Source organism: Notechis scutatus, chromosome 1 (genome assembly GCF_049901735.1).
Source record: "Notechis scutatus isolate UNSWTSFEM ecotype Mainland chromosome 1, rNotScu1.2, whole genome shotgun sequence".
Lineage (NCBI taxonomy): Eukaryota > Metazoa > Chordata > Lepidosauria > Squamata > Elapidae > Notechis > Notechis scutatus.
This window is the reverse complement of record NC_142009.1, coordinates 292,626,472-292,832,335: the sequence shown is the minus strand read 5'-3', so window position 1 is coordinate 292,832,335 and position 205,864 is coordinate 292,626,472. Positions and strand designations below refer to the sequence as shown.

General features: G+C 40.0%; 3 protein-coding genes and 1 long non-coding RNA gene across 36 annotated transcripts; 3 read left to right on the top strand and 1 right to left on the bottom strand.

Moving 5' to 3' along the window:
• The first annotated feature begins 754 nt into the window (after positions 1–754).
• NGB (neuroglobin) lies at positions 755–21,090 on the top strand. Its single transcript, XM_026664261.2, has 4 exons — positions 755–985; positions 12,754–12,865; positions 15,728–15,847; positions 17,710–21,090. Exons 1-4 carry the CDS (start codon positions 882–884, stop codon positions 17,854–17,856), a joined length of 483 nt encoding a protein of 160 aa, XP_026520046.1. The 5' UTR covers positions 755–881; the 3' UTR covers positions 17,857–21,090.
• Positions 21,091–27,112: 6,022 nt separating this feature from the next.
• On the top strand, positions 27,113–29,015 carry LOC148133436 (uncharacterized). The gene is made up of 2 exons (XR_015746808.1): positions 27,113–28,836; positions 28,980–29,015. It is a non-coding gene; the product is annotated as an uncharacterized LOC148133436 (long non-coding RNA).
• Positions 29,016–32,741: 3,726 nt separating this feature from the next.
• On the bottom strand, positions 32,742–118,528 carry TMEM63C (transmembrane protein 63C). Of its 33 annotated transcripts, none has more exons than XM_087951966.1 (28): positions 117,620–118,528; positions 102,305–102,366; positions 96,037–96,226; positions 75,913–75,987; positions 72,977–73,097; positions 72,010–72,207; positions 70,298–70,377; positions 68,685–68,717; positions 65,847–65,934; positions 65,080–65,117; positions 62,759–62,901; positions 62,238–62,289; positions 60,576–60,684; positions 59,669–59,742; positions 56,555–56,635; positions 54,293–54,413; positions 52,372–52,505; positions 50,805–50,927; positions 49,924–50,077; positions 47,362–47,468; positions 46,376–46,462; positions 44,836–44,901; positions 44,464–44,626; positions 43,136–43,241; positions 41,363–41,530; positions 39,520–39,635; positions 36,587–36,658; positions 32,742–36,298 (listed from the first exon to the last, which is right to left on the bottom strand). In XM_087951966.1, the coding sequence occupies exons 6-28, from the start codon at positions 72,205–72,207 to the stop codon at positions 36,086–36,088; spliced, it is 2,526 nt and encodes an 841-aa protein (XP_087808092.1). In that variant the 5' UTR covers positions 72,977–73,097; positions 75,913–75,987; positions 96,037–96,226; positions 102,305–102,366; positions 117,620–118,528; the 3' UTR covers positions 32,742–36,085. The 33 variants fall into 33 exon arrangements, with proteins under 33 accessions (XP_087808092.1, XP_087808094.1, XP_087808107.1 ...); XM_087951968.1 differs by lacking the exon at positions 102,305–102,366 and adding an exon at positions 92,460–92,547 and having other exon boundaries at positions 117,620–117,966; XM_087951981.1 differs by lacking the exon at positions 68,685–68,717.
• Positions 118,529–141,347: 22,819 nt separating this feature from the next.
• On the top strand, positions 141,348–160,034 carry ZDHHC22 (zDHHC palmitoyltransferase 22). Its single transcript, XM_087951956.1, has 3 exons — positions 141,348–141,680; positions 143,236–143,814; positions 157,210–160,034. The coding sequence occupies exons 2-3, from the start codon at positions 143,250–143,252 to the stop codon at positions 157,473–157,475; spliced, it is 831 nt and encodes a 276-aa protein (XP_087808082.1). The 5' UTR covers positions 141,348–141,680; positions 143,236–143,249; the 3' UTR covers positions 157,476–160,034.
• The last annotated feature ends 45,830 nt before the right edge of the window (positions 160,035–205,864 follow it).

Here is a 205,864-nt window from a genome sequence, read left to right as displayed (position 1 = left end):
GGCAGCCTCTCAAATGCTGGCTAAATAAAATAAAATAAAAATGTCAAAGTAGTCAAGTGAAGTCCCCTAATCCGGGACGTGTGCAACATCAGGGGCAGAGAGACGCCCCCACCGACCGGGCGTTATGTATATCTTGTGGGCTCTTGGTTTCGATGGGGACCGAAAGAGGGCACTGTGGCTTTAAGAGCGCCCGTAGCCAGGTTGTTACACCCCCCCCCCCCGAGGCTGGAAAGGTGCTGCCGTCGGGGAGAGGCGCTCCCGTCCTTGTGCCCGTTCAGGCGAAACGGGGGCAGGGCAGGGCCACGTTCCCGATCGGAAATCAGGAAGAACCGAGCGAGGAGGCGCGAGATCTGGGATCCTTTCTCCTTGTTGCCTCAGAAGAAGCAACATGGCGTTTCCCCGGAGCGCTCGGGCTCCTTCTCCGGCCAGGGTAGGAGGCTCTCCTCCTCCTCCTCTTCCTCCTCCCAACGGACTGGCGCCCTAAAAAAACAACAAAAAAAAACACCAAAACAACAACAGAAAGAAGCCAAGCCAGTTCCAGACATGTGAAGGCAAAGCTCCGGGGCGAGAAAGCGGCTTGCAAAGCTCCGCTCTTCGTCGAGTCCAGAAAGTGGGATTATTATTATTAATTATTATTAATTATTTATTATTATTATTATTATTATTATTATTATTATTATTATTATTATTATTATTATTATTATTATTATTATTATTATTATTATTATTATTATTATTATTATTATTATTTGCTCGGGGATCCGGATCCGGGCCGCCTGTTACTCCGAGGGCAGCCCGAACCTTCTGGCGGCGAGCGGAGCTTTACTCCCGAAACGGCGCTGCGCTGCGCTGCTCCCCTTGGCACTTCGCTCTCGGAGAAAATGGAGCGCGACGGACTTTCCAGCGCGGATCAGAAGCTGATCCGGGAGAGCTGGCAGAAAGTGGGCGACAGCCCCCTGGAGCACGGCGTCGTCCTGTTCACCAGGTAGGGCAAGATAAGACCGGAGAGAGAAGGTGTGTGTGTGTGTGGGGGGGAATTGTGGTCGCCGCGTCAGGTTTGAGGCTGGGCATTTTAAACATCCTCCTTATCCTCAGCGAACTTAATTCAAAGCTCCCTCCGCCAGAAAAGTACCCTCTGCTGACTTGGGGTTAATCCTGCTTCTCCCTTGTTTCCCTTCCCATTTCCCTCGTTTTTCGAGGCATCTCTTCCCTGTTCAGTGCCCTCCAGATGTGCTGGATTATCATCAGTTCTAATAAATTACTGTGCTGGAGAGGATGAGAATCGAGAGGTAGTGCTCCGTTTGGGAGCCCCACATGGGGCTTTGGTTGCAGGACAAAGCTTAGACACCAAGAAGCTGTGCTTTTCATCTCTTAGCTAGCTGGGAGCAGGCTCCCCTTTCTGTTTTTTTCCCATGCCTTGGTTCTTGAGTGTCTTATCTCCTCATTCAGATAACTATCGCTCTGTTCATGGGAAGCTAGCAAAACAAAACAAAAAGTCTGAGGAAAAAAAACAGAAACTGTTCTTCACATCTCCCATGCATTTGTGCGTTTGCTCCACTGTTTGATTTTAGAGTAAGGGTGCACAGTGGAGAGAACTGCCTGGCTAAATTCATATAAATGACAGCAAATCTTCAAGAATAAGGGTCATAAGAGATGGTTTTAACCACTTTAGAGCTTTAAGATAGAGGAGATTCCATTTCCATGCTGTGTTCTTAAAATGAGGAACGTACAAGCACAAGGTGTAGCGATTCACCAATTTGGGCAGGTTTAAAAATGCCAGTGGTAAATTTATGGAGGATGTGAGGCTCCAGGAGTATGTCCAGCAAGAGAGGTGGACTAAGCTTCAGTTATGGTGTCTGGGAACTTGGGTAGGAAGGAAAAGGAGGTAGGGGTTGCATAAAAGACTTGATGGCTTGTGAACTTTTGCTGGCATCTGTGATGAAAATGGAGCCCTTCATCAGATAGGCACTTGGGCTCATCCAGAGGAGCATTGTTTAAATCTTGCTGTGTCAGTCGAAGAGGTTCTCATACTATGGTCCTTGCATCCTTTGTAGAGAATCGTACTTTTGTTCTGAGACTGATTAAGTGTAATAACTAATAGCATTTAAGCCCTCCTTTTTCCTTGAGTAATAGCCTTACCAGAGACCTAAAAAGTAATGGAGCCCAGATATTTATTTGAAAAAGTATTGGTCTCTGACAAGAAGATTCAGGCAATAAATTTGCCCTTTGCAAATTCTGTGACTTTGAGCCTGTTGTTGTCCAGCCTACCTCACAGGATTATTGTTGCGATGGTGGAATAATGGAGGATGGAGTGATAGTTGTACCACTTTTGCTCCTTAAGGAAAGGCAGGAAATAAATTAACACGTGAATTGTGCAGAATATCAGTTGTAGATTTTCTTTTTTGTGGATCAATATAAAGATGCATTTAAAAAAAACCCATGGGTTTTGTTTATGAAAACCCATGTGTACCCGTATGTGTATGTATAAAAGATTGTGGAGTATTTCTTTTTTTTCTTTATTTTTATTGCATTTTTTTCAAGAATACAAATCTCTTTTACATTCTTTACAACACTGTGACATCAGTGTTATACATACATTTACACACATAAAGAATAGAATAGAATTCTTTATTGGCTAAGTGTGATTGGACACACAAGAAATTTTTCTTGGTGCAAATGCTCTCAGTGTACATAAAAGAAAAGATACATTTGTCAAGAGTCAAGGATCATAAGATACAATACTTAATAAGTCATAGGGTACAATAAGCAATCAAATCATACTAGGAAACAGTCAATATAAATAATAGGGATACAAGCGACAAAGTTACAGTCACAGAGTCACAAGTGGGAGGGGATGGGCGATAAGGAGTGGTGAGAAGATTAATAGTTATAGTAGTGCAGACTTTGTAAATAGTTGGACAGTGCTGAGGGAATTATTTGTTTAGCAGAGTGATGGCGTTTGGGAAAAAATATATATACTTTTAATTGATTGTGGAGTATTTCTATTGATTATTTAATGGATCATTACTGGCATAGAGATCCTTGGAAATGCTCCCTAAAAAGAAGCTTCAGAATACAACATTCCCTACCACTGAAAAAATGTAAAACTCGAACTCACTACAGGCTTGTCATGTCCAAAACAGTTCCTTTAATAAGCAGGCAGAAGAGAAAGAACTGCTGAAATATGAAATCCATGCTAAAGGCAAAGAAGCAGTTCTGTAACTGTGCATTGGAGACTAAATTTGAAAAGTGTGATACACTCATGAGGCATTGTACAATGTCAAATCCTAAGAAATAGAAAATAAAATAGCATATAAAAATGCAGCATACTAATGAACTAGCCAGGAAATCTTTCTGTAATTCACTCTTCTTCCTGAAACTCTAATTGCATTTTGCAATTTTAGGAGGGACACTGTCGCCAGAACAGATCACTATCTATAATCAAAATAACCAACTTAATCACAAGAAATAAGATTCTTCTGGACTTTGGAAACCAGTTCTGAAAACCATTTTCTGGCTTTGCTCATTGAAATGCATTCAAATCCAAAGATTTGCAATATACCTTTTTTAAAAGGGAAAATATATCAAGAACTAATCAAAAGAACTGCATCAAAAGGCAATCAATATAAAAATATTGATTCAATATTGTGGGTTTTTTTTTGTGTGCGTGTATTACAATCCAAGCCAGAATTTTATTTCTTATAATGTAAAAATGGGCAAAATGTGTGCACATTTCATGTAAATTGTAATATGGATGAATTATGAAGGATCTAAAAGAATGAAACTAGCCTACCTATTAGTGATATAAAAACTGATGGAAATTATTTTAAATTATTTAAAAACACGATCAATTTAAACTACACTGAGAATACATTGTAAAGCTTGAAATATTCAAAATAATTAAGCTAGTCCAATTATTAGTGCTGTAAGAGCTGATGGAGACAGCTATGAAAAATACAAGTGGATTCTTTCATACCTGAACATGATAAAGTTAAAGTTAAAAAGTTTCTTTTAAAGTGTAAAACTGGAGTTGCATTGATACACATTCTACAGAAAGTACAATATACGGTTGATCTTATAGTTTTTAAAGTTTTAACTTGCAAATATCATTAAAAGTGACTAATATAATCCGGTGGTTATGAAATTATACATTTGGGAGATTGAAAACCAATCTTTGCATTCCAAGGTAGTTATTTTCTAATTTTAAAAAATCTTTACAAAAAAACTCAATCTGGAAAGAATCCAAATTAAGCCAATTTCTATTATCTTCTGGCACTCTGATCCCTGAAGCTGCTTAGCAGATGTTCTTCTCTATCATGGTTTGTTATGTTTCACATTTCTACCATCTGAATGGTTAGTTTTGTTCATCAGTAATGTAAGGAAATTCTTTAAAGATGAAATTTGTCTGCTTCATAGCCAACGTTTTTAACTGCCAATACATCTGGGTTAATGGAAATATATTTTTCCACTTAATGTTTCAAATGTGCATCAAATGCATATAATCAGCCCACACATCCTGGAAACCATGGATAATAACCATGAATATCAAAATATATAGCACATTTACATATGGATTTCATATTGGTGGAAGGATTTTTCTAGTAAGGCAATTATATATATATAATTCTAGCAAGGCAATTATATATATATAATGATCCATATATACAAAGCTTACTCCGAGAAGCACAAAGTCGAAGACACAAGCCTGAAGATGATGAATGAGATTTCGTCGAAACGTTGCCAAGATACTTCCAATTTTACGCGGGAGAAAACCCGAATAACCAAAGATCCACATACAAATACCCGCGAAAATCTCAGAAAACAAATATATATATATATATGGTATTCAGCTTTGTTCGGGTATTTTCCCACGTCATTATAGTTGTGCTTTTAAAGTTGTAGCAACGTTTCGGCAGAGTCTCATCTGCCATCATTAGGCTTCTGTATAGTGTTCGTCTGTGAGTCAGACTTTCACAGCCGTTTCTGTTTTAAATTTGGTGCTAGCCTACTGCTGTGCCAGAATGGTTTTTTCTTCATCCTGATTGGTTGGGAGTCTTAGTCTGTGTTTATTGGTCTTGGAGTTTGCTGTGTTCTGCTTGATCGGTGTTTCTAATATCTTCTGTCTAGCCCTAGCCACTATAGAAAACCCCAGAGATTGAAAAAAGACCTGAAAGCATGAAAAGAAGAGATGACTCCACCAGACTGTCAATTATCTGGAAGCCTGCACTCTCAAACAAAAAAATCTCCACACCACAAGCCAGGCAAACACCTGGGCACAAACAGACACCCCCCCCGATACCTCCAGCTCAAACACACCCCAACCAGGCACCCAGATGAAACCTAGCTTCCTAATAAATGATAGCCGTCCGTTTACTTGGAGCCAAGCCGCACTCCTCCAATACAGGAAACACAATGTTGCCAGCCATCAAGACAAAAAAAGCTGCAAAACAGGGAGAAGATATTAGAAACACCAATCAAGGAGAACACAGCAAACTCCAAGACCAACAAACCCAGACCAAGACTCCCAACCAATCAGAATGAAGAAAAAACCATTCTGACACAGCAGTAGGCTAGCACCAAATTTAAAACAGAAATGGCTGTGAAAGTCTGACTCACAGATGAACACTATACAGAAGCCTGATGATGGCAGATGAGATTCTGCCGAAACGTTGCTACAACTTTAAAAGCACAACTACTATGACGTGGGAAAATACCCGAACTAAGCTGAATGCCATATATACATACATACTGTAATTAAATGACTTTTTCAGTTTCTAATCTCAAAGAATGGAGGCTGATTTTTACTAGAAACTTCTGATGTCTTAAATATTGATGCAAGGATATGTCTTTTTGTGTAATTTATGGAAAAGAATTGAAAAACAAAAACATTTTATAATAAGGGATACAGAAATCTAGGATTAATATAAATAAATTGGGGCCATACAGAAAAACCATTTTATTTCTCTCAGATGCTCCAGGGTTTAGTTTAAGTTAGGCTGTAGAAGAGGAACTTGTCTTTAATTTCCCAGGGTATTTATGGAGCCTATAAAATATCAAAATGGTCTTGATCATATTCTGAATGTCTTTTTTGTAGCACTAAATATTACTATCTCATAGAAAGTTTAGGTGTTAAGGCATCTGGGATAGAGAAGGAGGAATTTTAAACAGTATTTTATGTTTTAAGCGATTACAACATGTGCTTTTGATTAAACATCCATAAAAACAAACTTTATAGACTTGATGAAATGTAATATCAACAGCCAGCAAGAGAAATATGCATGGAATATGTTTCTATATCCTCTACTTTGTATTTTGGATTTTTCTTGCTACCAAGTATGGCTTCTGTAATTCCGAGGGAGCAGTCCCAAGCCCTTCCACATTTGCATAGCACTGCAAAGCATATTGGAGATGTTTCTAATTGTTTGTGACATGTCAATCACCCGAACTGATGCCAGGCCTGAACCTTGGGGGCAAGCACAATTAATTCCAGAATCAGTTCTCCAGCAGAGGAAATGGTGCATACAAGAAAGCAGCTGAACGACGCCTGTCACATTTTGTAACTTGAAGGCTAAGTAGAAAACAGGAAGAAGCAAGTGGTAAATAAGTATAGAGAGATACGTGTTAGCTTCTAAAATTTCATGTATGTATGTATGTATGTGTGGGTATGTGTGTCATTCATATGTATGTATGTATGCATGGCATTCAGCTTAGTTCGGGTATTTTCCCACGTCATTGTAGTTGTGCTTTTAAAGTTGTAGCAACGTTTCAGCAGAATCTCATCTGCCATCATCAGACTTCCTCAGTTGCTACAACTTTAAAAGCACAACTACAATGACGTGGGAAAATACCCGAACTGGGAGTTTTCAAGCCTTCCAGATGCAGTGAAGACAACTCCAGCTTCCATGATTAGCGATGATAGCTACTGAAATACTGAAAGTAAGATTGCAATATGAGCTAAAGCACAGGAAGAAAATTTCTTGTGTTGGAGCTCGTGATTTGTTCTGTAGTCCTAGGCCCAAATTTTTAGTTTTGGATATTAAGGGGTCAGCTGAATGCTTTAAGCCTCTTAAAACCCCTGAAACATGAAAGATCAGACCAATTTGGGAGATAAATGACTTTAAGGGGTAAACTGGGAGCTTTAAAATTTAAAACACCTTTAAATTACCAAAATCCTCTGCAAAGACCGCTCCCAGCCACTGTGTGAGCCTGGTGGACCACAGAAGAGGACTGTGAGTTATGAGTTGGCCATTGGATTGTGGAAAGGGAACTTCACGAGGACAGTGGTGTCATCCAAGCAGGAAAAGCCCAAAGGGAACATCAGACCAGCCATAAAACAAACTTGCATAGGAAAAGGAATCAAATAAAAGATATTAAAGAAGCCCCTTAGACAAAAGCCCAAATAATTAAGAAAACTAGGGAAACAAGAAAAGAAAACCCTTATAAACACAAGACATGCCAAATCAGCAAAACAAACAGACAAAAGACACAAAATATATTACAAAGGAGACAGACAGGAGATTGCCACAAAACAAATATAAGAAACCATTAAGCTAAAAGAGATTAGGATGAAACCGATAATACAATCAAACCACCCTGCAAAGTTTGCCTTCCGCACCCCGCGGAGTTTACCCTCCGGCGGGAATAAAGACAACCCCTGACAGGATTTAAAACATTAAGAAATACAAACACAAGCACTCACACACAAAAGGAGAAAAGGGTATAAAAATCAGGGACTTACCATACGAAGGTAGCTAGCCCAGGAACTCGCTATCTCTCGCCTCCTCGCTATCTCTCGCCTTCCTGAAAAATAAAGAGATCCAGCTTTCAAGCAGTTGTCCGTATCCTTGCGCTGGAGCTCTCCCAGCGGGAAATTCGAATCCTTGGAAGAAAGGCATTTTGACAGCCTTTCAACAGGATTTAACAGAATAACAAGAGTTGAAAGGGACTTTGGAGATCTTCTATTTTAATCTTCCCCTCTTCAAGCAGGAGACCCTATACCATTTTAGATAAGTGGTTGTCCAGTCTCATCTTAAAAACCTCCAAACATGAAGCACCCACAACTTCTGAAGGCCACAACATAGATCAAAGAGGCCATCTATGTTAAAATTGAAGAACCTTCTGTCAACAAGAGGGGGAGGGATATGACACCACCTATTTGCTTTCTACAACACAATCCTTTTCAGGAGTCCCCAGAAGGTTCCACACCATTTTTCTCTCTGATTCAGGTGACTCTGAGGAGACACATAAACCCCCAAGTGGCTTCAACGACTCTCAGAGAGCTAACACTGACCCTCAGCAAAGTGCTAATGTCCAGATGACTGTAAAGAATATAAATCCTTCCATTCCCCACCATTTAGTCAGAACTTCTTGGATGAGAAATGAAACATTTTCAAGTCCAGTTGCCTTTTGGAAAAGCACCTTTGGGATATTTTCTTGCTTATTTTGACATGCATTCCTAATCTGCATTTTATGCTACTTTTGATAGGTTGGATTGGATTTTTTTTCTTTTTGTGTAAAAGAGGCAAAAAAAGAGTTAATTAGTTCAACTTTCATCCTGCTACTCATTACCTTCTTGCCATTTTGCCCATGAATGATTTCCAGTTTAACACGTTAGTACCTTGAAGAGAGAATGACATATAGTGGCTAAGGCTCTAATTCTATATGCTCCAGCATATAGAATTAGAATTAGAAGAACTTTATTGAAACTGTGGATGTACCCCAGCAACTGTTCGCAATACAATAAAACCAAAGCACTTAAAAATGAAGATAAGAAAGATAGACTACCCACGTCTCCATTTGCAATTTGAGAGTACAATATCTATGAATATACACAAAATATACATCCAACACTGACTGTAATGCTTAGCCGAGTATAATACACAAGAGATGGATTGTACTGTAATATGTTATTATACATCTGAATGGGGGTATTGAGATTTCACATCTTTTCACATCTTAATGAGGTAGTGACTTCTTGTTTATTTGCAGTTCGGATGGCCCAGGGAAAGAAACTATTTGTTAGTCTAGTGGTGTGGGATTTTATTGACCTAAAACGCCATCCAGACGGCAGCAGATCAAAAAGATAATTGCCAGGGTGTGAGGGGTCTTCTATGATGGCCTTGATTCTGCTTTGGCAGCGGGACCTGGCTAAGTCTTCCAGGGAGGGCAGAGGGCAACCAATGATCTTTTGAGCTGTGTTCATCACCCTCTGTACAGTTTTCCTGTCTTCAACTGTGAAGCCTGCATACCACACACCCAAACAATATGTCAGAGTGCTCTCCACAGAGGCTTTATAGAAAGCCAGCAACAGCTTCTTATCCAGATTGTTCTTCCTGAGAACCCGCAGGAAGTGCAGCTGCTGCTGAGCCTTCTTCACTGAGCCTTGGTGTTAGGGGACCAGGAGATATCAGCTGAAATATGGATGCCAAGGAATCTGATCATAGGGATATAGGTTAAGGCACCAGGATAAAACTGGGAGACTGTAAGTTCTAATCTTGCCTTAGGCACAAAGCCATCTGGGTGACCGTGGTTTACTCCCTCTCAGCCCTAGAAAGGAGGCAATGGCACTTCTGAAATCTTTCTAAGACAAGGGTCTCCAAACTTGGCAAGCTTAAGACTTGTGGACTTCAACTCCCAGAATTCCTGAGCTAACATGACTAGAGGAGGAATTTTGGGAGCTGAAGTCCGCAAGTCTTAAAGCTGTCAAGTTCTAAGACAACTGCAGGGATTGTTCCAGACAATCACCAAAAGTCAACATTGACCCTCTTCCCCCAATTAAGATGAATAGAATAAAATTGCCAGAAAAATTATTGGGATGGGCTGAGGTAATGGATTGAAGACAGTTCCATAGGTAGTATCTTGTAGGACTTTAAAGGCCATAACCTTGTAGGGCTTTAAAGGTCATAACCAACACCCCGAATTGGACCAGAAATAAATAGGTATCCAACAGCTCACTCATCAAAGGTGTTAATTTCTTTGTGCCAGTTTATTTGACTTTGTGCCAATTTATTTAACTATGTGCATATAATAACTGATATTGTATACTGATCTTGTAGTTTCTTATGCACTGTCAATAACTAGGAGGTAACTATGTAAACAGGAAGATGCTATGTAAACAGGAAGAATGTTCTTGGGAGATTAGTTAATTTATCTATTTAGAGACTGAATAACAAGAGAGGGAGACAGTATAAGAAGGCCACTGTGGATGACATGCATGTGTAAAATCCAACCTGACAGTAAAAAGCTAAAGAGAATCTGAGGCCATTTCATAGAATGAAAAAGGAAACATTATCCTCCACACATTTTGAAGATGATTCTAAAAGTGCTCTTTGGGATACTGTTGCAGATATGGGGCATTTCAGGATCATTTTGGAAGTAGGATGCAGTAAGGGTTTCATCCAATGTTATTAATAGATTTCTGCTTACATTTGGGGATGTTTTCATGTTCATCTCCCCAGTACAGGAACTCCTTGCATCATCTCCAGAGCCTATTCCAGGGTATTTTTTAACAACCACATTGGTAACTGGACAAATACTGGTACTAGTGTTTTAGACTTTGAATAGAATAGAATAGAATAGAATAGAATAGAATAGAATAGAATAGAATAGAATAGAATAGAATTCTTTATTGGCCAAGTGAGATTGGTCACACAAGGAATTTGTCTTAGTGCATAACAGAGCTGACTTCAATAAGCTAAGAGAGGGACAAGGAACAATTCCATAGATGGATATCCAAAAAGAAAAACAGTTCAAGACGCTTGGGAAACCTTGGAAAATGAGATAATGAAGGCCCAAGCAAAAACAATACCATGGAGAAATACAAACAAAAGTAACCAGACAAGACTGGTTACATAAAGAGGGACCAATTGAGGGATAAAAAGGTCAAATATAAAAAAATATCCAGTGTTGGAGCATTCACAACTTCTTGAGGCAAATTGTTCCACTGTTCAATTGTTCTAACTGTCAGGAAATTTCTCCTTAGTTCTAAGTTGCTTCTCTCCTTGATTAGTTTCTACCCATTGCTTCTTGTCCTGCCCTCAGGTGCTTTGGAGAATAGATTGGATGCCCTCTTCTTTGTGGCAGCCCCTGACGTATTGGAAGACTGCTATCATGTCTCCCCCAGTCCTTCTTTTCATTAGACTAGACACACCCATTTCCAGCAACCGTTCTTTGTATGTTTTAGCCTCCAGTCCAGAGGTGGTATTCAGCAGGTTCTGACCAGTTCTGGAGAACCGGTAGCGGAAATTTTGAGTAGTTCGGAGAACCAGCAAATATCACCTCTGACTGGAGATTTTACAGTATCCTCTCCCTGCCAGGCCTACCAAGCCACGCCCACAGAACCGTTAGTAAAGAAATTTGAATCCCACCATTGCTCCAGTCCCCAAGCATTTTTGTTGCTCTTCTCTGCACTCTTTCTAGAGCAGAGGTCTCCAAACTTGGCAATTTTAAGGCTTGTGGACTTCAACTCCACAAATCTTAAAGTTGCCAAGTTTAGAGACCCCTGTTCTAGAGAATTAACATCTTTTTTACCTCATGGCGACCAAAACTGGATGCAGTATTCCAAGTGTGGCCTTACCAAGGCACTATAAAGTGGTATTAACACTCCATGTGATCATTAACACACCTCCCGGGTTGTGGATACTCCATCACTGGAGGTTTCAAAAGTAGACTGGGCAATCATTTGGCTGGGATGGTATAAGACTTTTGCCTTGAGCAGAGGGTTAGACTACAAGTCCTTTCAACCCTATTATGATTCTATGAGATGGAAGAATCCATTGCCATCTGGTGAGAGTCAGAATTAAACTGAGCTCTCTGAATATAATGACAAAAATGAACCATGGCTAGGCAAAGCATGAATGATATTAATACTTGTGATAATAAGAATCTTTCAAGGAAGGAAGTTTACAGTGGCTTTCAGTAAAATAAATCCAGGGAGCAAAATTATGTTTGAACATTTTTGTGCGGAAGGAGACTTTGTGTTAGCTATCTTCCAATGCTTTTGCTATGACTTCCAGGGATTTTTGCCTCTAGATCTTTATCATTTGATGATATGATATGATCTCTCTATATGAAATATATTTTATATTTAACATCCTTTTCCTGATATGCTCAAGAATGTAACACTACAAATTAAGTCTTGCTCTGATAACAAGAGAGGTGAACTACATTAGGAATTCATTGCCTTCTTTGTTTTCTAATACACTACATATTGTTTACGTATATTGTTTTTCGCTTTGTTGTAAACTTCCTTATCTGTGAGATGAGCAACTATATAAATATTGCTAAATAAATAGCAGACAGGTGGCAGGACAAGGATAGGGCAGAATGCAATTGGGGCACCGTCTTGTTCAAGTCTAGGTTGACTTGAGGAAGGAGAAAGGAAAGCATCTAAAGCAAGGGTGTCAAACTCGATTTCATTGAGGGCCGCATCAGGATTATGTTTGACTTCAGGGGGTTGGGGTGGGTGTGGCCAAGGTGGGCATGGCCAACATGATGTCACTTGTGTTGGGGGGTGCCTGTGGTGGAGATGAGAAATGAGTGGTGGGGCCCTGTTCTTATTTTCTTTTGAGGTTGAATTTCTGGTTTTCTTGTCTTTTGTGAGTGAGTTTTTTTCCAGAAGAAGTCCATGGATAGCCCATGAGATGGAAGAGAGCAATTGCTGAGCTAAGTTCAAACAGTGAGACTGAAGTCTTACTATCTTACTTGCATGGAAAACAAATAATTAATGGGTGGATATCCTTCCTTATATTTTAGGCTTTTTGATTTGGATCCAGACCTCTTGCCCCTTTTCAAGTACAACTGCAAGAAGTTCTCTACTCCTCAAGAGTGCCTCTCATCACCTGAGTTCCTGGAACACATTAGAAAGGTGAGGGTTTATAAAATAATTATCCCAACTGGTAAAGTTTATGTTATCAGGCATACAGCTAGTATAAAGGTGGATCGGATCAATGTAATGATTATTTATAGTGGATCAGCATAAATTCATAACTCCAAATTGTAGAACGCATAAGCATGACATCTGTAGATTTTTGCCATCCATTTAGCTTCTCATTTTCTAAAAAAAAATGGGTGTTTTAAACATATGACATTGTGACAAATAAGTATTTCAATGTAAATCTTTTTATCATGCCCATGGTGGCTTTATGAAGACATTTCACCTAATTCTTTGTAAACTATAACAATTTATTGAAGTTATTTATTTAAATAATTTATATGGCTGCCTATATTACAGCATTAAACCCAAACATTATGACCTGTGATCTTCAAGATAAACAATATACAGTATCCCATTTATAAAACCACATCTGCAGCAGAGATTGCCTAACTTCCTAACTGGGGCAAGAATCACGTCTTCAAACTATTATGAAAGTCTAACAGGATTAGGGACACCCAGATGTTCAAAGGATGCTGTTCCATAAGGCAGGTCTGCCGGACAGAATACACAACTCCTGGGTTAAACAAGATAACATTGTTTTTGGAAGAGAGCCAGAGGATGTCCACCCTGCTAGAACAGGCAGGTGAGCAGAAATAATGGGAAAAAGGCAGTAACCTGGCCATATACCATGCATGGCTTTGTGGATGAGTTGCATCTGAAAGTCTGGTGGGAGTTAGGACAACTCATGGAACAGCTATGTAACATGGAGGTATTACTTGGTTGGCTTAGGATGGAGATGTACAACTGGGTACCACCAGCATGCTGCTCATACTACAACTTATGATGACAGATGGTCTTGCCTAGTGGCTTCCTGTAAATGTTAAAGAGGAATGGCATGAAGGTGCAGTCTAGAGGCAGCCCACAAACAGAAGCCTCAGGCTCAATTTTCCCTGCTCCAATGCCAACTGGAATTGGCCTTGAAGAAAGGAGGAGAATCACTGTTACACAGTGCCTGCTACTCCCATTTCCTTGAGCCAGAATGATATCATGATGGAAGATCAACCTCCATGCACTTGCCTCTTTCCCTCCCATTTTTCAAAGTGTTAGGCACCTGGAGCCTTTCCTCTTGGCCTGACTGCATAAGTGGGCAGACTCTACCTAGAGAAGATGGTCCCGAAGGGAACTATTACCGCTGCATCCATGTTGGTCTTTTCCTTTTGAAACTGCCTACAAAGTACTCTGATCAAAGTATTGCCTCATGGATACATAGGAAAAACCCTTCTCTTTTTTGTTTAGTTTTTGTTTTGAGAAAGAAAGAAAGAAAGAAAGAAAGAAAGAAAGAAAGAAAGAAAGAAAGAAAGAAAGAAAGAAAGAAAGAAAGAAAGAAAGAAAGAAAGAAAGAAAGAAAGAAAGAAAGAAAGACCACTCAAGAAGAATGGCAAGAAGGTAAAAAGTAAAAAAAATACTTTGATAGCATCTTTGTGAGATAACTTATGGCTATCCATGCCAAGTGAGTCAGAACTGCTTGTGTAATAACTGGAATATGAGCGGATAACTTAAATATGAGCCAGCAGTGTGCTGCAACTGCCAAAAAAGCCAACGCAATTTGAGGTTGCATTAACAGGGACAGAATCAAGATGATGTGAAATGTTAATACCACTTTATAATGCCTTGGTAAGGCCATACTTGGAATACTGCATTCAGTTTTGGTCACCACAATGTAAAAAAGATGCCGAGACTCTCGAAAGAGTGCAGAGAAGAGCAACAAAGATGATTAGGGGACTGGAGGCTGAAACATATCAAGAACGGTTGCTGGAACTGGGTATGTCTAGTTTGATGAAAAGAAGGACATGATAGCAATGTTCCAATTTCTCAAGGGCTGCCACAAAGAAGACTGGGAGGGTGGGTTTATCTATCCTCCAAAACACCTGAAGGCAGGGCAAGAAGCAATGGATGGAAACCAATCAAGGAGAGATCCAAGGTAGAACTAAGGAGAAATTTCCTGACAGTTAGAACCATTAATCAGTGGAATGGCTTGCCTTCAGAGGTTTTGGGTGCTCCAACACTGGAAGTTTATAAGAAGAGATTGGATACCCATTTATGTAAAGGATTTCCTGCTTGAGAAGGGGGCTAGACTAGAAGACCTGTTATTCTGTTAAGATACCATCAGTGTAGTATGTTTGAACATGTAAAGACAGAGGGAAATTGGGGTATTTGTATGTTCTGTTAACAGCCTATGTTAATGATCTGTATGCAATTTCAATTATTATTCCAATGTAAAAATATTTTCTGCATATACAGGTAGTCTTGGTAATAATCCTTTGGCATTGCATGTTATCTGGAACTCCTAGTTTGTGAACCCTGAAGAGATGGATAGGGATAGGTGTCTAGATTGTCTTCTGTCACATGTACTTTGGACTGCTGCTTATCCTGGATGTTGTGAGGAATGGCCAGAGAAGTAACCATCTGTTCTTGTTCTGCTGTATTTTGGTCATTAAATTCTTGATTTGAATATTATTTTTTTAAAATCAAACACTGGATGTTTTAAAAAAATTTTTTTTAACATATCATGTAACCCACTAAGAGTTGTGACATGGTTGCAGGATATAAATTCAACAAATACTGTAATAAATAAATAATTGAAGGAGTAAGGAAACATCAGTAGGAAGATACAGATTTCTTTCAAATGTGCTTTTGTCCCTGTGCTGGTGGTCCTTGCACTATAGTGAATAATAGCAGAAGCCTTTGCTTGTAATGTTTGGAGGAGGCTTTTAGAAAAGGACACAGTCATCCAAAATAGAATTCCAGATTTCTATCTTTTTTTTAAATTGTAGTATCTTTTCTCCTTGGTAGGTAATGCTGGTAATTGATGCAGCTGTAACTCATTTGGAGAATTTGCACTGTCTGGAGGACTACCTCGCTAATCTTGGCAGGAAACACCAAGCAGTTGGGGTAAAGGTTGAATCCTTTGAGGTAAGCACTTATAGCAAGTTTGCTGTGCCTTGCTTTTCGCTGCAGCAAACTCACCGCAGGACAACTCGCCATAGACTACTTTCCGCAGGACAACTTGCCACAGACAATTCCATGTGGGATAATTCAGTGTAATAAATGTTATCCACCGGTGTTTCTTTGACATTATTTCCAGTGACAAAAATGGAAATAATATCGAAGAAACAGTGGGTTGGTAACATTTACTGTGCTGAGTTATCCTGCATGAAATTTTCCATGGCGAGTTGACCAAGGCGAGATGGTCGTGGTGAGTTGGCTATGGCCAACTCATTGTCCCATTCCATATTACAGGTAGTCCTCACTCAGCTAACATTCACTAAGTGACTGATTGAAGTTATGGCAGTACTGGACAAATAGTCATTACAGCCAATCCTCAAAGTTATGGCCCGTTGCAACATCCTTGGAGTTATGTCATCAACTTTGGTTCTTGGCAGCCCATCTGCATTTACAGCTGCAACATGCACTTCAATTCCTCCTACCTGCCTATTCCCCCCCAACACTGTCCTTTTGACCGTCGTGCATGCTGCCATCTACCCCTGTCATCCCACGTCACCCTCAGCTGAGCTTTGCCACCTCTTTCTCCTGCTGCTAATGAGGCATGGCTGGTTGAGGCCTCTCAAGAACAAGGAGCTGCCTCAGCCAGGTTGGAGAAAGAAGACCATGGAGATCAGCTGGGAGCAGTGAAGGCTGGCAGGGGTAGGTGGTGTGCTGGGTGGCCAAATGGGCAGAGATTAGGAGGAGATAGGAAGGCACGGTGGGGGGGAGGGAGTTGATGTGGAGACAAGTGTGCAGATCAGGAGAAGTGTGAGATTCTTGCCTCAGGACAGTGCAGTTCTTGCCTAATGATCAAAGCTGGAATTAGTAGAACTGCTGTTGCTAAGAGTGGGGATATTTTGCATACAGAGCAGAGGTGGTATTCAGCCAGTTCTGACCAGTTCTGGAGAACCGGTAGTGGAAATTTTTAGTAGTTTGGAGAACCGGCAAATACCACCTCTGACTGGCCCCGCCTCCATATATTCTCCACCTCCCAAGTCCCAGCTGATTGGTTGGGTGTTCTTTTTGTTGTCCTGCACAGGAGAACGGAGCTGGAAAGCAGGTTAGTGGGGTGGGGAGAGAATGGGATTTTGCAGTAACCTTCCCCCAGGAGTGGGGAGGGAATGGAGTTTTTGCAGTATCCTTCCCCTGTCATGCCCACCAAGCCACGCCTACCAAGCCACACCACACCACGCCCACCAAGCCACGCCCATAGAACTGGTAGTAAAAAAAAAATTGAATCCCACCACTGATACAGAGTATTCTATTTTATTTAGTGGTGTTTATAAAATTCATATGTCACCCATCTCACTGTTGAGCGACTCTGGGTGGCTTACAACTTCATAAAACAGGAATATAAAACAATTAGAACATTAAAACATTAACAAAAAAAACTAGCTAAGGAAGGAACCAATACATAAATGAGGTGTAGGTGGGATCTTCTATCCATAAGTTACAGCTAATAGATAAAATCTGGGAATGTCTCTTTTATTTTTGGAGATAAAAGAATTGGATTTTCTTTTCAATGAAAAGAAAACACAACAAAACACAGTTTATTTGTAAGAGTATCATTAGCAAAGTTGTCTTTTACATTTATAGATTGGGCATTACTTTTCAGTGATGGATAATGGCAAGGAAAGTCAAATTAGTAGCAGGTGAAGGGAATGTGACATTCCTTTTTAAGTACCATGTTTCTGTGGTGGACTACCATCTCTTTCCAATATTAATAAATTATACTTGTCTTGAGATGTCTACTGTTCAAATGCTAACTCTGTAATCTTTATGATTTGCAGGCTGTAGGGGACTCCTTGCTCTATATGCTGGAGAAATGCCATGGTCCTGCCTTCAAGATGAATGCGCGTGAAGCCTGGATAAAGCTCTATAGCACTGTGGTCAAAGCCATGAGCTGTGGCTGGAATGTTTCCAGAAAGGTGGAATAATCTCTGATCAAGATGCTTGGAGCGCTTTGCTATTCTGTGTCAGAAACAGCTATGATGAAAGAGCATGCTCACTTTTCCAGCTTGATGTATTTCAGAGTAATCTCAACAGCTTTCTTTCTGTCTGTTGCTTACTTTTGCATTCCCTGTCTCAGTGTGCTCTAGAATTCAGCGTAGCAGGTCCATGTGTAGAGTGGTGTGTAAAACATTTCAGTCCAAACTGTTTTAAGTACCAAATTCTCCTCACCACAAATGTGAAATAGGCTGTTTGGAGTAATTTGGAACTGATTTGAGCTCTAAACAGTTCTTTTGATATTTTCAGAATTCTCAAAACAACCAGATTTGTATTAAAAAAAGAACAGATTAACATTCAAATTGGGAAGTTTTGTGAAGATGAAATGATTCAAAATGAAATTTTGCATACCTCTAGTGTGTTTGCAGGTGACAAAAGTGAAGAAACCCGAAGTTGCAATTATATGTTGACTGCAGTGGCTTTCTTGCCGTTAAACTCTTTTTTTAATTAATCATTTTTAAACAAGAGAATGGACAAATAGAAAAAAAAGTATATAATGTTAGAGTAACAGTAAGTGTCCAGAGATGCCAACATTGTACAGTTAGTGCTCAGTATAGCATTTGATAAAAGGGTAGCCATAAAAACCAAAATACAGTCATTTTTAATAAAAAAAGAAAAGGATTTTAAAGATCTTTTTAAATCTCTGAGCTGAATGCATGATTTTCAAAAAGCTTTTTACTCTCTCTGTTTATAAAGATCAACTGCAAAGATTTTTTTTTTTTAGCATACAAAGGCATTTGGGCTAGCCGGGTTTTTTTTTTTTAAGTAAGGAAAGCTTGGTATTCTTTCTGTAAATTGTGGGCATTTCTTTGGGATTATATAAGCAGTACAGGTTTTTTTTCCTTCCCCCCAAAAGTGGGTTAATTCTTCTATACACTATACAATGGGGCTGGAAAAAAGTTGGGCTTTTCAAATGCTTAGTCTCAAGTTACAATTTAAAAACCAGTAAGTATGCAATAGCTGCCAGTTCCTTTTGTGCAAAAATAAAATCTTGAAGTGGGATTATAAATGAGGCAGGGAAAAGCTTAGGAGAACATTTCAAATTGTCCTGATTTCTAGCTGGAGATCCATCCCATAACATCAATTTTTGTCAATTGTTAGGTTCTCACATCTTCTCTTCTTCACAAGGCACTGTTTTACAGCTCTATGGGTGCCCATGGAAGGGAAGAGAAGACAAGAATGATCAGCAGCACGGTGGATGGATTCAGTTACAGTAGCAATGGAAGGCCTGAAGGATCAGAATAGGGATAGGTCATCATGGAGAAAATCAATCTATGCGGTGTTGAGAGTTGACAGTGTCTTGATGGCACACAATCAAGCATGGGTACTGCTAAGACAACTTACCTTTCTGAGTTTTAATTAAAACTACCTTTCTAGTTCTTGATCTAGTACCTGCTTTGAAAGTAAGTAACAATTCCTTAATTTTTGGAGTAGAGAGGGATAATTTAAAATAGTGCAGTGTTCTTTCTCTTTTTCTATTTTTTCTCCAGAGGTAAATTGACTCATAGGAAAAAAAAAATCCATGGAGGTCAACTCTGGACTTACTGTATAAAATGGCAATGTGCCTTTCTTCATGGTAGGGGAAGAGCATTGTATGACAGTAGGATGATAGAGCAGTTTGAGGTCCTTTTACCAAACTATTGAGCTAAGCATATATACTTGGAAATATAATTTTGTACCAGGGCTGTCAAACTCAATTTCAGGGTGGGTGGGATGGGCATGGCCAGCTCAATGTCACTTGTGTCAGGCATCTGTGGTGGCCTGGGCAGGGCAGGGGGGGGAATCCACTGTCTCCAGCTGAGGAAGGCGAGACCAAAGAGAGCACCGAAACCTTGTCCTCCAGTGGAGCCTCACTGTCCCTCTTAGGCCACACAGAGGACCTCCAGACAGTGGCACAGGCTGTCCAGAACCCTAGGCAGCAGAGGGAAAGCACCCACCCCGGCCCTCAAGCTCGCAGGGCACTGGGACCCCACAGCCCAGCCCAGTCTCACTTCCCCCAGGGGATGCCCAGCTGCACTTGCATCCTCCTCAGGGCTGCTGCTGCTGTTCTCACTCTCCTTGGTGTGTGCAGGAGGGCAAAATGTGTGGGTCAGAGGAAGGCCCACTCCCTTCCCACACAAGGAGACCTGGCTTTGTAACCAAAGTATCCTCAGCGATAGGATGGGAGACCACTAGGAGAGGTCGGAGACTACTAGGATGGGAGACCACCACCAGAAGATGGGAGACCTGATGGGAGACCACCAGGAGAGATCCCTCTCATTATAATCTTCCTTTCTTCCTCCCTCCGTCTCTCCCTCCCCCCTCCCTCCCTTCCCTCCCTCCCTCCTTTTTCCTTCCCTCTTTATTGTCCTTTCTTCTTCCTTCCCCTCTTCCCTTCTTTTTCCTTCCTTGCTTTCTATCCATCTTTCCTTCTTTTTCTTTGTCTTTCCTCTTTCCCTTTCCCCTTCCATGTCCCTTCATAGGATGTGCAAATGCAAAAGGGGGAAACATTTCTCCTTTTGTTTTGTTTTGCTTTTAGTTTGTTTTGCTAGCCCTCTGCCGTGAAAATGGGGCTTGGGGAAACCACATGCGGAGCTCCATTTTCGCTGGCAGAGGACTGCAGGAGAGACCATTGCACCGAAAACTTATCCAGGGTGCGCTGCACACGGCCCTCCTGAGCTCTGTTTTCTATGGCAGTGGCACCATGGTCTGATCCTTCACTGCTTCCAGGGTGGCCTTGCGGGTCAGATCTAAGCACCCCACCAGCTGGATCTAGCGTGTGGGCCTTGAGTTTGACACCCTTGTTCTACACTGAATTATTCCACAAACACCATTGGAATCACTCTAGGATTAAGAAAGTTCTGCTTTTCTTTTGCAGATCATGAAAATACAACTTTTATAAAACCTTCTTGCCAAATAAATTAGTTAGGATTGGAGGTGCACAAAATCTTTTGATTCGCTTTTGCTGGGAAACACTGATGCCATCATTCTTTTGGAAAGTATTAGTAGAAATATTTTCAGTTATTGTAGAATTATATCTTGAGATATTACTTAATATTTGAAAGTATATAGTTTTGATGACAACACATGGGGTAATTTTCTAAATAAAATAGAGTTGTTTGCCTATTATCATGCTTTATTACCATGCCTGAAATTTTGCCTATAAAAATCAGTTTACAGTCCCACCTTGGCATTTATTTAATTATTGCAATATCATTGTAAGAAATATGTATTCTTTTGTGTTACACACGCAACATGCACACACATACATTTCCCTCCAAACAGGCCAGGACAATTACTTTGAAGGATGTCAGAAATTGTCAGAGGATGCCATGTATTCTAGAATGTAATGATGGTGTCAGAATCTTCAGTGGAGTTTATTTCATCTGTGAGGCAGTGGTGATATTTCTTTTAAAGACAAGGAATGTAGCATAACATAATATTTGTGAGAATTTGGATGCATAATACTGGAATGACAGGAAATGATATCCTTTTTATCGGTTTATTGCTCCTCTTATTATTTTGTCAGTTTGTGGCTCTGAGGTCCACAGATGCTCAGGTCCACATGTATGGAATGCACTTGTCTATGAAATGACAAACATTAACTGTATTTGAAAGCCCATTTGCTGTTGTGTGTATTTCAGTTCTGTGATAGAAGTGCTATTCATTACCTGATTTGCCACCCTATTTCTCCTCTACTCTAACTCTTCTAATTATTTCCCCATAATTGCCTATTCTTCTATCATCTTGAATGTTTCTGAGCAATCCCAGTGAACAAAGTCTCCTTTTATCTCCCTTATTTCAAGACATTCCAATGGGGAATTCCTAGAATATTGAATCACATTTTATTTAACAGTGTGGGGAAGCTGCAGACACCAGCAGAAATTATCAGAAAAGCTCTCTGGGGAAGAAAAATATTATAATGAAGGAAAGTAACATAAAGGAGGAACAGGCATCATATGTCTACTGACTGATCAGATTTTATATTGATATAATAAAGTATCTGTCTAGGTTCTTCTAATGGCTTCTCTCTTAATAAAAATGTTGATGTAATTTTTTGGATTGAAGCCTTAGATCAAATAGCAGATTTCTGTTGGCTATTTGTCAATGTGGCCTCTAAAGGTAATAGAATTATATATTTTCAGTATTGGGCTCATGTAACATATTTAACACATCTACAAATCCAGTCTGATGGGATACAAAAGCTTAAAGACAGTCCCTTGGCCTGCATGATAACCACTCTGTTTCCTTTCTCTTTTCTAATAGTTTTCTCGTACTCTGTTCTATTTTTTCTTTCCCTCAGTCCATCATCATTATCCAGTAAACAGAGATAGATCTGTGTTGTGGCCCCGATTCCCGAGCCTATGCTGTCAGAGGAAGAAGACCTGGAAGATGAGGAGGAGGAACTGGGAATGCCTTCCTCCCCAGGACCTTCCTCTCTGGCAATGCCTTCCTCCCTGATAATGCCTTAGGTTCCATCAGACAACCGAGAGGAACAGCCTGAGATTAATCGGGAGGAAGGCATATCGGAGCAGCCCCTGACAGGGAGTAAAGAGGAAGAGTGTTGGCTTGATCCTAAGCAGCGTCTTAGGGAGAAACGTGAGCAGCAACGTAGGAGGCGTGGGAGGGTCAGAGAGTGAGCTGAGTCATTGAGCCACACCCCACAGGGGATAAAAGTGGGTGTGTTTTCGGCTAGAACTTTGTACGGGAAAAGTTTAATCTTACTTCAGATTTTCTTCGTGAATGATTTTTGTGGACTGCCTTGTAATTTTCTGTGAGTAGATTTTTATTTGTTATCAGTTTGGACTTGGCAGGCAGAGGGTGTTGGAATGCCAAGGATATTATCAGTTCCAAAGAATTAACTCTGTGAAGTCCGAGCCAGCCTGCCTGCCTGTGTTTGTGTGAGTTTGTATTCTTTCATCTTTTGGGAAAAAAGATAAGTGAGGCAGAACAGATCTGAATATGACTGCAGATAGCTGTGGAATATGGTTAGCTAGCAATAGGACAAAGTATGATCAGATTCTCTGTTGGCCATAAAAAGGTCTTATATCTTCCTTTTCCCAGTCGTGCATAAATATGGTCTTGTTTAAATAAAAGAATTACCCGCTGAATCTTCACACAGTTCCTCAGGGCTTGATTCTTTCTTATGCCTATTCAATTAGTATCTCATCATATTAGATAATTGTAAACAAGTGGCTCATAATTATGATTGAATTTTATTTCCTTGAAGAAACAGGAGAAGAGAGAGACACATCTGGATCTGGAATGCACTGCTTCCAATTGCAATGGCAGTTCAAATTATGGACTGCAAATATCACCCAAAATGCCAGAGCTATTTTATGCCTCTCCTAGTTCTTGACCGCTTTTTTGTTTTGTTTATCTGCATGCAAGGGCACACATATACACCATCTTTTGTTAAATTCTCTAAAGAGATAAAATATCAACATTTGGGGAATGTCAGTCCTCCACTGACTATTGTAGCTATATATTTAATTCATTAGGACAGGGCTGTCCAACCTCTGGTCCATGGACCTGCCCCAGGCTGCGACATGCCAGAAACCGGGCTGTGCAAACAAGTGAAGCTCTATCCGTGGGATGCAGGCAGCATGCAAAACCCAAAAAAACTTTCTCCACAGAACCAGCCCCTGGCATCCACTGCACTATGTCATCAGCACTTGAGGGACGCGGTGGCTCAGTTGCTAAGACGCTGAGCTTGTCGATCAGAAAGGTCGGCAGTTCGGCGGTTTGAATCCCTAGCACCACATAACGGAGTGAGCTCCCATTACTTGTCCCAGCTTCTGCCAACTTAGCAGTTTGAAAGCATGTAAAAAATGCAACTAGAAAAATAAGGACCACCTTTGGTGAGAAGGTAACAGCGTTCCGTGCACCTTCGGTTAAATCATGCTGGCCACATGCCGTCTTTGGACAGCACTGGCTCTTCGGCTTTGTAACAGATGAGCACTGTCCGCTAGAGCCAGAAATGACTAGCATGTATGTGCGAGGGGAACCTTTATCTTTATATCAGAACTTTAGAAAATGTTTGTTTACTTCGTATATGCCTACTTGAATATGCCTACTTTTTCCAGTAGAATTAGGTCCACGTATATCTTCTTTCAGCCCATACAGAATGCTGCCATTCTTCCTTGATTGCTATCACAGAAGAGAAGGAAGATCATGGCCACGTAGTGGATTATTCTGTCTTCTGTTTTGGGATTATAAGAACCCAGCATGTATCTGGTTACTAGTATCTATTCAGATTGCTATAATTTTTGCAGGAAAAGGCCATTTGTGCCCTTGAGTTCAATAACTTGCTTAGTGAAGGAATTCAAATTCTAGCATCACTGGCTATTCATCCACTGGGTGACTTTATTCCGTAAAGACAGCCTACCCACTTTTTGGGGATAATTGTTCTGTTGTTCAATTGCTCTTGCTGTTAGCAAGTTTTTTTTCTTACCTTCAGGAGATTTCTTTGCTTTCCTTTAACATTGTTCTGTGTCTTGCACTCTAGTCTAGAACAATAGAAAATAGCTCTTCAACATCTGTTGCATGGCAACCTTTCAGATATGTAAAGAGTACACTTCCTCCTTAGTCTCTAGACTGGATATTCTTTATTCCTTCAATCTTTCTTCGAAGGGCTTGATTTCTAGTCTCCCAATCTTCCTTGCTACACTTAAAATTTGTCTGAATCTTTCCTAGAGTGTGGTGCTTAGAAAATGACAAAATATTTAAACTGGATTCTAACCAATTGAAAAAAATTACATTTGTCTCTATTAAAAATTTTATGTTATTTACAGCTGATTTCTCTTAGTATCAAGATTCTTTTGAGTGTTGCTTCCAGAATATTAACTATTCCATCCAATTTTATCTAATCTGAAATTATATAATTATAATTTGAAAAGCATTCCTTCCATTTTTCAAGTACTCATTCAAAATGCAATTACTCTCATTCCACTAAATGCTAAAAACAGTCCCTAGACTCATCATTCTATGTGCAAAATATATATTCTCCCACTGAATTCTTACTTTTCTCCCAGAGTGTCACGGGTTTTGCAGTTCAAGTCAAGATGGAAGAATTCCACTAGCGGTTGAAGAAAAGTGGCGTCTATTTTTCTTCAGTTCTAGGATCTTCCCACCTCCAGAAGGGATACTTATTGGACAGTGCTATATGTCTTATATTGCTCTACATTCATCTCCATTTTGAATAAGTTACATGGATATTGATAGATGAAAGCTGAGGATCATAAACCTTTTAAAACATTTCATATATTTCCAGTTTGCAGGTTAGTGCTCAGCACTAAGGAGAGCATTTTTTTTGATTCTCCCTTTGTTCAGCTTTGATTTCAAAAGTACATTCTACCATTGCTTCATACTTCTTCTGGGATGTGCTGTGTATGGACATAGATGGACCACGATTTTGCTGAGGATTCAAGAGCTCTTAATCTGCCTTTTGAAACCCACATTTTAGGCTAATGCTTCCATAAAGCCAAAAGCAAAAGGGGCCACTGGTATCCCTCCACAGCGTTTGTCCGATCTAGATCTTTTCTGTGGTCTTATATTATAGCAGCAATTTTGGCAAGAGCAAGCTAGCTTTCTGGGAACTCTGATTTCCATAGAAACAGAACGAGGAATTTGCCAAGGCAGATGGTTGCCGGCAACAGCAGCAGCAGGTAGCCCTTCCTCATTGCCTGAGAGTCATGGGGATTGGACTTCTAGGTGAGAGTAAGTACAGCACAGATGATTGCATGTTATTATTCAAATTAGAGCAGTATTGGTCTGATCTGGTGGTGAGAGATTTAAGAATATAGGGCAGGGACTTTTAATCTCCCTCAACATGAAAGGACTAAGTTGATGCACTTCCGCATATTGTGTTCCTTCCCCTTTGTGTATAATTGATTCGTGTGTGGATGCTGCGCTAAATGAATACTGGATCTGACCTCATAAGATGCTGTTAATGTTCTCTACTGCTTACCTCAAGACTTTATACAACCTTGTTCATTATGTAACAACTTTGTTATGTGAAATTGCCACTACGTACCAATTTTAATAAAAGCTATACTCAGCAGTGGAGTTAAGGTTCATGGAGTCATTGCATTTATTGTTTGGTTAATGTGATCTTGTGCCAACCATCCAAGTCAGTCATTTAGCAAAGAAAGACTCCTGGCCATTTGTTCTGCCAAGATCAATGTATTTTACTGAAGCTCAAATGGTTACAAAAATAGGTATAACTAAATCTGAAGTTTTCCCATGCAAACAACACAAAAGAAAGGTCCCCACCCCTGGCCACTTCTCTCCCCCCCCAATTATCTGCAAATGTCCAATCAGATGCTTATAAATATATAAGCATCTGATTGGACATTTGCAGATAATTGGGGAGGGGGGGAGGGAAGAGGTGCTGGGTTCTCAGCTCTGCATTTCATTACTTGACCTTGGCTGGAGCTTCTCACATGGCTCAGCTCCCTTTCCTTACATTCTAAACTTTCCCCTCCACCCCCCCCCCATTGCTAATGTCAGATCTGTCAGCTCATGAAGCTTGGATAGGTAAGATGCCACCATGACATACTGAGAATTGACATTGCAATAAAAGAAATTATTCAGCATTAAGGTGGTTTAAAATTGCATTCTAAACAAAATAAAGCAGTCCACTTTTGTGAACAATGGGTGAATCAGATTTGTAGTATATGTTTTTTTTTGGTAACCAGACTTTCAAGTGTATTTCTCCTACTACTATATTCTCACTCCCTTACATCTCTCTTGCCCACCTGGTGTTCTGTAAATATATTAGAATTCAACTCATGGGAGATTAGGAAAAGTAGTTCAACTGTACATTTGATAAGTATCAAACTGGGGAAGGCCGCCATACAATTTTTTTCAGAACAGATTTATATCACATCTTTTATACATCAACTGTGACAATAATTACTTCATAAATAAAACCTATCCCAAAAAATACTTTTATTTGGGCTTCTGATAGTCTTGCCAATAGTAATAAAAATGTGTAAGTATGTATATAAGTAAATTTGTGTTTAAATGTTTATTCCAAGAAGGTCAAGAAGTACTATACCCTTCTGGAAAATATTGCTGCCAGAAGGATTCTATCATCTGTGTTGCCTTAGATCAGTCTTTTATGATATTATGCACACATACACAACTATTGCTCCCACTTCTCATTCTTTATGGATACCAGAATAATTCCATGTTTTGTTGTTTGAATTCTGTAGACGAAGGGAATGGGAAGAAATGAAGTCTGATAGTGCCACAGAAAAATCCCGGGCATTCTTTTCAGTTAAATAATTAGGGAAACATCTGTAGCACTAGGCCTTCCCTTTCATAACCTCTTCTTTTTGTGGATAATGGTTCAGAATGGGAAACTATACTTTTTTTCCTACTCAGTGGCCAAAATAATCTACGAATGTGTTTATTCAGAAATGACCAATGGTTTTTGTCAATGTTTTGCCCTAATTTTAATTCAAGTTTTGAGTCTCGATTGGCAGCATTCACTGAGTGGATTTTTTGCAGATGTTGCTAAGTGAAAAGTGAGTTATGCCCCATTTTATGACTTTTCTTGCCACATTTGTTAAGTGAATCACTGCAGTTGTTAAATTAGTAATATGGTTATTAAGGGAATCTGGCTTCTCTATTGACTTTGCTTGTTGGAAAGTCACAAAAGATGATCACATGAACCCAGGACACTGCACTCATTGTAAATATGAACCAGCTATCAAGCATCTGATTGTAAATTGTGATCATGGGGATGTTGCAACAGTCATAAGTGTGAAAAACGGTCGTCATTTTTTCAGTGCTGTTTTAACTTTGAAAGGACACTAAATGAACTGTTGTAAGTTGAGGACTACCTGTACATGGTGTCAGGGTTCTGGCAGTTACTCCAATTAAATCATGAGCCTTGAGCCACACTCCCAAAACTAAAGAGGATTTATTTGAAGCTACCATTCTATATCCGGCACTAACCTGGATGTAGCCAGCTCTGAGATACGTAGTTCACTGTCACCCTTGATCCTGCTTTCCCCCCTACCCCTCTGGGTGTATCATCCAATGAAAAACGTCCATAGCCAAGAGTCATCAATCATGCTCTCCAATTAAGATTTTTTTCACAGCAGAAGCTTCAGCCATCTAATCAGTCTTTGAAGAAAATATGAATGGAATGTATTTTCAGTTTCACACTGTTGCCAGCTCTTTGAAATCCCCCCTTCTTTCTGTTGTCAACTGTAAAACGTGTATACAAAATATTTTATGAGTTGACACATGGTTAGCCATATAGATAGTGATTGCCAGTGAATTAAATCCCCTTCTTTGCCCTGAGTCTTAAGATATAGGTTGATTGGAAACTCCAGAACCTTCATATCCTTCATGGATGCATATTTAGCAATATGAGTCACAACAGATTCAAGCAAGCAAAGGATTGTTTTAATGGCGATTCTGGTTTTATAGTGCAGCAATTTAAGAGTATTTTACTAAATTGAGAAGATTGCCCAATATCCACTTGGCTTTATCCCAGACCTTTGTTGCAAAGGTTAGAACTTCTAAATGGGAATACACTTTTTCAGGCAAGTCTCTTGAGTTACCGTCTGAAGTAGAGAACTCCTTGAATTGTGCTTGAGCTTCTCTCAGGCATTATGCGTAGTTGATGGGAGAGTGGAAATTTTCACTTTGATGCATCAATTATGCTTGTTTTCATAAATCCACAAGGGTTTTATTCTCTGATTTTTCCCCCCCATTTGTTTTGGTAGAATTACTGTACCGCAGCCCTGTGAATAGCCCACTTCGTTTTTTTTTTTACAGCCTTTTGTTTCTTTCTTTAGAGAGATCCCTTCTAGTGTAATTGGATTTGGATTGTTCCTTTGTTAGCTAATTGGGTGTTATAATCACATTATTAGGTTACCATAAGTTGTACTTAATAATTTAAGCTTCACAAGGTTTAGAGCAGGGGTCTCCAACCTTGGCAACTTTAAGACCTGTGGACTTCAACTCCCAGAGTTCCTCAGCCAGCGAAGCTGGCTGAGGAACTCTGGGAGTTGAAGTCCACAAGTCTTAAAGTTGCCAAGGTTGGAGACCCTAGGTTTAGAGGACCTAAGGAGTCTTAAAATCAAAACAATATAGATTAATGATGTTGCTACTTCCATCCCTTCTCCAGCTGAGCTGACTTCTAGGAAGCATTTGAGTGAACTCAGGATCTCCAGCTCTTGGCTTTTCAGAGAAAGTAAGTTAAATTGCTCACTTCCAAAAAGTGTGTGAGAGAATACCTTTTCAAATAAGAAACTTCTCTGATCTTATTGGAGTCAAGCAAGTTTAGAATTTATATACAGTATGTGTTTACCCAAGGTTCCATATTGCTTGGGGAATTCAAATGACGACTTAAATCAGTAGATATTTGACCTCAATTTCATGTCAGAATAGCAAAAACAATCTAGGAAAGAATACTGTATGGGAGAATTGGGGACTGTTATGTCAAGGGCACACAGAAGAACCTCACAGTTCTTCCTTCTAAGGCCACATGCCTGCCTTTCTGGACACACTTTGGCTAAATGCAGAATTGTATAAGATTGCTAGGATGGGGTTACAGCTGCATGCAAGAATTGAAAGATGCCGCAAGAGTCACTTCTATCCCTTCCTCCCTTTGTTCAATTTCCCTCTGCAATCTTCCTCCTACCTCTGCTTTCTGAGAAATAAAGAACTTCTAATTCCTAACCCTTTGTCTTATTTAAGAACCATTTCAGGAATTTTCTGACTCTCTTGGCAGCCCTGAAATTTTAATAAAGCTGTTCATTATAGAAGTATTTCTAGCTTGATCCATTAATTGAATGAGGAAAAATGGTTGTATAAAGGCTTTCTCATCTTTAGCATGCATATGAGGAATGAGAATGCTCCCTTCACAATGAAGTCTAAGTGGGAAAGGATGGGGTTGAAATGATGCCATGAAAGTTGGTACTAGAAATGTACTAAGAAATAAATAAATGAGAGATGTTTATGATCAGATACCATGGGTTCACAATAAGCTGAAAGATACTCTTCAATTTTTTTTGTGATGGTTCTTACCTGACCCAAATTTGCCCTATTCTAGCCATCTGGTTTTGCCACTGATTTAGCTTGGCACACTGCCAAATCATACACAGGCTAATAGAAAGTGAGAAAGAAAAGAAATAGAATGTAATAGCTTGATAGACATCATAGTTGGCTAGAACCCAGCAACAGTTCAACATCTACAATATCTACACTGCAATATTTTGGTTATTTTTTCAGGTTCTGTTGGTCAGTTTGATGATGTAGATGGTTATACAAAACCTTTAACATAGCCAGTTACCATAGATAGGTGTAAATTGTTCTACTGCTGCTTTTATGTGTTTTCTACCACAATTCATTGATGGATTAGACTGTGATTTTTCCAATCATTTCCATTGAATCAGATGTTGATTTTTAAAGAGTCAACTAATCAGAACTATTGGAGCTCTTATACTTGATACATTGATGTCTCGGTATCCTACTGAATAAAGCAAAGTAAGATTCTCCAAATAAAACTGTTTCAGAAGGATTTCTGTTCATGTATTACTCTGTATTAAAATGTACAACTCAATCCATATTAAAAGGTGTAGCTCAGGGACCAGGGGGGTTGGAGCAACTTAAGGAATAATCATAGCAGTAAATCTAACAGCATTCAGAATTCTTGCTATATTCCAATGGAAGTCGATTCAGGAAATGACGAGAGAGCTCTTTCCTGAAGACACCATTTTTTAATCCACAGACATTTATGAAATAAGAGCAGCTGAGAAAGGAGATGGCTGGAAGTTTGCTACATTAGAAGGTGAATGGGCAAAGATCATTTCATGGGAAATGAAAGTGACCATGCTGGAAGGCCTCTGTGGAAGTAGCAGGAAATGGCACAGTAGTGGATCAGAGAAAAGCAGGGCCTATGTGTGGATGGGTTCCTGCTACTTCCACAGAGGCCTTCCAGCATGGTCACTTTCATTTCCCATGATACATTGGGTCACTTTATGCTACTCTTGACATATCATAGCCAAATAGAAACACAAACAACTTCCTTCTCCATCCTTGAAAATGTCATTATGAAAGTACTATCTTAGTCTGCCGACCTGGTAAGTTATCTGATACATTTCTGCATGAGAATGAAGACTAATACTTCTATATATGGGAAATTTAGAAGGCAATCAAGAGCAGCAACATCGGCATACTTACTTTAATGGGTCTACACACAAGAATTGTTTGGTGCAGCGAACCTTACTATGGAACTCAGTTTTAGGCCATTTAACTATGTAGCTTTTTAGACAGTATCTATTTGAAGTCCTGGAGCACAATAATGCTGGGCCTATTAAAGGTCCCAGGATAAGCAATAGCAATGCACTTAAGACTTATATACTGCTTCACAATGCTTTACAGCCCTAACTGATTTACAGTAACCCAATGGCCCGTAACAATATGGGTCCTCATTTTACCAACCTTGGAAGGATGGAAGGCTAAGTGAACCTTGAGCCTGGTGAGATTCAAACTGTGAAATTGCAGTCCGCTGGCAGTCAGCAGAAGTAGCCTGCAGTACTGCATTCTAACCACTGTGCCATAAGGAAGATTAACATATACTGAGAGTTGTACATGCATGTTCTTCAGCTTTCTGCTAAGGCAACTCTAGTTCTGCAGCTATCATATCTGAAATCACAGTATTAGTGGTCCCTGAAACACTTAATTTGATGGTCCTGCCTGTAATGCCATCAGCGAATGGGGCAAACTAATCAGTATGGAATATTCCCTTACTGTGCTGTGTGAAACTGTACCAAAGTAAGATAATTTATCTCCATGTGTTCCCTGCTCTGTCCAGGCATGATATTCCGCTCTGGAAAAGAAATCGGGGCCGGACAAAAGAGACCCCCCGCCGCGCGCCTGGGGAGCGCCCGCTGCTTTCCCTCGCCGGGGCCGGGCGGCGGCGTGTTGCACGGAGGCTGGTCTGTGGCTGGCCCAGCTCCCTTTTCCTGCCGCTCAGCGGCCTCTGCTCGCACCGCCCGGGCTCCGCTCAGGTATCCGGCTGGGGCTTTCAGGAGTTGCTACCGCCGGCGCAGCTCCACGCGGCTCCAGTCCCGCGTTGCCTCGGGAAGGGAAAGGCAAAACCAGGAGCCGCTGCTGCCGTTGCAAGCGCCGCCGCGGCTCTTCCTTTTTGCCTTTCCCTTCCTGAGGCAACGCGGACTGGAGCCGCGCGGAGCCGCGCCAGCAACTCCTGACTCGGGGCCTCCGAGGGGAGGGGAAGGAGGAGAAGAAGGGGGGGGGAAAGGAGGGGGCGATTCCCCAAAAAATCGGAATTCCGATTTTAATCGGAAGAATATCATGCCTGTCTGTCTTAAGTCTGTTGCCCCCACCCCATCTCACCATTAGAAATCTTTCTTCTTTTGCTTCAAGACACATGCTGAATTCCTTAATAATCGGGACATTTAAAATATATATATTGCTGCTGCTTCTAAAAATGGGTGATGATGTCTCCGTTTCCTTGCATGTCTAAATGAGAGAGATGGGATTATTCACGGTGCTTCTACAATGAGATCAAATTTCAATGCACTCACTTGATATAAGAGATTGCCGCATGGATTGTAACAGAGGCAGCAAGTTGAAATGGTGTCTTCTGCTTCTTTGAGGCTTAGTCCAGTACACTTGAGGGTCCCCAAAGGAGGAGATTGAAAATGGGGGCAGTTTTTAATCCCAGTCTTTATGACTAGTTCAATGTGCCCCACAGATGCAGAACATTCAGCAAGCCCATAAGAGACATGAACACTGCCTACATAAGGATTGAGATTCAGATTTGGGGGTTGATACTCTACAAAATACACACATTTGTATTTTTTATTGTAGCTTTTTCCCACTGAGTTATGTTCCAAATACGATTGAGCTGAACTCCCAGCTAGTATGTCACAATCCCAAGTCAAGGAAGGCTGATTTTAATGTACTTGCGTCCAAGCTACGTAGGGCATACATGTAAAATTCAAGTCACACGTAGAGGATCTACAGTAAGTCTGCCAATTCCTTGCAAATAAGGTTTCTTAAGTTTATAAGAAGCAGTCTTCTTCCTCTGAGGCCAACAGCAATTATGGTATTATGCCTACCATATTTAAATGGAGAAAAGGGCAGAAAGGGAAGAATGAAATCCTCCTCCTTTAAACACTCCGTTCTCAGGTACACATTCTTTCCTTCTAAATGTAGCATAGCTTTATAAGTGAAAATTTATAAGTGAAAATACACTTACAATATACAGCCTTTGCCAATTTCACATAACATCCAGTTATGTTTTTTTTTTTAATGAAGTTTATCTCAAGTCAAATGTGTGCCTTTGGATGGTGCTGAATTCCACTTTCCAAAGAGTCTAGACAGCATGGCCAATTTGGAAAGATTATAACTATTATACACTAATAGCCTCTCAAGTGTCAAGTTTCAGGCAATTCTGAAGTGTGGGATTGTACCCTAATGCAATCAATCATTGAAGATTCTCAACAGCAATTCTCAGTGCTTTCAAAAAGTATTCTTGTTTAAGGGTATTTTTAGGTGAAAGTTTAATTTATAAGGTTTATGTTTAGGATCCCTGTCCTAACTCAGCCTTGGTTTATGCAAATCAGGTTTTCTTCTGAATTCTTGAATTGATGTAGCTTGAGTAGAGCAGCTAGACATAGTAGAGGTTCATGATCCCAAAACTATATCTTCTAATTCCTGTTTCCTTAAAGATAAAGAAAGCCATGAGTTATGAAGTTCTTCAAAACACGTCGGTAATGTTAAATGACTCTGGAAATTCTGTTCCATTGCACTGATATTTACTCAGACTAAGAATATCCTTGGTGAAGCTCAGGAGAAAGGAAAATTTTGGTTTGTGGTGAATTGCTGTTTTATACACAAACCAGCCACCTTTTAGTCAGCCATTAGCGCCTTACATTTTTCTGCTAATGTTTTACACATGTGGAGGCAGTAAGAGCATTACGTGGCAGATACTATGTCCTTGCTCTGATTTTTTCTTTCTTTCTGAACTTCTACTGAGCTCACCAGTCTCTTTTTCTCAGTGACAATATTTCTTCAGTTTTTGAATTCTGCTGTCTCAGAAATGGCTGAAGAATATAAAAGTCAAGGTGGCTCTTCCATTGGAGAGAAATGGACTTGTCTGCTTATTCCAACTGGAGATGTCATCCTGACCTGAGGATTGTTTTGTATTAAACTTGGAAGAGAAATCCACATTTAGTCAAATGTCTGTTTTCTGTCTTTTTGTTTCATTTACTATTGTAGAACAGGAAAACATTTATCAGGGAAAACCTGTTCAGCAGAGCAGCTTAGTACTATGCAGCATATTTTCTCCATTTATAACAAACATTGAGTTCGTAACATTTCACTTGCTTATTACTTACAGGATTGATAATTATTCAAAGCATAAAAATCCTGTGAAAAAAGAGAGTGGTGATTTTCTGCAAATCACCTATGAATTCTCCCTCTTACTTATTCTTTAATAGCATTACTTATCTCTCAGAAATTTGCAGACTGGTCCATTGTAGGTCTAACAACACAGTTCAAGAGAAAAGTGCACAATGCATTAGACCCAGGAACTAGCAGAAGGTTCTGTGAGAAACAGTTGCCTAATGCAGATTGAAGAACCTGTGTGTCTCCAGCTTCCAGTGTCCTCACCTTCGATGATGCTTTCTGGGATTACATTTCCTCTGCTGGAGGAAAGGTACACAAATTCCTGACCACGATCTAGCTGGTTAATGTTTGAATGCAGTTTAACTAGAAGAAGAGTTGTATTATAGTGGTGGCTTTGAAACAAAACTGAATCATTCCCATGCACATGTCTAATAGAAAGCAATTCTGAAAAGCATATGTATTATTTGGTTGTCTTCTTTGGGACTTTCCAAATTTAGGCATGTGACATCATGCCAGCTGATGACTGGCAACCTCAAACATGCTGGTGGAAAAAAGGACAATGTGTTGTTTAAGGACAGAGATTTCACGTCTGCCTGCCATTTCACTCCAGTTTTTACAATCATCTTAATGTCACCCTAGATGTGATTAGGGAACACTCTTGTGTTTAAATCTGGTTCTTCTTCAATTGTGCAAATACTTTCCTTATTAAAAGAAAAAATATGTGGTTGATATAAGCTAAACCTTTCACCTTTCCTTAAGTTGTCTGATGATCAACCTTTTTCTGTCCCTGTTTTATATAGGAAACTGGGCCAGATTTTTATACACACAGCTCTACCTATTAGCATTAGAAACCTGCTTCCCCCTTCTCCCATATTGCAATCTGCTGTCAAACCAGGAATGGGGAAGTTTCCACCTCATCTGATCCAAAATAATGCCAAATTTGAGCATAGCATTCTTCTGCTTGCCAAGCCAGCAACTAGAAAAACAGAGACAAGTTAGGCTCGTCACTTCAACCGAACTAGCTCGGGAAGTCTTTGGCAATGGATTTGGACAAAAGCAGTAACAAAAGCAGCAGAAGCATTATCAGGAAATATAGGACTTTGGGTCTACGGCTGGCAACATACTGAGACTTGCAGTGATTGTGAATGTATATCCAAGGATGCTCAACTTTCCGTATGTCTTTACCCCTTTCACTAATGGTTTATAGAAAGGACCGCAGCTATTGTGGCCAATGCATTGATCAAATCAAAATAGTCCTTTCTTTTTGCTGCCATGAGAAGATTGCTCAAGCTAGAGAAATATTTTCATATGGCCAAAATATTTCTTTTTAAAAAGCAAAATAGGGGGAGAGGGAGGAAGAGAATATGGAACAACTGAGTATTCAGAAGATTTACCCAGAAGACACAGAAAGAGCCAAGCAACGGCAGTTTGTCAACCTGGAGCAGAACAGAGGTAACATAAAGAACATGCTGCTAAGCAGCTGGTGTATAGGATAGAAATAACACTATCTCTTCAGAACATCTCAATGTTCTGTATCTGAGCTCAACATCTCAATGTTTTATATCCGTCATTCTAACAGCATGACCAGAGATGTCAGGACTTAAAAAGGCCCCTCATCCATCTGCCTGACTGGCTCTGATCCAAATTACAACTTCAGATCTTTTCCCCAATCTGGTATAGCAGCTCGGGGAAATCTAGATGTTGGGTTTTGATGCTTCTTTCCAGCATTCTGAAGATTCAACACTTCTGTCCACCCGTCTTTGGTTTGGCAGGATGAAATCAATGATAGTGAGTTTGGGTGTCCAGCAAGGGTCTGGTTCTATATTTGCCTTCTGTGTTTTCCAGTTCTGCTTCAAAACTTGGCAGCCCACCTTCCTCTATGTTCTCTGCTTGGTCCAGGTGGCTGCCCATCGTGCCGTAAGACTGATGAGCTGGGGAAGCTGCTGGCGTAAGACTTAACTCTGGCTCTTGAAGCACAGTGGCCACAAACATCTGTAATGCAAAAGCAAAACAGTTAAATTCTGGTGCTTTTGGCTTTCCTCTCTTTAGCTAACAAAGGAGGTCACTCCTTCTTCTCCTCCTTTCCAAGTTTGGCAACTGTATGGCAGCAATTACTGTTTGTGGCTTGTGAAGCACCTCTGAAACGTTAAAAACTTCTGGGGCACATACCTTGACAGGAATCTGTGTAAGTGCAACTTAATAAATGCAACTGTCTGGAATCTGTTTAATTGCAACTGTCATAGGTGTGTAGGACTTATGATGAATTATGAATGTACTTACATTTGAATTGGGTGTGGAAGAGATGCTACTTGTTTCTGTATCATTGAAAGCCCCATCGGACTGCTCTGACATCTGTTTGCAGACGGAGAAGAATGTAAATTGGATGTAAGATAAAAAAGATAAAAAAATGTTTGTTCTCTTTGGAAGTCCCTCCACAAATATAAACAATCTTAGAATTAAAATGGAGAGTGATTAAATAATGAAATTCAACCCCAGAATGCTTAATCCAATATCTTTCTATCTATATAGCAAAGTATTTCCAGCTGATTTGTCTAATTCCTGTTTTTCCCTCCTATTCTCAGTGGCTCCTGCCTTGCACTTCTGTGGATTCACTGGAGGCGTGGACAGAGCACACAAAGAAACCGAAATAAGCAAACAAACCATAGTCCCTTTCCTCATCATACGAATGATTAAAAATGAGTAAATCAATAAATTGAAGATTACTGTTCTAAAACAACCTATGATTTATTCATTCCTTTTATTTACAGGTTACTCTAAGCAACAAATGAAGCAACAGTGAATTTAGCCAACAGAAAGTAAATTGTATAGCAACATTTGTGAAGCAATTTATAGTAATTATCAGCTATCACCAGTTGTAGCTATGGGAGGTAGCCCAAAACAGCATAGTAACAAAGTGCTATACTGGAATGAGTGAGTAAAATATAATTGGGATGAACTTCAGTTATTTTTACTCGAATAGTAAAAAAATAATCCAAAATTTTGCACAAAGGCATCTTATTGGGAGAATTGTTCAAACAGAGGATATCAAACCATTATTAAATAAACATCCTTTTGTGGAGGGCCATCTAAAATATGTTAAACGCTCCAATAACTGCTTTCTTACAACATATGATGGAACGTCTGTTAGCAATAGCAATAGCATTTAGATTCATATACCGCTTCACAGTGCTTTCTCTAAGCGGTTTACGGAGCCAGCATATTGACCCCAACAATCTGGGTCCTCATTTTACCCACCTCAGAAGGATGGAAGGCTGAGTCAACCTTGAGCTTGATGAGATTTGAACAACCAAATTGCAGGCAGCCGGCAGGCAGCAGAAGTAGCCCGCAGTACTGCACTCTAACCACTGTGCCACCTCAGCTCATACTTAGCCAGAAGATGCAGGATAATTTCTGAAACTGATGGCGACATTTTCTTCTGAGACGGGCGCTGCTTTAGCATTAATTTAGCCTGCCCTTACATGAGACAGTCCAGATGTGTTCAGACCACCAGATTTCCAGTCACCATGGCTGTTGGCCATGTTGGGAGGAACTTGGAAAATTGTTCCAACTTTTCTATTGATATGGATGATACTACACTAGAATACTGATCAAACTTAAGGAGAATTACCTTTAACAATGGGTTATAAAGGCAGCCCTTTAACAATTCCTGCGAGCAGAGCATGATAATCTGAGATTTGTGTTCTTTTGAAAACCCCTTTGGACAAAAAACTGCATGTCAGGTGTAGGCAATTTCTAAAGGTTTGGATGACCAGAGTAGACCATATGTTCTCACTAGAAGGAACAGGGTTAATTTCTTGGGCCCTTTGGTGATAGGGATGTGAAATGGAATAGGATAGAATAATAACAAGAGTTGGAAGGGACCTAGGAGGCTTTCTAGTTCAGCCATTTGAGTCCTTAAGAATTTCTGCCCCAGAGCAATCATTTGAAAAACAATTTAAAATTGCTCATTTTTCCATTGAATTTGGCCAGCACATCTCAGGTGTTCTGGATTACGTATGATCCATGGGTCATCTGCCAAGTGTAAACTAGCACATAATATATTTATTGCATTAATCCACCATGTGATTCATTTCATTTTGGATTAGTATGTTATAGGAGTTCAACTACTGTGGTTTAATCAAATAATCATGGTTAATGTGTGAACTCACTTAAATTCAAATTCAAATTTCTATTAATTCATGACACTAGTTTTAATGATAAACTGCCTCACAAAAATAATTGTGAGGAAGAAATGGGACTGGACTATCATTGGTACATTGTTTTCTAAACCTCTGATAATCAAAGCAGATAAACAGAATGAAAGAAAGTGCATGTTAAAAACTTTTGGAGGGAAAAGTATTTTAGGGATACTACCCTGTCTTGAAATTTAAAAAGAAAGGAAAACTTGTGTGTGATTCAATCTCCGCTTAATTCAGTATGACAGAAACAATGTATAGAAAACTAATATAGCCAAAAAAGAATGATAGAAGGTAAACAATCAAGAAATCCCCCCCAGAAAGAGTAATGCCTATCGACTTACACATATAGATAAGTCTGATACTTTATATCATACTTTTTATAATTGCTTTTTATAATTAGCTGGAATTCCATTAAGTTTCTGAAATGTTTGGGAACAAGAAAAACACAAAATTGTTTGAACTTGGACTATTTCACTAAGTACATCAAAAATTGCTTCTTAGAATGGAAACAGGAGGAGTTCTGGACTTGTAGGCCCTTTTCTGTCTTTAAAGATTTTTATCATCAATGTGTTGTTTGGCACACTCAGTGCATACATCTGTTAATACTGGATTTCTAACTTTTTAGGAATAGATGCGGCATTCATCCCAGAACTGCATTATAGCAAAATGGGAGAGAAAAAGCGCGCGGGGGGGGGGAATAGTTATAAAATAAGTTAGCTATCTGATATTACATCCAGAAATTAAAATTAGAACCATATCTTCGTGCTTTGCCTCTCTAGTGGCAACTAGTCACAAGTATAGGAAACAGCACAAAAGATCCAATGTCGTGTCAGCTGATTTTCACTTGCACAATAAAAGTTTCCTTTGTTTTTCCCCCTTCTTTCATGTCTCACCAAATTGGCTCCAGAGATTCTCTCAAGGTCTGGAATAGATTTGGGGACTGTGGTGGGGAAAAAAGACTGATCCATGACGGTGTTCCATTGGATAAAAACCAAGAAAAGAGTGCACTGTTACCTGATAGCTGGAAGGTTTCCTTGGATGAAACTTCTTCAGGCACAGACCGAAAAAGGAAAAAGGAATGCAGGAGAGAAGAACCACACAGGTGAAAATGGTAATGGGACGAACAGAACCTACAGCATTGGGGAAGAGAGAAACAGATTGGCACAATGTGCCCATTCTCACTGCCTCCTCTGCCTACAGTTCATGGTAGACTTGCAGCTGGGAGCCCAGAGGCCTTCTGTATTAGGAAGAAAGCTCATCCCATCTGCAAGAGGGCTCTCTACATACTACTGATTACTGCTTCTAAAACTAACCTTCAAGGAATGATTATTACCTGCCTATTCTGCACAAACCTAACAAATTCATGTACCACTTTAAATATGCCTTTCATATGCCCAGATATGACCATTATGCCATTTAAGAACTAGTGCCTCCTTCTGCACCACAGTACCATTTTAGCTGTTCACTAAAATGAGCTGTAAAAGGACAGATCAGTTGTGTTCCCATCTTCCCCAACTCCTAATAAACTATTTGAAATGCAGACTTGCAGGCCTCATTTAAAAGGTGCATTTGTATGCTGTGGACTTACTAGGAACTTCTATATCTAAACATTTAGCAGTAGTTCTCATTTATCAACTACAACTGGGCATCGGCAATTCAGTCATTAAACAAAGTGGTTGCTAGTGAAACTGCAATTTCGCTAATGATCCACTTCAGCTTTCCTTTGCTTTTCAGACCTGCAATGGTCGTAAATGCGAGGATTGGTTATAAAGTTACTTTTTCATCACTGTCGTAATTGCAAATGGTCTCTAAATGAGGAAGCCAATAAAGAAGGACTGCCAGTATATTAGAAGTAAAGTAGTGGAAATATGAGCCTGTATGCTTTTGAGAATATTCACTTTTCCCCCAATACTTACACTGGCTTCCCTTCTGCAACTTCTGCAGTTCTTCATTGCTTTGAGCCCTCAAGCCCAACCCAAGACAACAGGATGCATAGTTTTGGACCACTTCAGATGCTGCTGACTGTGCTCTCCTTTTTGTGCTTCAAAGAGTTGTTTTGGTCCAGGGTTATACTAGCCACTCTGGCTCTTTAAAAGCCAAGGTTGTATGTAACAGTCTTAATGAGAACTAGGGAGTGTCATGTCTGAGATGCTTACTTAAGTTACTTTTCTGGCCCAGGCTCGGATTTCTTTTATCTGACCACTGACTTGGCTGTGGCTCTTTCTCCTCTTCCTCAAGGTTATTCCTAGTGCCCATGACAGCATGCCATGACGAACACAAGAAATGAATGATGCAGCTCTGCTCCAAATTTTACACATGAATTGCCCTTTAACTCAAGCGCTATCTAATTCTCAATTGCCTTAATTCATTTTGGGATTGGTTGTACTATGTATGTGCAGTTCCCTGTAATAATGGGAGAACATCTTTTTCAGCACCAAGTCCACAGAGGCTAATCAGTTTTTGGCATATGCATAAGCATGCTTCTGACACGAACTCCTTACATTTTCAAACACGCGTGAAATGAGAGCTGGTGAACTTGCCATCTTAGTTCTAAACCACTCATGTGGAAAAACTGAAGAGTTTCCACTCTCAGATGTACAATAAATATCACTCTGGATTCAGAGTCTCAAGACGTCCAAGAACATAGCTGTAATAATCCTGCCTAAATAACAGAACAAACCCATGGCTTGAGGGCTTTCCCGTCTTGCTTTTATCCAGCTGAATTGACTCCAATTCTCCAAACCAGCTTAACTAGAATTGCAATCCCATAAATTGGAGGGTACAAGACTGGAGACAGTTGGCATAGGCTAACTAACCCAAATCTAGCTCACGGAAGGCTCAATGAAACTTCACTTACCCAGACGCAAAATGGAGAAGAAGAGCAGCCAAAACATGCAGAGAATGGGTGCTGTCACCACCTGGTTTACTGCTGCCAAATGGATGCGGTGGTTCAGTCTGGTTGGGATATAGACGTAGTAAATATTGTAGCGGTCAACCATGTGCTTCAGTAGCATGTACAGCAAACCTGCGTGAAAAGAAATAGAAGAATTGGGACATGGAGAATGGCCACTCGGAGGAGACAGCAGTAGCTGGGAGGATGACAAGGAAATTTGCCCAAAAATATTTTTTACAGGAAAGAAAAGGCCAGGAGGGACCATAGTTTAGCAGTAGTATAGCCTCTGCTTGCATGCAAAAGATTTATTCATTAGTGACATTTCAAAGATTATCAAGGAATTGTACTGGGAAAAAAATCTTCAGTTAATGACTCCAACAGTTGTATTATACCCTATCAACATAACATCATCCTCATCTTGTATTTATGTTCTGTAGCTCTTCCCTTGCATAAGAATTCATTCCCTGGGATCAATGACATAAAAATCAGGGACAACCTAGAGCCGTGATGGCGAACCTATGGCACATGTGCCACAGGTGGCACGCAGAGTCATTTGTGCTGGCACACGAGCTGCAGGCAAACTTACCCCACTGTGCATGTGCGCGCCTCACAGCTGATTTTCAGCTGGTTTGAGGCCTTTTTCGGCCTCCCAGAGGCTTCAGGAAGGCTTCTGCAGGCTGAAAACTAGGCCCGCTTCATCACGTCCTGTTTTTCCGGAAATACTGGAAGTGATGAAACTGGCCTAGTTTTCGGCCTGAAAAGCCTGCAGAAGCCTTCCTGAAGCCTCTGGGAGGCCAAAAAAGGCCTCAAATGGGCCGAAAATCAGCTGTGAGGCGCAGTGCAGGTAAAGGGGGCGGCGGGGTGGTGGTGGCTGAGTGGGTGGGGATTACACGCACATGCGTAGGGGGGGTGCATTGCCTTCTGGGTGCTACCACGCCAAGTGTGAGCATGCAAGCATGCACACAATTTTTGGCACAGGAGCCCCAAAAGGTTAGCCACCACTGACCTAGAGAATATGATAAATTTATGGTTTCATGTTGTTACTGTTATTTATTTCCTTTTAGGGCTTTTGTTTTAGATTAATATAAAAGGAGGAAGGATTTACCTGTTTCTCACTATACCATTTTCTTGGAAAAAATAACAATCCTTTCCCTCCAAGCCCATAAAAACTATTGTAGAAATAGCTACTGTTCTTTGCAGCAAATAGCAATTCTGGAGTAGGATAGGCTAATAGAAAAATGGCACAGAGAGAAAGGACAGCAGAAAAATCCCTGTTCCAATCATATCTTCTGTGGCTTAAAAAGAAAGTGTAAAAGGTATAGATGTCAGCAGACTGAAATCCAGTGAATAACATATACTAAAATTATTGCAATGTATTGAAATCCCACTTTTTGCCCCAAATAATTCTTATTTGGAGAAATTACTGCTACTCAGCTATCATTTCTATATTCATTTGTATATCATTTCACAAGGCTACTGTCTATTATAAATGAACTTTATAATGTACATCTCACTGCTTTTCAATTTTATAGGCCAACAGGTCTCTACAATAGCTGTTTGATTCCATTTACAGAAGCCCACTAAGTGATATCATCCCAAACTTTGACAAGAGCCACAGCTTGTATTTCTTTTTTTATTGGGCAGTGTTTCCTTCAATTGCAATCAGCTAAGGTCCAGACCTATAAAGATGTTATTGGCAACAGGAGGAATTTTGGAGGAATTGTTGTATCTACTTACCAAAGGGGACAATAATGGGGCAGGTGATACTATATGTCATAACCACAGCAAATATGCAGCAAGTCCAGGCATACTCCAGTCCAAACTGGAACTCGTAGGCTTGATTCTGGGGGGAAAACACAGTAGTGCACCTTATCTTTAATTTTATTACACATGAAGCTAAATGAATGGAGATGGGATGGGAGAACAGCCTCACTGGTCCTGGGGTCTATGACCATTCACTGTGGCCAACTTGCCACAGCCAACTTGCCATGGCCAACTTACTGCAGCCAACTCGCCACATCATGGCCAGCTGGCCATGGGACAATTTGCTGCAGGACAAGAGTTACACTAATATCAAAGAAATGGTGGACTGGAAGCATTAAAGAAAGGATGCAAAAGGAGAGACAGAATGAAATGTGAATGACAAAGATTAGAATATTTTTTATTTTAAATTATTAAACTGAAATTGTTAAAATTGTCCTGCGGCAAGTTGGCCCATGACAAGTCAGCCTTGGTGAGTTGGCTGCAGCGAACTGTCCCATTCTGGAGGACCGGTGGACAGTTAACAGTAGTTTGTTTCCCTTATACAGAGTTTATCTTTTTTTCAGGTGATAACTCTCACACAACTTAAAAAATATATTTGGTTTTTGTAATTTCACAAGATTTCAGTAATTTAACTAAACATTTTAAATTATTTCATTTTAGGGAATCCAGAAATACTATCCAGGATAGAGGGAGGGTTTTATGGACAGTAATGGGCTCTTGATAATAATTTTGTTATTAAACTATTTCAAAACCACGGCTCTTAGTTTACAATGAACAACAATTATGCCTAACTTCTTCACTGAACAAATTATGACTCCATGTCTTCCCTAAGCCAAATTTGAAAAGTAGTTCCTGTAAGTTTGTATCATAATATCATTGCTATCCTCATGCCCCAAACTAAACTAGGATGTTTCTGCTCATGGTTTGTGATACCATGCTACAAAGATTGAGTTGCAATAATGCTAATGCATAATGAGAGAGGTCAGATACATCTTGCTAAAACATAAACAATGTACTAATGGCTTAGCATTATGGTTGAATAATAGGGGGATTTTACTGGGCTAAAGAAAACAAGCCATGATTCAACACTGTCTGTTTTCAAACAACATTTCATGCGATTCTTACTCCATAAAAACTCTCATTGTCTCACTAGGGGAAATCTCCTAGAGATTTATGGCACCACTTTTAGAGTATTGCTGGATATAATCTATTTGTACATAATCCTAGTCATTCAGGAGGTTACTTAACCTTCTAATCCTACAAGCAAGGTTTCAAATGTCCAAAATAAAAACCCAACAGACCCGCTTGATATGGAGCCGCTCAGGTTCAGATTTGGCAAAGCAGAGCCGTGTGGCATAGACAATGAGCCCAGGGATTCGCAACAGTTCCATGGCTGTCCCAATCAGGCTGGAAGTGACAATATAGTTGACAAAGAAAGCTCCATTATCGGGGAGAAAAACACACCTGCATTAAAAAAAAATCCAGGAAAGTGTGCATGAGAGCGAGCGAGCGAGAGCATAATGTAACAGAAGTATATCCTGAGAAAGGCCATATGCAGTCATAATGGCCCATAATTACCTCCATGTGTTATGTGCAAACAAGACACAACCACCCTACAAATTAAAATTGGTGACCCATATCACAACACACCCAAAATGTTCAGTAATACTTACTGAAATTTTATCTCTGCTTGATCCACAAAGTGAGTGTCAAATAGCCAGCGAAAAAACAGATCCAAACTGGGAAGGGGAAAGAGAGAAGAATAAAAGATATCATAAGCTTGTGACTTTTTTCTTTAACAAACACCCACACCTGAACCCTGCTGGTTCAATAGAAATGGGGCATATTTCAGTGTATGCAGCTTGAGGATGGGAACAATTTCTTCAGAGAGGTGTGACCAAGCAAATTTAACCCTTTTCGATTAGCAAGAGCAGACATGATGTTGTGGACAAATGGAAGGTAGCAATTAATATTTCAGTGCAGGAAGATGTAGTTCTTACAAATTTGAAAGAACAGGTGGGATAACTGGGAGATGAGTGAGTTTGTGGAGATGGTGTGAAGGTAACCAGCAGCTTCTCTTCCATTTTAAAAGACCGTTATCTCTAACACAGCATATACACTCCCTCTGAATATAATGGAATCAGGTTCCAAAGACTGAAGACAAGGATCAGGAAATTATGATTGTGTTGTGGTGATGATACCACTCCACTTTGGCAAAGGATCAGCTACTCTGCATGTATTCAGAAGCTTGGAGTAGGTGAAATATTTATATGGGACCTTGCTCATAGCCTTTGAGAAGCTGGTGATTTTTTTTTTATTTTTAAGAAAGCATTTAGTGCATCATTTTAGCTGCTTAATTTAATAATCTATTACTTGCTGGCACATGATTCCCATTTTTAAAAAATGCTTGTGTTCCTTTTTTCCAAAGATTGCTTGAGCACAATTACTGGACAGCATTTTTAATGCAGGCCATGACTATAATGCCAGCAGTCAGACATTCATTTAAACACTGTGGGAGGAGAGCCATGATATCAAAAAATCAGAAGGAATTGGATAGTGCCTTTCCAGACTACAAATTTTATAAGAGGCATAAACTGTCATGATATCGAACAGATGTTACAAGTTAAAATAATGTCAATGGCTGATTTGGAAACTCAAACAAACCCATTGAATATCTACAGGAACTACTCCTGTGAGACAGCGCTAACTATTTAGCTTATCTATTAACAAAATGATACTAGAAAATTTTGCCTGTCTGCATACCCAATCAAGGATGTGAACAATCTAGGGAAGGCCACTGAGCTATGAAGGACTGATTTAATACTATGTGATGAATGGAACTGCAGGATAAACAATTGGCTCAGAGGCAAGCCCACATCTTTTGTAGGCAAATATGACCGGTACAATTTTAGCTCCATTAAGGCCATTTTCTGATATCACACTCCATTACAGTGTAAATAATGTGTCCATAACAAGAAATAAACCCTTGTCTGAAAGTGTCCATTAAACCAGTTAATTTAATAATATGTCATTTGATATGGGCAGTATATCAAAGAGGAGTGGAGAGGAGGGCCTGCATCCAGGGCCAACCAACACATTACACTTACCACCACACTTAGCTTGGTGCTTAAAAAAAAAACACCACAGTATCATCAAGAGTTATTCATAATGAAAACCATATCGATTTGGAGCATTTACAATTTTGCTCTTTACCTGGTCAGTCCAAGTGAAGGCAAGATGATAACCATAAATACCAGAAAGAAATAACACTTGTGCATTGTGATCTGATTTTCACTTGACCTAAAGGAAACAAAAATGCATTTATTTGGGAGATGGAGAGAGAGAGCAACAATGAAAAGAAACTTCAAAAATTCTTGAGGAGAGGATTTAAAATGTTACACGATCAATAAAATGTTCCAAAATGTTTTCATTAGAAAATTGTCACTAATATGCATTATTAATCCATGTGCCTATATTCCTTTGCTGAGTTAATTTTGGTTAAACAATTTTGTTTTGCTTACTTTTTGTTCTAGAACAGGGGTGTCAAATTCAAGGCCTGTGCACCAGTTCTGGCCTGCGGAGTGTTTAAATCTGACCTGCAGGGCCGCCCTGGAAACATTGAAGGACTGGCCCGCGGTGCCTCTGCCAGCAAAAACAGGCTCCCAATCTCCATTTTTAGCTTGGATGGCCTCCTGCAACCCTCTGCCAGCAAGGCCCTCCTGAGCTCTGTTTTCTCTGGCAGAGAGTTGCAGGAGGTCACTCAGCCGAAAACGGAGATTAGGAGCCCATTTTTGCTGGCAGTGCACTCGGACCACCACAGGCACCCCTGACATGAGTGACATCAAGCTGGCCATGCCCACCCTGGCCCCCCAAGCTCAAACACAACCCTGATGCATCCCTCAATGAAACTGAGTTTGACATCCCTGGTCTAGAAGGAGGGCACAGTTCCCAGAAAGGAAGACTGAGTTACAGAAATAAAGTAAATGCCTCAATGCTGAGTTAAGAAAAAGTTTATCCAGAATGTTTCCAAATATAGGTGCAATGGAAATGTGACAAAGAATAAATTAAAACAATAAATACCTGGATCCTCTATGTCCCCTGAATATTTATCAGGTTTTTTTTATTCATTGCCATGGCAAGCGAGATTCCCAGAGAAACTCTGAAAGTGTAGCAATATGATAAAAGGAAATTGGAATTACCTTGTCCAATGTGACTCAAAGAAAGCTGAGTAGTACACAATGAAAGGCAGGAACACAGAAAAAGCCCACAGCAGCAGAGTGGGGAAGAATTGAGTCACAATAGGGTTCTGGAAGGCGAGAAAAAAAGGGGATAAGTCAAGTGTTTTTCAAAAATAGGGACTTTTTCTCCATACCACCTCCAAGAAAGTTCTAAGACGTGTTCTTTATTTGCTTGGTAGCTTACCCTGCACTTCTTTTCTTCCTCTGTTTCTGGTTTGGAGATTACAACTAGTGAGGTTTGATTTATTGGAATAATTTGAAATGGAAAATGTTCTGAGGAAATTAAACTACTTGTTATAGATCCTAATGTGCCTAGAGAAAAATGTCAACTTGTACCACAATGTTTTGTTTGCACTGGAAAATGTTCTGATCAGTAACATCTGTCTTGATGTTATTTGTTATGGATTACATAAAAAATAATAATTATATCCTGAATATATAAACTTGCCTAACACAGTACAGTGGTACCTCAGTATCATCATTAATTGGTTCTGGGAGGTGTGATGAATACCAAAAATGATGAGTACCAAACAATTTTTTTCCATAGTGAGCCACAAGATAGCCGACACTACAAGTTCCAGCTTGTGTGCTGAGTATTAGACAAACAATGAGTACCAGGACAAAATTTTTTGCATCCAAATGTGTTAAACACCAAATCTGATTAGTTTCAAAGCAGTTGAATATCAAGGTATCACTGTATTTGCAATTGATATCCATTTCTTATTAAAGAACTTTTGAAATGAGGTTCCTTAAAAAACCCACTAAAAATCCCATTATTTCTATTTTAAAAATATGACCAGACCCAATTTGATGACTATTTTTGCCACAGTCATTAAGCAAATCCAGCTTCCCCAATTGACTTTGCTTGTCGAAAGCCGGCAGGGAAGATAATAAATCATGATCACATGACTGCAAGACAGGGCAACCATCATAAATATACGCAGGTTGTCGTGTGCCTAAATTACACAAGGAGGATGCTTTGGTGATCTTAAGTGTGAGGGCCAGTCATGCATCATTGATTTTAGCACTGTCGTAACTTTGAACAAATGGTTGTAAGTCAAGGACTGTGATGCAATAAAGGTAAGTTTAGGGAGAGAGGATGAGAATTAGATTTGTGGTGAATGGTTTAAGTCACAGCTTTTTCTCTTTCTTTCTACACAAGAGAAGATCACTTATACCATTCCAACAGTAAATTAATTATTAAGTCATTCTACTACAAACTAAAATTATAGCTTGCATTGAAGAAGCAGCATCAATCTGGAGTTTCTAAATTGGGATGAATAATCTTTCGGGTCAGTGGTGGGATTCACAATTTTTTACTACCGGTTCTTGGGCGTGGCTTGGTGGGTGTGGCAGGGGAAGGATACTGCAAAATCTCCATTCTCTCTCCACCCCACTAACCTGCTTTTCAACTCCGTTCTCCTATGCAGGGCAACAAAAGAAGACCCAGCCAATCAGCTGGGACTCAGGAGGCTGGAATAGATGGGGGCGGGGCCAGTCAGAGGTGGTATTTGCCGGTTCTCCAAACTACTCAAAATTTCTGCTACCGGTTCTCCAGAACTGGTCAGAACCTGCTGTATACTACCTCTGTTTCCGGTTCTTTGGCGCTCAACTGCTCAGATGGAAACATAGGGTGAGCCTCTGTGTACACACATACATATTTGCACTACACTACAGAGACACCTGCAGGGCGTGGTTGGGGGAAGAGGGAGAAAGCAAATTTTCTCCTTTCTAGCAGTCTTGAGCAGAGTTGTAGTGAGGAACAAGTCATGAGATCTTTCTTCATCCTAGCCACCCAATTTGTAGATCATCAGTTTTCTGCTCCAAGCTGAAAAGAGGGGGGGCAGGGGAAGGGGGGCAGAATTCTAGTTCTTGAGAAGGTAATCAGAAAGAAAAGAGAATCTATGGGGCTTTCTCATTTCTTCCACTGAACCCACTGGCAACTGCCATTTTCCTATCCCCACAAGCAGCACAGATTAGTGGCAACACTAATTTGTTCCTCACCTGTGAACTGATCAGGATGTTCAGCTAATCCTGGGAGAAGGAGAAGCTACTCTTTAGACCGGAGGTCTCCAACCTTAGCAACTTTAAGACTTGTGGACTTCAACTCCCAGAAACTTTGCTGGCTGAGGAATTCTGGGAGTTGAAGTCCACAAGTCTTAAAGTTGCTATAGTTGGAGACCCCTGCTATAGACTACATGTTTTGTACCTAAGGGTTTCTTGGTTCCCATTTGGAGATTAGACTATTTCCAATTCTATACATTTTTGACCTCCTGCCTTACTGTCTTGTATGCTGCTGGTGACCTCTCGGACAGAGCTGTCCACCCAGGCAGAATTTCATTATTAAGAAATCTGGCTAGAGCAATTATCACTGTCTACCTGGCAGGTAGGCAAGTACCATCATATGGAGTGTGTAACGAGAATAAGCATGGAATGAGAAGACCCAAAGGACTGGGAGTGAGATGATATCCTGCTTGAAATAAGGCTTCAGGATCAGTAAGGAACTACAGCTATGCTATGCACCTCGAGGGTCTCCACAGGCCGTGTAACGTTGAACATGTCCATGGTGTTCACAATGATGGCTGGAGTAGTGAGGAAGAAGAGGAGGATGAAAAGGCAGATGTTGAGCAGGACAAATTTCACCCACCACAAAGCACCGCCAATAGATAAATTCTCCCTGCGAGAAAGAAAGCATAGCTTGGAGGTTATGTGCAACTAAGGCAAGGAAACAACTGTCCAATATGTCAATATGTTAGGGCTTGACTCAAGATAAAGGTTGCACTATTTGTCCTTTGGGGACTTGTATATACAGATCACAACACACATTCAAAAAACTACAAATTGTGCACTTGAAAGTTTATAATCTTTCACAACAAATTGGGACTAGATGACCGAACTAAGTGCTTATTGGTTCTCTTTTTAAACTAGTCTGAGGGCAAAATTTGTTTATGTAATTCATTTACTGTGCATTGCCCACCAATGGACAATTTGTAGACTTTAACAATGTAAGAAAATAACAATCAAAGCCAGATGAACAAAGCCACACACACACACAAAAAATCATGACCATCATAATACTGTCTAAAATCTAACATTGTAATTGCTGTACTATAACTCCTGGGCTAAACGCTGTATTCACCAATATTTTACAATTAGTACAGAAGATTTGTTCAATAGTTCTTTTGTACTTGGTGCCACTCCTAGGCATGCCTTCAACAATGTATTTCTCCTTAACTATGCTAGACTGTATTTTATAACAATCAACCCCCCCTCCATGGCTAATAAAGAAACATAAAACACTCATAATGGGAGAACTTAACATTTCAATGGGTTGTTGTTGTTTTTTTTTTACAGATTTTTACACTACAGGAATCCAAGCTGGGGGAAGAACGAAGGGAATTTACCAGATGATGTCATTGGGTGCAGGGGCATAGCTGACACCCCAGCAATGGGATTTCACCACTGTAGTAACAGATGACTGTTGTGGGTGCTTGCGGCAGTGGATGCGGCTGTAATCCTTCAAAATCCTGGGAAACCAAAGAAGAATAAAGAGCTGGAATTAACTAGCCAGGTTCCTCTTGTTTGTGTTTGGAATAAGAAAAAAAAAATCAAGTCAATTGCCTTATCGATTGCCTTATCCAGCCCAATTTATGTGGTTAGCTACCAATTTGTTTTTTTGTTTAACCATTTCAGTGGTGATATGCTACTGGTTTGGCCCTGTTCTGCTGAGCTGGTAGCGGCGATGAGCAGCAGAGACCAAACTGGTTCTCTCCGCCACTCTGCTGATGGGCCCACCTGCCCGCCCAGGTTCCCATACTCACCTTTATCTTCTGCTTTTGAAGCGCAGCTGCTTTGCACAGCACAGAAGAGTGCCGCATGGCAGCTGCTGAAGAGACCTGGAGAGTGCAGGCTTGGAGGAGGTGAGTTGGAACACCTCTGCAACTGCGCAAAGTGCGTGTTTGATTCATGCGTGCACGCAAAGTGCATCAAGCCACGCCCACTGAACCCGTGGTAAAAGTTTTTGAATCCCACCACTGAACCATTTATATCATTTCTATCTTTTGCAAATATCATTCAACAGACTTACATATTTATAGAGATTCAGGCACAACATAAAATAAATTACGCTCTTTAATGTATGACACTAAAAGATTTAAGAAGCAGTTCAATGCCCCCAAATGGACGTCTGATCTTAAATATTAAGGAGATTTAAGTTAGACATGGAATATGACCCAAATGCACCCATCAAAGAGTTCCAGAATAAAAAAAAAGTTAATGCTGCCATAGTGAGATAGCTGTAACAAGGCAAGGGATGAGTGCCTGCAGTAGTAAGTGACATCATATGAATCGTGATGTCACTGCACAAATGATATGAATTATACAATTTGCATTAATCTAACGCAGTGGCTAATGAAGAATCCTTTCTACAGTGAAGCAGCTTTCCTACATACTCTATAAAGTATTGAGAAATTTCATTTATGTCAGGATTTTTGTCAGTGAAATAGCAATAGCATCCATGGGAATTCAAGCTGGCAAACTTGGATACAGCACTGTCTTATTGAGGACTGTCAAACAATTATCTACAATGCATAGTCTTCAAACATGTTCTCTCAGCTACACCAGTTCAGTGGAAATAGAGTTGGATTGAGTGTACGAAGGGATACATAAATAACCCAGCTATTTCTTTCCTTTGAAGGAGAGAATTGTGTATGCTACAAAGTTTGCAACTGAGCCTTTAAATCAGTGTTTTTCAAATGTGGCAACCTTTAAGATGCCAGCTGGGAATTCTGGTAGTTGAAGTCCACATACCCTAAAGTTGTCAAGTTTGAAAAAAGAAACTTCTCTAAATTGTCCTTCGACCTCAACTGTGGCAGAAGCCTATTGCTAGTTTTGAAGTACTGTAAAGATTCCACTGCCCATCCATTGGCTTCTTAGCCTCAGATAATGAAGGCTTGTGGTAGGAAGACTCACGTGGCTGTCATTCTTTCATCCTGGAATGTGACAAAGGCCATGTCCAGGCGCTTGAGAGCAATCCGGCTGCGTTCAGCATTAAACTCATCTGTCAGTTTTTCTTCTAGCTCCCCATAGTACTGCTCAGCATCCACCTAATCAAAAAGTAAATTTACTTCTTTTTTTGTCATTGATTTTAAAGTGTTAGCTAGAATACATGCTGGGTGGGGTCAACAAACTTCCTATATTCTCCCAGAGGCAGCTTTTATTGGTTGTCTCTCCAAATAATGAGAAAGAATGTGAAATAATATTTGATGGTGTCATCCAAGGATTTCCACCAAGAGGATAAACTTCTGCTTCTACTGATAAGAGAATCTATGACCAGACTCATAACAATATTAGCAAGCCAGAAAAAAAAACTCTTGGCTATTCCAGGAAGGTGTGTCAATGCAAGGGGGAGAGAGGAACTGCAAGCCTTTCTGACAGACACATGAAAAAAGCAGCAACAACCATATCAAGTAAGTGACAGCTTAGTAACAGGAAGAGATGTCAGATTATAATGTCCTCAAAATGGTGCTAAGGAGAGCAGAATTTCAGAAAAGGTACTTTATACCATCTATAAAGTTTGTACTGAGCTGAGAATTGCTTTGGGAGACCTATAATAACATAGAGAGGAAAATGTTATTTTAATAACCATAATTTATTCCTGACTTTAGTGCAAGTCTGAAACTTAGGGCCACTTTTAAATACCATATGTACCTGAACTGATCAGACATTTTTCTCTTTTTGCTTTTTATTGTTTTTTTTTACTACCAGGATATTCAAATAACTCCCTTTATACATTTGCTAAACAGATGAATAGTACTGGCATTCAGGTTCCCATCTTGGTCATCTTGGTCATTCCTTTTGGCTAACTCTCTAGACAACTTTACTGTTATTGGGATAAAAGCAGGGGAGATCCTTTTCTCTGTAACTATCTCCAGAAAACCTGACCCGTCATGATTTCTTTCCAGAGTGAAAAGTGACATGTTTTTACTTGTATGGTCCCTTGATAACGTTCTGAGGAGACAATCACTGAGCAACTCCCAGAATTGAAGCCCCCCTTGATTTCATTGAGGGCCACATCAGGGTTGTGTTTGACCTGGGGGGGGGGAAGCTCAATGTCACTCATGTCGGGGGCACCTGTGGTGGCCTGGGAGGGGCTGGAGAGATTGATCCTTCCTTTTCTTTTTCTTTCTCGCTTCCTTCTCCTTTTTTCTTCCTTCCCCTCTTTCCTTCTTTTTCCTTCCTTGCTCTCTTCCCATCTTTTCTTCTTTTTCTTTCCTCTTCCCCTTTCTCCTTTCCTGTGCCTCCCGGGCCCCATTTTCGGCTGTGATGGCCTCCTGCAGCCCTCTTTCAGCAAAAATGGGGCGGGGGGGGGGACCACACTTGCCCTCCCAGACCGTGTTTTTGGCCGTGGTGGCCTTCTGCAGCCCACTGCCAGTGAAAATGGGGCCTGGGGGGGAGGCTAAGTGTGGGCCCACTGGGCTCCATTTTCACTGGCAGAGGGCTGGAGGCCGTTGCAGCCAAAAACAGGGCCCAGGGGATGCACACGGTCTTCCCAGGCTCCATTTTCACTGGCAGAGGCACTGTGGGTCAGTCCTTTGCTGTTTTTAGGGTAGCCGCATGAGCCAGTTCTAAGCACCCCGCGAGCCAGATCCAGCCCAGGGCCTTGAGTTTGACATCCCTGTCCTAGGTGAATGGGATGACAGAACTGGGCATTCAGCTTTCTTTTTGAGCTGGGCTATTATTTCTTTTATGGTCGATATGTGACATTGAAGGAAACTGGCTCTAGCCCAGATCACAGACTGGCAGCATATACACAGCAATGAGGGGAACATAAGAATCAAAGTTCCCAGTGCTGATTTTTTAGGATCAGTTCATATCTTCATATTCTTTGTACCTCTTCAAAGCCACAAATACGGCAGCAGAAAATTCGAGAACAAGGATGGATTTTGATCATAATCTTCCCCTCCTTTTGGGCCTTTGTTGTGAAGTAAAGCCTTCCTTTCATTGCCTTGCGCCTGGAAGGTACAAATTTAGGGGGGAAATGTTAATGCAACCATCCATTTCATTACGACACCTTTACGAGCACTTTTCCAAATCTCGTCATTCTTACAAATGAAAATTTCTGGCACTTTTGACTTGGAGCGGAATGAAATTGTAAGAATATTTTCTAGGAACAATGGTGAAGACCATAATGGACCAAATCAAGTTGAATGAGGCTACCGTAATTCCTAAATTTGATCTTGTGAGTCCTCTCTCTTTTGCTGATGTATAATTATACTAAAGATAATGTTTGGAGATATCATTCAGAAAATGGTGTATTTTATGATGGCATGAAAGTTGATGAACAATGCCAACTGGCAGGAAGGGCCCCTTTGATTAGAGCACCCCTCTGATGATTTCCAATTTGGCTGACTTTAAAAGGCAAGTAAGATAAATTCATGGACCCTCTCATTGGTTGTTGGTTTTGATGGTATTATTGGAAAACATTCTTGTACTCAGTTAAGATGGCTGCCATCTGATAGGCATATGATTAGCCACTGTGAGAGACAAATGCTGGGGCAAGCAAATTTTGATCTGATTTATTGTGTTTATTATGTGTTTAAATTAAAAATATTGCTTCTTTCCTTCTTTTGTCATACAAGGACAATATATGCCTATTGAATATTTGAGCCATAGTTGCATTCCTTTCCTAATATTGTAAAAGACTTCAGCTAATCCCTTAGTGCTCAGGGTGTATCTAAGCAAGTGGGGTAGACTATTTGGGGGTGGGGGGAAAGTTTCAAACCAAAAATGCTTAGAGAAGTCAATATTTTCACATTCTAATAAGAAAATAGTACCTTATTTAATTATTCACTGTATTTTATATTTCTCCCGAGTATTGGAAAAACCTTTCACAGCATTAAAACACATAGCTGTAAATACATTTCAAAATATAACAACGTTTAATTACATATTCTTGAAATGGCCATATTTTTGTTACTTCAGAAATGAGAAATTATATGAGAAATAAAGGGAAGAGTACATTTCTGCTTTATTTTAGTGGAAATTCATATATTTAATTTGGATTCACCTCATTTTCTACTTCTAACTGGTATTAATATTGAAAAACCTGGTATTAATATTGAAAAACTTTAAAAGCCTATAGGAAATTGGGAGTAGCTTTTTGAATTGCAGCCTTTCTTTTATGGCAGCAGCTTCAAAAATGGAAGCTGCCTTTAAGCACAGAACAAAAGACTGACTGGGCACTGAAAAGGACTTCAACTTGTTATTGAAACAAGTGTCTCAAATGATAAGCTTCTCTCCCTGTTCCAGAATTCAGATTTGATGCCAAGGTTTTTAATTTTTTAAAAATGAGCTTGATACATCTTTTCACCAAGACCAGTACTGCTGATTGCTTCTGTAGTCCTGTTTTCAGAAAACTGTAAAAGATTTATGGCTTTACATGCATTTCCAGATATATTATCATTTTTTGGTTCCTTTTAAGTCTTCAATTTCATTGGCAAGATTTTTCAGAAGTTGTTTGCCATCTCCTAGTTCCTCAGGTTGAAGCCAAAACTTGCCCAAAGTCAACCAAGCTGGTTTTGTGCCTAAGGCAAGTAGCATCTCACTCTCTATTTTTAGCTTAGGGCCTTCAACCATTATACCAATAAATTTTTGAGAAATTTGTATTCTTTAACTACAAAGTATTCAATCTAGTGAAGTATAGCCTGAAATGCAGGGTTCTTTTAAAAGAACAATAAAATAAACTGAACCAATATATTAAATATATATTTTGATAAGGTTTTTTAAAAATAGCAGATTAATATAGAAACTGAAGTGAATTACATGGATTAAAAACAATTGAAAAATGACAGGCAGTGGAAACAGAATTAATGGGTTCTATTGTGACACTTGTATTATAAGGGAGTAAATACATGGATAAAGCATACCAGGTTAAAAAAATTTTTTTCTTGAACAAAGGACAAGAAACTTTATTTTTGTCTCTTTACCAGATGAAGAAAAGTGATGATATTTTTTACAGTTGTGGTGATTTTTTTTTTTAATCAAAATTCCCTCTAGCATGATCTTGATGCTCAGAGATCCCAGGACATTTTCCTCCACACATTCTAAGGGGCTCAGAATAACTCAGCTCTAAGCAAGACCTTTGAAAGCCTACCTCTCTGAATCCAGCTTCATCAATCTGCGGACATCAGAGCAAAATTGGACACCGGTCACTGTGCAGCTTGGATAAGCCTCACTATCAGAAGAGATAATCAAAATCTTTAATTGAACAAAGATCTAATATTGCTTGTAGAATGTGCTTAGAAAAATGGGCATCCCAGAACATTGTTCTCACACAAACCCCATATACCAATCAAGAAGTCACAACATGAACAGAATATGGCAAAACAGTCTGGCCCCAGGAAGATAACTGAGACAAAAATGTGTATTTTCCTCTTATTTATTCAACCTCTATCAAGGGTCCCCAACCCCTGGTCTGTGAATCGATACCGGTTCATGGCCCACTGGGAACCAGGCTGCGCAAGTGCTGGGCAAACACGCAAAGCTCAGTTTGCACAAGGGACAGATGTATGTGCAAAACCATCCTCTCTTCCCCCACGTTAGTGCTGCCCTGCTGCTGCTCCTGGTCCACCCAGCTGGAAGGATTGGTGACCACTCACCTACATGATGAATGTACAGTATAGTATAATACTGTATATATAGTATATTAAGATTGGAAGAAGATGAGTGTTGCTTTAAAATTGGAGGAAGAAATGTTAATAGCTACACCATGCTGATGATGCAAATTTGAAAATGCAAAGAATCTGCAAATACTGGCAATAAAAGTCAAGTAGTACGTTTAAAAAAATGAGACTAAATTGAATACAAAGTCTAAATTAATGACATCAGTTACAATAGCCGGGCTTAGAAATGATGATGAAGGTATCAAAATGATACATGGGTTTTGCCCTTTTAGAATCAACAGTAAAGTAACAAGCAGTCAAGAAATATGCCGTATACTAAATTTGACAGAGAAGGTATGAAGGCACTGAGAAAGTTATTCAAATGCCAGGATGTGCCTATCTGCACAAAGCTCATAACAGTGTGAAGCATGATATTCCCTGTGACACTCCACTCACGAGAAGTAAAAGTTGAACTTTGATGGAGCAGAAGAGAAAAAGCATTGACACACTTTTGAACTTTGATGTTGGAGAAGACTCCTGAGAATACCGTTCTTGGCTGCACTATGGACAATAAATAGGTCTTCAAAGAACCGAACCCAGAGTTCTCACTCAAGGCACCAATGATTAGGTCTGAATTATCCTAATTTGGATGTATTAGGCAAACACCCAGCTATATAAAGAAGGCAAGAAGGCTCAAATGCTGGAAAAGGAGGAAGAAGAGAGAACCAGCAGCAAGGATAAACTCAATTACAGTAATGATGGGTACACAGTTGGAAGACTTAAAGGACCATGTTACGGAAAGATCATCATGGAGAAAATGCATCTATATGATTGATAAGAAGCAACACCATTGATGGGTCATAATTAATCAATCAATGTCCAAATCAACACTCACAAAAGGAAATGCTTCATGAAAAGGGGAAAATAATGGTTAGTTATTGTAACTGATATTATTTGAGTTGGCATACTTTTAGAATTAAGAAATAGAACTCCACCTAGGAAAGAAAGGTGGATGGGGTGACAAAAACTGAGTTGTTCTTTTGATTGATTAATTACAGATTCCACCTTCCCTCCCATCCTACCCACACCCTTCCCGTCTTTAATTGGATCATAGTGTTTGGCTGGTTTTGAACTTATTTATGTTTTTAGTATATTTATACTTATTTTTCATGATTGTAAGCCACCCAGATGGGCAACCAATATACTGTATATTTTCAATAAATAAATAAACAATCAAATAAAGTCCTAATTATAATTTTGTTATGAATTTTTCACAGTAGTTTCTATGAAACACATAGATAGCAAGCTAAATTATTTTCAGGCAGGTTTTGTTAGTCAGAAACAAGGAAGCCACCCTCCCTAAAGCTGCATCCCTATGAATCAAATGTTTAGCCTGTAATGCTTCACGGACATTAATAGTTATGCCTGCATTGTCTGGCACTTAGATGCTTGTGATAGCCTGACATAATTCAGGTGAACTGCCCTCTAATGATATCTGACCCAATCCATATGATAACAGTGCACTCTGCAAAATGAAGCATGATGGAAACAAGCTCTTGGCGAAAGGCTGACCACTCACCCAAGCTAATGTGAATGTTCTATATCAGGGGTCTCCAACCTTGGCAACTTTAAGACTTGTGGACTTCAACTCCCAGAATTCCTTGGCCAGCTTTGCTAAGGAATTCTGGGAGTTGAAGTCCACAAGTTGCTAGCTGAGGAAGTCCACAAGTTTTAAAGTTGCGAAGGTTGGAGACCCCTGTTCCATATAGATCTCTTTCTCTCTCCAATTGGTTAGAGAGATTTGGAAAGAAAATAAAGAGGATAATATCCTGATTGAAATGAAATTCTAATACTGTGTGCAGCATTATATGGTCGAAGTGAATTCTAGCTATGATGAAAAAGCATACAGATTACTAGTGTGTTGCACAGAAACGACCCTGCAATCGACAACTGGTTCAAACAGCTTCCAGGTGAGCTTAAAGAATATGAGAAATTCTAAGCAGGAAGGAATGCTACATGAGCATAATAATCCTACCTTATGAGTATGTATATGCCAACAGCTTTATGTCAAGCTGGGAGAAAGTATGAAGTGGTATACTTCAGGGCTCCATGCTCGGCTGTGTACTGACAGTCCTCGACTTACAACAATTCATTTAGTGACCTATGAATGGCACTGAAAAAAGTGACTTATGAATGTCTTTCACAGTGACCACCTTTGCAGCATCCCCATGATCCTATGATCAAAATTCAGATGCTTGGCAACTTGTTCATAGACCAAGGTCATAGGATCACCTTTTGTGACCTTCTGACAAGCAAAGTCAATGGGGAAGCCAGGTTCATTTAACCACTGGGTTACTAATTTATCAACTGCAGTGATTCACTTAACAATGGTGGCAAGAAAGGTCATAACATGGGGCAAAACTCACTTGACAAATGAAACTCACCTAACAACAGAAATGTTAGGCTCCATTGTGGTCGTAATTTGAGGGCTACCTGTACTGTTGAATGTATTTATTAGTGACTCCTCACCCATGGTTTTCATTAGCTAAAAGAGGAAGAGCATGTTTATGAAAAAAGAATAATACCGAGCATGTAGTTCTACTTACTGGAAGTGTTTGATAACAAGAGATGTATCTGTGATCTCTTTGGGAATCTTGGTAACCATCAATGTCCGGGCCAGCTAAAAGTCAAGAAAAGAAGAAGTCAGAAATGGAGACACTTGAATAATAGTTGTAACATTTGTCAGTTTCCAGTATTTTGCACTTAAATTCTATTATTATTTGTACTCATTATTTTCTTCTGGTGTAGGACTACAGACTTGAATTACAAGAATATATTTTGCTTAAACATGGCAAGAAAATATTTAACGGTAGGAACAGTTTAACAATAGAAATGGCTAATTAAAATATTGCTATGTCACTCTCATCCTGCATCATGTACATTTTTCCATATCTACTCCTATTTTATGACCCTGAGTAGTAAATTGCTTATGCGGTGAAAGCTTACTGCTCTCAGAACAAAATTTATATTGTCAAACTGAATCGCAGTATTTAAATAATCTCCAACCAATATTTGGACAAATTTCTTCCCTGGCCTGTTGTAACAAATGATGAATGTCTAGATCTATATTTTTAAGTCTTGACAAGTTTAAGATATGTGGACCAATTCCCAGAGTTCCCCAGCTAGTATGCAGTCCACACATCTTAAAACTCGCCAACGTTGAGAAACTCTAGAGCAGGGGTCCCAACCACCGGTCCGCAGACCGTCCCGGTCCGCGGACCAAATCCTACCGGGCCGCTGGTTTGCTGGCGCGCGCCATCTTGTTTTGATGAAAAAGTGCTTCCGGTGAGCTTTTCGGGTAGAAAGCTCACCGGAAGCACTTTTCATCAAACAAGATGGCGGCGCCAGCTGATGCCGGGCAGCGGCATAAAAAGGTTGGGGACCACTGCTCTAGAGTATCCATCTCTGATAGGTCAGAAAAGAAGGTGTCAATGAGGCCACTGCAATTATTACCTTTTCATTTTCCTTATACTCTAATTGGATGGAATGATGAGTCATGCAGAGAACAGTGATGATGAAATAGAGGAGAGCAAAGATACTATGTAGCCACAAGAGACGGTCACTGCAATAGAGCAAAAAGGAGAGACATTTTCAGACGGGAAAAAACAGATATCTTTACCAGAAAACAAGATAACTACTATTTTCTAGAACAGGGGTCTCCAACCTTTTGGACCTCAGGGACCACCCAACTCATAATTTTAGATCCCAGGGACTACTAACTGGTTCTGTGGGCATGGCCTAATTTATGGATGTGGATTGGTGGTCATGTTACTGGCTGGGCATGACTTGTATGTAAATATTATAAATATTTATATAAATATTGATTTTTTTATAAAAAAAAGAGCAACTTTTACCCAAAATCAGGCAAAGCAAGCAGGCAGATTGATTTGCTCACAGAATCACAGACTCACTCAGAGATCTATCTATCTGCCATTGACTAGCTCAGTCTGTCACATAAAATGTGCTTGCAAGCAAACTCATAAAATTTGCTTGCAAGTAAACTCACAAAATTAATTCACAACACATCATGTATTAAATATTGAATTTTTTATTTAAAAAAAGCAACTTTTATCAAAAATCAGGCAAAGCAGGCAGATTGAGTTGCTCACAGAATCATTCAGTGATCTATCTATCTGCCATTGGCTAGCTCAGTCTCTCAGATTTGCTTGCCGTGAGTCTGCACTGAATTTGCTTGCAAGCAAACCTTCAGTCCTAAGGGAGGTTCGGCTGTGCTTAGCTAGAAAGCAAGAAATCCAACCATTTCCTGCTTCCTAGATAATCTAAATCTCCCAGCACAGCAGAACAGATGATGGTCTGAAAAAGGAAAAATAGCAATTTAGCAGACAAGTTTGCCGGTAAGGAGTGGGCGGGGAGGGTTCCCCCAGGCCATGTGGGCTGAGCAGCCTTGTGTTTCTGCGCAGCCTGGATTAATTGCTTTGGGGGGGTGCTCTGGGGGTGAGATTTCTCTGCGGCCCACCAAAATTTTCTCACGGCCCACCAGTGGGCCGCAGCCCACCGGTTGGCAACCGTTGTCCTAGAAGATGCCAGCCATTCCTAGTTTTCAGCCATTGATTCAAAACCATTTTATGGTGACTCTGTAAACCACTTAGAGAGGGCTGTAAAACACTGTGAAGCAGTACATAAGTCTAAGTGCTATTGCTATTTTTCTATCTGTAGTATAGAAAGCTGGCTTCACCATTGCATATTGCCATAAAATCATGATTATGGAAGAAACTTTAGTCAAGCAATGACTTAAAGGAAAACAAATCATTTTAATGCTTGCAAGGTGGAGCACCAAAATAGAAATTTCATCTGGCATTAATTCAAAATGACAAAGCTATATTATAGAAATCAGTAGTGCAGAATTTGTCAAAGACAGTAGCTCTTTTTGAGAGAAAGCACAGTTGGACAGAAATTTATATTTATTATTTGTAGCTTACAGTTGAACGTTGTTCACCTTGATGAAAGCCACCTATTTCCATATGTACAGTGTCAAAATAAATAGGGATTTATTGAACATTTATTTATTTATGTATTTGCCACAAATAAATGCCATCATTATGCCATCCTTATAAACAGTGAGTAATTCAACTCTGAAGAAATGGAATGACTTACTCTTTGGGAACATTTGCAATTGTGGTTCGGCCAAAATTAGCTGGATTTTTTCCTGAAAGAGGCAAAGAAGACAGAAGTTAGTATATTTTAAACAAAATGTGTTTTATTCTATTCAGCACCAGCATTGTACTCACAATGCCTCTAAAGTTGTACAGTGATATTTTCAGTGGTGGGATTCAATTTTTTTTACTATCGGTTCTATGGGCATGGCTTGGTGGGTGTGGCGTGGTGGGCATAGCTTGGTGGGCGTGGCAGGGGAAGGTTACTGCAAAATCCCATTCCCTAACCTGCTTTCCAGCTCTGACTCTTCTGTGCAGGGAAACAAAAGAAGACCCAGCCAATCAGCTGGAACTTGGGAGGCAAAGAATAGATGGGGGCGGGGCCAATCAGAGGTGGTATTTGCCTGTTCTCCAAACTGCTCAAAATTTCCGCTAGCAGTTCTCCAGAACTGGTCAGAACCTGCTGAATAATCTCTGGGTATTTTAAAGCTTTTAGAATACTGGGGTTGAAGGGCTACATACCGAGGAGATCACCAGAGAAGTTGACGGGAAGGATGACAGCCACAGACAGCACACAGACAATCAAGAGTAACACCAACAGATGCCGCTGGAAAGAGAGGTAGGTTGTGGCATCAATTCCACACTTGCTTTGAATTTCTTCATCTCTGAGAAAGAAAGAAAGAAAGAAAGAAAGAAAGAAAGAAAGAAAGAAAGAAAGAAAGAAAGAAAGAAAGAAAGAAAGAAAGAAAGAAAGAAAGAAAGAAAGAAAGAAAGAAAGAAAGAAAGAAAGAAAGACATGTTAACTCAATGAGATCCCCTTCTACAGTTTTCCTTTCATCCAGAAATGGAAAAAAAAAAGATTGACTATGTAGTTTTCCTGCCAGTATAGAAGAGATGATATGCTCAACAGAGGGATTTTATTTCTGTGCTTTATGCTTTATAAAATTAGGACTGTGTGGCAAAAAAAAAAGTATTAGCAGGGCTCTTTAGTCCACAAGCATACACACCCAAAGAGGAATTCCATCCCTTACTATCTTGGGTATCTTCAAATTAAACAAGGCAATAAAACAAACAAAATCCAGATATCCCATCTAAAACCTTAAAACAAGTTTTTTTAAGTGGAATCTTTTTAGCATAAAAGGGCTTGAGATGAGTTCCCCATATAAAAGACAATAATAAAGTGAAATAGACACAGTATATACAATAGTAATTCAATGTAAAATTACTTTTTCTGAGCAATTGACACCTCAAATACCGGAACCACCTTACCTAACCTGGTGCTCTCTAGATGTGATGGATTGCAACCCTCCTTATCTCCAGCCAGCAGGAAACCTGCAGTTCAACACATCTAGAGGGCACAAGGTTGGGGAAGGATGGGTCAGAGTGATAAGAAAACAGCACTGATTAATTTGCTCTCAAAATTTTTATTCTATTTATTTCGCCATACCCCCCTTCTTTTCTAGATTTTCATACATAAATTATTCTCTTCCTCTTATACATCTATCTGCATTCTTTTTTTAAAAAAAATACAGATGAGGAACATATTTCTAAAAAAAAAAATGTACAGGTTTTCCTCAAGTCTGGCATTTCCAAATGTTTTAGAACATGAATTTTACATGCCTTTGGATTTTTTTTAAAAAAAAATGACAATTATGTTATAAATGCAGTTCCATGAGAAGTCCAAAATATCATGATGTTCCAATTTGCATATTAAACGCTGAGGTATTGATTAGGAAGAAGAGGGAACTAAATTATTTTCTCAACACTACTATTTATTATTATCATTATTTTAAATTCCATTTTAGCGAGACTTTTTTTAAAAAAATATATATCAAATTTAGAGACCTCCCATCTCATTCTCAGAGTGACTCTGGTAGTGTGAAATTAAAAATATAAAAAACCATATAAACGTACTAGATATTAGTAAAAGGCAGCTTTTTGTAACAAACGAACCCTTCCTTTTCCCTTGAAAATAATATCCTTATGACACAGCAATAGCAAAGCGACTGGGAAGATTTCCTCTTTTTGAAGAGGCAACTGAGTGGGAGGAGAAATTAATTCCTTATTGAATTTCCAATTTCTTTCTCTTTCTTTTAAAATACCAGCATGGAAGGGAAACATAATTTTCATCATAGCTTAGCTGGCTAACTGGGGAATTCAGGCTTCAGATTGTAGAGGATAAAGTTTTCATCATAAAACGCCACGTGCATCTTTGATTTTACAAGTGCAAAATGAAAAAGGGGTTTTCTGCTACCTAATGATAACCAAGTAATAATAATATCATTCATTTATTTGTTATTCCATTGATGACTTAGTAGTTGTTTTTTGATTAATTCTTTGATTAAAACATGGCAATTCAGGAGCTGGTTTCAGTTCAAAACATTCAAGAGAAGAGACAGCTCAGGCTACTGGTATCAGCCACTCATTTCCAAGTAAAACAAATCAGTGATGCTTTTGTCAACTCTGACCACTAAAATCAAGAGCAATGTATATACAAGTTGGATTATCTATCAACAACTGCTGTTGCTACACTATTCAATTTCAGCTATCTGGGCTCTCTTTGCCAAACAATAGGTCCAGCCCCATCAAAGTCATGTTAATCCACCATCATAATGCCCCTGTAATTATATGCAGTGCCTATCTATTCAGAGTAAGCCTCTGTGAATTCATTGTTGCCGATTCTCAGCAAGAATAGAAAAAAACCCATCAGTTTACATAGAGAAGTATAAAGAAGGAGCAAACAGTCCATGGCTGAAAATGTCATCACAGTAATCACTCTATCACATAAAAGATGGAGCAGATTATGAACTTTTATCAATATCGCCATAGTGGTATGTACTCACTTCATCTGGTAAATTGAAAGAAGCCAGGAGCAGAATCCCTAGGAAGAAAATTGAAGAATTTCAATGAGCTAGCTAAAATCAATTATAGAAGAAAGAACTATCTATGGCTGTTTGTTCCCCCTAGATATGGTGCAAGAGTAAATTAACTGAGCGTGTTATTAAACTTGTCTTAAATAAATCTAGAATAATTATGGGTCCATAAATATTGTAGGATTTCAGCCTCCTTTAATGTCAAGTAACGTTGGGCAAAGGGACACAGGAGTTGAAATTTAGCAACATCTGGGAGGACATAGATCTCTCAATAAGAAATAAGAAAGGTACAGTAAGGAACTTGGCCATGAGATCAGCATTCAGACTTAAAAGGATGTAGAATTTTAAAAGTGATTACTATGTTGGAAATAAACCATTAGGAAGGCATGTTGTCCAAATGTCTTTTATCTTTTCCAGACATTTTTGAGGAAAAAAATATTGTACAAGTGATCAAAAGCAGGAGTTTCAGGCAGATGGACCATCTACCTCACTGAACTTGGCAATTATTTTGATCTAACAACATTATTAAATTAATAGCAGAAAATAGCAGCTTGACAAGAGCAGCAATGACAATCACTTTTGCCTTATTGGGAAATTCACATGTCCATAAAGCCAATGGACATCATTCACTCTGTTTTTGCTTTCCTATATCCAGTTGATGGAAATGGGCAAATAGGGATAGGAATTACCTTTGTCATATGGTTTTTTCCTCCCCCCACAGCACCTCTCAAACTTACCACATCTTTGTTGTCAGCCTCCAAGGGGCTGCTCTCAGAAGGAGACTTCTCTTTTTCACTTTGTTCTCCATAGAAGAGGGATGTCAGGCTTCCCATTGATAGGAAGTAAATGGCAGGGAGAAGAAAAAGGGGGAATGTGGAGAAAAATCAGAGGAAGACAGTGTAAATTAGATATAGAGGAGGAAAAGAAAAAGAATGGCGAGAGGAATATTATTCCAATCAGGCTACTTTTAAATATCTACAGTTCCATAACCTCAGGACATCAACAAGCCTAAAAGAAGAAGAGTGCAACATTCCAAGAAGATATTGATGCTCAAGAAAGTTTAAGAAAACATATGCCTGCCTTCTCCAGTAAATGTTAGAGCTTTAGTGATTTTGGAAGAAGCGTGTAGGTGCCACTGTAGAGAATATGGAACTGGAAGCCAGAAGAACATATGCAACCAAAAGTGTTTTAATGAACTGAAGACTTTGGGATTGTACACAAACACACATATATATCCTTGTTCTTGCCTGAACCACTTGAATCAGGGAAACAAAATCTTAGGTGCATGATTGATTGCTAGAAAATTCAGTCGTATGAATTCTTTAAACTATCTTGGATAACATTCTGGGGCCTCTTATTGGAGCCGAGAAATCAGAAGCCTCTGGTTTCCTTTATTGGATTCTGATATATGCTCTGGATTCTCTATATTTATTGCTTTGTAACTTTATTATTTCATTCTGCATGAGAATAGACAGTTTGCTTCATGATGAGATCATGATGTCAATTATTATATTGCCCAATTATATTAAAGGCACTAATAATTTAAGATGAAATACAAGATTAATGGCAAAGATGTTTTCCAGTTTGCTTATGCAGCTCTTATCTCCGGAATAAAATAAAAGAATAATACGAATTTGCCTAACAACTGTGTTTACTATTTAGAGTAGCTACAGCAAATTATCCAAGGAAGAGAGTACATATGTACACCTGGAAGGTAATGTTTCAATCAGAGGTTACATTGTATGAGGCAAACTAGTAAGAATGAAATACATGGTACAGAATGGAATTACCCATAGTTCAACTGTTCTGAGAGCTCCAACAGATTATATGGCCTGCTGGTCTTAGGTGTGCTAGCAACAATTCCTACTTTTTAGAAAGGTTTAAATTCCCATTTCTTTATTGCTTTCTCTAATTTTTCCGCTCTTAGGAAGCAGAAGCTGCCTTATGCTACTTAAGCATCTCTGTGTATATAATGGCTAGGATGGTGAAGCAGTGATGTTGCTCAACTGTAATTTCCAATAGTCCTTTGAAAGTACTTTTTTATCTAGTACACCACCATCTAAAATGAATTTCTGCTTTTTTTTAAACTGAAGATGCTGGAAATTACATTTGGGAACTTCTGCAGGTGAAGCATACTCCCCCCCCCCCGCCAATTAGGGTTGATCATCTACAAAGGTATAGCAAACCCCACCACGGAAACCATGATTTAACAGGTTTGGATTTCATGGACTGTATGATGGGAATTTTTTCTCCTCCTCCACTATTGCTCTTTGCTGTACTAGACATTTGGTCCATTAGTTAGAGGGGGGAAAAGTACACCAAACATGTTACAGCATGCTATTGTGTATGGCTGAGGTAATGCAAGATGCTTACAGAATAACTCATAACCTAAACATCCCTTTGCTCATAGGTAGCATTTCACGATTAGGCTAAGACCAGAATTTAAAGCCCTCATTTCTGGACTCCCATTTCGATATCTACAATCTTTGGCACTTACTTGAAAATTTTATCAGGAAAAGGTGTACCATAAACAGGAGAAGGAACAATGCCCAGAGCCAAATCAAAACACCAGTGGAAAAGTAACAGGCTATTTTTATACAAACCAAGGATTAATAAATCTTACATAATAGCATTAAGAATGGCCAGATCAGAATTTCAGTAAGAGTAATTTCAAAACTGTAGCATTCATGAAAAGGACACCCACTACATATTATAAAAATGTGATCCTCTAGAATAGATTAAAAGTATGGATATTTGAAAATACTACTTTAAGGTAATGGTGAAGGAACAGCATTTTAAATATTAGACGATGACCCTAACCTTCCCATTCACCCAACGTTAAACAATCAAATGAAACCCATCATTATCAGACAGACAATATAATATAGATTAACAACCAAGAGAATATTTTAAAGGAGTTTACCCACATTACCAGATGACATTCAAGCATCCTGTGAAAGAAAGAAAAGCCACTGCAAAATGAGAAGGAAGTGAATTAAAACTATCAGGAGCAGAATGTCTATCAAGATTCTCAGTTATCTGGGTCATGGTTGTCCCAAAGGTGCTTTTTCAAAAGGCAACTGGACTTTCTTCTTTTAATCCCATTGAAGACATTTCACTTCTCATCCAAGAAGAACTGAAGAAGCTTCTTGAATGAGAAGCGAAACGTCTTCGGGGGAGCGGGGGCAGAAAACGAAGTCCAGTTGTCTTTTGAAAAAGTATCTCTGGGACAATCAAGAGCAGATTCACCCTACTTGACATCTGTAACAAAATTAATCCAATCTGCCTCCACCACTCACCCACCTTCTCTTCTGCCTTCTTTGGAAGAGAGAAAGTATCACTGATATAATTTTATTTTGTCTTGACCCTGGATCTTTTTAGTTTCAAGGCCAAGAACTCCTTGAAATACAGATGGAGAAACTTTTTCCAGTTGATTTGGAGAAAGCGAATTGATCCTGGGTGGAATTGATAGATTCTCAAATGCTCCTTTAAAAGCAGTGGTGATTCTTTTTTCTTTCACAAGAATTCTCAATTCCCCAAGCCTTCCAATCCCTTATCACCACTGTATCATTTACTTGTAGGAGTCCCATGTGCTTGGAGGCAAACGGCTGATTAAAAGAAGAACAACAACAGTAGTCAGTGGGAGGGAAACCTTCAGAGAGCAATAACAAGCAATATTACTGTGAGATGTATAGGATGAAGACAAACATCTCAAAAAGGATCAGAATTAGAGAGTGTTTTGTTTTCTTCCAAGAAAGCTGTTTTGATTATTCCTACATTACAGGGAATAGAAGGAAGCCTATTAAGGCTAACATATAGCTACCATTTAGGGAAATCATTCCTGAGGCAAGTTATCAACCAGAGATTTCTTGGCTCATGGTTCACTGATTTATTTCACCAATTAGCTATATGATCTTCTGCCCAAACGTATCTTACACCTTGCTCTTCTAAGATCTTTACTAATATATGCTTTTTAAGTCTACTCCTCCAGACATCTTAATTTTCAAAACCTAGGCTGGTGGCAATCCCAGTTGAACTTTTCAATACCACATATCAATGGATAAGGTAAGAGGTTACATATTTTTTTCCATATTCCATCAGTGGTATAATTTCAGCCAGTTCTTTGATATTGTCACAGTCTGGTTTTGTTGCTGTTCCTGTCTTTACAATTGTGCAGTTTTACTATATTGAGGGAATATAGAAACATTTTGAATAATCTATTTTAGAAGTTGTGGCTTCTCCATCTCTGGAGGCTACAAAGAAAAGATGAAACAGCTACTTCTTGAGGATGATTCAACTGGTTTTCATGCACATAAGAAAGAGATGGATGTTTTCATGGTCCCTTTCAATTCCACAATTCCATGATGTTGTCTTATGTTACAAATGCTAGGAAGGTGCTTTGGATTGTTCCTCTTTTAAAAGGGAAATTTAAGGGAATTTCATTATTTTTTCTTGTACTGAAACTAAGGGACATTGCAAACATTTTTCACAGTCTACTAGTCATGTAGAGCAGTGATCCCAACCTTTTTTATGCCGCGTCTGCACCGGCATCAGCTGGCGCCGCGTTCGTACCCGGCATCGCGCAACTGCATCTCGGGCGCTACATTTGAAAAGTGCTTCCCGGTGACCTCACCGGAAGCACTTTTTCATCAAAAAAGATGGCAGCCGCCCAGCGCCGGTGGGCTTTTTCGGGTAGAAATGGCTTTCTACCTGGAAAAGCTCACTGAAAAGCCGGCGCGCCATCTTTTTGATGAAAGTGCTTCCGGTGAGCTTTCTGTACCCGGAAAAGCTCACCGGAAGCACTTTATCAAAAAAAGATGGCGGCGCTTTCAGCAACCAGCGGCCCGTAAGACTTGTTCGCGGACTGCACCAGTCCGCGGACCGGCGGTTGGGGACCCCTGATGTAAAGTTAGTGACACTTTTTCTATTATTATGCCAGGTTTTCATAATACTGCCCTTGTACATTATATTCTAAACAGAGCACCCTACTGATAATTTTGGATTGGAAGCCATCTCCAATCTGATACCCTCCAAAATGCTTGGATTGTTAGTGGAAGGTAATACTTAAGAGTTGCAGTCACAACACATCTGTGGGCATTAAACTGGAAAAGTCTGGTAAAGAGCAAATTATTTCCCTATTTTCTGTGCCCTTCAGCTTTTTCATCCTTTTAGAAAGGTTAGATTTTACCTGTCATTATCCATCAGCAAGGCAAGGCGCCCATAATCCCAAGCTGCTTTCCGAAGGCAGGAAAAGATGAAGAGAAGTACCTGCACTTGGAGAGAAGCACTATCAGCTTAATGATCTTCTTCACTAAGTAAATACCTCATTCCTTTTCCCCCGTGACAGAAATTGCAATAAATGATAAAACAACAATAATAACTGCAGAGTGGGATTTGCTTCCATAGATTTTCAGAGCTCACTTAAAATACTAAAACTTGGTTTTTGAATCGCTTTCTGGGTTTGCAGAACTGACTGAATTGTAACCAGGCTGCATTCATATGACTTGTTAACCATGTCACCACCAAAGAAACTTACTAAGGTTAACCTTAATGAGGCTTAACGTGTGGTATAAATGCATCCATTAAGTTTTTAACTGATCTCGTTAGATATGTTGCATACACCTGCCAATATAAATTAAAGATGGAAAAATAAACATGTAGGAATTGTATATGCTAATTCTGTCTTGCATAGCATGAATATATAGGGAATTCACACTAAGATACAAATGTGCCTCTCAGTTGAATTCTGAACTTGAGTTAAGCTGCAGAAAAAGTGCAAAACAATTCAAAGTAAAGATGAACAAGAAATTACGAATTCTCCTGCTAGTTTGTTGAGGTGGTCTCTAGATCAGGAGTCTCCAATCCCTGGACTGCGGCCCACTACCGGCCCATGGCCTGTTTCAAACCGAGCGATGAGAGCGATGAGAAAGCACTTGCGTGAATCAGCCCTCACCATTCACGCGAGTGGAGCTTCATGTGCCAGAACAAGTGCCCTCTGCTTGTGTGTCCTCCACTTGCACAAGTGGGCCCTCTGCTTGCACAAGTAGAGCTTCATGCATGAGTGCAAGTGCCCGCTGCTCAAGCATGAAACTCTATCCACGTGAGTGGAGGACATGCACGACCACTGCTTACACTAATGGAGCTGTGTGCATACCACTCACACGCCCCCCCTTCTCTGGGCTGGGGCTCAAGGTGGAAAGATTGGGGACCGCTGCTCTAGATTAGGGCTGCCAAACTCATGGCCCTCAGGCCAGATGCATCATGGACTGGCCATGTCCCCCGCCCAGTTTAGCGAAGGGGGGAAAAGTCTCGATACGTCACGTGATGACGCCGTGACAATGCAAGTTTGTCACCCCTGGTCTACACGAAATATATATATATATACTGGATGTCTGGTTTCAGGCCTTCCTGGCCTGTGTGGAACACTGGCTGGGTGAATGCCAGAAGCAACGTTGCAGGGGGGAAGTTTGCTGTCACCTGATTGATTGAATGGGGTTATTCCTATTCAGTACCAATATGAAGTCACACCCCTCTGACTAAAGGCCATATGATGTGTTTGCCATAGCTTTAATATTTAAGGTAGAGGTCTCCAAACTTGGCAACTTTAAGACTTGTGGACTTTGCTGGCTGAAGAATTCTTGGAGTTGAAGTCCACAAGTCTTAAAGTTGCCAAGTTTGGCGACCCCCAATTTAGGGGAAAATATCTCTCTTTGCATTGGTGGATTTTTTCTCTCTCAAGAGTTCAAGAAACATATAAGGAAGCAACCAGTGAGAATTATATCAGGGAATGAAGGAGAAAACTGTCATATCACATTCCCCTGTGTTGGATGTAAGGATATACAATTATGGTGATTTATGAACAGATAATAAAGGAAGATCATTTTTTATTTTCTCACTCACCATCCAAAGGAGGAAGTTGAGAGCAAGTACAGTGGGCACACCGCCAAACGGCAGCCCTTGCAAAACAGTGCTGTGGGAACGGGCGCTGAAGCATTGCTCCTCTGTACTGTTGGTCAGAGTATCCAGATACGTGAGAACATTCAGAGAGACGGAACTCGTATCTTCTGGTGAAGATGTGGCCATGATCATGTTGTCCATCTGTAAATCAGAGGGAGTTCTGCTAAAAGTGGATTTAGGGGGAGAGAGAGAAACTAGGCTTCTGAGGCTGGAAATGACCTCTCAAAGAAGACTTTCATATCTGAGGATACGTTTACCCCTCCATAAGCTTGCTCTCTGCTGCGTCATACAGAGATATAGAGATTGAGGGCAGAGGACATCCAGATCCTTGCTAAACCAGCCTATAGATTTGTCAGGAAGTATGTTAACACTATCTTTTGATGCTAAAGCCAAGATATATTATTCTAAGAAGATTAGACTCCAGAAGTCCAAATGAAAGTAAATATGCCTAAGAACATTTCATGGTCCTTGATCCCAGTTGTGAAAGTGGAAGGGCAATTAAAAAGAATGCTGTTTTCAGCAAATGTATCATCCTCTGATATCCCCTTATATAGTATCCAGAAACTGGCTCATCCCAGGTTCAGCTGTAAGTCACTGTGATTTGGATTCCCAAGGTGTCTGCTTTTCTCAGGGGAGCCTGACCTGGCACTCTTTTTCCATTAATCTTTTCCCCAGCAATACTTAAGAGCTCAAAAGCTGTGGATCATAGAAGTGAGCTAGCAGGACTCCCTACTCCCTACTTAGGACTTCAGACCAATGTCTAAAGATATACCCGATATACTTGATTCTGCTTCAGCCTCTACCCCCTGCAACGAGGGTTTCTCATCTTCATCCTGACATCTCATTCTTCTCAAAGGAAGAACCCAGGGCAATGATGACAGCCACTTATTAAAATTACAAGTAGACCTACCCCATCAATATTTGAAGAACTGAAGGTGGAGATTAGGAGAGATCCTCTTTACTATCAGTACTTCAGGATTTGGAATCAACATCCCCAGAAATCTCTGTGCTCGCTTTAATGGCATTTCATCCTACAAAAGAAAGAAAAAAGAAAGATATAAGGGAAAAAAGCACTTTGAACCACAGTGCTGTTTAGGTTGTCTTTCTGTTTGAATTTTCAAAGTGACTAATATTAATTTTGATTTTGATTTTTGGGGGGCTTCTAATTAAGATTGCAGTTTTGCGATGTTTTGTTAGCTGGCTGGATTTATAAACTTATTTTCCCACATCTTTTGTCTTTGCTATTTTTGATAAGTTGCCTTTTCAGTTCACTTTTTAGGAAAGGTTGGATCTTTAAAATTAAAAATTAAAACACATTCATATTGCAGAGCTTAACAGAAAAAACGTTAAGTTAGGGAAATTGAAAAACAAGTGAAACACCACAAAGATAACATTGTGTTTATTCATGATATAAACCAATTTATCAAGACAGGCAGTGGCTGACTTTTATTAGACAGCCATCTATGGGGGAAACTTTAATTTGGACTGTTGCACTGAACATTGATGGTCTAAATGGCCCGTTGCAGCTCTATTATTTTAATTGCTTCTGTTATATACATTGACATTAAAAGGATTTGTATACGTTTAAGACATTATCAAAGAAACATGAGGAAAAACATTACATTGTGATATATTAATGGGTCAGTCAGCTAGAGGCATGTAGTAAAGTGGGTGAATTAAGAATTGGCACTGAGCCTTGTGGAGATGGAGCACCAGTGGATTTACCATATTGGACAGGAATTTGAGAATTGTGGTCCAAAGCCTACTAAAAGATATAGGTTGGGTAAATCTAGTCCAGAGAATTGCAAATGTTAGTTTGATAAAGGACGGGATCAACATGTGGGACTCCAGAGAAATCTTTAAAAAGAAATATGTATTATGTACACTACTTTGCTGCGAGATGAGAAATTATAAGGGCAGCTTCATTGGGCTTGGGCTGCCTTTGTAAAGGGAATACACTGGAAACATGCTTCTATGCAATGATCTTTTATTTACCAATAACAGCCGATAAGTGGAAGCAAGCATGGGGGTGGCAAGCCTTACGCCGCGGCCCGGCCGTCGCGAGCGCCGCGGCATCAGCGGCGCCCGCGACCGGTCGCTGGGGCTTGAAAGGCGGGCTTCTGTAAATGTTGGAACACCGGAGCTTTATGCCAGCTTTTGAGTTGGGGGGTGCTTCCGGATACGGCCGATAAAGATGGCAGCAAGCAACAGACTTGCTCTGACCTTGGTTACCCTGTCTTAAGGCATCTGATATTTCAAAATGATTTTAGCTTCCAGCTAATGGTATGCCATCCTCTCCATTCGGGTTTTAGTCTAGTATGCCCCAACTCCCTCAAATAAGGTGGTCTAAAAGGCAATTGTAAGAAATTTAGCTGACTCTCTGCCAACCTCCCAATGATTAGGAAACCTTTTAATGGCAGTAAGCACTAGAAACACAATCCCCCAATTGATCGGATAGTCCTATATCTCTAAACACATACAATTCAAAACAATGGAGTGTGTAATCCATCTCTTCCTCCATTCTTCCTTTTTTCCTCGTCAGGCGTTTATCCTATCACTAAGTCCAAAGAGATATAACACTTGGGGTACACTTTCCCTGCTCTGGGCAATCTCAAAATATAGAATAACAGAATTGGAAGGGACCTTGGAGGTCTTCTAGTCCATCCTCCACCTCAAGCAGGAGACCCTATACCATTTCAGACAAGTGGCTATCTAGTCTTTTCTTAAAAGCCTCCAGTGATGGAGCACCCACAACTTCTGAAGGGACACTGTTCCACTGGTTGATTGTTCTAAATGTCAGCAAATTTTTCCTGAGTTCTAGGCTGCTTCTTTCCAATGTTCGTTTCCATCCATTCTTTCTTGTCTTGCCTTCTGGTGCTTCTCTGTGATAGCCACTCAAATATTGGAACACTGCTATCATGTTACCCCCTAGTTCTTCTTTTTACTAGAGTAGCCATACCCAATTCCTGCAACTGTTCATTGTATGTTTTAGCCTTCGGGGCCCTAATCATTTTTGTTGCTCTTCTCTGCATTCTTTCTAGAGTCTCAACATTTCTTTTATAATGTGGTGGCCAAAACTGGATGCAGAATTCCACATGTGGTCTTATATGTTTAGTTTAATGTTTCCCTTTCTCCAATGTTGAGAAAGTTGTCTTCTACTTGTGCTAAAAGCAAATACAAATCCCATCTAAGAAGGGACCCCATTCAAAACAGGAAGCTGGAGACACTGGGGATGGAGCCAGCAGGCATGATTACATCCTGTATCCTATCCAGTAAAATGCCAGCCTGGGGGCACTAAGATTTGGGCATTCACACACAGTTATTTTACCTGAGAGTAACATATGTTGGCTTATCTTCCCAGATCATTCCAAAGAGATGTCCTTACTTACCAGGATTTTTTTTCCTAAGTGACACTTGTAGTATTTCAATGCCCTTGGCACAAACAGATGTAAACCGGTTTGGTTTGCTTCTGATGGTTCCTACAACTCAACCTAGCTTCCAACAGATGGAAGTGTCCACTTTCAGTTCATTCAAAGCCATTATTACAAAGTCAGCAAAATCATTCATTCATTCTTTCATCTGCTCCTAAATTAGACCCCCCCCCCCCCAAAATATATCTAATACTTTCCAAATGCACTGGATGATAACGCACACTTCTCCCACCCTGACTGATTGAGAATGGCAGCAAGTGTAATAATCACCCATCTAGAAAGCACCACACTTGGGACAGTTATTCTTGAGAATGAAGGTTCTCCCAGCGGCAGAGATCACTTCCTCCTTTATGTTCCAACAAGTTTTACAAAGTAACTTTTTACCTTTTTTGGACAGTAGACTCACGATACATACCAACAAGGGTCATCCCACGATTCAGGCTTTGTTCCAGACACTAGGGTCGACTCTTCCCATTGTATAGTAATCAGTCTGTGTCATTATAAAAAAGAAACACAAAACTGAATAAGTAATTCTAGCAGACCAAAGGTGACCAGGCTCCAGCTTTGTTCTTTGTAAGAATCCAGTGTAACTTGTCTTGCTGCATCTTACCATCCCTTACAAAGTAAACATTTGTGGGTAGTGGTGGAAATCTCTTGTTCCTTGTGACACCCACTGCTAGAACACTCCAATTACATTGTGTATTTAGTATTATTATTCTGCAGCAGGGCAGCAGCCAGGCAGGGTTTGCTTTCAGTACTGGCCTTTTTTTTGGTTTCGAAGCCTCTAAACCTATCTAAAAAGACAATGGCCGGGAGTAAGTTAAAGACATTATGGGTTTCCTCCTGTGTTTGGGGAAGCAAAGAAAAACTAAGGCCAGATGGCTGCCCAGCTGAGCTACATTCCTACCTTCATTGTGTCTGAGAGTGCAGTTCCTTACCCCCTCCTCCCTTTGCTTCCTTTCCCTATGTAAACAATTCCATCTGACATTGCCAGTTGCTTTTAATAATTCATCTCCCTTTGGTTACAAAGGAAAATGACTCTGGACCATCAGCAAATAATTAGAAGGGCTCTTAGCAACCAGCAGCTCAGTCCTCCGCTACCTTTCCAAGAGCTAATGACAGAACCATTTTTAGGGTGAGCCAGCATTTGGTCTGTTTCCATGTTTTCCCTTTACAAAAAGCATATATCTGTAAGCAGTAAAGTAGAACATGCACGCAAGAGTTTTCAGTCATGTACAGAGTTATCTGACTGATCTCGTTTCTATTTCAAACAGATCAAAGCAGCAAAGGTGGTGCCTCTCTCTTACAATAAATCTGTGAGATGAGCTTAAGATCTCACAGAAAGCTTAAAGTGATGGGGGCATTGAAATCTTCCCATTTGAGTTGAACTAGGAGTTTCTCAATTGCTAGGTTGTGCAAGCCCACAATACATTCCCCACGGTCAGCTGTAGTCTGCCTGATTTCTGGCTTCATATGACATATTAAATCATGAGTGAAAAATATGCCCTGCAATTAAACAACATGCTGAGCTAAAGTATGGTTGGCTGGTTTATGGTGTAGTGTGTTATGTGAAGGCAGTAAGCAGGCAAGTGTACACATGTACAAAGTTACTATTAATTGCATATGGTTAGTGAAATGGGTGACATATAAATTTAATAAATAAAATAAATGTTCTTTGTAAACAAGCACCTGAATTGGAACTTATTTCAGAATTCCACTGATTGCTTATACAAAAATATGGGAAGTATGTATGTGCAGGTATGTGCAATAAGAGTGGCACAGACATAAAATTGTCAGTGGCGCAGACATAAAATTGTTTTTATTCTCCGTAGAACTGCTGCGAGCATCCAGAGAGTGGGAGGTGCTTCAGTCCTTCCTTCTCACAGGCTGAGTTATAATTGAAGAACGCTCCTCCTTCCTCCACGTGGCTCCTCCATGCGTTCTCCCAGTTTTCACTCAGCCTTCGAGAAAGCAGGCAGCGATCTCTTGTTCCTTGGCCGTTTTTCAGAGTTTTTTGCTTCTAAGTGTTCAGGTTTGCCTTTATTCCTTTCCTCCTTGTCCCTGCGTTGATAGTGTGCTCTTAAATTTAATTGGTGAGGCGTTTTTTGCCTGTAGGAAGGGGTTTAAGGGCTCGGAGCTTTACTGCCCCCCCACCCCTCTTCTCTTTCTCTGCATTTCCGAGCGTGCCTTTATCCAGCCGCTTGTCTCCGTGCCTTGATTTATTGCACTATTATCATTCCCCCCTAGAACGCTTTAGAGGAAGCAACGCTTCCTCTCCCAGCCCTGGCTTTTCGTTGTTCCTGATTGCCTGGTAAGCGAATAGGGCTGGTGCGCCTCTGATTGCCTCGCGTGTGCCGGGCGGCCATTTTGGAACCGCCTCGTGGCCGGCGCCATTTTGTTTTATTTTAAATAATATTTTTCCTGGCTGTGTGTAATTTTTGTTTTTGGATTTAAGCTGTGTGGATTGAGGCCCTAAGCGGGACCGTCAGGCCGCGTGGAGCCCCTTTTATTGGAGGACACTGTGGTTCCGGCCCTGCTGTCTTTCCTTTAGAGGTTTTTTCTTGTTGGCTTTTTCTGTCTGTATCAATCAGCTTGTTCAGAGGCGCGGGCACGTACTTCCCATTGTGTTGGGAGGCTGCCTAAAGAGGCCTACCTATTATACTTATTTTGCTTCCCTTATTTTTTGGCCTCTGCGTTCATTCGGCTCATTTGGATTTGTATTTAATAATTTTTATTATTATTTTCTCCTTGTGCCTATTTGGCCCTGTCCTTGGGCCCCGCCCTTAAAAAAAAAAAAAAAAAAAAAGGAGAAAAGAAATTATTATTATTAGTTATTTTATAATATATTCCAGCAAGCTTTTGTGTAGATATTTTTGGATAGTTTTCTCCTTGTGTTTTTTAGTACTTGGTGTTTTAAAAAACAAATTCAAATAAATAAATAAATAAATAAATAAAATAAAAAAATAAAAAATAAAAAATAATAAAAAAAATTTTTATTCAAAGGGGGACGTGATCTGATTTGGGAAAACCGGTTTGCGTTTGTAAGCCGAACTCCTAGGCGTGCCAACCGCCATATTTGTTGTAAGGTTTTTTTCCTTGATACCATGGCAGAGAACAATCCAACTGGCTCTTCCCTGAAGGCCAAATCGAAGACGCACTATCTTCGTAGAAGAGGGACAAGGACTCCTCCAGTGCTTCCCAAAAGGACGCCTTAAGGCGTCACAAAGCTCTGGAAAAGGAGTTCAGTAAACGATCTAAAGAACTGCACACTATAACTACCCCACCTTCTACCTCTGCCCATCCCCCTCCCCTGCCGAGTCGTTCTTCCCCCTCCAGGTGCAGTACATCCACCCGGAGCCGCCAGCCATCCCGTACTCCAGAGGCGACCTTCACGCCAACCGCTGCAGGTCTCGCCCTGAGGAGCCGCCGTCAACCATCATCCCTGATAGTATCAGGGAATGGATGCACTTGCTATCCGTCAGGGTATAGCTGATGGAATGCAGCAGCTATCCAGACCTGGTTCTCGAGGGAGGACTTCCGACGTTGAATCTTTATCTGGTCGATCTCTCTCCGGGCAGGCGCCCCAGCAGGGTCAGGTACCTTCTCATACGGATGCCCCATCCCCAGGAGGGGAGGAGCCTCAGGAGGTCTCGCAGGAACAGGAGGAAATGGGCTTTGAGCCCTTCGGGGGAGGAGGAAGGCTCTGAGAGGGGTCCTCGCAGTATTCTGATTTCCTTCTCGGGGACCCTATGGAGGGGAAATGTCAGAGGACGAGGGCATTTCTCCCGAACAACCGACGGTTGTGGGCCTCTTTAAACCCCAGTTATTTAAGTCCTTATTATTTAAGGCTAAGAATAGTTCAGGCCTGGCCTCTCAATCTCCTTCTGATCCACCGCCATCGACTTCGGAGGATCCAGATGACCTCATGTTCAGGCAACCGATTGTGGAAGCAGAAGTTATTCCGCCCCCCCAATCTTCTCAGACTTGGTTGCGAGGCAGTTGGCCTCGGTGGGTCCTACACCGCCCCTCTAGTCAGGATAAGAGGATGTTTAATCTGGACCCAGCATTCTCTTCTATGTTAGACACCCCGGAGGTAGACGATCCAATTGTGAGGCTGACCTCCTCTTCCAACCCTACGGATGCGTTGGGGCGCTGAAGCCAGAGGACAAGCGGGCGGAGATGGCTCTTCGGCGAGCTCACCAGTCCGATGCCTGGGCCATCAGGTCGGCCACGGCCGCCTCCTTTTTCACCCGTTCCTCCATCAAGTGGCTCAGGCAGCTCAAGCAGCATATCCCCGACTAATACCAGGGCCCATCAGGATATTGCAAAAATCACAGCAGCGGCGGAGTTCGCGGCTGATGCCACCTTTCATTCGGTTAAGTTCGCTTCACGAGCCATCTCCTCCCATGTTACAGCTAGGAGATTACTTTGGCTTGGCATTGGCAGGCCGATGTTAAAAATAAATCAAGTTGGCTTCAGCCCCTTGGCAGAAGGGAAGCTGTTCGGGCCTGCCCTTGAACCCTTGCTTTTGGAAACTCAAGTAAGAAGAGTTTCTTCCTTCGCTTTTCAGCAGAGCAGGAGTCTAGAGGGTCCCAGCCCTTTCGGAGGGGCCCTTTCGCCCCCATACCAGTCGTCATTCTCCCCTAGATTCCAGGGTTCCCGTCGTTTCGGTCATCCTACCACGACCAAGTGATACAGGAGACAGGAGCCGAAGAGGAGGCAGCTTTAGGAGATCCTTTAGAGGCTCCGGTCACAGGGCCTCCCGCCGCCCAGATAGGGCCTCAGACCTTCTCCCCATAGGCGGTCGTCTCAGGCATTTTGCAGACCTCTGGGAGAGGTCCACTTCGGATGCCTGGGTGAGGAGTTCCGTGCGTTTTGGACTCGTTCTACAATTCCTCCCCCCCTGAACATTTCAGGATTTCACCTGTCTCTAGGGATCCTACAAAGCGGGCTCTTATGGATTCCGCCATTAAACATCTGGCTGACATTAGGGCCATCCAACCTGTCCCATCCTCTCAACGGGAAGAGGTTTTTATTCTCTCTTGTTCTTGGTGCCTAAACATTCAGGGGTTGGAGACCTATTTTAGATCTCAAGCGACTTAATCGCTTTGTCAGGCGCCAGAAGTTCAAGATGCAGACTCTACAGTCTATTTTACAGGGTATCAGGGAAGGGGACTGGCTCACGTCAGTTGACCTGTCGGAGGCATACCTCCATATTCCCATTCATCCCTCATACTCAAAGTATTTGAGATTCTGTTATAATAACCAACATTTCCAGTATGTGGCCCTCCTTTCGGCCTTGTTTCAGCCCCGAGGTCTTTCACGAAGGTGCTGGCAGCTCTGGCGGCCCATCTTAGACAGGTTCCCATCCGCATCCATTGTTACCTCGACGATATCCTTATCGTATCCCCTTCCCGACAGCAGGCCGAGAGGGATACTAGTGTTACCCTTTCAGTGCTACAAGATCACGGGTTTTTAGTGAATTGGGAGAAGAGCCAACTTAGCCCTTCCACCCGCATAGCTCACCTAGGAGCTGTAATTGACTCTGTTAAGGTAAGGTCTTCCTCTCCCAGGAGAGGCTTCATAGTATTCATACTGCTATCCGGACTATCAGGCGAACTGGTAAAGCGTCCTTGCTCAGTTTATCCAAGCTTCTGGGGAAACTTGTTTCCTGCATTTCTATTATCCCATGGGCTCGTTTGCATTCCAGATCCTTGCAGTGGTTCCTTCTGCCGTACCAGCGCTCGGGAAGGAGCACATCAAGTCGAGTGGTAAGGATACCTCCAAGGGTTCTCTCATCCCTTCTTTGGTGGACTCGACCTTCTACCAACAGAGGTCATCTATTCAAGGAGCCCCAAAGGGTCACTCTTACGACAGACGCAAGCCTTTCCGGATGGGGGCCCATCTGCAGTCTCTGTCAGCCCAGGGAGTTTGGTCTCCTTCGAACGACGACACAACATCAACTGGTTGGAGCTTCATGCGGTATACCTAGCCCTGCGAGCTTTCGCTCCTCAGGTGAGAAGGCACCACATTCTGGTCCTTACGGACAACACCACCACCAAAGCCCATATCAACCGTCAGGGAGGCACCCACTCCATCATCCTCATGAGAGAAGCCAACGACTATGTCGATGGGCAGAGACGCATCTTTCCTCCATCAGGGCAGAGCACATTTCCGGGGTCTCCAACGTCCAGGCAGACTGGCTGAGCAGGGCCACGTTGGACCCAGCAGAGTGGCGCCTGCATCCGCGGTTGTTCAGGGAAGCAGCAGACAGGTTCGGGTCTCCTCTGGTAGACCTCTTTGCCTCGCCGCTCAACACGCAGACACCAAGGTTCTTCTCTCGGTTCCCTTCCCACGGGGCAGAGAACCACGACGCCCTGCGTTGCCCGTGGCCTCCCGGCCTCCTGTACGCCTTCCCTCCGCTTCCGCTGATCCCCAGGGTAATTCGGAAGTTGCTGTTCGAGAGGGCGGAGATCCTACTAGTGGCCCCATATTGGCCCAGGAGGCCGTGGTTTGCGGATCTTCACGGTCTATCGGTGGTTCCGCCGTGGAGGATCCCGCTGGACCAGATCTCCCTGTCACAGGGACCTCTGCTTCATCCAGAACCACAGTGGCTGCAGCTAGCCGTCTGGAGGTTGAGCGGAAAGCGATGATTGAAGAAGGCTTGTCTACCCAGGTCATAGATACCATTCTGGCTGCCAGGAGGCCTTCCACTACTCGAATTTATGATTCAACTTGGAACAGCTTCTGTAAGTGGTGCCGAAAATCCTCTGTCAATCCTCGCTCTCCTTCTATAGCACAAATTCTAGCCTTTTACAGGATGGCCTAAATGAAGGTCTCTCTCCCAACACGTTGAGAAGACAGGTCGCGCCCTCTCAACGGTGGTGACTGGCGGCTCCTTCAGCTCTCTTTCCCACCACCCTCGCATTAAGGCCTTTTTAAAAGGGGCTTCTAATTTGCGCCCGCCGGTAGTGCATAGATATCCAACATGGGACCTTAACAAAGTTCTCCTGGCCTTGACTAGGCCTCCCTTTGAACCTCTCAGGAGGTACCACTCCAGTTTCTCACCTTTAAGGTGGTCTTTCTTGTAGCGATCACCTCAGCTAGAAGGATATCTGAAATTGCAGCTCTATCCGTGAGGAAGGACTTGTGCATTTTTCATTCTGATCGCGTGGTCTTGAGACCAGACCCCTCCTTTTACCAAAAATCAATTCTGCTTTTCACAGGGCGCAGGAGTTGGTCCTACCTAATTTTTGTCCAAAGCCTCTGCATGATAGGGAGAGGCAATGGCACACCTCGATGTTCGAAGGGCGTTGCGTATTTACATATGTCGCACGCAATCCATCAGGAGATCGGAGTCCCTGTTTTTGTCATTTCAGCCTAAAACGCTGGGTCAAAAGGTACCACCATCCACGGTAGGCCGGTGGATTAGGGCGACCATTTCCAAGGCCTATTCAGTTCAAGCTCTTCCAATCCCCAGTGGGATAACGGCTCATTCCACCAGGAGCGCAGCTACATCAGTAGCTTGGGCTACTCAAGCCTCGCTTCTTGACATTTGCCGGGCGGCCACTTGGGCCTCTCCGTCACCTTTCATACGCCACTATAAGATTGACACTTTCGCTTCGGCTGAAGCGTCCTTGGCAGGCGAGTCCTACAGCAAGTGGTTGGGGATCCTAAGGAGATTCCGATCCAGATGGAGTCCCGCCCGTAGGACAAACATGCTTTGGTATGTCCCACTCTCTGGATGCTCGCAGCAGTTCTACGGAGAATGGGCGTTGGTTCTTACCTGATACGCCTCTTCTCGTGGAACTGCGTGGAGCATCCAGCCCCACCCTTCTTGGTCCGTCTGGTAGGAATTCTGTTTTTCGCCAATGATCGTTATTGTATATACTTGAGTTGTTTACTAGTTCAGTTAGAGGATTATGGTTGTCCTCTCGTCTTCGTGAAACTGGGAGAACGCATGGAGGAGCCACGTGGAGGAAGGAGGAGCGTTCTTCAATTATAACTCAGCCTGTGAGAAGGAAGGACTGAAGCACCTCCCACTCTCTGGATGCTCTACGCAGTTCCACGAGAAGAGGCGTATCAGGTAAGAACCAACGCCCATTTTATATGCTAGGTTCACCCTATTGCTCTTATTTGAGGTTTGATGAAATAGTTACAAACTATTCAAAGTGTCTGATTCTTTCGTTTTTGCACTGTAAAGTGCACTTTCTCACTCTAGACTTTGGAGAATTAATTTTGATTAATTGAAACCTGAGCTGTGGGCAACATTTTTAGCCTCAGGCACAACATGCAATTCTGAGTGGTGATCATGAGCTCCACGCAAACACAGAAAGGCTTCCCCTCCTTAGGATATTTTGCTGTGATTTGGATGGAGCCGTAGTGGCGCAGTGGTTAGAATGCAGTATTTCAGGCTAATTCTGCTGACTGCTGACTAACGGCAGTTCGCCAGTTCGAATCTCACCAGCTCAAGATTGACTCAGCCTTCTATCCTTCCGAGGCCGGTAAAATGATTGTTGGGGGCATATTACTGACTCTGTAAACCGCTTAGAGAGGACTGTGAAGCAGTATATAAGTCTAAGTGCTATTGCTATAGTGAGAATTTAAGGCTTTTTCTCTCACATACATTTGCATTCCTGTTCCTGATCTGCTAATAACAAAATATCTGGTCCTGGTTGTATTCTGGAAAGCCCTGTTTCTCTCTTCCACTATATACTGAAGTAGCTACAATATAACAATATAAAGGTATATTTGTAAAGGCATATTTATAACGTAACTACCTTATGTTATAAAAATGCCTTTCTTTTGTCCTTTCTTTGACATTAGCCTTTCAGTTGGACTTACCTGGTTAAAGGCATTGGACAGCTATATTTTATAATCCTTTTAATCACCTCCCTTTGGGGGAAATCTCCAATCATAGCCAAAATGAGAACTTGATCCTGAAGGAGATTGTACTTCTGAAATTTATAGCCAGTTAAGATTCATCAAATGACGCTGTTTCTTTACATTGGTCCTTTTATAACCTGTGTAATCTGTCTCCTACCAATTTCTCTGAAAACATTCCACATACAGCAATTTAATTTTACTCTTCCTATATGGAAGCCTTGGTTTCTAAAAAAACTAAGCAAACAAAACAAAACAAAAACTCAAAGAGCTACATCATTATTGTGGAAACTTCAGAAAACTAAGATTAGTCTGCAGACTACAATGCCAGAGCCCTTTATTGATTTAATTTGCAACTGATATTTATACCTTTTCCCTCAGAATCTATTATAATACTTCCTTTTAATGCCCATTGCATCATCAAAGGTATTCTGTTGTTTTAAAAGTATACGGGAAGAAAATAGAATTGAATTACTGGGGATATTGCAGCAAAGATTTCCTTATTCCTAATGGGATCATTTTTATTTATCTCTTGCTTTTAATTACACAGTGAGATCTTGTTTTAACAGATGAATGTACAATTTTAGTTCCAATAAAATGTCATGTATAACATTATCTGCATACTGATACAATTATAACACACGATGCAATACACATCATTTGCATAACTGCACCACCTGTATAATGTTGTCATTATGCAAATATTTTATTACATCCTGTGCAATGATATAATTATCATGCAAATAAAGTACATTGCATCAGAAGTCCATTATGTTGAGGTTTAGAAAACTGGTTCTGCTTTACAACTAAAATTGAGAAAACTCAGAGAAAACCAGGAAAAGCCCTTGGATCCTTCCAGTTTTGATAAACTAAAGTTTTGGGTTTCTAATATTTGAACTAAGAGTTTGAAATTAGACCTTGAGTGGTGGTCCTCGTTTTTTTGTTTTTTGTTTACAAACAACACAAATTCCAGAAATTAAAAGAGCTCAAGCGAACAATTTTCAAACTCTACTGACAAAGATAGGTCAATCAGTCTATAACCAAGCAGAATATGACTATATGGTGTACTCTGATTTACATAACTTTGACAGATTAAAGGTGTTAAAAAATTTGTTCTATTTTGGTGATAGGCAAACATCCTTTAAAATGTTGCTGTCAGCATCTCAAAATGACAAAATTAAGAGTTTTAATTGCCTCTTACCAGTTCTTTTGTGAAGGTCTTAGAGATGGAGAACTGGTTAATACACTTATCATTGTTTTTATTATTTATTATTGTTACTGCACACTTTCTTATTCTTCCTCTAGTTCCTCAGTTCAGAGTTTTGTGAACTGGTTATCTTTTTTATTTTACCAGAGTGCCACAAAAGCACTTAAAAATAAACAAATTATATTTCTCATTTATTCACAGGACAAGTGAATCATGAGCAATTACAAATTTGTATTACAATAATGCATCAATAGATTGTATAGAGTAGGATAGATTGCTTCTCTTGAAAGTCCTGATCCTGCTTGGCTTTCTTGAGATCAATCAAGGTCAGTTAGGTGCTGCTCGCTTCTGTTCACAGGTCTTATAGACAGGCTAGCAGGAAATCACAGTTCTTTTGCCAACTGTGACTTCTCCTTGCATTTTAACAGAACATGTTAATATTTCATCACGCTGTCAACAATCACACTGTTTTCTTAACGCAATCAACCTGTTTCATTCACAAGCAACAAAAAAATCCAGATAATAATTTGCCATTCCCTTCTATGATTTCCAGCACTTTCTTCCTTTTTGCTCCTATTAAGAGGGAAAACACAGAAAGGAATCTAGATGCTATGACCTAATATCTAAACTAAAGCTTGTAAGACTAAATCCATCCAGTACTGACTGACCCAGATTGGATCCTATCTAAACCACTATGCCTGGAGTAACACATACTGAATGCCAACTGGTGTTGTAGCTGAGCTTCCAATCATATTTAGAAGTGTAAGGAACCAAAATAAGTACGTTTGGTCCTGTCCCATGTTTTGAAGAAGTTTTGAAAATAAATTTGTTTTCAGTAAAACCTTAGTTTGCTGGTCCTCTATGCTACAGAATTCTGTGCAATTTATGTCATTTGGACAATGAAAGCAGAAACCTACAAAACAAGCCTCTGATTATGTAGTTGAGCATTGACTACTCTGAGCGGGTGCATCTCATTCTTCTTCAAAATAGCTGGTTGTTGTGATTTCCAAAGATTAATAAGATATTCTTTTTCAGTGATCATAAATTATCTGGCTCTGGACTAACATACGAACATATGAATGGATGTAAACGTATATTTTATTCTCAACTGACATGACTATAAATATGTACATGAAGATGTCCAAGTGTGATTATTTACATTCTTTAAAAAGCCATTCCAACCTTCTTTTGCATAGGTATCACTTTATTTACTTAGATCTACTCCTAAACCTTCTTTCCCTGCAGTCATATGAAAAGATGTACTCTAAATCAATGATAGATCAAGGAGTTCCTTGTCATTTAAAATGCAAATATGAAGATTGTTTAGGAAATATCACATATTCAACTAGGTTGTCTCTTCTGTTACACTTTTTTCCACTGCTCTTGCAGCTCCTGAATCCTGCATATCTGAATGCCAGTCTGCCTCTGTTTTTGCAGAAGCAGAACGTGCAACTTAAGATTTGCCTCCAATTAGTTGTTACTTGCTAGAGTAATGAATGTTTACCCATATATGTGACTTTGGCTGTTGAGAGTACAAGGTCAGGGGAGATCTCCCAGTAAAGAGAGGGTGAAACTGCAGTCAGATGCACTGAATCAGCGCACCAGGCAAATCAATACTGAGCATCAACTAGGAAAGATAATATATCAATAAATGCTTCTGTACACAAACATCAGTTCATGGCTTGTGAGTCAATTGGGAAGAAAAAAAATATGGATGATCTCCAGTGTCATGGAGCCAGTAACCTTTTATCTTTCAAATGACAGGAACGGGATGTGAGGCTAAACTGCTTTCAGAAGTAAAATTGGCTTGCGTTATGTGAATTGCACATCTATGCCTTGGGCTCCCACTTCCACTCCTCTTAGTAAATGTAGTAAATTTTCATGTTTTATTTTTCTGTTTCAAATTAACGTTTTCTTTCACACTAGCCAGTTTATTGCCAAATTAACAAGGGACAATTGGGTTAATTTAAAATAGGGGCAGCCAGCTGAATTTGTCCAAATGCTTTGAACTATAAAACCTTATTCTTATTTTGTGCCAGGAAGTACAGAAGGAAACACCAAAATAATTATCTGATTTGTGAACCACAATTAATAAGAACCCATTCTGTAATTCCATCTGCTGAAGTTGAAGAAAGACACAAAACTTCTCTGAAAAAGAAAGACTATGTGCAGATTTATGTGGAAAAAGGAAATCCTTAAAGTTGTTGTTTTTTTTTCCTGGAAAGTAATATATCATTTCTGAAGTCCTTTGATCCTGTTCTTTTTTTCACCCACTATTAACAATTAATGCATGAATATATGATTGTATTTAATATGTACAAAATATAACAATTCCCACAATGGTTATGTTTGTTTTCATCCTTTCTCATTTAGTTTCTAATTTCCATGTCTCCCCTTTGTTTTGTTTATTTCCTATATCTATTCTATAATATTTTATTGTTAAACAAATCAGGGCAACCAAAAACAAAATCAGACAGTATTTAATAATGAGTATTTAATAATTATAATTTATATAATCAGCCATAGTGGTACAGTGGTTAGAATGCAGTATTGCAGGCTAATTCTGCTGACTCCCAGCTGACTGCGGGCTCAAGGGTGACTCAGTCTTCCATTATTCCAAGGTTGGTAAAATGAAGACCCAGATTGTTGGGGGCAATATGCTGATTCTGTAAACCGCTTAGAGAGGGCTGTAAAGAAGCAATATGTAAGTCTAAGTGCTACTGCTATTTAGCATTTTATGAAAGAACATGCATATGGAAATCTGAAACGATGAACAAAAAAGAGCACTAAATCTATCTAGAAAGGAAGTTTAATGTTTTAACTTAAACTTTCCTAGCCTGATGAACTTCAGGTAGGGGTGTATGTGTGTGTGTGTCATCCAAAGTTATTTACCAATATACTTCTGCTAGCCAATATAAAACCCAGTGCTTATTGAAGCATTCCAGACTGAGTGTAGCAATCAAAGGCTGAAGTGCTTCAAACAGGGGATTATGTAAAGGGAGATAGGTAGATAAGAAGTATGAAATATAAATAAATAAAATTATCCAACATGCAATACCCAATTTTACTGGAAAATAATGTAGAATAATTTGAAAAAAAACACCCTGCAATACTTAGGATAATAGAAAGGTACTAGCACATGCCTAAGCCAGCAGATACCTATCAAATGTGTTTAAAAAGGATACAGTAGGGCCTTTGAATAAAACCTGCAATATGTCCAAGAAACAAGAGGAGTATTATCCACTATTTTGGGTTCATTAGGGACTGAAGCTCTGTTAGAACTACAGAACTCCCATTTCAGAATGGTAATTCTCAAGATTCAGTCCTCCTCTGTGCTCTTCTATAAAGAAGGTTAATCACAGAGTATTTCAACAGAAAAAAAGACCCGTGTAACCTAAGGCGCTCTGAGAAGAAACCGCATTCTGCTTAATTATGTTGAACGTATCTCCTTTTTGTAATGACCCCAAAATTGGTTCCAGTATTGAAATCTCACCTCCTTATTTCTCGCTATCAGCCTCTACATAGGTCTACTTTTCTTAAGATGTTACCTAGTTTTGACCCTCAGGTAGAAAATATCCTGTGTTACTGATATAAGGCTCATATCTTGCATGCATGAAAAGAAGCAAGTGTGTGAATTCATTTCCATGCATTTACAAGAAAGTAGTCCTGTTTTATGGAAGCTTTTGCTTAATACAACTGACATAACACATCTGTGCACTGTACTTGACTACGCTACAAGAACCATGTTTTTAAAAGGTTTCTAGACTATCCATTGTTACTCATTTTATTGGGGACTATTTGCTTTTATCTTCCTTCTTGTTCTCTTCTATTGGTGCATATTCTTCTATTAAATATGCACCAATAGAAGAGAATATGTGTGGTTCAGGATTGAACTGTGGCGTTCTTGGTGCTTTCTGAGCTTAATTGTTTGTTGCAGATGCTTCATTACCCAATTAGGTAACATCATCACTGTGAGTGAGTATGGGGTTTATATACCCTGTTTCTCCAACAATACGGCCTCCCCCAATAGGAAGTCCCAGCATGTTTTATAGGCATGAAATGAAATTAAGCCCCTCCCCCCAAATTAAGGCCTATATTAAAACATGCAAAATGGGGGGGAATGGTGGGGGGCTTGCCATTAGGAAGTACTTTTGTTGCACACCGGATATGGTGCTGCCTGCGTTGACCCCGATACGAAGTGCCCTGCGCGAGGTCAACATCCAAGCCGTCACTGCCCGCCCGCCCAAAGATGCAAGGGGGGGGGGAATTAAGTCACCCCCGAAAAGACAGCCTAGCCATTTTTTCAGGGCTCAAAAAAATAAATAAGACCTGGCCTTATTATATGAGAAACACGGTACTTCTTCCATGTACTGCATTCATGTATAACAGTAGAAAATAAATAATGCAATTGCACATAGTGATTTTACAAAGAATCCAAGTCTGTTGGCCAAGATTTTGGGAACATATATCATACGTAAAATGGTACATTTGAGATACAGTACGTGCCAAGATACATATAAAGTCTTCTGTCTTGTGTTTTGCTGTGCATTGGACTCTATCCAACTCAACATGCAAAACTTCAGCACAGGGAGATGGCAAGCTAGTACTATCCCATAGCAAGCTCCATGGGCTTTGTCACAATTTCAGTATCCACAAGTTAACCCAATTTTCTCCAGTGACATTTCTCTAAGTATGTTTAATTAGAATTCCAATCAATGTTCTCCCTTCAGCCAAAACAAACTTGCTTATTTAAATAATTTCTCTCCTTTACTATCCAATATCCCTCAGCTTTTCACCTGCAGTATTTTAGCAAAGCTCCTGGGTCTTTATTCATTTTCCCAATTCCACAAACGTAAGATCTTTCCAGATTAAACAGCACTGGAGTACCAGCCTAGAATCCAGTTACCAATTGACACAGATTTTGCCACTAATCTCTCCATCAGATAAAATCTTTCTGTCTTCTGTAAAACAACTTTGCAATAACAGATACTGGCATTTCTGCTGCAACCAAAGCGATAAAGAAGTAGAATAAAATATGTCTTCCTCCTGACCCTTCAGATATCACATTGCTGGCCTCAACACAATGCTTTTCACATAAAGTTGGTCTTTAATTTACAGGATTTGAGTGAAATGAAACCCAATATCTTTGGAGAGAAGAAAATTATGGAAAATTGCATCATATTCTTTTAGCAACATAAACGCTCACTAGAGTGCATGCTGAGACTAGGAAAAGGCCAGCTATCTAATTTTCAAATGGAGAGATTGTTGAAGATAGAATTTCTTGACAGATCAATACTGCTTGAGTTTCACGTTCCCTTATACTGGACTTTTACTGCAAATGGCAAAAACAGTAGAAGGAGTGTGTGGAATCCTATCATTTTCCTTACGAGTTCAACATTATGCACATATTAATGCTTGTGAGAACAAGACTTACTGGCATTTCAATATTCCTTTTATATTGAAGTGTACCTCTGAATTTTTGGGGTACATTTCTTGGCTATCTTGACTGATAGTGAAATGCACCTAACTATCTTTAATTCATATTGTTTTGGACTACAAAGACGATCTCAATAATTTCAGTAGTTTGGGTGGGCATGTTACTGAAATGCGTCACTACAATAATAAACGGCATGCTTGTCAGGAAGACCTATCTGATCTTGTGTTTGAAAAAAATAAAATAAAATTTACAGGACAAAGCAGTTCTTAGGCCATCAGATAAGAACACCCAGAGTTCATCCATCTGTACTTCTCTGAAAATTACTTGTCAAATCTACCACTGCTGAGCATGCTTGTTTTAATGCTGTGTCATCCTTTGGCAAAAGCCAGACCTCATTATAGCAATATAAGTACAGATTGTTTTCACATCATTATGCTTTCATCTTTGCAGGCATAGATCATTTCAGTGCAGTTACAGTACACAGAAAGAACAGCAAGGGCACCAATACCCTCCACGCTATTGGAAAAATAAGGGATATTAGATCCGGGGCAGTTCCCCCTGCACAATTATGATGTCTACTGAACAGAAAGCTGCTATTGAATGCTTTGGTCAAACTGACACCTCTGCAAATGGAGGGCTGCTTCACAAAGAACATTTATGCCAATTTAGCATGGTACCAGGCAGCCTACTTTTTGCATCCTCCTCCTCTTTGTGCAGTTGAGGTGATTCCCCCCGCAACTCTGTCTGAGTTGCAGATTAAATATCCATTTGCAATTTGGCAAAAACAATGGAAGAAGGAATGTGTGGAGCCCTACCATTTTCCTTACAAGTTCAACATTCTACAGGTAGTAATGCTTGTGAGAACAAGATTTACTTGCAGTGCTGCAGTTCTGCAGAGCTTAGGGCAGGGGTGGGATTCTACCAGTTCGCACCTATTTGCTAGAACCGGTTGTTAACATTCTAAGCAGTTCGGAGAACCGGTTGTTAGAAGAAATTACTGGCCTAATCCTGTAAGGAAGGCAGGAAGGAAACATTCTGGTGTTGCTTACAGAAACTGCCTCTCTGTTAACCCTTATTACATTCTTGACAAGTTCCTGTCTCAGGAACTTCTCTGGAGTTCCCCCCCCCTCCTTTGCTGGTACTTTGCTTGTGTGGAGTGACCATTCAAAGTTACAATGGCACTGAAAAAAAGTGACTTATGACCATTTTTCACACTTACAACTGTTGCAGCATCCCCACAGTCATGAGAGGCCTGGCGAGGAGATGCGTGCCTCGATGTGAGTGATATTGCTGGCCACCCCCAGCCAATAACATGACCACCAAGCCACGCCCACCAATTTAGCCACACCCACAGAACCAGTTGTTAAAAAATTTGAATCCCACTCCTGGCTTAGGGGTAGATCGTTATCCCATTCATGAAAAACTGGGGCCTTACCCCGTCTGAACATGAAGTTCTCTGGTGGGTTTCAGAGCAATGTTAATGAATGATTCTTCCAGTCACTTCCTGGTCAATTTCACAATCCCTGCCAGTAAAAAACAAACAAACTGCTGGGCTTGATTGCCTCTGTTTATATGAACACAATGTGCTGAATGTTTGCTTTATCTTGCCTCTCAGCTTTTTAACAACCGGTTCTGTGGGTACGGCTAGGTAGGGGTGACCATGTGACTGGGTGGGCATCTCTTCTTCTTCTTCTTCTTCTTCTTCTTCTTCTTCTTCTTCTTCTTCTTCTTCTTCTTCTTCTTCTTCTTCTTCTTCTTCTTCTTCTTCTTCTTCTTCTTCCTTCTTCTTCTTCTTCTTCTTCTTCTTCTTCTCCTCCCCCCCCCCCATTTTTTTTTGCCTCCTGGGCCTCAGGGAAGCCTCCTGGGTGAAGCAGTAAGACAGGGAGGGGGATCCCAGCACAGCTGATCATCAGCACAGCTGATCGTCGGGAAGGGAAAAAAGAAATACCTTAAGGAGTGACTGGGTGGGGGAGAATGCAGTCAGCGATGTTGGGCATGCGTGCAATATCACGCATGCGCGATAAGGACTGACTGGGAGGGACAGGTGGAGAGGGGTGGGGCCAGACAGGAGCACGATTTGCCGGTTCTCCGAACTGCACAGAATCATAACAACCAGTTCTATAGAACTGGTCCGAACTGGTAGACTCCCACCCCTGGCCATTGCTATCTCTCTGCATGATTCACATAGATATCCCGCCTTGCAGCCTACAGCCGTTATTATAGCTCTCGTGAAAAGCCTCTGCTTGCAAAACTGCAGGGACATGAACCAACACAGCCTTCCAATAGGGGCTGAGGTCTACACAACATATCACCCCAGGGTTTTTATTACAACCGATGTCTATTCACATATGCATGTATTGAAAATGCCCAAAGTTGATAAAATGAGGACTAATAGTTTAGTTTTCCCTTTTTGGTATAGAATAGGGGCATTTTTAAAAAAAATTTTTTATCAGGAGCTGCTATAGCTGAAGGGTGGGAGGCAGCCTGGACTGGTTAATGGTTTACTCTGCCTGTTTTAGCATTATGAGCTCAGCAGAAGCGGACCTCAAAATACTTTGGGAGGATGAGACTGGAAACAGAGCCATCTGGAAATGCCGGAATATTAATGTCTAACAACTTTATCTCTCTTGGGAGCTTTCTTTAAAGCAAAGATGTTGGAAGAGGAGATCTGGATGTTCTCTAGTTAGAGGAGTTGAGATCATCATATATGGTCCATCTCCTATAAATAAACAATTCCATCTGGTTTTAGGGAAGATTACAGTACACAAAATACGAGGCCATTCTGATTGTTGGCAATAATGGCTTATCTGAAATGTTTATCCTACAGGTGCCATAACACCCAAAGTACCTCTAACATCCACTATTACATCCTAAATGAAATAAAAGGATCATCCGAAATGTTTATATGGCAAAATCTTATGATTGCCAAATCTCACCAGAATTCACTCTTTTTTTAAACAGCTTTATAGTATTTCCAGGAGCAAGGAATCCAAAATTGACAATCTTATTAGATTGGTTTAAAACAATCCCACATTAACTAAAAGATCAATAAGCACTTTAAAGTACTGTCAATGCCTACAAACCAACTCTCATGAGTCCAGATAAAGACAAGGAAGGTTCCTACAAGGACCTGGATTATTTGAACAACTCATCAGTGACAAACTCATCATTCTGGAAAATTTCAATGCCAGAGTGGGGGACAAACAGCGACAACTGAGACGGAGTCCTTGGGAAACACAGGGCAGGCAAACTGAATAGCACGCCACTGGCACCTGCATGACTAGCTCATAGTATGACAGCATGATATTCAAGATGGCACCATTACTTGAACCATTCAAGGTGCTGAGTGCTGGACTGACCACGGTCTGCAACCTAAACTTAGCCCCTCTACATTTTAACCAACCAAGAAAGTCATTCAACATCAGAAGATTAGAAGACCCAGATCAAGTCCAACATTTCCAAGATGTACTTAGAGAAAAACTCTCCAGCAATTTACTGCTTGTAGGAACCTGTTCTGAAAAGTGGACATAGTTTTAAAGATATCATATAGACCTGGTTGGCGACCCAGCGCAGGGAGAAGAGGGGATGGTTTTGTGCAAGGGGCAGGTATATACATGCATGTGCACAGCTTCATTTGTGTCTGTGGCAGGCATGTGCACCCGCTGCTTGCATGAGTGGGAGAGCGCATGCCAGCCTGTCACTCATGCATCCCAGTTGCGAATAGGCCACGGCCCAGTAGTGGGCTGTGGCCCACAGGTTGGGGACCCCTGATATAGACTGCACAACTGTATTTGGACTGAAAACACAGGCACATGAAAACTAGTTTGATGAAAAACACAAGATCATTTCAGCAGCCCTTCAGGACAAGGACAGGGCTTATGCAGACTGGCAGAACGATCCATTATCTGTTTCAAAGAAAGACAACTTTAAACATCTGCAGTCCAAAGTACAGATAAAACTGCAAGAAATACAGGGCAAGTGATGGCAAAGAAAGCTGAGCAGGTAGAACTTTATGCAGACATGGATGCCACCAGAAAGTTTGTCAGTATCATGAAGTTAGTTTATGGTCTTTCTAAATCATAATGCTCCCCCTTTGCTGTCATGATCCAACACTAGGAAGGGCTGAAAAACCACTGGGCTGGACATTTTTCCAATCTACTCAATGGGCTGTCCAGAGTTGATCCTGATGTTTTACAGCAGATTCCTCGCCTGCCAATCTTAAATGCCCTAGACTTGCCCCCTTCTATTGATAAGGTCAAAGAAGTGATCTCATAGGTGAATTCAAAGCAACAGGGCAGTTCCTGCTGAGAGCTATAAAGCGTCAGACCAAAATGCCTTACAGGCATACCAAGACATTCAAGAGATATTTTCCCCATTCATGATCGACAAGATGATCCATGAGCCATTGCCACACGAAATACTCTCGTGCAAAACTTCATCCCTTCTTCCTAATCTTCCATTCATGGACAGGCATTCATGGACAGACAATTTCAGAGCCAGAAGTTATTCTTTTTATGGAAAAATACATCTATGCATGTCTAGGTAGGTCTTTGAGGGCTGTTGTCTAAATCCCAGAGCCAAAGTCACAGCCTCAGCAGATGATACTAAATTTAGATAATTTAGAAGTTTTCTTGATATAAAGCCCTTCTATCTAAGCTCTTAATTGTGGTATAAATTAGCATTTTGTTGAAGAAAGTCGCTGCCTTCAATTTTAGACTGAAAAGAAATTCCCCACCTTCAGCTCTGAAAAGTTCATAGATTTCAAGCAAACATTTCTAAAAGAGTGCTATACCGTATATTCAGGATAAAAGAGGGTTTAAGACTCAACAAAAGCTGAACTCCTGGTTTTCATCAAATCTGCAAGGGCAGAAGCCAGAATAAATTATTCAGGTAGGCTGGTTACAGATTGCTGAAGGAAATCCTCACGCTAAACAGCACAGCAGACTTCTCTTCCAAAACTTAGCTACCTCCCTCCCTTCCAAAACCCCAGTCTTATGGAATTTGCCACTTACCTGACGAGGATCAGTGGGTCAGTCCTGAACACATGCTATTGAGAATAGGAGGGGATGAAGGAGGGATGCCTGGGTCTTGATTAGCAAAAGGTTTCCTTTATGTCCCTGGCTCAGCAGGCTTCAGTAAAGTTCCCACAAGCAGTGTCGGAGCAGACTCTTGTCTTTAAACAACAGTAATGTCTTGAGGGCCCTGGAGACAGGAGAGGAATGATGTGTCAGTATCGCTGAGGCTGCTATACTACAGACGCAGCTTATGATGCAGGAAGAATCGGTTGCTTTGTTTTCCCTCCCTTTTGGAAATGGGGAGCTCCCTTGTGTTGGCAGGCAGCAGAGTTGGATTGGCCAACTGTCTGGAAAGGCCTGTTTCCTTTTCTAGCACAATCTATAACCCCAGTAAAGGAAAAACATCCCTGAGAAACAGTCGGTCTGCTCTATCGCTTTAGCTGGCTTTTTGCCAAAGGCAACAATATCTGTTCTCTCTTTGCATATTATGTATAACGCTCAGCTGAAATGCATTGGTCAGAATAAGTGGTCAAAAATGCAAGGTTAAGACAAATGCATGGATGTAAACATTCAACTGCCCAATCCTCTTCTTGCTGCAGTAATTCTGTCTAATTTGGTTCAGTTTTTTAGTTATTTTTGAAGAAGGAAGATTGTTGCTTAGGGAAAGCAAGTATGGAAGAATGGATGTACATAAGATCTCAGAATCTCTGGGCCTGGGGACAATGAAATATCACAGTTACATATCCACCATTAGGCCAAAAAAAATGGAAGACACAAGTTTTAATCTGCATGATTCTGATTCATCAGAGAAAAAAGATGATACAGAGCATTAGAAACCCTAGAAATAAGATCCCCCTGTGTTTCTGACCTCTCTTTTGCAGGAAACATGATTCATTACTTTAAAACCAAGATGGAAAGGAAGGGTTTGACCACATAATGATTCAGTCTGCTGCCTCTTAGAAAATGCAGGACCATTCCCTAGTGTAATTTCATGGCTGTTTCTTTTCAATTAAGCATCTCTGACTACTGAAGAAGAGCATGTTTAAATCTAATATATGTGCCAAATAATTCCAGCCATAAAGAATCAGACATTTTATGGAAACTGTGACCTCAATCCAACAATGAACACACTGCAGCTTGCTCTTGAAGTCAATTATCCCAACAAAAATTAGAGGAAGGCTGTAAAGTCCTCATGATCTAAAAGGGCCCAAATTCACACATTCCACTGGCAGGCACACTTGCTAAGTATACATCTCAACCACACTTGTCCAGCCCCTTAAGTTCCTGAGTATTTGCAAATTTATTTTTTGCCTTCCTGCTCTGAATGTGAATGAACAGTAGTGCAGATATACTACCACCATCAACAGGACAAGCTTCTGAGCCTCACAAAGGCCTTCAATAGACTGCAATAAAGCAAAATCAGATTAACGGCCATATTCAGTAGTAGAATGATGGTTTGCATCTACAAAGTCTCATTTCAATCTCAAGCTTTTCTAGGGTGGACTGAAAAACATTGAATAGCTATTGCTGGCCTGGGTAGGAAACAAATGAGAAAATAGTGTTCATTATTTTATTCCAAATGAAGCTATTGTCTGGGTAAATACTATTTTGGTAATGTTATACATATATTACCAAAATAGTATTTTACCCAGACGGTTGCTTCATTTGGAATATTCTTTATAATTTTCTTCTTAGCATAAACTTTAAGCCTACTCTGATTTTTCTTAGTGGCCATCAGCAGAAATGACGAAAAAGAGAAACAAGAACAAGGAACAGTAAAACCCAAGAGCACATTCATTGTTTCTCCTTTACAATGTTCTGAAGGACATTAATTAAAGCAAATGTTTCTAGGGGATTAGGGGCAGGTAGCTTCCAGATAAATACCACTGTAACGGTTGCTTTTGAAAAGTTTCAACCCCCTTGGCCTATATGAAGAGGGGGCATCTCTAGGACCTTTTGGTTCATGGATGGCCCTTTTAGCAATCTATGGACTTCAACTCCCAGAATTCCTGAGCTAGCAAGTCCATAGATCATAAAGGGGCCATAGTTGTCCACCTCTGTTTTAGCTGATAATCCTCTACATATTCCGTGCTTTACCCATATTCCTAGTTCAGTTTACAGTGCATGATGTATCTGCAAAGCACTAAGCAAATGTTAATTAGACCGCAGTGTTAGTGTGCCCACCTCCTTCCCAGAATTGCAGCAACTTGATATTTGCTTGGCACTGCCCTGTCTATGAGTACATAGCTAAGCATTAGTTAATTTTTTTTCTGCATCATCACAAAGAGTAACAAATAATATTGGTATTGCCAGGAAGCATTGCCCAGCTCAGGGGAGGTATTGGCATGCAATGCAAAATGTTTTATGCTGCCAGTTAATTAGGCTGAGAAATTTAACTCCCTTCCCTAAAGGCACTGTCAAGCCATTGTCCTACCACTGTTAATAAACCTACGTAGTTGTGTCCAGGAGGTAAGACCAACTTATGGATGCCTTTCTTTTTTATAGTTGGATACAGCTGGCTTACAATTTTTCACAACTTGTCAGTAATCTTAATTTAAAGCTAACACTTAAACTATGATTCATTTAACTGTGTTTTGTTGGATAAGTCAAAATCCTTATTTAAAAGCTGTAAACTACAATTTGAAATCCAAAATAGCTAGGTCCAAAGAACATGTTAAATCCAAAACAAACAAACCACATTATATTGTGGTTGGTTTATTATATATGGCGTTGGATCACCATACTTTATAACTTTATTTTTTCCTCTTCCAGTATTAATTTTATACATGCCCTACATTCTAAAGAGCAGGCTACACCATTAAGATGAAGCAGAAATTGATTTATGGTTTGAATTCTATTCATTTGGTACTCAGTCTTGGAATCTTTTGCATACATAATAAAAACAGAGCAATATTACATCTATGTTTTCCAAAGAAATATTTTGGCTTTTAGCAATAAGCTTAGCAGAATAGCTTTGAATACTGTGGCAGGCTACAGCAAGATTTGCTAACTAGCACATTAGAATTACAGGTAATTCTTGATTTACAAGCCTTTATTTAGTGACTGTTTGAAGCAGAGGTGGTATTCAGCAGGTTCTGACCAGTTCTGGAAAACCGGTAGCAGAAATTTTGAGTAATTCAGAGAACCGGCAAATATCATCTCTGACTGGAGATTTTACAGTACCCTTCCCCTGCCACGCCCACCAACCAATGCCCACAGAACCAGTAGTAAAAAAAAAAAAAAGAAACTCACCACTGGTTTGAAGTTACAACAGCACTGGAAAAATTGCTCATTACCTGTTTTCATGCTTATAACTGTTGCAGCATCCCCATGGTCATGTGATCAAAATTTGGGCGCTTGGCAACTGGCATGGTCCTGGCATTATGTGAAAACTATTTGCAACCTTGCAAGCAAGTCAGCAGAGGAAGCCAGCCTCGCTTAATGGTCACATGATTCACTTAACAACCACAGGGATTCACTTAACAACTTTGGCAAAAAAAGGTCAATGGAGCAAAACTCACTTAACAACTGCCTTGCTTAACAATGGAAATGTTGGGCTCTTTTGTGATTATAAATTGAGGACTACCTGTATGTGCAAAATGGATATGTCATGAAAAAAATGTTAAAGTGATTGTTAACTAGCCATCATTAAGTCTTATTGTTTATTAGCATGGAACCTGTATCTATTTTATTTGCTCAGTTCTGCAAGTGAAAATTAGTCTTCCGTTGAACTGGACAAGCTTCCTTCATCTGGGTGCATTGGACCTAGTCTAAGTTGGGTCACTCTGTACTTACAATTCATCACAAAAACAATCACAACTACACAGGAATCTTCGCTGCTTCCTCGGGTCACTCAACCCCTGCTATGTTGAAGGTGGTGTGACTCTTTTCTAGTGGTTGCCAGAGACTGAAAGCTGCAATTTGATCGATCATCTGTACCATGTCCCACCGTTTGCTTTCTTTCCCCCATGACTAGCATTCAGTAAAACTACTGTTGGTAGGAAAAAAAGAGCTACCAGATTCTCCTATATAAAACTTAGTATCAGAAAATATCTGGTAGCTCCTTTTCCATCTAACACTTTTTATTAAACCCAAAAAAGCTTTCATGAGCTCACTTCATCAGGTGGATAGAGTAGCTAGGCTGATAACTGGAAATGTGGGAAGAAGGGAAGAGAAGACAAGCTTGTTAGATAGGTGCAAGCTACAGTGAGAGACAGAGCACAGGTAGTCCTTGAGTTACAACAGTTTGTTTAGTGACTGTTCAAAGTTGCAACAAAACTGATCAAAGTGACTTATGATCGTTTTCCACACTTACAACCCTTGCCGCATCCCCATGGTCACGTGATCAAAGTTCAGATGCTTGGCAACAGGTTCATGTTTATGATGGTTGCGGTATCCTGGGGGTCATGTCATCCCTTTTTGTGATCTTGACAAACAAAGTCAACGGGGAAGCCAGATTCACATAACAACTGGGCTACTAACTTAACAACTGCAATGGTTCACTTAACTGTGGCAGGAAAGGTTGCAGAATGGGGCAAAACTCACTTAACAAATGTCTCACTTAATGACATAGATTTGGGGCTCAATTGTGGTCGTACATCGAGGACTACCGGTATAAGTACCTTATCAATTAACAACTGTAATCTCTTAAAAACCCACTCCATTTGTTGCAGCCTACTAAAATAATCTGAAACCTTTCAATGAATCCTGTTTCCCAAAGTAATCACTTGGAGGTCTTCCATAGGGTACTCTAAAAGTTGAAATGCCCCGATATTACTTTGCCCTTATTTATTGGGATATATGAAGGCACCTACTGTCACCATCCTAAATGTTCTCTTGAAAGATTGCAGAGTTTATCTTGCTGCAATTTCTCTATAATGAGATGCCCAGACCAAATCATCTCTCACGCCAGTCATTCTCAGATGTGGTTTTCTTCCATTCATTGCTTGTTTTAAAGACTATCCATAAAGTAAATAGAATCCATTTTGGAGCAGACACATTTCAATACCCACAAATGTGGTTATTTATTTCTCCATTAAACTATCTCAAGGCGACCTTCTCCATCTTACTACCACTCAAATGTGTTTGAATATAACTCCAAGATTTTCCATTCAGACTGGCTATTGTCCTAAAGACAAAACTCAATTTAACAGGAAAGAAGTTTCAGAAGTGGAGGCTACTTCCACTTCACTTTAACCTACAATGTTTCAAAAGCTATCTGAAGCCAATTTGCCGCCCTCTTCATTTCCACCAGCTCTGAAATGATGTTGTGAAGGGGAGCTATTAAGCTTCAAACCATCATTCTTCTATGATATTGAGAAGGCATTATGAAATAAGCCTGAGCGATGGAATGCGTGGGGGTTCTTGTGCCCAAGCTCTGCAGAAATCTTCACTGTTTATTTTGATTTTTTCCCAGCTTGGTTAAGTGCTGGTTATAAAGTTACAATGAATTTTGGGACTGAAGGCTTTTCCCTCAGTCCTCCCTTTGAGCATTTTTTTTTATTAAGCTACAGATCACCACTGCAACTGAAGTAATAAACTCTGGCTTAATCACAGTTAAAACAATGATTTTGGCAGATTATCCATCCATTGAACTGAATCTTCTATGGAAGTGGAACTTAGCTTTAAAAAAAAAAAAAGATTTAATAGTAATTAGTAATGGATTTGAAAACAACATAAAGCCATGTAAAAAGCACTCAGCACCCCAAATGCTAATTAGTGAGAGAAAAACACCTCTCAGGCTCTTCTTAAATGTAAGGCCAATTAAACCACACATACGTCAAGCAGAGAATTCCAGAAATTTGGCCAAAAAGATATTCTGACCAATGTGTCTTCTGAGACATTTCTTATTGCTTCATTTTATTTGTGCATAGCAAGGTCTATGAATACTTTTAGCTCTTAAAACCCTTTTAAGCTAAACACAATTAGCAGATGACAATTTTGAGGTGTACCAGAACCTGGCAGAACAAACAAAAGGGAGAAAAAATAGAGCACAAATCTAAACTTACTCTTTGACATGAGGTATGAAAGAGGGGGGATTTTCTGAGAGCCATAATTAAGCATGAAGCAGAAAGCATGACATTTCCACATAAAGAATAGGAATGGCAATTCTTAAGTGTTGCTTATTGGAGAAGCTGGCACAGGGAGGCCTACTGTCTGTCTTTCTATGTGAATGAATTAATATGTGGGTTGACTGACATGCATCTATCTATCTGGCTTTACTTTTTAAATTCTGGGACAGGCAGTTCTTAGAACAATCTAATACCTTGTCTGGACAGGTTTGTTACTGCTGTTATTGAATGAGAAGCAAAATCCTCAGATTTCAATCTAAAAATGGAAGAGCAGGGAAATTAAAACATGAGCATAAGTCAATAATATAACATCTTTAATATGCCATGAGTACTACCGTTTTAAATACATTATTTAGAAATACATTATTATTTTTAAAATTGTCTAAAAGTATTATTATCATTATTATTATTATTAAAACGCTAAAAGCTTACAGTAAAAAATAAACTCTACAAATAAGATGGGAAAGATGATGCAACTATTCTATTCTAAAAATAAAAAAAAACTATGTGCATAAACTTCGGAAAGACCAAGTCTTCTCCAACAAGACAGATTTCATCATTAAAACTAACCATAAAATAGCATGTACAATCCAAGGTGTGATCCAAGATAAGTCAAGCATTCTACAATGGATTATGAACAAATAACTTAAGCATTCCAGTAACTTATTTCAGTGGGAAAAAATGTCTTGTAATTGAGAAAATATTCAACATCTGTTAAGTGTTAGGATTCTGTAGAGCTTCTCTATTCCCTGGACTGAAGAACTGTCCAGACAGATATTTTCCTGTGAAATGATAGGAAATTACTTGAAGCTCTGGACTGCATAAATTTAAAGCCACATTATTCAAAGATAACAGTTTTCTATATCCTGTACCAGCATGTTCTTCTTGGCAGAGGGTTTTAATATAGCAGCTGCATCAATTTATCCCACAACACCAATAAACCATCTAGGTACCAAGCTAACCCCTTGACATTCATGTTGCTGTTCAGGATTTAGCAGACTCAAGGCAGAAATCAGAGTCCAGTCAATATCTGCAGAAGAAAACCCTCTCTCAAAATGGAGGGACTCCTAACCAGTTTTTTTTAACTGATTGGGTTTATCATTTCTGCATTGAATATGCTGATAAGGAATATGCGGACTCTTGAAGGCACAGTTAACCCAATTATACAGATTCTCCTAATTAAGAGTTTGCTATTCAAAAGTACAATTTTGTGTGTTTATATCTCATATTTCCCCTCAAAACAGAAACTGGCATGCGTGATGCTCCTGGTCAAATTTATCCCCACAATAATCTTGTGACATAGACTAAGAGGAAAGGCAGAATTGGTTGAAAGATAACAAGTAAGCCTTAAGACTACCTAGACCTTTCAGTGTGAGTCTCCCTAGTCCTAATCTAATAGTTACTCTAACACTTATTTCCATTAATAAACACACACACAAAAATTGAAAGCCATAAAACAATCAAATTTCTAAAATAATGAAAAGTCTCCTAATTTTAATGTAATTAATTCATAAGTAAATATATATGGAATAACTGTCTTGGTTCTCAAAAAAAAAGTTTACTGAAGCTAGGAGACAAATCTTTGAGGAAAAGCAAGATGAAAGCATTGTTTTTAGACATGATGGTCTCAATGCTGATTCTAAGCACATTTTTAAACATTCCTGTTTGTAAGAATGGGAAAAAGCAGCTGGAATAAAAAAAATTCTGTCATTTTTGCAGAGAATATTCACAGCCAAGTTATTTTGTTCAGGATGTTTGTTCTTGCAAAACATCACAGAAATGCATGTTACAATAATATTTTTCATATGCTTCCCCCACAGCCCAATTTTTATGGTCTTAATATTATACTTGAAGGTTTGCAGTTTCTTCCTCAGGGACCAATACCTAGAGCCCAAACGTAGTAGGGCATCAACAATTTCCCAGAAATATTAATAGGGACCGAGAACAATAGAAACTGAGGGAACAGAGAGGCTTGAGACACTACAGGCAGTCTGGTTCATTACTCAAACAAGGTAGGGATGTTAATGAAAAGCATCTCTAGGCCCTCCTGAGCAGGGTTTTCTGTATCATTAAAATCCTCTGCTAATGTTAATGGCTGTACAGAATCCAGGCAATGTTCTCCCAAATCTGCACAACTGCAGTTCTTTCTATTAGTTGGTACTTTTGGTGCAGAGAAATAATACTGAAGAAAATTATTAATGGATAAATCCTGGGTTTTTTTTATGTTTGCTTTGCTATGTTTTACTGCAGTTGTGAGGACCACAAAGACCAAAGAATAGGCATGCAATTTCCTTCTCTTTTTTAGAAATTAGTTTACATTAATCTAATATGTTTGGGATATATGTTAAACTACAGATACCCCTTTTAGTTAGAGGGATTTATCCAAGCTTTCGGGAATGGGTTGTGTATAAAATAAATAAGATAGAAAGTTGTACTCAAAACCCAACTGAAGAGCTTGATGCAAGGGAAGCTGCTTTCAAAGATGAGACAAAGTGGAGTGCTTTTGACAAAGACCTGTTGCAACACAAAAGGGAAAAGCTTGCATTGTAGTATGAAAATGTACATATTGTTCTTTCAGCAACTTAGTTAGGAACCAACCAACTATGGGAGGAACAAATGTCTATGGATGCTTCTTTTTGTTCTTTTTGTTCTACTGCAAAGTAGTTTGAAAAACAATAACATGATAAAGCTGATACAAATGAGTTAAAATGAATCATTTAAATCAGGGGTGTCCAACCTTGGCAACTTTAAGACTTGTGGACTTCAACTCCCAGAATTCCTCAGCCAGCTTTGGCTGAGGAATTCTGGGAGTTGAAGTCCACAAGTCTTAAAGTTGCCAAGGTTGGACACCCCTGATTTAAAGTAAGAGGTTAAATCTGTCTAGGAATGATAGCTTTCTAACTAGAATGCTACTGTGACAGTTAACAAAAATATTTAGATAAAGTTTAGAAAAAGACCACAGAGTTCAGTAGATACATGTGGTACCCTCTTCTCAAACAGTAGAGTCCATGATAAGATTACACAAGTGCTGCAGGCTATCATTTGGATATGGTAAATGGTTTGCCAATTTATTAAACAAGTAAAACCATCAGTATATTTGGGGGTGAGCAGGAACAGATTCAAAATCGGGAAGGAAAGAAGGAAGGGAGGAAATTAAATTTTGCAGTTCCCATATTATTTCTCTAAAACGACTACCCTTCATTTGCTTTCATTTTTAAACAATCCCAAAGGAGGAATACAATTCATCTGAACATTTTTACATAGCCTGTAGTCAGTCAGAGGACAATGCCATGTACAGAACTGGACCATAGTGCAAGTTAAGCAACGTCAAGATAGGCTTAAGTTGGCACTACAAGCTTGCTAACACTGGAATTCCCCTCCCCCTCCTGAATAGGGAGAGTGGGATTTTAGAATAAGGCTGCTTGAATAAAGAATAGCCCTCAAAAAGGGAAGTAGTAAGCCATGAATATTTTGTCTCTTCTACATTCCCCATCAACTGTCTTGCATTGGGAACCTTGTTTGGATGCTCATGTTTCAGGATTATTTTGCTTTTAAATTCTACTTTGACAATGGCTATTAAATCTTCTTTAGACCTACTCAGAATGACTCCTCTTTCGAAGCAAAATAGATGGTCTTTCTCTCTGTTCTGTGTCACTTTGACACTGAAATCTCTCCCATTGTTCATTTGTTTTGCTCCTTTCTTGATGGCCTTCAAATGTCCCTTAAAAGTGACTGAGCAACCAGATTTCCTGGGGATTGAAGGAACCTTTATAGGATTGGATCCATTTAATCTTTGGTGCATAGTTCTGGTCTTTTGTAATTATGCAATGTTAGTTTTCCTGCTTTGGTTTTTGGATTAATATTCATTGGATATTTGTTTTTGAATTATTATTCATTGGATTTATACCCTACCTTTTCTTCAACAATGCAAAAGGATATACATATCCCCATCTCTTCTAATATTTCCTAATAACCATCACTTTATGAAGCAACTTTGGCAGAAAGAGGATGACTGGTCCAAACTCACCCAGCCAGTTTTCATGGCTAAATGTGATTTTATGCACAGGTCATCTTGAACCTAATTCAATAACTTAAGATGTGATTGTAGGTTGCTTTGTGAAGTAGGGCTCAGCATATTGGAATGTTTAATCATTATCACTGTAGCATGAAATAATGATCCCTATTAGCATTTTCTATTAAACATCCTGTCACTGCACCATTTTTAACTCATTCATGGTTTTATCATATACCATATCCAGTGGAGACACAGATCAAGAACTCTGATGAACCTTCCTATTACAATAATATTTGGATTGTGAGGCTTATCAAATCCCTTTTGTTTATTTATTTAGGTAGCAAGTTTAAGTCATGTAGTGCATTCCAATTGCTTTTTGTGGTAGGAGAATGTACAGTAATCCGTGTCAAAATCTCTTATCGAGAACAGCAGGAACATGAAGTGTCCATTTGTCAGAGATTGCAGCTCCGTGACTATAGCTCACAAACAGGGGTGTTAATCTCAAGGCCCGTGGGCCACATCCAGCACAAGTGTAGATCGCGGCCCTGAAAAGCTCAGCAAAACAGAGCTTGGGAGAGCTGCCCTCCCGAGCTCTGTTTTTGCTGGCAGAGGGTTGCAGGCCATCACAAGTGAAAACAGAGCTCAGGAGTCCATTTCCGCACTCGGGCCACCATAGGCACCCCTGACACTAGTGATGTTGAACTGGCCATGCCCCCTGGCCATGCCCCCCCCCCTCCGGAGGTCAAACACGACCCTGATGCAGCCCTCAATGAAATAGAGTTTGATACCCCTGCTCTAAGCATTCAAGAGACAGGGCATGCACATAAGCAATGTATCGCATTTGGCTGTGGATCCGCTTCCTCATTTATAGCTCAAAATGCTCTTTCTTTCCTGCCTTTCCTCCAGTCCCTCTCACTCCTTGGCCTATAGTGATGGTGACACTGCAGCTTTCAACCAGTTCAAGAGATGGTCTCTTGCCTGCTTTTGCTAACTCATGAAAGGATCACTTATAATTTGTGGCTCCATTCCAGGGAGGCTGGCACTGTCCCCAGGTATCCTCACATCATTCTTCCTAATGCAACAGCAGCAATATTGAGCCAGCATTCAGTTTCAGGCTGAAAGCGTTGCACTTTTTAAGCACTACATCACTTTTAATGGTTATTTTAATGTATGACAACTAAATCTTGCTTTAACTTTGGTAATGGGAAAAGCAGCTTCTGGGTTCAGGGCAGGTGCGATGAACAAAAACACGCAGCTGTAACATTGCTGTGATACGTGACTCAGTAGAATGGCAATGGCCAGGGACTTCAGAAGATGATGAGGTCAATTCCATTTTCATCTATCCTTCCTGTCTCCCAGGTAAAATATTGAGAATTAGAACATCTCTTGATACATGATGCTGCTAATTTATTTCCCTCATGCTTTCTTGTTCTGTTATACACACATAACTTTGACCTAATATTTTGCACTAAGTTAATTCCTTCCTGTTGCATAGAAACTGGATATAGTGTACTACTCATATAGTTGCCCTTTAAATATGAAACAATATCTTGGCTACTGGAAGGCTACATCTTAAAAGCCCCACTTTTGACCACAATAGCTGTGGTCCTCTTCTCCAGCAACCCAGCCATCTTATCTAAAGCCCTGTCATTCTTCCAGGTACTTTTGGCTTCTCTGGACAAAGCGCTAAATGTATTCAGAATAACATTTGGTGCCTTTCCTCTTTTTATAGCCTGCCAAGAAGCAACCCAGCTGAGTTGTCATCTCTGCTTGCCTGCTTGATTCAATCATATGTAGGTTCCAGCAAAAGAGAAAAAAAGCTATATTTTTTTTTCAAAAAATGGAAAAACAGAGCAACAAGCTCAGCTCATAAGCAGAACGTGCAACTCCAAAAAGCACACTCTGTTCCAGACCCCTTAACAAGCACGGGAACACGGAGAGTTCACTTCATTAAATGCTCAGTGATGCAAAAATCTTGCTGCTCTTGTGGCAGCTGTGCAAATTCATAAAATTCTATTCCTGCCAGGGATCAAAGTAAGGTTTACATATTTCCTCCTAAGTCATAAACAACTCCCCCCTCTTTGGAACAGGTAGTGCATGAAGAGTTCAGATCTCAAAGAAATCATATTAGGCCATGTTAGAAATGCATGGCTGCAATGAACCTCCATTCATTGCCCTTTTAACTCTTCGAAATGCTGAAGGAGACTTTGCATGGATAGCAGGAGCTTTCACATTAGATTCAGATAAGATGGTGAAGTTAGGACCACCAACTGGCATTTCTGCCTGCATCAAGCAAAAGGACCTTGGGTAGATAGATTATAGGATTTTGTCTGTGTCAGGGGTTTGAAACCTATAGGGCCTCTGAGTTCTTCTGCACAACCCATCAGACCAAAAAAAATTAAGGGTGCTGCTGAAGGCCAAAAGCTGCTGGGGTACTGCCTTGCCTGGAACACAGGTGCTGCACCAGCATGTGATTGCCACGCAGGCATGTAGGAGGAACATGCCATTTGTTCCTGCTTCCTGGTGTGAGAAGGTACACAGATCATATCAAGGAACAGGATCAGACAGATCAGAAATTTCAGTCACAGCATTTTGATAGCTTACTGTGTTTCAGAAGGCAACATATTTTTGCTATTATCAATCATCAATGTTAATTTAATTGTGGATTATTTATTATTCAATGAACATTTTTCCAGCTGTATAAACAAAGCCAACCAAACAGACATTAACTCTCTCTATCCATCTGCCTGCCTTGTCTATCTATCTTCATTGATATTTGACACTCCTGCTCTATATGACATTCCATCTCTCACTCTTCTTATAGGCCACATTAAATTTGGCCTCAAAGTCACATGCAGATCTCTGGTCACAGGTTCTCTCTCTAAACTAAAAGCAAAGAGTAGTCTTTGCTTTTGTGCTAATAAGTAACGGCTACAATTGGGCACAGATTTCTTCATTTACATTGTAAGGAAGTTGAGGTAACCAGCCTCGTTGCACTCAACTGCTCAGTGTCTCTCTGTGGTTAGTGATAAAAGTAAAGACAAAGGCAACATGTGTCTTGCTACCAGTCTCTGACTGATGGGTCAGGAGAGCCTTTAATCTGATCCAGAAAAGCAGGTTTTTATGGGTGCATGGGACAAGTTTCTCCCATTCATTTCCTAGGCTTTGCTGGCTGAGGAATTTCTGGGAGTTGAAGTCTTAAAGTTGCCAAGGTTGGAGACCCCTGCTGTACCCTGAGACAGGGGGGAGCAGGAAAGCCTGAACCTACAAGCTCAAAGGGGGTCTTAGCATTTGCTAAGTTTTTATAATGTAAAATTATCCAAAGACGCTTAGAGGTCCTCATTACTTTAGTGAGTCAAGATTATTGCTCCATATAGCTGAGCACTGTGTAAAGCAACTGGCAGGGATTTCCGAGATTTCAGTCAGTGGTCTTTTTCAGCCTTAGCAACAGGGATTGGGAAATGAAAGTGATACCTTTTGTTATACAGGTAGTCCTCGACTTACTTAGTGTCAGTTCAAAGTTACAACAGCACTGAAAAAAGTGACTTATGACCGTTTTTCACACTTATGACCACTGCAGCATTCCCCACGGTCATGTGATTTATCTTCGGATGCTTGGAAATTAGTTCATACTTACGACGGTCGCAGTGTTCCTGGGGTCACGTGATCTCCTTTTGCGAGCTTCTGACAAGCAAAGTCAATTGGGGAAGCCAGATTCACTTAACAACTGTGTTACTAATTTAAGAACTACAGCGATTCACTCAACAAATGTGACAAAAAAAAGTCATAAAATGGGGCAAAACTCACTTAACAAATTTCTCACTTAACAACATAAATGTTGGGCTCAATTGTGATCGTAAGTTGAGGGCTACCTGTATAAAAGATGTGCTTCCTTCTGAGCTGTGGCTCTTCCCCTAGATTCCAATGTAAACATTGTGGTCCATCCATTCACCCAGTAAGAGGCAGGGCGTTGGAATAAAAAGTGACATTTGGCCTAGTTACCAAACGCTGGTTGTAATGAGCCACAGTCTAAGGCCATGATGGTGAACCTATGGCACGTGTGCCACAAGTGGCATGCAGAGCCATTTGTGCTGGCATGCGAGCCGCAGGCAAAATTACCTCACTGCACATGCGCATGCCTCACAGCTGATTTTTTTGGGGGGGGTTGGTTTGAGGCCTTTTTCGGCCTCCCAGAGGCTTGGAAAAAGCCTCTGCAAGGCTTCTCAGGCCCAATCATAGGCCTGTTTCATCACTTCCTGTAATACCGGAAGTGACAAAACGGGACTATAATTCATCCTGAAAGGCCTTGCAGAGGCTTTTTCCAAGCCTCTGGGAGGCTGAAAAAGGCCTCAAACCAGCCCATAAATCAGCTGTGAGGCGCAGTGCAAGTATGGGGGTGGTGTGTGTGGGGGAATTGCACACGCATGTGCAGGGGGCATGGGGGCCGCGCATTGCTTTCTGAGTGCTGGCAATTGAGTGTGGGCGCGCTGGTGCACTAGCAATTTTTGGCACAGGAGCCCAAAAAGTTTAGCCACCACTGGTCTAAGGAATCACAGTGCCTTACATTAACATTAAAACAAGATTAAAAGATCAAAACAGTTTCCAAACTCTAGCCCAATACTGCTTAGTCAATGGAGGCTAAGACTGAAGAGTCAGCATTTGGCATCTGGTGTCAGTTATAAGGGCTCACCACATCCAGACTTGGCTTCTTTTCTCTTTTCTTTTGTTAATGGAAATAATTCTTAAGACTGGTTGTTAAGAGCCATGGCAGCGCAATGATTAGAATGCAATACTGCAGGCTACTTCTGCTGACTACCGGTGTCAGAAGTTCAGAAGTTCAGTTCCACCGGTTCAAGGTTGACTCAGCCTTTCGTCCTTCTGAGGTCAATAAATTGAGGACCCAGATTGTTGGGGGCAATATGCTGACTCTGTAAGCCGCTTAGAGAGGGCTGTAAAGCACTGTGAAGCGGTATATAAGCCTAAGTGCTATTGCTAAACCTTTGAGAAGAAAGAGAATGCCAATTTATCAACCATGTTTTCATCCACACATTTTAGAAATCTATTTCAATGCTCCAAACACTCCATATTTACACTTCCAAGTAAGAATGTTTGTTTTGAAATCCCTGCTACGTCCAAAGGAAGAAGTTTCTTCTCCCCACTTCAGTTAACATATTTTTTACTTGTCTTTGAAGCCCATATAGTCAGACTCCATGTAAGAAGAGTGATCTTATATAAAAATAAGTAGTCCTCCACTTACAACAGTTCACTTAATGACCATTCAAAGTTACACTGAAAAAGGTAATTTATGACCATTTTTCACAATTACAACCATTGCAGCATCCTCATGTTCACGTGATCAAAATTCAAATACTTGGCAACGGACTCATGTTTTTGACAGTTGCAGTGTCCCGGGGTCATGTGATCACCTTTTGTGACTTTCTGACCAGCAAAGTCAATAGGGAAGCCAGATTCACTTAACAAGAAAGGCAAGAAAGGTCGTAAAACTGAGCAAAATTCACTTAACAACTCTTTTGCTCAGCAACAGAAATTTTGGGCTCAATTGTGGTCGTACATTGAGAAGCAGCTATACATCGAAGCTAGTTTAACAACAGATCAATAATAAAAGAGAGCAAATACGATGAAAAGGTTAAGATGTTGACTAGGATCTTGGAGGCTCAACTGAAATCCACTCCAGCCATGGAAGTTTACTAGGGATCTTCAGGCCAGACACTTTCTCCAGTTCAATCTACTTTGCAGGGTTACTGTGGGGAAAAATGGGAGGAAGAAATACAAGCTTAAGCTCCCAAAAGAAAGGCAGGCTATTAATAAAACAAAGTAAAATAAAACTAGCATCCAGGATAAAATCCTCTCATTTGACTATCGGATGTATTTCCAGTCTAAACAAACTAATAATAATAAAAAAAACCTATCTGATACTGACTCTGACCATTGGTCCATCCAGACCCATGTTGATAGGCAGCAGATTCCAGAGTCACAGAACAAGTTTTTTATAAATACCAAATCAGATGAAACAAAATGAAATGAAACCAACAAACCTTTATTGTAGTCAAAGACCAGCATATTATAAAATTGAATGCCAGAGGTTGTTTTTAGCTTTTTTTTTTTAATCAACCAGAAACAACTTTCAACAGGGTCCAACACTGAATGCATTTCTGAGGCAATGATTGAATCCTAAATTAAAAGGATTGGATTAGGTTCCCCTTTCATCATCAAATTTTTAGGACAACCTTCCTAGCGTATTGTTTTCTGGCTGTTATGAACTTCATAATTATCACCAGCTTGTACCTGAACATGACTGGGGTTATAGCCCAAACATATCTGGAGATGTCAGACTTTCAGGCTTGGTCAGGAGACAACACAGCAAGGAATGCTGGCACTCTATTATAGTAGAGTATAACAAAATCTTGAAAACCAGAGTTTTCTCTGTCTCCTTTTATGTCAAAAAGAATAAAAGTAGAGTTATCTTGAGTTATTTCTCATCCTTTCTTCTTTTCCTGGGCTAAGAAATGCCTTCTTATCTCTATTTGCATTCCTTCTCCAAGGTTATCTTTGTATTCCTTTGCAGGATGGTGTCAGTTTCTGAATATTCTACAATTTGCTTTCTTCCTATTTAACATTACTACTTGGAGATAGTGGATGGTTCCACTTTAAGTAGCTGAAGTATTTGGCTATTACATCCCTTCCCAAGACTTTTGTTATTGTAGCTTTCCAGAATGTCATCCCTCTTCTTTTCCCGTAGAGGATAATTTCCAGTCCAATTAATCATCCTTGATCTTCTTTAAGCCCATTCCAAATTCACTTGAACCCTGTTTGAACAAGATACTCAGGCACATACAGTACCAGACACACAGACCTAGAATGTGATGTCAAAGTATGCTCCCAGGGATACAGTCTAAAACCGTATTTATCTCTTTTTTTTCTGCAGCCAAATCACACTGTTGTTAATGCCTATTCAGACTGTCGGAAGTTGAACATTTATTGCTGGCATAACAACTTGTTATCCATCTGATGATTATGGCAAAAGAGGGAGAAATTCTGGAATCCTTGTGCAGGAGAGTGGGGAAAACAGTCAATTATACTTAAAGCGAAAGCCCTGTTAAAGAGTACAGGAGCTGACCTACTCCCACAAGCCTGAAAAATATGTCAGCAAAGAAAGAAAAGAAAAACTCTGTAGTTGAAGAATTAGAATTTGAATGACCACCACTCCAGTCAACAGCAGAATCTTCTACCACTCTTCCCATGCAGCCTCACACCCTACCCAATTTGTCTGTCATCAGGCCAGAAATGCCACGTACCCATCAGCAAAGTTGCCATGGTATCATTTAGAAGCAGAGCAATGCTGCTGCTGGGTAACAGTGCACTCCCTATCCCACAATACACAGCTTGACAGGCATTTAAGGGTTCCCTCTCACTTCTTCTGGCACTAACAGCCACTCTCCTTTCATTCCAAAGCATCACACAAAAGAATCTTGCAGCCCTGTCATGCAGCTTCTTGCTGTGTAAAAGGAAAGATTGGTGGGTTACAGAGTTGAAGAAATTTCTTTTTTGTCTGAGACCTGGGGTTAAAAGTATAGACTGACATCTTAGGGCAACTGTGAGTACAGTGGCATCTCTTTCTTTTTCCCTTCCTGGAAATCCCTAAACGACAGGAACTGATGTGTTTTAAATGTTTCTGGTACTTATGACTGAGGAGAAAAGCTTAAAAGCTGCGCAGGTGGCATTTCTGAATCAGCAAAGCCATGGAGGCTGGTAGAAAGGGCCTACAATTTTGCAAGATGTATCTCCCCTCCCCACCCCAAGGGATGGTTATCACATGCTAAGTTTTGGGCTTTCATGTTATTATCCCCTCCAAATACTTTTTTTAAACAAGGAATAAAACCAGTGTCCCCCAGATTTGTTGGGACTTTTAACTCCTATAGTTCCTTGGGAAGGTTGGCCAAATAATATGAGGCTGAGAAAGGATACTAAGAAAGGCCAGTTTGTCCTTTCTTCAGACTGAGAGGGATACATGTAAACATTGTATGGCTTTGGAACTTGCTGATGTCTATTTCCAGGTCCATGAATCTAGAACTGACCCATCCAGTTCTAGTTTCAAATAATAAGTGTCCCCTAGTTCATTTTGCTGTACTCCCAAAGAGAAACTAGCATGGAAAGCAAATAGAAAGGATCACAGGGAACCAGGAGAAAAAATTACCCTGATAATAATGATCATCCTTAATCCACTGCTTCTGAAAAAGCTGTTGAGCACTAAGGTGGAATCTTTATTTCCAACATTTTTCTCACCCACAGCCCAGATGCTCCCTCACTGTTAGCAAGCAGAGAATCTCTTTGACTCATGCTCTTATGCTGAATCCCTGAAGTGATGAAAATCATGGAGATAAAAGGCAGACTGCCTTTGTATAGTACAAGAATACCTGTTTTCCAAGCAATATTTAGTTCTTTACCTTTTGGATTAAAAAGAGCAAGTAGCAAGTGTGAGAAAAAATCCCACTGGCTGACATGAAATGCATCCCCCCCCCAAAAAACAACAACAACACAGTGCACAAGAAATCTCACCACGTGCTTCAACATCCATCAACACACAAATTTATTCCACGTTTTTCAGAATCACAGAATCATGTTCTTGTAGTTTATAACCTTAACTTCTGTGTTGTGGATCAATGCACTGTAAAGACATCTAATATCTGTTAATGAAGGGTTTTATGTTTAGAATAGGGGATATCAGCTTGGTCCTTGCCCCAAACCTGCCTGTTTGGAGTACTTGGGTCTGTTTTGTCCTATGCAGAAGTGAGAAGGGGGCAGCAGGGGAAATCTGAGGATACTAGCCCATGGGGAAAGGAAGGCAAGAAGGGGAAGACTCTTCACCATTTACAATCATCTTGTTTGATACATTATTTGCTAATTATTCTGCTCATCATAGCTACTTATGTTCTGACCTTGCTGTCTTCTATGTAGCCACTGATATTTATTCCACGTTTCATAATACTCAGATTCCCCGTTTTTTTATTTCTAGGGTTAGCCTGTCTCATTCTGCACAGACCATAATTTTCTTTATTATCTCTGTTTCTGGTGGTATGCTTTCCTTTTTTGGGGTTGATTTTTGTTTATTATTATTATTATTTTACTGTATGAATATAACACGGTGTAGCAGTTCTAGCGTTACAATTGTTATACATATAAAAATGTTACTTCACCCATTTACAATCATGATTGTAAATGGTGAAGTAAGATTTATACATGTATAACAATTGTAACGTCAGAACAGCTGCACTGTGTTGTATTCATACAGTAAAAAACAAATAACAACAACAATAATAAAAATAATAAAAATTCAAGAAGGGGAAAACTCTGAGAAGATGAGGGAGCAGATAGATGGCTGAAATACACTGTGCCACAATATCAATGGTAGAAGAAAGGAGATGAAGCTGCTGGGAAGACCTGGAAGGACAGGTAGGGTGATGGGAAAGAGCCACTGGGAGACTGGCAGTGGCAGCAGCTGAGGAAAAGGAAGGGACCACTGACTGTTCTTGAGGGGACAGCGGGGCAAAAGTGTACCTCCCTTCCTTCACTTATCCCACCCCATGCTCCCAATAACCCCCGATTCTGAATTTCAGTCCTACTGAATCATGGCTGACTAACCTGAAAAACAGTTCAGCAGAAATGTCAGAACATGCTGCTTTATTGTGAGGCACAAAACCAAATTTTGGACATCTTCCTTGTACCCCCCCCCACAAAAGGTGAAACTCCTTTAATTCTTTGGTAACGTACTAAAGGCCCTTCTTCATTTCCTTTTAAGCATGCCATTAACATGCCCTGGCAACATCTCCTTCTCTGCCTTGTCCTCATGACTGCCTTAATTTTGCCTCCAGCCCATGAGTGAGACTGCCTCAAGTCATCCCCAATCATATTGGATTTGAAATAATATTTTCCATTTTCTTCCAACAATATCTAAGGAAACCCTCAGGGTACATGTACTCTATTAGGTTTCTTTACCTTTTAACCTGGGGGAGTCTGAAATAGCAACAATAGAAACAGGATAGAAAGATGCAATAGGGACAAGAGACAGCTTTCTGATGATAACTAACACAAGTGAAAAACAAGGAGTTGATGGCAAATTCTGCCTGGACTGTAAAATGGTTGGTAGAGACCTCAGGTGACATATGATATGGCTTGTAAACTCTGTGTTGTTTAGTCAATCTCTGTGCTATGAAAACAAGATACAATGATGAAACTTTCTGCTGTGTATCATCTCTCCTTCCAACATGGCACTGATTTTCTTGAGGTGAAAAACTCACAGACTGAAATACTATACTTCAGCCAGGCCTCTCTGCTAGCATTTTTTCTTTCTCCAGGAGAAAGATTCTAGGTGTAGCAATAGCACTTAAGACTTATATACCACTTCATAGCGCTTTACAGCCCACTCTTAAGCGGTTTACAATGCTAGCCTATTGCCCCCAACAAGTTGAGTCCTCATTTTACCAACCTCAGTAGGATGGAAGGCTGAATCAACCTTGAGCCTGGTGACACCTGAACCCCTGGCAGTCAGCAGAATTAGCCTGCAGTACTGCATTCTAACCACTATGCCACCATAGCTCCTATATCTGGTCTGCTGCCAATAATGATAAATATACAGAGCTTACTCAAAGGTACCATTTTTATCATAAATGTACCCTAAGGTGGAGTCAAGTGTACGGCATGGAAGCCGCAACAAAAGTTTCAAGATTTAGCAATTGTGATACATACCACGCATACAAATACGGGCAAAAAAGGACTGTATTGTCATTTGGAAAGCGTCGCTTTATACAGCTCCCCACCTATCCTGCAAAAGAGCTGTCTTTTATCAGAAGGACCTCAGGGCCCAATGGATGCAAATATTAAAAACAACAACAACATATTTCTCCCACTATTGCGCTGGAGCTATTTTCGCCTGAAGGGTACAGGAGCTGCACTGGACACACCCAAGGGCCCAACATCCCGTTTCCAACCCTACCCAGTCAGGTGTCTTCCAAGAACCAAAGTAGGGCCCTTCTGTTCAATTGGGGTGGGTGGGTGGTTGTGGGTTGGATGTTTATACATTTAGGGGCAGGCTAGCCAAAGGGAAACAAACCCCTTCCCCTTGCTCTCTACGACTTAGCTGTGCCAGACCGATTGACTCAGTAATGACTGAGGCCTCCCCACCCTCTATCTAAACCTTACCGGATCTTGCTTTCCGGATACTCAAGAGAGGGGTGGGAAGAAGGGCGAAGAGCTATATTTTCTGACGAAGGAGAGGGGGAATCGTGCCGGACGCCGAATCCTCCATCCTTCCGCCGCCACCCAGAAACACAGTTCGCGGGCAAGGCTTTCTCTTCCCCTTCTCCAAACCCCCCCGGGGGTCTCAAGCGCCGCTCGCTCATTCTCGGCGAGGCAGAGAATGTGCAAGGGAATCTCCTTTCCCGCACGCGGCCGGGGCGAAAAGACTGGCTTTCCCTACCTGACCTGCAGGAGCACAGCTCAGATCTCGGGGCTTCGCTCCACCATCCGACCGCGGCTACCGAGGGACCCTCTTCCAATTGCTGCCTGCGCGACGGGACACTTTTTTTGCGGGCTTTTTTGGGGGGGGGGCGGGTCGGGCGAGCAGCGCCCTTTCCAGGCCAGCTGCACCTCCGCCGGCTACGCCTCTCGCGCGTTGCCCGGTCTGCCTCGCCGGGCTGTAAAATAAAGCACACCGTGGCACCACAACAAACCAACTCGGTGAAGCCAAGGGAGCGTCTGCGAATGACCAGCCCCGTGCAAAGGGCCGCACCGGTTAGAAAAGGGAGAGGAAGCCCTTCGGTCCTCCTGCCCCACCCACCTGGGCTCCGGCGTGCGAGGACCGCCCATATGCCTGCTTGCCCGGGGATGAGCGATGCCTCTTTGCCCGCCCCTGCCGAGGGCTGTTCGGAGTCGCCTCAACTCTATGTCACAAAGAGCTCGAACTTTCCATCGGCGAAGAAAACGTTCGCTAAGCGAGCGGGCAAAGAGGGACCTTCTCGTTCCGCCTTCCGCCCCTCCCTTCCGCAACACTGCAGCAGAAAACGGGAGCCTCCTCGGGAGTTTCCTCGCCTCTTCAGAATGCCCGGGGAAGGGACCATCCCCAAATTATCAACTCAGCCACAGGGAGAAAGAGAGAGGAGAGGAAAGGTTTCCCTTTGCCGGCACGATCGTATCGCGGAGGATCGCTCTCTTGGGGAACGGCGAGCAACTCGTTCTCCCTCGCAAACCTGTTTACAGTAAAAGTTCAAACAAGCTGCTGAAAAATAAAATAAAATAAAATAAAGCGTCGCCGTCTGAAGGTCCCAGCTTTACAGTTAGCTTAGGCGACAACTAGCCAGGCAACAAACTAGCCAGCATCTAAGTTGTGGGATTGATTTTGGTGGGGTTAGTTTATGGTCTGGTGGGTCACGTGATCTTTTTTTTTTTTTTAAATGGACTGAGCGAGCCATGACTCAGAGAAATGTGATTAGTGAGGGGAATCGCATCATCTATTTGCACCTGAGCTTTTTTGGCCACAGGGACAAATGGGGGGTATGGAGGAAGAGGAAATTTTTCTATGCCTGTCTCTGCTCTGGATTTCTAGTTAAAAAAAAATCAAGTGTTCAGGAGGCACAGCAGACCACCCCTTTTCAAGTTGTAGCTTAAAGAGAAACAAGGCCAGTCTTAGATTTCTTTACTGATATTTGGACTGAGTCCAGAGTCTGCATCCAAGGCGCCAGGGACATCCTGCTTCTTAATTGCTCCGTATTCTTCCAGCACTTGCCTATGTTCAGAAGCACATTCTCTAAAATGTCATTTGCTGAATTGAAATTACCTACAATAAGGGACTGAACAGAAATGAAGGAGAAGGATGAGATAAGATGGGCATATTGTTAAGGAGATCTGGAGAAGATTGCAGGGTGGAATGTGCTACCTCTCCCTTCTGAGGAGCCAAGCATCCAAAGCTCATCTTTAGACTATGTTTGCAAGGGTTTTTATACATGCATGGGATTCCAGGCATAGGATCCAATACTTGCAGAGAAACCCCATTCTATGTGTATATCTATTCATGCAATTCACTTCTTTTTTAATTTATTGTTTTTATTTATTTAATTTATTGTTTTTTAAAAACAAACATAAACAAACAAAACATAAAAACATCAAGCTGTCTTCCATAGGTGTACATACAGTGTGCCCGTTGGTTTACAAATTGTTTTGTACTTCCATTTCGTAGTCTTCAATTACAATTACATTACATATAATCTCATATTGTCAATCAAAAATTAAATACCTTAGTATCATTATTAATCAATCATTTGACTATTATTCATTCATGTTTTACAAGATAACCATAATTTACTTAGTTTATTTTATAACAGTTCATATTATCATCCCAAATCTATCCTAAAATCATTTTGTAGATATAATAAGAAAGAAGTACATCTTTATTTATATTTATATTTATTTATATTTATATTTATATTTATTATTTTCTAAGAGTCTGCATATTTCATTACTGTACTTTATTGTCTAACCATTGATAGAAAAGATCCCAAATTTTATAAAATTGTTTATCCTCTTGTTCTTTAATTTCAAATGTCAATCTACTCATTTCAGCACATTCCAATATTTTCTTAATGATTTCCTCCTGTGATGGTATTTTCTCATTTTTCTAGTTTTTAGCAAATACAATCCTAGCCGCTGTTAATACATTTACAATCAGGTATTTCAAGTCTTTACTATATATTTCAGGTAAAATTCCCAATAAAAATATCTCTGGCTTCAAGTCTATATGTTTTTTGTCATTTTTTCCAACCACATGTGGATTTTAGTCCAGTATTTTTTAGCATCCGCACAAGTCCACCACATATGGTAATATGAGCCAGGTGTCTGATGACATTTCCAACATTTTTCGGATTTATTCTTGAACATTCTTGCTATTCTTGTTGGGGGAAAATGCCACCTGTAAAACATCTTATACAAATTTTCTTTATATGCTGTTGACGTTGTCATTTTATAATTTTGAGACCACAATTTTTGCCATTTCTCTAAATCGATCCCATATCCAAAATTCTTCCCCCAAGCAATCATAGTTTCTTTAACTTGTTATTCTTCTAATTTAATTTCTAATAAATATCCATACAATTTTTTAAATCACCTTTTCATCAATACCTGTCAAAATCTTATCTAAATCAGTCAATTTATCATAGAAACCTTCCATTTTAGAATTATCATATCTTGAATGTATTTGCGCATATGAAAACCAATTCATCTTTATACCTTGTTCCTCTAGTTTTTGCATAGATTTAAGTTCACCCTTTTCATTCAATATTTCACCATATCTAACTGTTCCTTTTTGTATATTATAGGATACGAAAATGCTTCAATAGTCGATAACCAGACTGGAATTTTCAAATAACATTGTCTTTTAATCTTCTCCCAGTTTCACCACAGAGACTCCCGTATATAATGTCTTCTAAAATACCCCTGTGTTTTTTGTACCATAAAAAAGCATGCCACCCCAACAACAAATCATGTCCTTCTAATGTCAACAATCTAGTATTTCTTAGTATTATCCATTCGTTAACCCACATCAGATTTGTAGCTTGGTAGTACAACTCCCAATTAGGCAAACCAAATCCTCCTCTAATTCTAGCATCTTGCAAAAGTTTTAACTTTATTCTCGCTTTCTTACCTTGCCATATATATTTCAACACAATTTTATTTAAATCTTCAAAGTAGTCTTTTCCAAGCCTAATTGGAATTGTTTGAAACAAATATAAAATTCTGGGTAATATATTCATCTTGATTGTTGAAATTCTCCCTATTAGCGACAGTTGTAAGTTTTCCCATTTCGCCAAATCTAGCGCTATCTGCTGTTTAAGTTTAATATAATTATTCTCTTTTAATGTACTACATCTTGCTGTCAAATATATCCCCAAGTACTTGATCTTATTCGTGACCTGAATTTTCAATAGGTCTGCCAGTTCTTCCTTTTGTCTTAGTAGCATATTCTTTGTCAAAATCTTTGTCTTATCTTTATTTATTTTCAAAACAGGCACCTTTCCATATGTCTCTATCTTTTCTATCAATTTTGATGCTGTTTCTAAAGGGTCTTCTAAAATGAAAACCAGATCATCCACAAATGCTTGCAGCTTAAATTCTTCCTTTTTGATTTTCATTCCTTTTATATTCTTTTCATCTCTAATATTTCTGTTTAGCACTTCCACAGTTAACACAAACAACAAAGGTGATAGTGGGAACCCTTGTCTTGTTCCTTTTCTTATATTAATAGAGTCTGTCAGTTCTCCCTCTATCATTACCTTTGCTGTTTGCTTATAGTATATAGCTTCTATTGCTTGAATAAATTTTCTAGCAAACCCCATCTGTTCCAACAATAATAACATGAATCACCAATTCACATTATCAAATGCCTTCTGTGCATCTAGAAATATCAGAGCCATTTGTTTTTCAAGATGTGCCTCGTAGTATTCCAAGGTGTCCAAGATTGCTCTCATATTGTCTTTAATTTGTCTCTTTGGCAGAAATCCATTTTGATCAGGATGGATAAAATTATTTAAACATTTTTAAGTCTTTCTGCCAATATTGAAGCAAAGATTTTATAATCTGCATTTAGTAGAGAAATGGGTCTATAGTTCTTAATTTGTAATGGGTCGGCCTCCTCTTTTGGAATAAGTGTAATATAGGCTTCTGACCATGATTTAAGTATCTTCTTCTTTAACATAACTTCATTCATAACTTCTAGCAATGGAAGATTCAACGATTCTTGTAATGTTTTATAAAATTCTTCCGGAAGTCCATCTGGGCCTGGTGCCTTTCCATTATTTTGCTTCTTGAGTGCTTCAGTTAACTCCATCATCATTATATTGCTTTCTAACATTTTTTCAGTCTCTTTAGCTATCTGAGGTAAATTAGCATTCTGTAAGTACTGCTTAACTCTTTCCTCATCAATATTCTCTTGCATATATAATTTCCCATAGAAGTCTCGAATGATTTCCTTCTTCTCTTTGCTACCATGGCAAACTTGGTCTTGGTCATCTATTAATTGCAATATTTTCCTTGATTCTTTCTCCTTTCTCAATTTGTATGCTAACCATCTACCTGGTTTGTTTGCGTCTTCAAACTAGTTCTGTTTAGCACCTCTAATTTTCTGTGCTAATTCTTCTTTTTCTATTTGACCCATTTTGTGTTTAGTTATATCCATTTTTAGCTTGATGTCCTTTTTCTGCGGCATTTTCTGTAGCTCTTTTTCAAGTCTTTTATGCTCATCCTCTAGGGCCTTAGAGGCTAGCCTTTTCATAGTATTCCTTTTCCTTGTATAGTCTATTATCAAGCCTCTCACATATGCCTTCATTGTATCCCATACATTCTGAATTGATGTATCTTCTTTTTTGTTTTCTCTAAAGAAAAAAGCCAATTCTTTCTCCATCCACTGTGTGAAGTCTTTTTCCTTTAAACTAGTAGTATTTAACGTCCATCTAGATCTTCTTTTTTGTCCTTTCCATTTAATTGTCATTGGATTGTGATCTGCCCAAGTACTTGTTTCAATATTTATTTCTTGAATGTTAGATATTAATTCTGTTGACATCCATATCATATCTATTCTGGACCATGATAAGTGTCTATTTGAATAGAAGGTGTATTGTTTAGTTTTAGCATTTCTTTCTCTCCATGTATCTTTTACGTTTATTTCATCTACCATTAAAAAAAAAAGATTTAGGGAGAGTCTTTCTGTTTTGCTTTATTGTTTTCTGTGCTGTATAGTCCAATTTATTGTCTACAATTCCATTAAAATCTCCCATCATAACTATATTAGCGTAGTCCAGTTCAATTATTTTCATATGTAATTTTTTGTATAATTCTTCTTGTTTGTCATTCGGAGCATAAATTGCAATCAGGAGTGTTTTCATATTGTCCATTATTTCCACCATTAGTATTCTTCCATCATCATCGGTATAGATCAATTTTGCTGGGGTGGTCTCTTTAATATATAAAACCACTCCTCTTTTCTTACATTGGGTCAAGGAAGTAAATATTTTCCCTAATTTTGGTTGTACCAACAATTGTTCATATTGTTTTTTAATATGTACTTCTTGTAGACAAATTATATCAAATTTTAATTTCTCTAATTTATGAAAGGTTTTCCTTCTTTTAACGGCTGAGTTAAGTCCATTTATATTAATTGTAATCAATTTTTTCTCTTCCATGGTTATATTTTATAGTTAACTTTAGCAGCTCTCGTAGATCTTAGTTTACATTGTTCTTTGGCTTCCACCTTTCCACCTACTGTGCCTTCTTCTTTTTCAGTTGCCATTTGGCAGTCCACTTGGAATTCAATTAGTGAGATCTCTTTTTCTGCCTCTTCCTCTTTCCTTCCAAAAAATTCTGTATAAAATAATTCCGCTTTCTCAATTGAGTCAATTCTATGTCTCTGTTCTTGTGAACATTAAACCTTCTGGAATCAGCCATCTATAATTCACCTCTTTTTAAAGTAGCATTTTAGTCAGGAATCAGTATTCTCTTCTCTTCTCATTTCTCTCACTCTTCTGGGTATTTGTTTCAAGACCACAATCTCCTTGTCTTTGTATTTCAATGTTTTCTCTTTTGCCACTTGCAATATTTGCATTTTAATGGCTTTCTTTGTAAATCTAATGTGAACTTCTCTTGGTAAGCTATTTCTCATCGCATATCTTGTGAAGACTCGATAAACCTCATCTAATCCATCCATCATCTTCTCTTGAGTTATTTCCAAAGCTTCAGCCAGTATTTCTATCATTATCTCAGCTAGGTTTTGTTCTTTTTCTTCCTCTACGTTTTGGAATCTAAGATAGAATTCTGATCTATCCATCTCCCATCTCAACATACCACTTTTATCTTGTTCAACCACCGTTAATCTATTATCAATATCTCCAATCTTCTTGTCTCTTTGTTTATCTTCTTCTTCAATTTTTTGGAATCTCTCATCATACTTCAACATCATTTGTTGGATGTTCTCCACTTTTTCATCAGTTTTCCTGTTCTTTGTTCAATGTTCTCTGTTCTTCGTTCAATGTTCTCTGTTCTTTGTTCAATGTTCTCTGTTCTTTGTTCGATGTTCTCTATTCTCTTTTCAATATTCTCTGATCTTGCTTGAATATTTTGAATTCCTTGCATAATCATCTGCAGAGCCACTTTTTCTTGTTCTTTTTCTTGCTTTAACATTGTCTGTATTGAACGTTGTCCTCCAGATGGTGGAGAGGAAGAAGTAGAAGTTGAAGAACCAGGAGCTGTAAATTTCCTACTCATTTTAAGCAATTCAAAATCTTCAGGTTCTTCTAAACCTTAATCCAATTGTGAAGTAACCAATTATAGTTCAAAATAAAAATAGTAAAAAAAAGAAGCCCAATAATAATAATAATAAAAAAGGGAGGACAAAATTTCTTCAGGTTCTTGTATACCTTAATCCAATCAATAGTTAGATAAAGAAAAAGACTTAAGAAAAGAAAAAGAAAAAAAAAAGGAAAAGGAAAAATTCTTCAGGTTCTTCAACACCTTAATCCAATTGAAAGGTCTCAAATAGAAAAAAGTGCATAAGAATAAACCAGAAAGGTAGATGAAAAAACAAAAATACCAGGAAAGGGGAAAAAAAGGCTTTTAAGGCTTTCCCTTTAAAATAAAAAGCAAACGTAGAGATTGGACTTCCAAAAAAAAAAAAGAAAAGAAAAAAAAGAAAAACAAAGACAAGCTCTAACAAAGCCAAAAACCCAAATAGTTATTACAAAAAAAAGATAAAAAAAATACAATAAAGCTGGTGAGGAGGGATAGCATAACTTAGGAAAAGTAAAAAGGGCACACTGCACTTCGTTTAATTATCCAAGGCTCTTATTATAACTCTCTTCTCCAAAAACTTATCACCTTTTCCCCCCCTACGTTTCAACACCAGACTCCAGCTGTTGATAGAAACCCAGAAGAGCACCTGCAATAATACTCTCCCATGCTCTTCCCTCTATCTTATCAAATAGCAATGTCCTTGAAAAAGAGTCTTAGTTCTTTCTTTCTCAGCTTTGTCTGGTCACAGAGAAATAGAATATTTTCAAGCCTCTAGTTGGCAGTGTTACAAAGCTTCTTTGCTCTCACTTTCCCCCTCCTTTTCTGAGCAGGATATAATAAGAATTAATAAAAAAAGAAAATATATTTTTTTAAAAAATGAAATAACTAAAGGGAGCCTCTAGCCTAAAATATTACAAAATCAAAAAGGAGAAGAAAAAAATATAGATATAAACGAAAAAAACCAGTCCAGTTTCAAAATACAAGATCATATATAGAAAATCCAGCAATGAGAAAAAAAAACCCAAAACATTACTTTGACATTCCTGTTTAAAATCGCCGCTTAATCACTTCTGTCAAAACTTTTACAGATTCTTTCTTTTCCTTAGGGTGTCCTTTCAGATCTTAGAATTAAAAAAAAAAAAAGTTATCACTAAACCGGCACACTCTCTCTTTCTGCTCTCTTCCGTTTCGGAGCTGTCCCAACTTTAGCAGCTTTAATGACTGCCTCTTTGCCGCTGGCAAAAAGAGCTTCTCCTGGATCTACCAGGGACTTTGCGGTATCCCTGGGATTGACAGGATGCGCTCTTCACTTTCACCATCTCTTCGGGACGGTTTAGATCCGATAGGACTGTCCAGGAGCAAAGATATCAGCAGAGATCTCAGACCTCCAAGATCGCATGCCATATCGTCGCGACGCCAGCTCCGCCCTCCCAAAGGCTGAGTCAATCTTGAGCCTGGTGAGATTTGAACTGCCACATTGCGGTCAGCTGGCAGTCAGCAGAAGTAGCCTGCAGTACTGCATTCTAACCACTGTGCCAGCACGGTTCATTTACAAAACATTTTGCCAACTGTCTATCATAGTTGTTATGTTTTCCTTCCATTCTCTGCCAGGCTTCAAGTGACATTCCTGAGTCTTGTGGTTTGGGTTTCCTTTGGAAATATAAGTAGACATGCTAATTGTAAAGTTGATCTATTAGTAGGTTTGAATGGATTGATTTGGAGTGATCTGGAAAAGCTGTACTTGTGTAAGAAGACTGGAGAAGCTATGCTTTTTCCAAGTTTTGGAAACTTCTTATTAAGCCAATTGCATTAGGCCCACCTATGTCAAAGAAATAAAATGAAATATCTGGGACTTCTTGTTTATCACCTCTAGAATTTCTGGATACCCTGAGCTTAGAGAAAGACAGTACTGTTGAAACAAAAGACAAAAAAATAAATAAATTTGTAACTTCAAGTCAGTTTTGACTCTTGCTTGGGACATACAAGCCCCTTCAATAAGGAGAGAAGACACATCTCATTTTTATTTAGAGAGAGCTTGGTCCTCATGATATGAATCTTCTAAGACCATGATGAACCTGTGCTACTCATGCCAGAAGTGGCATGCAAAGCCATCTCTCTGGGCACGTGAGCCATCGCCCGTTACTCTTCCAGGTTCCGGCATGCCAACCAGCTGGTCTTCACACACTCGGAAGTGCCAGAAACCGAAAGAGCAGCTGCCCAGTGTTCATGCGCATGCTGGGAAGATGATCTTCCAGTTTCTGGCACGCATATGCACACCGGCCACCTGGTCTTCCAGTTTCTGGTGTGCATGCACATGCAAAACATGTATGCACTGGAAATCAGAAGAGCAGCCGCCCAGCGCATGCCTCTATACTTCCAGCCAAGTTTTATTAATGCATACAAGACTGACCCTTTCATTCGCTATTAAATTATGAATAAAGAGAGTTTTATGCAGGTAAGCTATACATTAGATATAGTCAAGCAGAAAGTGCAGTCATCAAAACTCCACTGAACATGGGATTAGGGCTGTGCTTCCAGCACAGAGGGCAAGAACAAAGCTTTAGAGCTAAACCCCAAGATGCTTTTCTCACAAACAATATTGCAAATAAATTGTTGCTTACAATGCCAACAAGAACCAAATCCATAAACCAATATAACAACAACATATAGCCAAGGCTCACCAATCACACATTCCATCTCTCAGAAGATGGGCTTATTTATTGTCCTGGCCCAACACCCTTGGAGGAAAAGCCAAGTTTTCAAAGTTTTCCAAATAATAATAAGCTGGGAGCCTTTCTAACTCTACAAGGGCTGGGAAGAGAGGAAATGGTGCCAAAAGGCAATTGGCACAACAAAAAGGGCATGTCTTCTAAGTCCTATCAGTTCACATTGCCTCAAGAAAGAGACCGGGAGTATATCTATTTTATTTGATTTGTCAATCGCTTACAAGATAACAGGTATAAGCATAAACATAGTTATGAATACATGAAATGGGTACATATAAGAAAAATAAAAGAAACAATAGGACAGGGATGGTAGGCACGTTGGTGCGCTTATGCACGCCCCTACAGACTTCTTAGGAAAGGGGTGAGGTCAATAGTAGACAGTCTAAGGTTAAAGTTTTTGGGGTTTGGGGAAGAAACCCCCAAAACTTGTGAGAACATGAGGGTGGGCAGAAAATAACTGAAAACAGCCAGTTCCAAAAACAGCCTGGTCCATGTTGGGCTTTGTAGTGATAAACAGAATGTTGAATTGTTCCAGAAGTCTATTGGGAGGCAGTGTACTACTAAGAATAGTGACGCTACATGAATGTCCTGTGGTACAGCCACAATCCCCTTGCTGCATCTTGAGTCAACTGTAGCTTTCTATGATCTTCAAGCACATCCCTATTGGTTGCACTGGTATCAATGGGAGGTGACTAAGTTATGAGTGACTATTAAGGCATGTAGCAGATAACAGATAATCAGAGCTGGAAGGAACCTTGCATGTCATCTAGTCCACACACACCCCGCCCGAGCAGGCGACCCTACACCATTTCTGACAAATGGCAGTCCAATCTGTTCTTGAAAGTCTCAACTGATGGCGCTCCCACAACTTCCGAGGGCAAACAACAGCATTGGTTGATTGTTCTCACTGTCAGCAAGTTTATCCTTATTTCCAGGTTAAATCTCTCCTTATTCAGTTTCCATCCATTATTCCTTGTCTGGCCTACAGGTGCTTTAGAAAATAGCTTGACCCCTTCCTCCCTGTGGCAGCCCCTCAAATATTGGAACACTGCTATCATGTCTCCCCTGGTCCTTCTCTTCACCAGAGTAGCCAGGCCCAGTTCCTGTAACCGTTCTTCATATGTTTTAGTCTCCAGTCCCCTAATCATCCTGGTTGCTCTTCTCTGTACTTTTTCTAGAGTCTCAACATCTTTTTTATAATGTGGTGGCCAAAACTGGATGCAGTACTCTCTAGGTGTGGTCTTACTAAGGCTTTATAGAGTGGTTAAATTTGTCAGCTTTCAATTTCCAAACTTTAGGGGTGTTCAAAAGCTGTGACATGCCTTGGGGATTGTAAAGATATTTTGGTTACTTTAATATAATTTAGATGTGCTTGGTAAGTAACTGTGTAAATACAATAACTTTTCAGACCAGCAATTCCCCAGGACCATCAAAGAAGAACATTATTCGGTGTGCAGTAAGCCGGATAGAAGATATATTTATCATTTTTCACTCCAGAGACAGGCTCAAAAATGGAAAACCTGCTCAAGTGATTACAGATAATCTGGTGCATTTCCATGAAGAAGAAAGGTATTGACAAAAGCTTGAAGGCCATTGGAGGAGATTCTACAAATGTTAATACTGGCTGTGAAGGTGGTGCCATGTGTTGGGTCAGAGGTCAAGCCAGAGCTGATTGACTGCGCTGAGGGTGTATATGAGTCACCTTTGACACGCAGACTGACTACAGCAGAAATAAAGAAGTTGACTGATGAACGAATGCAAGTATTACAGTGGGTCTGTCATGCCCAATCAACAGAGAGATGTGAAACAGGTCACAGAGGCAGCAAGCAGAGTGTATACACATGAAAAATGTGAGGGGTATATCAGAGGCCAAGAAGCAAGTCGGCGCTGATGTCTAAGAACAAATCAAAACAAGACTTGATGAAACTCGTCTAAACATTTTTGTTAACTCAAATAATTGCTTTCTGATGTTCGTTTATGATTGCATGGGTTATTTTTTGCTTAGCTAAGTAAGATTCAGGGAGAAAAAACTTTGATTTTTGAGCACAAGGTGTCATTTTGGGAAGACAAATTTAGTTTTGTGGGGTATATGATTAGACGTGGATTTACTGTACCAAGCTAAACATTGTGCAATTGCAAAAATAATAGCAGATTTGAATTCATGGCGCAAAGACACATATTTTTAGAACCTCTCATTGAAAAAAAATTGCAAAAATTAATTTTCACCCCATTACTTCTTAGTGATTATGAGCAAATCCTGTAAAACTGTTTGTAAGCATGATGGTAAATGGGCTGGTGAGGAAAATGTATATAAAAATGCATGAAAAATTATGGGTTAGAAAAAAATTGGAACAATGGCAGCAAGAAAAACAGGAAGTTGTTAATGGGCTAAAAATGTTTTTAAAAAAGGAGAATTAGTGGGGGGGATTGTTCAAAGCAATATGGCTCATGCTTTTATTTTAACATGAGAAATGGAGAAAGAATCAAAGCAGCAGATTCTGAAACCCGCTTTCCTTCTAATTCCCTTGCATTTTTAAAAAAAATTGATTTCTTTTTAATCCGTGGAATGTCAGAGGCTCCACCAGCTTTTGAATGCTCGGATTCATGGTAAAATAGACACTTTTACAATGTTCATATCTGGCTGTGCCTAAAGCATCTCTGCATGTGACTTTCCAATACCTCCCAAATAAGAAAAAAAAATCATGAGTGAAATGATCCTCAGCATACTTCATAGGTGAACACTCAACATTAGCAGCTGGCTGTGAAGAGGAAAACAACTTGATTTGTAAAGTTAATTCAGTACTGCCATCTACTGCTTTTCTTTAGACTCTGGAAAATGATGACTCACCTCGAACTTATCTTGCCTTGAATTTCTGACTGCACTCATCCCATCACTCAAGCTTTTTAGATGAGTTCTTGGCATTTTCATGGCCACAGACTGAGGCAGAATTTGGGTTTCATATGCAAAGCATCAATAGTTTTATCTCTGATTGTCCCATTGGAAAAACAAAAACAGAAATTCAGATAATGAAGCTGAGCTTTCCACCTGATATCATGGAGAGAATTATTGCCAGCTTGTGTTAAAAGTTCTGGGCTAATCAACCAATGCCACAAATTGCTTTTTTATCATTAAAATTGTTTTTCAAATATTTTAAAAATTATTTTCCTTTAACCATCCCTTAGTTTATTTGTGAGAAATAACCATTACAGAGTCAGAAAAAAGAACATAGTTTATTATTAAATGCACACAATATTCCCAAAGCAATATACATTCTTTTGAAAAAGAACCTTTTCTTCAACTAGCAAAATAAAAGAGGAAGATAATGAAAACAGGGAGGGGAGAGTTGAAATTAAACCTTTGCTTGGTACCTTCTACAGTGGTACTGTTTTGGCTTATAGAGACCCAACCAGGACAATAAATAGGATTGTATTTCATCCTAGAAGGGTTGTTTGTTTATTGAATAAATGTATATGGTTGCCCATCTAAAAATCTGATCATCAATATAAACTGTACAGCCATCGTGGTACAGAGGTTACAATGCAGTATTGCAGGTTAATTTTGTCCACTGCCAGGAGTTTGATCTTGACTGGCTCAAGGTTGACTCAGCCTTCCATCTTTCCAAGATCAGTAAAATGAGGACCCAGATTGTTGGGGGGCAATATGCTGATTCTGTAAACTGCTTAGGGAAGGCTACAAAGAACTATGAAACAGTATATAACTCTAAATGCTATTGCTATTGCTAAAATAAAAACCAATCTCCAGAGGCTCACTTTTTTGAATACTTCTATCCATTCATCCTTTCTTTTCCTTGTTTCTGATCATTCCTGGACCATGAGAATTACTTTCTTTTCACTGTATCTTTCCCCTCTCACATTATGGACATGGCAATCTGAATAGACCCAGGTGCAGCAGGCTGGAAAAGGCTCTTTGGCTCTTCATTTTTTCCACTTCCTTTAATGTTTTTGATGAGTGAACTAATAACGTTTTATTTACTTGAACAATGTAGCTGTCATTCTCCATAACTAGGGAATTCAGTCATAATTGATTTTTAATATTTAGAAACAGTTAACATCAAAAACGTCATCAAAAAAGCACAACAAAGAATGTTCTTTCTGCGCCAACTCAGAAAGTTCAAACTGCCCAAAGAGCTGCTGATACAGTTCTACAGAAAAATTACTGAATATGTCATCTGCACCTCTATAACTGTCTGGTTTGGCTCCGCAACCCAACAAGACAGACACAGGCTTCAGAGAGTAATTAGGACTGCAGAAAAAAACAATTACTACCAACCTGCCCTCAATTGAGGACCTGCATATTGCACGAGTCAAAAAGAGAGCTGTGAAAATATTTACAGACCCTTCACATCCCGGACATAAACTGTTTCAACTCCTACCCTCAAAACGACACTATAGAGCATTGCACACCAGACCAACTAGACACAAGGACAGTTTTTCCCCCAAATGCCATCACTCTGCTGAACAAATAATTCCCTCAACACTGTCCAACTATTTACAAAGTCTGCACTACTATTACTATTAATCTTCTCATCACTCCTTATCCCCCATCCCCTCCCACTTGTGACTGTATGCCTGTAACTTTGCCGCTTGTATCCTTACGATTTATATTAACTGTTTCCTAGTATGATTTGATTGCTTGTTGTACCCTATGACTATTATTAAGTGTTGTACCTAATTATTCTTGACTCTTGATGAATGTATCTTTGCTTTTATGTACACTGAGAGCATTTGCATCAAGACAAATTCCTTGTGTGTCCAATCACACTTGGCCACTAAAGAATTCTATTTAGATTTCAGGTGTATGTGCACATATAAATGCATTTTCCTCCAGGAATTCAAGACAGTGTATATACTGCTCTTTCTCCCAGTTTTAAAACAGTAATCCTTGGGGATAGATTGGCCAGAGAGGCATACAATGAGGACTCATACAGTAGCTGAAGGTAGAGATGAGGTCTCCTCAGCCCTAATCCAACACTGTAACCATGAATCATGGGGGTTTTGCTTTCAGTTCCTCCTGTCCTGTGTTGTGCATTCCAATTACACATTGTAAGTAATCCTATTAGGACATAAATCCATACGTGACACTATGCAGTGTGTACATGTTTACTTTGGAGGAGATGAATTCCTTATTAGAGACTTGTGCCAATGATATATTGATAATTACAAGAAGTACTAATTCTGATGACTTTAAAGTCTTGTTAGCTGATTTAGGAGCTGGTATAAAATTTTATATCTTCTGGCTCCAAGGTATAATTGTATACCTTGGAGCCAGAAGATATAAAATAAGAGTGCTCGGCAGTTGTCGTTTAGTGGAAACATTAGGACTTTGGAGAAAATATTATGGATATTTACACAGAATAATTGCTTTGAAGGGTAGGGTTCCTTATACCCCCCCAACTGATTAAAAGGCAAATTGTTGAGATTATTTTCTAGCACACCCATCCTCAATTATCTACCACCTCAGCTTACCTTTGTTTTTTCTAGGTGAAAGCACCAACCACAGCCATCCATGATTTGTACATTCTAAGGGTGAATTGATTTGATGTATAGCCTTCTAGTCAGCTGAGCAGACAGTTTAGCTAGCAAAAATCAAAACATGTCAATTAAAAACATAAAGAGATACAATTAAAATAATGGTGTTGTGAATTAACACAAGCAATCTGGTGAAAGGGGTGTGCGTTGTTGCTTGTCCAAAGGCAGAAGTAGCAGCTTTCCTAAGGAATGGTATTGTACACAAGGACACAAAGACCTCTCTTTTTTGTCAGATAAATGAGCCTTAAATTTGTGGGAGCAAATTCAGGAGGGGCTGTCTTCCAGTTCTTAAAAGCTGGACAGTTTCCTAATGGTAGGAACAGATCCAGACATAGTCAGGGCAGAGGCTGTTTGGAGTTTTAAAGATTAATAATGTCAACCTCTTAAATAGTATCTGGGAAGCTATTGACAGGCAGCATAGATCAATAAAAGCCTGGCTGCTGTATTGTGTACCAGTCAAAACATCTCAACATTTTTAAGGGTAGCCTTCCGTAGAGGTATTGCGGTTGTTGGACTATAATAAAGATGTGTATAATGTTGCCAAATGCAACCTCAGAGATGATCACGGTTGGCACACAACCTTTAGTTAGGCATATACAATCTGTAGTTATTAAATAGAGATCCAGTTGCAATTGATTATCAAGGAACACATCTACACAGTGGAGTACTCTTTCAAGTAAAATTCCTCCTCAAATTAGGGAAACACTATACTTTGTTTTAAAACTTGCCCAGTTAATAATAGATTTTTTTATTTGCTTATGGTACAATTGTACTGTTCTTTCTTACCTGCAGGATGTTTGGACTGAAATTTCAGCTTCTTCTCATTCAGTTCATTTTTGAAGTTAAGGGTATCAACAGCTCTTTGGAGTTAGACATCAAGGAGCAATAAAGCTCTGAATTATTTCTCCAACAATTTCCTATAAAGGTTCAAAAGGATGGAGAAACATATTGAACTATGTTGACATGATTGGAATGTATTGGATCTATAAGTACTCAGAAGTGTAATTAGAATTATTTATCGTTTAAGCTAGTGCATGGATTTGCAGCATGTTAAGCTTTTTTTAAAATCTCCAAGTACAACAGATTCTGTATTTTTCTGATTATCTTCTGAACTGACAATATTTTTCCATAGTTATCTATTTCCTATTAATTTTCATACACCAGAACAAACAGCCTAGCAAAGATTGAACCAAAAGTTTAAACTCGTATGTAAATAATTTTTTCTTTCTGTGCCTAAGCCAAGTTCTATACATTCGCTTCCCTCAACTGGTAGCCATGTAAAAGCTGAAAAGCAAATGACAAACTTGCTTACAAAGTTAAAAGCTGTAAAATGTGTGTAGTATTTATAAATGAAGTAGCACATGAGAGTTTGATGTGCTACTACAATAGATTATTGACCATAAACTAATTTACCCATTTTGGTCTTTGTGTAACATGTGATTTTAAAATATATATGGTGGAATGAAGAAAGCTTGGATAATCAGGAGTAGCTTATTGTACGGAAAGATTGTGAGTTCCATCTTGATATTCAAAATAGATTCTTGGACTCATAATGCTTTACATCCAAGTATACCGTGTGTTTATTAAGCAGTTTCCAGTTGATTTTAGTCTGTGTTAGCCTGTGCCAGGTGGCTTGGACTGATTTCAGTAAGGTGTCTTGCTTACTGAAAATATAGTTCTCATCCAGTTGAAAAGACACCATTTGCCTACACAAGGCACTTTGCAATAGCCCTCAAAGGCACTGAGCATGTGAAGAAATATCTTCTAGTTCTTTCATAACTACCTGAAAACTTGTCCTCCAGTAGCTTTTGGTGCTCCATAACCTACACAAAATAATTGCTGGAGAAGGCTTTCAAGAATAGGCAGAATAACTTTGCTATACTTCCATCTTAGAAGCTTAATGTGCTTCAAGAAGCTGCTTTTCTATATCCTTCATCAAAGAGGAGCATTCGTTTTACTCACTGCCTGAGTTATTAGTAAAAATGTAGTCCCCACAAGTCTGAAATATCAGGTGCCCAACTGTCAGGTGCTCCAAGACATAAATTTAGTTAATGATACCCACAGCTTTGGACTAATAAATTTAAATGTTGTTGTAATTAAAGGACAGCAGCCATTAATCTCTGAATTGGCTGAGACTGATGCAGAATTTATAGTCCTTTCTACTTCAACTTCAATTAAGGCCAGAACTTCACATTGTAGATTAGTGTAACTGTTGTATTTGTTATGATATGTACAGAATAACCCTTGAGTAACAAGGATATGCACATGGAAACGTTTATGAGAATAGTTATGAATAATTATCCAGCCACACACAGATACACTAAATTGAGTTAAAGTTTACTTTAAGAAATAGCACAGTCCAATAAACGGTCCAGGTCATATATGTTTAACAGTCCAAAGAATATCTCATTACTTACTGGTTGCCTTTGTCATTTACAGTAAACAAAGATATCAAAGTACAGTATAAGCACAACATAAATACAACAGAGAACCTTAGATAGTAACAGAATGTCAGAGAGACAGAATGTCAGAGAGATAGAATGTCAGAGATACAGCATGTCAGAGAGAGCAAGCCATGATCTCTAGCTCCCTCTTATGGCAATTCACAATACAATCAACCAATCGGAACATAGTACAAATCAATACAGTAACTTTGTCTTAAAGCTACAAACATACATTGTTGGTTTATATATTGCCAACCCAACTAATTGGTGGACAGATTCCTAACTGTGTTTGCTTTTTTTTACCCTAGAAAAAAATATTTTGGGATCTAAGATATTTGAAAGGAGAATTAAGGAGAAAGGGATTTAATCATTCAACTGTCTCCTGTTTTACATTTTCCCTCAGTGGTACAGTTCCAGACAAAAGATAGAACATTCAAATGAAAAAAACCCCATACAAATAAAAACAAAAAATGGGGGAAGGTTTAAGCATCCTTCCTTGCAAATTACTTTTTCCAAGAAGAAACTGCTGGTGAAGTTTTATCACATGAATGTATTTGTAGCTTGTGATATTGCTTTATGAAAGAAGAGTAGAGTTTTACTGTAGATATATCTAAGTGAAGATGGTTTTATAAGGGGATGCTTGTGGAGAAAGAGTTAAAGGGAAATTAATATTTTATCTTTTGCAATTGGTCATTTCCATTTTGAAGCTGAAAATGAAAGATTGTCTATTGGGTGCTGAATATTCAACACTCTGTTGGAGTTCATTATAAAGCTTTATAAATACAGTTTATTAGCAGAAATTTTCCATGAAAAGTTGCAAGTCCAAATCATTTTGTTGCCTTGTTTAAATAAGCAGAACAATATAGACAGTATAATTATGCATATTTCTGCTCCAGGAACCACTAGGAATATATTTACTTTCTTAAAATACCGATCTCCTATAATTTATTGAATTATTGCTCTCCTTGCTCTAATAAGCTTTCATTCATTCCAGGCAGATTGTATATAAAGTCTTAATAATGAATTAATTATTATAATGAAAACAAGATACAGCCATTGACAATCTGGGAAAGATTTAGAATATATACAATCTGATTAAATATCTTGAAGATAAGCTTAAAAAGTTTATAGATTGTTCACCAAAAGAAAAGAAAACTAAAACTCACTTGGGAGTAAACTGCATTGAAGTCAGAAAAAAATTCTTCTTAATAACAACTTCATAAAGACCCCAGTCTTTAATAGAGTGTTTGGAATATAGGCTCATGCAGTAGCACTCATGTAATTTTAACCATATTTTAATATTTAAGCTGATATTTTCATTCTGTTATATTAGCCACATGGTGTCTTGGAAATTGAGAGGGTATACATTTTAATTAATAAATAATCAAGCAACATACAGAGTCTCATCCTATGTTGCATAGGAGAGGAACAATTTTCAGTTATTCAACAATAACAACAAGCAGTCATTCATTTTGTGGTAATATATTCATAGAAATCATGAAACTTACATGAAAAAAGACATGTAAAATTGAAATATACTGAAAATTGTTGCCATAAGAGGAAGTTTTATGGAGCTGTAGAGAAATCCTATCCTAGAGATTTTAAAGTAATATTTGAAAGAGATATTTTGGAGAATTTTTAGTCAAAAGGACAGGGTGGAAGACTAGAGCTACTGCCACTTTTGTTTTGCGATTTAGATCATCATGTAATTCAGAATTATTTTGAACTACTGTATTAGGATAGGTATTTTTTTGCAAGGTAAGAGAGGTATTTTTGCCTGCTACCATGACCTTATCCAGAATGATGTATGAGCACAGATGTGCAAATAGTGTTGGTAAAAGGTTTTATTTCAACTTCTACAGAATTTATGTATGTGTTAGTTTTCTAAAGTTGTATGTATAGTATACATGATTTATATGAATGTTCATCTTGGTGAGTATTTGCTGTATATTAGAGAGGTAGAGGGAGGGAGGGAGAGAGAGAAGAGTGTGGAAATATTATTTAGTGTATGACACGGGTGTCAAACTCATCACATCACATTGCCATCATATGATGTTTTGTGACATTTTCCCCATTTGCAGAGCTGGGGTGAGCATGGCCTACACATGACGCATCCAGACTGAGGGTGCAGGTTTGCTACTCCTGGTGTATGACAATGATACATTAGCCAGGGGACTACAGCGTTAATATTATTAGATTACTATACCGATTAATACTATTAGACTACTATACAGAGTAGTTGCTTGGCTGCCTAAAACTGCCAGTCCATTTGGTTCATGCTCACGCATGAACACAACGCACTTCAGAAGTGCATCACAGGGTGAACTAGCACTGCACTCAGAATGGCTAAGCAGTCTGCAGCATCAGACTGGGCCTTTTTCCCTCCATCGAGGTCATCTCAATGTCAGGTGTCGCATTCAGAGAGATTTGGCACCGGTCGGGTTCTTACTTATGCACAAAGCACCATTATTTTTCCCACTGAAGTGATACCTATTTATCTACTTGCATGTAGAATGCTTTTGAACTTGAGGTTAGCAGGAGCTGAGGCAAGTGACTTGAACTGTCTCATGCAGTGCTAGGACCTGAACCAACAGACCACAGATCTTCTCCAGAGTGTTTAAGCCACTGAGGCACCTGCCTCTTATGGAAATAAAATGAAAATAAAATGTGTAAATGAATATCTGTTCAGTTTACCGTTTTTAATTTCTCTTAGATCAGCCATATATTGAATGGTTTCCTTATCAACAGAATGTAAAATGTCCTAAGAAATATTATTATATGCATGAATATGGAAAGGCTCAGAATTACCTACAGTGGAGGAATACCGATGAAGATGACAGAATTTGCAAATTGATTTGTTTGATTAAGGAAAAGACAACAAGTATATTTATTATATTATATTGAACACCATTGAGGTATTTATGGACTTTTTGATGAAAATGGAAAAAAAGGAACTGAAAAAAAAAAAGCATTGTTGTATAAATAGCTACCAGATATTATATTCAAAAGTGTCCTAACACAGCAGGTTCTTACAGCAAAAATTAAATTGAGAATTAATTATTATTAAATTACTGCAGAACCATATGCAATTCAGGAGGTAAAAAGTCTCTAAATGGCAATAAAACCATCAGAGACATTGATCACAAAACCCAACTTGATAGGCATCATATTTAGATTAAATTTCTTGTGAAACATTGAAAAAGGGAGAAAGAAACCTTTCTTGTACCATTTATGGGACCAGGATTTTATTCAACAAACACTTGTGAAATTGTTAATGCTTTGTTTCGAATGAACAAGATAAATGGATCATTTTACTCATGGAGCAGGCATAGATGTAGTCTTTATACAGATTTAAAAAGTCTTCCAGCCACTCTAAGCATGACTTTTACTTATTTATTTATTTGTTTTAGTTATAAAATTTATTGGCTGCCCATCTTACCACAGGGTATGTGGTACTTACCACACTTTTACTTGGGAACTTGGATAACATTTATACCATTAAGCTCAATTCCATTCTTAAAATATATCACCATCATTTCTATACAAATATACTGTATAAAATGTTACTTTTAGCATTTTCTCATTTCAGTTTCATCCCAAATAATCTCATTATTTTTAACTTTATTCACCTGTTACTAGAAATGATAGTAGATTTTAGGAGAAGCCCTCCTGCATTACTACCACTCACAATACTAGACAACACAGTAGCAACAGTAGAGACCTTTGAGTTTCTAGGTTCTATAATATCTCAAGAGTTACAATACCTAACATCAAATACATCATCAAAAAGCACAACAAAGAATGTTCTTCCTGCGCCAACTCAGAAAGCTCAGGCTGTCCCAGGAGCTGCTGATACAGTTCTACACAGGAATTATTGAATCTGTCATCTGCACCTCTATAACTGTCTGGTTTGGCAGTGTAACCAATCAAGACAAACAAAGACTTCAACGGATAATTAGAACTTCAGAAAAAAAAATGCTACTAATCTGCATTCCATTGAGGATCTGTATATTGCACAAGCCAGAAAGAGGGATGTGCAAATATCTATAGATCCCTTGCATCCTGGACAGCAAATGTTTCAACTTCTACTTCAAAATGATGCTATAAGGCACTGCACATCAGAACAACTAGACACAAAGACAGTTTTTCCCCATGCCACCACTCTGCTAAATAACTAATTCCCACAACACTGTCAAACTATCTAAAAAGGCAGTATTACCATCATTATTCTCATCTTCCCTATTACCTATCTCCTTATCTTCTTATGACTATAACTTTGTTGCTTTTATCTTACAACTTATATTGCTGACTTAGTATCCTGGTATGATTTATATTGATTGCTAATTTAGTATCCATGGCTATCACCAAGTGTTGTATCTAATGTTTTAGGATGAATGTATTTTTACAATGACTATGATAATGATATATCACTATTGTACGTACACTGAGAGGTTATGCACCGGAGACAAATTCCTTGTGTGTCTAATCACACTTGGCCAACAAAGAATTGTATTCTGTTCTATGCTGTTCTATTCTTCCTTGTATCCTCCAATAATTATCTTGGTTTTGTTATTGTTCCAATTGTCCAATCAATTATATGATGCTTTTAGATTTATCTTCATTCCTTTTCCATGTGGAAGAATGAAAAGACATACAATAAATATGAGTTCAAAACAAGCATAGTTTTTTTAAGCAAATAAATCACAATCTTTATTCAGTATTGGGTCTACAAATGGGCCAGTTTTCTCTGTTCCCATCCATCCATTTATAGCTGTCTCAGAAGAAACTTTATCTCCTCCACCCACCCCAATTACATTCATTTTAAATGTCACCATTTTAACCAGAACTGATATTTAATTCCTCTACTATCCCATCATTTAAGTATAATAAGAACCATCACCAATTTATGGATTCCTAGTTTAATTTATACACACAACCATCAGCTGATAGCAATTGCATATTTTCTGTTATAGGTTTATCCATTTCATTCATGTTTAAATGCACATTTCACTCAAATCCATCCCATGTAAAAACATTCAGCTCTTTTACATTATTTCCCTTTCTCTTACTTTCACAGACACACAATGTGTCTGTATTTCTTTTTCATTTCATTTTTCATTTCCTCCTCTTTGACATTTACACCCCTTATATTCCAAGCTGCAATGTTTCAAAAACCATAGTCATCAATCTGCTGTTCATCAATCTGCCATGATCAATGAATACATACATGCTTTCTAGAAAGAGGGAGAAAGTCTAGGCTAGATTCTAGACTTAGGTACTATATATCTGTGGCATATGCAGCATTCCTTGCTAATAGTAAGAGTAGTACTGTTCAGTAGATCACAAGCACAACCAAATCCCAGTTCTATACCAAGCATGCTCATGTTTTCCATTCCAAGATGTGATATGTAAAAAAAACTACCTTGCAAGTCAATAATTGCACCACCAATTAAGAGATACGTGCAATGTATCAATTCACATTCGGAATGCTTCAATTTAGGCTAAAGAAAGAAAAAAGTCTCTGAATCAGTCATCGGATTTCTGTGCAGCCAGACTTATCCAATTCCATCATAACTGCCAAGTTCATGAACTGCCTGATCCAGTATGGACTAATATTTAGAATTAGGGAAAGGAGCATTTGTAGAGGTACACAGTGTTTCAGTGCTCATTAACCCCTATTAGGTGGAAATTGGATTTGACTTAATTATACAATAGAGTCTCAAACTTTGTCATTATTTTGGTCCAGAAATGATTACTCATCCCTGTAATTTTTCAAAGCAATCTGGAAGACATTTACAATATGTGCTAAACCAGTGACAAACACAACAAAGCTTTCAGTAATAAATGACACTTAAAGAGGGCAACCCTGCGGGAATGTGATTGCCCTTAAGCCCTGCTTGAAGCTTTTCATCAGCCTCTGATCACCCCTCATAGGAAAAAAAAAGGTTGAAATGGATGGGAGGAAACAGAAGAGAATGTAGTTGAACTCCAAGTGCTACACTTGTCTTTTCTTCCTTATTCCACAGGTCATTGCCTTTCTGAGTTTCTAGGCTCAGCTATATGTTCAAGGGAGGCTGCCTGGAAGGGCTCCAGGTAGAGGTTCACCTCTTCCGGATTTTCACAGACCGCTGTTTATCCCCCCGCCTCTCCAGCGAGGGAGCGAGAGTGCGGCTGTTGGTGGTGCCGAAGGGACAGCTCCCTGTGGCGCGCCTCAGGCGAACGCACATCAGGGCGCTGAAGGGGAGGACAGCTCCCCTGTTAAGACAAAGCAGGAACCTGTGGGGGCTGCAGAGGGAGGACCCCCACTGAGCCCTGTGCATTGGAGAGCTGGTGGCAGCGGCGATGCTTCTAACGGGAGCTCTCTGAGTCCTTCTGCTTTTCCCATTTGCTGCTGCTGACAAAACAGCAGCCGTTGGCCTGGGGGCGCCAGGACACATAAGGAGGACGGTGCTGAATGGACAGCACCTATTGCTCGGCTTCAGGCATCTAGGTAAGTCTCTGTAAATGTGTGTGTGTGTGTGTGTGTGTGTGTGTGTGTGTGTGTGTGTGTGTGTGTATCTGTACGCTAGGGTGGGGGAATCCATAAAGGCTACTAGCAAGGGGATTCCAAGGTTATTTAATAACCCTGGCAGACAGGTAACCAGACAAAGCTGAGTTCACAAATGGAGAAGGAAGTCACTTGGCATCAGGATTAAAGTGCTGGCCCAGAAAAGTTCTTTGCTGTTTTAAGCTGTGTGCTATGGCTAAAGCCATAAGAGTCTTTTCTTGGAGAAATGCAGTTCCTAAGTTTGCATTTCACTAGAGACAGTGGATGGGTGGCGTGTGTCTGTTTGTGTGTGTGTGTGTGTTGTGTGTGTGTGTGTGAAAACCAGGACTGCTGCTAGGGAAACAGAATGCTCTGTGTATTGGTCTCTTTACTGCAGTCATTCTCTTTTCTTTTTTTTTTTAAAAAGAACCCTGTCTTTTAAAGATTTGTCATTGAGTGCTTTATGTATGTGTCGTACATCGATTTGTTTTGGAACAGAGAACGAAGCCTAGAGACACTGTGAGAAAAGTGGGGTGGGGAGGAGGTGAGAAATAGTCATAGGAAAGCCTCCATGTTTGGGTGTCTGGAAGAGAACGTTTGGTAGCTTCATTTTTTAATGTGAACTGACTGCACAGTCACAGCAGCCAGACAGAGAGAAGAAAGCAAGAGCTTTTGGCTGTGTGGCGGAGTTCCTTCCCAGTGCACTGCTGGAGGCTGGGCAGCACTTCAGCAGCTGTTTGCAGCATTTCCTAATTATGTGTATGTCCAGACAGCAGCTGAGAAGATTTGTGGCTTTCAATGCTAAATTAGAGCATTGTTCACCATCTCTATTGCAGCAGATTAGAACAGTCCTCAACTCCCCACTATTATTCAATAACATTGCGCAATTATTAGTAATAGTAAGAAGGACATCCTGCACAGAAGAGGGACTCTGGAACTGCAGACTTTGAAATGAATCCCCCCACGTCTCGATTTAAAGCAGGGGTCTCCAACCGTGGCAACTTTAAGCCTGGAGGACTTCAACTCCCAGAATACCCCAGCCAGCTTTGCTGGCTGGGGCATTCTGGGAGTTGAAGTCCTCCAGGCTTAAAGTTGCCAAGGTTGGAGACCCCTGCTTTAAAGTAAGCTCACTAGTCAATGGAATGCACTTCCAGGCAATCATGGAGAGAACTCAAGCCAGGAAGGGTAGGAGCTGCCAGGGAAATAGGCAGGGACAGAGGAAGAGCCAGTGTTACCCATCAAACGCTGTAATCATATCCGAGTGGTGCCTCTAAAGTACAGCAGAAAGATTCTCTCTGAGGATCTCTTGCATCCTGACTGAGCAGGAAGTGAAGAGGACAAGGAGGAGAGGGGATTGCCTGCAAGCAGAGGGGAAGGAGAAGGGGCTGTAGGAAGGGTTTGCCTTCCCCAACAGTGAACTGGCGAAGGAGGTATGGAGCCTGACATGACTGGGAAAGAGCAAGGGGAGGGGTGAGGTTGCTGGTGGTAATGCATGTTCTCTTCTTGCTCTCCCCTGCAGGAATGTAATCCACAATGCTAGTGCTCAGGTTTCTCAATGTGGTCGCTCCAGCCTACTTCCTCTGTATCTCCTTAGTGACCTTCGTCCTCCAGCTCTTCCTCTTCATTCCAAGCATGTTCAAAGACCCTTCCACCACCCCACTTTTCTCCTCTGCTCTGCTGCATGGGTCTCTCTTTCTGTACCTCTCAGCTAATGCTTTGGGCAACTATATCCTGGTAATACAGAACTCCCCCGAGGAGGACCTGGGGAAGGGCCCAGATTTGGCTAGAGGAGCCAAAGGGGTGGCTGAGTGGCCAGATGGAAACAGGTCCCCTGCTTCAGCCCTGCCTGGCACTCACTTCTGTAGACTGTGTGCCCGAACCACCCAGAGGCATGACCACCACTGTTTCTTCACAGGGAACTGCATTGGGAATAGTAATATGCGGAACTTCATCATGTTCTGTCTGTATACCTCCTTGGCTTGCCTTGATTCCCTGGTGGCTGGGGTGGCTTATATTTCTGCTGCACTCTCAACTTCCTTTGCCAGCCCATTGGCTTTCCTAACTCTTCTGCCTCACTCTATTAGCCAGTTCTTCTCAGGTGAGTATCTTCACTCCTTTTTCTCCTCTTGCAACAATTCTTCAGTTAGTTGTTGTTGTTGTTGTTTACAAAATAAGGAAAATTGGCACAGTTCCTTTGTTTTTTAAAGTTAGAATTTTTAAAAGGGGGGGCACATCTGCAATATTCACATTGAGATGATAAGGGAATAAGATGATGTTGGGTTGTTTTTTTTCTCCCACCAATCTCTCTTGCAGTGATAATATTCAGAGTCATATAATCAAGCTGAATTGCAGGAGATGCTGGATGGAGAAAAAAAGAAGACGTAATTCAGACTTTAATTATGGTTGCAGTCAGAAACTATAGCAATGGTCAGCACTCTGGATGGCTAAGAAGGGAAGGACACATTCACGAAGAATAAGAATATTAGTAGCTTCTCCTGATGGTGGATACGACTGATTGCTATTTGCTACCTTCAGTTTTGGAGGAGTAAAATCCTGATACCAGTTGGTTGGAAATATGAGTAGGAGGTGATATTGTACTCATGTTCTGCTGTGAGTTTCCGATAGACACTAGTTCTGTATGGCAACAGAGTGCTGGATGGGATGAGGTTGGCCTGATCCCTCAGAGATCTTATGCTTTTGATAATACTATCTTCTAACAAAGTTTAGCCAACACTAAAAATTCCTAGATTTCATGAAATTGCTTGAAGTGAATGCATGAGCACTCATTCAATTGTTCATGTGAAAGCTTTGAAAGGTGGTGAAAGATGGCCACACAGCATTCAAAAGTTGACAAGTGTATTAACACCATAATAGCTTTCAAGGAGAACTTGTTCCTCAGAGTATGATTGAGAGAATTATCCTACAAGTAGCCAACATGCAGCCGCCACTTCATGGCAATATGTTTTGATTATTACATTTTTATTTAAAGGAATAAACTTCAGATACCAATACAAGTCGGAGAAAACTTCAGATACCAATACAAGTCAGAGAATATGTATGTGAAGATTAATTGTATTGTATTAGCTCAAATAGCAAAACGTCTAGCAATATCCTGTACATACATACCCATTTCACATGATCAGAATTAAATGTATAAAAAATTAAGAATAAAAGCATAAATCTGTGTGAGCCATTTAAAACCCATTAACTAAAGAATACAATTTTTGGAACTTGGAAAGACTTATTTCCGAGAAGGTACATATAGAATGAGATTATTTAGTTCTTCTACTCAATACATTTGTTAGGATTAAATGTTTTTGAGAGTGAAACTTCTGCATAAACATGTACAGGATAAATGTACATAGCATGTATATATCAATTTGACTCTTCAGGTATTTTAATATGAAATAAATTTTGATTTTGAACTTCATAGCCAGTACCAGATTTTGTTCTAAAATTCCTCCAACCACTGCTGTTAGTAGAAAATTCCAAGAATCAAAGCATAGAAAATAATGAAGGATAAGGAATACTTTGCATAATACCTTATGGTTCAGTTCTGAAAATAACTGGGTAAAACAAAAGATTTTCTCTTTTGATGGACATTGTCTGTATAATCTTTCTATATTTTACTAAAGCTTATGGAGGGATGGAAAAAGGAAAGGATTACAAAGAATGGCAGGAACATGATTATATGTACATGATATCCATTGGCAGACTGACCTAGAATGTGTTCATGGGGATTCTTTATTGTTTTATTATGAATAAATGCTCCCAGCTTGGTTTTTAGATACCATGATACATTTGAATTACAGAATCATAGGACTGAAAGGAACCTCAGAGATCTTCTAGTCTAACCCCCTGTTCAAGGCAGGAACCTTATACTATCCCATGTTAGAATTAGAATTAGAATTCTTTTATTGGCCAAGTGTGATTGGACACACAAGGAATTTGTCTTGGTGCAAATGCTCTCAGTATACATAAAAGAAAAGATACATTCGTCAAGAGTCAAGAATCCTAAGGTACAACACTTAATAATAGTCGTATGGTACAATAAGATCTTTCTTAACCGTAATTGCCTGATACAGAATGAACTCCATTCTTCCTCAGATCTCTCTTGCGGGTAGAACCGTGTAGCGTTATCATTGCCTCTGCTTGCATTAGTCATATTATGGGCTTCAGCAGGCTTTCTGACACTTGCAAGATTATAGGATCTGCTTTAATTAAAATAATGATGTAGCTTCCCGGAGGATCTGATGACAGGAAGAGCCTTGACAGGGAAAGAGAACTAAATTATGCTGTCACTAGAAAGTTTCTTCTTTCACAGCATCTTCTCTTAGATATGTGAGACATGAATTATTCTGATGCTGAAATATATGTAATTGTGTCATCATTTATTACAGTATTTGTATAGCATTAGTTCCAATGGGGCTCTTGGCTGTTTATATACTTATAAAAATCTGAAAACCATGTAATTTTATCTTCGGTTGTAATAAATACAATTGCTCTAATTCTCCACTGTAAGTGAAATCACAGACTGAATGTTGATTGAAACAATTAAGTTTTGAATACCTTTCAAAAGGCAGAGAAGGTGCCATTCACACTCCATGGAATGGCAATTCCACAGTGATTGAGCACATACAGAAAAATATTTCAAATTCTTTTTCCTGATATGTAATATCCTGAACAGGAAGCAAGCACTCACTAGAATGGTTGACTCTGTATGACTCATGCAATCTTGAAGATATTAAGATATCAACCATATAGTTCTTTATAAGAGAAAACCAACATTTCAATTTACCCTTAGAAGTCTATTGACAACTGTAGCATCCACAACATTGGTTTCATATCATTCTAGTGACTCTCAGTCACCAGAGAATAGGCTGTTGCATTCTTAACCAATTCTAAGTCTAGGTAGTCTTCAAAATACATTGCCGTAATCTAACCAAGAGTTGATGAGGATGTGAGTAATTGCTACCCATGCCTCCTGCTTTAGGTTGGGCTACAATTGATGCAGACCACCCTAACCGTGGCCTCCAGTTGCCTATTTAGCAGTAGCTAAGAGTTTAGAAAGACCCAGAAATCATGTACCTGCTCTTTCAGGGAGTGATAACCCAACCAGGTTATAACAGAACCAAAGGAGAATGATATGGTTTCTGGGCAAATAGCACCTCTGTCTTTTGTTGTTGTAGAATCATTATTATTGTTATTAACATAATAATATGTTAATAATGTATTAATCTGGCCATCCACCTTACTAACTGAGATTCCACTCCACTATCCAATCTAGCATGTGACTTCATGTTGTTTACCTTCAGCTGCAACAATTCCATTTAAATTGCTGCCTTATCAGTACATACCAAGTTCTTTTCACAAGTCATAGCTCCAAGCTTGCCGTGATCAGAAAAACATCTTGAAAATGCTTGAATCTGTGAGAAGGGTCCACACTTTTCAAGATTTTCTTCCTACATAGATAAATCCCAGGAACAGTAATAAAGATCATTTTCATAGTAGGAATAGCAACAACTTGAGAAGCTGAATTCTACTAGCTAGATCCTGTGGAAGAAATAATAGTTCTCTCTTATGTTTATGCATTTATTGTATAAAAACCCAGATGAAACAATGAGTGAAAATTAAAATTAGAAAAATTTCAGCATCTTTTTCCAACTGAATGCCTACATCCCTTATGTGCTGAAGTACAATTACCATGTTTGCAGATTGCAGTAGTAAGAGTTGAAGTCCAGCTCAACTGAGGAGCATAAAACTGAGGAAAGCTGAGTTACAAATTGGGTAGCCAAAAATGGATTTCAACACTAGCATGGAATACAAAGACATCATTGTGGGTTAGCATTTCTAACACCATTGTTAGCAACAGTTTCATTATGATCATAAGGAAATCGCCCTTTATCCATTGGGAAGAAAAATATATTCAGGTATTAAAGTGTAGAGAAGCTGCGTAGACTGGCTTTTATAAACTTTACTCAGAATGAGTCATCAGTTTAAAAATTAATCTGTTTATTTGCTTACTTCAACAAGACTAAATAGCTGCATGTATTTTTCAGTAAATGGAGTAGAGAAGATTTATATTGTTCTTGGAGGAGGTAGCAAAGCAAATGACTTCCCTGCTACTGAAGATTAGAAATCATGACCCCATATGAAGATTGCAGCTTTTGGGGAGAAAATATGCCTGCAATTCCTCCAATAGAACCAGGGGATAAAAGTGGGTAGCACAGGAATCCAATTAATATTTTTCTTCAAATTCCTTATATGCTACTGCAAATCCATCTTCCAGAAGACTAATCATACATAACTATTTTTTTGCTTTTTATAAAAGACTGGTCTGGGCTTTTTTTTTCTTAACTGTTCATGATGCAACCTGACAAGAATGAAAGGACACACTGTATTTAGAAAAAAAATGTTAAATTAATGTCACGTTTATAGAAGTATTTTGAAGGAGCCAGCTGCCACTGTTACAGCTGTCACAGTTAATGAAAGCTATTTGCTACCATGAAAAGTGTGATTCTCCTGTCCCTCATGAGGACACTGTAACTAAAGGGCTTGATGAAACTTGATGAGCATCAGTAGAAGGACAGAAGGATGTGCTTTTCCACAATAGTGGAAATTAGTAAATTCATTCTTACCTAATTCCATCAATTCCTGATATAAATGTTTGCTAAATAAGCAATGTTCAGAGGCATTTTATCCCAGAATACTAAACACAGAGCACAAGTAACAGGTCAAGATCTTCATACCGTGTCAATATTTGCTGTGTGCAGGGTTTCCTCTGTGTATATTCTGGACTATAATCTGATAGATCAAAACAAGATGGAAAACTGGAATCAAGATGCTTTAACTTTGGTCTCACCCACTGTAACTCTTCTCTTCCTGTTCCTTTGAGATCAATCTGACAAATAATAGAAATTGGTGATGTAATGTTGAAGAAATAGCTTTACAGATAGATCTTGGAGGTTGAAATGCCACTGGCTGCCACTTGTATCCAAAATGATATAAGTAAAAAGATAGTCCCAAAGGTGCTTTTTCAAGAGGCAACTGGACTTCCTTGTTTTTCTTTGAAGACATTTTGCTTCTCAACCAAGAAGCATCTTCTTGGATGAGAAGCGAAACGTCTTCAAAGAAAAACCAGAAAATCCAGTTGCCTCTTGAAAAAACACCTTTGGGACAACCATGACCTGGATGACTGAGAATCTTCATAAACAAGTAAAAAGGTAGTATAAGCATCCATTTCTAGAGTGCCTACTGCCCATAGAGCTGTGGTGGTGAATCTATGGCATGCATGCCACAGGCATGCAGAACAATTTGTGCCCGCACATGAGCCGCAGGCAAACGTACCTCACTGTACATACATGCGCCTCCCAGCTGATTTTCGGCTGGTTTGAGGCCTTTTTGGCCTCCCAGGCTTGAGGAAAGCCTCTGCAGTCTGAAAAATAGGCCCGTTTCACCACTTCCTGTATTTCCGGAAATACAGGAAGTGGTGAAACGGGCCTATTTTTCAGGCTGCAGAGGCTTTCCTCAAGCCTGAGAGGCCGAAAAATGCCTCAAACCAGCCGAAAATGAGCTGGGAGGCGCAGTGCAGGTAAGGGGGCAGGGGATTGCGTGCACATGCACAGGGGGCGTGGGAGGGCATGCGCATTGCCTTCTGGGTGCTGGCACATGAGCGCGCGTGAACAAGCACGTGCACAATTTTTGGCAGAGGAGCCCAAAAAGGTTAGCCACCACTGCCACAGAGGAAAGTGAGGCTACTTATGGTTCAACCTTTATAGATAGGAATTTAAATTGGCCTGATTCTGACCTTTCTTCCTGACATTCTCTTGACAATCTCTTCTTTGGTTGAGATGATAATATTGCAAAGGACCTTTTAGAAACCCCTGAAGGAATTGCAGGTACTCTATTGTTATAAGTTTCATGAGGAATATAGGAAACTTTTAACGTTGCATGAAGCTCTATACAGTAGAAGAAAATTCCCCTGTTATCTCAAGGATGTTTAAAGCACAATAATTTAAACTAAAATATGTTTAAAAGTAAAAGTCCAAGCAATGGTAATTTTCTACTTATTTCAGCCTGGCAAATGTGGAAACCAAAGCCTAATACACTTGCCTGCCAGGCCTCCCTATTTTTATATCACTATGGTGCCATTTAAGAGAGAAAATCATCAGGGATCCTACTCCATGGCTATTTAGTAATTTATTTATTAGATTCATATCCAGTTGTTCCTTTAGGAATTCAAGGCAGCTATAATTAAATTTATCTAAATTTCACCCTGGCTTACATTCTTAAATATCACATTCTTATCTAATCCATATCAGGTATCGCAAATAAGGAAAAATGTCTGGATTTGCTTTTTGATTTGCTTGCTGTATATTATCAAGATTTTCAGAAAACTTGTTTCTTGGAGGGGTTGATGTTAATGAGAAAGAAGGGGAGAGATTGAGCTTGGCTTTAGGATTACACTGGGGAAGTGGGAGAAAGGGATGGAGAGAATGAGATCTTCATGGGGGACGGAAGAGTAATGATCTGGAAATCGTTAGGATCAATACTAATCATACTTTGTTTGAGTGGCCAAGGTGTGCTATTCTCTGGACTCAGGAGAACTGTCAGTAGGAGGCAGAGCTGAGTGTTTGTTTGACTTGGTAGGCAAAGTAGACTCCTTGGTGTTAATTTTTCCACTGGGACAAGATTGCTCTCTGTCCTGCCATGATATTCTTCACAGATAGCAGATGGCATGGAATGCCACTCGCCCCAGGCTGATGGATGATTACATGCTGCTCTTCTATAATCAGGAAGATTAAGAGAAAGGAAAGTGATAAAGGTGTGTATGTGTGGGGGGGGAGGCGGTGATGGCTCAGCGGTTAAATTGACTGCTGAATTTGTCAGCTGGAAAGCTGGTAGCTCAGATTCGAGGTCCGAGTGCCGTGTGATGCGGTGCGAGCTCCTCTTACTTGCCCCAGCATTCTGTGTACCTATCAGTTTGAAAGCATGCAAATGGGAATAAATAGGTACCACTTCAGTGGGAAGGTAACAGTGTTCTGTGCATCTTGGCATATAGTCATGCTGGCCACAGAAGTGTCTTCTCACAGTTAAGAAACGGAGATGAGCATTGCCTCCTAGAGTCGGACAAGACTGGACAGAGGAAACTTTTACCTTTACTTTTAAGTGACAATTGATTATATTTAGTCAGGGTGCGCTTTGTAAATAGGTCACTTCATTCCATCGATCCCTGTACTATTTAGGTACATCCAGTTTTCTTAAATGAGATTTTTACTGGATCCATATAATCAAGGATGAAAATATCAAATTAAAATCCTACTTAACCAAAGATACACAGTTTTTTGTAAATGGCCTACTTGCTAGAATGAAAGAATGTGGGGCTTTGATATTCATAAGTTAGCAAGAATACTTCATCAAGTTTCATTCCAGGGGACATCTATTCAGGAGAAGTTGTACCTTGTATTTTTAAGAGCCCAAGTTTCAAAACACTTTTGTTAATTTGAGGTGTTTATTGGCTGAGCTTATTTCCTTATGAAACGAACAAGTGATATTTACAGGATGATAGATGCTGAGGTTTGAAGTAGGAGGGAGAAGACACAGGTTCAAATGCCCATTAAAGCCATGGGGTTACACTGGACGTCTATATTTCAATTAATATTCCTCTGCACAACCCATCTCATGGATTATTGTGGAAACTAAACAGAAAAAAATATACTTGGTTCCATGGGATCCTGGAAGAAAAGTAGAATATAAAGTAAATACATAATATAGCCCCAAATGCTAGCAAAAAAAAAAAAAAAAGATCCATTAAATAACAAGGACAAAGCCCCAGAAGATCCAGGCATGCAGTGATTGTGGCAAAGTGGCAGAGTCTTCGTTTGCTGAAGGACGCTCTCTTGGCCCACCTGGGGAGGAGGCAGTAAGGTACTGTGAGCAGCGGCTCTCTAGTTGAAGTGACAGCTGCCACCTTTGCCTGGGGAGCTGCTGTCCATAGCACTTCCTTGCCTCCTCTGACAGCTCCACCCTTGTACTTCCTCCATAGTTGGGCCTGTTGACTTCCCTTCAACAGATGAAGCTCCACTGCCCTGCCATGCTCACCATTTGCATCTTGGGGCCACACCCTCACCCAGTTCCTGGATCCTGGGCCAGGGGTGGGAAGAAGATGGAGGTCAGGAATCAGGCAACAGTAATAGAGCACCAGGCAGCCAAAAGGGCAGGTATGAAGGGGGAGATAGGTGAGTGGGAGGAGTTAGAGTGCACTCTGTGGTCATAAAGGTAGGCCAGTTGCCAAGTGCCCAATTTTTGATCATGTGACCATAGGCATTTTTGCAGCTGCTGTAACTTGGAGGACTGGCCATAGCTACCATTTGTTCAGTGTTGCCATAACTTCATCGTTCAAATGGTCGCTGAGTGAATGGTCATTAAGCAAGAATGACCTGTATGTATGTTAAAAATGTTTACAGATTATTCTAATCAAACATCTATTCTGGTTGCACAGATTTTAACCCAGTCTTTCTTTTAAACTGATAGGGAAACTTTCCATGTGCAAAGAGATTTCCTGTTGTATCGTGCTTGTCCTTTTTACTGTAATAGAAGTACTGGATCTGTGCCTGCAGGCCTTTCAGAAAGATGCATATGTTCCTTGATCAAAGCAAATATATTCAGGACCTGATGAGGTTTGGAAAAGAGACATTCTGATTATGTCTGTTATATTAGTACCCAACCACAATGTGTTTCTCTACCAGCAGTGTTAGTTCAGATCAGCAAAAACCAATCAATCAAACAAAAACCATTCGAGCTAAGGAGAGATTAGGTAATCTTTAATGATCTTGATTTTGTGAACAGATTTTTGGAGTATAGGTTGGAGAAACTCGTTGCAAAGGAGGAGGATTGAAGTGACTGTACAATATAAAGTACAATCGGTTACAACTTAGATTAAAATAAAGGATCCTTCACAAAGCAGCACTCCAAACACTGCTAAATTAGTGAAGAGCTATAGTGGTACAAGAAACTTTGATCACTGTTCACAATGAATTAAACTTCTTAATTAAAACTTTCACTTTGAAGTTTCCCTTTTAAATCGCTGTGCAGGAGAATGGTCCACAGCAGGACAGTTCTCCAGAAGACTTGAAAGCTGAAAGGTGCAGCAACAAGAAGCTACGGGGCATCAAGCATGTGATAGAGTTGGAATGGCTGTAGTAGTGGTAGTAATTATGAGAAATGTGGCTATTACAAGATCATAGAAAAGATGCTGAAACATGACGAAAGCAAGCAGAAAAAGTCTATTTCTGTTGTATCTTCATTGCTTCTTACAGATAATTCAGTGTTAATGTGCAAAATGACTCCAGACCCAATTGTTTGTACTCTCCAGTCTAGCTCACATGTGTCTGTAGTAGAATTAATATCTCAGCCTCAAACTGTCAAAGCTTAGCATATCTGGCAACCTAGCAGAGTCCCAAAATGAGGAATTAAATGCAGCAACATTGAACATCTCCTGATTGCTTCAAAGGGGATAATGCTGCTTGCAACATGTCATATGCCACACGTTTCTATTTAATTCTTTCTAGAGATTACAGAGTTTGTGCAGAAAATCTGTAAATCTGGAATTCTCCCCTTTATTTACCCAATCAAATGATACTTTAAGAAATGCAAAAAAAGAGAAAGAAACCTATCACTTTAAAAAGTGAGGACATTAAGACTGCAGAATGTCTTCATGCTGTTAATTTTATTATATATGCAAATATAGAAATCATTACTATAAGACAAACTAAGTAGGTATCAATATTAAACTGGGATCAAAGAATTTCTCGTGGCTGAATCTGCTGTACAGCTGCTGGCTCCAAAAAATTGATTTCAGGATTCCTGATTCTCTTTCTTGTCATTCTTTTTTATATGCCCATTTAGATCAGTCGGTTGTTTTAAAAGAAGACAAAGTTAAATACAAGACTGTCCATAGTAAAATATGATACATTAGTAGTTTAGGGTAGCCAAGTGCAAAGAAAAAAAGCTATGAAGTCTTAGGTGTTCTCGGAGCATGGCTGTTTATTTGCCAACATTTCATTATCTGATTAGGTAATATTATCAATGTTGGCGAGTGTGGTTTTCTCCTTAGTATTTCCTTGATTAGAATATTGTTTTCTGCTTGATTGTTTGTTAGGTGTAATCCCTGATTATCTGGGTTTATTCACATGTACACAGCATTCAAAAGAGGCAATAAACAAGCTAAGTAGGAAATAAAGAGACCAAAACACATCCTATCCAACAGGCAACACCCAGATGAGTAGGGATTATGTGTACACCATTCAAAAGACAATAAAGAAAGCAAAGAAGGAAACAAAAAGACAAGAACACATCCTCTCTAGTTTAGCACGGATTAACACCAGACAAACAATCAAGCAGAAAACAATATCCTAATCAGAGAAGAACTACCAAGGAAAAAACCATACTCCCACCAATACTGGCAGGGCAAGCGATTGTATATAAACAGAGAGCAAACTCAACAATTACTTGCACTGATGATATTGCAGTATTAGTCCAGTATGTGAGCAAATAACCAAGCTCAGAGAGTACCAAGGACTTTAGAGGAAAATATATTATCTTCTATTAGATTTCTACATCTTTAATAATTGTACAGAAAGGAGAAATTCAGCAGAAATTGAACTATGAAAGATGCAAGAATCCTCTCCCCCCTTTTTTTTTAACACTAGTTGCTGTTACTGAAAATGAATTATATTTACCTGAATTGACTGGTTATGTTGAAAATTACTCTAATTAAATTATAATCAAGAGAATGCTGGAAAATAAAATATTTATAAGACAATCTTATGCAAATATACCTGCAGGTTAGCTCCATTGGGGTTAAAATGTGTATTAATGGGTTACGTTCTATAGGGCTATTTCCTTTCAGGGTGTTTATATTCTTTTCTTTTTCTTGTATTCAATTGGATCCAGTTGTCAGAGACTTTCTCGAATGTTTTCTTGACAAGGTTTTTCAGAAATGCCATTGCCTCCTTCGTAGGGCTAACCCAAAGTCATCCAGGTGGCTTTGTGCCTAAAGTCAAACTAGAACTCACCATCTCAGTGTCTAGTCTTAACCATTACACTAAACTGGCTCTCATTACAGCTTTAATTTTATACTTTTCTCCCCTCCTAGCTATCTGGGAAGGAGATAATATAATATATTTCAAACTCTGCTCACTGTAATGGGATAACTAGCTATCAGTAGCTTACATCTGTTTCTGAGTCTGCTACTGGCAAGCTATGCTCTGCAAACCAGCAGTGACTGAATGCCTCTGAATATCCCTGCATATTCTGCCTTGCCATGATTGTCCAACAGCTTGCCTGTTTCTATTAGATCCAGAAGGAGAGGGCAAAACAAGTGTTGATCTTTCAGCATTTAACATTGAGGATATAAAGAAGAGAGATAACACAGCATGAGGAGGAACAGAGTGCTCTGGGGCATATACAGGTAGTCTTCAATTTACAACCACAATTGAGCCCAAAATGTCTGTTGTTAAGTGAGACATTTGTTAGTAGCAATAGCAATAGCACTTAGACTTATATAGTCCTTTATAGTGCTTTCCAGCCCTCTCTAAGTGGTTTTACCCCCAACAATCTGGGTCCTCGTTTTACCCACCTCGGAAAGATGGAAGGCTGAGTCAACCTTGAGCCTGGTTTGAACTGCTAAATTGCAGGCAGCCAGCAGGCAGCAGAAGTAGCCTGCAGTACTGCACTCTAACCACTGTGCCACCGTGGCTCAAGTAAAGTGAGGTTTGCCCCATTTTATGACTTTTTTTGCTACTTTTTTTTAAGCGAATCATTGCATTGTTAAGTTAGTAACATGGTTTCTTGAGTGAATCTGGCTTCCCCATTGACTTTACTTGTCAGAAAGTCGTAAAAGGGGACCAGGTCACCCCGGGACACTGGAACAGTCATAAATATGAGCCAGTTGACAAGCCTCTGAATTTTGATCACATGATCATGGGAATGCTGCAAAAGTTGTAACTGTGAAAAATGGTCCCAAGTCACTTTTTTCAGTGCCGTTGTAACTTTGAATGGTCACTAAAGAAACCATTGTAAGTTGAGAACTCCCTGTAGTTTGATAGTGTTGGTTAATGATAGGTATGATACTGTGTGATAGTGGTGAACTTGGGGGCTGACCCTGCAAACCAGTATTTTCTGGGGGGTCTTGTTGTTTTTCTTTAAGGGGGAACCGGCTATAGTTCTTTACCTAATCTCAAATCTGCCAGCAAGTGATTTAAATGCGGAGAAGAATGATCTATCCCTTCTGTGGTAGGTGTATATACAGAGAAAGTGAATGAATGGATGACATCATTCACTTAGGGTTCTGGCACTGGCTGGTGGCCTTTAAGGTTACCTCAGGGAATGTCAGTCTGGACAGGAAAGTAGCATACCTGTGGCAATTGTAATGGGTGGATGTTTCTCAATTACTCTTTACTGATGTCATCAAGCCAACTTCCAGAGAACGCTGATATTCAGGTTAAGGTTCATTTTTGTATTATCTTTCATTCCTTTCAGTTAGATGCATCCAGCACTTCAGGCAATATCAATATGACTACTTTGTCCATGTAGTCAACCAATATTTTGGGATGTTCACGGTTTTAGTAAAATTGGCAACCAAATGGCTCTGCCTTTCCATTCTTCCATTTATTGGTTTAGGACTGTGGGCTCCTACAAAGATGAGGGGTGTCAAACTATTTTCCAAAGCACCAAAAGGTGAGACAAGAAACAATGGTTGGAAACAGAGGTGTTATTCAGCAGGTTCTGGAGAACCGGTAGCGGAAATTTTGAGTAGTTCAGAGAACCAGCATATACCACCTCTGACTTTTGCAGTATCCTTCCCCTGTTATGCCCACCAAGCCACGCCCACAGAATCAGTAGTAAAAAAAATTTGAATCCCACCACTGGTTGGAAACTAACCAAGAAGAGAAGCAACCAAAAGCTAAGAAATTTCATCACAGTGAGAGCAATTAACCAATGAAATAGTTTGCATTCAGAAGTTGTGGGTGCTCCATTACTGGAGGCTTTCAAAAAACAGACTGTACAACCATTTGTCTGAAATGGTGTAGGGTCTCCTGCTTGAGAAGGGGTTAGACTAGGAGATCTCTAAGGTCCCTTCCAACTATTATTCTATGTTCTAAGTCAGTTCCATTCCTGTTTCTATCTGATTCGCATTCATGTGCTTTTATTTGGTCTCTGACCACTAATATACAATCACAAGACTGAAGTGTTGGATAAAAATTGCCACCCACCTTCACTCGGAATGACTAATAGCAATGCTGGCTGGAAGTTGTGATCTAACACATTTTGTGAGGAGTAGATTAGGAAATGTTGATATACAACTCGAACACATATAGTTAGATATCCTCAACCTGACAATTCCTGGCTTGAATGTCTGCAGTGCAAAAAGAATTGATAAAATAACCCATCTCTTTCTCGCTTTCTTTTTTTTTCTCATTGGCATTTGCAGGAGCTCTTCTAAGCTCAGAGATGTTTGTTATCCTCATGCTATACCTCTGGCTGGGGATTGGACTTGCCTGTGCCGGCTTCTGTTGCCACCAAATGTTGCTGATCTTGCGAGGCCAAACACGGTACCAGATGCGGAAGGGGGTGGCAGCCAAAGGCCAGCCCTGGAAGAAGAATCTCGAGGAGGTCTTTGGGAAGAGGTGGCTGCTTGGACTGCTTATTCCTGTGCTCAGTGTGGGAAGTGACTATCACCAGCAGAAGGAGAAGTGACAGCTCCCTTAACACTTAGCAACATGCACAGGTGCACGCACACGCAAACACGTGCATGTACACACGTTTGCTGTGGCGAAATGCAGCTCTTGGATATATTTGTCCTTTCCCTACCATGTAGCCTTGCAATGTATCAGAACTGTTGAGGCCATGGGGCTAACTCTAGGGTTTCAAAGAAGTGGGACTGACCACCTCTAGTACAACTGAAGTTACGCCAGTCATCTCTGGGTGGCTAAAGATCTTAAGCAATCCTTCCCTTGAGAAGCCAGTTCTCTCCTCCATTTCACCCCAATGGTTGAGTTTCCTCCCACCTTGGCTTTTGTGCTTAATTGGGGGAGGAGGAGGAGGAGCATCCTCCTCCTTCAGCTTCTCCAAGGAGGCCTGTATTGTCATGAAGAGGCTGTAAGCACAAGCATGGGTTCCTGGGAGATTTGCCCAATGTGTTAGCTGAAGGTTTTGGTGGCTTAAAATGACCCCAATTAAGAAAGAAGATGCTTTTTTTTTTCCTTTGCAAACAGTGGGCAATAGGGATGGTTAAATTTTTCAAAGTGGAAGAAAATACTCACAAACACACGCGCGCACACACACACACACACACACACACACACACGAGATCTGGAAAAACAAGTAGAATTTGCTTATGTTCTGAAATGGAAAGCACTTATTTGTCCCCCTAACTACCTCTGCTCCAATATGCAGGAATGGCATTTAATAGCCCTCCCAGGAGAGGATATACATTCCCCGCCTTCTTTTCGAATCTCTGCAGAATGCAGCTTGTTTTTTTTCCAACCTCTCTGTCTCCCAGTGCTGCTTGAAATGAATCTAGCTCCAAGTATCACTAGCAGTACTCTTTGGGGGCGATTGCGGATGGGGGCATACAGATGAAAAATAGATGGAGTTATGTAAAGGGGAGGAATGACTCTCCCCTGATGCTTTGAACTCTGAAAAAAATTGCCATTGATCTCTAGCAAGCCAGGAGATCAGCAAGAGAAAGCAGGAACCTGTCATTCTGCATCTGTCACAGAAGAAGTCACGTGAAATACTCAATTGAATTATTGAAGAGAAAGTAGCAGCCCTCAAAGCAGAACTTTGCAATCAGTCAGGATATCATAATTAATAAGATGAAGACTTTGACCCATGCCTGGGAGATAAGAACACACTAGGGACAAACTCAGCCTCACTCTCTCATTTCTACTTGGCATGTCCTCTTAAGCTAAGGTTTATTTCATAGCCTGTTTATAACCCAGTGAATGGCTTTTTGGATGCACCCATTCCACTCTTCACTAACCAACAGAAAGTGGCTGGAGGTGAATCTTTCAGCTTTGAGAAGCCAGTTCCTGGGTTTAAACAAGAAATCCAATCAATCCGCTGATTTTTAGCTCAATATATACTCTTGTGTTCTCTGTGCTTGGATTCTATAATGGAAAGTGCCTGATTTGTGTTTTTTTTTTTTAAAGAAAAACTATCTTCTCATTGTGAAATTTGCAGAAACGTAAAACCCATCACAATTTCAAAATTCAAAACATTTTTTTCCAAAATCATTTTAGTGTGTCTCTGTGTGCGCAGAGAGCCCTGTGCATGTGCAGAGAACATAATTCTTATGAGAAAAAACACACATAAAAATTTAAATATAGATGCACTCTCCCATTTATTATTCAACGCAGTATTTTGTGTCATCATTAGGTATGTGAACAAAAGTGTTCCAAAACAATAATGACTGAACAAGGAGCAAAATGTACAATACAGGCAATATAGGATGTGGGTTTAAAATACAAACCTATTCAAAAACTTGGTGAAAAAAAGATTTTTATGATATCAGAAAGGTATAACTACATGCGGTGAGAACAGAGCAAGTCACCAAGAGAGAACATCAACGAAGAGGCACCAAACTTTTTATCTTGGATAATGCAGATACTTGGAGAATGATATCTATGGACAGGTTTACTTGTTTTGGAATTGAGTTTCTTTTTTTAGCTGCCCTTCTTATATGGGTCCTGGAGTTCTATGCAGGGAATTGAAAATCCAAGTTATGTCCCAAAGTACTGAAATAAAAGGCTAATATGAAAATAAAAATCCTACCCTCAATATCCAAGTCTATGTCACAGAGGATCTGGATTCAAAACATTCCCGGATTCAATCCATTCTTTTCCAACCAATTGACCATTATTCATAGTTAATATTAATCAGCAGAAGTAACCTCACTGTCTTCTTGAAGTACCTGGAGAAATTCTGGAGAGGCAGTAGATGCTGGTGATCCTTTTTTAAATGACATTTTTAATCCACATGTATTTTTTGGTGGCACCAATACATTCAGCGGAAACAAATAAAATAACATAGTCTGAAGAATTGCTTTGATTATAAGAAATCTTAGGAGAAAAAAAATAACCAGTAAGTTAGATAGATGATAGCACATTTAGAAAAAAAAAAAGGCCTTCTAGTAAGACATGCACTTGCATGAAAATATATTTAACTACCTACTTAATAATATGCTGCATTTGCACAACAATAAAGTGTTCGGGGATTTTTGTGCTTTGTATGTTGTCATCTTTCTATGCTGTACCTAACAAAATGAAATTCAGTGTGGAGAAAAGTAAAGTCTTAGACTTTATTTTATTTATTTATTTATTTTGATTTGTCAATCGCTTACAAGATAACAGGCAAAAGCATAAACATAGTTATGAATACATGAAATGGATACATATAAGAAAAATAAAAGAAACAATAGGACAGGGACGATAGGCACGTTGGTGCGCTTATGCACGCCCCCTACAGACCTCTTAGGAAAGGGGTGAGGTCAATAGTAGACAGTCTAAGGTTGAAGTTTTTGGGGTTTGGGGAAGAAACGACAGAGTCAGGTAGAGTATTCCAGACATTGACCACTGTTGCTGTTGCTGAAGTCGTATTTCCTGCAATCAAGGACACTTAGGCAAGAAAAACCAAAAGTACACATATAGACTGGGTCAGAGGTGGTATTCAGCAGGTTCTGACCAGTTCTGGAGAACCGGTAGCGGAAATTTGGAGTAGTTCAGAGAACCGGCAAATACCACCTCTAACTGGCCCACCCCCATCTATTCTCTGCCTCATGAGTCCCAGCTGATCGGCTGGGTCTTCTTTTGTTGCCCTGCACAGGAGAAGGGAGCTGGAAATCAGGTCAGTGGGATGGGGAGAGAATGGGATTTTGCAATAACCTTCCCCTGCCATGCCCACCAAGCCACACCCACCAAGCCACAACAATAGAGCCGGTAGTAAAAAAATTTGGATCCCACCACTGGACTGGGTGAAACTAGTCCTAATAGCAGTAACTGTGACAGGGATCTTGGAGTCTTAGTGGACAACCAGTTAAATACGAGCCAATAGCATGCGGCGGCAGCCAAAAAAAGCCAATGCAATCCTAAGTTACATTAACAGAGGGATACAATCAAGACCACTCTATAAAGCCTTAGTAAGACCACACCTAGAGTACTACATCCAGTTTTGGTCACCACAGTATAAAAAAGATGCTGAGGCTCTAGAAAAAGAGAAGAGTAGGGAAGAGCAGGATGATTAGGGAACTGGAGACTAAAACATATGAAGAACGGTTATGGGAACTGGGCATGGCTAGTCTAGTGAAGAGAAGGACCAGGGGAGACATGATAGCGGTCTTCCAATATTTGAGGGGCTGCCACAGAGAGGAAGAGGGACAAGCTATTTTCCAAGGCAGCCAAAGGCCAGACAAGGAATAATGGATGGAAATTGATTAAGGAGAGATTCAACCTAGAAATAAGGATACATTTTCTGACAGTGAGAAAAATCAACCAGTGGAACAGCTTGCCTTCGGAAGTTGTGGGAGCTTCATCACTGGAGGCTTTCAAGAAGAGATTGGGCTGTCAGTTGTCAGAAATGGTGTAGGGTCTCCTACTTGGGTGGGAGGTTGGACTAGATTCTAGAAGACCTACAAGGTCCCTTCTAACTCTGTTAATCTGTCATGTTTAATGCCTTTTTTTGGAAAATGGGAGTGAGAACAGGGAGTTTAACGATTTTAAATGCTACAAATAGTTGAAAGGGGATGGCCACCCACAAGGCAGTGGACCTTCTCAAGTATAGACTCTGCATGTCTTTCTCTCCTGACATAAGACGTCCCTGTTATTCCTAGCATCCATTTAATGCCCTTCTGTAATCAGCTTCATTTTTAGTGCCAACACTGTGATAGTGGATTTTATATTTTTTCTTGTGATATTCTATGGAAGCAAAAGTTGGAATTTGAAGAAGGAGGATAGGAAGAGTTCATTGTTCTTTTGAACTTTTGTGTTGGAGAAGACTCCTGAGAAAATCATAAACAGTCAAGAAAACAAAGTCATGGACCATTGAACAAATCAACCCAGAGTTGTCTCTTGAGCATCAAATGACTAGGCTCAAAAATGTCCCTACTTCAGACACATTATTTGAGGACCTAGCTCTCTGGAGAAATTTTTAATGCTTGGAAAGGTGGAGGGAAATAAAAGAGAACAATTAACAGTTGGTGGTGGTGCAGTGGTTAGAATGCAGTACTGTAGGCTACTTCTACTGACTGCCAGCTGCCTGCAGTTTGGCAATTCAAGTCTCACCCGCTCAAGGTTGGCTCAGTCTTCCATCTTTCCGAGGTCGGTAAAACAAGGACCCAGATTGTTTGGGGACAATATGCTGACTCTGTAAACCGCTTGGAGAAGACTGTAAAGCTCTGTGAAGCGGTATATAAGTCTAAGTGCTATTGCTATTACTAACAGCAAGGTGGACTCAGTTGCAGTGGTGAAGAGTGCATCATCGGAAGACCTGAAAGATCAAGTTAGGGACAGGTAGTCATGGAGAAAATATACTTAATGTGGTTGTCAAGAGTCAACAATGACTTGATGGCATAGAATCATCGTTTATTAATTGTTACATTGTTTTTTTTAAAAAAAGAATAAATGTTTCAGTCTCTGATCCATCCAGGTATTATGAAGATTAAAAAATACTAAAACATTTCATTTCATTATACTTGTTACAAATATTTAGTGACAAACTATTAATAACAATGACTGCTGAAAGGCATTTTCTTCAACCCTTTTTTCATCATCTGTGCCATTTTGGTTGAGACGTAAAATGAAATACTTCCCCCTGTCAGATCCAGGCTGTGCCATTCTTGGTATCTTTTTTTATTTCAGGAGGCATTTGGCTTGCAATGGTCAAAGATTTCAGTTTGAGGTGAAATAAAAAGTGGAAAAAATGCCTTAGTGTTGAAGGATCTTCTTCCATTCAAGGTTTTCAGGACAAATTGGATGACCATTTATGAGCAATGCTATACTGTGGCAGTATACTTGAACTATTAAATATTTAAATTAGATCTGTTTTACATATTTATAAAATGACTTTGTGACTGGATTCATATTTCATATAACAACATCATTGGTTGAATAAGTCACATTTGGTTGAGTTTGCGTGGGATACAAAGAAAGCCATGAACCATGTCTTACATGGTTCATTCACATATCACATGTTAACTGCATGCAAAATTATACATGTTGGCATAAAAATATCTAAATATAGATATTAATGGAATCTGAATTGGCAATAACTGACCAGAAAATGGACCTTGGAATCATAATGGACACCTTGATAAAAATTATCCAGCTATTCTACCAATGGCAAATTTCATGGTTGGTATTATTAGGAAGAAAACAATAAGAAGACTACAGTAGTAAGAAAGCAAGTAAGTGATTTTATATAAAGCTATGATAAGACACACTTGGTGTGTTTTACACATAAGATTACTATTAATACTACTATTACTATTACTTCTACCACACTACTACAACTACTACTACTACTACTACTATTAAAGTTCTGGCCATTGTTCCTTAAGATTTTCTAGAGTTAGAAAGGCTGGAAAAAAGCAATCTGTGTGATTTAGACATACAACAAGATTATCGAAATTGATATAATTTGCTTGAATCATCAGAGAGAAGTCAGAGGAGTGGTGCGGTGGAGTAAAGGTGGAGCTCTCGCCTCACAATCAGGAGGCTGTGAGTTCGATCCAGGTAGAGACAGATGTTTCTCTCTCTGGGCACAATGAGAATATATCTGCTGAAAGAAACTCCGCATTGGCGACAGGAAGGGCACCCGGCCAGTAAACACTCAGCTCCACTTAGTTGCCCAGACTCCACCCCAAAGGGATTATGGGATCATTAAAAGAAGAAAATCGGAGAGAAGGCAGAAAGGAGGAAGAGGATGTATGATAGAGTACATGAAATTATGATGATATAGACAAAAGGTGGGAAACGTTTCTCCTCTTTCACAGGGTTAGAAGCTGAGGTTATCCCCTGAAATTAGATGCAAAGTGACTCAGGACTAGCAGGAAGAAACACTGTTTCCCATGATATATAATCATGTCAAGAAATTGGCTGCCCCTAGTAGTGGTAATGGCAGCCAATTTGGAGGATTTTCAAAGGGCCTGAAAAGTTTGGACACTTAATTTCAAGGTAACACAATCAGTTACTAAAGAATTCGCAGAGTTTGTTGTCAGAAGACTATCTCATAAAGGAAATGATTTAAAGTTATTTTGGAAAGGATTGCTCTAGATATTTCCATACGCAGCCTATGGGTCAGTCAGTAAGGTAATGAACCTTAGTATAAAAGAACAAAGTGTTTCCTGCATGACACAGGTAGTAGCCCTTGAGTTCTGACAGCAACTGGGAGCAAGATTGCCACTGCTAAGTGATGAGATCATGATAAGGGATGTCACAGGACTGGGGATGGAGGAAGCCCTGGGAGGCCCAGCATAGACTGTTTGCAAGTTGAGGGGGACACTGTAGTGCGGAGGGAATTTAGGAACGCAGGGAATGCTGATTTGAGGTGCCTATGTATGGCTGCAGGGAGGCCAAGGAAGAAATGCATTGGTGGGGGTCATATGTGTTGTATGAGCATGTAGGGAGGCTCAGGAAAGGAAGGTGCTGGTGGGTGGGTGCACGAGTGCAAACACAAGAAGGCTGAGAGCACTGGGGGGTGCAAGCAAGCCGTGGGCGAAGGAAGGCGTGGCGCATGCAACCAGATGGAAGAAGACTTACCCAAATGACTTATCACCTTTCTTTGTGGCTTCCCCATTGACTTGGGGGCAGAGAAGGTCAGCAACAGCAATCACATGATCACAGGATGCCAGGATGTAAGTACTCAAATTCTCTTCGTGAGGCAACCAGGGACCTGCGACAGCTGGAGCTCTGAGGAGTCCTAAATTCCTTCATTCAGTGCCGTCATAATTTTGAAATAGTCCCTCAACAAATGGTCATAACCCAAGGACTATTTTGTAATTCCACGCCTGTGTATTAGAATTCATCGTGCAAAATGGGAGCAGTCTGACCACTGGAATATTCCCCATCTTTAAAACGGGATTCTGTTATGTACATATCGGAATATAACTAGCATGTGACAAATGCGCCCCCGTGTGTTGAATCTGAGCTGCGTTTTCACAGTTCTGCATTCGGAACTGATTCCACAGCAGTTCATTTCAGTCAGGCCTCCATTTCAACCTATCGAGACACATTTATGAGAACAGCATGATAAAGGAAACAAATTTTGCAGAGATATTTCCTTGTCAAAATGGATTATATAATACATTCACCTTTCTGCACAGAATGTAATACACTGAAGATGGAAGGCTACAATCAAATGCCTTGAGCATTTGAAGATGTAATCAATGACATGGAAGGGGGGGCAGGTCAGACATCCACTATCACATAGTTATTAAGATGCTAGGCTAGGAGCATGAAAATCCAGTTTCTAGTTCTCCCTCAGGCAGGGAAGCCAGCTAGGTGACCTTGGGCTATTCCCCTTCAGCTCAAATTACCATCAGGTTCTGTCACAAGAATAAAACTCTTCATCACATCATGTACTTGAGCTTTGCTGTAAGAGAGAGTACAGTGTGGAACAAGGGAATTCTGCAACCACTGGGACAAATACAAGGCAGGCGTCACCAATCTTTTGGACCTCAGGGACCACCAAATTCTTAATTTCAAATTCTGAAGACCACTAATAGGAATTTTGACTGATGGTGGCTTGCGGACGTTAGTGGGAAAGTCGGTCCCATATTCCAGAGCTGCAGTAGTCACAGGACTGGACCTTTGGTTATCCCGGAGCAGCTGCTCCTCCACACGGGTGCAGTGGCCTGCCATGGACTGGAGGAGCTGCTCCGGGATGACCAAAGGGCCAATCTTGTGACTACTGCAGCTCTGGAATATGGGACCAACTTTCCCACCAACATCAGCAAGCCACCCCGGGGCGGATTTCTCTCCCCCGCCGTTGGTCTTACCTTCCAGTTCCACCTCGTGTGGCTCTACTCAAGGTAAGGTTTGCACTTGGCTGAAGGGTGGGGGGCCAGCGGGTGGGTGGGCCATGTGGGTGGACAGCCTTGTGTTCCCACACAACCTGGATTAATTGCTTTGGGGAAGGGCTTTGGGGGGGACATTTCTCTGCAGACCACCAAAATTTTATTGTGGACCACCAGTGGACCCCGACCCACCGGTTGGTGACCACTGATACAAGGTATAACATTGGGAGAGAGAGGTCACTTTGGGGAAAATCAACATGCTTCCCTTCAGATGTTTTGGATTTCAGTTCGCAGTAACTCCAGCCATCTTAGTCAATTGAATTGTGGGAAATGCCATCAAAAACATCTCCAATAGTCAGAGGATAGGGCTAAATCAAATCAGTCAGATGTGGTCCTCCCTGAAATTAGTGTAACACATCAGTCACGTCTACTGTACCTTGCTCTGATGCAATGGGACTGCAGACTAAATCCACCTAACCACAGGATGTTTATCCCAGAGGTGGTATTCAGCAGGTTCTGACCAGTTCTGGAGAACTGGTAGCGGAAATTTTGAGTAGTTCAGAGAACCGGCAAATACCACCTCTGACTGGAGATTTTACAGTATCTTTTCCTTGCCACACCCACCAAGCCACGCCCACAGAACTGGTAGTAAAAAGATTTGAATCCCACCATTAGTTTATCTACCACTTTATAGATGAGGATAAGGAAAGCAGATATGAAAAAGTCTGATATAACACAAAAACTTTCTTTTGCAGCCTTTTTCCTACATTGTGCTTAGCTTAGATAAGCAGTGAAGTTAATGCAAGGGAGGTATTTTAAAGCTCAGCTGTAATAAAGCATCTAGGCTGTGGCAATTTAAGGGGTCCTGCCGTGGGTTGGGGTGCAGAAGAGAAAGATGCTCCACTAGAAAATGGACTATGCAAGGCAGGTTGTACCAGGGATATACTGGGAAAAGTAAGTGCTAAAAATACAAATCTAATATTAGAGACATTTAAATATATACAGGTACCAGGAACATCCACAATGGTGTGATCAAAGCGCTACTTAGTTTTTGCTTTCCATATGATTCACATTAAAAACAAGCAGATCTTCAGTCATACTTCTGAGACCACCTTCTTGACTTGACTTTGGAGAAACTCCTATCCCTCTCAAGTGTTATGAAAAGTTTGCTTTCTTCTCTCTTGTCCTCCTGGAGGACTACAAGCACAAACTAGCTCTCAGCACGACTTGCTTGAGGCAAAGCTTGCTTCCTTAATCAAAATAAATCCTCCTATGAAACAATTCTCATGTTCAAAGACTTCCTGGCTTATTCTCAGCCTACGTAAGCAAGAGGATTCTGATTTCACCAGTGCTTTGCGCTCATTTTCCCCCCTCTCCTTCCCATTTGCTAACTGCTGCCACCCACACCCAGTGTTTTCTTAGGGGAGATTTTCTAGATTTTCCTCTTGTTTTCATCTTTTCAAATGGATGAGATTTGACGCCTGAGCCAGATGGCAGCTGGTTGCTCTTCACAGATGTTCATTTCTTTCCCACTTTAATGCAACAGTTTAGCGGCAGGCAGAGACAGGCAAAATTACAGGTGCTTTGCAAACAGCACAGGGCAAGCAAAAGACCAGGAGAAATAGGCCTCATGTTATTTACTCCTTACCCCAAAAGGTTGCACATCAAAAAAGAAAGAGCAGAAGAAGATTACAAGGAAGGTTTTGACATGCTCTAACACTTAGCTATAGTTCCTGGGTCTACTTAAGAAAATGAGCAATCCCACCGCTAACTGAAAACTAAGGATGCACTAAGACAGTGGTCCCCAACCTTTTTGTACCAGGGACCAGTTTCACACAGAAACACTTTTTCAAGGACCGGGGAGGAGTCCGAGTTTGGTGGTTTGCTTGCAGACGTTTCATTACCTGACTAGGTAACATCTGATGTTGTTACCTAGTCGGGTAATAAAACGTCTGCCAGCAAACCACCAAGTTCAGGGAGCGCCAATGCCTCCTCATTGCAACCCTGAGCGACAGATATTCTCTTCTATTGGGACATTTAAAACGGAGGGTTTCAGCTGCAGATTCAGGAACTGCGCCCGGGCTGAGGAGTGCCTTCAAAACTGAGCGCTGGGCAGCGGCGGCCCATGGCTGTCTCCACGGCTCAGGACAAGTCCCTGCAGGACGGCTGAGAAGCCCCGCCTCTCGGCCCTGCCTCCCTCAGCCTCATCCCTCAGGTGTCTGCCTCGTTCCTCCTTCCTGCTCTTCTCGCTCCTCCACTAGCCCAGGAAGAAACCGCTTCCGGCAGGGTGGCTTTCCTGTCAGCGCAGCTCCTCCACGCCCGTTCACCCCACCACGCCGCCGCGGTTCAATCCAGTGCTCCGTTCTGCCTGCCTGCCTGCCTTTGTTTCTGGTTGTTTCGGAGCAGCCTCGGCTGAGAAAAAGAGCGAATAGTTATTATTCTCAGCGAAGCTGCTCCGAAACAACCAGAAACGAAGGCAGGCAGGCAGGCAGAACGGAGCACTGGATTGAACCTGGATTGATTGGCAGCGGGGTGAGGGTGAACGGGCGCTTCGGGGGAGCTGCGCCGACAGGAAAAGCCACCCTGCCGGCTTCTTTGAAGCAGTTTCTTCCTGGGCTGGTGGAGGAGCGAGAGAGCGACTGAGAGAGGAATGAGGCGGGAGGAAACCGAAGCCACTGAGCCGGAGAGTAGGACAGGCTTTGGTTGCTTCCTCCCTCCCCTTCTTTCATTTGTGTCCTTGATCCCTGATCCCAGCAGCATTCACCGAAGGCGAAGAAAGCCACCATTTTTATTTTATTTTTTATTTTTATTTTCTTTGCAGCCCAGTGCAAAGTGATCCACGGACCGGTACTGGTCCACGGCCTGGTGGTTGGGGACCCCTGCACTAAGACCAGGGGTGGGATTCTACAGGTTCGCATCTATTCGCTAGAACAGGTTGTTTACATTCTAAGCAGTTTGGAGAACCGCTTGTTAGAAGAAATTACTGTCCTAATCCTGTAAGGAAGGCAGGATGAAACATTCTGGTGTTGCTTACAGAAACTGCTTCTCCATTAACTCTTATTACATTTTTGGCAGGACTAGACTTCCTGTCTCTGGAACATCTCTGGAGTTTTTTCCCCCTCCTTTGCCGGTAGTTTGCTTGTGTGGAGTGACCACTCAAAGTTACAATGGCATTGAAAAAAGTGACTTATGACCAGGGGTGGGATACGACAGGGTTAACTACCGGTTTGGGATTTACAAGCTTCCCTGCAGTCTGCGAGCCGCATGCCTGTAAATCGTCATCAGCAGCTGCCTGCAGAGAAGCAGCCTTTGAAACAGCCCTCTTTTTTTGCTTTTCTAACTGCAGCTGTGCCTCATTCAGCAGCTGAAGTTGAAAAATCAGGAAATAAAGATCAGGTAAGAACCCGGGTGGGCAGGTGGGCAAAAAAATCAGCAGACATAGAACTGGTTCTATGTCTGCTGCTCTTCAGAGCTACTGGTTCTACAGAGGTGGACAGAACCGGTAGAAACCCATCCTTGCTTATGACCGTTTTTCACACTTATGATTGTTGCAGCATCCCCACAGTCATGAGAGGCCAGACGAGGAGATGCGTGCCTCGATGTGAGTGATGTTGAGTTCGCCACGCCCAGCCAGTCACATGACCACCAAGCCATGCCCATCAACTAAGCCACACCCACAGAACCGGTTGTTAAAAAATTTGAATCCCACCCCTGACTAAGACTATTAAACTGGGGGGGGGGGTGATGGTCAGGTCCCCCCCCCATATAAGAAAAAAGTTTAAAAGTTAAACTACATTTCTTTGAAAGGGAGATAAATATCTGGAGATTATAAATAGCAAGCTAGGGAAGGCGCACAGGACACAATCCACTCCCTTTAATAGCCCTGGCCAAAGGAGATGCCTCTGTGTGGACATTTCAGAATCTCCCCTTGTGTTTTCTTTATTGATTTATTTGAATAGATTCAAATTATTTATTCAAATTCACAATAAATTTATAATTTATTTTATTATAAGAATTTTATGTATCGTGTGTGGATTTTTTGGGGGGAGGGGTTGGCTTTCTTTTCTCAGATTTGGCTCTGTTCTATTCAGTTTCCAAGAATTATCCTGCTGATAGATAGCCCAAACACCAAGCATCTTGGTACATTTGAAACAACCCACACATTGAGAAACAGCAAGCTCTCAGAAAGGTCCATTTATTGGATTACAGATTATGGCAGAGGATACTATTAATTCAAGTAATAGTGAAGTGTGGTTTGAATCTGGAGAAACTCAAGTTAAGAACTCCTGGTGTACAAACGATTTTACACACAAAAACAATACAACAGGTATTGGTATATCCTTTACAGCCAAACTGCAGCATTTTATTTTTGACACATTTAACTTCTGGCTGAGAAACTAACGTTTCTGTCCTGCCCCTCCCCTTTCTTGGTGCCTTTGAACTTCTAATGATTCTTTGCACTTTTAATAGTTCCATAGCCATATCAGTTCATGAAAGAGTGGACTCTCTACTTAATCAAATAGAACAGTGGTGGCTAACCTTTTGGGGCTCCTGTGCCGAAAATTGCACGCACGCGTGCACCCAGAAGGCAATGTGTGCCCCCCTCATGCCCCCTGTGCATGTGCACATGATCTCCCCACCCTTACCTGCACTGCGCGCCTCCCAGCTGATTTTCCGCCCATTTGATGCCTTTTTGGCCTCCCAGAGGCTCGAGGAAGCCTCTGCAGCCTTTGGAGGCTGAAAAACAGGCCCGTTCGTCACTTCCGGTATACAGGAAGTGATGGAATGGGCCTGTTTTTCAGCCTCCAAAGGCTGCAGAGGCTTCCCTTGAGCCTCTGGGAGGCCGAAAAAAGACCTCAAACTGGCCTAAAATTAGCTGGGAGGTGCGCAGTGCAGGTAAGTTTGGCTGGGGCTCACGTGCCCGCACAAATGGCTCTGCATATCACCTGTGGCATGTGTGCCATTGGTTCGCCATCACGGAAATAGAATCACAGAGTTGGAAGGGAGCTTGGAGATCTTCTAGTCCAACCCCTTACTTAGGTAGGAAACAAATGGTTTCAGACAAATGGTTGTCCAATCTTTTCTTTAAAACTTCCAGTGTCGAAGCATTCACAACTTCAGAAGGCAAGTCATTCCACTGATTAACCCTCTCCAGAGGCATTATTCAATGTGCTGGCCCATCCCAACCATATGCACCTGAGACCTGGCATACCTGTTTGACGCTTGCAACAGCTTATAACTGCTGCATCCTCTTGAATTCAAACATTATTAACCAGGCTGTCTCAGCATTGGGATCTTCCTCTGTGTATGATGGAAAGCCATTGAGCTCTCCTTCTCCCTATCACCACCACCGCCACATCTTGGGTTAATTTCCCAACCTCTCGCTCCAACTGTCACCTGGACGTCCCATCGGGTCTTTGAGCTCTGGGCCTCCATTCCTCCCTCTCCCTCCCTCCCTGTCTGAACAAAAGCCGATTCTGCAACAGGAAATGTGAGGTTCCTTCCTCAGTTCTTTGCCAGACTTACCATAGAGGATGCAGAGTGGCCGAATTACTGAGAGTTTACATTCTCTAGTTGAGGGAAGGGACAGCTGTTTCACACCTTAGGAGCCATGTAATTAATCTGATTTCTTTGTGTACAGTACATATATATTGGATATTAAAAACAATTGAGCGAGCTCAGAGGTATTTCTCAAGAAAAGTTCTCCACTCCCCTACTCATAATAGAATTCCTTATGCATCCAGGCTCGAAATTTTGGGTCTGGACAATCTACCACTGCACTGCCTGCACTCCGATCTAAGCATAGTACACACAATTGTCTGTTAAACGCCTTACCTGTCAATTATTTCTTCAGCCTCATTCACAACAATACACGGACAAACAACCGATACAAACTCAAGGTAAACCGCTCCAAACTCGATTGCAGAAAATACAACTTCAGCAACAGAGTGGTCAACACCTGGAACACCCTACCCGACTCCGTTGTTGCAGCTCAACCCCTCACAGCTTCAACCTCAGACTGTCTACCTTGGACCTCATCCCATTCCTAAGAGGTCCTTAAAGGGGGCGTGCATAAGCGCACCCGTGTGCCTACCGTCCCTGTCTTACTGTCCCCATTTATCTGTATTCACTCCCTTTGTTCTTGTTTATGTTCATACTTATACTTGTTATCTTGTACATGTTTGACAAACAAATAAATAAATAAAATAAAATAAATAAACCCTGGGCACTGTTTGTAAGAAAAACAGAGGAGGAAGACAAGACCGTTGGAAAATGAGAGAGAAGCATATGCATACAAAGACAACGCAGACGTTTGTAGGTGTAAGTAATCTTTAAATACAAAAACCGAGAGACAGGTTTTTTTTTACATATGCTCACTTTAAATGCTTAGGAATAGAAGAAACTGAGGCTCCCCAATTGGTTAACATCATGCCAGCTACAGTAATTTTTCCATCCTGTCAATTTGATTCTCTCTCCCCCACACACATGCACAGATGAAATATAAAGGAGAAAACAGAAGAGCTTCATGAATTTTAGAAAGAATAAATATTCAGCATCAAGAAAACCTTCATACCACAGAAAGTGATTTATCGGGGGAAAAACAAAGGTGATACAAAAGATTTCAACATTGAAACAAAATGTATTACTTAGCAGCTTTTCTTTAGTACATCATATTTATTCACAAAACAAAGCTGCAAAATAGGACAGATAGAAGGAAAGATTAGAATCCAACAAGATCTAAGACATGTTTAAATAATTTTCATTTAAACCAGTAAGACGTTGACCTTGAAGTCATAGAAGACTGAACACTCACAGATATCCCCCAACCCTTCTCCTTGGAAGTGGATCTAATTTTTGCAGCCTACATCTCTAGATGTACATTGGAAATGGATTTGATCCACTGTGAATTTGTCATGCCCTATATTTATAGCAGAGCATTGATTTCAATCTTGCCACATCCCCTTGAGGCAGAATATTTCTGATGAGCAGTAGCACATCAAATGTAGCTGGGCACACTCTTTTTCTGTTATGCCACTTTCTGCTTTCTCCATTGTTCCAGACCCAATCTATTGATGTGTGTATACAAACAAAGCATATATTTTTGTTTATCCATTCATCCTTCCTCATCATTTATTCCTTCCATTCCTCTATGCGCCTTTCTTTTTCAAATAGAAGAGGAAAATGGCCTTTTCAAAATAAAGCCAATGTGCCTCGATACTTTTGTGACTAATACAATAGAATGGTGATCATTTTTTAAAAAAAATTATACCTAATTCTATGTTGACATATTTGTGTTCCATCTTCCCCTTTAATGCATCCTACAACTGGGAAAATTCAGAGCAAAGTAAGATTTTTTTTAACCCTTTAGCAACTCAGCAAAAAGAAACAAGATCAGAAAAAAAGAAACAATTCATAAATAAGATGAATAAAACTTGAATTCATTCATCTTTTTTTCTGTCTTGTTCTTAGTTGTGCTGCAAAGCTATACAGGTAGTCCTTGACTTACGACCACAATTGAGCCCAAAATTTTGGTTGTGCTAAGTGAGACAATTGTTAAGTGAATGTTGTCCCATTTTACAACCTCTCTTGCCATAGTTGTTAAGTGAATCACTGTACCTGTTTAGTTGTAACATAGTTGTTAAAAGAATCTGGGTTCCCCATTGTGGCTTCGCTCGTCAAAAGGTCACAAAAGGTGATCACATGATTCTGGGACACTGCAACTGTCATAAATATGAGTCAGTTGCCAAGCATCTGAATTTGGATCACACGACCATGGGGATGCTACAAGTTGTAAGTGTGAAAAATGGTCATAAGTCACTTTTTTCAGTGCAGTTGTAACTTCAAACTGTCACTAAACAACAGTTGGTGTGATGACCCAGAGTGTAACACAAATGTAACAAAATCCAAAATGTAAATAAATGTCCTTTAATGCCTCCAACTTGGCCCCACTGTTCAATAATTCTCAGTTGGAGATAAAACATATTCAAAAATAGTCTTCAAAAGAAAGCAATACAGTCTGAACTTAATGAGCAGATAGAGGTGAAATAAAAAACCAAACAAACTACAATGATGAAATTTCCGCAATGGACCAGGATAAGTAATTACCAACTTCAAGGAAATAACAAGGCACAGTCTGTTGGAAGGACACCAACCAAGATAACTTCAGCCCAAAATAACACACGCTTTGCTTCTGGCAGCACTGTGTTTTAACCATCTCTCTTATATACTATTCTCCCCAGCTGCAACCAATGAGGAGGATCATGGCCGCTTCCTCTCTCATAAGCCAAATTGTTTCCTTCTCCGTTCCTCCCTGCATGTGGGCTGGGGATGGGCTGGTTCTTCTTCTGACTGCCCAGCCGGCCTCTGCCCTTCCCCAGCCTCCTCCACAACCTCAGGAGCCAGACCTCCACTCCCTGTCGGCTGTTCTTCCTCTTCCTCAGAGTCCAACTCTACCAATAGCAATATATAAGGTCCCAGAGAATGAATGAATAAATCAGAATGGTTTTATCAAAATATATGAGGCTTTGGTGTTTCTCATAGCAATTTTAATTGCAATTCTATTTCTTATAGATCATTATTTGTCATTATATATTTTGCATATAAGCTAAATAAAAAGGTTATTTAGCTATAGCATGTTTCTTTCTCCACTCTGAAACTATTAGTTTATCCAAAGTCTTTTTTAACTGTTGCTTTCTGATCATCATAAAAATTCCTCAAAAGGCAGATGAGATGGCCTGATATTCCCATGTTTTTATGGCTATCCATACTTTGCTGTTTAGGGACACGGTGGCTCAGCGACTAAGACGCTGAGCTTGTCGATCAGAAAAGTCAGCAGATCGGCAGTTCGAATCCCTAGCACCACATAACGGAGTGAGCTCCCGTTACTTGTCCCAGCTTCTGCCAACCTAGAAGTTCGAAAGCATGTAAAAATGCAAGCAGAAAAATAGGGACCACTTTGGTGGGAAAGTAACAGTGTTCCATGCACCTTCGGCGTTTAGCCATCATGACCACAGGGGCATTTTCAGACAGCACTGGCTCTTCGGCTTTGTAATGGAGATGAGCACTGCCCCCTAGAGCCAGAAATGACTAGCACGTATGTACAAGGAGAACCTTTACCTTTATACTTTGTTGTGGTTGGTGCAAACCAAAGCCTCTGAATAATCCATAAACCAAGAGTAGACACCTTTTTTTGAACTGCCCTACTTTTTTCCATTACCCATTTAAGTTTTCTTAAATGTTTTTTTCCCTTGTTGATTGCTATCTTCAGTGATGCTGCTTATTTAGATTGAATTCCTTTTCTTTTCTTTCTTTTCTCTAAATTCATTGCTTAGATAGGCAGCCTTTCCTCTGTCCCTGTTGTCTTTTGCTTTGGCTATTTCAATTGTGACCTTGGGTAGAGTTTCTCTCTCTCTCTCTCTCTTTTTTTTTTTTTTTGGATTTTGTTTACTTCTCCTCTAATAATGTCATGAATGTCACTCCAGAATTGTACAGGCACTTTATTTATCAAATTTAATTCATTATTTTACTTCTCTTCTGCTTAATCATATAAAATATTACATATGAACTTACACCTTGTTGGTGTTACAATTACCAAATGACAGAGTTGGAAAGGACCTTGGAGGTCTTCTAAGACAGGGGTGTCTAACTCACATCGTCACGGCATCATCACGTGATGTATTGGGACGTTTTCCCCCTTCGCTAAACCGGGTGGGGGCAGGGCCAGCATTTGAAGCATCTGGCCTGCGGGCCATGAGTTTGACACCCCTGTTCTAGGACCTTCTAGGAGGACTATACCATTTCAGACAAATGGTTATCCAATCTCTTCTTTAAAATTTCCAGTATTGGGGCATTCACAACTTCTGGAGGCAAGTTGTCCCACTGATTAATTGTTCTGACTGTCAGGAAATTTCTTCTTAGTTTAAGTTGCTTCTCTCTGTTAAGCCTGGATTCCCCAACGGGTGTTAAGGAAAACAAACTAAACAGAATGTGCAGCGAAGTCAGATAGGAAGACAGGTAAATGTGTGAGATAAGCCTTCTCGTTAACACGCAGTAAAAATACAGATACGCTTGTGCTATCAAAATTATAATTTATTCCATTTAAGAATTATAGCATAGTCATGTAAACAGTCCAGTAGTCATATATCAATTTCAGTCAAGTCTTGTCAGGGATACTCTATTTGCAAAGTCCGTGTTGAATAGCCAATGTCAGTACACTTACAATAAATCTGTCCAAAACTTATCTTCTCTCCGTTGAGAAATATCTTCAAAGTAATCCAACACTTCTTCTCCTCCCCGATCCAGCAAGAACGCAGTCTTCAATAAGCCAGCCAGTAAGAGCCAGAGAGTGCCTTGCTGCTTATATAGTACTTTTACAGCTGCACCCTTAATTACATTCCTTTAGCTTAAAGTCACATACACTTTATGTGACAAACCATGATTCATCATTTTATTATCTTTACCCAAAACAGTTAGGGTAAAACAATGTTATCCCTAACACTCTCCACCCATTGCTTCCTGTCCTGCCCTCAGGGGCTTTGGAGAATAGCTTGACTCCCTCTTCTTTGTGGCATCCCCTGCGATATTGGAACACTGCTATCACGTTACCCCTAGTCTTTCTTTCCATCAGACTAGACATACTCTATATTTTAGCCTCCAGTCCCCTAATCATCTGTGCTGCTCTTCTCTGCACTCTTTCTAGAGTCTCAATGTTCTGTACAGTCAATTTACATACTCGCAGCCCCGCGTCGCGATTGGCTAAAGCGCGCGGCGACCGGATTGGTCGAGCGAGCCGCACTGATTGGCCCGTTGCGAATCCCCCGCGATTGGTGGAAACTAATCGCGGGAGATTCGAAGCGGTGCCATTGGCCGCGGCCGCCGCGGCTCGGAAATAAAAGCCGCAGTCTTTCCCTCCAAGCTTAAGCTGTATCCGGAGCCAATAAAGAGCTGAAACCAAGTCACTGACTCCGAGCTTCCTTCCCGCGACGGACACGACACTGGCGACGAGGGTGGGATCCAGAGAATAACCACCGAGCACGTGTCCCGAGGAAGACAAAGACCGACGAGATGGCCAGCATGACCCCACCAGCACCCTTCAACCCAGCTACCGAGGACTGGGAATCGTACACGGATAGATTCCTAATGTTCCTCGAAAGTAGCAATTTGAAGGATGCGAACGGGCAAAAGAAAAGGGCCGTTTTCCTCACACACTGCGGGGCCGCAGTGTTTAAGATGGCCAAAGCCCTCGCGAAGCCCGAGGATGTGAAGGCAATGGACTGGGCCGATCTCGAGCCACTCCTTCGGAGCCACTACGCTCCCACTGTGCCCATCCTCATCCGGCGGGATGAGTTCTATCGGCGGAACCAGCAGCAGGACGAGAGCATCAGCGACTTCATAGCCGCCTTGCGGGACCTAGGGGGGATGTGCGAGTTCCGGGACCTGGACGATGTCCTCCGAGACCGCGTGGTCCTAGGCCTCAGGGATCAGGCACTAAAAAGTCGACTGATGGCAAAAGGCAACATCGACCTCGGGGACGCCCTGGCCGAAGCTTCCGCGGCCGAAGCCACCCGGAAGTCAGCAGCCAGACTTCGGAGGGCAGACAACGGGGACCGCACTGAAACCCCCGAGGCAAGCCGACGAGAGACCACCACACACCACGGGGACCTGGACTCCGCCTCCGATACCACGGACGAGGAGGAAGACGTCCACCGGCTACAAACAGGACGGGACCGGCGAGATCAACGGGGTCGTAAGTCGGGGAACCAGTGCGCCGGGTGCGGGGGAAATCACCTTCGATCAGAATGCCGATTCATCGACGCGATCTGCCGGCATTGCAACAAGAAGGGCCACATCGCCCGAGTCTGCCGACTCAGAAAGACACACAGCCCCCGCCGGCGAGAACCAAGCAACCGGGGACGAGACGACACCCCCCCGAGGACCAGAGATCGCCAAGCCGACAATCGCTGGAGCCGAGACAACCGAGGGCGACGGAACGGGGAAGGCCGCCAGAGAGAAGAAACCCACCAGACGGTCACCATCGGCCATGCCGAAACCACCGATGCCCGGAAGGTCTACGTGGAGGTGAGCATCGAGGGCGGGCCATGCCGGATGGAGGTAGACTCTGGACCCTACCTCTCCATGGTCGCCTGGAAAGAACTCAAGCGACTGGTGCCAAACATCCAGAAAAGAGGACTGGAGAACCAGAAGCTGATCATCAAGGACTATCAGGGGAACCGCATCCCCGTCATTGGGACCGGACAGTTCGAGGTGACTTTCAAAAACCGCACCGCGAAACTTCCCCTGACTATCGTGGACCGGAACCGACCCAGCCTCTTAGGACTCCAATGGTTCGCGCCACTCGGGATCAAGGTCACGGGAATAAACCACACCACAGAGGCCGACTGGGAGCAGCAACTGGCGAGGGATTTCCAAGAAGTATTCGACGGCACCCTAGGCAAGTACAAAGGGCCCCCTATCTCCTTCAGCCTAGACCCAAATATCGCCCCCATACGCCTAAAACCCAGACGGGTGCCTTTTGCACTCCGGAAGAAAATAGACGAGCAGATTGACAAGCTCGTCAAACAGGGGGTTTTACAGCCAATCGACCACGCCCGGTGGGAGACCCCTATAGTCACCCCAGTCAAGCCAGATGGGTCAGTAAGGATCTGCGGGGACTATAAGGCCACCCTCAATTGCGCCCTGCAACAAAGCGCCTACCCCGTCCCAGTAGTGCAACACCTATTACACTCGCTGGGGGGGGGGGCAAGGTCTTTGCGAAGCTCGACCTGGCGCAAGCCTATCAGCAACTGCCGGTCGATGAAGAAACCGCCGAGGCGCAAACAATAGTCACCCACCGGGGAGCGTTTCGTTGTAACCGACTCCAGTTTGGAGTCAGCGTGGCCCCAGGAATTTTCCAGAGCCTCATGGAGAGGCTGCTGCAAGGAATCAAGGGGGTGGTCCCCTATTTTGACGATGTATTAGTGTCGGCAGCCAACCAGGAGGAATTAGAGGGTCGCCTAAGGGAGGTACTAGAAAAATTCAAAGGGGCCGGGCTGAAGGTGAAGAAAGAGAAATGCCAGCTATGCACAGAGCAAGTCGAGTTCCTGGGGTACCTCCTAGACCGACATGGCATCCACCCAACCGGAAGCAAAATCAAAGCCATAAAGGAAGCCCCCACACCCAAGAACAAAACAGAGCTGCAGGCATTTCTGGGACTGCTAAATTTTTACAATGTGTTCTTGCCCCAAAAGGCGACCGCGGCGGAGCCCTTGCATAGGCTCCTGGACAGGACGGCCAAATGGACCTGGGGGAAACGGGAGGACACCGCATTCAAGAACACCAAAGACCTGCTCACCTCGGATGCCGTCCTCATTCAGTATAATGAGACCCTACCCATCGCCGTCACATGCGACGCCTCACCATTTGGCGTCGGCGCCGTCCTCAGCCATACACTTCCGGACGGAAAAGAAGCACCCATCGCTTTCTTTTCGAGAACACTCAGCAAACCCGAAAGAAACTACAGCCAATTAGATAAGGAGGCACTGGCCATCGTCGCAGCGGTAAAGAAGTTCCACGAGTACCTCTACGGCCGCCGATTCACCCTCATCACGGACCACAAGCCACTGCTGGGCATCCTGGCGGGGAACAAGGCCACCCCGAACATCCTATCCCCCAGGATGACAAGGTGGTCCGAGTTCCTCGCCGCCTACGACTACCGGCTCACACACAGACCCGGTAAGACGATCTCCCATGCAGACGCGCTGAGCCGCTCGCCGCTTCCCGACCTAGACGACGACCCAGCTCCCACGACGACCACCCTCAGCATAGAGACATTGCCCGATCTACCCATAACCGCGTCAGACATTGCCCGAGAGACTAATAAAGACAAGCGTCTGGCGCGGGTATTACATTGGGTAGAAAAGGGATGGCCAGAGAAAGACAACGATGAAGCATTCAGGACATTCCGAAACCGGCAAACAGAACTGTCACTACAGAAAGGTTGTTTGCTATGGGGGACAGGGTGGTCATACCGGAAAAATTGCAAGGGAAAGTATTAAAATTATTACACGAAGGGCACCCGGGGATTGTGAGGACTAAAGCTTTGGCCAGAAGCTATGCTTGGTGGCCAGGTATGGACAAGGAGATCGAGGCCTGGGTAGCCAAGTGCTCGCGCTGCCAAGAAACCAGACCAAATCCCCCCGCAGCACCAATATTAGAATGGGAAACGCCCAGGGGGCCATGGTCGAGACTCCATATAGATTTTGCCGGGCCCACAAAAGGGAACACATTCCTCATCACGGTGGATGCTTACTCCAACTGGCTGGAGGTAAGCAACATGAAGACCACCACAACAGATGCGGTAACCAAGGTCTTAAACAAGCTTTTCGCAACCCACGGCCTCCCGGATGTCATCGTGTCAGACAACGGACCCCAGTTCACCTCGCTGGAATTCGAAAAATTCCTAGCGGAACGAGGCATACGACACGCACTGACAGCGACGGCGCATCCGGCGGCCAATGGTAGGGCAGAACGGATGGTTCAATTTACAAAGAGAACCCTCCAAAAAATCGAACACGGGGACATACAAGAAAAAATAAATAAAATGCTCCTAATACAACATATAACCCCAAACACAACGACAAACAAAAGCCCGGCAGAATTACTGATGGGGAGAAAACTAAGGTCACCACTCGACAGACTACACCCCACATACAACCCGGAAAAACCCCCGGACTCATCAAGCAAGCACCGGGTTTTTGCACCAGGCGACGCAGTCTATGCAAAAAACCTTACCGGAGACCCACTATGGGTACCGGCAACTATAACCCAACTGACAGGACCCCACTCCTACCGGCTACAGACAACCGACGGACAAACATGGAAACGCCACATCGATCAATTAAGATCAAGAACAAAAAACACAACCGACACGCAACCAAACACAGACGACCCCGTTAACACAAACCAAGAGGGGAGGGAAGATACAGGGGATCAAATAGAAAATAACCAGCAATACTCACCAGTCAACAGCCAGCCCGAAGTCTCACCAGGAAGAAACAGCCAGGCCAGCTCAACCAGCCCGGAAAGACCAGGCAGGAGCGGCGAAAGTCGCAGCTCGACCAACCCGGGTAGACCGGGAGGAGCTGCAACAAGAGGCCCAGCGACACCTTCCAGGGGGTTCCATCGACAAGGCCAAGAGAAACAGAGGTCCCGACCGAACCGGCCGGGAGCCAAACAACAACTAATCTGCGCAAGTCAAGTAGGCAAGTCACGAAGCCCCGCCTACCTACGGGACTACGTTACGTGGGACCGAACCAAGAGGGGAGGGTGTTCTGTACAGTCAATTTACATACTCGCAGCCCGGCGTCGCGATTGGCTAAAGCGCGCGACCGGATTGGTCGGCGAGCCGCACTGATTGGCCCGTTGCGAATCCCCGCGATTGGTGGAAACTAATCGCGGGAGATTCAGCGGTGCCATTGGCTGCCGCCGCGGCTCGGAAATAAAAGCCGCAGTCTTTCCCTCCAAGCTTAAGCTGTATCCGGAGCCAATAAAGAGCTGAAACCAAGTCACTGACTCCGAGCTTCCTTCCCGCGACGGACACGACACTCAACATCTGTTTTACATCATGGCGACCAAAACTGGACGCAGTATTCCAAGTGTGGGCTTACCAAGGCATTAGAGAGTGGTATTAACACTTCATGTGATACTGATTCTACCCCTCTGTAATGCAGCCTAAAACTGCATTGGCTTTTTTGGCAGCTGCAGCACACGGCTGGCTCATATTTAAGTGATTGTCCACTAGGACTCCAAGATCTCCCCCACAGTTACTACTGGTACTAGCCAGGTATGACCTATACAATACCCGGGCATTTGATTTTTCTTGCCTAAATGTAGAACCTTACTTCTTTCACCATTTAATTTCATTTTGTTCGATAGTGCCCAATGTCAAGATCTTTCTTATCTTAAGCCTATCTTCTGTACTTCTTTTCTTTAGTCTGAGTTCTAATTTTGCAATGAGTTTTTGATATATACATCAGTCCATGCCAATGTCTGAATAAATCTTTTCTGCATTTGTTTGCATCAGGTTGGTGCTAATGCTGGTGATGTCTATATGCAGCGTCATCTTTGAAGTGGTTAGGAAGAAGTATTTATTGTAAACGTTGACTTTTCTTGGCAGAACTTTTATTAGTCTATCTCCTGAATCCCTTTGAACTTTGAAACCAATTTTCCACCTGATTCCAGATGTTACTTGCTTTCCAATGCTGGCATTCTGGTCTCTTAGAATTAGTTCTTTTTGCAAGTCATCACACAACTATTCAACTAGCTTCCTCTGCACCTGGGATTGGATCACTGTTCAAATAAGCTTTACACATAAACTTGACCAGATGGAGTTTCAGCATGTAGTACTTGAAATAAATGAAGAAACCAGAAATACTGGGGAGGAATTTGAAGGATGAGAAGAGAGTCATTAAGTGTGTATTTAATCTGTAATAAAAATGGAAAGAAATAGCAATTTCCTGGAGCTTGCTGTAAAAAAAATAGAACAATAGAATGTTAGGCTCAGAATTGACTCTGAAGGTCATGTAGCCAATAATCTGGCAATAACTGCTTGTCTGACAAACAGCTCCCCAGTCTCAGCTGGAATAGATCTTTAAACAGTATAAACATTAATTAGCTTCATGGGTATTCTTACTTGCATTGGCTGTGGAAGAGGCTCAGGAAGGGCAAAGTCCAGCTGGCAGAGCAGGGGAGAGATAGAACAAGGGAGTGGGGGTTCAGAGGAAGAACCAGGTCCACCCCTTCTTCATCCTAGAGCATGCAGGGAGGAATGGAGAAGAGAGCAATGTGGGTTGCGTGGCTTATGGGGGAGGAAAGGGCCCTGATTCCCTTCATTAGCCACAGCTGGGAAGAGAGTTTATAAGAAAGGCAGCCTGCGTGCGGCAGGTGGTTGGGAGCAAACGTGATTTTATCTTGTGTTGTCGTGGCTTACCTGTGTTCCTGGTGTCTTCCCAGCCATGTGAGTTTTGCCGTGCCTTCAAGTTTGAAATTCTTGCTCCTGCCCTGCCAAACTAATTACTTCAGTTTGGCTTGTTTGGACTTAATTTTCTGCAATCAAAAGCTGTTCCTGGGAGAGTTTTTCTCCAGCCAGAAGATAACCTGGACATTGGGGGCAAAGTTGGAGATAATAAAGGGACTCTTATTGATTATCTGACCATGTTACATTTGTGCCACTCCCAGGGTCATCACATTACGCTATAGCCAAGATCCTTTCCAATACTAGAAATTTCACCACTTTTATTGATTCTCTTTCAGCTAGCAGCATGCACCCTGTCAGTGCAAATTATTCTCCTTCATCGTGCATCTTCCCAGATCCGCTTTGTAGAATTGGAGTACAGGTAGTGCTCGATTTACAACAGTTCATGTAGTGACTGTTCAAAGTTAAAATGGCGCTGAAAAAAGTGACTTTTGACCGTTTGTCACACAAGCTTTGTAGCCTCCCCATGATCAAAATTCAGACGCTTGGCAACTGGCTCATACTTATGACTATTGCTGTTCCACAAGGTCACATGATTCCCCTTTTGCGACCTTCTGACAAGCAAAATCAATGGGGAAGCCAGATTCAGTTAATAGCCATGTTACAAAGTTAATCAGCTGCAGTGATTCACTTAACGACTGTGGCAAGGAAGGTCGTAAAATGGGGCAAAATTCACTTAACAAACATCTCACTTAACAGCAGAAATTTTGGGCTCAGTTGTAAGTGTAAGTTGAGGACTACCTGTACTCTCTATATCCATGTTGAGAATTAATATGAGGAGGAGGAGAGGCGGTTCAGTTGCACAACTGAAGTCCACTCATACAACCCTGCGGATAAGTAACATTTTATTGTATGTTCCTTTTTCTAATACTGTCTTTATTGATGGTTTATGTTTTTATAAGTTTTTATTGATTGTTTGTGATTTGGGCACCGTTTCAGTTATTGTGAGCTTAAGTCTCTGAGGGTTTGACTCTAAGGGTTTGAGGATGAGTGAGTTAATAAAACAAAAATAACAAGATCTTTAAAAAGGGGGGGGATCACTTATTAGGAACAACTGAAATTCACAAATTAGTAGTTTCCAAGTTCTGAGAATGTATTTTAGCTAATTTGTTGTGTTGTGACTTCCATTTTATTATACCATTTCTGTTATCTGTTATTTTTCCTGCTTCTGACACCTGGACCATAATAAATGCAGTTGATGTTTCCACTGTACCCTTACTTTAGTGTCAATTAGCTTTATTTTTAAATAATGGGGATTACCAAGGAGAAGCTCTTGTTCGATTGTAAATTTAGACCTCTCATATATGTCTTATACTTTTTAAGGGGCGTTCATAAGTGCACCATCGTGCCTCCCGTGCCTGTCCTATTATCCCCATTTAATCATACCTATTTTCTGTATTCTTACTCATGTTTATACTTATACCTATTATTTTGTAAACGATTGACAAATTAAATAAATAAATAAATAAATAAATAAATAAATAAGTAAGTAAGTAAAATGTCTTATACTGTATTTCAGATCCAGTCTTACTATGGTATTTGTACAAGTAACTGTTTCAGTTGTTGATTTCTTGCCTGCTTATAGATGTCCAGAAGCAACTGTCAAGCCACTGGTAGAGTCAGATTGCTGGATAAAATGGATTTATAGACAGGTACAGCTGAACTTGTCTTAAGCTAGAAGGACTCTACTGATGCAATGGGTTTCTACTGCTATTTAGTTTTATTTGGTTTATTTTTTTATGTTTAATGGCCACTAGATGTCGTCTACACTGTAATTATGGCTGTGTTGGTATATGTAAGAACTGGTTCCAACAGAAGCCAGAAGATGCACAAAGTAAGCAGTGGGTGCTCCAATGTTTACTATTACTTTGTCATTAAAGTCATGTAAACAGTAATGGTCCCTTTATATAGGACAGAAAGAACAGCTGTTGTTGTATTAGTAGATTAAGTTCAGCAGCAAATTATTTGGTCCGTCTTGTGAGATGAAAATAGCTTAGCTACAAATGAGATTATTTATTTGCCCCTTTAAAAAATAACAAGTTGCATACTAAATACAAGGAATAAACAATCATGAGAAACAAGAAAAATCACTGAACTCCCAACACCATTATTATGGCCAATATAGTAGCACCAGCAAAATAAAATAAAATAATTTATTATACATGGGAAGTTGTCACTTAACTGAGAAGAAAGGGTCCAATCACTTCCAGATCTCGGGATTTATTTCTAGCTGTGGGGCAAGGAAAAATGTGACTTTTCTTTTTCTCTCAGTAGTTATTCAAATAGTATTTGGCTATTACAGGAATTATTATTTAAAAAACCAAAATAGTTAAATATAATAATAAATATATATGATAAAAACAGAAGAAGAAAAATCTGTTTAAAATAAGAAACAACTGTTAGAAAAGATTATTTCAAAGCCATGCTAATTTAAACAATGCCTGAATTACATCAGCCTTGGCCATTTCCCAAAGGGAGGTCCGGTCAGGTGGAAAGAAAGCCTATTTCTCTGTTGTCACCAGTGGTTTTCTGCAAAATATTTCTTGCCATAGCTGTGATGACAGCTTCCAACTAAACCATCCCTGACTACCCTGGTACTCTTGAAACATTAAACAACCCCCACCATACACAATGAAAAGGGCTGAGGGTATCAGTTATAGGAAAGACTGAGCGGAGCAATGAAGAGGAAATAGGGATATTGTGATGACATGACTAACACAAGGAAGCATTTAATAAGCCCTTTCAGAACATATTTATTAACGGTATACTTGTTCTATTCTTTCTGCTCCATACTTGATTCTTAGTGACTTCTGCCATTAGGCTAATCTTGCTTAAGTTAATCTTGCTTAACTTGCTTAAGAAGTCTCTTTGTGACTTCTGCCATTAGGTTAATCAAAGATTGTTTGCTTAAATTGGCAAGAAAACCCCTTTGGAAAATCCCCTCCTGCCAAAAGCTTTACCATCTGTGTGAATTTGGTCTCTAATCTCCAGATTCAGGAAAAATGGACACCACCAACCATTTAAACTTTTTATATCACCAAGGTTTTAATCACTAAATTAGTTGGTTTCAGTGGTAAAGGTAAAGGTTTCTCCTGTCCAGTTGTACCTGACTCTAGGGGGCAGTGCTCATCTCCATTTCTTAGCCAAGGGAGTCAGTGTTGTTCAAAGACATTTCCATGATCCTATGGTCAACATGACTATATACTACAGTTAGCAGAACGATGTTAGTTTCCACCGAAGTGGTACCTATTGATCTACTTGCATTTGCATGCTTTCGAACTGCCAGATCAGTAAGAGCTGGAGCTAGTTAGAGCATGGTGCTAGGGTCAGCCTACAAAACCAGTGTCTTTAACCTATGAACCTATGTTCCTCGGTTTCAATGTTACTGAGTTTAAATATTCTTCTAATTTTAATTGCATTGTTTTTATGTTTTATATTTGTATTTTTAATTGTGAAAAGCACCTTGAAGTTAACACAGCAAGATGGGATATGCATGTATAAATAGATTCAAAATAATGTCTAGAATTGCTAATTTAGGTTAAGAATGAATCAGACAAATAAATGCATCTGTCTAGGTCTACTGATCCAAACAGTTTACATGGAACAGTAATGTTTATTTATTTATTTATTTGATTTGTCAATCGCTTACAAGAGAATAGGTATAAGTATATACATAGTTATGAAAACATGAAATGGGTACATATAAGAAAAATAAAAGAAACAATAAGAGGGACGGTAGGCATGTTGGTGCGCTTATGCACGCCCCCTACAGACCTCTTAGGAAAGGGGTGAGGTCAATAGTAGACAGTCTAAGGTTGAAGTTTTTGGGGTTTGGGGAAGAAACCACAGAGTCAGGTAGAGTATTCCAGACATTGACCACTCTGTTGCTGAAGTCGTATTTCCTACAATCAAGTTTGGTGCGGTTAACCTTGACTTTGGATCTATTGTTTGCTCTTGTATTGTTATGGTTGAAGCTAAAGTATTCATTGACAGGTCAGTCATTGCAATGTATGATTTTATATACCATACTTAGATCAGACCGAAGATGGCGTAATTCAAGGTTTTCTAGGTCTAGAATTTCAAGTCTGGTGGCATAAGGTATTCTACAACGAGTAGAGGAGTGGAGAACTCTTCTTGTGAAATATTTATGGACTTTCTCAACTGTGCTAATATCAGATACGTAATGTGGGTTCCAGACTGATGAGCTGTATTCGAGTATTGGTCTAGCAAATGTTTTGTATGCTCTAGTTAGTAGTGTAATATTACCAGAGAAAAAGCTACGGAGGATTAGATTAACAACTCTTAACGCCTTTTTGGCTATGTAGTTACAGTGGGCTCTAGCACTTAGATCATTAGAGATGAGTATTTCAAGTTCCTTTACGGAGCTTGGATCATCAACAAGGTCTTGACTATTCAGCTTGTATTTTATTTTCTGATATTTTTTTTTTGCCAATATGTAAGACAGAGCATTTATTTGTTGAGAGTTGAAGTTGCCATTTGTTTGACCATTCTGATACATAGTCAAGATCTTTTTGAAGGGTAGCAGTATTGTCTGTGGTATTGAGCAGCTTTACATCATCAGCGAACTGAACGCAGTTGCTCTTAATATGATCACAGAGGTCATTTTTTTAAAAATATATTTTTATTAATTTTTTTTTACATCGTAAAACATCATGATGTCAACAACGTTCTTGGCATCTATACACGATTTTGTTTAAAATATCATAATACATTATATTGTGTTTATCTACTATTAAATAATATCTTTAGCTATAATTACTATTCTTATATCTTTATATAGTTCACAAAATTTTATTTTACTTTCTTAAGGGTTGTTTCAATTAACATTTTTGTCTCACTTCTTGGTTCTGTTTGTTAGCCATTTATACCAATTGTTCCAAATTGTAAAGAATTCAGAGTCGTCTTTTTCTTTCAATTTCATTGTTAGCATATTCATCTCAGCACTTTCTGTTACTTTGTGTATTATTAGTTCTTCATTGGGGGTATTTGGTGTTTTCCATACCTGCGCAAAGGCTATTCTGGAGGCTGTTATAATATGTAACACTAGGGTTACTTCTTTCGGTAGTCTTTTTTAATGATTCCTAATAGGAAGGATTCTGGTCTGAGCTCAATCTGATAGCCAGTGATCTCTTTTAACCAATTTTTAATTTGAATCCAGTATGTCCTGGCCTCGGGGCAAATCCACCACATGTGATAAAATGTACCATCAACTTTTTTGCACTTCCAACATTTAGGACTCATGTTGGAGTAGATTTTTATAGATGGCTAAATACCATCTATAAAACATTTTATATATGTTTTCTTTGTATGCTGCAGATACCGTTAATTTATAATTTATATTCTATATTTTCTCCCATTCCTCTAATTTATAGTGTATCCAAAATTCTGTGCCCATGCAATCCTTGTACTTTTGACTATTTCCTCTTCCATTTTAAAATCTAATAAATATTTATATATTTTAGTTATAAGTTTTTGTTCCAGTCCCATTAATATTTTATCTAGTTGGTTCTGCCCTTTGTCAAATCCAAAATCTTTTGAGTCTTTTTTATATTTATTTTGAATTTGCAAATATGGTTACCAATCAATTATAATTCCATTTTCCTTCAGTTCTTGGTTTGACTATCTAATAGTTCTTCATAGCTTACCATTTTCCGTAGGTCTAATCTATTTGGATGTATTATGGCTTCCATGGTTGACAGCCATCATGGGATTTCTGTATAGTGTTTACCTTTGATTTTTTTCCAAATTGTAATCAATGAATCTCTTTTTAGGTGTTGATTGAAATAGGTATGTATATTACTTTTATTTTCCCACAAAAATGCATGCCAACCTATCAAGAGGTCATATCCTTCTAATGTTAAGATTCTCTTGTCTCTTAATTTAATCCAATCCTTAATCCAACTCAACACCGCTGCCTGGTAATAAAGCTCCCATTCTGGTAGTCCAAGACCGCCTCTGCTCTTATTATCTTGTAATAGTTTCATTTTAATACATGGCCGCTTGCCAAACCAGACAAACTTGGATGTCATTTCATTTAGTTCTATAAAAAAAGATTTCCCTAATTTAATTGGAATCATTTGGAATAGATATATTAGTTTTGGTAATGTATTCATTTTCAACGTTGCTATTCTTCCTAATATGGACAGTTTCAATTTGGCCCATAATTCCAATTCTTTTCTGATTTGCTTAATCAGTTTAACATAATTGTCCTCTTTTAATGATGAACATCTGGGTGATATCCAAATTCCCAGGTATTTCACCTTTTTTTACGATTTGCAATCCCATTATGTTTTCTAATTCTACTTTCTGTTTTGTTGTACAGTTTTTGACTATCATCTTAGTTTTATTTTTATTTATTTTAAATCCTGCTGCTTCCCCAAATTTTTCTATTTGTTGCAACAATATTGGTCCAGAATTCATTGGATCTTCCACTATAAATACCAACTCATCGGCAAATGCCTGATCTTTATATTCCTCATTTCTGATCTTAATTCCATAAATCTCTGGGTTTTGTCTGGTTGCAACTAGCAACACTTCTAAAGACAAGATAAATAACAGAGGTGATAATGGACACCCTTGTCTCACTCCTTTTGCAATTTCAAAATCTTCAGTATGATCTCCATTTAATAATACACTTGATTTTTGATTTGAGTATATTTCTTGTAGTGTTTTTTCTATATTAGTGCCAAAGTTCAGCTTTTTAATTTGATATCGCATGAATTTCCAATTAAGATTGTCGAATGCTTTTTGTGCATCTAAAAAAATTAAAGCTGCCTGTTTTTCTGGGTGAGCTTCGTAGTATTCAATCGAATTTAGTACTGTCCTAATATTGTTTTTAATTTGTCTATTTGGCAGGAAACCATTCTGGTCTGTATGTATAAGTTCACTCAAAATTTGTTTCATTCTTTCTGCTAATATTGTCATATCTTATAATCCATATTTAGCAGCGAGATTGGCCTATAGTTTGCAATTAGTTGTTGATCAGTGCCATCTTTTGCAGTTAAGGAGATGTATGCTTCAGACCAGGACCTCAGAAGTCTAGCTTGCGTTAATGCCTCATTATATAGTTCCAGTAATATTGGTCCAAATATTTCAGATAAATTTTTATATAATTCGCCTGGTAGACCATCTGGGCCTGGTGTTTTATTATTTTTTTGTTTTTGTATTGCCTTTTGTAACTCTGTTAATGTTATTTCTTTATTAATTACTTCTCTGTTTTCTTCTGAGGTTGGGCTCAGACTGTTTTCCTCCAAGTAGTATCTAATGTTTTTTTCTTACATCTTCTTGCTTATAAAGCTCGCCAAAATACCTTTGCGTAATTCTCTTTATCTCCTCCATCTGGTAATACACTGTCCCTTCCTCATCCTTGAGTTGCTGAATTAGTCTTTTCTCTTTCTCTATTTTTAATTTATGGGACAACCACCTTCCTGGTTTATTTGCTGATTCAAAGAAATTATGTTTAAGAGTTTTTAAGTTACGTGCATTTTCCTCAATATCTATCAAATTTAGTTCATGTCTAATCATCCCTATTTCTTTCTTAACTTCCATATTTTTGGGGTCTTTTTGGAGCTCATATTCAAATTTTTTAATTCATTCTTGTACTTCGTTCTGTTTCTTCCATTTTTGTTTATTTTTCTTAGCTATATAGGCTATTGATATGCCTCTCACGAAAGCCTTTGTAGCGTCCTATAAATTTTGTAAACAAGTATGTTGTTTTAGATTAACCGATTAACCTTAAAGAATGTTTCTAAATCATTTTTAATTCTTGAGATATATTCTTTTTCCTTTGTTATTTGTGAATTTAATATCCATCTCCTTTTCTTTTTACTATGTCCTTTCCATGTAATTTTAACCGGGCTATGGTCAGCCCATATATTAGGCATTATCTCTACTTCACTAATGTCTTTCTCGATTGCCCCATTAACCCATACCATATCGATTCTGGACCATGATTTTTGTGGACTAGAATTAAACATATATTTCTTCTCATTTGGACTCCTCTTCCTCCATATATCTTCCAAGTTGGTCTCGTGTGTTAAATCAAACAATTTTTTGGGGTAGAATTCTCTTTTTTTTCTTCCTAGTCCCTTCCATACTAATATAGTCTTTTTTAACATCAACAATGGCATTAAAATCCCCTATCAAGCAAATATTTTCTTCACCTACACTAATTATTTTATCATACAGTCATAAAACTTCTTCTGGTTATCATTAGGGGAATATATCCCCACTAATAGTAATTGTTTTTAATGTAAATTAATTTGTATCATTAAAATTCTGCCTTGTTCATACACATAGATTTTTTTTTTTGCATTTATCCCTTTTTTACATAAATTGCTACCCCCCTTTTCTTTTGATCTGCCAATGCTGTAAATAATGCACCCAACTTGGGACATTCTAGATATTTTTTATGCTGTTTAGGGATATATACCTCCTGTAGGCATATAATATCAACGTTTTGTTTAGTTAAGTTGACTTCCAGTTGCAGTGCTGCGGCGGGGTGGGGAGAGAAGAGCAAGCTCTGCTCTCTCATCCCCAATCTGTGCATTTGGAGGCCCCAGTGAGGGGCACGTAGACCCTGGAGGGGAAGACAACGGTGTGAGGAAGCCCGAGGAGAAGTTTGACAGCAGTGGTTGACAGCTTCGAGGAAGACCACATTTGGTCCGACATGTGAGTGATCGGCCATCTCGATGGCAGACCGAAGTCACAGCGCTTTAGCCCAATGAGGAAGATAACAGAGCATGAACAGCATTTTTGGCATCAATTGACGGATTGAACTTGGAGTGAAGGAGGCGGAAAGTGAAAGTCGAGGAGAGAAACAGAACAGAGAGATGGCAGAACTGTGAGTCTTAAATAAGAGGATGGAAATACGAAGGGAAATGGCGATCTGGTGGTAAAATCAAGGAACTCTTAAGACAGAGATCAAAGCCGATTTAGTTGATTAAAGATTGACTGGTGTTTTGGACTTGTTCTGAAAAATTTGGAGTTGATTTAGACTGATTATCTAGGAATTTGGAGTTTAACCTGATGGATCTGTGACTTGTAAAAGAAGAAGAACAGTGGAAAAAAAGTAAGAGACAGGACTAAACCCAAGAATGGAAGTGACATTTTGAGATTATACAGAGAGAAGATGATGTAACAGACTGTGACTAAACAAAACATGAACGGACAAGAAAAGGAAAGTGATTGAATACTACTGGACTTCTTTTTATAGAATATAATTAATGAAATAACATTTTGATTAAGGTTTGATTGAATTTATTAAGAATTTAAAAGTTTAAATGACATGAAACTGTAAAAACTGGTGAAATACTATTTTGATGATTATTGATTGATTGATTGATTGATTACTAACAACTAATGAAATAAGTAAGGTCATATATATGAAGTGGAATATAGAATTGTTTAAAGGAAACCAAACTTTACAGTTAAAGATAAAGAATACAGTTGATATACCATAATATAGTAATATAAAATAGTTGTATAAGAATAATTTACAGCAAGTATATTTTAGGATATTATATTACACTCTTTCTCTCTTTTCTCTCTCATTTTGATATTATCCTTCCTATCATCCCTTTTGCTCTCTCCCTTCTTTATCTTCTTTAATTTTTGGTGATTCAGTTAGTTTCAGATTCTATAAAAGATTGAATCAAATCTGAATAATTTAGAATATCATAAGTGGGAAAAGATATTTATATTCTAAGGGAAATTACTGAATAGAACTAATAACAAAAGAAAAATTAAATAGTGAATGGTAAAGTGGGATATCTACAATAAAGTTAGGAATATGACTAGTACTACAACAGCGAACCTGAAAGGGAAAAACCGATGTCTGGTTCATCAATGTCTATTGCATCTCCAGTAGGCCAAAAAACAATAGAAAGAATGTTGAATACGGAAAAGATGAGCAATGCGGCCAACATGCAGACAATGCAAGCAACATTAACAGCTATTCAGGAAACGATGCTTAAAATGCAGGAGACAATGGTTGATAACCATACAGATATGAAGACAGAAATGAGAGAAATGAAGGGTAAGATTCAAAAATTAGAGGAGAAGATGAGAATGATCCAACAGACACTGGAGAAAAATTAACAAAGAATAAAGAATATAGAAACTAAAGCTGAACAAACAGATAAGAGATTGGAAGGGATGGATAGGAAAGTAATAGAGATGAACAGAGACTTAGAAGATTCGATTATCCATCTCAAAATGGAACGTGCAGCATTCTATTTGAGGTTTCAAAAGAGATGAGTTGAGCCATGTTTCACAGACAAATATGATGTCGAATTTAGCCATATTTAGTAAGAGGAGAAATTCAGGTATTTTATTCACAAGGTTTCTTGCATTGTGTAGCTTGCATTTAAGGCCAGCAGTAGTTGGAATTGAGGTAGTTAGGGGCATGCGTGCCTAGTCTTGGGTGATGGTGGATTGGTTGAGGTAGGGTTGTGGTTGAAGGTTAAAGCTGAGTTGCGGGTTGTGTGACTTACTTTTGATACAGTCAGCACGGTAGTCAATGTACAGGTCCTTCTCTCTCCATTGTCTAGATGTTCATAGGCAATAGACTTGAGCTCTGCTGTTGAAGAACAACTTGATTGGTTGGCTGGCTGGTTGGTTATATTGCATATTACTCCATCATATTTGACTATTAATAATTTACATCCCCTATTCCATAAAGCAAGTTTAAAAATAAACATAAAAAATCAAACTTATAAACAGCTCACAATTCCACACCAAAGACAATAAACTCAATTTAAAGAAAACCTACCATTGCAAGAAGGAAAATGTCATACATAGCTGTCCTCTGGGCATCATAAGCTTTACAAGGCTTTAGAAAGATTTTCATTGCTTTTCTACAGTCTAGTAAGTGTGGGGCCATACAAATCTCAGAAGAAACTCTGTTCCAAATAACGGGGCAGCAGTTGAAAATGTCTACCTCCAAAGTCCCCAAAAGAGACATTGCAATTTGAAGCAAATTGGCAATGTCTGTAGATCTCAGAGTAGAGCATTACATGGGCAAATTGAAACATGTCCATAATTACCTGAGCCACTCTGTTCAAACCCAGTTGTAGTCTCCCAATGATCTTCATGGATTATCCATATAGATTATTGCAATGCACTAGGTGGCAGTACCTCCAACTTTAGGAAAAGTTATAACTGATCCAAAGGATGGAGTTATGCAAAGGCCTTTTTTTACTGCTCTTTGAACCTCAGCTATGAGTCACGAAGACTGGTTTAGAACTGGTGAACATAACTTTGTGCAAAACTAGAGATGGATACTCCCTAGAGTTGGATGGCTTATTAACCAAAATCCCACCCAATCTTGTTGGGATTAAGCCTAATTCAAAACAAATTCCAAGAACTAGGAGAGGATCTTGATTGCATTGACTGCTTGGCCAGGAGTCAAGATACAAAAAAATCATAAACTGGTATTTCCTGATCTAAAATTCAGAACACGATTTAAAAAAATGACCGTAGATACTGGATACAAGTGAAGCATTAGGAATAAGCAACTAGATAATGACACTTTCCGATTGTACTGCCTATGATGAGGTTTGTTTGAATAATATATTTTTCTGTCTTATTTTTCTGTAGAATCAAACATGCCTGCAGGAACAATGAACAGGAGCAAAATAAAGATTTTGATTAAAATAAGTAGTATTTTTAAGGGCATGTAGTTGGCCAAAAGTTGCCTTGCCCAGCTGTTCTATCAGAATGCAATATAGCACACTAGAGAACGATGCACTTCAAAGAAATCTTTTGTTATGAAAATGATTTCAGCAGATGAAAAGAAGTTTGAAATACACAATTTATTCTGACTGATAAACACATTCATGCATGCCTGCTTCTTTCTATGAAAAAACCCGGATGGTCACTGCAAGAAAGTAACATTGTAGCTTGGACATTTTCCACATGATGGCAGCAAAAATCCTTGAAAAAGTAAATATTACTATCCAAAACCACAGGTGGGGTTGTGTGGGAATAGAGCCAAGACGATCAGATCAGGCACCAAATGTTTTTGGCTGGAATTTTGAATGTCTCAGATTTCTTCTAGTAAACCTCAGAACTCAAAGGTTGCATTCCAAGCACTTATGAAACATCCAAACTAATCCAGGCTAGAGAAGAATTTAACATTTTTTTCAATGCACAGAATTATAGTACTACACTATAGTGTAATATGTGATTGTGTGACTGTATTTTGTGAATAGGGAGCGAAAATATATTCAGCCTTAAAAACTAAAAAGCAACACACAGTTCCCAGGGGAAAAAAAACACTGCCCACAAATAAGACACAACAGCTTATCACTTAAAACCAGTTTACTAACAGGACTTGCATAAGGTTTCTTTTACTTCCACTGGGCATTTGATCTATTCTGTTTGGTTTTTTTAACAAGGCCAAACAGATTAGTTTTGGAAAGCAATACTTGAATTGGCCTGCAGCACTTCAAATAGCCTTGTGCATGAAAGCATTTAAAGAGAAGTGTATTTAAGGAATTCAGAGGCAGCTGTGTGACTAAAATTAAAATGTATCATGCTTCTTCTATTGTTTGGTTTGCTTCCTTTGGCAGACTAAAAGCCAGTCTTGAAAACAAGTAGGTAGTTGAAGGGAGCAAAGTAATGAATTGGTAAAAATCCCAACTTTGGATTTTTTAGAATCTTGATAAGCCAACTGGATGTTGGGAAAGGAATTGGAACAAGTACAGATTGCATGTTTCTGGTTACATCAAACTGCACCCATTATCCATTCTACTAAATCCTTTTCTCTATTAAAGGACTGCACGGTATATATGCAGTCCTCACCACAGACCTTTCACCCCAGCTGAATGTAATTCATGCAATGAGTTGCATTGGTCAGTATAGAGGGGACCATCAAACATAGGAGAGTGGATAGAATAGCGGTAGGAAAGCAAAATTGGAAAAGGATTGCTAATACTGTTTGTATCACTGAAGGGCTGTGCTTTCTCTATTACAGCACCTACCATCTGGAACACCATTCTCGGCGCAGAAGATACTTTTGCCCCCCACTCTGGCTATGTTTAAGAACCTGGCTCCCACCACTGCAGATTTTTGTGGGCGATGGGAAAGTACTACGGTATATATTTGATTGTTTTTTTCATGATGTCTTACTTCCAGGGTTGAGGAGGGTGGGTTAAAGTATATATATAAAGTATATCTCTTCATATGCTACATAAATTACCTCTGTGATCATATTAAGAGCAACTGTGTTCTCTTCGCTGACGATGTAAAGCTGTTCAATACCACAGACAATACTGCTTCCCTTCAAAAAGATCTTGACTATGTATCAGAATGGTCAAACAAATGGCAACTTCAACTCTCAACAAATAAATGCTCTGTCTTACATATTGGCAAAAAAAAAATCAGAAAATAAAAAACAAACTGAATAGTCAAGACCTTGTTGATGATCCAAGCTCTGTAAAAGAACCTTGGAATACTCATCTCTAATGATCTAAGTGCTAGAGCCCACTGTAACTACATAGCCAAAAAGGCATTAAGAGTTGTTAACCTAATCCTACGTAGCTTTTTCTCTGGTAATATCACACTACTAACTAGAGCATACAAAACATTTGCTAGACCAATATTCGAATACAGCTCATCAGTCTGGAACCCGCATTACGTATCTGATATTAGCACAGTTGAGAAAGTCCATAAATATTTCACAAGAAGAGTTCTCCACTCCTCTACTCATTGTAGAATACCTTATGCCACCAGACTTGAAATTCTAGACCTAGAAAACCTTGAATTACGCTGTCTTCGGTCTGATCTAAGTGTGGTATATAAAATCATACATTGCAATGACTGACCTGTCAATGAATACTTCAGCTTCAACCACAACAACACAAGAGCACACAATAGATACAAACTCAAGGTTAACTGCACCAAACTTGATTGTAGGAAATACGACTTCAGCAACAGAGTGGTCAATGTCTGGAATACTCTACCTGACTCTGTGGTTTCTTCCCCAAACCCCAAAAACTTCAATCTTAGACTGTCTACTATTGACCTCACCCCTTTCCTAAGAGGTCTGTAGGGGGCGTGCATAAGCGCACCAACATGCCTACCATCCATGTCCTATTGTTTCTTTTATTTTTCTTATATGTACCCATTTCATGTATTCATAACTATGCATATACTTATACCTATTATCTTGTAAGCGATTGACAAATCAAAATAAAATAAATATATGGCTGTTTGCTTGAATGCTGTTGTTGTAGAGTTAATTTCTAAATGAAATAAAATACAAATTTGGTTTTAGCTCAACCAGAGAACTAGATCTAATAAGATTAAAATACAGAAGAGTAGAAATGAGCTAAATATTAATATTAAGAATATTAGGAATTTATTTAGAAGCATAGTAGACTCTCTTCTAGCAGATGTTGGATACTCTGTCTTTTAAAAATACTTCAATTCTGTAATTGCTAAACCGAGCATAGATTTAATTATATTATTTACAAATAACATTCCAACATTGTGAAAATACTGTATGAAATAGCATAAATAATAATGGTATAACTGACGATTAAAAGGTGAAACATTAATCTAGTTCTCAGAGGATAACTTTCTCCAACTTTTTCCATGTATGTTATATTTCATCACCCAAAATTCCTAGCTACTAAGAAGTTCCCAAGCTAGGAGTTATGCTAGCTAGGGAATTTGAGAGTTGAAGTTCAACAGGAATAGGGAGCCTCAGGCTATCAGAAGATGCTTTGCTACTCTTACTCCCTTAACTAGAATGAAGCCTGATCCTATAATGCTTATTGAGGTTTCACTGAATTTGAGGAGTTTCATGACTGGAGTGTGTGTGTCTAGATCAGGAAGCAGGAGCAGGTAGGAATGCTATAGGGTTATGGAGATATAGATATACAAGAATCTTTGGAAAAACCAAAGGAGATATTTAATCTGGGATTAGCTGACACAAACCATCAATTGGACATTGTAAATGCCTATCAATGTAATGTGACTCTGAGATTTATTAGCATTTTTTTGGTTCAGTAACACGATCTTCCATTCACTGGGCATGTTGATCTTTTAGTCATTGGGCCATAACATCACCTTCTGTAGTGATTCAAATGGTTTATTTTTAGTATATTATTCATTCCGCAGGCAGACAATAATCAAGATGCCTAAACCTGAAATCTGGCTTTGTTGAAGAAACAATATATTAAGAACAATTCTTGTGTCTCACGGAGACTCTCAGTGATGAAACTGGGCATTTCTCATTTTAAATAGAAAAGCAAAGCAAAATATGCAAATTACTGTTTATTTGCATAGCAGACTTGAAGTGCTTTGTTTATTATTAAGAGATTTACCCCAGATGACATGCACTAGATGCTATTAAACAGTGAAAGAAAAGAAATCAAAGGAAGATCCTTAGATAAAGTAGCTAGAATTAAATCCCACCTCAACACTGCAGTTTTAAGCATCCCACTAGATAGCAAGCTTCACTGAACCCAATAGAATTCACTTCAAGTAAACAACATGCATGTAGTCAAGCTATTAAATTGCAGTTCTGTACAGTTCCTGGCTCTTGACCTCATGTCATATGGGCTCATTTTTATTTCAGTTCAGACTTCTGATAAACATCATTGATTTCTTCCCTGGTAGGCTCCTGCTTGGGAGAGAGCATAGAAAGAACAAAAACAAGATGGAAGGAAAGATGGAAGGAATCTTCATCCCTACACACTTTGGCTGTGGTCCTCCATCTCTTCCCATTAAGCACCCCCCCAATTTGACAGAACAAAAATTGCCACATATCCTAGAAGATAAGTCTCATAAATCTTTTCATTGTTTTCTTATGACTGGATTAAAAGGCTATTTCTATTTCGGCAGTGGAAACATAGCCGTGTTTGAATTATGCATTACCCTGGGATTGGTCTAGTTCACAGATGCAAAGTGGAGGGCAGCAGAAAGAAATGGGGAAAGAGCTTGCAACAGGAGAGGCAGTGGGGATAACAGAAAGGAGAGCAAAGGAAAAGGTGAGGGGATGTTTAGAGTAGAGTTTGCAGCTTTATTCTATTATTTTTCCAGAGTTATATGAACACAGATGTTTGAACAGGGCCATCATCCATGGGAAGGGTGCTAAGATGGCAGCCACAATGAGGTAATAAAAATAAGTGGGGCTTTGATTACAGGGTTGTAGTCATCACCTTTACATTTTTAATGTATATAATTATTAAGGTTTCTGCCCCATTCATCTCACTTTCTGCCCTATTTCTGCCCTATTTATCTCACTGATTTCTGCCCCATTCATCTCACTGAGACACTTTTGTAGACACTAGGCTGAGACCAGGCTGGGTGGCATAATATTATGGAGGTACTATAATGGTATGGATATAAAACATTGTCCCATATTTGCAAAAATATACTTTAAGAGTAGAAAGGAAGAATGTGTATTTTTCAGGTGATAAAACTATGGTTCACAAGAGTTGAAATTATTTTGGGTTCAATGAAGCCAAATGCACAATTTGTATGACAAAGAGAAAGAACACAATATCTAAACAAAGATCAAGCCCCTTGCAATGATGAGTCTCAGTGGTTCCAGATTAAAGACAATGGATTGGCATTTCATCTTGAAAATGTCAATAGTGGGAATAATGTGGTTTTACTAACAGGTGCCCTACAGTCTGTTCAGGTAATATATATAATCCTTATTATGTTTTGAAAGGGTTGTTGCCAAGTGATTACCAATTCATGTGCAAAAAAATTCTTGTTGCCATGTAACTGTTTATAGGTTTTCTGAATTTGTCTATAGTGTGGAACTTTTTGAATATGTTGGGATTACAATTGCTAGAATATACAGCCAGCAAGACCAAGATTAAGAATTCTCAACCTTGAAATCCAATGTCTCTGTCCGAATTTCCCTTTGCAGAAAGAGTATCTTTTTAAATTTTATAGTAAATGTTTACAACCCTTTATATTTCATAATAGATGTCTACTATGAAAAGTGAAAACACATAATTGTTTATGGAACAGTGTTAGTTTCACAGTCAGAGAAATCACTGTTAAGAGACCAGAGTAAACCATGACCCCAGTGCAATTAAGCATGCCTGAACTGAAGATTGAGATACTTAATGCATTGGGATGGAGAATAATGGTCCGAAAGAGCTCAGCATTAACAGCTTTAGTTACTCACATTTTTAGCACTGTGTTCAATTAGTATTTTGAATGAGTGCCATAATTAGATGCAACTGATATCAGGTATCTCATGGTCTCCAGAAATCAGGTAGGATGAGGATAACTTCATGCCATCTGCTTTTGCTCTGGATAATCATGACAGGTTGCTGATTTACTCCAGTTCAAACTATTTGCATATTTAGCCTGATATTAATTAATTTGTGAGTAGCTCTCTAGGATACTTCTGATCACTTGATCCCTGTTCTTTTTAATGGGACATATTGAACTTAAAACCTTTCATCTGCAGAGCATGGATTTTCCCTTCAAGTTATAGTTCCTTCTTGTAGAATTTAATTTTATGTCTGTGTAAGGGCAGAGGGATTGGACGTGAAAGACAGGAGATAGAGTTGTTACCAAGGCAACGGTCAGATAAAAGCAGTACTGACCTACATGGCATTGGTTTCCTAATCTGGTATACCTGGAAAGACGGACAATCCAAAACTCTTAATTTATTGTTTACAAATTTATTGCTGAATCATTTGAGGCACAGAATTTGATTTATCATTAAGTGCTAAGAGTGAAGGGGGACTTTCACTCATGCTACCAATTATAAAGGGCTAGTGTTCATATATGTGTACATGTTTTCTGAAATAGACAATGAAGAATTTAAAGGGTGAAACTAAACAATTGTGGCATACACATTCAATATCCAAACAAAGTCCACAAGAAATCAATGCACAAGCAAATGTTATTGACACAATGTATGGCTCATTAATAGGACCAACCAAGATGCAGTTAGCTATTTTTGGATTATAGATTTAGTGGGCTTATATCATTCCATGTCTTTTAGGTAGGATTTTGTTTATTTTAAAAGTGCTAAATTAGCCCAGTTCTGTTTTGGATTGATTTTGCTGATTCTATTGGACTTTTCTTCTGAAATTCTATGATTTCATCATCAAATACAATCTGTTTTAAGTTCTTGTAATTTGATGCTTAGATACAACCAGTATTATTTGGTTGTTCTGCTCTGCCTTATGATTGCTGCTGTGAATGTTGCTAAGAGAAGAAATTCTCCAGTTTCTCTAATGTGAGATTTCCCATCAGGAAAGGCAGTGATGTGATATCTTTATTGTCTTACTTACTGCTCATATCAGTTAAAAATTGCATTAATGGCTTGAATATCCCATTCAGCCCCCATTATGCTGAAAGCTTAAATCTAGCATCCTTACAAGATATTGTACAGAAGAAAGCAAAATGATGGTGACCTTTACTACCACTGTTGCTAACACACACACAGAAACACAGAGTATTAATGAAAAAGAACATTCTCAGAAGGAATTTATCTGAGCAATTTTTACTTGAGAACTTTGGCCCAACCATCCAAAGATTACATAACTATAACTATAGTATTATAATAACCCACTGGATTGTCATAGTAATTATACAATATGGAGTTGGGCTACATTTTATCTGCCCCACCGGTAGTTTCTTTCTTTCTTAAGATATGCTGCTTCTCCATTGGAGGCCCATCTAGCATTACCTGAGTTTCAAGCTGTACCAAGCGGAGTGGTTGCATCTGGTTCCATACAAGTTGATTTACCTGAGTAGGTGACTCTTAATGTGCATCTTTTTTTCCATACCTGCCCTCCGCTATCAATAAAATGATACATTTCGTTCTTTGCAATTTATTTAAATCCTGTTTTGCAGTCATATTCACAGTACTTTTATTCTTTGAAGGAGATTTGTTGCTTTAACTTTTCCACTTGGAGATGACATTAAAAGCTACTCTGCCTCTCCCTCTCTCTGCAGAGTGAGAACATTTCATTTGTATGCTATGTAAGTAAAGCGAGGAGGTTGTCTCTATGCGACAGCTCCCTACCCATCTCTCTAGTTTATACATCTTAGGCAGGAGTGAGAAACACAAAGATTCCATTACATTGAAAAACAAAAACTGATACAGTAAAGTAGCCATGGAAATTTTACCCAAGATGTACAGTTCAGATTTATAAGACCATTCATATAAAAAGAGTTTCTAAATGACATGCAATAAAAACCAAACATTAGCAAAGAACTCAGCAGGAAAAAAAACAAAAACCTCGTTGCACTAATTACCTGTTGAATTTATTATTCCTCAAACAAAAATCCACCAGCAGCTTCTGACCTTTATTTGAAAGGATTTTGGCAAGGCTCAGAATTAAAACAACAACAACCTCTTATTGTTCTCTTCCTTTGTCTTTGAATAAAAGACTTCTTGGCAAGGTCAGAGAAGTATAAATGTATTGTGTGTCTTCATTTAGAAAGAAGGGAGAACATAACCATTGTTTTCCTTGAATTTGCAAACTGCACAACTAAATTACATTTTATGTTAGACTTTCATGCTAAACTGGGATGCAGATGTGCATATGTTGTTATTCTCTCTCTCCCTTTTTTTGCAAAGATGAAATTTTATTTCCCAGTGAAATATGATGACTGAGATATCAGTTGAAAATAATCTGTAACATTTTGAAGACTAGCACACATCTCATACAAGCTGTCGTAAATTCCTATATCTTACAGATGCATATGAAATTATAATGCATTTGTTAAGTCTTTTAATGTGCCGCAAGTGCCCAATTCAGCCATTACTTTAGAAAGTATGATATTGCTTAAAATTATATCTAATTCTGCCCATATTTTAGAATATTTAATATAGTTTAGAAATTCCCAATATCAACATTATCAACAATGGAATCTGATTAAAATACTGAGGTATAAATAATTGCTCTTAAATATTAAATATCACAGACCTAGTCACATACACAGCTACAAAATTTAAGTTGCCATTGTCTCTAAAAGTCAGATATAAAATAACCTCTCTCTCTCTCCTCTCTTTCAGTAGTTTATACTGAATAGTGTTTTGATTTTAAACTCAAACTCAAATCTGTTTATATGTAATATTTTACTTATAAGCTTTATGTTCTGAAAAATAGTATTTAACAGCTGATTTTAATTTATAATAAACTATAATATAATATGTGACAATATTCCTGAACTGAGGATAGTCATCCAACGGATCAAACAGATCATTTGTGACATAAAAGTAAATTTGCTTGTTCATTAATTAATGATAATCCAGAATTACAATTTTAATTATTTGTCAAGATTCTTAGAGAGAAATTATCGGCTACATAAATACAGGCAGTATACAATAATTCTGACAGAGGTGAAATGACATGATAAACTTCTGCGGACAGAAAACTTTGGAAACCAGAGCTGGGATTTGATAGAATAAAACAACTGAATACTTACAAAACCAATTTGTAATTCTGCCCTTTCCTAAATGTTCAATTTGTTAAACTTCAATATTTACTAAAAAGAAATATGTTGAGATAAAATAATATTGATTGCCATATTTCATTCTTTGATTCATGAGTAACAATTGTAAATGCATTTAGCCTCTATGTGTATGTATGTGTGAAATAATTTTATTTGCTACAGAATTGCAATATTTACTGTGATTGATTACATTTGACCAGAAATGAATAAACAAGAGGATACAAATGGGGAACCTTCTGAAATAAAAACAAGATATGTATATATGTTTTAATAAATCCAAAAAAACTAACAGATGGGTCTCAAATAAAATCTATAAGTATGTCACAAATAGTGACTCTAAACATAGCAAATACAATTCAGTGTTTGCTTCATAAATATTAGAGAACTATGATCCACTGCCCAACTTCCCTTTTAGGGGGAAGGTTATGGAAAAGCTGATGGTTCTTCAGATAAGAGAAGTGGTTTATTTGGATTCTTTTCAGTCTGGATTCTGACCTTGGGGCAGAAACTGCATATAGTCACACTGCTGGATAATCTGAAGTGGGACCTTAACAGGAGGGGAAATATGCTTTTCCTATATCATTGAACCTGACATCTGTCTGGATCACCTGCATGGGCTGGAATCTACAGCACTGTTTTATAGTGATTCCACTTAGATATCTTAGATCATTTTAATTAGAGCAGAGAGGGAGATTTGCTTGTTCGCCACTCCATGTATGGTGTTATAAGGTTCTCCTATATGTCTCTTGCTATTTATCATTTACATCACATTACGTTACTGGGAATGTCATTTATTGGTTCGTGTTTTGTTGGCACATACCTTGGCTTTTGAAATCTCACTACAGCTTCAACAGAAGATTTGATATTCTGTATTCCTAGCTATGTTTCACAGTTGAATACAACTGCAGTACAAACAGGGGTGGGTTTCTACCGGTTCTGTCCACCTCTGTAGAACCGGCAGCTCTGAAGAGCAGCAGACATAGACCCGTTTCTATGTCTGCTGATGTTTTTGCCCACCCACCTACCCGGGCTTTTACCTGATCTTTATTTCCTGATTTTTCAACTTCAGCTGCCAAACGAGGCAGAAAAGCAAGAAAAGAGGGCTGTTTCAAAGGCTGCTTCTCTGCAGGCATCTGCTGCTGATGATTTACAGGCATGCGGCTCGCAGCCTGCAGGGAAGCTCATAAATCCCGAACTGGTAGTTAACCCTGTCGTATCCCACCCCTGAGTACAAATCTAGACTTCCATCATTCTTGCAAGACAGTGGAATCATGGGCAAATGACATCTCCAAAGTTCAATGTTGTGCAAAGACCTACTCCCCAGAATAAATCTTTGGATGTCTGTAGCCAGTCGTTATGCTGAAATATCTCTGTTAGTTTATTCAAGGAGGTTTTTTTCTCATTCATTACAATATATTTTAAAAGTCAAATACAAATATAAGAAAAAGCTTGTTCAACACAGTTAAAATGAAGAAATGCCAATTGATGCTTGATGGCAGAAAAAATGGGATGTAAATAGAATAAAAGATTGTTTTATAAAATATGTGAAGAGAGAATGTTTGGGAAAATATCACAGAAAGCAGAAGCAACCAGGGGTCTTCAAACTCAACAGCTTTAAAACTTGTGGACTTCAACTCCCAGAATTCCTCCTCCAGTCATGTTAGTTCAGGAATTCTGGGAATTGAAGTCCACAAGTCTTAAATTTGCCAAGTTTGAAGACCCTTGAGGTAAGTCATGAGAAATAAAACTATCAATCTGAAATCAGCTTTGATTAAATCAGCTGAGGGTTAAAATATAATGGTCAAGCACCCCTGTTTCAAGTGCTTTCCGTGAGCAATCCAAAGTGATCATATAGTCCTTAATCTCTTTGTAGTTGCTGTCCTCATGTCCTGCTTACATCTAGTCCCCTTCCCAACCCTACACCTCTATTTTGGAAAAGGATGGATATTGGCCTTTGTAGGTTTTGGATTTGACACAGAAAAGACTTCCTTTCTTCAGGGAGTGCACTTGCTGGAGCTGCTTCTTTTCTACAATCAGAAAAGCAAAATGAACCTGTAAAGTATAATAGATTCATCTTCCTAAGTGCGCAGTTCGCCATCTTTCTTTCCTCTTCTCTTAAACCAGTACACACATAATGAGAGGCTGCATGCAATCCACACAGCTCCTAAATTAGTTCCTGAGTAAGCTAATGTTTTAGAAACACCCTGGATGTTGGGTTGGATATTGAAGTTTCGCTGAGGATTTCAGACATCAACAAAAGCAAGCACACGGATGAGAAGAATTCCATCGTTACTTTTTAATGTTTCTTATATATAAGGCTGTCTTTTCTTAACACTTCATGGTTGATCATGGGCCATTTGTTAATGTATTTATTCTCAAAAGCTTTATCTCACACTTTAGTTGAACAACCCTAGATACAGCAAGTAAACAATGGTTAATGGAATTTATGATGAGTGGATAGTAGAACTGTCAGTCAAAACAGAGTAATGTACCTTCTCCCCAGTTCATATTCTGGAAGGAGGAGGAAGCAGAAAAAATGGATTTGAGAGATGTGGCTAGATGGGTCTCTCA

Excerpts from the sequence above, each read along its gene's own strand:
- NGB (XM_026664261.2), top strand. The coding sequence starts at position 882 with ATGGAGCGCGACGGACTTTCCAGCGCGGATCAGAAGCTGATCCGGGAG. Across the intron at positions 986-12,753 it reads GGCGTCGTCCTGTTCACCAG|GCTTTTTGATTTGGATCCAG; the intron begins GTAGGGCAAGAT and ends CTTATATTTTAG. Across the intron at positions 15,848-17,709 it reads TAAAGGTTGAATCCTTTGAG|GCTGTAGGGGACTCCTTGCT; the intron begins GTAAGCACTTAT and ends TATGATTTGCAG.
- TMEM63C (XM_087951957.1), bottom strand. Across the intron at positions 62,902-65,079 it reads CTTTCAATTTACCAGATGAA|AGATGAAGAAATTCAAAGCA; the intron begins GTGAGTACATAC and ends TTTCTTTCTCAG. Across the intron at positions 44,902-46,375 it reads CCTTCACTTGGACTGACCAG|TTTGGATCTGTTTTTTCGCT; the intron begins GTAAAGAGCAAA and ends TCCCCTTCCCAG.
- ZDHHC22 (XM_087951956.1), top strand. The coding sequence starts at position 143,250 with ATGCTAGTGCTCAGGTTTCTCAATGTGGTCGCTCCAGCCTACTTCCTC. Across the intron at positions 143,815-157,209 it reads TATTAGCCAGTTCTTCTCAG|GAGCTCTTCTAAGCTCAGAG; the intron begins GTGAGTATCTTC and ends TGGCATTTGCAG.